Genomic DNA, 239,603 nt, shown 5'->3' on the forward strand with positions numbered 1-239,603 from the left:
CGGTTCGCGCGGCTGCTGAGGACGGGCGCAGGGGGGGTCGGCGGCGCGGGCGACGTCACCGTGGCGAGATCGGAGCTACCCACTATGTTACTTTTGTCAAAAGCAGGATTGCACACAACACTTATTACGTCACTTGTTAAGGGTGCGTTTACACTGGGGACCGACGTAGTGCCTAGAACTGTTTTCCAACTAGGTGGCACCGACCAACCGCTGTCACGATTGAAATTAGGATGACGACTAATTTCTATAGCTTCCCGTATTTTCCGCTGAACGAAGAACTTTTCTCGCGCCAGTACGGTTACCCTATCAAATCTTACATAGTGCGTCGTGTCCGAATCCAATACGTGTTCTGTCACCGCAGAGCTGTGGGTGTCCCGGCCCTTCATACTACGTATGTGTTCAGAAAGCCTTGTCGAGATGTTCCGGCCGGTCTCTCCAATGTATGACTTCCCACAGGAACACGGGATCCTGTACACCCCGGGAACATTTAAGGGCTCCTTGTCTTTTGGCGAACGCATCCATTTCCTGAGCTGCGTGTGAGGACGGAAAATCGTCTTGATGCTATATCTTCGGCGTAACAAGTGTCCGATCTTATCCGTCACTCCCTTGATGTACGGCAAGTATAAGGGCAGCCTTTCCACCGCCGGTGGTCGTGGTCGCGCGGATGCATTCGCAATTCGATTACTATGCCTCCAGTTGTAACCGTTACTTTCCAAAACACCCCTAACATGACTCAATTCCCGGTTTACGTGCTGAGGATCACACAAACTCAAGGCGCGGTTGATCAATGTTCTCGGTACAGACGACAAGTGAGACGGGTGGTGGTGTGAATCTGCCCTTAGGTATCTGTCAGTGTCAGTTGGTTTTCGATACACTGTAGTATGTAACCGTCCTCTGGGATCTCGCATGACCAATACATCCAGAAAGGGCAACTTCCCATCTAACTCCCCCTCCACCGTGAACTCGACTTTAGCGTGCAGGGTGTTGATGTATGCTGTGAACTCATGTAGGCAATCCCTTGAGACAATCGCAAACACGTCATCTACACCGTGTCCAATAAGTCCGAATACTCACATTTTACCTCAGTTCTAAAGATATAGGGATCACAGGCCATCAAATTCTTATTTAAACTAAAGAGTATATTCCTCTTAATAAAATACAAGCACAAAGTACATGAAATTTCCGAAGTGTCTAAGAAAAACAAAGAGGTAAAGTGCCAACAAAATACTTGCTCGGCACGCAGGTGACGAGTTATTTTTTATAAGGAGAATCTGTATGTGATAAAACAGACGCCACGTATCCAAAATAAACTATTATGGGTACCGAGGATAGATAACGTTCCGGGCAACTAGAAAAATGTGCCTAGGTTCCAGAGCTCACCATCGGCCCAGGTGTGGGATGCAGTATGTAAGCGAGGTAAACTACCTTCAGTACTTACAGATAAAAGCGTTAAAATCAACGTTTTTTTTCTTTAAAACCAAGGTTTTGGAAAAAAAATTCCTTAAAGATAAAAAGGATGCTTGGGAATGAGTATCATGTGTCCCAACAAGACGCACCTCCAGCACATTCGGCAAATGGTATTCTAGCGTAGTTTCAGACTAATTTGGCAGTTTTTTATCCGAAACATGAGTGGCCACCCAGGCCTCCAGGTTTAGGCGTATTAGACTATTTTGTATGGTCATACATGCTTTGAAGACTAAATTTTTATAAAATCATAAACCTAGATCATTTCAAAAAGGTTATCGAGAGTATTTGGGATGAAATGTGAAGAAAACGGTGCGTGCCGCGTGTGATCCGTTTGAGAAGCGTTTGAGGCTGGTAAACAAGTTAATGCTGGAGTTATTCCAAAACATTTGTTGTGAATGTAGTAAATAAGAGTGCCTTTCATAAAATATAATAATAATGTAGTAACTATTTGTTCATTTTGTTTTATTGGCTATTTGTGCTGTATTCAAACTTATTGGACACGGTGTACATACCGCCACCAACATTTTGGTGCTATTGGCGAGCTATTTAATAACTTTTCCTCTAGCCATTCCATAAAAATGTTGGCAGCAACGGGAGCTATCGGCGAACCCATGGCCACTCCATCAACCTGAAGATAATAGTCACCATGCCACATCAGATATCCAGATTTCAGACACAACTCAATAGCGTTCAAGTACACAGTAGGTAAATCCCCGCGCCGCCGACCCCCCCTGCGCCCGTCCTCAGCAGCCGCGCGCACCGAGCAAGCGCCCGTAGTATGCGTCGCGCTCTCGACATGTAAAGGCGGGGTGTCGCTACTCTTGAGAAAGGTTCTCGAAATTGAACCGAAACATGTCGAACGCTATATCGACTTAATACGTGAGTAACCCGCTTAAAATATTTTTAAATATCGTCAGTACCTTTAAAAAAACTTGTATCTTCGTCTGTCCATGAAAAGAAAATTATAGTAAGTATGTATGGAATGCATATAGACTTACTGCGTTTTAACTTTGAGGAGCAGCGTGAGATACGGGATTTTTTTCAAAGTAGTGACGATATGGAATATGGGTTAAATTGTAATTGTGGCATAGACTTTGGCTAGTGTAAAAGATTTTCGTTTAAGATTTGCATTGGTAACATGCCCTAGGATTTGGCGTGGCCTTTTTACTGCAGGCTATTACGCCTTGCCTTTGGATTACTTCGGTTTCCCACGATGTTACGTTCTGTGCCTCCACCGATATAAGAATACTTTTAAACGAGCAATTCTTGTATATTTATTTATTTATTTATATATATATATATATATATATACACTGACGATCTCGGAAACCGCTCTAACGATTTCGCAGAAATTTGTTATGTGGGGGTTTTTGGGGGTGAAAAGTCGGTCTAACTTATCCTTAGGTCCCGGAAAACGCGAATTTTCGAGTTTTCATGCGTTTTTCTTCGCGCGCCATCTCGTGTGCAGTAGTTGTACTGTTAAGACAGAATTCTTTCGGTCGATGTAAGTACTATTTATTGCAAACACTAGATGGCGACACAGGTCAAGGCTAAAACGAATAGAAAATACACTATTTGAGTTTTTGTGGCGAAATGCGCGCCATCTCGTGTGGAGTAGTTTATAATTGTGTCGCTTAACTTCAAACCTGGGTAAATCCATTCTGCTTTAAGGTTGAATATATAAAAAATATAATATGATCTGAAGGATAATCAACCTTATAGCAGAATGGATTTACCCAGTTTTGAAGTTAAGCGACACAATTATTGTCACAATTTTTCATACAAAATTAATATCTACTACAATATAAATTAACAATTTCAATATAAGTATGCTAAAAAATACCATGTTATAATAAAACTAACTTAAAAACTATAATAAACTAATAATAATAATAATAACTATAAGTAAAAAATAGGCTCTAAATCCGCACCTTGTGGCAAGGCGCCAAGAAGGCTGGCGGCATTGCCACGTTGGATGGCAATCCCTTGCGCTAGGTAAGTGCCGGCCTTCTTGTCTCCTGTGATCTATAATAACTACCGTTTCTAAACCTAATGTGGAAATTCGAAGCAAGTCATACGTTAGCCTTCGACATGGTCAATATGAAGTCATACATTGAATCTTATTACTCTGACATTTGCAGAATCCTATGAATTTTATATTATTCCGCACCCTTCGAAGTGTTCGGGTTATTTTCATCGTGACTTTCCTACTTGTAGTTATATTTATTTCAAAGGATAGGTTGCCATAGTTTGTGTGCTTTTGATACAAATTTTGTAAGGGTAGGGAGTGAAATACAAATCCGTCATTTAATAAAATTTAATTATATTAACTTACCTGCCAACGTGCCAACATAAACTTAATGTAGGTACCTAATGGTATATAGTTAGTGTAGTTAGTTATATGTTCCACATTTTTCAAACTGTATGACAATCAAATATCTACCTATTCATAATTTTGAGAACCTAAGTTTTTGACCAAATACAATATTTTGGTTTTGTATTTTTTTTTTCAGCCTACCCTTAACCAAATAGTCGGCTTAGTATATTTTTCTTTAACATTATAATATTTATAATATTAACTGTCATATAAAATATCCATGTTCATGTCAAGAAATGCCTATTACAATTTACGTATGGATATTTTTTATCACACCAAAACCTTCCGAAGGTACATTTAAATATTGTGGGAAACATGGCAGCAGCTTGATTAATCTTCTAGTATATCAACATCATTACTGAAATATATTCGCCTAAGCAAGGAAGAAGTGAACGAGATTGACTTTCAAATGAACCAGAAAAGCGTGATAATGAATTAAATGCAAAACAGATTTAAAACCCATTACAGACACGTGACTGAAATATATACTTGTTTAAATATTTACTCCAAGTTCAAAATTTATGATAATGACATTGTTGGCTGCATATTGGACTTAAAGCGTATTAATTATGTTATAGAAATGATGTGGGTGGCATTACGAGGAACACTAATGAGAGAGAGTCCGTCGCGCCTCCGACCTCAGTCGGGACGCCGCCGTCGGCATCGACGCATCTCCCGCTTAAGGGAACACTTTCTACGGAAAACTCGCGCACCCGCGATACTATGGGATGCAAACTCTTCAAACAATGTCAAAAGCAATAAACATAGAATTCATCATAATCCTAATTACCACACAGTGCGTCAATCTAAACACCCTTCCCGATACCAAAGAGAAAAAACTAATATGTGAACATAGTGAAAATTCGAGTGTAGTTATCGAACTCGATAACAAACAGTGCAATTATTATGGTGATTTTTTCTTATGTTCTTTAGACCATTTGAAACAGTGGAAAAAGCGTAGAAGATGGTGTTATTTGTCTAAGTTGAGTAAATATTCGTTTGTGCGGAGTAAAAGAAGTTCGGAACCTAGGAGTCCGGTCAGGCGACTGCCGGAGTCTTCGGTTAGAGATGAAATTGGTGATACCCTGATAGAGGATTTTAAAGGGCAATGGCCCGTGGAGGTGTGGAGGAACTATTTGTTCACGGATGATTACTTGCTGCTCATCAACAGCCACTGGTTGCGCTTCGCGCCGCCGGATCCATCGTCCAACTATATCCTTGGCACAATTTATATTGTCATGATGCTGGTGGGGACTACTGGGAACGCTCTAGTGCTCCTCATGTATTTCAGGTTAGTGTTATTTTTCTCTTCGTGTCGATGTTCTTTTTTTTAACCGACTTCTTTACTGGAAATAAAGAAGAAGAAGAAGGTTTTATATTCGGGTTCATTTTATGTATGTTACCTGATTACTCCTAATTATTGAAATCGAACCACGGGTCTCGTGGTCCTATTTCAATAATATTTTTTTTGTTTGAAAGGAGCTACCTCCAAGGTGGTCCCATATTAATCTGGAGCTGTTCTGATTATGGGATCCATGAAGAGTTGAGGGAACTCCTCAATTTTTAAAGGCACACGTAGGGTGATTTCGGTGTTTTCTTAAGTAACTCGAGTAGTTTCTCTCGAAAACTATATATAGCACTTTCATAAAGTTAACCTCATGATGATGATTGTTCTTTTTGAAGTCAGTTGTATTTTTTTGTAAAAAGTTTTTTTTATTCCAAGGATAACCTATCCAATAAGCCCTGGCTTCACGTTCCTCGGATCCAATATTAACACTCAATTTTGAAGTGCCTATTTATAACTGTCTGTGCTTAGTCACTGTTTTGGCAACTCTCATTAATGTGACGAGTTATTACTAATGCAACTAGTAAAACTTGTTGCAAACACTCGGCTATCATTAACCTTCCTAAATATGATTCCTGTCTATGCATTTGCCTAGATTCGCATATTAAATTGTCACCAACTATCTCGTAAAATCATGTTCCTATTAACTTTAAACCCACACATATTCGTAACTATACAAGCAGACAACTATAATCATAAAGATAGCGACATATCGAAGGTAAAATGATGTTCGCCAGCTTGTCTTGTCAATACGGGATAAACATTGAGATGACTCAGATGGCATATACCGTAGATATGTATGTATTGGGTCTCTCATCATCATCCTCCTTGCGTTATCCCGGCATTTTTTACGGCTCATGGGAGCCTGGGGTCCGCTTTGACAACTAATCCCAATATTTGGCGTAGGCACTAGTTTTACGAAAACGACTGCCCTCTGACCTTCCAACCCGAAGGGTAACTAGGCCGTATTGGTATTAGTCCGGTTTCCTCACTATGTTTTCCTTCACCGAAAAGCGACTGGCAAATATCAAATGACATTTCGCACATAAGTTCTAAAAAACTCATAGGTACGAGCCGGGGTTCGAACCCGCAAACCGAATGTGGAAAGTCGCACGCTCTTACCGCTAGATCACCCGCGCTTTTCTTGCTAGCTTGTCTTGTCAATACGGAATAAACATTGAGATGACTCAGATGGCATATACCGTAGATATCGTATGTATTGGGTCACTATTGGTTCCCATAAAGACGTAACTCATAATTCATAATGTATCGTTTATCCACATTATTGCTACTCATAATTTGATTTTTCTCAGAATAGCGTGACTTTTCAGGATTGCCATAAAACAAACCTAACCTATGTACTTAGGTATCTATAGACGATCTTAATGAAAACCTTATAACAAAAGGTTAAATGTTTCAGAATTATGACTAATTAATGAAAAACTGGAAATCATTACATTTTGACCTTCAATCATTATGTCAAACAAAGGGATGCGGTATATTTTTTTTATGGGATAGGAGGCAAACGATACCCTACTTGCGCATAGACGAGCAGACAGGTCGCCTGATGGTAAGCGATTACCGCCGCCCATGGACACCCGAAACACCAGAGGTGTTGGAGGTACGTTGCCGGCCTTTAAGATGGGTGAACGCTCTTTTCTTGAAGATTTGAAGGTCGTATCAGTCGTATTTACTACATACATTCTAACCCAGTTCCAGATGACCTAGAAAGTTCAAATTTGGCATTCAGATAGGAAATTAAGTAAAAAAAACACGGAAAAAATTAAAAAATGGTAAATTTTGAAATTTTTTTTTAGTTTGTACAACTAACTACAACTAAGAGTATAGTCGACTTTCGTATTTATTACGTTATTAACTGGGATTTAGAATTAATTATTGTTTCAATATTTAGCGCATATAATTTATCTACAAAAAGTAATGATATCCCATCAAAAACATAAATGTTAAATGAGAGACAAGTTCAATAATATAATACCTACATGCCTTGGTTGTTTACTTCAACGAAAAAAGAAGTGAAATCTAAATGGGTGCCAAGTTCAGTTGTCCGTCCTGAAATGTATTTACAACAACATAAAATATCATTTCTTCTTATTACTTAGAATAATATATTGTAGCCTGAGGTCTGACTTGCCTAGTTTTCATATACAAATTATATTATGGCTCTCGCAAGTTCTAAACTTGTTGACTTGCTGGTAGAAACTAGCCATCGAACACAATAATTCGTATATGAGAACTCGCCAAGTCAGACCTCAGGCTACAATATATTATTCTAAATAATAAGAAGAAATGATATTTTATGTTGTTGTAAATAAATTTCAGGACGGACCACTGAACTTGGCACCCATTTAGATATCACTCCTTTTTTCGTTGAAGTAAACAACCAAGGCATATATCAGATTATTGAACTTGGGTCTCATTTCACATTTATGTTTTTGATGGGTATCTTTTAACTGAGTTGTTCTTAAAGGACATTTTTTTTGATAAATCTAGTTAATAACACTAGTATATTTAACTGAAATTCCCAAATTGAAAGGGGGACTCCTTTCCATTTTAGCATTTTCGCTCCCGTAGCGTCTTAAATCATCCGTCAAAGATGTAAAGGCCTAATATTATTATTACGATATCGAGTAACGTATTCAAAAAGGCCAACTCGTGGTAGAAGTTCCGAAGTACCTGCCTGCTTTTCCTGCGAAAATACTTGAGCCAAATTGTTTGTCTGAGTGAAATCCTTTTTCCCCCGACGCAAAAACGACGGGGTATTATAAGTTTGACGTGTCTGTCAGTCTGTCCGTCTGTCTATCTGTCTGTCTGTCTGTTTGTCTGTCTGTGTGTGTGTCTGTCAGTAATCAGTAATCAGTAATCAGTATGTTTATTGCTTTCGTAGGTTATACAGGTGGTACATTATATTTGGTCTGCTACGAAACCCTGTAGGGCACTGCAATTTTAACTTATATCTAACTTATGCTATGACTTAAGATGTTAATAAATTTATATGACTATACAAGACATTCATATATATATAAAATTTTAAAACCGTAACACGTGTCTGTGGCATCGTAGCTCCCGAACAGGAAAACCGATTTATATTTAGTTTTTTTTTTGTTTGAAAGCTGAGTTAGTCGGGATAGTTCTTAGCCATGTTTCATGAAAATCGGACCACTATGTCGCGATCGGGGGTTTTTTATCGAAGAGTTTCCGGCAATGTGACACACTGCAAAACTTTCCTTTTAGAAATGGATGGTGATAAGCAATAATGTGTCAACCCACACGCCAACCATTTTGAGAAAATGGCGTCTAAAGATTTTTTCTCATTTTTTTGTGTTTCTCTTAAAAAACATTGCTTTTTATATAGATTGTTGTGTTTTTCAGCTATAATACGTTCAGTAGTAGTGATTATTGTAGCTTAATTTCAAAACAAACTTCAATTTGACGAAATAATGCCCTTTTCTTTTATTGCGAATTGTTCGACGACGTCAAACTTTTTCAAGACTGTGTTATGATACTTAACCCACTTTTGCTAATTGTTTAAAAATATCTATGAGTCTTAAATAAACATGTTAAAGCACATAAATTGTTATTGTAAAATACTCTACCTATGCATATTTTTAACTTTATAAGTGTTAAGTAACATATCAGTCATGGTCACTTATGTTATTAGGTATAAATAATAAAATAATAATAAATATTATAGGACATTCTTACACAGATTGACTGAGACCCACGGTAAGCTCAAGAAGGCTTGTGTTGTGGGTACTTAGGCAACGATATATATAATATATAAATACTTATATACATAGAAAACATCCATGACTCAGGAACAAATATCTGTGCTCATCACACAAATAAATGCCCTTACCGGGATTCGAACCCGGGACCGCGGCGTAGCAGGCAGGGTCACTACCGACTGCGCCAGACCGGTCGTCATGTAGGAATCAATACATTATTTATTAATCAAACCTTTTAATGATTTTTCTACTCCCGAACTGTTATTCGTCATTTACAGGATTGTGCGTATCGAAAAAACTGAAAACGCATTGTTTGGTTCTGTAATCATGGCAACGCATTGCATTAACGATACTGCGTGCGTGCGCGGGAAGGCTTTGGGCAGCTGAGCTGACAGTGCAAACCTTTGCAATACAGGAAACAGTGTGAATTTCGCGAGAATTATTTAAAAAAACTATTAAAAACTAAGTGCATGGTCGTTGTAAAAGTATTGTATGCAATGGTGTTTAACTGACTCCAAAATACTCGTGGAAAGTACGCCCCTCATATTTCTTGACCTCCTTTAAACGCCTGTTGAATAAAATACTATAAATTAACTATTAGAGTAATGATCATTTCTAGACACATATTTAAATTATCTGTGCTTTTTCAACAAAAAATCGTTACAAAAACCAAATAATCATCTTTAAAAAACAAACTACTTATCTAAAATATACAACAAAATATTTTTTTACGCTAAGAAATAGACTAAGTCATTTAAATTATGAATAACTCATGACTTGTACAAGAACAAAACATAAAATATCTTTAACAAAATAATAAACTACCATTCAGTAAGTATTCAAAAATCAAACAATATTTTTATGCATACATTAACACGTCTTAATGTAATTAGTAATTATAAAAAAATAGTAGCTTATATTAGATTTTTATATAAACACGTACTTGTAAAAAATGTTTGCAAATTATAATAACGAATATGTATATTCATGACTTAAAATGTTCAATTTCGTACTGAATTAACCATTCATGTGCAAAAATATACTAATGGACTAAGTCATAACTTATTTAAACATAAATTAATATGAACAGTTATATTTTACAATATAGTGTCATGGTACTTACACCAAAAACGAACAATTTATGACCCGAATATAATTTAACAATAATGACTTATGTTTTATAACACGGGTCGTAGCATAAAACAACGAATAAAATATCATTTTGCAATAATCATTCAAGTCTCATAGTGGGTAACTATGTCATTTTTTGCGTTTTGCAAGAATGAGTCAAGTGTAAAAAAATCGTTGAGTCAACCCTCATAACACATTATTGTAATTTAAATATGTCTTCTGCCAATTACTATAATAAGTTAAGGTTCTTGACATATTAATGCAAAACAGGCAACACACGATATAGGATTTGTGTTAACCTATTTTTTTACTTTTGGGATAGTAAAAATTTTCAAAATGAAAAGGTCATTTTTTCAAATAGAAGTTTAAAAATCCAGCTATAACATGGCATTAAAATCTCATTTTTTTAGTTTTTGTGGGTTGACACATTATTGCTTATCACCATCCAAATAATATAACGCTGAAGTGAACTTGGACGTGAAAATGTTGTATGTCACAAAAGTTATGTGATTGGTGTAGAAATAAAGATTAATGTGTTTTACCTTTGTAGGTGTTATTTCCAACGCTGCGCTGTGCGCTGGTAGCTTAGCGGTAAGTACGTGCGACTTTCGTTCTGGAGGTCGCGGGTTCGAAACCCCGCCTCGCACCAATGAGTTTTTCGGAATTTATGTGCGAAATGTCGTTTTATATTTGCCAGTCGCTTTTCGGTGAAGGAAAACATCGTGAGGAAACCGGACTAATTCCAATAAGGTCTAGTAAATACCCTTGGGGTTGGAAGGTCAGATGGCAGTCGCTTTCATAAAAACTAGTGCCTACGCCAAATATTGGGATTAGTTGTCAAAGCGGACCCCAGGCTCCGGGTTGGAAGGTCAGATGGCAGTCGCTTTCGAAAAACTAGTGCCTACGCCAAATATTGGGATTAGTTGTCAAAGCTGTCACTTTTAACACCTACTATGATAAATTAAAGTATGTGAAAAAAATGCATTTTATTCATTTTAGACATTATGTTTCTTAGAGATATTTACTGCTTAAGACCTACACAAACGATATCTGAATAGAAATAGTGTAAGTTTATTTTTTCAAAACAACCGGGTTCGATTCCCCAGCTGGGTACACTTTTTTTTTTAATTGTATGAATGCAGTTTTTCTTTTTATCAAAATCGGTGACATGGTTCCTAAGAACAAATCTTCGTATGTCTTACAGTTTCAGACTTTCCCATACTGACCGATTTGAATGGGCCAACCTGTATATCGCATTATACGCCGTGTTTTTATTGAATTCCGTTAACTTCGGCATATAGTTAGGCCCATTATTGGCTTCGTGCGAAGTGCATGGAGGGGGTAAGCAAAGCGATCGCAGTGCTTGCGGTGGTCAAAATCGACACTGATTGTGGTTGTCATCTATCAAAACTCATAAAATATAATACAATGTGTAATTTTAACTATAAAACTCCCGTGAGACTCATACATATTTAAAAAATATTTTAAGCGGGTTACTCACGTATTAAGTCGATATAGCGTTCGACATGTTTCGGTCCAATTTCGAGAACCTTTATCAAGAGTAGCGACCCCGCCTTTACATGTCGAGAGCGCGACGCATATAGAAATTGGACCGAAACATGTCGAACGCTATATCGACTTAATACGTGAGTAACCCGCTTAAAATTTTTTAAATATACAATGTGTAATGTTTGATATGGGGCATCAATGTTGTTTCGTTGTTAATTGTAAAAATAATGGCATAAATAGTCGTTGCACGTTCTATGCGTTTCATAGAGCACACTGGAAATTGGATCAAAGAACTAAATGGATAGCTACGGTGAAAAGAAAACGTAAGTGACATGTCAAAATAAAACATTATAATAAGTTATATTTAAGCTTTGTTTACCTAATATTGTTCAATACGGTGTTAGTATTTTTCCTACCGTAAAAGATTATGCTTAAAGATTCAGGCCTAGCCTGGGAATAGGCCCGTGTCGGATATTTCTGCGGCCGCGGACATGACTAGGTACTTACGTTTAGATTTGTTTTACAACAACATAACATACAAAAACATAAAAAGTGCCTGCGTGATATTAAATTGCAACAACACAAAAATTATGAACACTCAAGGGCAGACATATTTAAAATCACAGGCAAGTAACAACTTCAGTACAAAATCTGACACGCTCGGCCCCTATACAACAAATAAATTAACTTGTTTCTTCTATGTAAATCTAGTTCTGTGTGTTAGAGGCTCTAATAGTTATTTGTTATACAAGGGGGCAAAGTTGTATTTTAACGCCGAGTGTGGAATTGAAAAACGATCAAGTGAAAGGATTCTATAGTTGAACCACGAGCGAAGCGAGTGGTTCGAGAATAGAATCCTGAACTTGCGAGTTTTTTAACACACGAGAAGTAAAATACATTTGCACCCGAGTGTAACACAAAACTTTTCCCCTCACTATAGCGAGGAAACTAGAACGCAAAAAATGCGTTTATCACTGCTTTCAGTAGTTCCACAGGTGGGAAATCATCTTTATTACTAGATTCACCTACTTTTATCAATTTTAAAGCAGTTAATTTGACTTTATTCAAGGTCAAATTACTTTACCCACTAGTGGATAAAATGCATTTTTACCCGCTGGTATTAAAGGACAAAACACGTGTTTCCGAGCTAGTGAGGGGAAAAGCAATAAATTTAACGTCTCTGCGGAAATACCCAAAGATAAAGCGGTATCAAAGCTAATTTTCTGTTTGTATTAAATCCTGACCCGCATAAAGGGGTGCTCTTTTGTGCGTATTATCAGCGCTGATAAAATCTTTCCCCATTTAAATGAAAGTTGTTAACTTTTGTTCACAGAAAAGCTTTTGGTTAGATTTGCATATCCCTTCGTACGCCATTTAAGAGTATTCGTTTATTACAAACGGGGGTACAAGGTTTTTATTTAACTACTTGCCATATATCCATACTATATTATAAATGGGAAAGTGTGTGTCTGTTTGTTTGTCCGTCTTTCACTGCAAAGCGGAGCGACGAATGGACGTGATTTTTTAAGTGGAGGAAGACATAGGCTACTTATGAGTATGAATATATTTATGCATGTAACTATTTGTGTCTCATATCTCAAATTGCGGGTCTCATATTTTGCAACTGACATTACTATCTAGGTCATTGGCATATTATGCTTAGCGGTATCCATCTTGATGCAAGTTCAAAACTAGTATATTAGTCTATGATTCAATATTGATTGTGTAGTATTATATTCTGTGTTTCAATATTATACCAAATAGACGAATTATATTTCTAAGTTGTACACGATTTCCAGCTTAGTTCATCTCATTCGGATGTGAAAAGAAAAGCTTTCAATAAAAGTTACATTCAATTAATTGAAGTGCACTAGACAGCTTTTGTTTTAATTTCCAATAGCCATTACCTGTCAAGCCACGTCCGGCAGTAGAAAAAACCGGCCAAGAGCGTGTCGGGCCACGCTCAGTGTAGGGTTCCGTAGTTTTCCGTATTTTTCTCAAAAACTACTGAACCTATCAAGTTCAAAGCAATTTTCCTAGAAAGTCTTTATAAAGTTCTACTTTTACGATTTTTTTCATATTTTTTAAACATATGGTTCAAAAGTTAGAGGGGGGGGGACGCACTTTTTTTCCTTTAGGAACGATTATTTCCGAAAATATTAATATTATCAAAAAACGATCTTAGTAAACCCTTATTCATTTTTAAATACCTATCCAACAATATATCACACGTTGGGGTTGAAATGAAAAAAAATATCAGCCCCCACTTTACATGTAGGGGGGGTACCCTAATAAAACATCTTTTTCCATTTTTTATTTTTGCACTTTGTTGGCGTGATTGATATACATATTGGTACCAAATTTCAGCTTTCTAGTGCTTACGGTTACTGAGATTATCCGCGGACGGACGGACGGACGGACGGACAGACAGACAGACATGGCGAAACTATAAGGGTTCCTAGTTGACTACGGAACCCTAAAAAGCCGGCCAAGTGCGAGTTGTACTCGCGTTGCAAGGGTTCCGTACACCACAAGAAGGGCTTACTTACTTGGACCTCCTTCTTTACAATTTTTATATTTTGCCCGCAGCTTCGCTCGCGTTAGAAAAAGACAAAAAGTAGCCTATGTCACTCTCCATCCCTTCAACTATCTCCACCTAAAAAATCACGTCAATTCGTCGCTCCGTTTTGCCGTGAAAGACGGACAAACAAACAGACACACACACTTTCCCATTTATAATATTAGTACGGATTTTGCTCCTTCTTCTAGTAACAAAGTTGTTTGACCGGCAATAACTTTAGTGTAACGGCCGCACTTGTTTTAGTGTCCTCTTTTGTAAACGAGTCACGAAAACTTAATAAATCGTGTTAAGGGCAGCATAAGACATGGACGTACTAAGTCAAGAAGAATCTCGTAGAACTGTTCGTCTCTGCCGGCTTCGCCGAAATGACGTTCCTTGACGCTAGACGCCGATCGGAAAGCAGTCTGGTTCTGTCGCGCCACTACGGAGGAGCGTATACCTCTTATATCTGTACGATAACGATATTACCGACATTACCGTACGCGTTTTTGCATTTGGCTATGTTACGTATCCAATTTATCAATGTCTTGGATTGTATTTTTGTGTTTGCGTATAAAATAAGTGTTTCCCCTCACTAGCTCGGAAACACGTGTTTTGTCCGGTAAAAACGCATTTTATCCACTAGTGGGTAAAGCAATTTGACCTTGAATAAAGTCAAATTAACTGCTTCAAAATTGATAAAAGTAGGTTCTTCTAGTAATAAAGATGATTTACCACCTGTGGAACTACTGGAAGCAGTGATAAACGCATTTTTGCGTTGTAGTTTCCTCGCTATAGTGAGGGGAAAAGTTTTGTGTTACACTCGGGTGCAAATGTATTTTACTTCTCATGTGTTAAAAAACTCGCAAGTTCAGGATTCTATTCTCGCACCACTCGCTTCGCTCGTGGTTCAACTATAGGATCCTTTCACTTGCTCGTTTTTCAATTCCACACTCGGCGTTAAAATACTTTGCCCCCTTGTATAACAAATAACTATTAGGTATAGCTTTATTTCTAAACATCTATGGGCCAAATGTAGTTTTCAGTTGCAGTGACTACATGAGTACATGACTACATTAAAACAACGGGAAATGAAGGTTAGGTTAGGTTAAAAATATGTATGTATATTTTGAATAAAGAGATAGTTATATTATTTACACTAAATACAAAAGCGCCATGAAGATATTCCCAATTGCCTATTTGCTTGGTATTTTTATATTCATTGTATGGAACCCTTGTGGGACCCTTAAGTCCGTTTTCACATTATCCGATCCGATATCGGATGTCGGAAGGATTTCAATGGAAAAAAAATCCAAGATGGCGCCTGTAATGTATGGGATATCGGTCCGACATCCGATATCGGATCCGATATCGGATGTAGGAAGGATGTAAAATGTAAGATTTATGCGCTTCCAGGTTTTTATTTATGTATTTGATAGATCATTATCACTAAAAAACAATATAAAACGCAAAAATTGCGGATTTAATGCAGATGGCACTTTCCTACAACAGTTTTTGTCCGAGGCACCATCGAAGTGCCGATATCGGCAGGACGCTTCCGACATTTTTGGCATGCCGGACCTCCCGCCAGCTGTCGGCCGATAATATTTGTATGTGTGCGTATATAATGTAGGTATACGTTTGTAGTAGTGTGCGTGACAAAAATGGCGTCTATTAAACAGCTGTTAATGATGAATTTCTGTTGAAAAAAAAAATATTGTAATTCATCGGTCCGAATTGCGGATACTAATTTTTTCATGTTTTAGTAGATATAGTTAAATGTACAATTATTTATTTTACCTGCACACACTTGAGTATTTTTATGCTCGTTATTTTAATTTTACAATAAAATATTTGAAATATAGTTCTTATAATTATTAAATATAAAACTTTTTAAAAATATTTTTTGATACAAAATCATACTTCATTGATTTGGAACAATGCGTTTTATCGGACCGACATCCGACACTATCGGAAGCGTTTATCGGGTGTAGGATGTCGGTCCGACACCCGATATCGGATCGGATAATGTGAAAACGGCCTTATGGTGCGACTCTGTCCGTCTGTCACATTGTTAAATATCTCGAGAACTACTTATGCTATCGATATGAAATTTGGAATAGTTATAAACATTGTGAACCTCTACAAGTTGAAAGTATTTTTTTTTTTAATTAATTAATATAAATAATAGAAAATGGCCAAAATGAAAGGGGGGCAAACTGAAAATTTCAAGTAACTAGGTCAAGTGGGGTATCGTTAGAAAGAGCTCAAATTGTATATATCAAAACTATTTTTTATAATTTTTTGGTTGTAGAAAAAAAAATGTTTTTTGAAGGAAAATGTAAAAAAAAATACCGTCCCCCCCCCTTATCTCCGAAGTTTACCAACATAAATTTATGAAATTTTCACCAAACATGGCTATTATAATGAATATTAAAGGAAAAATAAAATCGTATACGTATCTTGAAAACTTTTTTTTTATTTATAAAAAACCTTTCAGATTTACATTTTCAATTTCAACACCCTTGCGGGTGTTTATTGTACCTGTATTTTTTAACAAAATAACAATGAAATTACCTGCTTTCAAATAGAGGCAAAATGGTTAAAATCGGTTCACGCAATAAACAATTATTCCATAAAAATCATCTTCCATACTAGCTCGCGTGCATTAGTTTACTCAATTTGCCGATAGATGTCGCTGTACGTTGAACGCTCATTTCCTACATCGCGTTTTTCCTGATATAATGAGGTCGGTTCAGGAGCGTCCTTGCGACATGTCGTAAGTCGTAAACTATTGAAGTCGAATAGTCTTGATTTTATTTGGACGTTGTCTAACAATAAAATTGTATATTAAAATATTACTTGTTATGTGAGAAATTGAGTCTTGAGGAATTTAGTCAAATCTGTAGAGTTCTATGAATAACATTTTGATGATTTAACTATTGAAAGTTTGTACGGAACCCTCGGTGAGCGAGTCCGACTCGCACTTGACCGGTTTTTTTAAATTATAGGTCTGCTGTTCTGTAGCAAAAATAAGACCTGGATAGGAATATAAATTAAATTAAATATCATTTATTTCAGAAATAAATTTTCATATTGTATTAGTAACTTGCTGCTATTCTTAACCTATGTTAGTGACAATTTTATATTCTATATTTTATACCGATTAACTAACTTGACACATTATTGTGAGCATGTAGGCTACTCCAGTACTGCCAGAAAGCCCCATCTACCCTGTCAGCCACCGCAGGTAGGAGACTGTAGTATAGTATGAATTTTCTGAGATGCACTTTTCGCTTTTGCCCTAATCTGTTAAACAAAGGCCTTTGTTTCTATTATTCGCTGCGGTTAGCTCCCGTTTAAACGGCACGTGCTATAGTCTCAGTGTAGTTAAAAAGCAACTATCATGATAGCAATAAGGTTCAAATCCATAAAAAGCCCTTTCGGAGATAACACGTTTTGTCACCTTCAAAAAAAGTTACCTGCACACTGCAAACTGTTTAATAAATTTGAACCTTATTGCTATCATGATAGTTGCTTTTTAACTACACTGAGACTTTAGCACGTGCTGTGGAAACGGGAGCTAACCACCGCGAATAATAGAAACAAAGGCCTTTGTTTAACAGATTAGGGCAAAACCGAAAAGTTCATCTCAGAAAATTCATACTATAAACTTGGTTCGTATTTAATATTTATCAAAGATAATGGAGTACCTATTATAAGGACTCTTTGTCAAAATTAATTTTGTATTTAATTCTGTAAGTTTTTTTCTCAGATTTTTTGTATTTTACATTGAGTTATACGTGTATAGTCTTTGATATATTGTAATGGATTGCTTTACATGAATTTTCATATAAAATTTTGTTTATATGAAAATTCATGTATTCAGGAGAAAAATAGTCATTAAGATTATTCAGAAATTCAAGTTTTGCTTTGAAATATTTATAGTTCAAACTAATTACTAACTCCACTAATCGTAGGTGACATAATCATGCGTGGAGTTGCCAAGAATATCTTTACTAATATTAATAATTAGTTTATAGCGATAGTCTTCATAATCTTTGCCAATGTAAATATTAACGCTGTCTAATTAATGAATTAAATGTAAACGCTCATATATATAAGATTTATTTATTTATTTATTTATTTACAAAACATGTTAACAGCATAACAGTCGAAACTAAATCACTGCTAACTACATAGAATAAAACATACAACACAGCAACAGTAAATAACAACAAAAGATATCTAAACACAATTTATCTTACCTACATTTTAACTGTAGTAGGCCTTGCATCAATCCTCTCACAGAACTTCAGACACTCATCACGCACAACAACCTGTCTGCTTGCAAATAAGTCGCACTGAGGGGCTGATGCGAGGAACGCATTCAGGAGGACCAAGGAACGCACCAGAGGGGAATTCCTGCGCGCTACAGTACGTGAAGCCGGGACTGCCAGTAGGCAACGGTCCCGAGGTCTGAAATCAATTCTGGTGTTTGAGGGGACGTACAGACGCACCATTTGCTCCACCAGTTCGGGGCAGTCCGACTCCCCACGCAGGACGCTACAGGCAGTAGTGAGAAGTGCATGATTACGTCTTACCTCCAGAGAGAGAAAACCCAGCACACCCAGCAAGAATTTGGTGGGATATAAAAACGGGTAGTACCCATACATTTTTTTATAAAGGGATCGTAAGAACACTTTTTGCACTCTCTCTAGAAGTCAGACGTAAGATGCTTCGTAAGGGTTCCAAACGACGAAGGCCGACTCGACTTTGCTTCTCACTAGTGAATTGTAAAGGATCTTTAATGTATCGGGGTCATTAAAATCCCTAGAATTCCTAATAATAAACCCCAACCTCTTATAACAGTCGCGCACCAATGAGGTAATGTGATCATGAAAGTTGAGGCTGGAGTCTAAGATTACGCCTAAATCTCGTATGGAATTGACACGAGTAATAGTCTCAGAATCCAGAAAATATTCACAGACAAGGGGATTACGAGCTCGGCTAAATGTAAGGACTGCACATTTTGATGAATTAAAAGTCAGCCTATTTTTTACACTCCATAAGTGAACTCGGTCTACGTCATCCTGGAGAGATAAACAGTCAGAGATGTTTTGCACGCCGTAAATAATTTTGAGGTCGTCAGCGTAAAGCAAACTTCTCGCAGGCCTAAGAACAGATGGTAAATCGTTGACCATAATTCCAAAAAGCAATGGCCCAAGAATCGATCCCTGACTGACGCCAGATAGAGTCTGATAGGTCTTTGATACAAAGCATCCATGCTGTACGTACTGTAGCCTGTCACGCAAATAGCTAGCGAAAAAGCGGAGCAGCTGGGGGGAACATCCAATTTTACACAGCTTACTCAGTAACACATCGTTATCTACTCGGTCGAAGGCTTTTTTAAAGTCAAAATACAGCACATCTACCTGTATGCCTTTATCCAAATGATCTGAGATGGTGTCAGTCAGGGTTAATAAATTCGTTTCAACCGACCGGCAAGCCCTAAAGCCGTGCTGAGAGTCACAGAGAAAAGGCTTAATTTTCGGAGCTACTAGTCTATTTATGGTAGACTCATACAGCTTTGCTATCGAAGACAGGATGGCAATAGGTCGATGGTCCTCGACACGAGTTGAATTACTCACTTTCGGAATAGGTCGCACTCTCGTAACTTTCCATTGACTTGGATACTCACCTAAAGTATAGGCTAAGTTAAATATGTGCACTAGAGGAGCAATGAGCCATTCCTTGCAACCTTTTAATATATAAGCCGGGAGGTTGTCCGGCCCCGGAGAGCTCTGAGGCTTTAAATGTTTAATTGACATTTCTATATCTAGCGGGGTAAACCGAGCAATATGGATATATTGAGAATCGTGACTGCGATCCTCATGAATAGCACTCCGATAGTCCAAACTAGGTTCATTAGGCAAGAATACAGACGAGAAAAAATCTGCAAAAGCTTGTGCCGCCTCCCTCCCCTGGTATTCCCTTCCATCATAGGTAACTTGCGCCTCAAAACCTCCTTTGGCTTTTAGACTACCGATATGTTGCCAGAAAGAGCGAGGATCTACCTTAAGTTTAGCTTGGATATTGCAAGTATATTTCTCATAGGCAACCGCGATACGTGCCTTTATGTCTGCTCTGAGCATGGAAAAAACGGAATATACGACTGTGTCACCATTACGCTTCCAGTCTCGATGCAAGTTAGTTTTCCTCTTAATGTCTCGGATAATGTCAGACGTAAACCAAATTGGGTAACGTTTGCTAGTTTTCTGCGATCTACTCTTCCTTGGTATACACTTATCGAAGACTTCATAAACTATTTCATAGAAATGTTCCACGGGAGAGTTTACATCGTGAGAGACAAGAACTTCACTCCAAGAGATCTCTGTGAACAATTGGTACAAGAGAACATAATCTCCCTTGGCAAAGTTCCAGTCACGACTAGTGTCCACGTTGCTAGGATCTACGTACCGAGGACCACGCTCACTTACATTAAGCGGGACAGAAATTTCGAGCGGAGGATGATACGCGTCTCTGCTAGGGACTAAACCTCCGTCCCCTATCTCTCCGACCTTCACTCCGACGGAATGACCTCGCACCAGCACCACGTCTAACATTCCTCCAAACGCATTTACCACATCATTCATCTCTGTCAAATTACACACTGAAACAAAGTAACAAAAATATCTTAAAACATTAACAGATGAATATTTCGGATTCAAATTTAAATCTCCTATAATTAACACTAAACCATTTAACGAGTCAATAACTGATTCCACTTTATTGAAAAAGCGCATGTAGACCTCATCAGGAGCATTGGGTGGAATGTATACGGCACACACGTGGCAACTATTTTGGTGTAGTTGAAAAGAAGCCCACAAGTCTTCGTACTCCGCTGTTTCCAGATCTCGCCTACGCCGCATAGCAACACCTGGCCGCGCCGCCAGGAGCACTCCACCTCCACGTCCTTCCGAAGCACGGTCTCGTCTGAGCACACTCCAGCCATTTCCAACCAATTCGGAGTCCTCAACAGAGTTAGATAGCCATGTTTCAGTGACTACAACAATATCGCTATCGAGCCCGAGAGTGTTGTTTCTGAAACTTTTTAGCTTGGTATTAAGTCCCCTTACATTCTGGTATACCAAGCTTAGGGATGGTTTAGTGGTGCTAACTCTCTTGTGTTTGGTGGTTTTTAGAACCTGGCCTTCGAAATAACCAGGGCTTGACTCTGGCATTCTCAGGCCAGGCATCAGCCGCAAGACATTTGTCGTAGAAGGAGGCAGGGACACTTATTTTGAAGGACTTATAGTCTCCTTTAGACTTGAGCTCTTCTACAGTACAATTTGCATTTGGGCATAAGGTCTTCAGATACTCTCTGATATCGTCTGCTCCAGACGCCATATTCCATAAATGGATTTGTCTACGATGTTCAATTGCTCTAAGGGAAGTAACATTAGGGCCTCCTATGCAACGTATGGATGTTGAACGTCTCTCCGTTCGAGTATCGTTAGTGGAGTTGTGTTCCTTAACCACTTCCGGCCCATCGCCGGTCGGATGTTCTCGGAGGACCCCTGTCTTTGTCTGCGTTTCACTTACAATGTTATGGGGGAATGTCGCTTCCCGAGGAGGATTATCAGTATTACCACTAGAACTGCTATTTCTGACACGATGGTTATGGTTCTCGTTTTCTATCCTATTACTAACCTCTTGAGCGCTTGTCTGAACCGCCGAACACGTCGTAGTACCGGACTTTAGGACAGTATTGTATAGTGCAGGCAATGGCATAGCACCCGTGCCCGCGGGCACATTTTGAGATCGGATCATTTGCTCAACCTCCTGCAACCTATCACTGACTGCCTCTACTTTATTGGTGCAAACAGTAAGCGTAGTATGATACTGGTTATCATCTTCCCTCCCCCTCGGCATGCAGTTGAAGTCATAGACTTCAAGGCGGGAGCATGTTACGAAACCGTTCAAAAATCACCCTGATTTTTGATCCTGTATTCGTTAGACTAAGTTAATTATTTTTGTAATTAAAAATCAATTTTCAATTTTATAAATTTAATAATAATAATTCATTTTAATTCTAATTCATTATCATGTAACTGTTGACATTTCAATTTGTATATTCTTTCATTAAAATATTCAATATTGTATCCAAGTTGACATTACGCATTGCAAATCATCAGTATTAATTTATTCAATTTTTATTTAATGTTCATTGATAATTTTATAATTCATTAATAATACTTGCATATTTTTTAAATAAAATATTCATTGGAATGTATAACCGAAATCACTACTTATTCACAAATGGCAATATTCAAAATTCAAATCTGACAGCTTTTTAGAGCTTTCAAAAACTTACGGTTATTCCGCCTCCAACGACATTCACTGTACCACTTTCTTTGTCTTCCACAATTCGGATTAAAACCAGCACCAAACTACAGTCCGCTTATTATTTCTACCACCACTACGAAGACCTGAGACCAGCGAAGATTTTACATTTAGACAGTGTATCAGCTAGCCGCTCCGTCAATTGGGTGATTTGCTCTCGCAGTAACTGGACTTCCAAGCCAACAGAACCGTCCTTCTCAAGAGAAACATTAACCGGCGGCGACGGCCAGGTCGGACGGCTTCTAGGAGTCAGCAAAGTCGGTACGGACTGAACAGTAGTCGGGAACGACAGGATAGGCGCAGTAGTTGTAGTCACCAGGGGCGGCACCGAAGTTGCAGTCGATAGCGTAGGCGGCAATGTGTTTGTAGACTGGAATGTCGGCGAGGCCGTCACCGTTATCAGGGCAGCGGAGGCAGTCGTTGGAGACAATAGCGTAGGTGACGGACTTCGAGCCATTGAAGATGGCTTTCGTAGCGCCACATTTTTTATGCACGCCGGGGTACCAACTGGAGTATCGCAGTTGGGCCCACACCTTTGGCCGCACAAATGCACGCAGGACAAACCCAAGTGGCCTTCTCAGCCTCAGTGAGAATTTTATTGTTACAGTAATAGTGATACACCTTGCCGCATGACGTCACCATGCACTCCAGGTACTCTTCCCCTACCAGCAGCTCCTGTTGGCAGCCGTCGCAGAGCATACTATTATTTAAAGTTGAATCCATACTTATGCAGTAACTGTGAGTAGGCAATGCAACACAACTTAGCGAGGCGTAGCAGATCCACGTAGCGACCCGGCGTAGCAGAGTGGCGTAGCCCGTAGCACTGACGTAAGGAATCGCCGTAGCAGATGCAGTGACGTCACCCGCACAAGGTCCTGTCTTATTTCGCCGCGCCGAGAACCTGCCTCCGTGGCGCAGTTATACAAACCGCGGCTGCTGTCTCGCCGACTCGGGTTCGATCCTCACGGGACGCACAAAAAGGCAGATTGGTCTCAGCTCCCACAACCGGCGAAACCAGATGAAGACAACTATCCCGCTCTAGGACAGCCCACCGGGCGGAGTCAACACATAAAAACAGTTCAAGAAGAACAAGAAAACGGAAATTTAGCTCTCAACCAATCACAATTAAGTAAACCAATAAATTGTTTAAGGAATATTCGCAAAAAAACACGACCGCTCACAGCGGATGAGCGGACGAGAATTGATAATGATACGCACTCATTTTGTTAGATAATTAAGATGTAATTAATTAAGAAGAAAATACCGTCCCTGTAATAAAAAAAACTCTTTAGATTCCCATTGTATTTTTTTTAATTCCAAATCCATCTTTACATATATCCGAGCAAGCAAAAGATTCCAATAGTGAACCGCGAACTTAGCAAGTTCGAGATGTTAAATATTGGAATCTAAGGCTTTTCGAAGATTTCAAGGCACGTTTAACAAATTTTGCCACTGAATGATTAACCACAACACACACAAACACAATATTTACCACATTACTTCAAAGAAAATAGGTACTAAATAAATTTAAAACGTGTTACGAAATGAAATTCAAAAATGTAATTACACATTTTTTTATTCACGAATCGTAATTTAAAAATTCTACCAAGAGACTTGAGATTAGGTAAAATTGTAGGTATGAATAGTCTGTACTCTTTTCTAAGAGAATGGTCGTCAAAATAAATAAATTAGAGCAAAATTTATCGGAAAAATGGACAGACCTGATTTACTTCCATCATATAATATACGATGTAGGTATTTACATACAAACCAAAGAACAAACGGGCCTCTCGCTCATTTTTGCCCAGAACATGCAAGTTGTGGAATGAGCTACCTTCTGAGGTGTTCCCCTTGCGCTATGACATGGGGTTCTTCAAGAAGCAGGTATTTAGGGTTCTTAAAGGTCGGCAACGCATAGGTGACTCCCCTGATGTTGCTTATGTCCATGGGCGGCGATGACTGCTTTCCATCAGGCGGCTCGTCTGCTCGTTTGCTGCCTATTTCATAAAAAAAAAAAAAAATACATTAATTTATGCTTGCTTCTAATGGGCTCTTTTTAATGGTAATAAAAACGGAGTCCTTTTTCGGCACATTTTTCGAATGTGCAGCATAAATTCCTCATCATATGTCAGTGTCAGACTTTTATTAACAGAATTCGCTTTTTCGTACCAATATTGGAAAATTCCAACCGAGTTGGTTGTGTAACTCTTTTACTCCGTACCTCTGAAATTGAATATCAGACTTTCATTACTTAGTGCATTCTTACTTATTAATTTATTGATTTGTAGAGCATCATGCAAAAAACATTTTCAAAGAATTTCTACCTCCGTAAAAGTTTAGTTTCTATTTTTCACCCCCGACGCAAAAACAACTGGGTGTTATAAGTTCGACGTGTCTGTCTGTCTGTTCGTCTCTTTGTTAGTCTGTCTGTTTGTCTGTCTGTCTGTCTGGCTGTGTGTGTGTGTCTGTCTGTGGCATCGTAGCTCCTGAACGGATGAACCGATTTAGATTTAGTTTTTTTTTGTTTGAAAGCTGAGTTAGTCAGAAGTGTTCTTAGCCATGTTTCATGAAAATCGGTCCACTATGTCGCGGTCGGGGGTTTTTTTTTAAATTTTAATTTTGTGGTTAGGTTATTTATTGATGATGAATTTTAAAATATGTACCATTTGTTAGAATATAATCTGCGCTCATCAGAACTTACAATATAGAATGGAAACTTCAACATAAACAATTATAAGTTGTTTAATTATAAGAAATACAACGCAAACAATTATAAGTTTAAATGCCTTTCAAAATTATTTTAATACATCCATATTATAAGTCATCCATATTATATTTCACCACCCCCTTTCTTCCCGTGGGTGTCGTAAAAGGCGACTGTGGGATATGGGTTAAAGTGTGGCGTAGGCGAGAGGCTGGCAACCTGTCACTGCAATGTCACACTTTCGTTTTCTATCGACCCCTTATTTGCCAAGAGTGGCACTGAAACTTGAGTAGTTTCATGTGCTCTGCCTACCCCTTCATGGGATACAGGCGTGATTGTATGTTGTTGTTGATGTTGTATATTATAAGTTCTCTAGGATACGCTTAGGAGCGATAAGCAAATGGCCTATTTTTTTTTTTTTATACTACGTCGGTGTCAAACAAGCATACGGTTCGCCTGATGTAAAGCGGTCACCGTAACCTATGGACGCCTGCAACTCAAACAGTGTCACAAGCGCGTTGCCACCCTATTAGAAACTTGTACACTCCCTTTTGCTGTGTTAAGTACACAGCAAAAAGGAATGTACAAGTTCTAAGGAGGGTTCGGGTTGCCGACGACTCAAAGGACAATAGACGGAACAAGTTAGTTCCGTAAGTCCTCCCGTCATCAGCACACCGCACCCTCATTGAGCTCTGGCAGCCTTACTCACCGTCAGGAACACAACACTATGAGTAGGGTCTAGTGCTATTTGGCTGCGGTCTTCTGTAAGGCGGAGGTACTACCCCAGTTGGGCTCTGCTCTAGATTCGAGCGAGATGATATCCGCTGTGCTGTGCCCTACCACACAAAGCGGAATATCATTCGCTATGCCCTACCTCCTATGTACTATATTAATTAATCTGTATCCGCTAGTGCAGGTTTCATCACGATGTTTTCCTTCATAGAAAAGCTAGTGGTACAAATTACATTTCATGCATAGTAAGTTCCGAAAAACTTATTAATACGAGGCAGGATTTGAACCCGCGACCTCCGGATGGCGTGATATCCACTCGGCTTCTACCGCCTATATATGTAGTGTTTGTTAAATATTATTTAATTTATTTACACTGTCTTTTATAAGCAAATAGGGAACTTGACTGTAGTTAAAATGAAATATTTTGTACCATGCACGGAATAAAGCATCAGATAATTATAAGAAAAAAATGGACAAAAGTTATTTTTTAATCCAATTTCTATTTAATAAGTCAGGTAGATATGTATAAAATAACTGAGCTGACCGTGACGTCACTCAATTCGATTTCATATTAAATTCCATATTAGCAAGTCGTGCAAATTCGTTTTGACTAGGAGGCAAGTAGCCTATTTACGTCCTGATTTATTCTGTATCATCGATTCATCGTCTAAAATGTAGGTTCATTTACCATCATAATTATATTAACAACGTACGAACATATTCACGTCGAACGTAAATGCAGAGCGACCCAAATAACTGGTTTGCTTTACCCGTTTCAATCACATTAACTAAAAGTCATTTTCAAATATCTACGCGAAAAAATTGGATCTTTTCAGTACGGTAAGTCCCGGCTCTGAAAATTTACGAGTACCTAGGTTACATTGATAGTTGTCTGCTGCCATAAAATTATACAAAATTAAAATAATTTTGTAGAATATGAGCCAAATTGTCAAAACTGAGGTTCAAAAGTTTTAAGTTTGTGTCGAGAGATGGCAGTCTGTGGACTGTGATACACATTTTACTTTGACAGTAACTCTCTATAATACTCGATCCTCTTTGATAATATTGACTATTGAGGTAGTTATTAGAGCGCGACTACAAAGTATGGACTAGCGCGACTCTAAGAGCGCACGTTGTGCTATAAACCGCCTGCCAGCCTGGCGGAATGACAGTCGTTGACGCCAGACGCCGATCGAAACGCTGTCTCTGTCGCTCCAATACAGACGAGCGATAGAGATAACTCGCTACGATTACGTGTCGTGAGCGTTTGTGCATTGGGCTAAGTACAGTGGAGTTCATAAATATGTGTACATTTTTTCACCTTATTTCAACGAATTAAGGTGACGAAGTGTACACATATTAATGAACTCGACTGTACCCTGATGTCTTTTGATTCTGAATGATGTCATTCAAATATCGTGTGTGTCCGTAACTGTCTCGGAGCAGACGAGACGCACGATGAACTGAATGACATCTTTCGGATATCGTTCTGATGTCGACATATATTTGTATTGGCCTGAATGCCTTTGAATAATTTGTCAGGCAGCTGACACTCGACGAAAACTTTTCATTGTTTCTCTTTACATTTGTCACTCGCTTCTAAAGTGGCAATCGTCTAAACGCTGAATGGGGCATTTGTCTTCATTTCAAATTGGAAACATCCTATTATGTTCCGAATTTGGCTGTTTGTCAAAACTCTTACTTGAAAACTTTTACAATGGAACTCTGGGTGTTTAGCCAAATTGTTTATTTATAATTTTATTACACAAAATGCTTCGTATCTCTCTATCACTCTTCTCTACCTTTTTAATGCGACACTGGCAATAGCCTCCTTCCTCCTTCACTTTATTCCACGAGGGAACAAATGTGTGCCCCGTTCCCCTGACTGACAAAAAATACTAAACTAAATCAAAACCAAAAAACTTGTTGCGCCAATTGAAAAATAATATAACTTAACCACAAAATTAAAATTTTGAAAAAACTCTTGACCGCGACGTAGTGGACTGATTTTCATGAAACATGGCTAAGAACTCTCCCGACTAACTCAGCTTTCAAACAAAAAAAAACTGAATCTAAATCGGTTCATCCGTTCGGGAGCTACGACGCCACAGACAGACACACACACAGACAGACAGACAGACAAACAGACAGACATACCGACAGACACGTCAAACTTATAACACCCCGTCGTTTTTTCGTCGGGGGTTAAAAATAACTTTTTTTCAAAGTGAAGCCACACCTCGGACACTGGCGATCAAATATATGAAAGAGGCGCGTTCCTAGCACACAGTCTAAGCTCGTGTAGGTGAACACGTACTATGCTTGTATGAGTGAAATATGACAGGACAACTGTTCGAGTTTTTGACAGACGGTAACTGTGAGGTAGCCGAGAGGGGGTTGGCGGCACTTTCAGCGGGGAGAGGGAGTGGCCATACTGTACGATAGTACTCTTTATTATAGTGTGGTGAAGCTATCTCTCTCATGTGCTGTTGATTAGGAGTATGCTCAGGGTGCGTAGCCGAATGGCACAAACGCTCACGAAACGAAACGCTAGTAGATATCTATCCCTATCGCTCTTGCGTATTGGCGCGACAGAGCTGGACTACGTTTCGTTTTCGTTTGGCGTCGGAGAAATGCCATTCGGCTACGGGGCCAGATCGGCCTCTACGTCGTCGCTCCAGCAAATACCAGGGGCGTGCAGCAGCCATATAAATGAAAACCTATCAAGTTCAAAACAATTTTCCTAGAAAGTCTTTATAAAGTTCTACTTTCGTGATTTTTTTCATATTTTTTAAACATATGGTTCAAAAGTTAGAGGGGGGGACGCACTTTTTTTTCCTTTGGGAGCGATTATTTCCGAAAATATTAATATTATCAAAAAACCATCTTAGTAAACCCTTATTCATTTTTAAATACCTATCCAACAATATATCACACGTTGGAGTTGGAATGAAAAAAAATATCAGCCCCCACTTTACATGTAGGGGGGGTACCCTAACAAAACATTTTTTTCCATTTTTTATTTTTGCACTTTGTCGGCGTGATTGATATACATATTGGTACCAAATTTCAGCTTTCTAGTGCTAACGGTTACTGAGATTATCCGCGGACGGACGGACGGACGGACAGACAGACATGGCGAAACTATAAGGGTTCCTAGTTGACTACGGAACCCTAAAAACCAATATTCAATGTTTATACATGAAGTCAAAAAAGGTCACAACGTTGAATGTGCAAAAGATTTCTTTGGCGGATTTTTTAAATTTTACTTTACAGCAACTTGTTCAGGGTCTAAGCAATATTTTTTTGTTGCCACATTTTGACGTTGATTTTTTATGTGCTTACCTTTTTTTTTAATTCCGATTTTTTGAGGGTTTCACATGGGAACGAATTGATTATTTTTGCGCTACGACTAATAGTTTTGGAGATACAGCCATTCAGAGTTTTTATTTTCAGTAGGTTTTTATTTATTCCACACCATGTTTGAGAAAAACACTATAAATACTTCGGCGGGAATTTGTCCCGGCCTCTGTGGTAATGAACTATATTTTTAACCGACTTCAAAAAAGGAGGAGGTTCTCAATTCGACTGAATGTTTTTTTTTTTTTTTTTTTTTTTTTATTTTTTTTTTGTATGTATGTTACTCGATATCTCCGAGAATCGTGGACCGATTTTCAAAATTTTTTTTTTGATCGAACCGGTATAACCCCGAGATGGTCCCATTGGCACCAAGTCAGGGTCTGATGATGGGATCCTGGAGAAATCGAGGGAACTCTTCAAATGTTATAGGCTTATGTAATGTTTTTAGTCTATTTTTCAAAGGTACACCAGTATTTACGTCTGATGGTAATAATTTTATGTGGCTGAGCTGATGATGGAAGGTCAACTCCTCAATGGTTAGGAGTTTAAGGATAATTCTTTCACTACTGTACATGTATTCGAACTGATACATATAATATCACTAGGAACCACTAGAAATCAACTGAGCTGATGATGGAAGGTCAACTCCTCAATGGTTAGGAGTTAAAGGATAATTCTTTCACTACTGTACATGTATTCGGACTGATACATATAATATCACTAGGAACCACTAAAAATCAACAAATAAATAAACTTTTTAACAAAAAATAAAACCGCCTTCAAAAATAAGCGCGTTACAAAACACGGAGAAACTAAAAAGCCAAAAATAATAAACCTTTCAATTCAGATTTCTTATCGTATTGCAATAAGCTAAACATCCAAATTATAAACAAATCAATTATTTTTGGAGTCGGTACCAGCCTGTGTATGGTTGGGTGGGGCAAACAGGCAATAGCAAGGCGACGAACAGGTCTGGTACCGACTACAAAAATAATTGTGTTAATATACTCACGTATTCTGCCTTTAACGCAGAATCTTGTTTCACGCAAAGTTTGACTTGCCCATTTTTAGACGGTACGAGAACTCGCATACGATACGAGTTTTATTACATTGCGGCATTGACGGCTGTGTTAAATTGTACGTAACTTAAACAGCCCGCAATGTAACTAAAATTGCATGCGAGTTCGCAAGCCGTCTAAATCAGGCCTTAGAACTAAATTAAGGTTGAATAATAAATGTCTAATGCAATAATGTGGTTCTTTGGTATCATCAATATTATCATTTTATGTGGTTGGCTCATTGAATTATGGGCTAAAAGCCTGAAATATATGGATATTTTATTTTATTTCTGTAATAGGTAAGTCACCTATCGACTATGGAGTATTCAAATAGCATTTCGCATGTTGAATAAAAATATTCATACGGTTTCTTCAACTGCATTCAAATTGGAAAAAAAAATAGTACAGATGGTGTTTTTTTACGCACTAGTGCAAGAAGGGCCACCTGTACTGAAAAACGTCGTACGATACACATGCGAAAAGGAAATTCGTACCTAACTCGTGTCGATATAAAACACTCCCTTCGGTCGTGTTTTAATTTATCTCAAATGAAATGTCGTATATCGAGAAAGTGGTTATCAGAAACATCTCGGCGAGCAGAACAGTCGGCGATAAAAGCTTCTGCCAAAAACAAAAGAGACACGGCGATGTTTATAACTCGCCCAGCGGTGAACTATCAATATCGCCGTGTCTCTTTTATTTGCACGGGAGTGCTTATCTTTTGTTCGTTTTTAATAGGCGATAGCTCATAGCTTACTAGCTCGCGGTGGAACCAGTGGCTAAGAGGACAAATATTAATAGGGAACTTGACTGTAGTTAAAATATAATATTTTAAACCATGCACGAAATAAAAAATTAGATAATTATAAGAAAAACATGCCGCCGCCACGCCGCCTGGGGTGCGTCTTACGTCCTTCCTATACAAAATGTACTGAGGAGACGTTTTTAGGGTTCCGTAGTCAACTAGGAACCCTTATAGTTTCGCCACGTCTGTCTGTCCGTCCGTCCGTCCGTCCGTCCGTCCGTCCGTCCGTCCGTCCGTCCGTCCGTCCGTCCGTCCGTCCGTCCGCGGATAATCTCAGTGACCGTTAGCACTAGAAAGCTGAAATTTGGCACCAATATGTATATCAATCACGCCGACAAAGTGCAAAAATAAAAAGTGGAAAAAAATGTTTTATTAGGGTACCCCCCCACGTAACGTAACCCCCTACACGTAAAGTGGGGAGTGATTTTTTTTTTAATTCCAACCCCAACGTGTGATATATTGTTGGATAGGTATTTAAATATGAATAAGGGTTTACTAAAATCGTTTTTTGATAATATTAATATTTTCGGAAATAATCGCTCCTAAAGGAAAAAAAAGTGTGTCCCCCCCCCCTCTAACTTTTGAACCATATGTTTAAAAAATATGAAAAAAATCACGAAAGTAGAACTTTATACAGACTTTCTAGGAAAATTGTTTTGAACTTGACAGGTTCAGTAGTTTTTGAGAAAAATACGGAAAACTACGGAACCCTACACTGAGCGTGGCCCGACACGCTCTTGGCCGGTTTTTTGAATTACATTCAGGCAGCGTGGCGCGGACGTCCGTTCCGCACCTCAGGACATGCGTCTCTTAAGTGTGGCCGGTCCCTTATAAGTTTGACGTGTCTGTCTGTCTACCGGTTTGTCTGTCTGTTTGTGTGTGTGTCTGTCTGTGGCATCGTAGCTCCCTAACGGATGAACCGATTTAAATTTTTTTTTTGTCTGAAAGCTGAGTTAGTCGGGAGTGTTCTTAGCCGTGTTTCATGAAAATCGGTCCACTATGTCGCGGTCGGGGGTTTTTTCAAAATTTTAATTTTGTGGTTAGATTATTCATTCTGGTGTAGCGCGAATTAGCAACAAATCATAAACGCGGGCATAGATAATACACCGGTCAAATCTTACATGAAAATCGGCTAAAAAAACAAAGTGTGATGTAAAGCTGGATTTTTGGTATGTTATTTGGAGTCCATGGGGGAATGTAAGACTATATTTTGCAAGCAAAAAAAAAGTGTGCTAACTTCGTAATTTAAAAAAAAAGTAAAAAAATCGGACTTTTTTTGGTTTTTATTTTTTTAATAAAAAAACTATGTGTTTTTGGTCAAAAGTTGCTGTGTAATGTTGAAAGCGCATTAAATTTCAAACAGTTTGACATCTTTTTTATCAATGTCCGTCAAATAGTTTTCGAGATATGAAGCGTCAAAAAAAGAGCATTTTTCCCCTTTCTATGAAAATATTCGTTTTGCTAAATATAGTCCTACATTCCCCAAGGACCCCAAATAACATACCAAAAATGCAGCTTTACATCACACTTAGTTTTTTTATTTCACTTTTTGACCAGTGTATAAATAGATAGAATACTCTTTATGCACACCTCAGCAAAATATACAGAGAAAAGATATAATGGAGACAAAACAAATGATTATTATTAGCATATGCATAATGCTGTGTTTCTGCTTAATTATTAAAACAGAGCAAATCTAGCTGCGATAGCGTAACGAGCACAGCCTTCCGCCAGCTCACGTTTGTATATAAACAGATTTATTATGTAAATATGTACTCAAAAACATTGTGTAGGTACCAAAGAGGATCGAGTATTATAGAGAGCTACTGTCAAAGTAAAATGTGTAATCACAGTGCATAGACTGCCATCTCTTGACACAGGCTTAAAACTTTTGAACCTCAGTTTTGACAATTTGGCCTATATTCTTAGCTTGATACGTGTTGAAATGTCAAATATTAATATTAGCGCCATCTAGCTGAGCGTACCTACCCTTTGGGTGTATCGCCATCTAGCCCACCGTACCTTGTTCTGTATGGTACTGAGGTACGTTTTTTTCTTAGACTTTATCTGTCTATACGGAGATATATATGTCTTTGGTAGGTACCTACATGTATTAAGCTTTCAGACGACATTTATTTATTCACTCAATTCGGACAATTTGGTATAGGTAACTTGCCTGTACAAGACAGTTAAGAATGGGCGGTAGTTATTTTTAGTCATTTTGTATTTATTAAGTCCGATAGAAAAGCAAATGAGTTGACCGTGACGTCACTCAACTCTATATGATATTAATTACATATCGTCACTACTTTTAAAAAATCTCGTATCTCACACTGCTCCTCAAAGTTAAAACGCAGTAAGTCTATATGCATTATATACATACTTATTACATTTTTCTTTTCATTGACAGAAGAAGATACAAGTTTTTTTTCAAAGTAGTGACGATATTTAGTTACACATTTAATAACACTATGTAGAGGTATAAACAGATTGTGGAAGATTCTTCTAAGAGCTCTATGTCCCTAGTGAGGGATAACAGGAACAACGGTGGCCTAGATGGCGTTACACCTTTGGGGAACGCTCGGCTAGATAGCGCTAATATTAATATTTGACATTTTAACACATATCAAGCTAAAAATATGGGCCAAATTGTCAAAACTGAGCTTCAAAAGTTTTAAACTTGGGTCGAGAGATGGCAGTCTATGCACTGTAATTACATATTTTACTTTGACAGTAACTCTCTATAATACTCGATGCTTTTTGGTATAATGAATTGGAAACGCTGTAAGCGTTCGATAATCAACAACCAGCTTTCAATCAAGTATAATATAATGCCGCTTAAAGACACATTGATAGTAAGATATTACCATTACAGATTAGTAAGCTGCCTATAATTAACATTTGTACATACTCGGCAGTTAATCAAAGTCAAACACACGCCCACCCCCCCATCTGTTACTAAATCGCATATATAAACCGCCCATCATTGGTAATTACAACCAATGATATAATATGGGTATACTAGCTTTTGCCCGCGGCTTCGCTCGAGTTAGAAAGAGACGAAAAGTAGCCTATCTCACTCTCCATCCCTTCAACTATCTCCACTTAAAAAATCACGTCAATTCGTCGCTCCGTTTTGCCGTGAAAGACGGACAAACAAACAGACACACACTTTCCCATTTATAATATCAGTACGGATATATATATTTTAAGCATTTGGTGCTCAAGGCCACTCTACTAAGTGACGCTGAAGTATAGTATGAATTTTCTGAGATGAACTTTTCGGTTTTGCCCTAATCTGTTAAACAAAGGCCTTTGTTTCTATTATTCGCCGCGGTTAGCTCCCGTTTCCACAGCACGTGCTAAAGTCTCAGTGTAGTTAAAAAGCAACTTGTGTGTAATGTTTAATAAATAAATATTTTAGAAATAAAAAATCACTCGCACCATTTACTACAATTTAAGTAAATAATTACTAAGTACTTATATTTATATGCCTTTTTCATAAGGTTGTTTCCAACATTTCAAAGTTCACTTATCACCAGTAGGCCTAGCACATGATTGTCGCCGCGAGATAGATGACACGTCTTCTTCTAACTGTATTAATGACATAAGGACGGGTAGTCTATCTCGCGGCGACATACTCTCGCGGCAATCATGTGCTAACCCTGCAGGTGAGCCTTTCGTTTGAAAAAGAATATAAAATATAGCGACGTAATAAAGCAAACACACTTTTCAAATAAGAATTCATACATAAATTTACCATATATTGCCGTCGAAAAAAGAAATGAAAGAAATACATTTCTGTAGATTGTACTCGTATCTTCTATTTATAGATATCCAGTATTCTTTTTACACGCGTACGTTATTTCTGTATTTTTCGTTTAATATAGGATTTGTGGATGTTCGGATATACAGGATCATTACGGGCCTTTGCGTCTATTGCAGACGATTTACGCATTGCTGTTTAAGGCAACGGGTTTGATGACTGTGGAGGCCGATTTGTTATACTATTTAAGAGGATACGGTAGCGAAAATGCTAAAATGGAAAGGAGCCCCCCTTTCAACTTGGGAATTTTAGTTAAATATACAAGTGTTATTAACTGGATTTATCGAAAAAAAATTGTCCATTAAGAACAACTCAGTCAAAAGATATTTCAAAATAATCTTTAAAATCGAGGTTCCGCTCTCGACTCTTTCCTCCTTCAAAACTTAATCAATCAGAACGAAATTTAAGAATCTGAATATCAATGAAATAATCTATGTCGGACCGTTTAGCTTTTTTTGTTAATGGTTACCAATCTCGAGTATCACACCTTTTTTTGCGCCACAATGAAAAAGGCCGTTTTTGGAAATTTTTGATGGGCTCTAGAGTCTTTAAAAAGCAGAATATCAAAAAAATCAAACCGGTCCGACACAGATAAAAATAATAACAATCTGTGTTGAAAAAATCATTGCTCTATCTTCAAAAACCAGGGAGGAAATAGTCGAGAGCGTTTGTATGGAGAATTGACCCCTACCGTATCGTCTTAAGATAAAATTTCCCTCGGGGTTGAGTATTCGAATTAAAACAGTAGAAATATATTCCCTTTTACAGAAATATAAATATGAATATTTATTTAGACTTTTTCATTTGTTTTGTGCATTTTAATTAAAAAAAAAATCGTAATACGCTACGAGCGTAGCCGATAACATGTAGGATAATCGCCTACGTACAGAGAACCCAGCTATCGGATCACTGCTCGGAGGAAAAATAAACTGGAGGCGCCTTCATGTTGCATTTGCTTACAAAAAAGTCTGCCGAATTTCGCGGGGGGTGAGGATAACACATGCCACAAATACGTGTCAGTACACACGCACATTTTGACAAAAAGACAACACATGCTCAATAGGATGCACTCAAACATATGGCATATCATCCTCGTCAATATTATTATAAACTCTATTATAATTACAATTAAGTTGATTCTTACATTATCTTAAAATCAAGCCTCGTAAATAAAAACTCTATCGTACGTCCCGTTAGAAAAAGTATTTATTATCTGCAAACGAGTTATAAATCGATTCTACGTGATTGGATAAATGTGTGTGGCTAATGAAATATTGCCCCAACTTTTGGCGGGAAATTCAAAAAATCTAGGGCTGGTCACACTTGGTATAGTAGGAGATATAGTTTTGATACTAGAAAATATTTTTGTTTTCTGTGCACACTTATATTGAAAATCAATAGAAATTGCTAATATATGTACAGAAATTTGACAAAATCTGTTAGCATTTGACGTATTAACCTAAAAGTTTTACGATGGTTATTAGCATTTAAATATTAATAATTAACGTGTATTACAAGTAGTAATGGGGAATGGATGAAAAAATTAAAAGTGCCTGTTCAAATCCTGGCTCGTACCAATGAGTTTTTCGGAACTTACGTACGAAATATCATTTAATATGTACCACTAGCTTTACGGTGAAGGAAAACATCGTGAGGAAACCTGCATACATCAGCGAAGAAATTCAAAGATTTATGTGAAGTCTCCAACCCGCATTGGGCTAGCGTGGAGACTATATAGCCCGAGCCCTCTCAGACATGAGAGGAGGCCTGTGCCCAGCAGTGGAAGGTATATAGGCTAAATTATATTATTTATTTTATTTTTTATATTTTTATATCAAATTACTACTGACCAGTCACTTCACTGATTTCTTCTAAATATTGGTTTTTCGTAAGTAAGTCGTTACGTTCCAATATTTTTATTTTATTAATGCTTTCCAGAGCTTCGAGTTTCTCCTTGTCTTTACACTCTTTTCCTGTTTATGAGATTTAAGTTTTATTATATTCACATACTTTTAATCAAAGTTATAGGCAAATGTTAGAACTAGTACTTAAAGTATCAAAATATTAATAGAGCACCAACCTACTATATTGTTTACGACTTGTAAACATTGCAGTTTTTCATTATATGCCGCTTCACGTCGACTTCGCTCTTGGTTGTAATTATTTATTAGCTTAAACAGCAAATTGCGGACCTCGCTTGGTATCGTCATTATTATAATATTTAAGATTTACCCTTAATAACCCGCGAACAATTTGAATAAGTGACATAAATTGACAGCAGACTTTTAGCCTTTTTTTTTAAACCATAGACAATTGGTGATACCACAAGGAAATATCTGTCAACAATATTTGGCTAGCCAGACTCTAATCTGACATAATTATGACAAAAATATTTTTATCTAAAATATATAAGAACAACAAAAAATTACTAAAATTGCGTACTTTATACTTTATTTTTATAAGCTTGAGGTGGCTGAGTGTTTATTACATGTGTTCATGGCATATTCGGGCATATTTAATTACCAGTGATCCGTGGAGAAGCGATTTTGTGAATGACCATAAATCGATTGTGAAATTGTATTTACGTGACTTTCTGAACATTTGTTCAAGTTTTTGGGCAGAGGGGTAAGTAACTGAAAGGCTACTCCAGTTCTATTTCCTCCGAGGGATCACTGGGATAACGTTACAATCCACATGAGATTGACATTCGAATTTTAAACTTTAATGTAAAACAAAAGTCGGTCATTTCATCGGCTATATCCAACTTGACTGTAGTTAAAAGAAAATATATTATACCATGCACGAAATAAAGCATCAGATAATCATAAGAAAAACATGGACAGAAGTTATTTTTTAATCCAATTTCTATTTTATAAGTCAGGTAGAAACATATAAAGTAACTGAGTTGACCGTGACGTCACTCAATTTGATTTCATATAAATTCCATATTAGCCAGTCGTTCAAATTCGTTTTGACAGTTCTTAAAAAGAAGCTGAAGCGAATCATTTACGCTTCGTATCTGATCGGTAACCCCATGCCATCGACTACGAATGCTAAAGCCTGACCAGACCCTTTAGCAGAACTTGCCTTGTCGCGCGCGAGTCCATACTTGAAGTCGCGCTTGATGTATGGACTCGCGCGCGACAAGGCAAGTTGTGCTAAATGGGCAGAAATATATACGCGCCATGTTGCGGAATTTTATTTTAAACTATTTTCTTCATACTCTACTGAACTGTCGCCGCATACACCGAGAGAAAATACAACCAGTTTTCATGTTCGTTCAACAAGTTTTTTGGTTAAAATAGCGCCTACGTGCTCTTTGGTTCAAACAACAAGCTACTTGTCATTTGAATCGGCAATATATTTGAATCAACAAGTCGATTTTATAAAAACAACCTGACACATATTGTTTTAAACATACGTTTGGCTGATTCAAATGGATAAACCGCAACAAGTCGAACTTGTTAAATTCACAATGCAAATTTCTCTCAGTGTACTTACATCAGAATAACAGTAACCTCCAAACAGTAGTCATATATTTCTGGTCAGGCTTTACGACTGTAGCTCAGCAGTGAATGTGGGTTCGAGTTTTACATCTACAAAAGTATAATAGTATTTTTATACCACTCATCTCATTAGCAACTAGAACCAAAAAAATGAGGATGATGATGATGAGTACATTATAAAGCAAATAATTAATTCCTTGTTATCACAGAGTACATCCGCTTTTTCTTCGGCTTTCCTCTCCCACTTCCTCCTTGCACATACATTCGTAATACCTTTCTTGTAACATCAATAGGTATACGATGATGTTTATAAGTACGAAAGTACTTGTATTATACTATAGTAAGAGTACTACAGTCACCGGCAAAAACATCGTACGAAAAGAAGGCAGCATAAAGATCTGACACGCTCTTACGGCTCGGCTGTACAAATAAGAATGTGTCAGATATTTTTTGCGACCTTCTTTTTGTGAGCTGTTATTGTGGGTGACTGTACCACGTCATTTCTCTTTTTGCCGTATATTGCCGTTCTGGTTATAGTGACATATAAAATCGAACAACCTTACTCAATGCACAGACACATTTGAGTAGATCACTCAAGCGCACAATTTAATAGGTACGATAACAAACATACTAAAGAGCAAACTTGGTCCCAGTATTCTGACCAATGCCGCCAGTAATTCATATTTTAATTGTAATATGCTAAATAACTTTAGCCCTTCAAGTATTAAAAAGCTAACAGTATTGTATTTGTATGTAAAAAGACTTGGTAAATTGATTGGGTCGAAAAGCATTTTCAATCTTCAACATATAATGGTCCCCATTTTAACATGTTACTACCAGTTTTCCATTGAAAACCGTCAGACATAACTCTAGTTCTTACCGACATCGTTAGAATCAATTAACTTTGCCATACTTTTATTTATAATAAATACATATCCAATTATCCATAAACATAGAAATACTGTGAAAAATACATATTTATCAACTCTGAATATAATACTGTGAATCAGTACGTGTCAAACATAGTTTTTCATAAATTGCCTATTTACAATTTACTATATTTCCTATTTACGATTTGAAAACATATTTGTAAATATGTTTTCAAGTCACGAAATCAATTCAATAATTATTATAACCAAGCTGATTTATTACAATATCAAAATAAAAGCTACATGCGCCATCTATCGTTAGCTGCACAGTATATCAGTCTGTACACCGCACAGAGCAGAGTTGGGAAACCCATTGGTCCGGAAAGGGTTTTCAACTTTTGATGGGAACGCTTGACGGTCGTGTCTAGTGGTTTCCGACTGCGAGTCAAGTCAAGGCTCTTGTTATTGTTGCCATCGTTAAAATCGAAAGTATCAAAACCAGTCATCACATGTTTTACAAATACTTAAAGCATTCTGATCAGTGATCGGAACTATGGGAGCAAAACTTTAACAAAACTTGCTAAGTGGACATTATAGAGTGCTTACAGCCCTGAAAATATTAATATTCTTGTAGCAAAGTATTGTAAATCTTGGATTCAGGTATAGAATCAAATTTAACACTGATCTGAAAATAATAATCTTGTTTTTGTTTTTTTTTTTACGTCAGCTCAGCTCTAAGGTTTTGTTAAAGTTTTGCTCGCATAGTTCCGATCACTGTTCTGATTCACATTCCTCGTCCTTGTATTATCCCGGCATTTACCACGACTCATGGGAGCCTGACGGTGTATTATGCTTCCAATTTTATCACATATCTATGTGGATAAAGTATCCGTCACGCTTTGGCAAGTATGTCAGTGTGAGAGTGACAGATGCTGTCTTATCCATGTAGATATGTGATAAAATTGCAAGATAACACGGCGCCTGGGGTCCGTTTTGACACTAGTTTTTACGAAAGTGACTGCCATTTGTCCTTCCAACCAAAAGAGGTAACTAGACCTTATTGTGAATAGTCCGGTTGTCTCACTATGTTCTCTATCATCGAAAAGCGTCTAGCAAATATCAAATGTCGCTGCAATAGCGTTCTGGCTGCTCCGATGTCGAATGCCGCCATTGCGCTATTTTGCAGCTTGTGCGTAAGGCTATTTTTAATAGAATAAGTTAATCGTAAGACAATAGAATTGTATGTCGATTTTTACGGAGCGACATGTTCACTTCGGGATTAAAAATAAATATATATCAAATGTCATTTTGTACATAAGTTTCGAAAAATTCATTGGTACGACCCGGGGTTCAAGTTCAAACCTCCTCCGGATTAAAAGTCGCACGCCACGCTAGGTTTATCTTGGGACCTTAGCGACTCAAAAGTAAAGCCTCTGGAGTGGACGTATCTTAAAATTTCCTTACGCCTTGGTAAAATACTTCAACTCAAATTATGAAGCAAATATAGGTAATTTTAACTAACTGTTGATTACATAATTATAATTTAATCTTAATTTGAGCAAGTTAAAGAGCCAAAAGTTGAATTTATTGCGTGCAGCAATTTATACGCGGAAAAAACGTTTTTTGCTAAAATTTGGTAAATTTCCTGTGGTTGTTGAGTTCAGATTTGTCCATAAAAAGTTACTAAGGTAAATCTAAATTGTATGTTATTAGATCACAATACTTAGCCCTGTTAAAGCAAGTAACAGGAAATATTATGATTTACGTTACGTTACATCACACTGAAAAAGTACTGAATTCGTGAGCGGTATTTAGGGAATAAGGTTTCTTAAACTTCCAATCACGCTGATCGATTCCATCTAAAACCGAAAAGCCTACAAATGACAGATAATAGTGAAGATACTAAAGATCACAGTAGGCCTAGCACATGATGGCCGCGGGAGTATGTCGCCGCGAGATAGACTACCCGTCCTTATGTCATTAATACAGTTAGAAGAAGACGTGTCATCTATCTCGCGGCGACATACTCCCGCGGCCATCATGTGCTAGGCCTACTGGACCAGTAATTAAACCCCGTCCTTTCTCAAAATCAACTTCCGTTTAGCAGGAATTGTTTATCAGTTGACCTCATTACTGACAATTTGACAGAAATCGATACCGAGACGATAAAGAAGAAAGGCACTGGTCACACCAAAAGCTAAGCGATGAGCTATCGGCGGTAGAAACGGACAAAAAATAGTCATTCCCGCTTTCGTGTAAATTTAACCACAATACATAATTTTAATTTTGAATAAACCCCGATTTTCATCAAACATGGCTAATTCAGCTTTCAAACAAAAAAAAAACATAAATAGTTTCATCCGTTCGAAAGTTACGAATGTTACGATGCCACAGACAGACAGACACGTCAAACTTGTCACCCATTCGTTTATTGCGTCGGGGGCTAAAAAGAGACGCGATGATGATGGCGCGAGCGAGTTAACCAGGTATAAATACAACTAGGGAACAAATCAAATTATTTTATCGAATATTTCGGGCGGGCAGATGGTCTAGTGGTAAAGACGTTAGCCGCGTAAGCTGAAGACCCGGGTTCGATTCCCGGCTCGGCCACCAGTGGGCCTTGTCGCTTTTTTATCTTTCGTGTATGATATCATACACGAAAGATATTTCAATTTATAGGTATAAATAGTTTCACGCCGAGCAATTAACTATACATCGCTCGCTCTTTATTTTATTTACACGGGAGCGACTACCTTTTGTTGGTTTTTATCGGCAAAAGCTCATCGTTTACTGCTATTGGTGTGACAAGTGTCTTATAAAGGAAATTTCTGGAGAACATTTTCAATAACGGCCGGCATAAGTTAACAATAGGTCGAGCGCCGTGATTTTCCGAGGAAATGAACTTCCACTCCTAACTCTTTTAAATGACAATATCATAATGCATTGTTATAAATTGGAATAGATACCATTTATAATAAAAAAAATGATCATTCAGTTGCGAAGCCGGGAATAGAACCCAGGTCTTACGCGGATAACGTCATTATCTCTGCACCACAACACTACTGTAATAGACCAGTAGATTTGATCGCTTTTTGTTTACAATTTATGAGGTAGTGTGACAGATGAGGTAGTGTGACAGATGAGGTATTGTGACTAGTTAAAAAAAACAAATCTAAATATTACTTCAAATAATTTGATTTGTTATCTACTTAACTGCATTCTTAGTTTTTATGCTTGCTCGACATTGGAACTCAATAATAAATGCTAAATTTATTTAATCGCATTTTGACACGCGCTGCGGTTAACAGAAATGTGATTTCAACTTCATCAAATTTGTTTTTACGTTCGTTCAATTTGGAGTAGTTTTAACTAATGCAAACTTTTCAAATCGAAAGTAATTTAAAACATTGATTTGAGTGCTATAAAATATTTATTCTTCAAAGATACCTAAGATCACGAGAAAAAATTGTTCAAGTCTCAAAGTAGAGGAAAAACAATCACATTAAACAAGAGGTGTAAAATCTTGTAAAATGCATCGCCAATAAAAGAGCCAAATGTATTAAATTATGCGTATTGAATTGAAGATTCATTCATTTCACACAAATAGTTTATTCATCAGATGTACAATTTGTATCCGGAACCATATCCTTAATAAACTCCTTAATCCACTTTTCAAGACTGCCCTGGATCTTATTCATTTTCCTTCGCTGAAAGACGCCAGGATGTATATCGGGGAACGCGACCTCACTGGGAGCGCTTCGAAAACGTTCAATCTTCGAAGTTACCACGCATTGTATGAAGTCCAAAACTCCGTTTCCGATACACTTGGTACTCTCCAACTCATCTGGTATTCCTGAAACGTTAAAGAAATGATTAAATTTAATTATAGAAATGAAATGTCGAACTGATTATGTCGGGAATTTTATAGTCGTCTGTATAACTCTTTTAGAGGCCGATGTTGATGTTGATAAAACAATTTGATAAGGTTTAAGGTGAGATCTTATTTATACGAGTATATAGTGAGCTGCGAAATCTTGCCTAGCCCTCAGACATCTCATTCGTGAGCCAGTGAGATGCTGACAAATAGTGACTTCAGAATCTCTCTTTGAGACGTTTCAATCTGAACTTACCTAGCCCTCAGGCACCTCAGTTGCGAGACAGTGAGAGATTCCGATAAGCCACTGCTTAAAATTTAGAGATTCAAGTCACTACTTGAATCTCTAAATTTTAATCTTTGAAACCCGATCAGTATAATCGACTCACGCAGATTATCAAACAGCGCCCGTTTTCTCAAGATTGTATCAATAGAAGTTCGAAATCTTCCCGATAATCCCTCTCATAGAATGAAAACAGAATCGAATCAAGCTCATGAATTTAGTCGTAAAATCGAATGTAAAATATCTGTCTCATAAATTGCCGGCCTAGCCGAAATGACAATCGTTGACGATAAACGCTGAGCGAAACGCAGTCTGGCTCTGTCGCGCCAATACGGAAAGCGATTGAGATAGATAGCTACGGAAACGATATTATAGTAAGCGTTCGTGCATTTGGCTACGTACCCTGAGATGATGTCCTAACGAGGCCCGAGGCCCGAGCCGTCCTACCTAAGTCGCTTGTTAACGGACAACTTCAACCGCAGAATTGTTACGACAACTTTGAAAGATTAATATTTAGTTGGCAAAGCGTTAAACCAATGTTTTAATGGTCTCGTTTTAAATAATTACTTTGCGTATCATTTTAATGGATTATAAACGGATTATCGTAGGTGTTATCATAGACGGTAGTCACCTTTAATAATATGTTGCACAACGAAGGCCTGCTGAAAAATTGTGCGAAGCCCGAATCGGGTGTCTATGATTTGACCTTCAAGGCTTTATACATATTTTTTACAAGCCACATGTGAAAGGCATCTGTGGCTTGTAAAAAATATGTATTTAAACAGTGACACATGTTGGCATATGTCTTATGTTGTTGTTTTTCAAAGGAATGACAGGGATACAGACATCTTTATTATTTAATTAACATTACCTATGTATATTTATATTATACAGTTTTCATCTATCAGATCAGATATTTTTTTTTATCCAATTTTCAAAAGGATAACCATTTTTAATGAACATTGTGGAACGATTTTACCAAATTATAGACAAATATCGTAAACCAGAAGTTCTCGAAAAGTTTGTACAAAAACTAAGGAAAAAGTTTAATTTGTTTTTATTATTCCTATTTTGTTATCAAGATTTGTATGATGAATTGAGATTTCAGTGAGTTTTATATCGTCATTAAGGTTCTCTAGTATCTATATTTTCTTAATTATAACAATTATCCTGTATATATCTTACGAAAGTCGACTTATATTACTAAATGTTGGTAACAAAATAGGATCAATTAAAATTTGCTGACGTGGCTATGTACAAAGTATTCGGGAACTGCTCAAACACCGTAACTTTAAGGCACCGATTTTTTCTATTAAGTATTTAATCATATTCAAAAAATCCTCCGTTCTTATCTTTGAGGACCCCGATAGAGAAAATAGTGAACTGAATGGGGCACTTTTAACTGAAATTGGGATCAATTTTGTTGAAATCGCCGTACTCTTTTGTGAAGTAGTCAAGCTTTTGTGGATAAGTACCAATTATAGGTAAACGAGTGCTGTTTGAGCAACTCCAAAAGTTAAAGAAGCTAAGTACTTGAGTGAACTGCTCATAATATTATAACGATAATTTATGAAGTATAAACAGTCTTGCTATATGAAAAATCCTCCCCTAAAACTTGTTCTTTTCATTTGTTTAATGTAAAAAATAAACTCTTTATATTTACCTATAGGGTAAACTCGCCTCATTCGGTGACACGCCTAATTCGGTGATACAAGCTTTGAAGCACTATTCCGAAAGACGATTTTTGGTTGTGTCACCGAATTAGGTGTGTCACCTAATGAGGCGAGTTTACCCTAAATAAAACTACAACCTACCTGTGTTATTTGAATCGGGCAATATAAAGTCTTCTACCCCATCTTCAGTACCATTTACAGCTGCATCAAATATTTCAGGCACAAAATCGATTCCTTTCTCATTTTCTTCGCCAATTTCTGGCTCGAGACCAGCCTCGTCGAAAATTTCAAAACTTATAGTATTCGCACATAGAAAAGTTAAAACCACGAATAAATTGTACTTCCACATCTTTAGCCTTGTCGGGTGGTAATGACAAACTAAGTATTAATGGAAGTTACTGTTATTACGCATGCAGAGACAACTGTTTAAATAAAATAACTACGCCAAAGTCGATTACCTTCGACAAACAAATATCTAATTACCATATTTGGTTGTTATTTGATAAGACATGAAATAAACTAGGTACTCAAATGATTAGGTGAATTTATGTTATAACTTATAAAGTAGCAACTAATACGTACTAGTGGTTCTGTATTTTTTCCAAGATCTAAAACGTATATAGTACAGTCAGCTGCAGAGAAAAGTAAGTAGAAAAGTACTTTTCTCTGCAGTTGACTGTACATCGGCTTTGGGGTCATGTTTTACTAGCTACAATTTAGATGAGCAGGTTTAAACTTTGTTTGAAAGAAATTAACTTGATTAGTTTTTATTCCAACAAAATTTTAGAACAATAGGAAACACATATGTAATTAGTATTAAGTTGTTGTTGTTGAATGTCCTAAGGCACCCCATAGGTGCACAGGGCCTCCACAAGATCCTTCCACGCCAGTGCCAATTTAAGCTCAAAAGTTGGCTCGGTAGCAACTTTTGAACTTAAATATGGTTTGGAAATTACGTTCTATGGGTCACGTACTTATAATAATTTAAGGCATTATACCTATAATACTTGCACCTGGAGGCGGAGCGTAGAGAACAAGCTGAGGAAGTATGAAGTAAGCTGGAACGGGGACAAGGCGGTGGCTCAAGATAAAAAGGCGTGGAAGGATCTTATGGAGGCCCTGTGCACCTATGGGGTGCCTTAGGACATTCAACAAGTTAATACTTCGTTTATATTCCTCTTACTTAATAAGTACCTATTCTGCTCAAATATACTCGTGTCAAAACGAATCACAGATAAAAACCGGGACTTAACATCGACAGTCGTTAAATCGAATATCGTCAGTGTTGTATGTCGACAGAGTAACATCCCTAGTGCGCAAACAGTTCAAGTTGATAATCAAAACCAAGTGCGGGTAGTTCGAAAAACTCGCGCGGCTGTCAGAAGGTGTTGATGTCATTTCAAGCCAGTCTTCTCCGAGACCACGGGGACAACGCCGTCCTTGAAACGTTGGAGGTCAGTTTAATATGTAGTTATACGCGATTAAGTCCCGGTTTTTAAAAATAATTATGTGTAATAATCGTGAAAGTTTAAATCAGTACTTACGTGATATTGGAAAGTAGGGAACGTTGTCGTCTCCACTGATAATATTGACTCTCGTATTTATACTGTTACTAGCTTTCTTCGAAAATTGCAGATGCTCCATTCACCCCCCCCCCCCCCCCCCCCCACACACACATTTTAGGTATGTGGGGGGTTAGAAAGAGACAAAAAGTGACCTATGTCACTTTCCATCACTCTCTTCAGCGAATTACCTATCTCCATTTAAAAATTCGTTGCTCCGTTTTGCCGTGACAGACGGACAAACAATCAGACACACACACTTTCCCGCGTTTACAATGGGTATTAGTATGAATAAGTAACCAAGATAAAAAGTTTTATTTTATTCTGCTCTATTTAGGCACTGGTCCCACCGCGAGCTAGTAAGCTATGAGCTATCGGCTATAAATACGAACATAATTTTTAAGAAAAAAAAACCGCTGATTTTGGGGTTCTGGTGAAAGGTACTTGCGAATGTTGGATTATGTAGAAATGTGTAGGTAATTTTTAAAACTGCTCTTAATACCAATCTTTGATTATTTGACGGAAACACAAATTTAATGAATATACGTATACCGGTAAGGTTTGAGGAGTTTCCTCAATTCCTCATGAATCCGATATCCGATTACATATAAGAAATCGTGCTTGACAGAATCTGACTTGAAAATTCAATATGTAAGCAAAACAAAGAGAATAAATCTTCTTACAAGTAAATGTTACTATTCTGAACTTAAACGCTGTTATTATAAAAATACGAAAGTCACTATAAGTGTTCCGTTCAGATTTAAGGAGTTCCGTTCTGATCATCATCAGAAGTTCTACTGCTCCAAATGTCACTGTTCTGAAAGTAAACGCAAGCTGTTCAAAAATACCAAAGTAATCATAAGCGTGCCGTTCAGATTTGAGGAGTTCCGTACTGACCATCATCAGCAGTTCCACTGCACCAAATGTCACTGTTCCGTACGTAAATGCATGCTGTTTTTATAAAAACATTAAAATCACCATAATATGTATGCATTTGCAAATTTGAGGAGTTCCCTCAATTTCTCCAGGATCCCATCATCAGAACTGGATTGTAACCGTTAATGTTCAAAACGTGAAAAAAGTTGATTTTTAAACAAATTTTACCTATGCTCAGTTGTCGTTAATAAACTGACAGCGAGTTAACTTTTTCTTAACAACTGACGCTAATAATCCAAGCGATAATCTACATAGATTATCGCTTGGATTATGTAATTAACACAAATCAGTAACAATATTGTTTCTTTCTCAATAAAATATAATAAAATAAATATTATAGGACATCTTTACTTACACAAATTGACTGAGCCCCACGGTAAGCTCAAGAAGGCTTGTGATGTGGGTACTCAGACAACGATATACATAATATACAAATACTAAATATATATTTAACCGCCATAATATACCTTTGTCTGTGAGTTGTCACATATCAATGTAACTCTGAAATGTTTTATCGAAGTCATAGAGGAATAAGTAATGGAAGAGTTGCAACTCCATACATCAGTGAATGCGGGTTATTTGTATAGGCATAGTTAAGTGACATCTAGCGACAATCATGCGTCAATCACGCGTCAACTAGCGTAAATTATCAGTAATACTACTTGGCAATAGATGTCGCGACCGCGACGAACGAAAAGTCTAATGCTCACCAATTTTAAGCTAATACATATTACAATAGTATTAATCAGTAATAAAATAATAAATAAATATTATAGGACATTCTTACACAGATTGACTGAGGCCCACGGTAAGCTCAAGAAGGCTTGTGTTGTGGGTACTCAGACAACGATATATATAATATATAAATACTTATATACATAGAAAACATCCATGACTCAGGAACAAATATCTGTGCTCATCAGCCAAGGATCGTTAACTGCGAGCGAAATCCATTGAAATGACGTATGACAACCAGTTAGCAACCCTAATACTTCAATGGATTTCGCTCGCAGTTAACGATCCTTGCTCATCACATAAATAAATGCCCTTACCGGGATTCGAACCCGGGACCGCGGCGCGGTCACTACCGACTGCGCCAGACCGGTCGTCAATCAGTATTCTGTTTTCAATTCCTTCTGCTTGTAATATAAGTTGTAAACTGTTCTAATATAAACATTTTGGCAGACGAGACTCAGTTGCCACCTAGTATCCAGTAGTGGTACTGATAATTCACGCTATTTGACGTATGATTGACGCGTGATTGTCGCCAAATGTCACTTACCTAACTATACAATACAAATAACCCGCATTTACTGATGTATAGAGTTACAAAGTACGGAACACCGTAACGTGGTTGTTATTTCAGTATAACAATGAATAAGGCGCTTATCGAACAATTATATTTGAGCTCAAGCTGTTCAAGCAATTTAATACCTACGGAGTACGAAACGGTTGGGGTTAAGGGGGTACTTACTGACAACCTACTGGAACAGATGTTTTTGATAATAGTTTTACGTTAAGTCATTACGATACAAGTGCGAAAAAAAGAAGTTCGAAACGAGTGGCGATAAATTAAAACACGACCGAAGGGAGTAGAAAACATAAAACAAATATCTGTGTTCATAACACAAATAAATGCCCTTACCGGGATTCGAACCCGGGACCGCGGCTTAGCAGGCAGGGTCACTACGCGCTAGGCCAGACCGGTCGTCAATTGGGGTTTATTTCACATCATATCATAGGGACTCTATTAGAACGCTACATATTACGGCCTTATATAACATAGATCACTTTCCAGATGCCGCACGCTGCGCACTCCAGGCAACATCTTGGTGGCCAACTTGGTGCTGAGTGACTTTTTCATGCTGGCCAAGACACCAGTCTTCATATTCAACTCCTTCAACCTTGGACCGGCTTTGGGGAAGACTGGTAAGATGACGAAAATCTAAAATATAAACAGTGCGTTTTCACATTATGGATCCGATATCGGATGTTAGGACCGATATCCCATACATTTAAGCCGCCATCTTTGATTTTTGCCTTTCAAATCCTTCCTTTATCCGATATCGGATCGGATAATGTGAAAACGCACTTACGTTGAACAATCGTCACGCGGAAGAAACGTATGGCTTTTGGTCACTACGTTGTAAAATTGTAATAATATCCTCTGAAACCCTCTTTCGGTAGGTTAAACCCACAGATGACATTTATACCATAGATCAAGCAAACGTATCTATGTACTAAGGACCATTTGCGCCACCCGCTTAACCCAAGGTTAGTGGGCTATCAACTGTCAAATTCCATATAAAATGGTAGGTTAACCTCGGGTTAACCCTCCATTTTCGGTGGTGCAAGTGACCCTAAGGCCCACGCACCAACCACTTAAATCAGGGTTAGTGGGCTGTCATCTGTCAAAATGGTGGGTTAACCCTCCATTTTCGTTGGTGCAAGTAGCCCATAGCGTGTCATCTGAACTCAGTAAAATCCACTGAGTTGTCCGTCTTTAATCGCAGCTTGCAGTTTTCGGACGTCAATTTTCATAAGTTGAAGTCAACAGAAACATTAAAAATTCCTCGTTACGTGATATTTAATTGCAATAACACAAAAGTTATGAACACTCAGGGGCCTGATATGAGACATATTTAAAACCACAGGTAAGTATAACTACTTCAGTACAAAATCTGACACGGTCGGCCCCTATACAAATAGATGAACTTGTTTCTTCTATCTAAATCTAATTCTGTGGTTTCTTGAAAATAAGGATATTTTTTAGATAAAACTAAGCATGGTAACGCTGCCCAACCGAGGAAAGCTACGATACGTCTTTTCGTCCAATATTCCGCAGTGTCTGAAGACGAAAGTATTTGATCAGTGTGTGACTGTGTGTTGCCAGTGATGACATACGGTACTGAAACGTGGTCGCTTACAATGGGACTCATAAGAAAGCTCAAGGTCACCCAAAGGGCAATGGAGAGGGCTATGCTAGGAGTCTCTTTGCGAGATCGTATCAGAAATGAGACCATCCGCAACACAACCAAAGTAACCGACATAGCCCTCCGAATCGCTAAACTTAAGTGGCAGTGGGCGGGGCACATTGCACGTAGAACCGATGGCCGTTAGGGCGGAAAGTCCGCGACATAGTCCTTGAACAGAAAAGTGCTACTTTGCTCCCTCCTAACAGGGAAGAAAAGTACCCTTTCCGAATGGGTGATGTTAATAATTATTTGTAGCTTGCTTAATGATTCGTCCAAAAGTTGTTTGATCAAGTGAAACATTTGACAAATGATTAGTCTGCCAAACGTTTAGATGGATTATAATATAATAATCTGCTTTTCAATAATTCTGCCAAATGAAAAGTTGCCATACAAAAAGTTGCTAAATGTTAGTTGTCAAAATGAAACTTCGGCCAAACGTTGGTTGGCAAATGAAATTCGGCTAAAAATATTTCTGCGAGAAGGCAGAACACCCTTCTCAGACGTAGGCTTTAGAACAATCTGTTCGATTTGAAACTTGTAAAGTTATTTTGTTTAGACAGTGGACGCTTATATAATTAGATGTGGTCGAATACGGTCCATAATTCGGTGGATGGCGTGAAGAGCTTGATAATGATAAGTCAGTCTTAACCCTTAATTTGGCAAAGTCCGGTGGGACGGACAGGTGATAAAAAAAATATATTTCGCTTTTTAGGTAGAATTTTATTAAATTTAACATATGGAAAGAGACTCTTTTATGATACATGCTTTGTATAAAAATACTATTTGACCACTGTCAACACTCGTTTGACAGTTACTCGTCAAGATGGCACCGCATCAGAAGTCAACTGTTTTTAGCAAAATATTTATGCGTTTTTCTTTTGGTTTTTGTAAGAACAGGGTATTTCTGTTGTATAAATAATAAAATATATTACATAATAGTTGCAAGTGGTTATGTTTTCAATTTATTTCTCAATTTCTAATACTCATAATCATCATCTAAACAAGTTGTCCGCCGCACCGGACAGTGCCAAATATATACTAAATACGATTTGTCCGCCGTGGCGGACTATGCCAATGTTGCGGTGACACGTGTTGTAACAAATTATTATATTGTTTTGTTTATTATTTTGATTTTCTTGTTTTGGTGGCCTGCTTTTATGCTTAGATTTTTTATTTAATCCAACAGCGTGTGGTGCTGGACCAAGCAGTTAAAATTTTGGCACTTTTATGTATACGTAGTGCGCGGATATTGTGAATGTTACATGTCGCGCGAGGGGCAATAAACATTAAAGAAAACCGGGTAGATCAAAATTTATAATTTCTTTGTCTGTTCGGGAACATTGATATAATTAATTTCGGGTAGTTTTGTGTTGTTTACATCTTCGACGACATTTTGCTGGGACATCACTGTCACATCAGTCTGTCGTGATCACGGCCTGTGCAACCTGGCCAAAAAGTCGGAAAAAAGTTAAAATAATGATATTTGACTATAAATATGTGTCAGTTTGATTTTCAGACAAAATTATTATATTTGTTAATTTTTAAAATAAATATATGTTAAGAAATACTTGTTTATTTTAAATGACCGTATGTTTGGCAGTGTCCGCCTCAGCGGACATATTAATTTATCCCAATATTTGGCAGAGTCCGCTGTGGCGGACATATTTTTTTTCCAAAACTAATAAATCTAGATTTTTTTAAATATTTTTCGGACGCTTTAAAAACACCTGTTATTCAATATATTAAGTAAAATCGGAAAATTTATGTCACCAGAGTCTCTGCCAAATTAAGGGTTAAGGACCGAAAAAACTGAACAATAAGATTTAATTGTAAATTCAAATTTGAGCAAAAAGATATCTCGACTTCCACCGAATTTATTGTAACGATACCGCCTTCCAATTCTTCCATGCTATAAAGACGGGTAATCAATGTCATAAAAGGTTTCTTGCCAGCTGTATCAATAATTTATTGTAAGAGAACGAGACGGTAAGAAGAACGTTTTTATCTGAAAGATCAACAGAAATTCGCGGTATTGCAGATGAAGCATATTCTTATGCCGTATAAGCCCGTATTACGTACCACAGCGAAGCGAAGTATAAAAGTTCCTATTCCATAGTCTGGTAGGTAGTAAGCTTCGGAGTATGTGTAAGTAGGTCTAGAATTCCTGTTATTAGGTCTCTAATAAATAACCAATAATTCTAAATTCAAAAGCGCTCCTGTGATTTACAGGGGTTAAAAACTGACCTAAAACATGTCGGCCATGAACAGTGTACTCTGAACTGAGTATAGTATGCATACACGGACAGACGGGGGCAATAGAGTTTGACGATAGTGCAAAGGCTAATGAAAAATTACAATTAAGCAGATATTTCTCCAAATTAAATATATATAAATAAATACAATATTGCAGGTAATATATGCTTTTCATTTGAGTTTGCACTTTTTTCAAGTTTATATTGTAGGTATATAATCTGTGGTGTAAGGTTCCCTAGTTAAACGTCATTGAACCTTAAAAAGGATGGATCTGTGAATATCCATAGACCTTTAATAAGGACAGAGCTCACACTTTTTTTGCCATACTAAATTGAACCTTATCACTGGGTCAGGGGGCCGATTCTTGAATCTCGGCCATTCGATTTCGTGAAATTCGTTCAATAATATCTCCACTACTAACAGAATCGAAAACTGGTCATTACCACTAGTTTCAAAATTACTAGCCGTCCTTTTTAAAAAATAGCATTACGTCGTTTTCCACAGACTTTCGAACGGCGAATTCGTGCGTTCGAAATTTAAAAATCGATCCCCAGAAAGGCGTTCGTGTCAGACTAGCAAAAACGTGTCCACATGAGATTGAGAGGGTCAAAGTTGGGACGTGTCCCTCTCGCACGAACTTCTTAAATTATTTTTTATTATATCCAGTCCAAGGTATTAATTCCATGTAAAGAATGGGTAAGTCATTATTCTGAAGCCATTAAACCAAAGATTTGCATAATGAAAAAAAAGCCTTCAATTGGGTATTAGTAGATTTGGTAGTAACTTTGAATATTGAATGGTATCCCCAAATTATGTCAGTGATGACGTCATTCAAATGATTTTGACAGTGGCAATAAGTGCGAGAGGGACACCAGCCCCTACTTTACCCTCTCATGTGGACATATTTTTGGCCAATCAACTCAGTCTAGGTTATCTATAAGTATGTAAATCTATGGAAAGATCTTAAATGTCAATATGTATGTAAGTACCTAATGTAAGTATATTTATGCAATTTAAGAAATGGTGAATAAAAGGAAAATGGAATAGCACACGCAAGTAAAAAGAGAATGAAAAGAATAATGATAAAAACGTGCTCGTTGACCGTAACGGTCGGTGCAGTACCAATAAAAAAAATAGAAGTCTTCCTTTTAAGAGAATTGATTTAACAATATTTTTCATTTCATATGAAATTTTATATGAGAATGAAATGTTTATAAAGTTTAATGCATTGTGTGTTTAAATTTATAGGCCCATATTAAAAATGTTCACGTTTCATGTTGACTTCGTGTAAAATATTCATGAACATGTACGGAAAGCGTTAAACAAGCTTATTTTACGTCACGCCACACACCTCGATTCAACATTTAGGTATTTATGCATAACTAGTACCTAAGTACACTTTGATAAACTTAACTACAAACTTAGTATAAACTAATGTACCTACCTATTTGGTAAGACAGTACTACAGACATCTACAAATATACAGCATGTCGGTCCATGAACAGTGTAGGGTTCCGTAGTTACTCGTTCTCTAACCTTAAAAAAACTGGCCAAGAGCGTGTCGGGCCACGCTCAGTGTAGGGTTCCGTAGTTTTCCGTATTTTTCTCAAAAACTACTGAACCTATCAAGTTCAAAACAATTTTCCTAGAAAGTATTTATAAAGTTCTACTTTTGTGATTTTTTTCATAATTTTTAAACATATGGTTCAAAAGTTAGAGGGGGGGGGACGCACTTTTTTTCCTTTGGAGCGATTATTTCCGAAAATATTAATATTATCAAAAAACAATCTTAGAAAACCCTTATTCATTTTTAAATACCTATCCAACAATATATCACACGATGGGGTGAAAAAATGGGAATGAAAAAAAATATCAGCCCCCACTTTACATGTAGGGGGGGGTACCCTAATAAAACATTTTTTTCCATTTTTTATTTTTGCACTTTGTTGGCGTGATTGATATACATATTGGTACCAAATTTCAGCTTTCTAGTGCTAACGGTTACTGAGATTATCCGCGGACGGACGGACGGACGGACGGACGGACGGACGGACAGACAGACATGGCGAAACTATAAGGGTTCCTAGTTGACTACGGAACCCTAAAAAGGATTTGTCTGTGACAGATGTTAAATGTCATTATGTATGAGGTACAGCAGGGCAAATCCCGACTGGGAGACAATAGTAACTGATCCATTATTTCCATTTCCACTATTAAGTTGAGTTCCACCATCCACATGTATGCAATATTTTTCTTTATAGTTGATTGCATGCGAAACATACAATATTAATATAAAATAAACCAATAACGTTTTCAATTAGACCAATCTGAACAGTTAATAACCGTTTGTCTGTGGTGAGACCCAACGCGGCGAACGGGCGTCTATAATTGCGCAACTCTTTACTATTTTTTAACCGCCTTCCAAATCTTAAGGGAAGGGGTTCTCAATTCGTCTGTATTTTTTTTTGTTTTGTTTTTTTTTAATGTTTGTTCCTCGATATCTCCGTCGTTACTGAACCGATTTTGAAAAATTTTTTTTTGATTGAATGTAGGTATATGCATACAGATTGGTCCCATTTTTCTCAGAACCCAGTTCTGATGATGGGATCCTAGAGAAATCGAGGGAACTCCTCAAATCTGAAAGGCATACATATGGTGATTTTTGTGTTTTTAAAGGAACAGCATGCATTTACGTACGGAACAGTAACATTTGGTGCAGTGGAACTCCTGATGATGGTCAGAATGGAACTCCTCAAATCTGAACGGCACACTTATAGTGACTTTGGTATTTTTATAAGAACAGCGTGCACTTACGTCCAGAACAGTGACATTTCGTGCAGTGGAACTGCTGATGATGGTCAGAACGGAACTCCTCAAATCTGAACGGCACACTTATAGTGACTTTGGTATTTTTATAAGAACAGCATACACTTACGTCCAGAACAGTGACATTTGATGCAGTGGATCTGCTGATGGAGAGTGAGCCGCCCCTGGTTAGAGTTCCGTTCTGATAATCATTCTCATCTGTAAGTACTTCAGAATCATCCAAAGTTCAAAATTGGTTCAGAAATGACGGAGATATCGAATAACAAACATTAAAAAATATACAGACGAATTGATAACATAATCCAACATTTGAAAGTATTTATCACCAGAAGCCCAAAGGAAGGCGGTTTTTTTTTCTTAAAAATTATTTTATTTAACTTTAAGGCCACTAGTTTAAGTACACATTTCTGACAAGTTGAAAAGACAATAGGTAGGTAGATGTAGTTCGAAAAGATTGCCTTCGTATTGTTACGGAAACGTACGAACGTGTCATGCTATTTCAGTCAGTCTCAGTACAAGATATAGGTACTGACATTAACTGAACTAGCATGACAAATACGAACGTTTCCGGAAAAATACGAAGGAAACCCTTTTCGCACTACATTTGTACCTAAACGCAGCTGTAATGAAATATTGTTTCCAGGGTGTGTGATCTACGGGTTCGTCGGCGGGCTGACGGGCACGACGTCGATCGCCACGCTGGCCGCCATCGCGCTCGACCGCTACTGGGCCGTGGTGCGCCCGCTGGAGCCGCTGCGCGCGCTCACCGCCGTGCGCGCGCGCCTGCTCGCCCTCGGCGCCTGGCTCTACGCCGCCGTCTTCGCCTCCATCCCCGCCCTAGACATAGGCTACGGCCGCTACGTCCCCGAGGGCTACCTCACCAGCTGCAGCTTCGATTACCTCACCGAGGAACTCCCTCCCCGCTACTTCATCTTCACCTTCTTCTGCGCCGCCTGGGTCGCACCCTTCTTCACCATCACTTTCTGCTACCTCAAGATACTCCGCGTCGTCATCTGCAACAGAAACGTTCAAACTAAAAACCAAGAACAACGGCTCTCCTCCCGACACGTCAAGGAACAGGTCAAACGTAAGGCCGAAATCAAACTAGCTGCTCTAGTCATAGTTGTAATTGCATTATTCTTCGTATCCTGGACTCCCTATGCGATCGTCGCGCTAATGGGCATTTTCGGTAAGAAGGATTTAATTACGCCGATAGTTTCTATGATCCCGGCATTGTTCTGCAAGACCGCCGCCTGTATAAACCCTTTCATTTACATAATCACGCACCCGAAATTCCGGAAGGAATTCAGGAAGTTGCTATTCAGAGATAAATCTAGGCGAATGAGCACGTACACTAAAACTATCGGTTATACGGAGGCTGAGACCACGAAAATGAGACGCACGAGTAAAGATTTCAGCGACACGGATGTGGAAGTGATACAGATGAAGGATATTCCATATGATACGGAGGATACTAAGCCCCCTCCCAGCACCGTGAAGACGATTTCCTCGAGGGTTTCGGAGAGGGAAGGCTCCCAAAGAAGCGCTAGCATGAAGAGTTTTGAAGACAGTGTCGTGAGCCCTCCATCTTGGTACGCTAAACCAAAGTTTGCAAAGAAGAAGAGTTTTCACCGCCGGTCATCAAGAAGTGTCGTGTCTATGAATACGGAGCCTATTGTTTTGTAACTATGCGATGTACCAAATCCTATTTGAAACTTTGTCACTCTATTTTGATGTTCAGAAATCAGTCATAATCATAATGTAGTGGGTAGACTCTGTAGTAGGAATGTCCACTTAGGTACACAACATAAGTCATGTTCAAGTTTCTAATCCCTTTGAAGATATATATTTTATAATATACTCTGGCGCAGTGAACATGTCAGTAGAAAACGGTGAACAGTCTTTGACATTTGAAAATTAGAATATTGCCTTTTTCTGCTGATAAGTTATTTGGACATTTGGATTGATGACGTATTTTTGATACGAGGTGATAAGTTGGGTGTTTTGTATATAAATATTTATCAAGATGGATAGTTTTTAGCAAAAATAGAGTCAGTGAAAATAGAGCTATATCTTAATTGTTACTTGCTTTACCTAACTGAAGCAAGTTGCTCTTAGTAAATACCAACCCACATTTTGTTCACTGTTCACAATTTTTTTTATTAATCGCTGTTTATAATGTCTGGCAGACCAGACCCTCTATCACAACTTGCCTTGTCGCGCGCGACAAGGCAAGTTGTGCTAATGGGTCTGTTATTGTCAGTAATATATAAACTGCACTATAGCACTATGCTTTAAACTGTTTTAAATTATGACGGATCATTTAATAATGTACTTTTAGAAAGTATATAGTGTTTTAAGATTGAACAATGTGATATATAATGTATGATTGTTAAGATGTTCATAGGCAGACTAACAAGAAATGCACGTTTTGACTGTAAAATAATTGATGTCGTAATAAATCATATAATATGTGTCCCTTAAAACCTTGTCTATCTCCATATTCTCCAGTCCTTTCAGAAATTCTTTAGGTAGAAAAAAGGTGCGATTGTGCCAGTAATAAAGTGACACATGTTAATATTGACAGTCTGGGTGGCTAGCCGAATGGCACAATCGCTCACGAAACGCTCACGAAACGAATGGCATTTCTCCGACGCGAAACGAAAGCGATACGCCGCTGGCTCTGTCGCGCCAATACGCAAGCGCGATAGAGATAGATATCTACTAGCGCTTCGTTTCGTGAGCATTTCGTAAGCGATTGTGCCATTCGGCTAGCCACCCTGATGTGGCTCGCATGTATTGAATAGGGTACCTTAGCCAACATCACAATTGCGCACACTTCTTAGCTAGCTCTCACTATCGCTCTGTAGTGGGAGCCAGACTGCGATCGACACTCAGCGTCAGCGATTGTCACTTTGTCTAGGGAGGCAGATTCAAAAGGGTAATACGTATTTACTGTCACTCACACTATTCAAATGTTCACATCAAAGGTGCTCCTTTCAGCAGGTAAAGAGGGCCTCAGTTCGTATTTGTTCGCACTGAACCGAATAAATCTGTAAGTATATGTAGATACTAGCTGTATTAAAATAGAAAATGCGCAAATGCTGGTTTCAACTTTCACGATTATTATTATTACACATTATGTGTAATATTTTTTTAACCACACCAACTGGTAACGTTTACTTTGCTATTCGAAGACAGATAGCAAAATTGCATTTTATCCATAAGAGTGCAAAGTAGATGTCTTAGACCGTTTTCACATTATCCGATCCGATATCGGATGTCGGAAGGATTTCAATAGAAAAAATCCAAGATGGCGCCTGTAATGTATGGGATATCGGTCCGACATATCGGATCGGATAGTGTGAAAACGCACTTAAGCTGGCTGGTAGAGTTTACCTATAAATGATGATTTTGAATCAAACATATTGAATAAATTGATGGTTTTGATTTAATTTGATGTTTTATAGTTAGTATTTTGTTCGTGTTGGTGTGGTGAAAAATTTTGTGTTTCACTCGGTGGCAAAGTTTGTTTAACCTTCGTGCCTTGAAACCCTTGCAACGCTCAAGATTCAACTTTTTGAACCACTCGCTACGCTCGCCGTTCAATATTGGAATCTTTCGCTTGCTCGGGTATCAATATTGGCTCGTGCGGTTAAACAACAACTTTGCCCCCTTGTAAAACAAATAACTATTATTAACTCATTTTTTTTTAATATTTTTTTTTTTAATTCAATAATAATTTATTCATAACCAATACAGTGTGTACAGTCGAGTTCATAAATATGTGTACATTTCTTCACCTAAAAATGTACACATATTTATGAACTCGACTGTAATACGATACGGGACTTAGTCACTAATCGGTGGACGTTCGAACTCGTTTGACTCCATTTAGAAATAGAAAAACACTCAAAGGGTAAACAGTCATACACCTAGAAAATACTAAAAAGATTATAGGTAAAATCAACGAGAAAATTGCAAAAAAATGTATCTGTAACGGTGCTCCTACACTGGTTAATAGGGACAGTGTACCAACGCCAACGCGCCATCGAGCTGCGGGCCGATTTTTGAGTCTCACGCGTTCGAATTCAGAAAATTGTCACTAAAAATAATAAGCAAGTCACCTTTTTCAACCGGTATTTTAGTGACAAAATCCCGTATGCGAGATTCAAAAATCGCCCCCCTGCTCCTGTCACACCAAATTATATAACAATATCTGGGCGACCGAGCCTCGCTCGGTTCTATTTTATTATCACGTCTTTAAATAAATAAAAAACTCTTATAAAAAAAAAAAAAAAAAAAAAAAAAAATACTGGCCGGAATTCGAAACTCTGACACCCGCGATGTGCCTGCAAACATGACGGACCTCTTACGAGTAAGCTACTCTCAGCCGATGCGCGGTCGTCGAAATTAACGACCATATATTTTGCTTTTACTAACGCGAAAGAAAAACGCATGAAAAGTCGAAAATTCGCGTTTTCCGGGATCTAAGACTAAGCTAGATCGATTATCCACCCCCGAAAATACCCAATTACCCACTTAAAAATTTCAGCGAAATCGTTACTGAGATCATCGGTAGGTACATATACACCGTGTTTCACTTAACACTAAAAACCTGAAAACAGTTTGTTCAGAATCGAGAGTAGAATCGATTGAGCTATATCTTGATGGGGGTAATATTTTTATTTAAATTTGTATTATTAGTTATTTTTTAAGTGCCTATGCTATTGTACTCGTAAGACAACATTGTGTATATCGAATTGCTAGAGGTTGTTTACCTTTTTCAGTATTTAGGGCTATTAACACTGGCTGGTTACTTGGACGATTATTTTTTCCGCTACGAGTTTGACGTTGTTTGTCAGTTTAATCTTAATGTTTATCATAAGTCATAACAAATTGAACTCGTACCTAATTACAACCTTGTCATTTTGAATATTGGGTTTAAATTTGCTTACTGCGATTACCTGTCCAATTTGAAGTTTACTGTGACAAAGCTTTAAAGTGTTTTACAATGACATCTTAGCTATCTATTAGTAAACCTTATGTCGTTGCAGTAACGTACACAAATAAATAGTTTTATGGTTTATGGTGGAAGTTAGCAATTATTTTATTGAGTGTAGAGCTAAAAGTCAAGTAGAGCTGTACAGAAAATTAAAAATTCAATTTAAAAAAAAGTAACCATCAGATTAAAAGATGAATACTCTAGATGAGTTTAAAAAAATAAAAATCAGTTGGGGTGTCTGAGATTTTGAGTGTTACCGGAAACACGGTGTATAAAAATAAATAAAAATACAAGAATAACTCGTTTAAAGGTATAAGCTTTATAACAGCCAGGAAACACCATCATACATTTTGTCAGGTGAGATGGCGAAGATTTTTAAATTTCTACGGGAAGAGCCGAGCCGAGCCGAGCCGAGCCGAGCCGAGCCGAGCCAAGCCGATCTTTAAATAGTGCCTAAATGAAATAGAAGAAATCGAAATTCAAGTCACCTTGCAAAATTTGGGTCAGGGTTAAAAAATAACCTCTAAGTAGACCACTAAACGAGCGAACGATATTAGGCACTTAAATGAACCACTTGCAACATATTCACGTTAAATTTAACAGACTCGAAAGCTTCTAACCTAACCACCGATTCGTAAGCCCCTACCAGAGTTTATAAAGTTTAGGGTTAGAACACGTTACTATTATTTCGCTTACGCTTAAAGAGAGCTGAACTTTGCGAAAGAGACGCTGTCAAGTTTATATTATGAACATCCCATGAGTGCAAAAGAGGTAAACAACAAATCAGAAGACATGGCCATGTTAAAGTTTGAGCTCGACAGATATAAATTTAAGTTTTTTTTTTCATTTCATTTTCATATCGTAAAGTATGGCCAGTTCCGCTCCCCGCTGAAGTGCCACCCACGCGCTCTTGGTTACCTCACAGTTACCGCGTGTTAAAAACGCGAACAGTCGACCTGTCATATCTCACTTATACAAGCATGGTACGCGTTCACCTACACGACCTTAGAATGTGTGCAAGGAACGCGCATCTTTTATATATTTGATCACCACCAGATACAGTGGATTATTACTTATTTGTATTTCGATTAAAAGAGCAAATTATTCACGTAAGTATATAATAAATAATCATATTTTTCTGATTTTATGTAGTACTCCCAATTACACTTGAAATTGTTTCAGTTTTCGTCGCACTTTTGATATTTGATAGTTCTTCTCTGACGTGCTACTTCTATTGTGCTAAGTACTAAAACCAAGAATTAGATAATTTTTTCCATGATTTTACGCTATAGAGGTCCACGAAAATGAGCCAATTCAACGTACGTACAATACCCACTTCGGTAGTTCTCAAATGGCATAGAAACGTAAAGTATTCCGATTTCTTGATGTGGAACAATTGGAGTACCAATTTTGTTATCGAGAACAGGGTGCGTAGCCGAATGGCACAAACGCTCACGAAACGCTCACGAAACGAAACGCTAGTAGATATCTATCTCTATCGCTCTTGCATATTGGCGCGACAGAGCCCGACAAACTGGCGCGGTGTTTCGTTTTCGTTTGGCATCAGAGAAATGCCATTCGGCTACGGGGCCTGGATAGTAACTGGATAGGTTCTATGAAATAGGTATGGGTAACGTTCTATTAACAGCGTATGTGTCCTTTAGGTACGATAATAGGAGCCAGTGGCGGGGCGTGAAAATTTTCGTAAGTAAAGCAGGAGGTGTTTTGTATACACTTCTAAAGAAACTGGACAATTTTAGGGAACCCGTGGGGAATCAAGTTGTATCGATGCTACGCCACTGATAAGAGCACAATTTAACTTTAAACAGTTGTTCTTTTCTTTATACAAGGGGGCTAGTTGTTGAGAATTCCAATATGTTTGCCTATGTTAGATTAAATGTGCAAAAAAATATGACCTACATACTACCTAACTCTCAGGAGTTTCAGGGTACGTACCCGAATGCACAAACGCTCACGAAACGAAACGGTCGTTGATATAGATCTATCTCTATCGCTCTTGCGTATTGGCGCGACAGAGCCAGACTGCATTTCTATCGGCGTTTCGTGTCGACGATTGCCATTCGGCTACGCCGGCAGGGCAGAAAAGTTATGCTACCCAGAATCCAAAACAATATTACAAAAACCCATGGAAAATAGTAATTTTGTAAACAAAAACAATTGATTCCGTAAATTCCGTTTTATCGTATTCAATAAAATATGTTAATGCAAAATTATCGCTTAATAAAAATCAATACTAGCACCCAACCTTTCTTTTTCGTCCATCTTTTAGAAGAGCGCAGTTGTAGAATATAAAAAAAAAATATCTAAATACAAATCTGAGCCGATGAAAGTTAGTGCATAAATAACATACACATCACATAATTTTTTTATTTTTCTAAGAACCTAACCTAAAAAGTGTTATTTATTTATTTACCTAATTGTGTCCGATAAGTGTATGCATAATCATTAATATTCTTTGGAGTAAATATTAATAGCTCTTTAACTAATTACTAATTTCGCTATTGAAACTTAGTAGGTAACTGACAATGACAAATACTGCTAATAAGTATTAAAACTTGGGGAAAGTTCTTGAAATTATTTCGCTAAATCCGATGAAGTTATTGACTTATTTATTACTTCGTAAGGACGTGACACACGAGAAACAAAAATGATGCCAAACCGCTTTGCATGAATGAGGCCGACTGTGCAGTCCACAGATAAAAGAAAAAAAAGAAGAGATCGAGATAAAGAGAGAAAAGGAAAGAGATCGGGCATGCCGGGCGATTTGTATTGGATACGCCTGTGGCAATTTCTTGAAACTACACACACTTGTAGATGGACGCTCCTCACGCTCCTATAAGGCTATTGCGCAATACACGTGCAAAATTTCCATACCTGTGTACATGCGAACGACTAGCGAGTTGTGTTACCCCGCACCCACACAACAATGTACGGACTTTATGTATGCTCAATGAGCTAACAACTACAACACATCCACCAGCAGCTTTTCTGCTCTCTAATGAATACTAGAGAGCGAAAAGTCGCCTAAAGTTACGTACATATAATAAAATACCTAGTTACCTATAATAAAATGTATACGCTCTGAGGTGCAGTCTTTGCGACTCGAATGGCGCTCGTGATACAAACTCATTGATCAGTCAATAGCCTTGTAGCGTTCCACAAAGGCGCATGTCGCATCGAAGGAGAATATTCACTCGAAACCATATTAATTGATTTATCCTTACGTTTGAAGTCTTCGGTATCTTGGGCGAAGTTAATTAAAGAATACTTATAGCCCACTGCCGCGTAGGAATCCTTACAAGGTTAACCAGACTTGATGGATATTTATTTAATCACCTAACGTTCCTGTTTTCGTTCTGAGTATTTTCTGCCATTTATAAAACGAACATCATCACATACAATTCACCATTCGGTTACAGAATGGTTAAGAGCTAAACAAAAATAGATGTATGACTAGAATAGAATAGAATCGTTTTATTTGTGTAAAAGAGGGTATACTGTGATGTTACAGTATATTATAACCAGCCTTAATTTACCATAATTAACCTATTTATCTTAATCCTAACATGACATTTGTATCATCAAATTTACATGAAAAGATAAACTGCTAGGTCTGCATAGCAAAACTAATTAAACTTTGACTTTCCTGACCGCGAACTCTGCTTTTGTTTTATATTTAGTCGTTTACGATGTCAGATATCTTTGTTTCATCTGCTATTGATGCCGGCTGTACTTATGCATTTAATTCAAATATTAGTCACATTTTCGATATTCAGATATTCGACTAGGTTTCGGTTAAGCCATCATTGAAAGATTCTGGTCTGGACTAACATTAGTTAGAAAGCTCTGTGGTCTTATTCAAGATAGGACACTGAAATGGCTGTTCGATTGGCCAATCTATTCTGTAGATACCCAATCATCTGCTTTTGTACAAATACTGTCGGCGAATACAGATTCGTCAGCCAAATTGAACTACTACTTTTGAATGTCGGATTTTAACTTAGTGACTTTATTGACACTAAAATAATTCAAATATTGTACCAATATTTTCAACTATATGTATATAATCAAAATTTTAACGGGACTTTAGAAGTCCTCTTAAAATTTCTTGTGTTATTTTAATAACACTTACCTATATGAAGCTGTTCTAGACTTATTTAGTGATAAGTAAAGCCATATGTAAATATCGGTCAAATGAGCTTAAAAGATTTAAACCTAAGAAATGTAACAACTAGGGAACAAATAATAGTATTTTATGCAACTGGTGGTTAAAAGAGGTCAAAAAAGGTGAGTGGCGTGGGTAACAATTTGAGGCGAAGCCGAAAATTGTTAATAAAGACGCCACGAGCATTTTTTGACTCAGTTAAACACCGTTGCATACAATACTTTTTCTACGACCAAGCACTTATTTTGAAAGAAAATTATAAATTCAACAAATACCTACTTTCAGTCATCTTAGTTATCTAGGTGGACCGCCTACCATTTTGAATATGCAGTTTGAGTGCAAACATGAAAATAAAACTGTCTATGGTATGGTTCTTTGAAGCCTGGCCACTAAGACGAATCGAGCCGAGTTGAATCGAGTTCTATACATTTGAATGCGATTCGACGCGTCGCCAATGAACGCAGCAGAAAACGAAGGAGTCTCGACTCTGCGAATTGGTTTGTTAAGTTGGTAGCAATGTATTTACTGAACTGTAAAACAGCTATATCGTGCGACTGCTACTAAATGTTTTCAGGGTATAGACTAGATAGACTTGTCCTGACATCTTTTATGTAGGGTTTTAAAGTTCTATGCACGACCTTGTAACTCACGAATAACAGTACGGGAGTAGAAAAAATTATTTTATTGAATATTTAGTGGCGGGCGTGTGGTCTAGTGGTAAAGACGTTAGCCGCGTAAGCTGAAGACCCGGGTTCGATTCCCGGCTCGGCCACTAATGGGCCTTGCCGTTTTTTCTTTCGTGTATGATATCTATTTCAATTTCTAAGAAATATTAATAACAAATAACCAAATATAACAAATACAAAAAATAGTATTTTATACAATCGTGATATAATACAAAGCTTTTCAGTCGAGTACCATGTTTAGGCCACGAAGCTTGCTGAGTGGCCTAATAGTACGGTACGAGAGTGAAAAGCTTAATTATATCACTATTGTATACAATACTTTTTCTATGAGTCATCATCTTCATCGTCAATGGACGAAAAATATCATCATTCAAGTTAAAATTAATGTTAACAGCGTCGTTCACCGTTGTATCAACATCGACTTACCTGGCAACCAATTGTTTGTAATAACCGTCTCTGATTGGTCGATAATAACGCGATAGATAAAAAAAAACCGGCCAAGAGCGTGTCGGGCCACGCTCAGTGTAGGGTTCCGTAGTTTTCCGTATTTTTCTCAAAAACTACTGAACCTATCAAGTTCAAAACAATTTTCCTAGAAAGTCTTTATAAAGTTCTACTTTTGTGATTTTTTTGATATTTTTTAAACATATGGTTCAAAAGTTAGAGGGGGGGGGACGCACTTATTTTTCCTTTAGGAGAGATTATTTCCGAAAACATTAATATTATCAAAAAACGATCTTAGTAAATCCTTATTCATTTTTAAATACCTATCCAACAATATATCACACGTTGGGGTTGGAATGAAAAAAAAAATCAGCCCCCACTTTACATGTAGGGGGGGTACCCTAATAAAACATTTTTTTCATTTTTTATTTTTGCACTTTGTTGGCGTGATTGATATACATATTGGTACCAAATTTCAGCTTTCTAGTGCTTACGGTTACTGAGATTATCCGCGGACGGACGGACGGACGGACGGACGGACGGACGGACGGACGGACGGACGGACGGACGGACGGACGGACAGACAGACATGGCGAAACTATAAGGGTTCCTAGTTGACTACGGAACCCTAAAAACGTGTTTCAGATGCAGAAAAATTTGCCAGGTATCGCAATTAGTAAAGAACTTGTATGAAGTTCTATTTTTGAAATTATTACAGTTAACTAAAAGTGAACTGTAATTCAATATTATAGTTGACTAAGTGTCAAAGACTGTCTAACACTGAAAAGTCAGCACTTATAGTTAATCTGTGGTGTCCTAATTGACAGATTAAAGTCGACGAGTAGAAAAATAGATTTAGATTTTGGGAGCATCCTACCGGCTGCGCCATGTAAAATATGTATTGAGACGGAGGAGTAAATAACACACGTAAGCTAGTTCTAAGACTGGACTTTATTTTTCTACCCACAAATATGAAAGTATTTTTATGACACACTTTATATTTGATTTATAAGTGCATAGGGACTTCTTATACATACATTTTAGAATAATACTTAGATAAATAAATAAAATAGCGCGTGGTTTTTTGTAACATTTATAATATTTTATTATTATAGTAAGTATGGATGGCAGAGTATTTAATTTTTTGCACTGGTCAATTGGTCACTTGAAAAGCATATACCTACATTAAAAAATCGGAATCGTTTTGAAAAATTACAAACACATTTTCATTTAGATTTTCAGTCGCTATTTAACAGCACCAAATTAATGGACAAGCGAAAAATTCATAATTGTCAATTAAGACGTAGGTTAGTTAAAGTGACAAGGGTAAAAATGCTCGTAATTCGTGAACTTCCTAAGGAACTCTTGTGCGAACTCCGAAATCAGCTAATATAGGTAAGCCAACTTAACCGCTTACATAGTTCGTAAAAGTGGCTCTAATACTGCGCCTGCGCCGGTCCTGACACCTGCGGCTGTGCCGGCCCTGACGCCGGCGCCTGCTGCGACCGCAAAGGCAACCACGCAAGCCAGGAAGACAGAGGACAAGCGTACGACGAGGCGTTGACACTTTCATGAGTATTACAGTGTCTTAAGATCGGCTTTCCTGTGCCTTTGTTGCGTTTCTATTGTAGGTATTTCGTAATTTGTAAGCTCAGAAATGAACAATTTCTTCCACTTTGCACGGTACCGCTTTTATTGGTATCATTGTAAAAAAACTACCGTCGTAGCATGTTCACTTAAATTGTATTTATGTAATTAGCGGTTAGCAGTGTTGTTTCGCTCGTTTTAGCAGTCATCTGTCACAAGTCACTCTGACAAATCTGATGCGTTTCGTTACTGCATTTTCCTAGTTATTTCGTGAACGCTAATTTTTATAAAATGAGTAGTTTTAAATTAGTTTTCTTTTTAAACCAAATTTTAATTAAGTAATTTTCTGTGTTCATAATATAATGACGCTCAGTTAATGTAGAACATAATATCTCTGGATAACGAATAACTTATTTAAAGTTTAAATAGTCGATTTCATCCTAAAGGTACCTTTTGTTATCATTTTGTCATGCCTCTATTCTAAATCACCTACATGTTTAGCTTATTTCGAAAGTTTCAATTTTTATTCTTTGTATAATCTACAATGTGTAACCGGTTGGCTGGTGGGTTCAGAAGAAACTGGTTGTTTAGTCCTTGTTATGTGCATTCGGGCACAAACATTTTAGTTTATAATTATATTGTATCTATATAAAATTATTTATTATTTTATATTTATGTACCTACGATTGAAATATTATGACCGATGATAATGATGATGAATCGTTCCATTCAGCTTGCGACTCGTCCGATTCTTTTCACTCACTAAATAGCACTATTTCGGAGCTTGATACGCTTGGCAACTGCATATTTAACACTTTTCAGAACTACCCCAAAAACTTCAACCTGTGTCACATTAATGCACAAAGTGTTCCTAGTCATTACAATGATCTTCTTGAGACTTTCTCCACTTGTAATGTCCACGCTATATTAGTATCTGAAACTTGGTTTAAGCCCAATCTCGCGTCTACTTCTTTCGGCCTTCCTGGTTATGTCTTGCTTCGGAACGATCGTATTGGTAGAAGAGGTGGCGGTGTTGCCATATATATCCGTAGTGAAGTGCCTTATAAAATTATTGCCACATCCTCATCTCAATCTTCCGGGGCTATAGAATTTTTGTTTGTTGAGGTCAGCATTGGTGGGACTAAGGTGGCTTTGGGAGTGGTTTATTGTCCCCCTACCATCGACTATTTTGCTGACCTTGAAACGTTACTGTCCCCTTTAAGTACTGATTACGCACATCAGTTAATCATGGGGGATTTTAATACAGACCTTCTCAAAGACAATCTTAGAGCGCGAAAATTATATGCTACTTTGGAGTCTACTGACTTAGCAGTTCTTCCTCTTAAGCCCACTCACCACAACGCAGATACGTCAGACTCCTGGTTAGACCTTGTTATTGTCTCGTCTATTGATCTTACAGATGCTGTCGGTCAGTTTCCGGCCCCAGGCTTTTCGCATCATGACCTTATTTACCTGAGTTACCGAGTCCGACCTCCCAAACCGCAACGTGTCACTGTCCAAATCCGTAGTTTCGCTAAGCTCGACATTGACACTTTAAGACGTGACGCTAACACAGAGGACTGGTCGACGATATTTTCGGCACCATCCGTTGACGAGGCTGTGAACTCATTTAATTCGACTGTGCTGAAGCTATTTAATATACATGCTCCCATACGTACAGTAAAGTTAAAGCGCCCCCTGCGCCGTGGATTAACCAGGCAGTGAGAACTGCTATGGCAAGACGCGATCGGGCATTTAGGAGGTACAAGCGAGACCGCTGCGTAGATAAATGGAACATTTTTAAAACAGCCAGGAATAAATGTAATCAGATCGTGAGGGCAGCCAAGCGGAAATATATCCACGACAATATCGCATGTTCTTCACAAGCCGAAACGTGGAAATTCTTAAAATCAATTGGCGTTGTCAAATCCACTTGTCCAACTACCTCCTCATTGCCCCTTAATGACTTAAATTGTCACTTTGCTAAAACGTTACCTTTAGATTCAACTACATTAGCCAAAAGTTTAGAGTACATTAAGACATTGCCTTATCTTTCTGATGTAACTTTTTCACTATCTCCAGCCACTGACGATGATATAGGTAAGGTAATAAAATCAGTTAAATCAAACGCAGTAGGTCATGACGATTTGAGCAGATTAATGATCGTTAGCATCTTGGATTGTGTCCTCCCTGTTATAACTCACATTGTTAACTTTTCACTCACTACCGGAGTATTTCCTTCAGCATGGCGAAAAGCCTATGTCATACCTCTTCCCAAAATTTCAAACCCCATTACTCTAAAAGATTTTCGCCCTATTTCCATTCTTCCCTTTCTTTCCAAGATAGTTGAAGCTATCGTCCATAAGCAGTTGTCGTCTCATGTTTACTCCAATCAAATTCTGTCTCCTTTTCAGTCGGGTTTTCGCCCGGGGCACAGCACTTGCACCGCTCTGCTTAAAGTAGTCGAAGATGTCAGACAAGGTATGGAGGCCTCTCAGTTAACATTGCTAGTACTTGTTGACTTCTCGAACGCGTTTAATGCGGTTAACCATGACCTTCTGCTGGCCTGCCTTAGTCACTTAAATATGTCATCGTCGGCAGTTCAGTGGTTTGCTTCGTATCTCCAGGATCGCCGACAATCTGTTCGTGCTGACCGTACCACCTCTGACTGGTGTGATCTCTCTGCTGGAGTTCCACAGGGCGGCATTCTTTCACCTCTTCTTTTTCAATTTTCATCAATATGATTACCCCTAAAATTACCTGCTCGTACCACCTTTATGCTGACGATCTACAGTTATACACACAAGCGAACGTCAAAGATGTGGATCATGCAGTCTCTATCATAAATAATAATTTAATACGTCTTTCTGCATGGTCACGTTCTTTTGGGATCGTCGTTAACCCAACTAAATGTCAAGCGATCGTAGTTGGGAGTCCACGAATGCTTGCGTTGATGGATTTAAAAAGTATCGCACCAATCATGTTTGAGGATGTCGTGATACCGCTATCATCCAAAGTAAAAAATCTTGGTCTAATTATAGACAGTGGTCTTACGTGGGAACCCCAGGTGTCTGATGTATGTCGCAGAGTGACGAACACGCTAAGATCACTTTACAGGTTCAAAAACTTCCTGCCAGTAAGCACAAAAACCCTTCTCGTTCAAGGTCTCGTACTTCCGGTAATTGATTATGCTGATGTGTGCTACTCCAACGTTGTGCAAACCACACTCAACAAACTGGACAGATTGCTTAACAATTGTATTAGGTTCATATTTGGCCTTCGGAAATACGACCACGTATCAGCTTATCGTAAGCGACTTAATTGGCTAACCATCCGAGAGCGTAGGTCATTGAGATTGTTAACTTCCCTTTACTCTGTCCTTTTTGAACCGAATACACCGGAATATCTCAAGTCCAAGTTCAAGTTTGTTTCTGCTCGCCCCGGGTGTGTTCTCCGTACCTCCCGCAGCCTCAAGCTTTTCATTCCGCCTCATCGCACCGGTTTCATGACCAACTCTTTTACAGTCCAGGCAATACGCCTGTGGAACGGCCTTCCACTAAATATTAGAAAAGCTCCAAGTAAATTTATTTTCAAACGCATGGTTCGTAAGCACTTCACTGGCTCGTGATTAACGTTTCGTTGTAGGTACATGTAGGTATTATGTATATAAGTAGCTGTTTATGTAAGTATATCTTATAGAGTATATGTGTAAGTTCATCCCCTCATTATAGTATTTAATGATAATAGTTTTAATTTGTAAATAGTAGAATAGAAAGTGATATCTGATTATTGTTTTCTGTCACGATGCCTGCACGTACCAAATGTTTCTTTTTAACCCAGTGGTTGACTGGTAGAGAATGCCTTAAGGCATTATGTCCACCATTTGTACTTATTTTTTTATGTGCAATAAAGAATAAATAAAATAAAATAAATATAAAAGTCAACATAAACATCAAGGGTATGCAATCTGTCGTCTGGGTACGTAGCCAAATGGACAAACGCTCACGATAATATCAGTTTCGTAGCTATCTATCTCTATCGTTCTTGCGTATTGACGCGACAAAGCCAGACTGCATTTCTGTCGGCGTCTGGCGTCGACGATTGCCATTCAGCTACGCCGGCTGATGTTGATAATAACAGTAATCAAAGATAAATACGAGAAGATTAATATCGGGCGGACTCTGGATTAATAGATTGAAACCCGCACGGGATTTGCTTCAATTTTCTTGATAGAAAGCCTAATACAAATATTAAAAAGTCATTTATACCTGAGTATTTCTCAAAAGCTATACAAAGCTAAAGTGGTAACTCGATTTTGTTAATAAGTCCTACGAATGGTGTATCATTTATTAATTTCATGATAAAGTAATGTACCTATCTTGGATATCTCACTTCCGGTCAAGATTTCGCGAGGGGCAACCGGCAAATTCGGATTCAGTGACCCCAAAATAGGTTGAAAAACCCGGTTGCTAAAAAGTAATATGATTTGCCAGTCGCATCAAGAAGGAGAGCGATTTTATACATTTTGGAACTAGACTACTAGCTTCCATCTGCCGGCCTTGCCAGAGCTAGTGATATATTTTTGGATTCAGTATGTGACCATATTCAGTGTGTGTCTGTGTGTAGTCTTACGAATCGTTCATCACATGAAGAAATGTTGCACAAATGTTTTTTTTTACACCACATCGGTGGCAAACAGGTATACGGCACGCCTGATGGAAAGCGGTCTCCGTAACCTATGGACGCCTGCAACTCAAGGGATGTCACATGCGCGTTGCCGACCCATTAGAAATGTGTACACTCCTCTTTTGAAGAACCCCATACTGTAGTTCATGTAGGTGAGTGTGTTTAGTAAAAAGTCCTACTTTGTCGGTTACCAATTAAGGGGATATTTACTTGTATCTTTATATGAATATACTGACAAAGCGGCTTTATAGCAATCGACAAAGTGGGACGTTTTCCCGTGCACACGCACAATTTTGAGCCAATAAGGCCATATTGTTAGAATGAAAATACCTTAGTTCATAAGATTTCACTGTAGGTATGTTGATGTAATTTATTTATTGAATTGTAAATAAAATTGCGTAGCTTACTTAAGTATCTACGTTATTTTTATATAATTAACACTATATATATATGCAATGATATATATTTTAACAAAACGAACATAAATTATGTAGATTAGTTTAGGGTAGGTGATTTAGCTCTCAAAAATTCTGTGAAAATAACATTTAGTGGAATTCTCGATGTCAAACATACATATAGTTATTACGTCTTCGGGTATAAATTCTGCCTAATATAATAAAACTGTTAGAATGTTATTTTCTTTTTCATTTACAAAACCCCGGTTTCTTTAGGTACTTACAGGAAAATTTCGACAACCATGTGGACAACTAAATAGATAACAGATTTTAGGTTTCATTCAATTCAATATCAAATATTATCCAAATAAACGGATTACCTTTTTTTGTCGATATGTAAATGAATGTTAAAAAAAAAGAAAATACCCCTTAACTTTTGGGTACGTATACGAAATAGACTTACCTATATGTATGTATATCTACGAAACACATGCATGCGCAATGGTGCAATGACACACATAGGTAATTTTGGCGTGAAAATGTAGGTACCTAACCTACCTTGATACCTATCAAGACCATTATTTAGACCGTTACATTGAAATAAATCATCAAACATTTTTTTTCCATTATAGTACCATATAATCTAACTGGGGCATGAATGCATTTTTATTGAAGGTTAGTAGAATTAAGTTTATTAAAAAAATCAAACACCTGATACATCATTACCCTGGTGCGTCCATTCGTCCTTTTTGAATAAATTACTACAAAAAAAAGTCAGGGATTGAAATCAACTAAAGTTTTAAGTTAAATCGTGACAGCATTCGTTTATGATTTCAATCAATAAATGGTGCCTGTGTTTGTCACCGTCTTCTTTTGTAGGTAGGTATTATAGAAAGAAAGGCTTTGTAGGTTTTTTCTAAGACCGCGCGATCACTTACTTACGAGTATCTCTTTATAGGGCACTGGTCTCAAAAAAGATCACCCTGTTTGACTATCTTTTTGTATTTTTTTCCTGTACAGAATTTTTAGGACTACAGGATGGCGATGAGGTTTGAACTCACGATTTTTTTGAGTCTTGCCCGTTAAGACGATACGGTAGGGGTCAATTCTCCATACAAACGCTCTCGACTATTTCCTCTCTGGTTTTTGAAGATAGAGCAATGATTTTTTCAACTCAGATTGATATTATTTTTATCCAATCAAAAATTTTAGCCAATCAAAAATTTCCATCATTGTGGCGCAAAAAAAGGTGTGTTACTCAAGATTGGTAACAATTAACCAAAAAAGCTAAACGGTCCGACATAGGTTATTTCATTGTTATTCAGATTCTCAAATTTCGTTCCGATTGATTAAGTTTTGAAGGAGGAAAGAGTCGAGAGCGGAACCTCGATTTTAAAGATTTTTTTTGAAATATCTTTTGACTGAGTTGTTCTTAATGGACAATTTTTTTTCGATAAATCTAGTTAATAACACTTGTATATTTCACTAAAATTCCCAAGTTGAAAGGGGGCTCCTTTCCATTATAGCATTTTCGCTACAGTATCCTCTTAAAGGATTATAGTAGGTAACTTAAATCCTAATAAATATCTAACCAATTATTAGGTTATTTCGAACAACATTGTAGCTACGTATTGTAAGAACTGCCAGAATAATATAATATGTATTGGACAATCAGTCTCCACAGATCAAAGTCACCGAAATCAATAACCACAAGCTGATGACGAACCACGAGACGAGACGGTCATAAAACGAGAATCCAATCAGTCGTCTCGAACAGACGTCAATGAAATCTATACTAATATTAAAAATGCGAAAATTTGTCTGTCTGTCTGTGTGTCCCACGCATAAACTGATTATTTTAACTTTGGTACAGATAAAGTTTGAGTCTCGGGGAAATATAGGTATAGGATATTATTTAACCCGGAGTCATCTCTTAAGGGTTTCAATTGTTTCAAATCTCACGCCTGAAAGTGGAGTAACTTAGCAACGCCTGTGAATTGATGCGTAGGTATGTCAGTCTTTAGCTTAAACCGCTAAATCGAACTTAGTTGAAATATAGTGAGTACAGAGAATATGTTTGCATGTTTGAGATAAAATGAAATTTGGTATTGACAAAGACATATATAACTCCGTATAGACAGATAAAGTCTAAGAAAAAAACGTACCTCAATACCATACAGAAAAAGGTACGCTGGCCTAGATGGCATTATACCTTTGGGGTACGCTCAGCTAGATGGCGCTAATATTAATATTTGACATTTTAACACATATCAAGCTAAGAATATGGGCCAAATTGTCAAAACTGAGGTTCAAAAGTTTTAGGCCTGTGTCAAGAGATGGCAGTCTATGCACTGTGATTACATATTTTACTTTGACATTAACTCTCTATAATACTTGATCCTCTTTGGTATTGACGAAGAAAAGCGGTCTATTCGATCATACTTGAATAGATAAATGATTTTTTAACTTTAATTAAGTATCTATGATATTTTTAATTTCAGAAATCAAATCTTATTTTCAATTATTTTTCAATTCCTACCCGAAAGTGAAATATTTAATTAATTCAGCGCCTAATTAATTATTGCCTTCCTTTTTCATCAGGCGCTATATAAATTGCTAATTCCACGCAGACGTAGTCACTGATAAAAGCTAGCTATGTAGCTATACAACCTTTGCGACAGATGCTGCTTCAAGAACTTGTAAAGTGGCAAAACGAACTCGACGAGACGGACTTAAAAAAGTATTCGAGTCGAGGGAGCGTGAAATCTCTCTTCTACGTATATATATACTTGTATATATATACTTGTATATATATACAGGGTGGTCTTTTTTGTACAGAATGTTTAGTATCTACAGGATGGCGATGAGGTTTGAACTCACGATTTTTTTGAGTCTTGCCCGTTAAAGGGTTAAAATAACAGTTGCACCGGTGAGGCTGTCAAAACTGTTGCAAACTTACCTTAGGTTGACTTTACATTACTCGGCGTTTCTTTTTTTGCCTTTTTTTATTGATATTTTTAGGGAATTTTAGGTCAACAGCGAGCACCTTCTATTTCAATAGGAGACAAGAATTTTCCCAGAATTTCCATACATTTTTGTTACTTTCCTCTTTTGTTACCCGTTGTATTGGTAAAAAAAATAATGTATGGGACTAATGTTTTCGAAAATGGAACACGCAACGAATTGATTTTTTTTCTTTGTTGTCTATTCGTGGTCGCTAGTTTTTTTTTTATACAGAATGGGATTTTGTTTTGCACGCTCGTAGCTCGTAGCGTATACGTAGGAGGAAATGGCACCGAATCTGTTAATAACACGATATAAAATCGATTTCGTCTATTGATGAAGCCCTTTACAAAGTAATTAAATTAAATTTAGAACACAACTTCCCTCTATGTAAATATTTAACCGCAATTATAACTAAGTACCTAAAATATTTACTAGAAGCCTAAACGCCTCTGGCAACGAAATTAATTTTTAAATACAAACAACACACTACCTAATTCAATACCAATCATTTATGGGAAATTTTGTAAGTATGTATTAAGCATTTGAAGAAGTTATAGTACAACAATTCTAGTGCGGAATTAAGTAACTCTTTTCGATTAAAAAACTCCCGTCGAGGCACCTTCCGTAGGAGGCACACTGACATTTTATCCCGCCAGGCGGCGCCTGTGCAAATGTCTAGGCATGTCACTGTCATTCATATCCCTTCAGGTGGCGAAATCCGGGAGCCGACCGCACGTAAAGTGGCAGGTAACGGAGCCGGACTTGAAATAAAAAGCTGTTGAGTGGCAAGGATACCGCTAAAATGACAGAAAAAGTTTACCCTTGAGTGGCGGGGCCCTCACGGGTGGTCATCGCGAATGTTACTTATGTTACAAAAATTATAATTATTCAAAAAATGTAGGGATGTTGTGCATAAACCATATATCACTGGATTCATTATGAAACGGCTGAAATCATTCCATAGAAAAAAAAATACATTCCATTTATGTGAATTTTGCTAGACTCGATCAAATATCAGATGGCTACATTTTCCACCTCCATTTATTAAAGTAACTTTATCTAGGCAAAAAAACAGTAAATTGGAGAAAAAAGTAATTCAGGGACTTAAATATACATTTATTTACACTTATATCTCTTTTTTAGGGTTCCGTAGTCAACTAGGAACCCTTATAGTTTCGCCATGTCTGTCTGTCCGTCCGTCCGTCCGTCCGTCCGTCCGTCCGCGGATAATCTCAGTAACCGTTAGCACTAGAAAGCTGAAATTTGGTACTAATATGTATATCAATCACGCCAACAAAGTGCAAAAATAAAAAGTGGAAAAAAATGTTTCGTTAGGGCACCCCCCCTACATGTAAAGTGGGGGCTGATATTTTTTTTCATTCCAACCCCAACGTGTGATATATCGTTGGATAGGTATTAAAAAATGAATAAGGGTTTACTAATATCGTTTTTTGATAATATTAATAGTTTCGGAAATAATCGCTCCTAAAGGAAAAAAGTGCGTCCCCCCTCTAACTTTTGAACCATATGTTTAAAAAATATGAAAAAATCACAAAAGTAGAACTTTATAAATACTTTCTAGGAAAATTGTTTTGAACTTGATAGGTTCAGTAGTTTTTGAGAAAAATACGGAAAACTACGGAACCCTACACTGAGCGTGGCCCGACACGCTCTTGGCCGGTTTTTTTTTTAATATTTTACAGTACAATTTTTGCGAAAAAGACGGTTTTTAAACACGTGACTCAAACATGGCAGGCGGATGGTCGAATCAAATTGGGTCATATTTCAAGTTGTTTTGAAGTTGAAGGTGTTTAACCTTTACTGAATGCCGTCCTTGTTTAGTGACGAATGGTTCGTGCAAGTATGAGGAAGCTAGATATAGTTTTATACGGTTTTATTTATATATTTAGGTATATCGTCGCACGGGGTCCGGGAGCCGGTCCCTGCCACTTAACAGCTTGTTTTTCCCAGAGTCCGGCTCCCGGCGCCTGCCACTTAACGGAATGTTTTATAAAATGACCGCGCCACTTCTCCCCTATGCAACTTGTAGCTCTGCCACCTGAGGGGATATGTGTGAGAGAGTAAAAACATATCATCTTCTCGCTCTCACGTATGAAATTATTTATCTTTGCAATGCAAGTGCAATGGACTAATAGGGTGGCGCCATCTGTGATAACTAGAGATGGGCCGAATATTCGGTAAATATTCGGTATTCGGCATATTCGGCAAGATTTTTAATGTTCGTATTCGGCGGAATAGTTCGGTGACATTGCCGAATATTTACCGAATAAACAAAGTAAATAAATAGCGTAAGTTGTTTCGTAATCCATCGGATAATGACATCCTATTTCAGCATTCTAAGGGACTACCAAAGGGAGTTAATGCGTTGAAATAAAAATACAATAATATTGTAAAAAAAGTAAAAATAACGTAGTTTAAGAAACAAAGTCCAAAATTTTCTTATGCACTAAATTATAGGAACATTAAGGGCTTTATTTAGTAAATTAAATGTACCCATTACCAATCATTAAAAAGTTTTTAACTCTAAGCCAGAATCTAAAATATGGCGCAACCGATATATAATAATAATAATGAATATTCGGCCGAATGTTCGGTTCGGTAACAGCTGAACCGAATGTTCGGCCGAATAATCGTATTCGGCTCATCTCTAGGATAACCTTTGAGTATGCCTCCTCATTTATCACCACTCATTCCGAACTTCCTCTTCGTAAGTACAACATTTTCCAGTATATGGATCTTTGAAGTTTCGTGCGTAGCGAGTGGCTCGAGAAGTGGAATCTTGACCGTTGCGAGGGTTTCAAGACGCGTAGGTTAAAAACCAAATGAAACACAAAATTTTTCACCACACCAACATGATGTAGTTTTTAAAGCTACATGTTCTCTGTAGCCATATAATATTTGTATGCCATGTGGCCACAGACCAACCCCTATAGACATCTATTACAAGACGACTCGCGGTGGCCAGCCTTCCTAGTATTTGCACTGATATAAGCGCGGGCGCTCGCCGTGCCCGATCAGTATCGACCAAGTAACAGACCCGAAAGCAGCGCGTGTTTTTCGCACAAAAAAATTGGAAAAGGGTATTTTGATGCCTTAAAGATGTCCACCTGTAGTGTGAAATGATGTGGAAAGGTAACAAGAAGCTCAAGTTTAAAAACAGACGGCATTACATTCCACAAATAAGTCATATTTATAATTTATTCAGAGCCGGCATAGGTCAACTTACATTGGCCACTTACGCGTCAGTAGAGGGACAGTCATACTTCTGTCCCTTTTCATCTGGCGCGACTGCCCGCCGTCCTTGAAACGGCCAATCACAGCGCGCTTAACACATTCCCCGCCCGCTCCTCGCACCCCAAACACTGGTGACTCGTATCGCGAACCAAATATACAAGACTGCCACTCTATAGGAGGTTCTCTGTGCATGTGGCGAAGCGTAATGATACTTTTCTACACATTGAAGACCTACTGATGTTGTACCTATGTTTGACAAATAAATGATTTGGAATTTGGAATTAAAATACTATTTTAATCCATCCATATATTACCTAAAAAATTAGGTATTATGTTTCAAATCATCAATAATAGGTAAAATCGTGGTAAAATCTAACATCCAGCATAAGGCAACAAGTTAAAATTTGTATGAAATCACTTCGCACTCTTGTGGATAAACTGCAATTTTGCTATCCGTTTTCGAATAATTAATTTAAGAGAGCCTTTACCAGTTGGTGTGGCGAAAAAGTCAAAATAATAATGAGAGTTACGTAGAAACTGGCGCCCTAATTTATTTCCTACAAAATCAGTCCCCTTTCGTGAAGAGGATAAAATAAGAAAAAGCTTTGGGCGATGTGGCATTTGAGTCAAATGTCACATCGCCCAAAGCTTCTTCATGTCAAATGATTTGACATCTATCGACAACTTGAAGCCGCAAAATAGATTTTCATATTATTATCAGATTTATTGACTTCGCCTTTCTTTCACGGCCCTTTTATGTAGGCTGAGAATGACAAAGGAATTTTTATTTTTACAATCAACGATAGATATTGAATTGAGCTTTTGAATTGAGAAATTTATTCTATCATTCTTCGCCCGAGCGTGATTTTATGAATAGAGTAGATACAGTCAACCAATTGGAACCCTAGGCCACTCTACAACCATGTCAAAATGACAAGCAGTAAGAGATTTCGTAATTTATAACGTCACTATAACAATTAAATAGTTCTATACCTACCACACCGCGGACACTGGTGATCAAATAGGTACAAGAAAAGAAAAGATATGAAAAGAGGCGCGTTCCTAGCACACATTCTAAGCTCGTGTAGGTGAACGCGCGCCATACTTGTAGGTATAAGTGAAATATGACAGGTCGACTGTTCGCGTTTTTGACAGGCGGTAACTGTGAGGTAACCGAGAGCGGGTGGGCGGCAGTTTCAGCGGGGAGCGGGAGTGCCCATACTGTATGATTTATTATTATTATTGGGTGTGTTGTGGGCCTTTTTGCGTCACATCGGCCAGCAGTGATCTTTTGTGACGGCCCTTTATTAAATATCCTTATTTATTCCCGTTGAGTCCAGAAAGTTCCAGATTCTTTGGGCTGTGAGATCTTGTACCTCATAGGGTTCCAGTACATGCCGCCCTAAGTAGGTACTTCTCCTTGACATTACTGTACGATAGTACTCTTTATTATACTGTGGTCCTACAGCGGCCTAGGGTTCTAATTGTTTCTGAAGCCTAGGCGACTATAGAACCCTTTCACAGTAAAAGTCTACAACAAATAAAAGTACGGTGGTTCTAGAGTGGCCTAGTATTCTAATTGGTTGACTGTACTTATAGACGCATTATAGACGGTCAACTAAATGTCGGCACTGAAAAAGGCGGCAAATTTGAAATGTAGACCTCACCGGCCAATAAGGACAAAGGTTTAATTCCCACAAAAAATTTAAATAATCCTATGCGATGCTGACGGCAAACTGTCCCAACTGGTCCTTTCTGCATATTACATATTTCCAAATTGTGTTAATAATATGGAATAATATTGGATTTCGCTACGTTCGCGTTTGCATTTTTGTTCTTTATAGCCCATTTGATTTGAACCCTCCAACCTTGGATCTTCATATCTACGTGCTTGAATGCGTGTTATGGCTAATCAATGATTCCGCCAACCTCAAGTTTTAGGAAGGCACGCGTTTTATGAAACCACTGGCCGCTGAGTCCTTTAGTTTTCAAATTTGCCGCCTTTTTCAGTTCCAAGATTTGGTTGACTGTCTATAACGTGCCAAACTATACTAAAAAAAGTCGTGTCGTGTATTCAGTTGTCTCAAACATATTTGGGGCACGTTCCTAAACATCTGGATTGTTACTACATTATTTACTATAATATAAATAATATCTGTGTATATTTTTACTTTTGAGTTTGATTTTACATTACAAAGTGAAAGATTTTTTTTTTAATTACATTGTATTATACTTATACTTTCATTTTATTTAAAACATAACAATGCATTTTATATAAGTTCACAGCATGATTTTAGAACAGTGCTACGTTCTGACGTTTCGCATGCTGTGTTCTGTCAATGTCAAACAAAATGACATTTCCGTATAGCCTTAATATTAGGTTATTTAAAAGAATATTAAATGAAAAACACTTATTTTACCACCTCTACAGCACTAACTCTCGTTATAATGTCCTGTTCTTCGGGTCGGATGGTATAGCATTAAAAAGTTTGAAGAAAATAAACGAATTCAGGTAAAAGACATGAAGCATAGTGCATGAATATTTGTTTAATTTTTTATAGAAATAAAGCGGTATTTATTGCTATTTTGGTAGTCACGAAAATATCGTTGAACACATTAGTATCCTCTGTATCTCTCTACATGGATATTGTTAAAGATTTTTAATTTTATTTATGTTTCAGAAAAGCCGCAAACTGTATCAATCGGCTGGATTTAGTTACCACTAATACGTCAAAGCACCGATCAGTCACCGAGGAGTATGCTCAAAAAGAGAATTTGACGACAATACCTTGGCCATTGCAGAATATTCAACTGGATTATGATATTGGGCTAATAGTGGCATTTGGACATCTGATACGAGATCATGTCCTAGAAAAGTTCCCATTGTAAGTAATTTTTAATATAAGAGTTTTAAATGATGCATTGAAATATTGAGACCTATAGCGGGACGATTTGGAATAACAACACTGGCACTGACGTTAGAACAAAGTTTATTTTGTTTCGATATAGTACACCACAAGGTTTGGTTACCAAACAAACGAATCCAAGCTATATTAGTTAAAACGTAACAGTTTAAACACAATTAAAGAGACAAAGGATCGTAGGGTCTGACATGCGCAAACGCGTGCATTCTCTAGTAAAGCTATCGGTCACTGTTTCTACAATGCACAGCGTTGCCAGCTGCTATGTGATTGGACAAAACAAGTTACACACGTTAGCCAGCTAAGGTTGACCCATGACTTAGTCCGTTAGGAAGCAAGCCGGGGGCTACCTCTGTTGGTCCTATTTGGCAGTCGTCTATCTCCCTCAGACTGACTCGTACCCTCTCTCTGAGACACATTAGGTGTAAAGCTAAAGCCAGTGTCACACGCTGTAGACCTCAATAAAAATCAAAGGTAATCACAGTTTATATCCCGGTCAATATGTCTTAGTTTTTAATATACCTAATAAGTTTGTAAGTTTTTGTATACTGTGATAAGTGGGCAGTAATTTTCCACAAAGGATATGTCTGATCCATCTCTGTTACCGCAACACACATACCTACCAATTTCTTTTAATATTCTCTAACCCATTACACTCAAGCCAGGTTCATATGATCAAATTGTTAGGGTTGAATACAGTTAAATATAAATTACACCATTATTTAATTCACAAAATATTTGACATTCCATTGTGTTGTGTAACAAAAGTTACATGCAAATACGGTTCGAATGCTATATCACAACACTTCAAACAAAACCAGATTTACCAACAATAATGGTGCAGACCATACAAATAATAATTCTTCAAAATTTATACAGCAGACTTATTATAACACATCTTTCTTGGCTATTTCTTCAGGAACTACAATCTCCCAAATTTTCCAATAATAATTGTGCACACCATACAAATATTGTTTTCCTTTAATTTGGAATGGGAAGGTCAATGAATGATGTACTGGCCAAGTGCCTGCAGACTTCTCGGGTCCAACTTTTCCACTCGTCTGTAATTCTCGTATGAACCAATGGTTTTTGTCATCAAGAGCATAAAAATAGATTTTGCCGCTCATACTAAATGGGAAACTGGACACATGCATATCCTTCCAATATTGTGTAATGGTCACTTCACCCAGTCTGCCATTTGGTAGAAATTCTTGAATAAAGTAGTAATTAGCATCAGAAGTGACTCCATAGATAAAATGTGAATATGCAAATCCTATGCTATAAATGCTGTTCCAAGTCCCGGAATCCGTCTTTGAACCCATTTTGCCACCGGGTTTCAATTTATGAATGGACCAATCACGATAGATTTGGTAGAAAATAAAATGTTCACCATAAATATTTAATGGGAATATCACAGAAGGTGTTGAATCCAATGAGCCAAAGTCTGTTTTCTCGCCTATTCGTCCACTGGGTAACAATTCGTGGATGACCCAAGAATTTTTATCACTGATAAGGTATAAGAAGGCTCTGCCATCATCATTATTTAGGGAGTATGAAATTCCCTTTGTATAAAAATGTTCCCACGTGCCTGTATCTCTCTCTGGGCCCATTACCCCGTCTTCTAGCAACTCTCTGATGAACCAATGTTTCCCGTAGGAGCCGTAGAAGTACTGCTTGTCTTTAATGGTGAACGGGACAGAAAGCTCGTGTTTAAGACTCCATTCTCCTTTATCGGTCACTTCGTCGATTGTAACACAATGACTAAAACAAATACTTGCAAAAATCGTGAAAATTTTTAAGTATAAGAAAGACATTTTTTAATTATATCAATAGAATAGTAAGTTCAGTGCTTGAATGCTCATGAACTGTGCTTATCTGCAAAACAGACTTTCAATATATACCCGTGTTTTCTCTCCCACTGAATGTAATGAGGTGCGTTGGGGTAAGTTGTACCATATAGGTACTTTTTCTATAAGATTCGTGGCAAACGAGCAGACAGGTCGCCTGGTGGTATATAAGCGATCACCGCCGTCCATGGACACCAAAAGGGTTGGAAATGCTTTGCCAGCCTTTAAGATGGGAGTTCGCTCTTTTCTTGAAGGTTTGAAAGGTCATATCGGTCCGGAACTGTGCCAGTTCAATCCATAGTTTAGCTTATCTAAGAATTTCGTATTAGATTAGAATATAATATTTAGGTTCTTTTGAGAGGGAAAAGGTACGAGGCAGGATATAAGAGCTGTACAGGGACCGAGATTGTGTGATTACGTGATGTTGTCTTTGAAGATGTTTTGCTAGGCATCAGAAATAACACTTACTTTTGTGGATTACTTATTTATTCACACTTACCCCAAGTACCCCAACACACCTAACAACAATCAATAAGGTTAATGGTTATTAACCATTGGTTAACCTGTTTGTACTCTCTCGGTTGATAAGAAGGCGATACAAAAATGTTAAAATCGACAATTGTAACCTGTCGAACCGTTATCACTTAAAAAAATCTAGAACGGGTCTTTACCGCGTTAACCGGGTTAACCCTTTGGTCAAAGTCTTAAGCCGGCCACACACAATCTTTAAATTCATAATCTGAAAAAAGAACGACATGTCTGTCTGTCTGTGTGGCATCGTAGCTCCCGAAAGGATGAACCGATTTCGATTTACTTTTTTTGTTTGAAAGCTGAGTTAGTCGGGAGTGTTCTTAGCCATGTTTCATGAAAATCGGTCCACTATGTCGGGGTTTTTTCAAAATTTTAATGTTCTGCTTAGGTTATATATAAGACTAGCTTTTGCCCGCGGCTTCGCTCGCGTTAGAAAGAGACAAAAAGTACCCTATGTCACTCTCCATCCCTTCAACTATATCCACTTAAAAATCACGTCAATTCGTCGCTCCGTTTTGCCGTGAAAGACGGACAAACAAACAGACACACACACTTTCCCATTTATAGCTTTTGCTCGCGGCTTCGCTCGCGTTAGAAAGAGACAAAATGTAGCCTATGTCACTCTCCATCCCTTCAACTATCTTCACCTAAAAATGCACGTCAATTCGTCGCTCCGTTTAGCAATGAAAGACGGACAAACAAACAGACACACACACTTTCCCATTTATAATATTAATATGGATTATGGATCATCATCATCATTCTCTTGCCCATATCCGTAATGAAATGTTTTTTTTTTCACTTTTTATTTTTGCACTTTGTCGGCGTGATTGACATACATATATTGGTACCAAATTTCAGCTTTGTAGTGCTAACGGTTACTAAGATTATCCGCGGACGGACGGACGGACGGACAGACAGACATGGCTAAACCATAAGGGTTCCTAGTTGACTACGGATACTTTTTAGGGTAAAAAGGTTTTAAATTTCTATGACAGATCGAACCGCCTTGCTGCACCTATATTAAACTAGCTGTTGATAAAAAAAAAACAAGACTATCTTAGGTCAACGGTTATCTACATAATTATTTACTTCAGCATTTGGTCTTACCAAAATGAAATATTTACGCCTAGTGCACTCTCCCGATATTAATAAAAACTTTTTCCTTAATTGTTAGTATATTTTAAGTAGGTATGCTTAATATTCTTTATTCTTTATTTATTTATTCCTTAAATTAATATTAACAGCCTAGCTAAACATGTCAATCGTACAGGAGGGTATAAACATGAATAATCCTGGTACACTTATATAAAATAGTGTGGCGGAACATAAAGTACATAATATAGTAGGTACTCACATGTGGATCGAACTTGGAGTAGTTATAGACTCCAAGTGACGGGCGCTGATCGCAAGGAATTGCGGCTCCGTGCTGTGAAACATATCCAGTTTGCTGTCGCTGGCCAGTATGTCATTGAGAAGGGTTAAAGCGTGGTGCAGTGGTGAGTGCGACAGAGCATGGGTGCGTGCCACCGGGATGGCGAATAGAGTCTGTCGGCGGGGACGGAGTTCTAAACCGGTGACCGGACGCACTTTGAGTGAAATGAGCGACAACAAGGAAGGGTTAGAAATTTGGCCGCGTATTAACCTAAAGAAGAATCTTACAAGGGACAAACTCCTTCTGCACTCTAGTGAAGTATAGTTTACCATTCCTAGTACATAGAGGGTGGGGTAAAGATGTGGATAATATCCATAGGTTTTAAGGAAAAGGAAGCGTACAAATGACTTTTGCACCCTCTCTAACATAAGAGTGTATTGATGCTCATGAGGGCTCCATATTGTGGCGTTACATTCAAGCCGGCTTTGAACATATGCATTGTATAATGCACAAAAGGCATTTAGGGAATCAAGAAATTTACATTGTACATACTTAGTATAAACCTAAGTAAGTATTAGTACATAGTATAAACCTAAGTAAGTATTAGTACATACTTAGTATAAACCTAAGTAGGTATCCATTTTGTGACGGTTTTGATATTCTTTTAAATACCTACAACGAAAATCCTAAAGAAACAACTTTGTATTTTGCTCTTATTGGGACGAGCTGACTGTGAGCGATCTTCGGGGTTATATCGCAAGTAAGTTGTAGGTATATCCGAAGAGTGAGAGAAATGGACTGCAACTTGTATGGGAACTGCACGCTAAAGCAACATCGCCATTTGGCCATGCCAGGATAAGCTAAGTGAATCTGCCCCCAGCGAGTTTTGGCTTGTATTTTTTTTATTGATTTGTCTTATTGTAGTATCGAGTATATGCCAAATTTCAGCTCCCAAAACTTTAGGTACAGTTTAGTAATTAAAAAAAAAACGAAATTTGATCGTTCTTCGGTATTTTTTTTTCTGGACAGCCGATTTTGACGTGCGCCACGTATATTGTGCATTTAGTAAGGACAATTATATGATATTATTTTTGTGTTATATTGCCAAACAAAAAAAGTATCATCACGCAAGCGGACACCTCCAGGTTTTCCACCAAAATTAATAGGCTACCAAATGAATATAAATACCATTTTATCTGTAGTAGAACAAGGTTTTTTTTAAATCGAATACATCACAGTGGGCGTTCGTGAACTTTGCTCAGATGCAGGACAACCCGCTAGGCGGGACGTCGCTACCCAAGATAACGATTATAGATAACTATGGGTTTCTGGAGCAGTGCGTCATCTTTTGTATGGCAGTGAATGTGTTACCCAAGTTTTACTGTTTACATATAATTTATAATCTAATCCTTATTATTTTTCTAGAGGCATGGTGAACGTGCATCCAAGCCTACTACCTCGGTGGCGCGGCGCAGCGCCCATCATACACACTTTACTACACGGAGACCAGGTCACTGGAGTCAGCCTCATGAGGATCAAACCTGACGTGTTTGATGTCGGTATGTAGATATGTATTCCTGTTTGTGTGTTAGTTGGCTTTAAGAGCCCTGGAAACAAGTGCAATTAAAGACCGTGGACCCAGCACCCATCACATACACGTACTTTACCTACTGCACGGAAATGTCAGTCTCATGAGAATCAAACCTACCCATGACTTTTAGACCCCATGAGACAAGACCAATCTAAAAGTGGCCCATTTTACACGAAGCTACAAGAAGAAGACTCTTCCTAATACGAAAGTTGTTTATATTCCAGGTGAAATCATCAGCCAGAGAACTGTACCTGTGCCCAAAGACATTTTGCTGCCGGAACTGACTGATCAGCTGTCAGACATCGGTGCTGACATGCTGGTGGAGTGTATGAGGAGCTTACCGGAGAGCTTGGCCAATGCTAGGCCGCAGAGTGAGGAAGGTGTTACTTATGGTGAGTAACATTTCTAGATTTTTCCATGGAGTAACTAACAGAACAAAATGTATACAATAGTGGAGCTACGAATTTACTGTTATATATGAAAACCTGAAACCACCTAGCAAGTTCTTGACAGTGTATATGCTATCATATCTAAAACCGAAATTAAAAAATTGTTATGATCTAGGCGGCCAATATCCACGATTTAGAATCTAATCTTGTACCCAGTTTTTATTCATACCTCTAATACAAACTGCCATCAGCTGTGGAGTAATGCAGCTAAATTTTTCGCCTACAAACTGCTATGCTTTTCGCCTACAAACTGCTAAGCAGTTTGGCGAAGATTTAAAACATGATTTGTGTAATGTGTTTTCTGTAATAAATAAAGTAAAAAAAAAACTATTAGGATGCGATAGTTAGCTGCTTTTAAAGATAGATTTTTTTTTAGTAGCCAAACCTGACGTGCTGCACAGCATGTTACGTGTCAACGAACTTTTAGTTGCTTTATTTATGAAGTGACTGATTTATTTATTTTATTCATTTCAGCTAAGAAGATCAACAAAAGCATCAGTGACGTCCGATGGTCAGACATGACTGCTACAGAAGTGTACAACTTATACCGAGCCATATATGGATTATATCCGCTCACCACAACTTTTAGAAACAAACAGCTAAAACTATTTGATGCATTCTTAGACGAAACTGTAAATAACTCTGTCACCAAACCAGTGGGTTCCGTCGAATATTGCGAAAAGAAAAATGCAATAAAAATACTCTGTAAAGATAAAACATACATATATTTTAGATCACTTAGAATAGTAGGGAAAAAAGAAATTACAGGGCTAGACTTTTATAATGGATACATTAAAAATATGCCTATAGAGAAAAGAAAATGTATGGTGGTTCAATAGAATAAATACTTGTAGAAAATATATACTGGTTTCATTTATATACAAAATTAAGGATCTAAGAGAAGTGTACACAAATTATATTACATATGTATGTAGTCGTAAATCGGCTTAAAACATATGTATTTACTAATTATCACATTGAAATACCGAAATAAACATTAAACTACACACTACAAAAACAATACTAATAAGTACCAACCATACAAGATGTCTTCATTGCAAAAAGCCCATAATAGCCTCATTTTCTACTAATGTTACTACTTTGTATTGTAACTATTAACTAAAATATGTACATTTAACTAAAATCTTTGGTCAAACTTAAATATATTGCTAAGTTCACTGCGACTTTACCCTGAAAAACAAAAATGATTACATTAATAAACATGTTAATTTAAAATAGTATTAAAAAAGAAGGAAAAAATATCTATCTATGGAAATCATAATTCAAGAAAATATAAGAAGGATGGTTTAAAGGAAACCAAATTATTGAAAAGAAATATGAGAGAGAAACAAACAAAATATAATAAAGTAATAAATAGAAGAAAGCATAGGAATACCCAGATTGAGTTAAAGCTACATTTTTAAGAAACGAACGAGTCAGGACGAACAATATGACCTTCAAAATAGGTACAGTTATAGTGCATAATGGTTTTCCATCGTATTTTGTCGGAAAGGTTCGTATTTGTCTCGCTAAGTAGCTCAGTCAACGTTAGTATTTCTTATGCTGAGCCTGACTGAAATAGCATGGCACGTTCGTGAGCTTCCGTGACAATACGAAGGAAAAACATTTCACACTACATATGTATGAAAGTATCCTGAAAGTAAATAGGTATGAAAGTATGATACTTACTGAGTGGGTTAATCACATTCTATTCTATGAAGAGGAGACGCGAATACGAAAGATGAACTGACACTTTTTAACCCTATAACAGCACTACATTTCACATTAACTCCTTTTTGACATTTTTCACATATGATAGCTACTTAAGCTATATTAAAAGAATAAACGTTTGTAGGAAATAACTTTGAATAGAAGATATTACGCAAAATTCTGCTCAGAGAGCTCCTCTATCACATTTTAACACATTCACTGCAAGACAAAAAATGGCACACTACTTACTCCACCCGCCTAGCGGGTTGTCCGGCATTTGAGCAAAGTTCACAAGCGCCCATCAGGCGGGTTCTTGGCAGTGATTGCGTTAAAGAAGGTTTACCGCAAACCATGTCCGATGTTGCTCCTTAGTCGCATTCGTTAATACGTAAGTGTTACAGGGAAGCAACACGCCAAGCGTGGTTCGTGGTAGGTCCTGTGTATATGTCGCAGTAAGATAGATAAAGCCGTTATATAGTTATAACCCTAGGTATATAATTATATGTCGTAACATAGTTAAACGAAAGCGATTTATTGCTATCTTACTAGGAATATAACTATAATACGTTACTAGTTTAGTCAAATAGTTATATGACTGGATTCAGTTTAGTGAAATGATTGTAGACAGGAGTGCGGCGGTGCGGCGGAGGTATAGTTATAACCCTAGGGATATAATTATATGCGTTAAACAAACAAACCACAGTGAAGAATTGTTTAGGGCAAGAATTCGTTAATTATTTCCAATTCAATGTACTTATTCTCTCTAAACACACAGACGGATGGACAGAGTCGCGACATAAGGGTTCCTTTTGATTTTTTTTTTGGTATAGAACTATAAAGAACCGGGACACCCGGTTCCAGTCCCACTTAGAGACGTATTATAATTATATCCCTAGACTAAGTTTAATCCAGTGATATAATTATATAACTAAACTAGTACCGTATTATAATTATATTCCTAGTAAGATGGTTATGAATCGCTTTTGTTTAGCTATGTTACGGCATATAATTATATCCCTAGGGTTATAACTATACCTCTGCCGCACCGCCACACTCCTGCCTACAATCATTTCACTAGACTGAATCCAGTCATATAACTATTTGACTAAACTAGTAACGTATTATAGTTATATTCCTAGTAAGATAGCAATTAATCGCTTTCGTTTAACTATGTTACGACGTATAATTATATTCCTAGGGTAATAACTATATAACGGTTTTATCTATCTTACTGCGACATATATAAACCGCCTTGCATTATGTCGCTGGGACTCGAAGGGTTAATGTCAAAGTAAAAACTTGAAAAAAAAACTGTTTCAAGGCATAGTAGAATTCAGTCTATGGTTTAAAGTGTGTGAAAGTGCTGCTCTCTGGCGGCAGAACATTGCCGTAATATTCACTTGTTTTGTACCTACAACGATATTCCTTGTATTAAATAATGGATATAAATAAAACAATTTGGTGAAAATATCGATAATGCAACGTGTAATAATGTAAAATATGACAATACATTTGCGTGTATAACAAAACAGGATCACGTAAAAATCTACCATTGGTAATGATGATGATTATTATTATTACATTAATAGCCTTTTTAAGGTACCAAATTAATCGATCATGAACCATGCAGGTTTATAGCGATATTTCATTTCGGGATACGGATGTGAAATACTAGCCAGTAGGTACATTATACGATATACGATACAAGAAATTGGAAATGAGTGGCGATAAATTAAAACACGACTTGAGAAAGACGTTTTCGCACGTGTATCGTACAACGTCCGGCCCCTTAAAGTTTCGTCATAGGCCCCTTAAAGTATACTAGTGCGGACGAAATAGCACCATAAGTATGTACTGTAAAAATCTTTTTGCATAAAATAGTAAGCAATATTTTCACGTGATCCTGACAAGACTAGGTACAGAAAACAGAAGCCTGCCGATACATCTTACCTTAAAATTTTGACTATTAACTTATACAGCAATGTGATTTTCTAACTATACTTAGCCTGAAAATAAACGATTTACCCCCTTATTCATAAACGTACTCTAAAGTTATCAAGCCGATAAAGTTCGTTTGTCCTTTTCTATCACACCAATACGTCGGAAAGTGACAAACGAACTTTATCGGCTCGATAACTTTAGAATACGTTTATGAATAATCGGCTTATTCTTTATCGCAGTTTTAAATTAATTCTACTTTAAGAATTATCAAGGCTTCTGTTTTTCATGATTCCAATTTTAAACGACATCACTGGTGATAATGGTTTCATACAAATTATGAAAATATGAATGGAATATAAAGCCTGTGATCACTCTTATTGACAATGAATGTTTAGAAAGTGGATCATGCATCTTAACTTACAAATTTAATATAATAGTTGCGTTACGTGGGCAATTCTTACCCTCTCATTCATAAACGTTCACTAAATCTATCAAGATAAAGTTCGTTTGTTCCTTTCTATCACACCAATACGTCAGAAAGGGACAAACGAACTTTATCGACTTGATAACTTTAGTGAACGTTTATGAATATGGGCATTTTCAAATTTAAGACCCCCCAATTAGCGTAAGTTGTTAACAAAAATTAACTCACTGTCAGTTTTGTAACGATAATTAAGAATGCGTTTTCAATGAAAATATTGTTTTTGTGTTAATTACATAAACTTTTAGCGATAATCTACATTCAGAATGTGAAAAAAGTGAATGTTTAGACAGATTTTATGCTTAAATTTCGTCACAAAACTGACAGCGAGTAAATTTTTGTTAACAACTTATGCTGATTGGGGGGACCAAAATTCTGAAAATGCCCATAAGGGTCTTAGTCTGCACAGCTCGGGTTAGAAGCATTAACACTTTCGCTACCAAGAACCCGACTGTCGGGTACACCGCTCGTAGAAGCGTAGCCGATTACATGGGTTTCCCCGTATGTAGCGAAAATTTCGTAGCGCCGCGTAGAGCCCGGTTTCGAAAGTGTTAATGTCCGCACGTGAGTTAAAACTATTCAAAGAGTCAATAGATATAACTATGACGTTGAAATATCGGGAGCTCGACAAAAATCAAAAAGGTGATCATGGTCTATATCCCGGTCAATGTAAGTCTAATGAAAGTAACCGTAAATCATTCAAAACTCTTACAGCCAATCAATATAAACACTGGGCGTCTGTATGGTCTACTTTACCCAAAATTCCATTTTCAGTTTTTTTTTCATATGTCCTAAAATTTTGGATATATAATTGCTACACCTTATCTATAGTCTACTTGTAGCGCAAGGCTAACCTTTGTTTACCTACTACTTCAGGTGCCGTAGCCGAATGGCATTTCTGCGACGCGAAACGAAAACGAAACGCCGCGAAACGTAGTCTGGCTCTGTCGCGCCAATACGCAAGAGCGATAGAGATAGATCGTTTCGTTTCGTGAGCGTTTGTGCCATTCGGCTACGTACCCAGTTTAGTTATTATGATTTGAACGTGTATCATTTTGTGGCAAAAATAGGTGACCACTAGATATTGTAGGTATACCAAAAATAAAGACATTTATATTTCTTATTTTTCATTAATCTTAAACATATGCAAAACAACTCTAAAGCGAGAGGCTTCATTTCTCGTTTCGACTAAAATATCCCTAGCCTAGACCTAAGGCCCCAATACCTACACCTATGAATGACTAAATTTATAAGGACTAGGACATGATGGCAAACATATAAATATACTAGAGACTCCCTTAGACCATTTAAAATGCAGTATTTACCCTTAATATTACACGATAATTATCCATGCAACGCTAGAGTTTAAGTATAAGTTTTACGAGTACTAACTATAGGGAAATTAAGTTTATATTTCAAAAATAACGACGACGATTTTCAATTCAAGATGACAAAGTAATTTGAGGCTACATAGGTACCATAATAATAAGTACCTAGGAAAAATCGATTGAAATTCTTCGTGAAAGTTTATATATTCATAATTATGTATACTTAGAAGTTTGAATATTAGATATAGGTATTTTTGTACCATATTAATAATAAAAGTGTCATCCGGTGTTGCCCTTGAGCCATCTTGGATGTCGCTTTTTGTGGGGGCCCATCTTGTGGGGACGAGTCACCGTCTGCCGGAAATAAAATTGGATACCGTTTTATTAGGCAGGCGTCCGGTTTTTTATCCATAGCCCAGTATTTAGTCCATCACTTTCATCAAAATAGACCAGTTCATTTTAGATTCCATTAACTCTCAAATAGTCCTTACACCCTGGCGGGTGTTGCCTCTGCGTGTGTCCCATGATACGGGCAAGGGCAACATCCGCTCGGTGTACCCCTTACATTTCATTAAAGTGTCGAAAGGGCCTCTACGCGTTGGCTTCGGCCCCGCGCACGCCTCCCAAAGGTCCGGAACACCATTGTTCCGTGATGGGAAAGACATACAGAAAAAGTGTCATTAACTTAAACCCTAACCGATTCTAACTTAGAAATTATAACTTATTTATTACACGATAAAAGTTAAAACTTTCATGGCAAATGAAATTTCAACCATTATAACGGGACCGAGCATATGAGATACGCTAATGCACAAAATATTGTTATTGATTCTTAAAACAAACGAGACAAACATAATATATACAATAGATTCAGAAAGAGAAACACATTCAAAACAGGCGTGCAGTAAATTTAACAACAGAGACAACCGATAATAAACAGCTAATTCATATACAATACAATTCAACATTTCCAGTAAGTACCAAAGTGTCTAGTTTTGTGTATTCTATCACACTTCATGTGTTATGGCACTAGACTAATTTTAAGTTGTATTTAACACATTCACTCACTACTATACAAAAAAACGGCGCCTGCTTGAATAACGAGAACCCGCGCAGCGGGTCATCCGAGCAAAGTTTACGAGTGCCTAGCCGGGTTCTTGGTGACGAACGTGTTACATAAAAAAAATTATTACTTAGTTGTCTCTGGTTAATGCGAATCGGAAGTGCTTACACGTCACAATCACGAGACTTTTGTGCATATATTGATAACTAATATGACTGAGTTTTAGGCTTTTAGAATCTACGTTTTAAGTGATAATTAGTTGTCAAAGATCAAATACGGTAAAAGGAGCAATACCTTACTATCACAACTAACAGAGCCTCCCTTACGATATCTGATCTTAATAAGACTATTTTCAAAGCGTAAGAACGATCACAAATCATTTCAGACATTACAACTTTTTAAGTGCGACCAAAACAGTAGATTACGATAGAAGTGCGTAAAAAGGAAGTTCGAATTTCCTTTTTGCACGTGTATCGTACGACGTTTTTCAGTACAGATGGCCCTCCGAAGTTTCGACCTGACATAATAATGAACCACTTCTCGCACTAGTGAGCGTAGTGCGTAAAAAGAACACCGTCTGTGCTGAAAACTAATATGATCGTTTTCAATATGCTTTGACAACAAACAAACTTTTTAGTATGTACTCTGCTCACATTGATTTGTTTGGTATACTAACTCTATTTTTATATGAAATATATTAGATTATCAATCGGGCTTGTATTTGAGTGCACTTAGTTATATTTATCTTAATGCACACAGAGTACCTACTGTATTTAGCACGTGCTCGATATACGGTTTATTTCCAGTAGTTACCTTTAGTTCTAAAAAAACATACGAAATATTGTCTACTGTTCCAGCAGTAGAATATTTATGAGCCCATAATTGTGAGTGTGCACGGGAAAACGTCCCACTTTGTTGATTGCTATAAAGCCGCTTTGTCAGTTTATTCGTATAAAGATACAAGTAATTTTCGCCTTAATGGTAACCGACAAAATAGGACGTTTTACTAAACATATAAGCATAAAAGTGTCTTTTTATGTCAACACGCGAAGAGAAATATCTCTGTTGGTATATGAATTCACACTAAAAATACGATAAAATTATAATATAATTGTGTGTGAATGTGTTTAGTAAAACGTCCCACTTTGTCGTTTACCATTAAGGCGAGATTTACTTGTGTCTTTATATTAATAAACTGACAAAGCGGCTTTATAACAATCGACAAAGTGGGACGTTTTCCAGTGCACACTCACAAATCTTTTTCAAAGTGCATATTAAAACGTTGTGAAAGTCGGTGACACAATTAAAAACTTGGTTATCGGATAAAAATTGCTATTACCAATAACTATAGGATTCTGAGCTTTGGGCTAACTACTGAAAATAATCCAATGAATAGATGATGTTTATAGATGATGGATGAATATCAGATGAATATCGGATGAATATCAGATTGGGTGCCACTTGAAGCTTCATTCAGGTCACAGAGAGCATTTGGGCGCTTGCTGTTTCCTAGAAGTTAGTAAAAACAGTGTTAAATGTCTTCTAACATGTGCCAAACATGTAAACCAATACTTTTAACTTCTCCAGGTTTTTTTATTACTTTGAATATCATCACTACTTTAAAAAAAACTTGTATCTTCGTCTGTCAATGAAAAGAAAATTGTAGTAAGTATGTATGGAATGCATATAGACTTACTGCGTTTTAACTTTGAGGAACAGCGTGAGATACGAGATTTTTTAAAAGTAGTGACGATATAGTGTTACGTATCATTCAAATCAGGTACAATGATATGCTACACGAGGAAGGCAGCAAAAATATTTGACGCAATTTAATTTATAGAGCCTAAAGAGCTTATCATATATTTTTGCGACCTTCGCAGAGTATTATTGCAGGTAACTTAACAATTAATCGAGATTATCGAGAATGATTTTTCTTAATTGTAAACCTATAAATCATGTCAATAAAAACAGTGAAACTTGTTAAGGTTTGCCTTACAAAAAATTTCATCGCTGGGAGTTAATAGTAAGAAGGTCCATTGGGGTGATTTTGTAAAACAATGTTAAAAACACATACATTTTCGCAATGCTTAAAATTTTAGACATATATGTGTTGTCATAACTCATAACATACACGTTCTTATTACATATAATATAATATTAAATATTTTCTCAGTTACCCCTATACACCTTAACTGTTTTACATCTTTGGCCACTTCTACTAAAGACTTGATACAAGTATATATAAAAAAACACACACTTCATTTCAACTTGTACCTATTACTTGTACTTATTTTAAATGCGAATAAAGAATTATGAATTATTATACCTATAGTTTTTCTTAAGCTCATCATATAAAACATGGTAGAAACTTTAAAAATACACCTGTAATAAAAAGGTGCTTTGAAAAAAAATATTAGTTAGAGAAGTATGAAAATTAATTATAACACAAAACGGAAGACGCAAAGAATAAATATTTATTAACATTTTATGTACATAAGTAACATTCTCAAAATAAAAACGTATCAAAAGTACAACATATAAAACCAATGTAAACTTCTTGATTCCACAGCGGTTAGTAAATGCTAATATTCTTAGGAGCAAATCTGCAAAATGCAAGGAAGGAGAAGGTTAGGAGGGGTTTAGTAAACTGAAAAACATTTGCCCTTTTTGTATCTGTCATATCGTAAAAAAATAGAAACAATTTATTTACGATAAAGTGAAAAAACTACACAAAGAAATGATCGACAGAAAACTATTTAAGTACACATAACTTCACAAAAGGTACTAAGTCTGACCAGAAAATTTTGGATGCACCCCATCTAGCGGAATTTCATTAGAACTATTTTCTTCATAATATACTCAACTGTCATCGCATAAATGAAAATGACAACGCCTTCTTGACAATACTCGTATTTTTATTTATTTTATATAGGTCTGGCGTTAAGAGATTGATCACTTAGTAAAGTGATCAACCTCTTTTGAAAAACGAAAACACAAAATATTAGGGCAAAAGTTTTACAGCGATAAAAAGGGATGAAAATCTGTTAATCTTAAAAATATACAGGATGGAACACATAAGGACTAAATAATGGAATAATAGGACAATGAAAAATACTTTACTCGAAAATATAATTTATTCCACGAGTCTACCATTAAGAATGGATAAAACATTTGTCTTTTATAATAAAGCAAAACGTGCATAGTATAGTTAAAGTGGGTTGTAAAGATATAATAATCGATTCTTTGTACATATAATAATATTTACTAATATTGTACTTATCGTCTACTTTCAACTCACAACATCAATAAAATGTTATCTGGACTAACAACCACTCGAACTTGTTCATTTACGTTCCGAAACTAGATAACATGTTAGCTTATTCGACAGATAATACGTCTGATTAAACTACTACACCGTGGGCAAGAATAACCGACAATATATAACCACAAAGTCATAGGCTATAGAAACGAACAAAAGGTAGTCGCTCCCATGTGAATAAAAGAGACGGAATGACAGTGAGAGTAATTTTTCCATTTTTTCCTTTAATATAAAAATGTTTAGAATCGTTAGCAGACGTTTCTGCTTAATAAAAATTAATTTAGTGAGAGTAAGTTTTAGTTCGTCGCCGAGCGATTATATTTTATTCGTTTCTATCACCAGAAGCTCATCGCTTTCTCGCTTTTGGTCGGTCTAGTGTCTTATGCATGATCGGAACACAATGTATGAACATCTCCTGTGCCGATTTTTTTTTCAAATAGCTTTCTCGTTGGATCCGCTTTCCGGAATACAAGCGCTTAAATGATACGATATGTAATTGAAATATTATTTAGAGACGCTTTGGCAACACCATGTTAACACAAGTTAAACTTGAGTAAGTGAAGCAAAGGTCATTTATATATATTTTATATAGCATACCATAAATTTTAAAAAATATAGACGATAAAAATATATTCCTAATTTGCAAAATATATAAGTATCTATAGATTGCCACACCTACTATTATGGCTACACTACAAATTGTCAGTTTTTATAACTTGACCTAAGATTTTTTTTCACAACACCTTTTTTTTTGCCGTATTATAAAGCGTGTCATAAGTCGTTATTGCTTCGCAGTGAGAGGACTAGCAATATGGCACATTTAGCCTAAGAAGTTTTAAACGCACATTCACTTATATTACCTAATTATAACTAATTTAAAAGGGCAAGATTGGCGCTGTCTATATTTAATATTATTTACTCTTTTACCAATCCAACTAATATTAGTTTAAAAGTATATATACATTAAATGGATACATGTATAGTAGTTACGTATGTATTCTGTTGCCTGTAGCATTCGTAAGGTTGTTAGAATAATAGTATTGACGCGATTCATTTAATGTAGGTATTTTAACCGTAGAGACTATACAAATGCATTTCTTATACATAACTACCTATATTATATAAGTATTCCATATATTTTATCCATGGGTTAGATTTTGTCGGTATAATATGGCCCACGGCGTATATTACCTATTCGACAGCGATCGACATATACATATATTATAAGACAACAGGTGTCAGTAACTTGTAACAATCATTAAATAATACAACATGCTTTAATTAACAACAATCAGCGAATCGTATGACTGGGGCTATGATTCACCGTTTCATACATATATGCTGAAGGTATTGCGTGAAGCGAAATTAGTAAAGGCAGACAAGAAAACGCGTGCGAATCAAACGAAAAAATATAGCGTTAAAAAAGTAGCTTTCACTCGGAATAGAGCCGAGTCTACCGCAAACTTAATTCAGAATTCTGCAAAATGCAAGGAAGTAGAAAATTGAAGTTTCTTTATCTATCATTATGCTCTTGATAAATTATTTTTAGTAATTTAAGCTGTATAAATTTCGATTTCCGATGTTCACGGTCCCTGAACGTAAGTCAGGGTTAGCACATGATTGCGGCGAGAGTATGTCGCCGCGAGATAGACTACCCGTCCTTATGTCATTAATACAGTTAGAAGAAGACGTGTCATCTATCTCGCGGCGACATACTCTCGCGGCAATCATGTGCTAGGCCTACTGGTTTTATAAAAGCAGTACGTTACAATTTTACCTTCAAAACTAGTTACACATGGCCAATGACGACATAAATATTGTTAAATTTCGGCCGATAAATTTGTAAATTTAGAAAATAGACAAGTTAAAATAAACCCTGGCTGTAGTGATTCTACGATTTTAACATGCTATGACATTTTTGTTTGACTGCACAAGTTTTTATACTAGTGTTTTTACATCACTTTCATGGGAACTTTTTTACAAATTGCAGAAGATTTAAGCAATGTTATTCCTAGAAATATCACATAATCGGATCATTTTTGCACTAAGTTTCATACTGTGTAAAAATTTATATTAAATGATCGTTATTAAATAGTTTTTGACTTATTTCATCACAAAGCTGATTTATTCATTACTGTAAACAGAAATCATGCTCAAAAAATTTCACACGCAAATATAAACGTTTCATGTAAATACGTCACAACTAGGCTTATATCCCAATTAAATAACCAAAAAACCAAAAACTTTCCATGAAAGTGATATGGAAACGCTCTAATATCCCTGGTTCCACTATCTACCACCACCGCTATCATATCAGAGGCAGCGAATCAATAACGGCACCTAGCCCAGTCATCCCGAAGTATAACCAACAAATCTAAGTACTAGCACCCTGTAAATGATACTAACGACGGGGAGTAGCGGGGAAATGGTTACTATATCCTACGGAAAGGCTTAGCACAAGATATTTCGGTCATTGAACCGCATGTGACTATCCATATCGAACGCGACTAGTTAGGTACAGCCGGCGTATCATGCTGCCAATTTTATCACTTATCCACGTGGATAAAGCATCCGTCACGCTTTAGCAAGTATGTCAGTGTGAGAGTGACGGATGTCTTATCCACGTGGATAAGTGATAAAATTGGCAGCATGATACGCCGGCTGCCGGATAAGACATAAGTCACTCTCACACTGACATACTTACTAAAGCGTGACGGATGCTTTATCCACGTGGATAAGTGATAAAATTGGCAGCATGATACGCCGGCTGGTCCCAAAAAGCGAGGAAGCGATGACATCGGTGACAGAATCGAACAAAAGATAGTCGCTCCCGTGTAAATAAAAGAGAGAGAGTGAGCGATTTATAGTTCATCGCTCGGCTCGCTCGCGCTACCATCGCGTCTCTTTTATTTACACGGGAGCGCATATCTTTTGTTTGTTTCCATCGCTTTTGGTGGGACCAGTGCCTTATATTGCTATCCCACACTGTCATTAATAGCTATCGACATTAACGAAACAATCGAAACATCGATCTAACTCGAGAAAATCGATAGTAACAAAGGGGTCAATGTACGAAATTGCTAATGCCAAGCATTTTTCCTTTAGTAAAAAAGATATAGTCTGAGAAACAAATCGTGTTTCGAATTTGACAGCTGATATTGATGCCGCTACATGACCACATATCTTACACGGTAATTTTTGGTTACCATAAGTTAATGATTCATATGTTAAGGCTTATATATTTTAGTTGCCTTCTGGGGTGTTTTTCTTAGAGTATACTGTTTCTACAAATAATAACTATCCCTCTTACTCCCCGACACCTAAATACATGTAATGTAGTGTGCATGCCGGTTAAGCTCTTCTACTGTATACTATGGCTTATGTATAATTCACACATGTATCTTACTGAAGTCAAAGGAACTTAAACCGTCTACAATCAGTTACATTCCCAACGTTATAAAAAATAACTAACCATGAATACAACTAGGGAACAAATCAAATTATATTATTGAATATTTTTGATTTATTCTTTTTTCAAGTAGTCACACTACTACCTACTTATATATATAAATTATAAAACGATCGATTCGATTCCCGGCTCGGCCACCAGTAGGCCTTGTCGTTTTTTCTTTCGTGTATATATTAAAATATATTATTATAGGACAAGGAAGTGTGCTGAGATGACGAAAGATATAGAGGAATGGAAGAGGCAGACGAGTAACGTTTTATCGACCCCACATAACGTGGGATAAGGGCAGGAAGAAGAGATTGACAATCATATTACAATCTCTTTCGCTTCTTTTGGTTTGTGGTTATTCTGTATATCTCTAGAGACGTAACTGCTGTGTATACGGGGAAAATCACTTTGACTCCAGCCGGCCTATTACGCTTCCAATTTTATCACTTATCCATGTGGATAAATTATACGTCACGCTTTGACAAGTATGTCAGATAGTGACAGATGTTTTATCCAGACCCTTTAACACAACTCGCGTTGTCGCGCGCGAGTCCATACTTGAAGTCGCGCTTGATTTATAGAGTCGCGCGCGACAAGGCAAGTTGTATGGATAAGGGGTATGGATAAGTGATAAAATTGGAAGCATAATACGCCGGGAGTAATAGTGTGATACGTGATATAAGCTCAGCTTACATGTGCTCGGGGTGGCTTTTGATGCAGTCGATGAAATCGCTCGGTTTCAGCTCGCCACGGCAAATGCGGAACACCGAGGTGAACAGGGGGAATCTGGAATACGGACATTTTTATATTACATAAAAAAAAATGAAAAATGAAAATGAAATATTTATTTTTCAAGTAGGCATATTACAATGCGCATATGAACGTCAAATAAAGCTACGCCGGCTCTAACCCTACGCCTCAGCCTCGAGAAGATTTCAGTCCCCCCTCAGTTGGGAGGGGGGTATCCACTATGGGACCGGCAAGAAACTCGGCGGGCAACTTCTTTTCAAAACATTACATCTTATAATTAACATGCATTCAATAACAAGATACAATTTAACATGCAAAAGTATTCATCAAAGAATATGAACAGACTAGGTACTCTATGGAAATTAATTTCAATAAATTATATTATTGCTTAATAATACGTCGTTCTTCTTCAGAGAAAACATATCAAATTGTCACAGAAGAAAAAGATAATATGAATATAAAAATAAAATATATATGAGTATAAAAGCTGTGAAATTCATTATTATTATCTAATCAACTTTTTCGCGCCTGTTATTGCCATGGTTAGGGTCCCCTGAGTCACGCTGGTTTTATGCAAAATAGGGAACTTGACTGTAGTTAAAATTAAATATTTTATAACGCACGAAATAAAGCATCACATAATTATAAGAAAAATATGGACAGAAGTTATTTTTAAATCCAATTTCTATTTAATAAGTCTGATAGAAATATATAAAGTAACTGAGTTGACCGTGGCGTCACTCAATTCGATTTCATATAAATTCCATATTAATAAGTCGTTCAAATTCGTTTTGACAGTTCTTAAAAAGAAGCTGTTTTGACTAGGAGGCAAGTAGCCCATTATGCTACTGAAATTATGCAAGCATGCATGTAGTCCATGTTTGTAGGTGGCAAATTAAGGAAAGGGCTTGTTAACACCAGAAAAATGCATGTTTGCATAGTTTAAGTAGCATAATTTTGCATAAAACCAGCGTGACTCAGGGGACCGTAACCATGGCAATAACAGGCAAGGGAAGGTTGATTCACCCATCTAATTATTTATTCATTATAAACAATTACACGCCAACCGGGAATAACTCGGAATTGCGAGCGGAGGCAGAAGTAGAAATGAGTAATTTACTGCACCCGAAATCCAAAGTAAGTTTTCTAGGTCAGTTTTTTAGCTTATTAATATAAGTTTGAGAAAAGCACTTTACATTCATCGACGTGAAAATGGCTTACTTCAGCCTGTAAGCCCTTCTTTCCCGACGTAAATAATGTACTAAGAAGTATTAAGTTTGCGATTCACCTGGGTGGTCTAGTGGTAAAGACGTTAGCCGCGTAAGCTGAAGACCCGGGTTCGATTCCCGGCTCGGCCACCAGTGGGCCTTGTCGTTTTTTCTTTCGTGTATGATATCTATTTCAATTCATTGTAAGTCCGATTCGGAAGTTTTCTTTCAAAAGAATCCAATATAAAACAAGCTCATTATTAGTCCGTTTTCGCATTATCCGATCCGATATCGGAAGTCGGGAGAATTTCAATAGAAAAAATCCAAGATGGCGCCTGTAATGTATGGAATATCGGTCCGACATCCGATATCGGATCGGACAATGTGAAAACGCACTTACGTGTAAAGTATATGAATAGTGCAATCAAACTAAATCTCTTGTCGTCGGATGGCCTCCACTTACATTACGTGGATACACGCCAAGATCAACTATTTCTGTACTGTGATAATTGAAGCAATGTAATACAATACATAAGTACATACAGTTTGTTGTTTTGTTTATAATATTTAGGGTTTAATAGGAAAAGCAAGCCACTACAGGGTGTGAGCGAGACACCTGTTATAGGTCTGTCCCGCCCACAACCCTGCACTTACTTGGCTTCCATATTCTTGTTGGCCAGCATATGGTTGACCTCCTCAGCGGGGATGGGGCCCTGCAGTTTCTGTCCGTTGTGCATTTCGTCTTCCGACTCCTTGTTGAAGTGAGCGAGACACCTACACACGTACATATCGCTGTCTCACTTACTTGGCTTCCATATTCTTGTTGGCCAGGATATGGTTGACCTCCTCAGCGTTGATGAGTTCCTGGTCCCTGCAGTTTCTGTCCGCTCCTACTCCTAAATCCAGGTACCAACCGCTACATGTCTGAGTGAGACATCTACACACGTATATAGCGCCGTCTCACTTACTTGGCTTCTATATTCTTGTTGGCCAGCCTATGGTTGACCTCCTCAGCGGTGATGGGTCCCTGGTCCCTGCATCTCGTCTCTCCTTGATGGAGCAAGCCACAACAGGGTGCGACCAAGATAACTATAATCTCTCCTGCTCAGAAGCCTACTTACTTGGCTTTCATATTCTTGTTGGCCAGCATATGGTTGACCTCCTCAGCGGTGATGAGTCCCTGGTCCCTGCAGTTTCTGTCCGGTCCTACTCCTAAATCAAGCTACCAACCGCGACATGTCTGAGTGAGACATCTACACACGTATATAGCGCCGTCTCACTTACTTGGCTTCCATATTCTTGTTGGCCAGCATATGGTTGACCTCCTCAGCGGTTATGGGGCCCTGCAGCTTCTGTCCGCTCCTACTCCTAAATCAAGCTACCAACCGCTACATGCCTGAGTGAGACATCTACACACGTATATAGCGCCGTCTCACTTACTTGGCTTCCATATTCTTGTTGGCCAGCCTATGGTTGACCTCCTCAGCGGTGATGGGTCCCTGGTCCCTGCATCTCGTCTCTCCTTGATGGAGCAAGCCACAACGGGGTGCGACTAAGATAACTATAACCTATCCTGCTCAGAAGCCTACACTTACTTGGCTTTCATATTCTTGTTGGCCAGGATATGGTTGACCTCCTCAGCGTTGATGAGTTCCTGGTCCCTGCAGTTTCTGTCCGCTCCTACTCCTAAATCCAGGTACCAACCGCTACATGTCTGAGTGAGACATCTACACACGTATATAGCGCCGTCTCACTTACTTGGCTTTCATATTCTTGTTGGCCAGCCTATGGTTGACCTCCTCAGCGGTGATGGGTCCCTGGTCCCTGCATCTCGTCTCTCCTTGATGGAGCAAGCCACAACAGGGTGCGACCAAGATAACTATAACCTCTCCTGCTCAGAAGCCTACACTTACTTGGTTTCCATATTCTAGATGGCCAGCCTATGGTTGACCTCCTCGGCGGTGATGAGTCCCTGGTCCCTGCAGTGTCTGTCCGCTCCTACTCTTGAATCAAGCTCCCAACCGTTACATGTCTGAGTGAGACATCTACACACGTATATAGCGCCGTGTCACTTACTTGGCTTCCATATTCTTGTTGGCCAGCCTATGGTTGACCTCCTCAGCGGTGATGGGTCCCTGGTCCCTGCATCTCGTCTCTCCTTGATGGAGCAAGCCACAACGGGGTGCGACTAAGATAACTATAACCTCTCCTGGCCCCTATTTCTCCATCTTGACAAATGTCGGCGACATATGTCGGCTGACAATCCGACACATTGTCGACGACATGTGACAATCTCATAGAAAAATTGTGACAGTTGTCCCCGACAAATGTTTCGTGAAACAGAGGTCAACTTTTCCAAGTTGACACTTTTGTCGAAATGTCGCTAATTCTTGACAGGACTTTAGAGAGCGGTCGAGAATTTCTTGACAATTGTCGAGTTTTAGGGATAGTTGCAAAATGGCGTTATATAATTATACCTAGATATTTTTCTGGCACGAACGAAGTGACACTAGTGACTTTTAGTATAAGCTTGCTTGCTTTTAGTATAAATTTGCTTCCTTCCGATATTTAGTCCATAGATAACTTACATTATAATATGTCATTAATTATTAAAATTATGTCGTTAATTATTGCCCTGACTTTTGAGTAGTTTTATGTGCTCTGCCTACCCCGTTTAGGGAATATGGACTTGAATTTATGTGTATATAACATAAAAGGTTAAAAACAAATTTCAAATGTTTGTAAATAAATTGACAATAATAATAAAAAGAACCACATTTTAATAGTTTACATAATTTCTTACATGATTATTCAAGATTTTATGTATAGATATTATCATTGGGGGTAATTAATAACCTTATGTTATGTAAGGCTATTTGTCGATAAACGGATTGTCGATGTTTTTGTTTTGTCGAATACTAACAACGACGTTCGTGCCAGAAAAATATCTAGGTATAAATATTATATACTATATATTATACTTTGTGGTTATAGTTCAAATGGATTAGGTAGTATTTTCGATAAAATATTCTAGTCAGCTTAGGTTTTTTCTTGCTTACAATATCGTTTTCAACCAATTCACACAAAAATTAACAAATTATATTAGTACCTAAACCTTCCTTATTCAAATACTTTTGTGATAGATGAAAACCATAAGAAAATGTGTTTAGTCGTTTTTGAGTTAATATCCCTAAGTTTAAAGATATATATTTTGGTGGGGTTTAAAGTATTATTTATTTTATGTTTAGCGTACTCTTTGGTTATTTGATAACATATAAAACGTCCGTGATTAAATTACCCTAATGTTATAAATTAAACACGTTCACGTTACAAAAATATGACTATTTAAAAAAGAAAAGATAGTTTATTTATAATTATACCTATAAAACATTACGCGTCTACGTTTAAGAAAGTAAAAATATTTTTTTATTAAAAGTTCCATGAGACTACCCGACGAGTACCCGTTAGCTAATAGATATTTACTATTTTGGTACTTCGGTAGCGACACATTTGCTTTTATATATGGCCGGTATGGATGATTTATTATTTTTGATGGCAAGAAAAAAAAATAGCTAAGATAACCGCTCGCCGCAGACATAACACGACGAATTTGAAATGGATTTTCATGATGCCGAATGTTACCTATAGCGAATCCATACTAATATTATAAATGGGAAAGTGTGTGTGTATGTTTGTCTGTCCGTCCTTCACAGCAAAACGGAGCGACAAATTGTCTTGATTTAAAAAAAAAAACATTTATTTCAGACTCAAGGTCCATAAACGGTTAGTAGAACATTAAAACTCTAAAGAACTAATATTAGTGTTAGTAAGACATTTCCTAATGAAGACTTAAAAAACCGGCCAAGAGCGTGTCGGGCCACGCTCAGTGTAGGGTTCCGTAGTTTTCCGTATTTTTCTCAAAAACTACTGAACCTATCAAGTTCAAAACAATTTTCCTAGAAAGTCTTTATAAAGTTCTACTTTTGTGTTTTTTCATATTTTTTTAAACAGTCATATGGTTCAAAAGTTAGAGGGCCCGGGGACACACTTTTTTTTCCTTTAGGAGCGATTATTTCCGAAAATATGAATATTATCAAAAAACGATTTTAGTAAACCTTTATTCATTTTTAAATACCTATCCAACAATATATCACACGTTAGGATTGCAATGAAAAAAAGGTACTCCCCACTTTACGTGTAGGGGGGGTACCCTAATAAAACATTTTTTTCACCTTTTATTTTTGCACTTTGTCGGCGTGATTGATATACATATTGGTACCAAATTTCAGCTTTCTAGTGCTAACGGTCACTGAGATTATCCGCGGACGGACGGACGGACGGACGGACAGGCGGACAGACAGACATGGCGAAACTATAAGGGTTCCTAGTTGACTAAGGAACCCTAAAAACTAAAACAATTCAAACTTAAAACCTACATAGCGACAGCGTGCAGCATTTGCCATCGGTTGAGCATGGGGCCATTTTCACGTGGAGATAGTTGAAGGGATGGAGAGTGACATAGGCTACTTTTGGTAAAAGCTAGTATAGGTATAAAGTACCGGGCAATGATAGTACATTAAGTATGACACAAATGTGCTAGTTTGGTCAATGTCAATACACATGAAGTGATATTGTGCGTGCAAGCGAAGCGAGTGCGCATAAGAGAGCCAATGTGTGTAATTTTTATTTATTTAAAACCTGTGTTTAAAACATAATTATGAATATGTGGTTCGTAGATCAACAAATCCTATCTAAGTAAATGACCAATGCACATGTGTTTCATACGTTTTACGAAAAAACAAACAAAATTTACATATTAATTAGATTTTATTGGCTAAAACAGTTAGTAAAAGTCCAAAATGTGACACGTTGTCCGCCCCACCCGGCGCTTGCTCCACGGATATAATGTGAGTGTGACCAATTTTAAATGGAGCCGTATCCATGTTGTTAGCGGCTAGTTTCAATATCAAGTCTATCGGGTTATCATACAATACCCGTAACACAAGTGCGGTAGTGTAATAAAAAGCCACACAGTGTAATTTCTTATGAGCCTAAAAACGGTTCAATAATATCATTGTTATGAGCAAGTGTGTTGAAATAGTACATTTCGATACAAGTGCGATTAATAAGAAATTCTAAAAACGAGTGGCGATAAAAGTGGCGTTACACGTTCATACAAAAAAATCAAAAAATGTGATAAATAACATTATATTTATTATATTATATACCTACCGGTCATAAATTTAATACAACCCGGTACTGTACACGTAACGTCAAGCGTAAAAAAAATATGGGTATACAGTCGAGTTTATAAATATGTGCACATTTTTCACCTTATTGCAACGAGTTAAGGTGAAGAAATGTACACATATTATTATTAATAAACTCGACTGTACACATCTTACCCAAAAATATGTCCCATAGCATCTCAGTCCGGTGTGATAAGAGCGTAGTATATGAGACATATTTATGAGACGATTATTTCGATACCTATTTTTGCACTTGACTGTACTATAGCAGCAAGAAGAGCGCGATTACTATATTTGTCTCGCATTAATAATTTGCGCGTATAATTAGAACGACGCGACGCAGGTACATTGCGGTCCTACTTAGTTGACCGGTTTTTTCTGTCTACGGGTTAATTTATCGTGTGACAATTGTAGATTTTGGTGAAACCAAAACAATATGTCAATGTCAATTTTTCTTGACATATGTCGGATTGTCACGATGGAGAAATAGGGGCCTGCTCAGAAGCCTACACTTACTTGGCTTTCATATTCTTGTTGGCCAGCATATGGTTGACCTCCTCGGCGGTGATGAGTCCCTGGTCCCTGCAGTTTCTGTCCGCTCCTACTCCTAAATCAAGCTACCAACCGCTACATGTCTGAGTGAGACATCTACACACGTATATAGCGCCGTCTCACTTACTTGGCTTCCATATTCTTGTTGGCCAGCATATGGTTGACCTCCTCAGCGGTGATGGGTCCCTGGTCCCTGCATCTCGTCTCTCCTTGATGGAGCAAGCCACAACAGGGTGCGACCAAGATAACTATAATCTCTCCTGCTCAGAAGCCTACTTACTTGGCTTCCATATTCTTGATGGCCAGCCTATGGTTGACCTCCTCGGCAATGAGTCCCTGGTCCCTGCAGTTTCTGTCCGCTCCTACTCCTAAATCAAGCACATGTCTGAGTGAGACATCTACACACGTATATAGCGCCGTCTCACTTACTTGGCTTCCATATTCTTGTTGGCCAGCATATGGTTGACCTCCTCAGCCGTGATGGGGCCCTGCAGCTTCTGTGGGTTGAGCATCTCATCTAACTCCTTGATGTTTGATGAATCTCCCAATCGCTACTTGTCTGAGCGAGACATCTACACACGTATATAGCGCCGTCTCACTTACTTGGCTTCCATATTCTTGTTGGCCAGCATATGGTTGACCTCCTCAGCGGTGATGGGGCCCTGCAGCTTCTGTCCGTTGAGCATTTCGTCTTCTAACTCCTTGATGGAGCGGCCTGTCTTCACGAACGCTTCTGCCACTCGCCTGTTCCTGCCACCTGTTTGGGACAAAAGAAGATGGTAAGAAATGGGTACATACTATTTATATAGGATTTACAATCTACATACTAAGAATCAATTTTTTAGCGCCACCTATAGATACTATCATAACTACACCGATGATGCCTACTAGAGATGGGCCGAATATTCGGTAAATATTCGGTATTAGGCATATTCGGCAAGTTTTTCAATGTTCGTATTCGGCCGAATAGTTCGGTTATGTTGCCGAATATTAACCGAATCAACAAAGTAAATAAAAAGCGTAAGTTGTTTCGTAATTCATCGGATAATGATATCCTATTTCAGCATTCTAAGGAACCCCCAAAGGGAGTTGTAAATGCGTTAAAATATAAGTACCTACAATAATTATATGTAAAAAAGTAAAAATAACGTAGCCGAAACAAAACCAAATTTTTCTTATGCACTATATTATAGGAACATTTAAGAGCCTTAGTACCCATTACCAATCATTGAAGTTTTTAACTCTTAAGCCAGGATTTCAAATATGGTGGAACCGAATATTCGGTTCGGTAACAACTGAACCGAATGTTCGGCCGTATATTCGTATTCGGCAAAGTCCATATTCGGCCCATCTCTAATGCGCCTACAATTTTTTTTTAAGACGATACGGTAGGGATCAATTCTCCATACAAACGCTCTCGACTATTTCCTCCCTGGTTTTTGAAGATAGAGCAATGATTTTTTCAACACAGATTGTTATTATTTTTATCTGTGTCGGACCGTTTTGATTTTTTTGATATTCTGCTTTTTAAAGATTCTAGAGCCAATCAAAAAATTCCAAAATCGGCCTTTTTCATTGTGGCGCAAAAAAAGGTGTGATACTCAAGATTGGTAACAATTAACCAAAAAAGCTAAACGGTCTGACATAGATTATTTCATTGTTATACAGATTCTCAAATTTCGTTCCGATTGATTAGGTTTTGAAGGAGGAAAAAGTCGAGAGCGGAACCTCGATTTTAAAGATTTTTTTTAAATATTTTTTGACTGAGTTGTTCTTAATGGACAATTTTTTTTCGATAAATCTAGTTAATAACACTTGTATATTCAACTAAAATTCCCAAGTTAAAAGGGGAGCTCCTTTCCATTTTAGCATTTTCGCTACAGTATCCTCTTAAATGTGTATTGGCGTGATATCAGGATGTTCAAATAAAGAAGAATGTCATTTGTTCTTATAAAAAATAAAGACACGCAAAAATATTTGGGGAAAATATGATTTTGGCCACTTCCAGCACCTCTAGCACATGATGGCCGCGGGAGTATGTCGCCGCGAGATAGATGCCACGTCTTCTTCTAACTGTATTAATGACATAAGGACGGGTAGTCTATCTCGCGGCGACATACTCCCGCGGCCATCATGTGCTAGGCCTACAGGCTGCGAAAGAGCGCCATCTAGTTTTAAGCCTAAAAGGCCCATACATTACAGGGGTACGCTTTTTTGTATGGGCTTTGTCTGTCCCTTTATCATCCTTCGTTGACACTAAGACTCTTTGCCAATAAAAAAGGGGGCAGTTTTGTGTGAAAAGTCATCTTTTACACGTTTCATTTTGCCTTTTCTACCGACGTGGATATGCCAAAGTACGTTTCTGAAAGCGACGGAACGGAAGGACGGTAGCAGTATATAAACATATGGAGATCTCACTGATTTAACGATACTTTATAATATAGGGAATTGTGCTCTATTTTTATTTACATAAATAATAAATACGAATAGGAAATTCCATTGTTCGGTCAAATAACAAAATAGATAAAGCTACAAACAGATTTATATACGGAATAAACATACAAAGCCCAAGGATTTTAGTTACGGTTCCAATATTTTCTCACACTTTTCTGTATCCTTAATTTTGAGTTTGCTGTGTATCCATACTAATATTACAAATGGGAAAGTGTGTGTGTCTGTTTGTTTGTCCGTCGTTCACGGCAAAACGGAGCGACGATTTCGACGTGATTTTTTAAGTGGAGATATTTGAAGGGGTGGAGAGTGCCATAGGCTACTTTTTGTCTTTTTCTAACGCGAGGGAAGCCGCAGGCAAAAGCTAGTGGTTACAGAAAACGTGTAATAAAAATCCAAACAAGTAATTACATACATTTACAACTGTAATAATACAAGCCTACCGAGTGGTAAACAAGAATAAAGCAATAAGGCGTGTTGACAGCCAGATTTAGATATCGTACGGCGTCGATTGATGTCTATCAATAAAGCTGTTCTTATCGCTCATCCGATGCGAGACTACAGGTGCAACCTACAGATATATTGGATATAATTATATACATACGCACTATCTATAAACTTAAAATCATCATTAACAACACCGGTCTGGCGCAGTCGGTAGTAACCCTGCCTGCTACGCCGCAGTCCTGGGTTCAAATCCCGGTAAGGGCATTTATTTGTGTGATGGGCACAGATATTTGTTCCTGAGTCATGGATGTTTGGCGTCATCCATATATTACGTCACAGTGTAAGGGGGGGGGGTCATACTAAATGTGACAAACCCTGTTAAAGGGATACAAAAAAGCGTGACATAGGGGGGAGGGGTCCAAAAACCTGAAATTTGGTGTGACGTAATATGTGGATGATCCCTTTTCTATATTTGTATATAAGTATTTATATATATTATATATATCGTTGTCTGAGTACCCACAACACAAGCCTTCTTGAGCTTACCGTGGGCCTCAGTCAATCAGTGTAAGAATGTCCTATAATATTTATAATTATAATTTAATTTAACAATACATCGCCCGCTGTTGAAGGCCTCTTAAGTAAGCGAGTGTCTCACCCTGATCTCCGAAATTTTTATGCCAGCAAAATCAAATTACCCATCCTTATGTAAAAATAAGGGATATGTCTATGGCCGCAAGTCCACTATCATATTATGTTTATCATATGCCGATATTCCTTATTCAACCGGTAAATTTTTGCAGCCTACCTACACGTAACCATCAAAGATTGCTATTGAAATGGTTCTCCCAAGTGCAATTGGAACAGTACTTATAAAGCACTTGTAATATCGGATAAGCTGCTTATAATGGATTGAGAATGTTATCGACCTTCAGAACGTTGCAGAAAACATCCTTATCTATCTTAGATAAAAGTGACAGGTGTGGGAAAGGTTTCACATTTGAGATATAAATGTCACAGCTGAAACCTTTACGCTACTTTCCAAAGTATTGTAAGCGGGATAAGTAGGGATTTATATCTTACGAAGACGTATTGCATTCCAATTAAAAAAAAATTGGTATGAAATCGAGGACATTGAAGAATTTTAAAAAATACCTTTGTATTTAGAATCTCAGGCAGGCTAAACGGCATCAAAAATGGACCTGTGATTAAAATTGAATATCTGTTGTCAATTGAAACAATATCAACAAGATATTCGTCCGGAAAAGACAAAAGCGCATCGCTTGACCTAGAATCTAGATGACTATTTTTACTTCGCCTTCGAGATACCCGCCTACTACTACTACGTAACATGTATCATGTGTTGTGTATGTATGCATGGGTGTACGATAAAGCTGAATGGAAAAAGTCGTATTGTTGAAAAAATGAAAATGAAATATTTATTTTTCAAGTAGGCATATTACAATGCGCATATGAACGTCAAATAAAGCTACGCCGGCTCTAACCCTACGCCTCAGCCTCGAGAAGATTTCAGTCTTGTCTCATTTATAGTGTGGAAGGATTCCATAAGCGACTTTTGACTTCTGACAAATTATGCTCCATTTCATTCATGGGTTGTGTGACAGCGAAGTAGGTAATATAATCAAAAATTTTATACAAAATTTTACTGTCATATTTCCGCAGGAACTTGACGATTAAGATTCATTTCACATATATGCACTCATTCTTGTAAATACTAAAATACAGAATGTCTTGATCTCTCGAGTATATTCTTATGAAATATCCGTAAGGTAACGAGATACCGCACGTTAACCTATGCTCCGCTAGTGATAACAAACTACACTCGATATCAATGAAAATGAGTCATTTATAGGGAATATTTCATACAAGGTAACCCGTTTAAATTACACGAATATGTAAAACAGATAAATGCCACTAATTACAAACTAACATGTTTTAAGTGGAACTCATGATATCATTGGTATGGTTGCCTGATGTGATGCATTTATTTATTTTTAATAACTTGGTCATTTTGTATTTGAACGTGATAATAAAAGTTCTTTGGCACCTTTTAATGATGTAGAATACAAGGTTTTCTGTTATCAAATTGCGTGATCGTGACAGGCTAGGAAAAATGCCCACCATTTAGAAAAAAATTACCCTGTTCCGTACATCATACATTCCTATTTGTCTCTGTCAAGTCAACTCTAAACTAGAGACATGAACATATCCGACGCATAAATGGGTCCTAAATTATGGTTACGATGTCAAAAAAACGGGCGTTTTTTTTCCAAGCCTTGATGATCTACTCTAGGAGGCTTACGCAAAAGCAATAAAATTATACAAAATCCCAAAACGCACGCAATCGTGCTACCTATTCCAATAGTAGTGAGCTAAAATGATTACAGGCCTTGATATCTTTGGGCCATTTCTCAAAACTGAAAGTTACAAGTTACAAGCGGAAGTCTCTTTCCAACTTGTCATATTAGAAAGTGACTACCACTTGTAAATTGTAACTTGTAGCTTCGAGAAATGGGCCCCGTCGAAGTGTGTCGGTTTTCAGTTTACGTGTTTCAATGATTGCGTTTCCAACTTTTGTGCTTCTGCGGGGGACATTTTCGCCTTTTAACTTGCCCTATCGTCACTACTTTGAAAAAATTTCGTATCTCACGCTGCTCCTCAAAGTTAAAACGCAGTAAGTCTATATGCATTCCATACATACTTACTACAATTTTCTTTTCATTGACAGACGAAGATACAAGTTTTTTAAAAAGTAGTGACGCTATGTTACTAGTAATTGGGTTAGATTTTTGAAGATAGGTCAGCTAGTCACTGAGAAAAATCTCGATTTCAGGTGTTTAATTTTGTCTTAATAACCGGTTGAACAAAAGTTCAAATATTTATAACCCTTTTCAGGCATAGTACGTTTCATCGACGACATGCGTTAACGTAGACGTGTCAACGCGATTTACACTTTAACACTTTCGCTACCAAGAACCCGACTGTCGGGCACACCGCTCGTAGAAGCGTAGCCGATTACATGGGTTTCCCCGTATGTAGCGAAAATGTCGTAGCGCCGCGTAGAGCCCGGTTTCGAAAGTGTTAAACACTGCAATTCAGGGTACAAATTAGATGGTACTTTTCCAATAACTGACTCGCCTTAAAATCTATCGCCAGAAGATCACTATTTAGGATATACGTTGATATTTGAAAAAAAAACTTCCTTAGATGGGCCTGGAAAGGGTTAATAAACTTATAGTTAAATCCCTGGTAGAATGACAAATCCTTAACATTTCATTTTTGTAAGTTTCATCTGATATCATATGTGTATGTGTGCAATAAAGATTAATCCCCTTATTCATAAACGTTCACTAAAGTTATCAAGCTGATAAAGTTCATTTGCCCCTTTCCGACGTATTGGTGTGATAGAAAGGGACAAACGAACTTTATCGGCTTGATAACTTTAGTGGACGTTTATGAATACGGCGGTAAATAAATAAATAGTTGCGCAGTGCACACGTAGGGGTCAAACAATGTTCTCTTCTTTAGAACTTGGCTTCTAGACACTGATGTTAACTCACCATAGCAAGTGGTGATGAGGTCAGGGACCCCACAGAACTCCAAAAACGTCCACGAACTTGATCATCTCCATGAGACCTAGTCGGATGACTGTGGCTTTCGTGTTGTCTCCGAAAACGAGACTTTAGAGCTTGGCTTATAGACACTGACATAGATAACTCAACTTACCATAGCAAGTGGTGATGAGGTCAGCGACCCCGCAGGACTCGAAGAACGTGCTGAGCTTGGAGCCGGGGTAGAACACGTCCACGAACTTGATCATCTCCATGAGACCCAGGCGGATGACGGCGGCTTTCGTGTTGTCTCCGAAACCGAGGCCGTCGACGAAGCCGGCGCCCACTGCGACGATGTTCTGGACAAATGAAATGTGATTTTAAAAAATATTTTTTACACGATTGTAACAGTAGGTATCCTGGCCTAGCCTACATTATCTATCTCTCCCTTAGTGATCGTATTGCTATTTTATTTTTTACTCTGTGGTTGGTATGATTGCTGTATATTTTTGGTTTGTTACTACCTATATATCTAGCTTGTTGTCTATTACTATTTAAGTATGCTTATGTAAGTCTATTTATATACTCTTATATGTATATGTTTATTTAATTTGTATGTTGAAAATTAGAATAATTATGATTTTTTTATTTCGAAGTACCGTTTTTTGATTGTTTTTTTTTTATTTCCGCTACCCAAAGGTTGTCTTGTCTGGTAGAGATCGCTCTTTAGCGATAAGACCGCCCGTTGTCTGCCTCTATTTATAATCATTATTTTGTCTCCATTGTATCTTTTTTCTGCATCTTTTGCTGAGGTGTGCCAATAAAGAGTATTCTATTTATCTATCGTGGCCTAGCCATACAATAGTATTTTTTTACACTATATGTACATATAGTCCTTTTTCCGCACTACTTCGCAAAGTAGTACATTACTTGCCATTTTGGAAGCTAGGGCTATGTACTGTCAACATCGTATTAATCGTATATCCCTTTTAAGAAGTAAATTAAAACTATCGTGAGCCATACCGGTAAAAATAGAATAGTACGTATCTCGACAGTCATAATAATTAGCGACACATTGTTTCAACTGCGCTGTCTACGTCTGGCAATCTTCTACCGATTTTTGAGTTTTAATAGACTTAGCAAATCGTCAAATGATGAGACCTGAACGATTTGGAAGTACCGATCATAATGGGCTCATAATATGTCTAGCAATTTCGAGAAATGGATAAAGCATTACGTTATGTTTTACTAACTTACTGTTTTTTTATTAACTCGCCTTGTAAAGATACGTAGGTAACTACAGGTATGTTTGTAGAGGTCAAATCTTGCAAGTTGAATTTCACTTCTACTCCGTATTCAAATGACGATGCATTTTTAAATAAGGGTAATTTTAAGTGTATACTTTATTGTGGTCACGGTGTTTACGCAATTTCATGCCTATGTCGAAACTTTAAAGGGCCATCTATGAAATGAAATAATTTATTGTCAGACGACATTTATTGTAAAACTTCGTACGTTACACATCTGAATCAATTCGAATTTCATTTTTTCCACACTTGTGTCGTATATCTTATCAAGCTGTAATCTGTAATAACAAAACAGATGACAACATGGCCACAACATTGACAGGCAGTCTCACGGGTTGTCAATAAACTAGTCGAATAGAGCTTCAAGGAATCTATCAGCCGCTTAATGATAATGATAATAATTAATAGACACCGTCGCGTTATCGACTATTGTACTTTGCATCACAAATGTTTAGACTCTGAATGATCTATTGTTTGTACAAGGAATGCTCTATTTCTGATAACTCGAGTGTCCGATCCAACGAGCAGTCAAAGGCCAAAGGAAATAAAAATGCTAAGTTTGCTAAGGTTGCGATTTATGGTAAGTTTTATGTACATTTAATGCAAATAAATACAATAACATAATTTCCGTCTGCCATATATAGCGCTGGCGGCCATTGACTGAATCACAAGGCAGTTCTAAAACTAAAAGCAGGGTGAAACACAAGTTCCTATACTTGAATCAAGAGGAGACTATTTTTAATTACATTATACTGAAGTCAAGACAGAACATACTCGTATCGCTGAAAAAGTTTTGACAATTGAAGAAAATGGCTCTGTACCAAGCTAAATGTTGCGCTCACTAAATTGTAAAACATCAACTTTTGACTACCAGAGTTACCACATACAGTACCAAGCTGAAGAACGCCATCTACTTCTGCAACAGCTGCCAAAAGATGAATTTGTCTAACAATTAATACCCTATTTGATCTTAATCACTCTTTAGTCGAATAAATTAATCTGAATCTAACAATACAGACATGTTTGCAGATTTACATACATAATAGATCTCAATCAAGAGTGAACAGGCCCCGTAGCCGAATGGCATTTCTCCGACGCCAAACGAAAGCGATACGCCGCTGGCTCTGTCGCGCCAATACGCAAGCGCGATAGAGATAGATATCTACTAGCGCTTCGTTTCGTGAGCGTTTCGTGAGCGATTGTGCCATTCGGCTAGCCACCCACGCCCCGTAGCCGAATGGCATTTCTCCGACGCCAAACGAAAGCGATACGCCGCTGGCTCTGTCGCGCCAATACGCAAGCGCGATAGAGATAGATATCTACTAGCGCTTCGTTTCGTGAGCGTTTCGTGAGCGATTGTGCCATTCGGCTAGCCACCCAGGCCCCGTAGCCGAATGGCATTTCTCCGACGCCAAACGAAAGCGATACGCCGCTGGCTCTGTCGCGCCAATACGCAAGCGCGATAGAGATAGATATCTACTAGCGCTTCGTTTCGTGAGCGTTTCGTGAGCGATTGTGCCATTCGGCTAGCCACCCAGGCATCTTCTGGGCGAGCTCACTCCATCGTAGGCCTTTGGCTAGTCTGTGGTCAAGAGTAAGCCCATTTATAATAAATAAAAAATATATATACGGCCAAGGTCATAGTACATATTGATCGCCTTAAGCTATTATCTTTTATAGAAGCTATTAAAGCGAGTTAAGCCTCTAATGATCTCTAGACTGCAGAATACTAAAGGCCGATTGTCTGAAAGGAAACGGTACATCGTGCACAATTTATGAATTGAAATAAATTGTTTCTACTAGTTACAACCGCTTTGCGCAAAATTATTTTGTATGCCAAGCGTCACCAGAGTAAAACAAATATTAAACTAGACAAATTGCTTTCATATGAAGCGTCAATGCAACCATATCAATGACTATGTGTCAGATCACATTATGACAAAAATCATAAAACGCTGTGGATGTTACAAGTGTTACAACTCTTCTCGAGTGTTCACTGCTCAGATCCCAAAAATACATAAATACCTATAATAAATAGGTACCTACGTTAAAATATTGGGGGTCAATTGTGACAAAATTCATATTCAAAAACAAGACGCAAATAAGAAAGTCGTTTCAAAATATATACATAGAAAAAAGATATCACAAAATCCATAAATTATCAATTTATTCGCTTTCAAGAACATAAACGATTTGCTTATTTAATAATAGTAAAGAACAAATTGTTTGACGTTATTTATGATATTGTAGGTGTTATATAATTTACAATGAAATGCAGCCAACTAAACAAATTGCAGTTTGACGTCATTCGGCCCTCGCCTTCAACATACTAGAAAGATTTTCAACCTAAGTGTAAGGCATGAGTGCACGCTCATATCACAGTATAATAAAGAGTACTATCGTACAGTATGGCCAGTCCCGCTCCCCGCTGAAGGTGCGGCCACCCCCTCTCGGTTACGTCACAGTTACCGCCTGTCAAAAACGCGAACAGTCGAATTTTCATATCTCACTCATACAAGCATGGTACGCGTTCACCTACACGAGCTTAGAATGTGTGCTAGGAACGCGCCTCTTTCATATATTTGATCGCCAGTGTCCGAGATGTGCTCATATTGTGCGTGCAGCGCGCGTACCAGATTTTTATAAATTTTCGGTAACAAAAAAGGAATATGTCATACAATCAACCTAGGACAGTTTGGGAAACCTAGTGGTTCTTGCTCAGCATCATGGACTCTATCAGCCTGCCAATTTTTATCCAAATCGGAAACGATCCAAATGTACAAACTTAACGGAAATTGCTCTTTTAAACAATGGAAGCTCATAAGTGTCCTGAGTCGACGCTACATAGATTATATGCTCGACGCTTCATAGATTACACTAAAAGATGACAATCAATGTCAACATATATTTTCAGCACATCTCCTTTTAGAATATATATTAAAGCGAATTATGCTATTTTAAACTGTAAAACAATGAAGAACGCTTGAGTTTACAAACTTCCCTCTCACTCGGTAACCAGCGTAAACGAAACTTCATTCCAAAGTAAACATGTGCAAAACAAATGTACTGCAAACTATGCTATTTGTTTCTTATAATATCTTCTGGCAACTAAATACCGTTGTGCACCTAACAGTACGTTATCATTATTCGGTCTGATTTACTTGTTAAATAATCCGGTGAAACGTGTGTGTGTGTAAAACAAGATAGGTAGCTACCTCTCGATATTACCAAATTAACTAGTTTGTAAAAGCGTAATGCAACTATCAAAAGATATTTTGGGCCAAATATTTTCCAAAAGAGTACCTACACGCGGTAATCCGGAAAATGACTGCCCTTTTAGAATAGAATCGAATCAGTTTTATTCGTAAACACATAGACAATAATAGTTATTTGTTATACAAGGGGGCAAAGTTGTATTTTAACGCCGAGTGTGGAATTGAAAAATGAGCAAGTGAAAGGATTCTATAGTTGAACCACGAGCGAAGCGAGTGGTTCGAGAATAGAATCCTGAACTTGCGAGTTTTTTAACACACGAGAAGTAAAATACATTTGCACCCGAGTGTAACACAAAACTTTTCCCCTCACTATAGCGAGGAAACTACAACGCAAAAAATGCGTTTATCACTGCTTCCAGTAGTTCCACAGGTGGTAAATCATCTTTATTACTAGATTCACCTACTTTTATCAATTTTAAAGCAGTTAATTTGACTTTATTCAAGGTCAAATTACTTTACCCACTAGTGGATAAAATGCGTTTTTACCCGCTGGTATTAAAGGACAAAACACGTGTTTCCGAGCTAGTGAGGGGAAAACAATATTTATGAATGACATAGAAGAATAAAGTGCCACGAAATGGCATCTTTTCTGGACGTGGATCTAAAGGTTGATATAATCTACCCTTGGTCAAAGAAAAGTGTAAACAGGGATGTGTAGAATGACAGGATGGCATGGAATTTACTAATGCCATCTTCTGGCGAGGCCCTTACCTTCAGCGCGACACAGACCTCATCAAGAGATTGTTGCATTATTGTCTCAATTGTTATCTCAAACGTCCTTAAGGGATAGTGCCCACAGGGACGTTCATATGAGTTAATATCGCCGTGTTTTTTTTTCTTTTTTTTTCTTACCTTGAGCGCGCTACTGATCTCGCCAGTCGACAGCATTTGTTCGTCGACGACCACAGCTACACGGAAGTAGTATGTCTGGATGATGTCGCGCATGGTCGGCGCATGACATCCCGACCGCCTATCTTCTCGTAGCTTACTATTGTTATCTCGATGTGCCCGTTAAGAGGGCTTTCGTGTGAAAAACATTGAAATCGCAACGGAGCGCTTGATCATACCGTGTGTGGTATCAAATTAAAGGGCTTTGCGAGTAGTTTACAAATATATATCACATTATACGACTTTTTCTACTTGGTCAAACAAAATATAAGAAAATGTCCAAAAGTGGTAATAATCGTACCGGTGAAGGCTCGTTTCAAAAAATTGCCAAAAATAAATAATAGCAATTTATAATCACTAAGGCATATCAGCAATTTAAGTAAACGTTGAAGATTCATTAAATATAAACATTATTTCGATGTGATCTAGATTTTCAAAGAAATTGTCACTTAATTTTAGGTAATTTCTGAAAAAAATTGATTTCGACTAAGCCTCGTTTACTCTTTTTTAAAACCTTATAATAAAAATGTAGTCTGAGAAGATTGTAGTACAGGGTATACGAATTATAAATTTACCAGTTTTAGTTATCAAAATTGTCCAAATTTTACAAATAAGATCGACTAATTCAGCTCTATGCGTGAATTTTTCTAAACGTGCTTTAGAGAAAAAATCATAATTAATTTAGTGACTTGGTTTTCAAAAATCCAGTCTTATAAAAATCAAGATAATAAGATGCTCTAACTGAAATTTGAATTAAATAAATCTATTGGATAACGGAAAGTGTAGTATTTCACCGACTAAAACTACCAATTTTACATTATTTTGACGTTTTTTTTGAAAGCAGCCTTAAAGAACCGTGTCCACAAGGACATAGCTATGAGTCAGGATGGCCAACTTTTTTCTTTTTTTTCTTACCTTGAGCGCGCCACAGATCTCGACAGCATCTTCGTCGTCGACCACAACTACACGGAAGTAATCTGTCTGGATGATGTCGCGCATGGTCGGAGCAAGCATCACATCTCGACAGCCTATCGTCGTCTCGCAGAATTTCTCGTCGGCTACCTGTTGGTGAACTTTTTATTAATATTCGTTCATTAAGAATTGTACCTACTGTTCATTTTCTTAGTCTAGTTTCAAATTTAGGGGTCATTTCAAAGGCGCGAACTCGCATACGATTTGAGTTATACATCAGTAACTATTAGGCTACATACAATACATCTAATGAGGAGGCACAATGACATTTTTATCCCGCCAGGCGGCGCCTGTGCAAGTGTCTAGGCATGTCATATGTGAGAGAGAGAAGAAACATATCATCTTCTCGCTCTCACGTATGAAATTCTTTACCTGTGCAGTGCAAGTGCAATGGACTAATAGGGTGACGCCATCTGTCGTAACCTTTGAGTGTGCCTCCTCATTCAGCTGACCGATTAAATATCGCAATGTAATGAATGTATCTGAGTACTTGGAATTTCTAAATGAATCCTTGGAATTCATTATCATACATTAATTAAATTATTTCTAACTCTTTCTATTCTTAAATATGTATACCTTTTTGCTGATAATAAAACGGTTATATATAGTGCTATAATTTCTTTTTACCTATATTTTAAATTACAGAAAAAACAACGTTTGAGGAAAACATGATATATCTTATAATAAATGGTATTATTTAATCGAATGAAGTCCATAAGTCCGTATGAGTCAATTATATAAAAAAATAAAACGGTTGTTATGTTATTTAATAAACTTTGTACTCAAGCCATCGGGTCCAATTCCAATGACACAAAGTGCATTGTATGATTTAATAATTACTTTAACAAACTAAAGTCAAAAATGTATTTCAGAATTTTAAAAATATTAAGTAATATTTAATTGAAAACATCAACATATGACATGTACCTTAAAATAACACTGCCAAGACAAACATAACATAACTAATGGTAAGATACAGCGGGGCAAATCTCGACTGGGGGGCCAAAGGAAACTGGTCCATTTTTTCCATGTTTTATAATGTTTGCATTCTTCAATAGAGTGTTCACCGGTTATATATGGTAGGCGTGTTCAGTGGATACATGTAGAACTCAACATCATAGTGTAATAATGGAAAAAATGGATCAGTTACAATTGACCCTCAGTCGAGATTTGCCCCGCTATACCTTACAGATGTAGTGCGAAATGTTTTTCCTTCGTATTTTCACGAAAAATTACGAACATTTCCGAGCAAAATACAATGGAAAACTATTTATTACCTATAGCCTAGCCGAAGTGACAATCGTGACGCTACGTGGCGATAGAAACGGAGCATGGTTCTGTCACACGACTACAGAAGAGAGATAGGCAGAGCTAGCCACGATACGCTTACGAAGCGTAAGCTATTGTGACGTTGGCTAACCCTGACCGGCAAGCATGGTCGCGTGATAAAGGATACCACGTTAGGCAGTCCTTTTCGCACAGATGCGATAAAGTTTACCACGCTAGTGTGCTACGCCGCTGATGTCCTTAAACTACTTACATAAACATCCTAAAATACCCGTTATAATAGTCCATTGTGTATTAAGGGCGGCAAGTGAAGGATTACGAACGAGAGGCTGTAAGAAGCTTCTCCTTTAATAACTCGAGTTTGTAATCCTTCAGCCGCCCGTGAGATACACAATGTTTTTCATCACACTCGCGAAGTAATAACCAAATTATAAACTAAATGTATTGAAGTACCTATGCTGACATTTCGAGCATTCGTTCGCCATCTTGTAATTTTTGACAGGTCGTGGAAGGCCCCACACAGGTATTCACTTTACAGCTCTAGGGCTGTAAAATAGCTCAGTACCTACGTGGGCGAATCAACTTTTTGACCGACTCAAATCTGTCCGCACATTCTTAACATAGTTGTGAAATTTCACCCTTAAATAATAAATTTTATTGGTATTTTTCACTTTACCCTGTATATTAAAACATAACCCTAACTGTTAAATCCAATAAACTGAAACTTTGTTCATTAGAAGTTCGATTTCTTGGTAACTCCAGAGACATTTTGAGTAACGCCAGAGACACCAAAAATGTCGGTCAAAAAGTTGATTCGCCCACGTATCAATATGCAGGCATGTAATAACACCGTTTACGAGCGAATGTGATGAAAATATTTTAACACGCAAAGTTCCTCCATTACATAAGTAAGTCTCACCTCGGAAGCGATATTGGCACCCATGAGCACCGCACAGGGAATCTTCAGACATCTCGTGATGATGTGCGAGATGAGGTCAATGCCACCGCCTTCCGCTATGTCGAAGCCCTGCCAAAACACATTACTTCCTAAGGTTTCTGATAGTAATTCAGTTGTAACAATGTATAGGGCAAAAAAGAATAACAAACATGTCCGTCCAGCCTCGAATTGCATCGCATAGCGAGGCGGCTAAAAATACTATTTAGTCCGGCAGCCAGATTAGGTATTGAAACATTTTGGACATATTTTTTTTCTCGTAAACGAAAAATGACAACGGTACAGTGCGTGGAAGTTTCGCGTGACGTCACGCCTAGGTACAATGTTTGCTTAAAAGTGACGTCAAAAGCCTCCACTCTGTATCTTTGTACTTTTTTACTAATTACATAAAGCGAAAAATATGTGTTCATTGCAGTATTTTTAGACGATCTAACTGATGGACTAAACAGAATGCCATTTTTTTAATGTAGTCATCATCCCTATTGCATGATGGCTAGAAGGAAATTAATAATAATTTTAACCCTTGCATACGAAGCCATTTACGACTATTAAAGTTGAAATTTCAACAAATATTCAAAGTTCATGTAGTAAAGGGTTGGTATTAGGGATGTACCGACTATTGATTTGGCCGACTAGGCCGACTACCGACTAGTCGGCGCTTGGGTGGCCGATTAGTCGGCCGACTAGTCGGCTGGTCGGCCAGAACATAATTTTCGACTAATTTATCAGAATTTTTGAATGACATAGGTCTTGTTTGCGCTTTTAAAGGTTCAAAGGTCAATAAGAATATTGATATACAATTTCCATTTTTAACAAACGGTTTGGCTTAGTGGGTAGGAATCCTGCCCATGAAACCGATAGTCCTAGGTAGGACATTTATTTCTGTAATGATCACAGTTGTTCTTTTGACTAACAAAGGCATAAGGAATAGATCGGCTAATCGGCTTTTTTTGCCGACTAATCGCCGACTACAAATGTGGCCGGATAGTCGGCTTTCCCGACTAGTCGGTACATCCCTAGTTGATATTAATGGTCCATGATACCCATGGGCATCTCAAATGATGATTTCTTTATTCCGAATACTAGAAATATTTAAAGTAAGAGTTTTTGAAAGTTGGTTTTGCTAGGGTGGAACAAATCGTCTTTACGAACTGGTGGGGCACCACGAATATTAGGATTTCCGCGTCTTTCCTACCTTACTTAACTCCTCAACTGGTAGTCCAGTGGTGGGGTACCGCAGGTAGGATGTCCTAGTCTACCCTGCCTTACCTTTATGAGAGACAGCGCTGCAGCCGTAGGCTTGATTTTGCCGAGGAGGGTGGAGCAAATCGTCCTCACGAACTGGTGAGGCACCACGAAGATTAGGATGTCCGCGTCTTTCGCCGCGTCCTCTACGCTTGGAATGGCAACCTGACAGAAAGAAGAGCATGGATAAAGAATAGTTACAATTCACTTTTTTAAATTTTAATTTTTAACCCCCGACGCAAAAACGACGGGGTGTTATAATTCTGACGTGTATGTCTGTCTGTGTGTGTGAGCCATTTTTTTTTTTTCAAAGTTATTCACCCCACTTTTTTTGGATTGTCGTCACAAAACTGACAGCGAGTTCATTTTTGTTAACAACTTACGCTAACTGGGGTGTCCTAAATTCTGAAAATGCCCATATAAGCAAGGCGGGTCTGTAGTGTATAGGTGTCTCGAGTACATATGGCAGTCGGTGTCCGAGTGTGATGGAGCACGGACGTGCGGTGTGTATTGGCGAGCCAACCCGATGTATATAGTGTAATAGCGTGACATTACAAGTGGCGACGAGGATAAAAGCAAGTACTTACCACGTGAATCTAGTATTCGGAAAAGATGGGATAGAAACATAAGTAACATAACCTATAAAATCGAGTAACGATGCGCCATGATGCACCGTTATCTTTTTGTAAACAGGTTTGGTTACCTGCCGTTTTAAATTACTGGCATTCTTAGTAGTTTCGGAACGTAATGAAGCTAAATGAAAGTGTTCATTAAATACTACAAAGCGAAATGATTATAACGGCAGTTTTTCAAGAATTAAGTCAAAACCAAATAAAAATAAATGAAATGTTATTTCTTTCAACCGTGCGAATATAAACCTTAAGCAGGTAACCGATAGATGTAATTAATAAAATGTTTGAGGCAATTGACAACATACGGCCAGCCTTCCTAGATTGTCATGCCTATACAGGTGTCGGTGTGTGGCTCCTACCTACCTAGTAAACGGTTTGGTTACCTACCTAGATTGCCAAATGTTTTTAGGTACCAAAATGTTATTTGAGTTTATGTGTAGTGGGTTTATAAAATTGATTTATTATTTACATAAATCACAGCCCGGAATCATTACAATAATTTCCGTCCAACCAAAAGAAATGATATTTATTTTTAATTAGTGAAGTTACCATCTACCTGTTGGTTGGTTTAATACACAAAATTATGTGATGTTGCTAAATTTATGAATGGTTAAGCTATTTACCTAAATAAGGCATTTACTTGAATGATAAAATGTTGTACAACCATCACACTTAAATGTCCTATGGTAGCATTAGTCGATGTTTGAGAGTAAGGTGAAAACCAAAACAAACTAGATAAATACTTACCTAAGTATACTTCCTTACAGGGGTGAATTTACGTAAAAGTAACGTAAGTCACGACTTCATTAAGTGGTTATTTGAACTACAGCTGCAAATGAAAGGATCTATGCATATGTCGGGAAAGTAACACTTATTTAGAGATAGATTATCACTTGAACGTGAATCTTTTGAATTGATTGAACATGCCATAAAATCATGACTAATACTCTTGTCGCGGATTGACTTACGTAAACATTCCTAACGCCGATTTCGAGCAGTTTTATCTGAGTATTTAATTACTTAAAAACCAGAAAACCAGATGGGTTCACATTAAGTGCTAAATATACCTAAAAGTGATATACAGGATGGTTCTTGATAATGAACCTAACGACGTGTCAAATTTAACGAAAAAAAAACACGGTATAGAAAAAAAAATACATTTTTGAAGCACTTATGATAAGCAGTTTCCATCTAAGTATTAAATTACTTTACCAGTAAAGTCGGCAGAAAAAAAGAGGCATTAAACGGATATGCAACTCTGTACATTCAATTGTATCGAACATTTAATTGGCACCTAAGTACTATGAAATTTTATGCCATTTGTGGCTGAAAATAAGGCATTAAATTGCGAATTTGGAAACAGCACATGGAGGTGCACTCTGTACATTCAATTGTATTGTTTAGTATCGACCGTTTAAATGGCATCTAAATACCATGAAATTTTATGCCATTTGTGGCTGAAAATAAGGCATTAAATTGCGAATTTGGAAACAGCAGATTACAGAATCTGGACATTTAATTGTCATGTGTGTGAATTGGATAACAGAAATTCTGGTTATTAAGCTAGTTAATACAGCAGATTACCGAATCTGGACATTAAATTGTCATGGAAAAAAAAACCTACTGGTAACAGAATAACAATGACCTGACCTGTACAGTGTGCACGGCTCATTCAAAGCAGATAAAATGTATCTGGTCATTAATTTGACATGACTTTAGCCTTACGAGGATAAATATAGATATATGTGGAACCAGCAGATTACTGAATCTGGACATTTAATTGTCATGTAAAATAAATTAAAAAAAAACATACCTTGGTTAAGGCAGATATATTTATCTGGTCATTAAATTGTTGTAAACATAGTTAAACAGCAATTAAAAAAAAAAAAAAAAACTGAACATTGAATTGTTGCAAATATGAGCTTAATGATAATAACCTAAACACGAAGTAAATTACGGTTATACTGGTTGAACGTGCGCTTAAATGACGCTTAGATCAGATGATAAATGCTATCTGAGCCTTCAATTGTCATAATAGTAGATTGACGTCGGTCAATAAATATCATTAAATTGAAACCGAAATAAATTACACATATGAAAGAAAAAATACCAAGGCATCCAGTGCCTGAGAGTCTGAGACAACTACCCCAGTAAAACACTCAAGTACAATGACTGAGTACTTTGAGATAGCATAAGTTGAAATATTTTCAATATAATATATTTTGACTTGTGTTAGTTAGAATCATTAAATTGATTGGGTACAGGTTGCCCCAAGAAAGTCCAGTATGGCTTCTTAATTGTCGTTGGAGGCATTTGACAGCGAAGGTGATCCTACATCAGTAGGAGTTCGGTAGGAGCGCTGGAAAAGAGCACTCTTTATATGCTAGATGCCGCTAACGTCAATCAGAGTGAAAAGAGTGAAAAAAAAAAATAAAGACAGTTCATTGGTTTGACATTGCATTGTATATAAAAAAAACACGTAGTGGTGCAGCTGAATTGAATAAAATTAAGCGAACGCTTGATACATTTCAACAACGCGGAAAAAAAAGAAGTTGCTAACTCTGCTTACCGTCAACAAGGCTTTGTCAGTATGGGTGACCTCAAGAGAAAGACATGCCTATTTAAGTTGATCTATGATAGATTTTCAAAGACAATCTACGTCAGTTGAAAATCATTACAAAAATATATTGGTACTGAAGGTACTCGTTATCAGTTAGGGTAATAGGTACATACTGCAGAGATTCATGTAGGTGAATCTCATACAAGTCAGGTGTCCAGTTAAAACAAATAAACTAATGGATCTGTGAGCCTCTATTGAACTAATATAGAAAAAAAAAATAAGAAATAAAAATGCTGAACTTGTTTGCGTAATTTCACGGGAGGATATTGAAATCTCACTAGTGACCTTATTTCGTCTGGTCAAGAAAATGAACAAAAGGACAACAATCAGCGGCTGAATCAGCTTTGTCTGTAGTGATTGTAAAATGTTAAATAATCACAGATTTCAATGCTTCACGTCAATTATACACGAGACACGTCATTTACATTATTTAGAAGTTAGGGAACATGATTCTATTCTATATATAAATGGATTGATAGACGGATGTGAAGTTAAGGGTACAACTGAGAGAAATTTGCCTTGTGAATCTAACAAACTCGTCTTGTTGCGTGTTTATCTGTTTGAAACAATAGTATTTTAGTAAAGGGAATAAATCACAATATTGATGATACAAGTCGAATTTGTACGAACCAAACAACAAGGTCAAACTTGTTAAAATATATTTTATTGAATCAGCCAAACATTATGTTTAAATCAATATGTGACATGTGCTTTTACAAAATCGACTTGTTGGTTTAAATAAAAGATTGGTTCAAAAAAAAAAAAAACAATAATATTTCCTCCCACGAACGCTCCGGCTGTGGAATGAGCTATGTCAAGGTATTCCCCGATGAACTACAGTATGGGGTTCTAAAAAAAAAAGGACTATACAAGTTTCTAATGGGTCGACGACGCGCATGTGACACCCCTTGAGTTGCAGGCGTCCATAGGTTACGGTGACCGCTTTCAATTAGGAGGCCCTATAACTGTTTGCCACCGACGTGGTATAAAAAAAAATGTAGAAGGAAGTGTAACTACACTTAACAACATCAAACTTGTAGTTGGAATGAAAGAACACGTAGGCGCAATTTAAAAAAAAAAAAAATAGAAATGTTGAACGAACATTAAATCTAGTTGTTTTTCTCTCCGTGTGACACATAAATAAACGCTGAGTCTGTCAAGATATAACATCTCCTGAAGGAATTTAAAGACACAGCTGCAAAAACAAATTCAAATCGTGGTACCTGGGGAGAAACACTGTGCTTACCTACTACGAGGTAGTTACCTCGTAGTTCGGTGAGCTGTATAAGTATTCTGTTACTCCTGTTACTCCGGTCAATTTCAGTATGACTTGATGCCTTGTAAATGGGCATGCTGATTTGTTCGGTTAACAGCGCAAAGAAAGTAAATGAAGGAGATAATATTTGGGTAATAATTTAGATAATATTTTATCAAAGGAATGGAATGCACTCCCACCATAGATGTTCCCAGAAAAATACGACCTCGGTCTCTTTAAGATAAAAGTGAATATGCTAAGTATTACTGAATCGGTGAGCTCCATCTTCGACTATATCTTCACCTTCCATCGGGGGTGACTATGGTCAATCGCCAATCAGCAAAAAAAAAAAAAAAAAAAAAAAAAAAAAAAGTGGTTTTGTAATTTCTTTAATAATCATATTATAAAATAGCCTAGCCTAAGAGTTAAGATCTTAAGATAGATAAAGAGATAATAATAATAAAAAAAAGATGTTGATAAAATACTTTAAAAGAAAAGTGTTATCTAAAATATATACATACTGTGTAGATATAAATCGGATGTTAGTATAATTGGGTCAATTGGGTAAGCACTTCTTAAATAGTATATGAACAGCTATCTATTTTAGAAAATTAATCGTTGATTACTTTGTGTGGTACAAAGTATCTACGAGAAAGAAAGCTGATCATGATGAAACAAAATCAATAAAACGATAAAGTGGATACGTGACCCTGAATAGGATTTTAATGCATATTCTATATAGTATCTCTATGTATTACAATGCAATGAATCACGAGCCCTTTCGATCCAGAAAAAAAAACAGTAGACAGTAAAAGTTTTAATAACTATGCACTGCAATTTATAATTAAATTTATGAGTAGATCTAACTAAACATTATAATATCCGTAAGTATTATGAATTGCATTAGATGAAATGAAAAATTAAATAAATGTTTATTCAAAAACTAAACCTACAACTAAATTTATCTTCTGCCAAACCAGAGTATGGTTTGTCGGCAGACGAGGCTCCAGATACATTAGGTTCTATAACTAAATACTTATATGTACTATTTACTAGTTACTAGCAATAATAGGTGCATATAATGAAGTATAGGGCCGATACAATCAGTTATCAATGTTATCATCAATAATTACCTAATATACATTAGACGCCTGACAAGCGACCTATTAAAAAAAAAATAATAATAATAATGTAAATCATGAAAAGGTATGAAATTAGTGAAATATTATTGTACGAGCCGTACACCTTAGATGATATGATTCTTGATGGTTGATGGTAGTCTTGATAGAAACACTGATTTTTGATACACTTATAAATTTATTGATAACCAAGGTATACTGAGTACTAGCTAGGAGCACGTATAAACATAAACTAATGCATAAATCGATGTATAGCGTAATCGCAAATACAGCGATCAATCAATCAATCAATCATTATTTATTTGCAATAAAACATAACTAAATGCATGCAAATGCAATCAAGCAATGCAAAGCAATTCTAATCAAGTCATAATTATATTAATTTTAATGCTGACGCGAGAAATGTGCGATGCTTGCATTGTACAATTATATTGTATGATTTGTATGCTATTGAAGAAAGAAAAAAAAACAATCATATATGTATATAAAAAAAATGTACTAATCTAGTTTTCAAAACAGTCTGAATTGGAAAAGGTAACAGATTTAAAGAAGAAGGAGGGAGACTGACATCTAGGAATTGTAGTTAATAAAACACACAAGTATGTTTGAGTATACACTGCAGGTGGTGGTGCAGCGTCCGCTCTGAGTCAACCCTCAGACCGGAATGTCCTAAACATATGACTAAAGATAGAAAATTAATCCCTAATTATAACTACTTCACATACAGTACTAAGTGGTAAAGACGGAGATGATCAAGTTAGGAATGACGAAAGTGGGCAGACAATTAGAAGAAACGTAGTTCATTAAAAAAAAAAAAAAAGAGATACACGGCACAGCATGGCAAGTATTTGAATTAAAACTAAATTGACCTATTATTTAAATATTTATAAAAAAAAAATTAAAACAAGAAAGGGATGTAGTGTATAGGTGTCTCGAGTACATATGGCAGTCGGTGTCCGAGTGTGATGGAGCACGGACGTGCGGTGTGTATTGGCGAGCCAACCCGATGTATATAGTGTAATAGCGTGACATTACAGGGTCCATATCCATACATAAAGCGCGACTCGAAGTTTGGATTCGCGGGAGAGAATGCCAGTTGTGCTAGACCGCCAGAGCAGCCACTTGGCATTGACAATGTGGTTTGTCTATTTAGTAGGTATACCTCTTGAAGACTTTCTCATTACCCTAAACATGTATTTGGGGTTTTTCAATCGTAGAGTTCCGCTTCATATCGACGGCGTCATCACTCATCAGATCAACTCGATATAAATATTAATTGCATTGTACTTAATCGGAATACTTACAAGTGTCGGAATACCTACACGAAAAATATATATAGAAAACAACAAAGACCTAATATTTATGCTTATCAATTCATAACAGTTGTTTGCTATCCAATATGCCTGTCAATATTACATACATGGATTATATGGATTTATAACGGACGTAGTAAAATCCGCAGATAGTTTATCTTGAGTTCAGAATACGTATAAGAGTATATTTATAACCAGGTCATGGAAAATGTATGGAGAATGTGAACAGCCACCCCAAAAGCAAATTGTTTCGGGCGAGGCGAACTTGCACTCATGAGCACGGACGTTTTGCGCGCGAGGCATTGCGGTCGGTGTAGACCCGGCTAAAATTACATTACGTAAGTTTTTCGTGTCATTCTAGTTATAGAGTAGGTAAAGTATAATGAACTCATAATACACTCAAATAGGGTCTACCCTACCTACTTCAAAAATTCGAACATAACTATAATCTATATGTATATATTATACGTACATAACTTACAATATTGCTGATGGTGATGATTTTTATAAAAACACGATTAGCGTGTTATCATAGGTAATTACTAAATCACTGCAAGGTAATCAATTTTAATTAATAATTAATTTAGTTTAACCGTCAAATGAAATGAACTTCAGACTCGCGCAAAGGGCTTTGAGGCAATACCATACTAGGTTTTTATTTTTCTTACTAAGCAATAAATTTTATTTTTGTTTCAAACATACCAAGTTTGAGATTTAATTCGTAAAAGCCTACGTTTCCAGATAATCACTTATTAGGTATGCATAATATTTGACGATCGATTTAAATAGATAAGCACATAAAAAATACAGCTAACTTCGTTATCAACATTTATAAATTCGCGTTACGTCTATAAAAGTAACGAAACATCAATTTTCTTTTTCCATAAGATTGAATTATAATCGCCATTTTAACTAACGATCTTCATATTAATCACTCTTAAGCATACAAATAGATAAGTTACGCAGCCGGTAGTTACATAACAGACATTGAGTATTGAGTGACATTGGCAGTGAACGCGTAAGGTAGTAGGCCCGAAATAGATGTCACACGCGGAACGCATGCAGTGCCAAACGTTTGAAATTAGAACGTTAACCTGGGGCAATGTGGCGTTCTTTGTCTAAGTGCGTTTTCACAGTATCCGACCCGATATCGGATGTCGGGAGGATTTCAAAGGAAAAAATCTAAGATGGCGGCGTAAATATATGGAATATCGGTCCGACATCCGATATCGGATTGGATGTGAAAACACACTTAGGGCGCGTCGCCCACGGGCGACTTCGTCGCCGCAATTTTTTTGTCTCTCACACCATCGGACTACGGGCTGGTATGAAAGTGCGCCCACGTAGCGACGCAAGTTGTCATAGAAACACGTCGAAGAGACAAAAATTTTGCGGCAACAAAGTCGGCCGTGGGCGCATAATCTAAAGGGTCTATGTTCGGTTATTGCACCCTTATTGCCAAACATATTTTTTTTTTATTTATTTATTTTAGGTAATTACAAACATAAATCTCTAATTAATTTACATAGTATCGTTAAACCAATAAGGTTTGTCTCGATACCTATTCCATTCAGCGGTAGATGTTATACAATGCAACAATCATATAATTATGTAGGTATTCTATTCATTATACATACTCGTATTATAACTAGGGATGTCACGAATGTCGCATGTGTCACATTCGCGAATGCGAATGCGAATATTCAGAATGCGAATGTGCGAATGCGAATGCGAATATCGCTGAATTTCATAAAAAACCAAAATAAAAACCAAGCAATCACCAACAACCCGCTAGGTAAAAAAATTAAAATATTCAATTAGTAAGCACTATTGGTCAAAATGCCGAGTACGAACTTCACGCCGTACGAATTTGACCTATCTGCGCATGCGCGAGTCGACAGTCGACAAGTAGCAATTGGAGCGGCCGGCGCGGGCGAGGAACAAGCTGCGACTTGCACACATTCGCATTCGCAAAACATTCGCATCGTTTGAAGCGAATGCGAATGTCAATGCAAATGTTTAAAAGAATGCGAATCATTCGCATATGCGAATGCGAATGCAAATATTCGTAACATCCCTAATTATAACCAAAACAAGAAACCGCCAACATTGCACTGAGCGCAAATAGCATTTAAGTAATAGCACATAATTATTGTCACTTATTTTCCTTGTTGTTGGCAGCCGCCCGCTTTGGCCGGACCGGTTTGCGCTCGGCCAAATACAGGATGCTCCAATTAATAGGAGTTACCACATTACCTGCCATACAAGTATGATTGAGGTTTTCATTTTAAATTCTTTATTTTAACTGAAATTTCAGGTGTGATACCGTGGAACTCTGTTAAGTGTTAGGTAGCTACTTGCTAACAAACTCAAAGGACACTGACAGAAAATAATAAATGGTCATTTTCAGAATTTGGGACCCCCCAATTAGCGTAAGTTGTTAACAAAAATTAACTCTCTGTCAGTTTTGTGACAATAATTAGGCTTGAAAGTTCAATAACAATATTTTTGTTTTAATTACTTACACTTTAAGCGATAATCTAGGTTCAGAATGTGAAAAAAGTAAATTTCTAGACAGATTTTATGCTTAATAAAATTGTCGTCACAAAACTGACAGCTAATTAGGAGGCAAATGCCCAAATACAATAATTCTAAGAGTGGTAGCTAGCTCTAGCATTGTACCACTGCTTTGAGGCTTTGAGAGACCTCAGTAAGCATTGCTTAATTAATTGCTTAATTTTTGTTAACCAATTAGTCCATGCACCTGCTCCAGCTAGCCTTAATGTAAAAAAAAAATATAAGTATCATAAGTAAATAACAAGCAATCAGGTTATCATTCTAATTAGAATCTCATTAGAAGTCAAACTTGTACTTTGCCCATTTACTTCTATGTGGAAACAGCATTATAAATATGTATTGATACTTATTATTGTTCTCAAATAAACAAAAGATCATAATAACAAAATATTATTGATTTGCAAAAATTGATATAGTCAAAATGTTAGGTAGCTAAAGTAACATGAGTCTTCAAGAAACATTTATTTGTAAAATATGCTCTTGAACCAACAACTTAGAAAAGTTATTTATTTAACCTGTAGTTAGTTGCAGGTCACGCCAAATTTGGAATATTAATTTTCTCTGGTAATTGTGATTTTGACACAAAATTCCTTTCTTATGATATAAATAAAAGTGCATTCTGTGAGTTAAATTACCAGTAATCTCTGTCAGAATCAAATGCCAGCACAAAATATTTTACCAGTAATCTTCAGCCTGAAAGGGGTGCTTTCGGCTTGGTAGACGATGGGTTAATTACTTGTCCAATAAAATAATAACATAAGTATCAACTAATATAGATGCTTAATACATAAGGAATACTTACAACATTTTCAGGTAATTTGTGTCCGGGCAAATATTTAATATTCTCATGTGTTTCATTAATGATTTCCGTTAGTTTCTTCCCTTCTATAATTTCTTCATACACCCACATTGTAACTGTGTCCTCAAAGTTAGGTAGCCGGGCCGCATTTTTGCCAACAATTTTAGCAATAGCTGATCCCCTGTTGAATAAAAAATATAATCTTACTTAGTTGGTAATAATATTTATATTGCCCTATACACAAGGTTAACCCTGCAGAAGTTATGTGAAGGTGCAAGAACGCAGAATGTTATTGAAGGTCAGAAATAAACTGCATTTCCGTATGGCAAAATAGATATAAGTACAAACGATCCTTGTTATGTCATCGCACTAAACTGTAACGTAAGGTTATAAAATCATCTTACATGGCCCATTAGTTTCACCGAAAAAACAAACAAAGATTATGAATATTATTTATCGCCGAGACATCCAACTTACCAGTTCCCTGAACCGATTATGCAAACTCTGTTTTTCAGTTGCTTCTCTGCCATTGTAAAGTTATCGCACAGAAACTTGATTTAATTTAATATAATGGTGTAAATAAAACGAAAACACTGGACGTCAACCTGCTGGTGTATAAACGTAGCAACTGATTATGCGATACTTGCGATAGCAGCGCGGCTACAGACAGCTAGCCTAGGCTATTCGCACAACACCTACGCACTCGCCTCACCAGCAATGTTATCATATCACTAGGGAGGAGGGGAAGGGTTCTTGATTTGACATTCATTCGATAATCGTTCGATATCTGTCGATAATCGTTCCGATCGTTCGACTTATGGTAAAATTTCGTTACCATTATCAAAATGAACATCGAAAATTTCTATTTTATTTATCTATCTTCGATGAAATACTTGAGGGCGATAAAGAAGACATAATCGAAGAAAGAGCTAAGTGAAAAATCATTGATAACCACTGATAACAAAGATAGATTTTTTTACGATTTCTAAACGTACTTAAACTGTCATTGTCATAATCGCTTCGTTCCTTTTCACGCAAACCTATTGTACCAAGACGTCACGAATTGTTTGTATATTGAATATTAATTAACTATTACAGGTCTAAATGACATACAAAATATCATAATAAACTAATTATACTAAAAAAAGTATTATTTAAATGAATTTGATTGATCAACGTATTTTGTGAAATAAATGAAATAATTGAAATTTTACATGACAAATGACAGATAACATCGAAAACTGGGACGCAAATCTTGATTGATTTGTTGTTTCTGTCTATTTGTGAATGAATTATGGTCTACATGGTTCAAAAATATTGCGGTTTATATGATAAAATGAGTGAAAGTATTGGACCGATTAAACTTGAGCTCAAGCTCCAGCTCCACCTTGCATTTTGCTAACAGTTTCTAGTGAAGAAAAGTGCTTTCTTTCTGGATCTACAAGGTACACGCTGGAATAAAATTCATACGTAAGTATCGACACAATAATATTATACATATTTAGGTACTATAAGGTAGAAGAGAACAGCCTGATTTTTTAAATTAATTAGTCCCTTCCTATCCTTTTTAACTAAACTGGTATTTCTTTAAGTTTTGTTGAATTTAGTTTATATTTATTTATTATCTAGTGATTTTTCGTTTTGTTTTTGTTTACAGTGATTTTTATTTGGTGACCATGGATATTACTACTTTAGAAACAATGGGGCATTTCTTTGTAAGTTTTATTTTATTTTGCTTTTATTTTCCTTTCCACACAACTGTTCATGGTAATTCAATCACAGAAGCTGCAACACAAAGTTCTGATCACAGAGAAACAAGAACAGAAATGTTCATAAGTACAAATTGAGTCCAATCAGCTATTTGATGGCCTTGTTGCTAAGCATCTTTAGGTCTTCTGGAGGTTGTGAACTAGTTGATTTCTCAAAATTTGTCATAAGTTGTGGAGTGTCTTTTCAAAAAGACTTATTTCTATAAGTCAACAAGGTTTATTTCTCTAGAAAGACATAGATAAAAATTACCTCTGTTGACTTATAGAAATAAGTCCTTTTTAAAAGACACTCCTTAGTTAATTGTTAAAGTAGGTAGTCCAAATTTGAAGGCGAGACACACTTCTCCATATAACAGGTCCCATTTTGACCTCACCTGAAGGGACATTTGGCTAACATTATGGTGTTGAGATGTAGGAGACCCTGGTAAATTTAGAGGGCCGGGCCCCTGGAATTCCAAGAGTCATGTCAAGTATCTAGAGGCCTGTAAAATAAAGTGGAGTGTAAATCATAGCCTATTGGCTGCTTTAAATTAAGAGAAAAGTTTTGCGGTTCAGGGTTTGGTCATTTCACCCTATTTAATTAGGACCAGTTACGCCAGCTACTACCGAATCTAGGAATAAATCATTTTATATGGTACAATTTTATTCAGTTTTTTATATGATCAACTCCAAGTTACTTGGTTAATGGAATGACGAAGCAACATTTACGTTCCTGACTGTTTAAGTAAGACTCTGCTGTGAAAAGCACCAACTGAATTGAAAAACTGTAAAATGTTCTCGAGGTTTAACTTTTGCTTTGAAAAAATTTAAGAATCTGTACCTAAAATCGGTGAAGGCATAGTTAGTACCAGTACCTATGACACAGACGTCAAAACAATATTTTTAATTTAATATAGGACTTCTGGTTCGAACGTCATCTTACCGGTATTGTGTCGTGAATAATTTTTCCTTCTTTTGCTCATTAATGTTGTTTAAAGTGTAATTTCGATAGCTTATTATGCAGTAAGCTAATGTTATAGTGAGAAGCTGATGAAGAATTAATCTCGAAACGCGTTTAGCCACTTTTTTGTCGTCAACGGCCGATAGTCCACGTGCTCTTGTAAAATCTAGCTATTAATTTACAAGTGCCAGCTCACCGTACACTGTCGTACTTACCGTTCGAAAATCAATAACAATTAGCTTATATCACCTTGTCCCTGGCAAAATAGTCCCACCAATGGACTGAGGCCATTTAATTTTAAAAACTTAACTTAATTTAGCTGAAAATCATCATCTTAATATAATATAATACATATGTATGAAAACACACGTTACAGATAGTGCCCCGCCCGTGTTTATTGCCCTAGGGGATGCATGGGGATTGCAATTTAGTAGGTACGAAATTACTAAGTGGGAGGAGGTGAGGGCAATTTAACGACATACTCGAACGATGCAGGGGCTAAGACTTGATTTAGACGGCGTGAAAACTCACGATTTTAGTTACATTGCGGGCTGTTGAGGTTACATATAATTTTGCACAGCCACAAATACCGCAATCACAGAGAACCTCCTATAGAGTGGCAGTCTTGTATATTTGGTTCGCGATACGAGTCACCAGTGTTTGGGGTGCGAGGAGCGGGCGGGGAATGTGTTAAGCGCGCTGTGATTGGCCGTTTCAAGGACGGCGGGCAGTCGCGCCAGATGAAAAGGGACAGAAGTATGACTGTCCCTCTACTGACGCGTAAGTGGCCAATGTAAGTTGACCTATGCCGGCTCTGAATAAATTATAAATATGACTTATTTGTGGAATGTAATGCCGTCTGTTTTTAAATTTGAGCTTCTTGTTACCTTTCCACACCATTTCACACTACAGGTGGACATCTTTAAGGCATCAAAATACCCTTTTCCAATTTTTTTGTGCGAAAAACACGCGCTGCTTTCGGGTCTGTTACTTGGTCGATACTGATCGGGCACGGCGAGCGCCCGCGCTTATATCAGTGCAAATACTAGGAAGGCTGGCCACCGCGAGTCGTCTTGTAATAGATGTCTATAGGGGTTGGTCTGTGACCGCAATGTAATAAAACTCGTATGCGAGTTCTCGTACCGTCTAAATTGGCCCTAAGGGCGGTTTCAGACTGGTGTATTTTATTTTTACGAGGGTATACGGTCGTTTCGATGTTACGAGTACGCGTTAACACTTTCAGTGCCAGCGCGTGCTACGCGCTACGACACGACCGTAGACGGTAACATGGGGAAATTCGCATGTAGCGAAGAGTGCCTACGGACAGAGTACTCTATTTCGGATGAGCGATGAGCGACACTGAATGTGTTAAATAATGGCAGCTACGCGCCCCTAAGTAAACTGGTAACAAAACAGGTATTATAATAACTTGCCCCTTTTCTGTATAACCAGTATCTCTCACCGTAAGATAGTGACCAAGTTGGTGTCGTATCATATCAGAATCCGTAGCCAAATAAACAATCATTGATGTTTCGTGACGAACGGTACTCAACTTACTCTGTCGCACCAAAGTGGAAAAGCGATAGAAAGAGAACCTATATTATTAAATTAAAACGGGACTTAATCGCGTAAAACTTACGTTTTATATTTAACCCGACGTTTCGGACATGACATTACGTCCGTGGTCACGGGTAGACTGGCTCGGAGTTGTATCAACATCTTCTAGCTGTACGAGTTTTTCGAACTACCGGCACTTGATTGTCATCAGTCACTTTTACGCTAGGGTTGCACTCTGCGCGATTAAGTCCCGTTTTAATTTAATAATATGAGTGAAGATCGTGTTAGTTTAAATCAATATAAAGAGAACCTACCAAATATTATACATACTTTTGGCTACAGGTCCAGGTTGATATCTCGTTGTACCTAATACCTACTGTAGGAAACGCCCAAAAAAAGACATGCCTCTTGTTCCGCCACCAAGAGCTCTTGATCTTAAATTTCTAACTTTACCGTCAGGTACTCACTTTTCTCAATACATACGTCTAGTAAAGGAAATTTAATGGTGATTACATCTTTCCTTTGGTAAAGTTCAGATGAACTGAATGGATTCTGCACTGAATGCGCAGAATGCGCTACATTGTGTTAAGGGTAATACTTAAGTGCATGAAGCACATGCATTTGTAAGGAGACGATTAATTAAACATCATCGTGCAGCTAGTGATTGAGCTATTGTTTCCAACTGTAGGAAAACTTGGCGAAATGTGAAATTGATATTTGTACTCGATATTGAAATTTTATCAATTATCATAATTTTGTATCATATACCTACACGGAACGGATTTAATGTTCTTTAACATTTCAACGATAAGAGACGAACTTTAAACCAGTCCCTTTAGCACAACTTGCCTTGTCGCGCGCGAGTCCATACATCAAGCGCGACTTCAAGTATGGACTCGCGCGCGACAAGGCAAGTTGTGCTAGAGGGGCAGGAACGACAGTTGAGATTTCAGATTATAGCCACCATTGGTTATAAAAAAAAATAACAAAGGAATACTCAGATTCCTAATGTGTTTGTGTGTTAATAGATCATTTCAATCGTCCCCAGGCACCAGGTTCGCAGGCCACTGGTTAAAAACCCCTGCTCTACAACATTTAGGTCAAAGCATATAGATTTTAAACATAGTCCTATCTTAGAGGCCGGCAACGCCCTTGTGTTTTGGTTGATCATGGCCACCATGTGTGTCTGTGATCCCTTCAGCGCAGTCCGTATGCATATTAACAATGTCAGTACAAAATGGGACACGCTCGACCGGCCTCTAAATATACAAATAAGTAGATTAACTTATTTCTTTTATCTAAAGTAGGACCGGCAAAAATGTATGGAGGCTGGTCCAAGAGCCAATAGCGACGTGACATATATCATTAGAAAGGTATTTCAATATACTACTATAGTTACTATGGGAGCTCATTTCAAATCACTGTGTGAAAAAAGTTACGGCGATATAAAAAACTCATTTATGTAAAAATGACATGAATTTAAGTATTGAATATTATTGTTCATCTGATTGACAATGCCGGCCAAAGAGGTAGGTACTCATTTCAAGTGGCGATATCGTTTAATAAAGAGGTTGATTAATGATAAATCCTGCACTCCGCACTCCCCAGATATTATTGCAATTGTTTATCTGGGCGACGCACAGTTGGCACTTGTGCACACATAACATCGGTAGTGTGGTATTTAGGTTTTGGCCGTCATCAGCCCTTCAGGGCACCTACAGGCAATCTGCACCCCCCAGAACTACTCATAAACATGTTTTAACTAGCACTGTAACGTCATGGAATACGAAATAATTCATTTTTATTGCTTAAAATCGTCTATGAAAATAAGTTTTTATATCGCCGTAACTTTTTTCACACAGTGATTTGAAATGAGCTCCCATAGTAAATATTGTAGTATATTGAACACTGTAACGTCATGGAATACGAAATAATTCATTTTTATTGCTTAAAATCGTCTATGAAAATAAGTTTTTTATATCGCCATAACTTTTTTCACACAGTGATTTGAAATGAGCCCCCATAGTAAATATTGTAGTATATTGAAACACCTTTCTAATGACATATGTCACGTCGCTATTGGTTCTTGGACCATTTTGTCCGGTTCTCCTTTATAGTTCTAGTTCTACGGTCTCCTCGTTCAAACAATATTATTTGGCCCTATAACCACTGAATTATTTAAAACCACATCACCAGATAGTAAATAAATCCAATACTTTTACCTGGTCGGCGGGTGTCACCATGATGGACAAAATCAAGAATGTGTAAATTCGGGGAAGTTTCAAGGTAGGGCCAATAACTGAAAAGCTGACGGAAAAACGTCTGAGGTGGTACGGCCAAGTACAGAGCCGTCCAGAAAACTACATACCGCTCGAGATTCCAACGAGGAAGCGACGACCAGGAAGACGCCCGCCCACCTGGCTGACGACGGTTCAGCGAGACCTGAAAGACCACAATATAGACGCCGATCTTGCACTCAGTCGTGCAGAATGGAAGAAAAGGACGGGGAAGGCCGATCCCAAGTATATGGGACAAAGGCCTAGCGAGATGATGATGATGAGTTGATGACACCTCGTTCAAACAATATTATTTGGCCCTATGACCACTGAATTATTTAAAACCACCACCAGATAGTAAATAGATCCAATACCTTTATGTAGCATTTGCAACCGACAACCGTCTTTTGATACATTCATTATACCGTAACATTCTGGTATAAAGCTATTGAATTTATTGCTACATCAGGAGCTTGATACAAAGGAGCACGGTCAAAGGGCTCATGCTATTGACGTTCAGACAGACACATACATACATATTACATAAGTACATAACATATTATATTAATACGTATGAATACTATCTATGTATGTATATTGTAACGTATTGTAAGTATAGTTATAGGGCGCAGTACTGCAATCATGGACTTCATAGTTCAAAATAATATACTTTTATAAGTCCTACAGGGGTCTATTTTGATGGCGGGTCAGTGAGGGCAGTTACCAGACCCGTGCTGCTACGCAATTGATTTAAAACCAATGTAGATTGGCATTTTGCAGCTTTTGCTTGGAAAAAACATACATGGTGCGAGAAAAAAGGTAATTTTTAACAAACTTTTTATGCCCATCGGTCCCATTCCTATCCAGGATCAAAAAATTGTATAGAACCAAACTATCTTACTAGAAAACCAAATCGTTTTTCCATACAGTTTGTATGACAATTTTATTAAAAGTAAATTTTTCACACGATTTTTTTATGCCAATTAATCTTCCTTATTCGGTCGTGTTTTTAATTTATTGCCACTCGTTTCGAATTTCATATTTTCCGCACGTGTATCGTAATATTCGTAAATATACTATTAATAGCTGAACAAAAGCAAGACGTTGCCGCCCGACAAACTTGCTCTAACCAATCAGCCCGCGATCTTATTGCCAAGTCCTTTGTGTCGCGCTCGCTGAATAAATGTTTTCAATTTGAATAAAACAAGCGCTAACTCCCTTAAATATTCGTATATAAATTATGAAAATATGATAATACAGATCATAGACAATGCTGTAAATGGTTTCTTTTTCGGCATTTATGTGACGGCATTTACGTCAGTTTTATGTGAGCGATTAAATCTGAAAACACACGTCTAAGAAAGTCGAAATTACGACGGCTAATTTTAGGATACGTTAGAGTCAGGCCAAGATAAGTGACGATTTTGATAGCCCCACCTTGGAAGGATTAAATAAACGTCATAATAAGGTACATAGAAGTTTACGAGTAAATTAGTAAAATAACATGTATGGGCGAGACTCAAAATATTTCTTCCTTCGCTGTTCTTTCGGTCTTGTTTTATTTTAATTTATCTCTTAAAATTTAAAACAAACAAAAAAATAAAAACATTATACATTTCTGTCCTTTAGACCACATTCTATTACTTTGGACCTAGGGTCCGATAGGTATTTGCAGCACACTACTCGTATTACCTATAAATCCTGTAATAGACATCTTGCACGGTAAGATTTTTCTTTATTCTATATTTTAGTTCATATACATACACATGTACTGAAATTAGTACAACTGCTAATGTATTCCGCTCTTGAAGGGCTAAATAAAATCTCCAATTGATCATAAGCGTGACATGCCACACTGACGATATTTTTTATTTACCGATCGTGTTATCGCTTTCGGTTCCGTTTCGGTAATACGTAGACAGGTAATGAAGTCTGTATATTTAGTATTCACGAGATCAGTAAATATTGCGACTGGCTGTTAGCGCGTTAGTCTTTGCCTCGGCCCCGAGCCGTCCGCGTCGCGTTTCGTTTCCCGCCTTTTTCGTTTTCGCGCGCTTTTGTTTGTCTGTGGTCTTTGCGGCCAGTGTGTTCTCTGTGCGCGTTTAAATTTGGAATATTGGAAGTAAGTGAAGTATTTTTAACCGCCTTCCAAATCTCAAAGGAAGGGGTTCTCAATTCGTCTGTATTTTTTATTTTTTTTTAATGTTTGTTCCTCGATATCTCCGTCGTTACTGGACCGATTTTGAAAAAAAAATTTTTTTTTAATGTATATGCACACAGATTGGTCCCATTTTTCTCAGAACCCAGTTCTGGTGGTGGGATCCTGGAGAAATCGAGGGAACTCCTCAAATCTGAAAGGCATACATATGGTGATTTGAAAGGCATACATTTGGCATGCATTTACGTACGGAACAGTGACATTTGGTGCAGTGGAACTCCTGATGATGGTCGGAATGGAACTCCTCAAATCTGAACGGCACACTTATAGTGACTTTGGTATTTTTATAAGAACAGCATGCACTTCCGTCCAGAACAGTGGCATTTGGTGCAGTGGAACTGCTAATGATGGTCAGAACGGAACTCCTCAAATCTGAACGGCACACTTATAGTGACTTTGGTATTTTTATAAGAACAGCATGCACTTACGTCCAGAACAGTGACATTTGGTGCAGTGGAACTGCTGATGAAGAGTGAGCCGCCCCGGTTAGAGTTCCGTTCTGATAATCATTCTCATCTGTAAGTACTTCAGAATTATCCAAATTTCAAAATTGGTTCAGAAATGACGGAGATATCGAATAACAAACATTAAAAAATATACAGACGAATTGATAACATAATCCAACATTTGAAAGTATTTATCACCAGAACCCCAAAGGAAGGCGGGTGTTTTTTTTTCTTAAAAATTATTTGCGTTAACTTTGTCTTTGATTGTTTTATTTGGGTACAGGTAATTAGAATTGTAATTAAGTATAGCACTTGTGTAAAAATTTAATTATTGCAGCTAATGATTGTTATTATGTTTTTAATTAAAATATCTTAGTTGACAACGTTACGAGAGAAAGGTTACCCATTGTAGTAAACAATTCTCATTATTATCAAATAAAAATAAACTATAAAACACCTTTGTTTGTGTATGTGTAATTATAATGCTTATTTCATTATTTTCACACATCATACGTCAGAAGATTTAGTACAGTCAGCATCAGAAGTGGCTTAACAGGTCAGTGTCCAAAATGCACGCGCTAAACAATCATACGTAGAACTCATGTCGGCCACCTCTCAGCTACTTTTAAATGACTAAAATGAAGAAGAAATCCAAATACCAAATGCTCAAGGACTTCTTTTGGTGCCATGTCAAGCACATTAGCTTCGGTGGTCAGCATGGATTTCAGCCTCTTTGCAAATCTCTTGACGATGGCTGCGTCTTTTGAAAGTTATCTATCCATTCAAACCTAAGTCTACCCTCCCTTTTCATCCCTCGAATTTTCCAATGCGTCTGCTCGTTTGCCTCCTATATCATAAAAAAGGAGTCAAATTTTTAACTTTTTTCAGATACAGATACAGAGCAGAGATATAAGTGCACGGTGTAACATGAGGAAACCGAAAGATTTTAAGACGATACGGTAGGGGTCAATTCTCCATACAAACGCTCTCGACTATTTCCTCCCTGGTTTTTAAAGATAGAGCAATTATTTTTTCAACACAGATTATTATTTTTATCTGTGTCGGACCGTTTTGATTTATTTGATATTCTGCTTTTTAAAGACTCTAGAGCCAAACAAAAATTTCCAAAAACGGCCTTTTTTCATTTTGGCGCAAAAAAGGTGTGATACTCAAGATTAGTAACAATTAACCAAAATAGCTATACGGTCCGACATAGATTATTTCATTGTTATTCAGATTCTCAAATTTCGTTCCGATTAATTAAGTTTTGAAGGAGGCTGTCGAGAGCGGAACCTCGATTTTAAAGATTTTTTTGAAATATCTTTTGACTGAGTTGTTCTTAATGGATAATTTTTGTTTTCGATAAATCTAGTTAATAACACTTGTATATTTAACTAAAATTCCCAAGTTGAAAGGGGGGCTCCTTTCCATTTTAGCATTTTCGCTACCGTATCCTCTTAACTACGCATTTCTGAGGACAAAATAAAGATAAAATGTTATTCAGCGTTTTCTTCTGAGAAATAATAAGTAATTGTTATTTTAATGCTTATAACTCTGAAATTAAAGTAGGCGAAATCCAGAAAAGTTAGGAATACGCTGTTAGAATTATTCGGTTTCCTCATGTTACACCATTAATTAAAGGCCTGGCGAGCCGAGGGCGAGTTAGATAAAAAAAAGTTTTCTTCATAATATTTTACTAGTGGAGGGGAGGTCTTTGTCTTCCCTTGCACTGTAGATGCAAGGATGACGACCCGTAGACCTCGATCGATCGCGTCTGCAACAAGGCCCTTCAACCTTCTGGCCATTGGCCTAGGGCAGTTATTCTTGTCCTTTCACAGAGCCATACTTATTAAACATTATGCTTTAAATGACGTCACTCTTCGTGCTTCGCGAGGCTTTCATTGCACCTACTAATTCGTACATACATATATAATCACGCCTGTATCCCATAACGGGGTAGGCAGAGCACATGAACTACTAAGTTTCAGTGCAACTATTGGCAAAAAGGGGTTGAAAGAAAACCAAATTGTGACATTGCCGTGACAGATTGCCAGCCTCTCGCCTACATCACAATTTAACCCATATTCCACAGTCGAGTCGTGGTGAAATTATTGACCCGTCACGACACGGGCAACTAGTTACATGTTTTACTTTTATCATAGATAGGTCTCAAATTCAAAAATACGCAAGATATTTCTTAAATTCGTATTAGGCTTTCAGAATCAATTCATTATTATTTTGGACCACTTGTTCTATCAACATAAACAAATTAAAAGGCCCAATTTTATTTAGCTGTCTTTTTTTGGCAGATTAGGTACGTCCCCTTGAATTCCCAAGCATTTCGATTGCACTAAGTAGGTACGGCCAGCCAAGAAAGTGGTTTACCACTTTTTTTTTATACCACGTCGGTGGCAAACAGGTATACGGTCCGCCTGATGGAAAGCGGTCATCGTAACCTATGGACGCACTTTATTTTAAGCACATAAGGTCGAAAAGTGGTAAACCACTTTTTTGGCTGACTGTACGTTACTTGAGGACTGTCTTTTGAAAAGGACTTATTTCTATAAGTCAACAAGGTTTATTTCTCTAGGAAGACATATATAAAAATAACCTCTGTTGACTTATAGAAAAAAGTCCTTTTGAAAAGACACTCCTCACTTACAATCACACAATTTCAAACCAACTTCGTATATTAAAAAAGTATTGAAACTTCCAGAGCCCTCGTAACAATCATACCACGTATCATCAATGTCATGTGTTGTGTCACAGTCTTGACATAAATGTAGTTCCGCCAATAGCCGCGACAAGACATGCGAAACGTGATGTCTCTGTTAATTATCCAAATATGAGATAAAGAAATATAAGAATACGGCCTCTCAAATATATTTTGTAAATTTTACATGTTAAATTAAATACATAATATCAAATATTATCAAAGTTTTCGATTCCGCAAGTTGACGTTGACGTAAGGGTTGGTAAAGTCGGTGTCGGTACTTAAAAGTTTCAGGTCTCAAAATAAGGCCCTTTTAATGCGAATTCTTGTAATCATTGTCTTATAAAACACATAGGCATTAGATATTAAATGGCAATCTATAAGTAGTAGCTAGGTATCACTTTGCAGAGTTCTGTACCAAAAAGGTACAAAAGGAACCGTTAAGGTTATGGCTGTCTGTCTGATGCATTACTAAGGGCCACTTACCCCACCCGCTTAACCCAAGGTTAGTGGGCTGTCAACTGTCAAATTCCATATAAAATGGTGGGTTAACCCTCCATTTTCGGTGGTGCAAGTGGCCCTAAAAATCTCGAGAACTACTTATGCTATCGATTTGAAATTTGGAATAGTTATTTTTGTTAGTTAGTATGATGTATTATCATAATTCGAATTGTTGAATCCTGCAGTCAGAATGCCTGTACATTTTATTATATCACTTGTAAAGTCATGCAGAAAAATCCGATCGTATGCAACATAGTTGAGACAGGTATTTTTCCATTAAACTCCAATGAGTATCGAACATCGCTCGATTCGCATGCTAGACTAGGCAAAGAGCTAACCCCAGAAAATTATTCACAGTGTTAAGAGTAACGAAACGAAACGTTTAGAACTGGTTAGAAGGATCATCAAAGATGCTATGATTGTGTCAATGTCCCACCTTTATAGTTGGGGGTGATGAACTTGTAAGTCAAAAAACCACATGTCCGGTGTAAAATTTGGAGCTTCTCATACAGTGAGCCTATTCTTTGTAGGTACTAGTACAACTATTATTTAGCGAAAACCTACAGAATTGTTGACATTGTCCTCAGAAGGTTCAGTGTTATAATTTAGAGCAGTGTGCGTAGCCGAATTGTACAAATGCTCACGATAATATCTTTCGTAGCTATCTACCTCTATTGCTCTTGCGTATTGGTGCGACAGAGCCAGACTACATTTTTGCGGCGTTTCGGTGGCGTTTCGCGTCGCAGAAACTGCCACTCGGCTACGGGGCCAGGGGGCCGATTTTTGAGTCTCACTGTCACTAAAATACCGGTTGAAAACGGTGACTTGCCTATTATTTTCAGTAACAATTTTCTGAATTCGAACGCGTGAGACTCAAAAACCGGCCCGCTGGACTGAACATTTCTCGTTCGCAATAACTAATAAAGGAGTTCGTCAAATGACGCGAAAGACTTAATTTTCAATCGTTGCGTTAGTATAATTTATTGTTAGTACAGCAGATAAACAATGATTTACGATGATTTGTGACAATCATTGTCACAAACCCATTTTACTCCTAAATTGGTTTTCCTGTACTTCTGTAATTTCTGTATGAGCGCTCTAGTCTGTATTGCCAACGGATAAAAGAGCTCAGATGTATCGAGTTCTGATTTTTCTATATCCGTGTATCTGTCGTATTATTCAAGATATGGAGACAGACAATCTTGCATGGAATTCTGATGTGCACAGCAAAATGCGGTTTTGCTATCCAATCACTTTTCAGGTTAGGCTAAGTTAGTATTTTCATCGAACGGTATTACTCTTATAAATACAAAAAAAAAAACTTTATTTCTGGCCGCGATTCGAAACCCTGACCTGCGATGTGCCTGCGAACATTCGACCGACCTCTTACGATTGAGCTACGCGCAGCCGATGAATTGCTACCCTGGGAGCTTAGTCAAATAAAGAATCCACCGAATTCGCTAAATTGTTAGAAAAATTGTATCAGTTAAGCTGTTACTAGGTACGAAAAGACTGGGGGCTATTTGCGTAGTTACATTAAGTTTTGAGCATTTTCTATAAAATATTATCTTCTAATTTAGTCGTCCTTTGCTCTGCAAACGATCGCAATCCTCCTCCGCGGCAAATGAGAAACAGACCGCAACAAAGAGTCGCAATTTGCTCGCCTCGGCCATATTTATACGTTGAACCTATCAAATGTACCATTGTTTTGTAAATGGAAAATATCTGTCTTTAGTTGTACCCGTCGGTTTAGATGTAGTACGGTTAGCAATATATCACTTATGTGCCTGAAAGAGCATGTCTGCAAAAATGTTTTATATCCCGATTTAAAATACATACATACAATCACGCCTCTATCCCATAAAGGGAAGTTTCCCTTAGGTAGACCTACTCAAGTCTCAGTGCCACTCATGAGTCTCAGTGTCATTCTGGAGAGTGTGCACAGGAACTGCATGACCTGGTTCCTCCTTCCCCGTTCCATCACCGGACAACCAGGCGTGGGGAGCGGTTTCACCCTTACGTTGTCGACCTGCCTTTCATTCGCACGAAGAGGTTTGCCTCTTCTTTCCTAATGCGAACTGCTAAGGAATGGAACATGCTCCCCTCATCTGTATTCCCGGGCGAATACAATCTGGGTGTATTCAAGTCAAGAGTGAATAGGCTATTACTGAACCAGTGAGCTACAACCTCGGCCTTGTCGTCACTTTCCATCAGGTGCGACTAAGGTCAATCACTGGCCAGTTTATAAAAAAAAAATGAAGCCAGGGTTAGGGTTGTAAATAGAAAAAAAACCAAATGTTTTTTTTTCAGAATTGTGAAAAAAAACATGAAAAAAAACCGAGCACCATGGTTTTTTTTTCTAAATATGGTTTTTTTTCAGATGAACAAATAATACGACAATAACGGTTTTTCGTGAGTTGTAACGTGTTTCAATAACAATAACGTACATTTTAATTCAATTAACATTCAGTATACAAACGTTTATTGGGGAATCCCCGATGCTGCGTGTAGCGTGGAGAAGCGGTGGTGTTTCCAACAGTAAATAGTGATAACTACCAACTACAGATTTCGTAAATGTTACTTTTATAAGACCAGAAATTAAAGTTATTTGATTAAATTCGTTTAATAGTTAACATTAAGTCTAAAAAACCGTATAAAAGTATTAACTACTTTGCAAATTTTGAGATTTCGTACTTTAGAAAAAAAACATACTCCAGAAAAAAAACTGTTTTTTTTCACGGTTTTTTTTCATGTTTTTTTTTCAAGCCAGAAAAAAAACCGTTTTTTTGCAACCCTAGCCAGTTTAACCCATATCCCACAGTCGACTTCTACGATCCCTACGGGTAGGGTGTGCAAACCGGTTAACCGGTTAACCGAAAAACCGGTTAACCGAGACTTTTTGGCCTCTGTTAAAAACCGGTTTTTATAGTCTCTAACCGGTTAATAACCGAAACTGTATTTATTTCTCAAAATTTGGAAAATTAGGCATTAAAAGGTTCAAAAATACATAATTATTTAATGTTTTGTAATAATAAAGATTTATTCATTACGTTTCATTGACAACGTTATTATCTATACAACTAGGGAACAAATCAAATTATTTTATTGAATATTTTTGATTTGTTGTTGTTGTTTTGGTTTTTTCTTTCGTGTATGATATCTATTTCAATTTAACATTATTATCTGTAATGATTTTATTTTAAAAATTAGTCCCGAGTCTACTCAATTATACATTTTATACAATACAGTAGAGTCCGGTTAATATATTACGACTCCGCATAGACCTAACGTCCAAAGTTCCAAACTCTTACAACGACATAAGCACAGGTATTTATTTGGTTTTCGTATGTGATAGTATGAAAGTACATCCGTTTATTACGACTCCGATTTTAAGGACCAGCCGCTTTTTACGACACATTTTACACAGAATCTGTCCATCAAGTCCGATTGCAACGACGAGCGACAACGTTTTTAGTTTTACTAGTAAATTGAGGAAACAAAGCTACTTCCACCCAAGCACGGCCCGCTGTCTTGCCTACAACAAGTAGCAAGATTACATTGTGGCCACGTAACTTTTTGGAGTATTGCTTTTAAAATTTTAACAATTTGTTCGCCTCGGGTCTAATCTTATAAGCTAAATAGAACCCAATTTGTATTTTTCGATTGCATATAAACTAGCTTTACTTGAAAATGATGAGCAAGCATGCATACTAAAAAGGACTTTTCTAACTAAACAAGTCACAATAAAATAAGGTACTTATTAATACTATGATGATAATAATAACCTGTAAATAAACCTATTGATTGAAATGTTTTAGTAATAGAGATGTAGATATTACTTTTAATTAAAAGAAATGAAATTCGTTTTGTACGACATCCGGTTAGTACGACGTAATATCAGCGGTCCCTTGAGCGTCGTTGTAACCGGAGTCTACCGTATATTTCAAACTATATTTTTTAAAAGAAAGGTAAAATGGAGATCTTGGTTTTCTTACATCAATTGCTTGTATTACTAGGGGCTCTGGGAGCTGTAGACCTTCGCGACATGCCTAGAAAACGCAACTGACGAATCACATTCAAACCACACAAGCCTTTTTTAGCAATTTCCGCATTTACCAAATTTCCAAAAACTGGATAAAAATGATCTTCATCGTGCAAGTAATACCTGCTACGATATCATCAACATCAGAATTCTTAAAGGTAATGGTAATTATTGCGTAGTACGGCCATTTACTCAAAACCGGTTAATAACCTCAAAACCGGTTAATAACCGGTTAATAACCGGTTTTAAAGGAAAAGTCTCGGTTATTAACCGGCGTTTTTTAATTGTTAACCATTAATTTTTTGCATACCCTGACACGCCTAGGTAACGATCTTACTATTGCATTTTGTATCTTCATGTGGTGAATCTGCGTTAAAGTTGACTCTATGGCTACTTTTAGGTCTTCAACGGTGTTATAGCTATTTTTGTACACTGTTGTAAAGATGAAGTGAACTTGCTGAATATTGTAACGGTGGTCACTTTGAACACCTACTATGATAAATTAAAGTATGTGAAAAAATGCATTGTATTCATTTTAGACATTATGTTTCTTAGAGATATTTACTGCTTAAGACCTACACAAACGATATCTGAATAGAAATAGTGTAAGTTTATTTTTTCAAAACAACCGGGTTCGATTCCCCAGCTGGGTACACTTTTTTTTTAATTGTATGAATGCAGTTTTTCTTTTTATCAAAATCGGTGACATGGTTCCTAAGAACAAATCTTCGTATGTCTTACAGTTTCAGACTTTCCCATACTGACCGATTTGAATGGGCCACCCTGTATATATATATGCTATACATTATCATTAGCATACATGCGTGAATGGAAGGAACAGTGCATTTTGACCAAGGTATATAAACGTCCTCAAATCCGTTCTTTAATACTTATTCTGTGGCTACGAAAAAGGTGTGTCTATACATACACAACCAGTCTATTTATTTTATACAATACTTGATGGCACCGTTTTTATCAGCCAACCCGATGTAGACACGCCATTAGTACCGATATCGGTGCTGATATATTACGGGTCATGTACATCCAGTATGTAGGGTAATACCACCATTATTGAGCGCAAGCACGCATTGGCTTTACCTTCGCTACATCTTGGGACATAAAACATACCTATCTACATGCTCTATGTAATGTAACTCATGTAGTGTTATTTTAAAGGTAAGTTTACTTACAATTCAACTCGAGCAAACAATGGCTGACAGCCTAGGGTTGCAAAAAAACGGTTTTTTTTCTGGCTTGAAAAAAAACATGAAAAAAAACCGTGAAAAAAAACAGTTTTTTTTCTGGAGTATGTTTTTTTTCTAAAGTACGAAATCTCAAAATTTGCAAAGTAGTTAATACTTTTATACGGTTTTTTAGACTTAATGTTAACTATTAAACGAATTTAATCAAATAACTTTAATTTCTGGTCTTATAAAAGTAACATTTACGAAATCTGTAGTTGGTAGTTATCACTATTTACTGTTGGAAACACCACCGCTTCTCCACGCTACACGCAGCATCGGGGATTCCCCAATAAACGTTTGTATACTGAATGTTAATTGAATTAAAATGTACGTTATTGTTATTGAAACACGTTACAACTCACGAAAAACCGTTATTGTCGTATTATTTGTTCATCTGAAAAAAAACCATATTTAGAAAAAAAACCATGGTGCTCGGTTTTTTTTCATGTTTTTTTTCACAATTCTGAAAAAAAACATTTGTTTTTTTTTCTATTTACAACCCTATGACAGCCTGTCACTGTAATGTCACAGTTTCGTTTTTTTTTTTCAACCCCTTAAAGCCACTTGCACCAACGAAAATGGAGGGTTAACCCGAGGGTTAGGGGAGGTTAATAATGTTAATATGGCCGCTTAGTGACGTCTCTCATTAGGTACTTTTTTAACCCACGACGCAAAAACGACGTGTCTGACTGTCTGTCAGCATCGTAGCTCCCGAACGGATGAACCGATTTAGATGGCGGCTTAAATATATAGGATATCGGTCCTACATCCGATATCGGATCGGATAATGTGAAAAGTATAATAGTTTTTTTTTTTTTTTTATAAGATTTTAGGTTTACACGTATAACACTTAACTATTTAATACTAGTTTTAAAAATGTGAAAAGTATTAATGGTTTCGTCATGTAAATATTTTAGTTTTTGTATTCGGTGGAATTACTATCAAGTATTCTGTGCCCCCGTTCTAGCTCAGAAAATGAACCTATTTCTAATCTCCTTAGCCACTTGACCATCTTACATCAGAACCTATGCACCTTTTGAATGATAAACTAGTAGGTAATGGACCATCCTAAAGAGCATCACAATGCAACATTAGCAAATTGGCAAATGCTCTAAGGATAACTTTCACAAGTTTATGTCGCTACATTATGTTTAATGAAAACTAAATCTTTGGGTTGTTGGAATAAAGTTAAAATTGTAAGAAAAGAATTGGATTACATAGGATTTTTTATAGTTAAGCCTTGGATTACTAAAATGGGTGATTGATCGCTATATTTGTACTATTCGGCGCAGCACATGCATTGACTGGTAATGAACGTACGGTTTTAAAATTTCTGCGTACTATTTTTTTTTAATTAGCGTACAATGTAGTACGCTTCCCGTACATATTTTCTGATTCACAAGAAAATAGAAAATTGTACTGTTACATAGTGAAATAGATCGCGCCCGCCAGAAAACATGCTTTCTAGCGGTGACATATTGATCATTGTTTTTTTGTAAATTCATCTAGTACATTTTTTAATTAGCGTACAATTTAGTACAATTCTCGTACATTTTTTTTATGTGACTTTGGATTCCGTACTATACCATGTCACCGCTAGAAAGTATGATACGAATTATCACTAACTAATAAAAGATTTTACATTATAGCTTTAGTGTAAAAATCTAAGATTGTCAGGGCTAAACGTATCCCTAAGTCAATGACATAATACTAATATCTCGTAGCTTTTCCGAGTATAAGTAAACAGAAATTACGATCGTGTCATCATAAATGTTTACTTTTCTCATTTGCGCAGTAAAGTAAGACCATTGAATTATGGATTACCAAGGTTGAAGTGCTCAATACAATCGTTCAAAGGTAGTAGATGATTCGTTCTAATGATGATGACTTAGATAACCGAGGGTTTTCACTCTAGCGGTTAAATATCTATGACGTTTAGGGCCAGTTGGCCATCCAGCCATCAACCACATTTGACGCAACAGACGACTGTGGAACTTCGCATACTACAATAAAATTTAACGAACGCTTTAACGGTGACGGACGGTTTGATGCAACCGGCCCTTAATCTACTTCTCTGGGTTTTTATGTTAGTGAAACGTAATAGTTACTCTGTCCTAATGATATTTTACCTTAATGTTTATTAAATAAAACTTTTTTTTAATGGCCTATATTGTGTCCCACTGCTGGGCCTCCCCTTCCCACCCCTATTTTCCGCAACTCGTCACGGCTTTGTGCATGCTCCCGCCAATCGCTTTTATTACAACATTTTTTTATATACCTATTTAGATTATTGCAAATACTCACTATTTCTATGCTAGGCTAGATGTTAAGTTATGTAAGAAAACCATAATATGAAAAATCAAATTGCCAATATTAATATACCTTTATACGCTAGCCCCTGAAGTCGGTGTAAAGTCAATCGAAAGATCTTTTTTTGACAGTCCGTTTTCAGCCCGCGAATTGGAAAATGTTTTGCAAACGTTCGATCAAAATCGCATTCCGCTGACAAATTAAGTTTACATACATACATACAATCACGCCTGTTTCCCACAAAGGGGTAGGCAGAGCACATGAAACCGCCAAAGTTACAGTGCCACTCTTGGCAAATAAGGGGTTGAAAGAAAACGAAACTGCGACATTGTAGTGACAGGTTGCCATCAGCCTCCCGCCTACGCCACAATTTAACCCATATCCCACAGTCGACTTCTACGACACCCACGGGATGAAAGGGGGTGGTGAAATTCTTAACCCGTCACCACACGGGCAATTAAGTTTACCAAACTTTATTTATCTATTCGGCGATAGTTCCCGTTTTGCAGTTTGCCTTTCAATCCCGCGGCACAGCCCAATTCGGTTAAGAGCAAATAATTAGTTTACCCGCCGCTCGCGACTAATGTGGTTAAATAATTCTGACATAACTATATTCTCCGGTAACTATGAGCCATATTTGGTTTGGCTCATAGTTACCGGAGCATTTCGACCATCATTTCAATTCAACATAGTAAATTTTGAGGAAACCGGACTAATTCCAATAAGGCCTAGTTAGTTATAGTTACCGTTTGGGTGCGTAAAACTAGCCTACAGCAAATCTTGGGATTAGTTGTCAATGCGGACCCCAAGCTCCCACGAGCCGTGGCAAATGCCGAGATAACGCAAGAAGGATTGTGATTACAGACATTAAAGTGTTTTTTAAAGAATTATGAATATTTTGCCTGATAACGAACCTAACGACTTGTCGAATTTAACGGAAAACAAAAAAAACACGGTGTATCGATGATATACTTACCGTCTCAGCCCGTCTCAAATGAAAATACCTCTATTTATATAGATAATTATGCAATTTTGTCACAAAGTAACTCTGTTTTTCTTCCTCGCGCGCTTTTCTTCCTCCAAAGCCTTACAAGTTGAGGTCAGAGGTCAGGGGCCCATTTCTCGAAGCTAAAAGTTACAATTTACAAGTGGTAATCAATGTCTAATATGACAAGTTGGAAAGAGACTTCCGCTTGTAACTTGTAACTTTCAGTTTTGAGAAATGGGCCCCAGGGGCCCGTTTCTCGAAAGGTACAAGCCTTGTATTACAAGTGCGCGAACTGTCAAATCGTATGGGTTGTCATGGAAACACACTTGTAATACAAGGCTTGTACCTTTCGAGAAACGGGCCCCAGGTTGGGTTCCATTCAAATTATACCTCTACATACTTATACTTCACATCACGTCAGAACAGAGTAAACCTTTATCGAAATGATTTACTCGTAACGATGTTTTCCTTTACTGTTTTGAAGGATGGATTTTTAGTACGCTAACCGCATCGCCATTAACTGAATTGAGTCTGCTACAGTAATTTGGAAACCTCTAACTCTGCATTAACATGGCGTGTGTGTACTAATTGGATTTAAATTAATTCCAAATCACTCTTGTCACGTGTTAATAAGTATTATGAATTGTATGGAGACTGTCGTGCGTTACGGTACTTTATTTAAAATGTTACATAACCTTGCCAAGTTACCAACTGAACGTCACCTTTATAAAATATTTGCAATCCCCTGGGTACTTGCCTATATGGCAAAACCGTACGTGATGCTCTCATAAAATAAACCGGCCAAGAGCGTGTCGGGCCACGCTCAGTGTAGGGTTCCGTAGTTTTCCGTATTTTTCTCAAAAACTACTGAACCTATCAAGTTCAAAACAATTTTCCTAGAAAGTTTTTATAAAGATCTACTATTGTGATTTTTTTCATATTTTTTGAACATAGGGTTCAAAAGTTAGAGGGGGGGGGACGCACTTTTTTTTCCTTTAGAATCGATTATTTCCGAAAATATTAATATTATCAAAAAACGATCTTAGTAAACCCTTCTTCATTTTTAAATACCTATCCAACAATATATCACACGTTGGGGTTGGAATGAAAAAAATATCCGCCCCCACTTTACATGTAGGGGGGGTACCCTAATAAAACATTTTTTTCAATTTTTTATTTTTGCACTTTGTTGGCGTGATTGATATACATATTGGTACCAAATTTCAGCTTTCTAGTGCTTACGGTTACTGAGATTATCCGCGGACGGACGGACGGACGGACGGACGGACGGACGGACAGACAGACATGGCGAAACTATAAGGGTTCCTAGTTGACTACGGAACCCTAAAAAAGGTTTGAGTATGGCTGTTCCAAGGGATTTGAACAGGTAGCGCTTATGCGATGCTTAGATTAAGCTTCCACTTAGTCCGTCACTGTATGTGTAATTTTTTTTTTCCACAGGATGGAAGTAGGCGTACAGATAGTAGGCGTGATCCTTCGTCTGATAAACTTCCTTCTGCAACCTCTATTCTTTCTGGCGGCCGCCCGTGGACCGAAGCTTCGGGTGCCTCCGCCAAAACCCTTGCATCTCCGAAGCGCCGCCGACCTAGCACGCGCCGTCAGAAATGGAGAGGTAACCTCCGTTCATCTCCTCTAGATAAAAGTTCCTATTGTGTCACGAGACAAGCGAGGCGTGATCTTTCGTCTGATGAACTTCCTTCAACAATCTGTGTTCTGGCTGACGGCCGCCCATGAACCTAAGCTTCGGGTGCCTCCACCAAAGCCGATTTGCCGCTGGCCTAGCATTCTTCATCACTTTCATCAGAGATTGAAAGGTAAAGTGAACAATTCTAAACTCGAAAATGTCTGCAAATAGGCCTCAAGGGTTATTTTACACTTACACACACGGACGACCTTCGCAGTGCTGAAGACGTAGGTACCTAACTTAAGGAAGTAAAAATAACACAAGTAGAGCATTAGTCTGCCGTCGTCCCATCCTGAGGCGATTTCTCTGAAGATTTGCAAGGTGACGAGTCATGTCACAATTGGTGTAAAAAATGCTCAGTAAAAGAATCTTCGAATTAAACATTGAAAAAAAAACGGTAAGTAGGTGAGGTACCTACCTAAAACTGCGCTGAGACAGCTCATGAATTGTCCCGAACCATTAATAATTCGTATTGTCTTAAGGATTTGTTTTGACAGTAGGTGTGGTTACCATTTAGCTATCTGTGACAGCTTCGCCGCCGCCTTTCTGATGGCGTATACAAATTCTTATCCGTGTCACTTTGATCCTTCTTATCAGGGAAAAAACTGCCACTTTGCTCCGTCCTAGCAAGGAAAAGGGCCTCCTCTCCGAAATGGTGATTTGAAGAAGTAACGACCAGGTTGTTTACATAACATTCTAGCACGTTCTTTCTTCTTGCATCAATAAGATATCCTGCTTGAAAGGGTACAGCGTTAAAGTTATTTGTTATACAAGGGGGCAAAGTTGTATTTTAACGCCGAGTGTGGAATTGAAAAACGAGCAAGTGAAAGGATTCTATAGTTGAACCACGAGCGAAGCGAGTGGTTCGAGAATAGAATCCTGAACTTGCGAGTTTTTTAACACACGAGAAGTAAAATACATTTGCACCCGAGTGTAACACAAAACTTTTCCCCTCATTATAGCGAGGAAACTACAACGCAAAAAATGCGTTTATCACTGCTTCCAGTAGTTCCACAGGTGGTAAATCATCTTTATTACTAGATTCACCTACTTTTATCAATTTTAAAGCAGTTAATTTGACTTTATTCAAGGTCAAATTACTTTACCCACTAGTGGATAAAATGCGTTTTTACCCGCTGGTATTGAAGGACAAAACACGTGTTTCCGAGCTAGTGAGGGGAAAATGAGCTTTACTAATCTCTTGAGGTATTTTGTCCAACTAGTGTAAGTTTGTCAAAAGCAACGTCTTTGATATGACTGTACATTTTTGCCGTCACGCCATTACCATACCAATTTAATTTTCAGATGACAAGTGAAGAACTAGTGACAGCTTTCATCGAGCGTGTCAAAGAGGTGAACCCGATCCTCAATGCCGTAGTCGGCGAGAGATATGCATCAGCTCTAGCTGAAGCAAAAGAGGTAGACCGGCAGATACAAGAGGCGACAAAAAGTGGGAAACTCAAAGAAATGTTTCAGAAGAAACCACTGCTAGGAGTTCCTTTCACGGTTAAGGAGAGCTGCTCTCTCGCTGGTAAGTTTAATTTTAAAGTGAAAATCGTTAACAATGTAATCTATGAACGATATGCATATGTGTCAGCAAAAGCAAAGGAGGCGGCTCGACTCATAGAAGAGGCGAGAAGAAGTGGGTAATTTTAATATCCTGAGAGGCTACTAATGTGTAATAATGTACTATGTGCAATTGTGCATTAGCACTCGTGGAAAAGAGGTAGACTGACAGACCCAGAGAAACGGGAATCTTGGTAAAGCTTTAAAAATTTATATATTCGACCCCTGTTTTTAAAGTTACGTAGCCCTTGTAAAACCAAAATCTATTAAATCATTATTCTTTACCAGGTATGTCAAATTCCGTCGGTTGCCTAGAAAACGCTGGCAGCCGCGCCACGACTGACGGCGCAGCAGTCAGACTAGTGAAAGAAGCTGGTGCCATACCCCTACTAGTTTCAAACACTCCAGAACTATGTCTTGGATGGGAGACGACCAACCTGCTCAACGGGACGACGAATAACCCTTACTGTGTTAGCCATACGCCGGGAGGATCTTCTGGGGGAGAGGTGAGTACATTATTTATGCAATGCATTATTTTGACATATCGAACGAATACTTAGATACATACTTTGCCGGCGCGAAGACCCAAAATGAATCTTGGCCTCGAACACAAAAGCACACCACTTTACTTGAGCGACATCACGCCATCCTTCGCTGACGCCGAGTTCACGGAGTTCCGCATCCACTCTAGCCCAACGATAATTAGAATGGGCACTCGACCAGCAGGACGGCGTCCAGTTGGACGACCCAAATAGGCCCTCTTGACTGTCCGATCCTCATTGCACAAGCACATGGGTCCATCCTTACGGGATGTCCAAGCCAGCGGACGAACGCACAGTCACAACAAACACTAAGGACTATGCCTCGAATGGGAGACGACCAATCTAGTGGTGTAGATGGATCTGCAGGGATAGCACATGATAGGCGCGAGAATATGTCGCCGCGAGATAGACTACCCGTCCTTAAGTCATGAATACAATTAGAAGAAGACGTGTGATCTATCTCACGGCGACATACCCTGGCGGCTACCGAAAGAGTTAATAAGAGAAAAATGCGGCAAAAGGAAAGTATGAACAGAAACTTGTATTAAAGTATAAAAGGATATCTTAGCCTTTTTAGCAAGGTCGAGGTCTTCTGCCCGTTGACAGCCAATTTCCATTACATAATAATAATATCATGCCATCAATGCTTGTTCGATGTTCGCACTGTTTTCCTAAACCTTATTACCTATACGTGAAGGTCCATAGACGTTCAGTAAAGTTATTGTCGGTAAAAGGAAATGTGACGTCCGCAAAGCTACTAGGCGGCGGCCTAAACGTCTGTTTGAATGCCCATTGTGAGCCCAAGTCGCTAAGTGGACTGTTTGTTCAGTTATAACTTACCTACGAAGACTACGACTGCGACCTCGTTTAGTTACATGGACAGTTGTATTTTTCTTGAAAATCTCTTTTGGCGGGTTTTTGCTGTACAGCACTACAGCAAAAACCCGCCAAAAGAGATTTTTTGGTTTTTGCTGCCTACCTAGATCTTCATTGCGCCCTAAGAGCATTCAATTACTATTTGCGTGTGCAAAAAGTCTTAATTTAGAGGAAAAAATACTGGCATTATAAAAATATCTGTACAAGATGTTGAGCGTAACAAGAAGACGCACAATAGGTCTGGCCTAGCCCTGTCTGCTACGCCATGGTCCCGGGTTCGAACCCCGGTAAGGCCATTTATTTGTGTGATGAGCACAGATAAGTTCCTGAGTCATGGATGTTTTCTATGTATATAAGTATTTGTATATTATATATATTTCTATCGTTGTCTGAGTACCTGCAACACAAGCCTTCTTGAGCTTACCGTGGGACTCAGTCAATCTGTGTATGAAGGTCCTATAATATTTATTTTTTATTATTAGTGGGACTACTTAAAAAATTCAAATGAAAATATTAAAAATGAAAATAATTTGATTTCATCTAAAAAATTTATACCTGTCTTGCACTTGTTTATCAAAAATTAAATTTTAATTGAAAGCAGTTTAAATATGTTCCTAATTCACATGTTATTATTTTCTACGTGGTACATAGTGCTAAGTACGAATTCAATGCATACTTTATATGATAAACAACTTTGTCTCACTCTGTCAAGACACGGTTAGTGCAAACACTTGGCCAAAGTAAAGGTTAAAACATGAGAGCAAACATTACCTAAGTGTAACTTGTATGTATATCTACTTAGTTAAATGTTATTTACTTATATGTTTAATATACTAGCGAAAACGCTAACGCTGGACGCATATTACCTAATGCCACTTTTGATGTTGATCAATTGATCAATGCGTTAAATTGTGGCGTAGGCGAGAGGCTGGCAACCTGTTACTGCAATGTCACAATTTGGATTTCTTTCAACCCCTTTTTGCCAAGAGTGGCACTGAAACTAAGTAGTTCATGTGCTCTGCCTACCCCTTTATGGGACACAGGCGTGATTATATGTATGATCAAAAGTTAAAATCTAAAAGTCGTAGCGTAGACATACCTATTTATGTAGAGTTGTAGACGTCAACTGTTCGACGATGACGATGGTTCAAGGGCAACACAGTTGTGAGGGCTATGGATTGAGGGCCACCACTAGACTTTCAATGAATACTTTTTTATATTTGGGTTAATTTAATTTCAGGGCGCTCTCCTGGCGTGCGGTGCTTCGGTCTTTAGTGTGGCGTCCGACATCGCTGGCTCCATTCGACTACCGGCTGCGTTCTGCGGCGTTTTTGGGCATAAACCCACACCAGGTAATGTCTTTGATTAGGATTAGATCTTTGAATGTTTTGATTTTTGCTCAGCCCTCAGATTAAACAGTTAGATAATTACACAGATTTCCAAGACATTTGGTACCATCGGCAACACTCAGCTGTACATTTGTAATCCTTATTACAACGACATAGTCTACGGTTAGTTAAGGGTGTTGCTGTTAGTACATCGTTCACAAGTTCATTACCTACACAAGTTTAGAAAGAGCGAAGAGTGTCAACACTGTACGAGACTCTCATACGGGAAATCAGGGTTAAAAAAAATGACTGTGTGAGCATCTATACACTAGTTAAAAGACAAGGGCAGTTTATTTTATGAACACTATGTGAACAAAGACATTGTTGTTGTTTTTAAACATTTTATCTTTATTGTTCATTGATCATCATTATCTGAAAATAAATAATTTCCATTCCTTTTTTCATTACAGGCATCATCCCCATAGAAGGCCACATCCCTACTCTAAACGACGAGAACTACCCAAAGTTCCTTACAGTCGGGCCCATGACCAGAAAAGCAGAGGACCTACCCCTCCTCCTTAATATAATGGCGGGAGACAACAAGCACAAATTCAGACTGGATGAGCCGGTGGATATGAACAAGCTAAAGGTATGAACTAAAGATATCAATTCAATTCAATATATTTATTTCGAATTTTAAAAATCCATCCGACGTGGAGTGGCGATTAGCGGCGCGTGCAGCCGGAACCACCGCGCAAACAAAGGCGAGTCCCAGCGCTGCGCCAGCACACTTACGGCTCAGCCACGACATTGGTCTAAGCGCGGCAGCGGTGAGCGGCAGCCATACGTGCGAATGAAAAGTCCCATCGCTGTGTCTCGCGCCAATGTATGGCCGCCGCTCACCGCTGCCGCGCTTAGACCAATGTCGTGGCTGGGCCGTTAGGATACTGTTTGGGCTGTCACGGAGACGAGAGACGACTGAGCAGTGACGCGCACCTTTTCCTAACAACAACAAGCTGCCGCTTTCAAAGAACGTAGTTTACGCCACAACTTCTTAATCTTGACCACCCACCACGGTTTTAGCCTTCTCTATTTTTAACCCCCGACGCAAAAACGACGGGGTGTTATAAGTTTGACGTGTCTGTCTCTCTGTTTGTGTGTGTCTCTGTCTGTGGTATCGTAGCTCCCGTACGGATGAACAGATTTAGATTTTTTTTTTTTTGATAGCTGAATTAGTCGGGAGTGTTCTTAGCCATGTTCCATGAAAATCGGTCCACTATGTCGCGGTGGGGGATTTTTTCAAAATTTTAATTTTGTGGTAGGTTATTTGGTATGAAGCTGTCTAATTGCTATCTTGGTATGAAGTTTTTTTTTTTTAAATCAAAATAAATATATAATTCCATGAGGCTTCTTATTTGATCAATTGATTATTAGGCTTAGGACTTTTTATGGCATACCGTGGTTCTAAAATCCGTGGAGTCGACTTATGAAAATTTTTCGAAGTCAAAGTCAAAGTCCAACAGTATGATGTCATATTAAATATAAATATTTATACATACTGTCACAACGTTACCTAGTTAATTTTAATCGAACGTAGTTAATTTTAACTAATAATGTTATTTATTAGTAAATTTTATCATAATCTTATACAGTATGTAAACTAACGAAAACCATTTACTGTAACCCGTAAATGTCCAGGTGATACTGAGAAACTTTTACTATGGGATCAACCCCGAAATCACGAAAATATCTTCTGACAGTTTCATAGGTAGTTTTATTTTAAAGTAAGTATTTCCTATGGGAGAGTAAATTTTTATTTCGCGTTTTGGGTGTTGGTCCCATAGTAAAAGTTTCTCAGTATCACCTGGACATTTACGGGTTACAGTAAATGGTTTTCGTTGCGTCGTTCCGGGCTCTATGGTATGGAGGCTCTATTAATGCAGCGGCAGCTAAGGTGGTGTGGGCATGTCCTTCGTATGGATGACCGCCGCTTGCCTAAAACTGTATTCTACTCTGAATTGGTGGACGGCAAGCGGAAGCATGGCGGTCAGCATCTGCGATATAAGGATGTGCTCAAACGGCACCTGAACGCTTGCAGCATTGACCCTGAGCGGTGGGAGGAGCTTGCTACAAATAGGTCATCTTGGCGATCAACAGTCTTTAGGAATATCAAAGTATTCGAGGAAAGACGCCTCAATACTTTAGATGCCAAACGCCAGCAACGCAAAGACAGACCGAAGCCCTCCTACGTATATACATACAATACCTCTGGCCAACTCTATTGTAGCACTTGCCAAAGAGTCTTTAAGACGAAATTCGGCCTGGCCAGCCATATTAGAGCCCATAACAAGCGTAATCCATAGTTGCTGAGGTCGCCATCGCCGAAATCGGTGAGGAGGACTATATATGTATAAATATTTATATTTAATGTTACATCATACCGTTGGACTTTGACTTTGAAAATTTTTCACATGGCGACTCCACGGATTTTAGAACCACGGTATGCCATAAAAAGTCCTAAGCCTATTGATTATACTGGTAAGGTAAGCGAACGTTCTCGAGGGAAACTTTAGGTAATTCTCAAAAACGAGAACGTTTTCACATGCAGTGCGGCACATCATTAACTGTATAGCAATATCACTTTAGTGTTAGACTTGTGAGTTTTCTATAATTGATATGTATATACCATCTCTTGATAAATTGTTTCGACAATATAACACATTACACGTGCTATTTTGTTGCAGGTTTTATACATGACAGAAGCAACAGACGCAGTACCACTAATGCCGGTGCACCCTGACATCAAACAAGCCATCCGCGCCGCCGCGAGGTATCTTAGCGAGTGTGGCGCCACCGTCAGCCAGGTGAGGAACTAGTGTAACGCTCTTACGGGAGATGTCGCTAGGGTCGGGTCGCCAGCTAACATTTTATCACACATGTTAAACAATAAGACGCCTCCGCAACTGACTCCAGCGTATATTTTTGTTGAGAAGGTTCGTTTAACAGTGCAGTTTGGTGTACACGACAGAAGAACACCCGCAACCATTAATGACGTATTGCTCTTACGGTAGATGTCGCTAGGGAGCCTACTAGAGATGGGTAGTGAGTAAATACTCAAGAGTAAATATCGAGTAAATACCTACTCAGTATTTACTCAAAATACCCGTATTTACTCGTTTTTACTCAAATTGGTGGGTATAAACTATTTAGCGTGCTGAAATGGAAATACAAATTAGAAATATTGGTGTAGTTTGTTATCGGCTACTAAGTTAAGCAATCAAATTTATATGAATTTTATTTTAAAGACGTGCTCTCCATACATGTAACTATTTTTCACAAAAATAAAATTCAGAAATTACCAGTGTATTATACATCATCTGATAGGTCTTTAAAAACTAATTGAATGTTTCTAAAAAGTTTTTTAATAATATGAACAGTTTTGGAATAAAACGATAATTAAGGCCGAAATAATGTTTATAAATACCTTTATAACTTTTGAATTCGTTGTTGGAAAAATATCCAGAAACCGTCAAATCATTGCCCATATAATACAAAACACAAAACTAGTACTTTAAACGTCATCAGCTGAGCCATTTTTGAGTTTTCTTTAGAAAACCCTTAATAAAAGGTCGTAAGTGCCACATTAACAATCACTTCCGAACGTCATGCCATTATCCAGAACATCAATTTAATTTAATTCTCATACTTTTACTGTAAATACCTGCTTTTTTAAAACAAAACTGCTAACTAAACATTATCACTATTTTTTTCTCACAATGATTACCTCTTTTTCGACAAACTAAGACTCCCATAAGCTTCTAATAATATAAATCTCATTTAAACATGTCCACACAGTTAAAATAAACACGACTAAATACTTAAATCTCATTTTTTAACTTATTTTTAGGTAACAGTTTCTACTCACCCAAATGAGTAAATACGAGTATTTACTCGGTGCTTTGAGTAAATTACGGGTAAATACTCAGTATTTACTCACCCCTACCCATCTCTAGAACCTACATAAAGACTCATATGATGGAAATACTTGCTGTCTTTGTGTTAGATCTTAGTAGCTCTGATGGCAGAGCAATCCAGTGTCGTGTGTTCAATTCTCGCCCAATACAATTATTTGTCCACTTTTAATTATGTTCCTGTACATAATTCCTATTTTTAGAACATTTAACTTGCAAATGAGAAAACTATATATTTAATATTGAATAGCTAAGCTTTTACATCAGCCACTCTCCTATCCTACCTTTCGACTGGAAACCGCAGAATGCAAGCCGTGGCCCCGGGCGCCCTGTTCACTCATGGAAGCGGTCCGTCGAAAATGAGCTACGAGCGGCTGGTCTGAGCTGGAGCGAGGCCACGAGGGTCGCTGAAGATAGAAAGGCGTGGCGCGAGCTTGTGAAGGCCCTTTGCACCTCTGGGGTGCCTTAGGACTACAACAACAACAACAACTCTCCTATTATCTTTACTAAACCAAGTGCCCTCCGTTTATATTGCTTTTAATCTTTACAGGAAAAGTTTTCAGAACTAGAAAACTCAGTGGAATTATCGATATCAGTATTCTTTTCTATGAAAGATATTCCAAACATGTTGCAAGACCCGACAAATCCTAAGGTTGGTACAATTCATATACTACACACAAATTACGTATTAAAACATCCACAGATTTAGATTTAGATAGAAGAAACTAGTTCATCTATTTGTATGGCGGCCGAGCGTGTCAGATTTTGTACTGAAGTTGTTACTTGCCTGTGATTTTAAATATGTCTCAGGACCTTGAGTGTTCATAATGTTTGTGTTGTTGCAATTAAATATCTCGTAACGAGGCATTTTTAATGTTTTTGTTGACTTCAACTTACAAAAATTGACGCCCGAAAGCTGCAAGCTTCGATCAAAGACGAACAACTCAGTGGATTTTAGTTTTACTGAGTTCATTTGACACGCTAAGTAGATACGTTTGCTTGATCTGGTGAGTTATGGAGTCTCTATTACCTGGTTTCCTCGTGACGAAGTTTTTTCTCCAAAAAGCAAAAAAATAACTGGGAAGATCTATTGGTACGAAATTCATTTAGATTTAAAAAATATATGAATTAAAACTATGTCTATCTTATTCTAATTTTATTATCATATTAAGTAGTCGTTTCAGTTCCATTTCGGAATCATACTAATGTAACTTTAAGGAGACAATATTTGTGTCGCTTAACTTCAAACCTGGGTAAATCCATTTTGCTTTAAGGTTGAAATATAATATGATCTGAAAGATAAGATATATCAACCTTATAGCAGAATCATTATACCCAGTTTTGAAGTTAAGCGACACATTTGTTAAAAATTAAAAAGATTAAGATGAATATATATAATAACCCCTGTTTTTTTTTAGATTCAACGCAACCTGTTAGTGGAACTATTAAAACATATAAACGGCGGTGCGACGCGCTCGTTACAAGCACTGGGCTTTACTCTCATAGACAAAACTAATTTATTCATACCGGAGCATAGACGGAGCCACTACTGCGAGAGAGCTGACAAGCTGAGAGAACATATGACGGTATGTCTGCCTCTTTCTAACATAGGTTTCACTCTGACAAAAATATCTATTTAAACTCATAGCATAGTAGAACTATTAAAGAACATAGTCAGTGCCAATCGGCCTTTACCCCAAAGTATAATCCCCTAAGCCGCAAAACTATGACAGTATCCAAAATAAATCTTGGCCATAAAAGTTAGGTATATTTAATTCCATAACTTTCTTTACATTTTGATCGTATTTACGAGTATATATATTTTGGCCATGAAATAATAGTACATTACTATACTAATTCCAAAAAAGAGTTTTCCAAAAAAGTTCGAAACGAGTGGTACAAAACGAGTGGCACAAACAAAACACGACAGAAGGTAGTGCTTTAAATCGACATGAGTTACGAATTTCCATTTCGCACGTGTATTGTGTGACGTTTTTCAGTACACATGGCCTTTCGAAGCATCGATATAGCCACAGAAAGTACCACTTCTCGCACTAGTGCGATAAAGTAGCACCATATGTAAAATCGCCGTCAATAGAAATTGTCAACAATGTAAAATAGTACGTTACTATACAAGTGCGTAAAAAAGGAAGTTCGATACGAATTTCCTTTTCGCACGTGTATCGTACGACGTTATTCAGTACAGATCACCCTCCGAAGTTTCGACCTTGCATATAATGAACCACTTCTCGCACTAGTGCGTAAGTATAAAAAGCACCATCTGTACCTACTGAAAAAATCATTCTATAAAATATCAATATTCTAGCACAATCTTATAATTTTAAAGGTTGAGGATCATTATGCGATATGAATTGATTAAATAACACATGGATTTAGCCAGTATCTGATGAGTTACAATGGAAATTAAAGACATTTTACATTGTTTACAAATTCTATAGACGGCGACTTTACTAAAAATTAATCTAATGATATTTCAGCGAACCTTGGGCACGAACGGAGTGTTTCTCTACCCAGTGTTCACGGGCCCCGCTCATCGGCACCACGAAGTGTTTTCTCGAGCATCAGGAGTGTTATACACCATGCTGTTTAACGTGCTAGGTCTACCCGCCACTTCTGTTCCTGTGGGGATGTGTGGAGATCTGCCAATTGCTATACAGGTACTAAACTGCATATATACATCGACCAACGACTGTGTGTTTGACAGAGAGAAATTAACATGATCAGTTTAGTCACAGAACTTAATTTAGATAGAAGAAACAAATTCATATATTTGTATAGGGGCCGAGCGTGTCAAATTTTGTACTGAAGTTGATTCTTGCCTGTAATTTTAAATATGTCTCAGGCTCTTGATTGTTCATAATTTTTGTGTTGTTGCAATTGAATATCACGTAACAAGGCATTTTTTATGTTTTGGTTGACTTCAACTTACAAAAATTGACGCCCGAAAGCTGCAAGCTGCGAGTAAAGACGGACAACTCAGTGGATTTCACTGAGTTCATTTGACACGCTAAGTAGATACGTTTGCTTGATCTATGGTATATATGACATCTGTGAGTTTAGTCATATAGCCATCCTGCCATCGTACCACCTTTCATTCTATCCAGCCATCCATCGATATATTAGATATCCCTGTGTCTTCTAAAACGTGCACTCCCTTTCTGTAACGAACTGCGACTACAGATAGCGCGGAATCTCTTTCGCTGTAAGTAGCTTTCGTCTAACTCCAATCTGGATACAATAGTATCCAGTGATTACTAGGCCTGCTCATCGGCACCACGGAGTGTTTTCTCGAGCATCAGGAGTGTTATACACCATGCTGTTTAACGTGCTAGGTCTACCCGCCGCCTCTGTTCCTGTGGGGATGTGTGGGGGCCTGCCAATTGCTATACAGATAATATACTGCCAGAAACACACAATCACACATCGACCAATGACTATCTTTGGCTGCCTTTTCCAATACAGGTTTAAAAATCAGTATCATCCATCCATTCTCTAACTAGAGAATCAGGAGTGCTGTACAACTTACTGGGTCTACCGGCCACCTCTGTGCCAGTGGGACTGTATGGGGACCTTTTTTTTTTTTTTTTTTTTTTTTTTTTTTTTTTTTTTTTTTTTTTTTTTTTTTTTTTTTTTTTTTTTTTTTTTTTTGACGGAGTGGGAATGCTGTTACGCACGATGTGTGGGACTCGCCGTTTCTTTCCCCTCCCCTGTCGAGAGGGGGGAAACTTGGCCCTACCCACTAAACCCACTCCGGCGTTCTATCCTCTTTGCCGTTCGTGAGGGCGCGCTGGGATCGATGTTGTCATCATGTCATTCACCACGGCGCCCTCCGGCATTGCCCGGCCAAGGCACCTGCATAAAGAGGGGGATCAGAGACGCTTGATCCCCCTCGCTGGCATTCAATCAGGGGGTAATACCCCTTACGGCTCGAGGCGAGCGTACGCTCTTCGCCTTCGACCCTGCCGCCTGCGTCGTAGCGGAAGAGCGTCTGCGGCTGCTTCTCGCTCCTCTCTGCTTCTTCCTTCTGCGATATGATCACTTCGCAGAAGGAAACCACCGCATTCCAGTTTTTCTCGCTACCCAGCATAGCTTCTACTACGCTGCGTAGCGAGAGGTCCGCCATCCCCGTCGCCGCCCTGAGGGTGGCTCTTTCAGCAGCCCAGCGACCGCACTCTTCCAAAGTGTGCTGGGCCGTGTCGTCCGCTGCGCCGCATTCGTGGCAGTGAGGCCCCGGCTCTCTCCGTATTCTGTGCAGGTAATGTCCGAAACAGCCGTGTCCGGACACCACCTGCGTCATCCTGTATGTTAGGGCCCCCCTCCTGCGGCTGAGCCACTCGTCCATCACTGGGAGGATAGCACCTATGGTTCGGGTTCCATAGGCGCTATTCTCCAAGGCATCCCTCCATCTTTCTTTCAGGCGCTCCGCGGCAGCCCGCTCCCTTCTCTCGGCTTCCTCAGCGTCCGGGACCTCTCCTCGCTCCCTGGCTTCCACTTTAAGAGGGCTTTCGTGTGAAAAACAGTGAAATCGCAACCGAGCGCTCGATCATACCGTGTGTGGTATCAAATTAAAGGGCTTTGCGAGTGGTTTACAAATATATATCACATTATAGGACTTTTTCTACTTGGTCTAACAAAATATGAGAAAATGTCCAAAAGTGGTAACAATTGTACCGGTGAAGGCTCGTTTTCAAAAAATTGCCAAAAATTTATAATAGCAATTTATAATTACTAAGGCATAAAAGCAATTTAAGTAAACGTTGCAGATTAATTAAGTACAAAAATTACTTCGATGTGATGTAGATTTTCAAAGAAATTGACACTTAATTTTGGGTGATTTCTGAAAAAAATTGAATTCGTCTTAGCCTCGTTTACTCTTTTTCAAAACCTTATAATAAAAATGTAGTCTGAGAAGATTGCAGTACAGGATATACTAATTATAAATTTACCTGTTTTAGTATTCAAAATTGTCCAAATTTTACAAATAAGATCGACTAATTCCGCTCTATATGTGAGTTTTTCTAAACGTGCATTAGAGAAAAATTCATAATTAATTCAGTGAGTTAGTTTTCAAAAATCCAGTCTTACAAAAATCAAGATAATAAGACGCTCTAACTGAAACTTGAAGTAAATAAATCCATTGGATAACGGAAAGTGTAGTATTTCACCGACTAAAACTATCAATTTTACATTATTTTGACGTTTTTTTTGAAAGCAGCCTTAAGCCCCCGCCAGCACCCCCGCATCCAGCTCCCAAGGTGGGGTGCCGGCAAGAAGGCATGCCGCTGCGTGAGAGGTGGTGCGGTAGGCCCTCACCATTCTTTGGGCCACTAACCTCTGTGGCCGACGGAGCAGTGCCTTTGCGCGTGTCGTCAGTCGTTCAGCCCAAATGGGCGCGCCGTAGAGCGCCATGCTCCTGACGACCCCCGCATATAGGCGCCGACATGGGGTATTCGGCCCTCCCAAATTAGGTAATAGGCGGCCCAGAGCCGAGGCCGCCCCCACGAGTCGAGGAGCCAGTTTCGCAAAGTGCTCCTCGAACGTCCACTTTCTGTCCAGGACAAGACCCAAGTACTTGATGTGGGGATTGACCTGGACAGATTCACCCCCCACCCTCACTGCAGTGCCCGAAGGTAACCGGCCCCACCCCCTATAAAACAATTTCATTTCGGATAAAAATCCATAGCTGTTAGTAACATGTACATTTAACATGACTGCATATTGACGAGACAGGGGACCAATTGTTGAATCTCGAACGCATGAATTCGCCGTTCGAAAGTTTGTGGAAAACGACGTAATGCTACGACTTTCGAACGGCGAATTCAGAATGCGTTCGATATTCAAAAATCGGTCCCCAGGTGTCACTCCTACAATCATAGTTTTGTTCATTCATTCCATTCATGCCAGCGTTCGTGAAACGATCTGAACTTCATATGCAGTAATTTTATTTATTCTCTGCTTACTGTTTAAATTCCAGGTGATCGCGGGCCCGAATCAAGACCGGCTATGCATCGCCGTCGCCAAACAACTGGAGGTCGGCTTCGGGGGATGGAGGCATCCCAAGCACTAGGTCGAAAACGGTCAAAGTGACAAAAATATGTTTAAATTACCTTAAGGTGATGGCCACACGTTAAGGTTGTGTACACATATTTCAAAGAGGCTTCCGTGCAAGTAGAATGCTAAAGGACATCTATAATGTAAGCGGAAGTGACTGTTGAAAATTATTATTTATAATATATATCGCTTGTGACCATGGGCGAAGATCACCGCTTCCAATCAGGCGGGTGTTCTGCTCTTTTACTTACTACCATCATCGTCATCATCATTAGAATAAAAAAGTTAGACTATCAGATAAAAAGCTGATGTCAATTTAATATTGTCGGATAGTTGTTAAGTTTCGGGAGCAATGAAAAACGGGGCAGTTGAAAGTTGGAAGTTGCCATACTGTCCCGTTTTTATGTTCCTGTGTGTATTCATAATTTATTATGTAATAGGTGGTTGAGAATGAGGAGGCACACTGACATTTTATCCCGCCAGGCGGCGCCTGTGCAATAGGCGAGACGACTAAAAAAACTAATCAGTCCGTCAGTTAGATTATCCAAGAATTTTAGACACGTATTTTTTCTTTTTTCTCGTAAACGAAAAATGACGATGGTACAGTGCGTAGAAGTTTCGCGTGACATCACGCCTAGGTACAATTTTTACTTAGAAGTGACGTCACAAGCCCCCACTCTGGAACTTTGATGCTCTATTGGCTACGTGCACGACAATTACGCCCACTACCATGTGAACCTGAAGTGGAAAATGTCAAAAAAGGACATGTAAACAAACATTATATTTTAACGATTTTTCGTTAATTTTAAATAAATCGAATAACAAGAGCTACTATTTCAAGTGTAATTTAGGTAGATAGATTATAAAGACATGGATATAATACCAAAAATCAGTTTCCAAAGCATTACTCACGGTCACAGAGAACCTCCTATAGAGTGGCAGTCTTGTATATTTGGTTCGCGATACGAGTCACCAGTGTTTGGGGTGCGAGGAGCGGGCGGGGAATGTGTTAAGCGCGCTGTGATTGGCCGTTTCAAGGACGGCGGGCAGTCGCGCCAGATGAAAAGGGACAGAAGTATGACTGTCCCTCTACTGACGCGTAAGTGGCCAATGTAAGTTGACCTATGCCGGCTCTGAATAAATTATAAATATGACTTATTTGTGGAATGTAATGCCGTCTGTTTTTAAATTTGAGCTTCTTGTTACCTTTCCACACCATTTCACACTACAGGTGGACATCTTTAAGGCATCAAAATACCCTTTTCCAATTTTTTTGTGCGAAAAACACGCGCTGCTTTCGGGTCTGTTACTTGGTCGATACTGATCGGGCACGGCGAGCGCCCGCGCTTATATCAGTGCAAATACTAGGAAGGCTGGCGACCGCGAGTCGTCTTGTAATAGATGTCTATAGGGGTTGGTCTGTGCTCACGGTATAAACTTCCAACCCCAGACTACAGAAAGAGTCAATAAATTGGTGCTGGCAGGGCATATAAGGAATCTTGAAGAACATAGGAGTAATGGTACAAGTTCTTCGAGCTAGTGATATGGTATTCGCTAAACCTCCGTCCCGTTAATGCCGTATAAAACAAATCTAAACGTAAGTACCTAGTCATGTCCGCGGCCACAGAAATATCCGACACGGGGCTATTCCCAGGCTAGGCCTGAATCTTTAAGCATAATCTTTTACGGTAGGACAAATACTAACAGACTATTGAACAATATTAGGTAAACAAAGCTTAAATATAATTTATTATAATGTTTTGTTTTGACATGTCACTTACGTTTTCTCTTCACCGTAGCTATCCATTTAGTTCTTTGATCCTATTTCCAGTGTGCTCTAAGAAACGCATAGAACGTGCAACGACTATTTATGCCATTATTTGTACAATTAACAACGAAACAACATTGATGCCCCATATCAAACATTACACATTGTATTATATTGTATGAGTTTTGATAGATGACAACCACAATCAGTGTCGATTTTGACCACCGCAAGCACTGCGATCGCTTTGCTTACCCCCTCCATGCACTTCGCACGAAGCCAATATCTTTGTATTTTTTCATTAATTAGAAAAAGCGAATATTTTGTGTTCAGTATTTTTGGCCGATCTAACTGACGGACTAAAAAGAATGCCATTTTTATGTAGTCGTCACCTATTGTCTAGGCATGTCACTGTCATTCATATGTGAGAGAGAGAAAAAACATGTCATCTTCGCGCTCTCACGTATCTTATACTATTAAACGAGCAATTCTTGTATATTTATTTATTTATTTATTTATTTATCTATTTATTTATTTATACCGACGATCTCGGAAACCGCTCTAACGATTTCGCTGAAATTTGTTATGTGGGGGTTTTAGTGGGTGAAAAATCGATCTAACATATCCTTAGGTCCCGGAAAACGCGAATTTTCGAGTTTTCACGCCTTTTTCTTCGCGCGCCATCTCGTGTGGAGTAGTTGTACTGTTGAGACAGAAGTCTTTCGGTCGATGTAAGTATTATTTACTTCAAAGACTAGATGGCGACACAGGTCAAGGCTAACACGAATAGAAAAATACACTGAGCTTTTGTGACGAAACGCGCGCCATCTCGTGTGGAGTAGTTGTGTTGTTAAGACTGAGAGTTCTTTCGATTGATCGATGTAGGTACTATATATTTTCGAACTAGATGGCGACACAGGTCAAGGATACGAAACAGAACCGAGCGAAGCTCGGTCGCCCAGATATTGAAATTCTATATCTGTGCAATGCAAGTGCAATGGACCCAATGGACTAATAGGGTGGCGCCATCTGTCATAGCCTTTGAGTATGCCTCCTCATTCTACATATTTTGCTTTTTGTTATTTTTTAACCGACTTCAAAAAAGGAGGAGGTTCTCAATTCGACTGAATGTTTTTTTTTTTTATTATTTTTTTGTATGTATGTTACTCGATATCTCCGAGAATCGTGGACCGATTTTCAAAATTTTTTTTTTGATCGAACCGGTATAACCCCGAGATGGTCCCATTGGCACCAAGTCAGGGTCTGATGATGGAATCCTGGAGAAATCGAGGGAACTCTTCAAATGTTATAGGCACATGTAATGTTTTTAGTCTATTTTTCAAAGGTACACCAGTATTTACGTCTGATGGTAATAATTTTATGTGGCTGAGCTGATGATGGAAGGTCAACTCCTCAATGGTTAGGAGTTTAAGGATAATTCTTTCACTACTGTATATGTATTCGGACTGATACATATAATATCACTAGGAACCACTAAAAACACGGAGAAACTAAAAAGCCAAAAATAATAAACCTTTCAATTCAGATTTCTTATCGTATTGCAATAAGCTAAACATCCAAATTATAAACAATTCAATTATTTTTGTAGTCGGTACCAGACCTGTTCGTCGCCTTGCTATTGCCTGTTTGACCCACCCAACCATACACAGGCTGGTACCGACTCCAAAAATAATTGAATTGTTTATAATTTGGATGTTTAGCTTATTGCAATACGATAAGAAATCTGAATTGAAAGGTTTATGTTTGACATTGTTATAGTCAGAGCTGACAGTAGTTGTGTTTAGAATTATAATTCGTTAAAAATTATGAATTTTAAGACGTTCATTTTAGATGTTTAGTATTTTTCTATTGGCAGTGTTTTCATTGTTTAATTATTAATAAAATTCTAGTAGGTATAGAACATGAGTAAAACAGCTACTTTTAACGCTAATTGTACAAGGATTTTTATAAAGTTTGCATTAGTATTCATCTTCTATTGCTATAATTATGTTACTTATCTAAATGAGTATTAATTATCGACATCCTTAGTGTACTCAAACAAATGCACTTTAGGTCACTAGGCCATACTTAACCCTTAAATGCATGGTATCGTGTAGGTTCCACTTACAAAATAAGAAGAATTGAAATCCACGTCAATTTTAAACTTTCACAGAGTATGACAGTCTCATATTGTCATCAATCTGATATCCAGTTGTGTCACTTTGATATCGTTTCTGATACCATATGCATCTAAGGGTTAAGTTTCATGAGAAAGTCAAGTGTCAAACTTTATAAAAATGCTTTAAAAGTTGTGCAATGAATTAGCTTATGTGAGGGCCACTGATATGGCGTGGTTTTGTAACTAACTTATTGTTGTCGGCCACAAAAGTCACTGGTAAATGATGGGTAAACAATTCCAAATAGTTACCACTCGTACCTTTAGGACGAAACCGACTTAACGGTAAAACAAATCGCCACTGAGTTGAGTCGGTTATTTTTTTATTATGAATGGGCTTACTCTTGACCACAGACTAGCCAAAGGCAAAGACGTGGCCTACGATGGAGTGAGCTCGCCCAGAAGATGCCTGTTCACCCTTGATTTGATGGTTGCCGGGTTATATGAGCTCGGAAATATAGCCGCCGGCAAGGAATTGCACTCCTTGGCAGTGCGCATAAGAAAAGAAGAAGCAAAGCGCTTCGTGCGAATTCTCGATTGCGTTCTGAAGGTGCGCCCTGATTACAACTTGACAGTAACTACCTCTACCTTATCCCTACTAGGAATAACCCAATTTGACGTTAAAATGCTTGTGCGAAGTAAGTTCAAATAAAAAAATATCAGGTAAATAACTTTTTAATAGGCGAGACGACTAAAAAACTAATTAGTCCGTTAATAAGATTATCTAAAAAATATTAGACACGTATTTTTTCTTTTTTCTCGTAAACAAAAAATGACGACGGTACAGAGCGTTGAAGTTTCGTGTGACATCACGCCTAGGAACAATTTTTACTTAGAAGTGACGTCACGTCACAAGCCCCCGGAACTTTGATGCTCTATATCTTAGTATTTTTTCATTAATTAGAAAAAGCGAAAAATATGTGTTCAGTATTTTTGGACGATCTAACTGACGGACTAAACAGTATGCCATTTTTTTGTGTAGTCGTCATCTCTATTAATATAACCATATGACAGAATGCAGTGACTTCTGAAGTTGACTCCTAGGGTAGGTTTTTTTTAATCATTTCTATTTTATGCTACGATTTATATTTGTACAGTCAGCAACAGGAGTAGCAACAAGATTGTAGCTACTTGTGTTGCTGAGCGTGCATATGGTTAATTTTGTAACATTGTTATCACCTCAAGTCACCTATTTCAGCACTAATAATATTGAATTTATTTTATGATCAAGGTGTAACACGCGCGACTACGGTAAATACCATCGTTCTTAAATCAGTGTTGCCATATGTATATTTATAGTTTATCTTGTAAATTAAAGGTTTATCAACTAAAGTCTGTCAAGCCGTTTATGTCACTAGCAGTAGCGGCTGGTCTATACAAGCCAATCCCCACCGGCTTGCCTAAAATTAATTACCTACTAGTAAAGTACCTAATGTTAAGGTAGGTTTCTTTTTGCTCAGTGTTGCCTAGCAGAAATTTTCACCAGCCGCCACTCGTCACTAGTAAAAAGCGGCAAATTTAAAAAAAAAGGGACGAATGTTAATCGTCTCTACGCTTTTTTCTAGCGACAAAATTGTTTGACCGCATATCAATATGTCCTCAATGCTACAAAGTTAACTATACCTACTATAACTCTAGCCAATCCACGTTGTTAGCAGGAAAGGGGGCAAATAAAAAAAAGTAACGCGGTAAGTTAATAAATAATATTTTTTGCCTTTTTCTACTAACAAAGCGAGTGTATCAGTGTATCTGAGTAATCTATTCAGAATAGGCGAGACGACTAAAAAAACTAATTAGTCTGTCAGTTAGATTGTCAAAGAATTTCAGACACGTATTTTTTTTTTCTCCGAAACGAAAAATGTCGACGGTACAGTGCGTTGAAGTTTCGCGTGAAGTCACGCCTAGGTACAATTTTTACTTAGAAGTGACGTCACAAGCCTCCACTACGGAACTTTGATGATCTTTGTATTTTTTCATTAATTAGAAAAAGCGAAAAATGTGTGTTCAGTATTTTTGGACGATCTAACTGACGGACTAAACAGAATGCCATTTTTTGTAAGTAGTCGTCATCCCTAATAGAAAATTGTAGATGAAAAAGATACATATAATGGTCTTTTGATTTTTATTTTCGTGGGTCTTCTCACGCGGACTTTTTTATTTATTTTTCATAATCTGTCTAATTCTGAATACCACTTGAGTTAAGCTGTTAACACATGACCGTACTGAACCAAGGTCAACCACATACTATCCTGTAAGTGGGAACGAGAAAGAGTTCTCTTTTTCTCTCTCTCACTTACGCCAAAAAAGGGTAAGCGTGCTCCACCTTAGACCTCATACCTCATCGTCACTTACCATCAGGTGTGATAGTGGTCAAACGTCTAAAATAAAATTACAAAGTCGTCGTACAGTGCGGACATGTATTAGCTACTTTGACATATTATTGTTAGTTAGACCAATAAAATTGGTGTTACGTATAGTTAAGCGTAAATTAAAATGGGGAGAATGGATCTGGTAATAAAATCTTTCATACCCAAAGAAGAATATGAAATAAGAAGTAATGCATTTCTTATTACGTTCATGCTTCTTGAAACCTGAAAATGTTATGTCAAAAGTTTCTATTTCTTTATTTTTCTCCATGGGTTTGTAAGTAGGTACCAACTTATAAGAAATATCAGTACAATTTTATGTGAATTTATCTATTATCCTCCTTATGCATAAACGTACTCTAAAGTTATCAAGCAGATAAAGTTATTTTGTCCCTTTCTATCACACCGATACGTCGGATAGAGACAAACGAACTTTGTCGGCTTGATAACTTTAGTGTACGTTTATGAATAAGGGGATGTGTATTTATTATAATACTTATCAACTGTGTTAGCGTTCAAAGTACAGCCTGGTAAAAAAGAGTAGACATTGATAACTGGCAACACCGTCGTGTCATCCCTTTCTTACACGTCGAAGTTGCCATTTTTTTTATTTCTGCCCATTTTTTCCAGGCTGTATATTCCAAAGAATTATAAAGGATGCTGCACACTGGTGGACCACGCTTTCTAAGTATTATATTTCTTTCCAGCTAACCAACCAATTTAATTGACAAATTAAATTTAGATAAATTATAAACAATGCTCAGCATAACTAATTTTTAGATAATAAGAATGTATAATCTGCCCAGCCAGCCTTTGTCAGTGGATAAAATAGGTAAGTGAGTTCAAAGAGAGAAACAAAGCTCCCGTACAAATTTTTAATTCTGAGCTGTTTTCTACCGCCAATATTGGTTTGTCAGAGTATATATTAAAAATAGATACTGTAAGGCCGGCAACAGACAATCTGAAAAAGAACATTTGTATACAATCTGTCAGATCAATCTGAAAATTCATAATAAGGGTGTGTGAGGACAGTTGCAAAATTGTATGAAACTCCGTGCATTATGATTTTTCAGATCATGAATTTTAAAGACTGTCGGCTGTAAGATGCAAGGAACTAAAATTATAACCATATCCCGCCAGTGTATCTTGTCCTTTATGTGAAATATAAAATATCAAATTCAATATAAGTAAAAGGTGTTACTAACTTAGTAAGTATACTGTAATGGTGATTTTAATTTATTGAAATCTCTCTTGTGTATATTTATTTTCTTATACTGTACGGTTTACTTTTTTGACTAAATGTGCTGTGACGAAAATATACTGAAGTGTGAAGGTTTTGGAAAATATTTCATCTACACGATGACCTTGTGTAGACCTTATTTTTTGTATACACTCTCTTTAAAATGTAATTTTGCTATACTGAATAAAGATATAATAATTTATTGTTGTTTTTATTGTGCTGTGTAAACCCATTTCTTACACATTCTTGATTGTCTTCAGACATCGGTCTTATAGTATGTTACGGCTATTATATTGTAGAGTTCAAGCGCGGATCCAGCTTCGTGCCCAGGGGGGGGTCACGTGGTAAAGGCCCAGGCCCCAGAGGGGGGGTCACGTGGTCTATTTGTATGGCCAACCTAGGCTCCAGGGGGGGGGGGGGGGTCATGACCCCCATGACCCCCCCCCTGGATCCGCGCATGGTAGAGTTGGTTCTAAACTCTTAAAGCTTGGCCATACATGCGCGTTTTGAGAGCGCAGCGTTAGCGGAGCGCAATGATCACGGTACGCCAGACGGAGCAGATTGCGAGCGTATTTGCGCCGCTGATCCGCAAATACGCTTGCATTCAGCGCTCATTCATTCCGTTCCACTAACAAAACGCCCTATGTTTGGCCGAGGGTTTAAATTCGAAGTATTGCCATTCCATTAATATAATGGACAATTTTGTACTATGCCTGCGAGTCTTGAATGTAGACATCAATGCATTTACAGTGTACCCACCCACCTACCGACGGTTGAGGTCAAGTTAATTTTAGGCCAGTATAGTTAGCAACCTAACTAAAAAAAATTGAGCTGAAAATTGTATATCATTTCCCAATCGAGATCATCATGATGATCTAGCCATTAAATGCATGGATATAAACAATAGTTCCAAACAATTTGTAATTATTTTTTTAATACCACGTCGGTGGCAAACAGGTATACGGTCCGCCTGATGGAAAGCGGTCACCGTAACCTATGGACGCCTGCAACTCAAGGGGTGTCACATGCGCGTTGCCGACCCATTAGAAACTTGTACACTCCTTTTTTGAACCCCATATTGTACTTCATCGGGAATACCTCGGCAAGGAGCTCATTCCACAGCCGGAGCGTTCGCGGGAGGAAATTCCTAATATAAAACAAATTCCATTGAATACACCTATTTAGGTACTCGGGCAGACCAGAGCGATATTGTGAGCGGATCATCGGTACAAAATTCAATTTTTCCTCTGGAAGTCAACCTTTCAAACCAGAGATAATTTTGAATCGGACGTTTTATAAAGTTGCCGCCTTTGTCTACTGACAAAGCGAATCTGCCAGACTGGTATCAACTTGACACTGCCCATCAACTTGACATCGTACAGCAATCGTACAGTAACCTTATTAAATAAAACGCTATGGGAAAACAAAGCTGCCAACATAACACTATGTTAATTTTGTGAACTCATCTGTGAACAATGAAAAGTATGTCTTATTCATTTACTCAAATAAGTCATATTTTATTAGTAATTTACCCTGTAATTGAGAATTCAATGAATATACAAAAAAACAACTTCATGATTTCTTTTATTTGTTTGATTTTATTATAGTCTGTGTCATGCCAATCAAAAACAAAAATATCTTATCAAAACTGGCAACACTGATTTTAACGACGTTCTTTCGAGTGCGTGCGACATGACGCGCCGGTGAATTTTTACATAAATTGACGTAATTTTTATTCACATATACCACAAATAAGGTGAAAAACGTTTGTTACACGATAATTACAAGTGCGTTTGTTAGTGAATGTGTACATAACCTGCATTTTACTTGCAGATTTCACAATGGCCGATCAAGTGGACTCAATGTCAGATGCAGAGCTTCGGACGAAACTCGCGGAGCATGGGTTCCCTGTTATGCCAATAACGGCGTCAACAAGGAAGTTGCTTGTCAAGAAGTTGAAACTAGTGCTCGATAATAAGTCCAAGCCTCGCGTGAGCGGTGACAACAAAGCCGAGAGCAGGCGCTCACTCGCGCGGTATTCGAGCGGAGAAGAGTCTGATTTGGATACTAATAATGCTCGCGAAAAGCGTGCCGGCCGCCGCGCTACTACCGGCGGGGCTATGCTGCCGCCTGCCAGCAGCAAGACACGGCGCGCGACGCCTAAAAGGATTCGCCGGTCAAGCAAGATTCCGACAAAGGTTCAGAATCTGATGAGGAGAAATCGCCCGTACGTACTCATGAAGAGGTGGAAACGGTGACGACGCGGCGTGTGACGCGCACGTACGCGGCCAAGGACGATGACTACGAGACCGGCTCCGACAGCGACGTGGACGCGGACCGCAAGATCGCTTCGCCCTTCCGAAGCCACTCGCGCTCTAGTGATCATATCTCTAGTACCCTCCCAACTAATGATGCCTCTACCAGCCCGCCCAAATCATCACTGTTTTCAAGGACAACTCTTCCAAGCTCAAGCTACTCATCTACACTCTCATCAGACCACTTGAATTCAATCCGGTCTCGGCTAGGTCTGACATCTACATTAGGAGACCGCCCGTCCGCAAGCAACTACACATCCAATTACACTACAAGTACTTACCAGCCCTCGACATCTACAATAGATGAGGTAGAATCTCCATATTTAAGTAATTTTACAAAACGCCTGTCTGCCTTGAAGGCGGAACCTCAGAAACCCACATATGCCGACCGAGAGATCAACAATGGCAGCAGCACACTTTTGCACCGCAGGTCCTACATATCTGGAGTGGCCAGACCTGATGTAGTAGACTACAAGTCTGCGAATGACAAAAAATTCTTAAAAAACAACCTTGTCTCCTTTGCTTTGGTGGTACTAGTGGTTGTTTTTTTTTTGCTTATTTTTCATGTATATAGTTAAGAGAAATGATATCACATCAGTGGTCGATGATCAGAGCAGTATCCTGCCCATATGTCAATTGAATATTCCAGGAAACCGGCCAGGCATAAACTGTGTACCTAGGGAACAAATCAGCTATGCTAAAGACTTGTTGAAAGTCATACATCCTGAATTAACCAAGAGAGTTGCTGATTTTCAATGTGGGAAGCCTGGTGTCCTGCCATACTTAACTGAGAGAGAAGTCCTAGATATAGCTGCGACGAGGGCTGACACCTCTGACATCAGTCAGTGCCGAATGGACCTAAATAATCTAGAGGTATTGCTTGTGAACAACCCTCGCTGGGGTCTCAGTGTAGTGCAGCTGAAGAATTTGTACTCAAAAGATGCAGAGTTCACTCCCATAACATCTGCTGATGTAGTAGTTCAACAGCGCAGCAAGGGAACTGTTGCTCTGACTATATCTGACCCATCCACACCCCTCTCTTGTCTCTTTGTCAACACCCTGTACTCCACTGGATCTTCTCTTGTAGTAATCGGACTACTTACATTACTGGCTCTGGGTGGCCAAAGGGGCTACAAATACTATGTTGCTTATCGCAAAAGGAAAAGTGATGAGGTTTACTCAATGGTTGAGCAAATCATTGATGTGATATCTCAGGAGACTGAAGACAGTGGAGAACCTTACATATCTGTGGACCATGTTAGAGATACTATCATCCCACCTCAAAATAGAGAAAAACTGGCATCAGTTTGGGATGCCGCTGTGAAATTTATTCAGAGGAATGAGAGCCGTGTACGAATGGAGGTTCAATCCGTTGATGGGGAAGATTGCAGGGTCTGGCGTTGGTGTTCCGCACACAGTAGCCCTAAACGCAGCGCAGCCTGGCAGGGTCAGGCATTCGAGACCCAGGAAGGCTCTGTTAATAACTTGACTGTATCACCTACACCTTGCCTAAAGATCCGACACATGTTTGACAAAAACGATACAAATGATAACTTAAGGTTGGTGGTGCAGGATGCGATTTTGGAGAAGTGTGGAGAGCGCTGCAATGTTTTGCATATTGATGTGGACCGGGCTTCATGCTGTGTTTACGTGAAGTGTGCGAGCACGAACGACGCAGGAGTGGTGTACCGCTCGCTGCACGGCTGGTGGTACGAGGGCCGTCTCATCACCGTCAAGTACCTTCGCCTGGAGCGTTATATGCAACGCTTCCCTAACTCTCCCTCTGTTGGGCCCTACCTGAAAATGTCCCGTGCGCGCCGCACTTGGGATGAGTAACTACAAGCCATAACTGACAATTTTACACTAACATCTGCGGCTTCCACATAGAGTACTTTAGTTGCCGCTGAGCGTATTCTCATACGGCCTGACTATTTATAACAACTTGATTTGTATCATGGCTGATTTTTCCCACTTCACCTAATCCAATATTCAATCTGAAGATGGAACAATCGGCCTCAAGCTAATCTATTAAAGTTTGTGTTAGTTGTACTCATGTTTAGTGAATGTAATCTTACAAATTGTATCCTAAGCTATTTGTTATTGCAAGGGTTGATTCTCGGATGCACTGCCTTTGTAATTTATTTGCTGATCAAGTCTAATTTTGGACGCGAGAATCGATTCTTTCTCTTTCATTTTATTTATAAGCAATTGCATAATACAATCTCTTATGTAGTTCACTGGACATTGTTATTGGTTAATTTGAATGTTAGCAAATTTTGGTTCTTTTATTGATAATAATATTATAATTTTTTACTTAACTGATATTGCATTGGAACGATAAAAGAATCAAAATATTCATTATATTGATCCTCATAATAATATATTTTAATAGAATTATCACTTTCGATTAAATTACGCGATGTCATGTATTTCGAAAGTTGTCAAGTAAAATAGATAACATATCAGTCATTTCGGGCATTTAATTTTGTCGAGCCGAGCTGGCTAAAGTCGTTTGGTCCTGATCTGAGTATGTATAGGTGCTGGTTGGAACACTATGCCTTATGTAGCTTTCCTGTCGCTTCGTTTCTTTTATATAAGTTTAGGCATTGGCGTAGTTATGTTAGGGTCTAGGTTTTTTATGTATTGAGTACAGTCTGTCCCCTTCTTATATTTTAATACTGTCGTGAAACTTCACTGAAAAATACTATAACACGTCTTGGCTCTTACCTTTCATTTACCTATCTATAGGGACAGCAACAAGATTTTATAGTGATAGTGATGTTTAAATGTATCCCTAATTAATCGACCGTGTATAAGGTACTTATTTGTTGCGACTGTCACTTGATTTTTTAATTCTGGGGCGAGATGAGTTGGAAAGATTTTCTATATAAGTACGCCAATGAGTAGGTAAGTAATATAATTATATGTCGCTCACTCTAGCTTGTCTGTAAATAAACATCACAAGTCTTTTTCGACACGTTGGGCGCAAGTCGTTGACTTGTTTTGTTACTGAATTTACTGTTTTGGAATAAAATTGTTACAAAAATAATTGTAAGTAGGATAAGTTAAGTATTCAGATTCAATTTTCATTATTTTCTGTTCGTCACTCACGGCACAACGTAATATGTGTTAATTAATAAGTTTGACATTTTTATTTGGATACTAACTGATGTTTTAATTTCTAGCGTTATTTTATGGATTGATTTTTATTTTTAATAAATAATTTAAGTATGAAGACTTGTTTTCTTCCAATACAAAATTAATAGATATTATTCATCTTCGTATATGGGATGGGATCATATTGCGGAACTTGATTGCCGGTTTTTAACCCTTAAATGCATGGTGATGGGTATATGCATCATATATTTGATGGCCTATGGCTCATATGTAGCTATCCAAAATCACATTTATAGCTTAATTATTATTCAGTATTTAATATTAATAAATAAATAATTAAATAATATTATGATTTATTATTTAAGGATAAAGATGAAATAGCGGAAAAGTGTGAAAAAACAGGATTATGGCGATTTTTAGTATGTGATTTAAGCAAATTTTTTCGGAGTTAGTAATTAGTTTATGTTTAAACATTTTATCATGGGGGATTCACAAATAGTGTACCTTTGTAATAGTAGTCAAACTTTACAAATAAAACTTACCAATAATTATATTATTATATAAATAAGTTTTGGCCTATTCAACTTCTAACACTGATTTAGTATTAAAATCGGTATTAAATATTTTTTTTACTTTTTTTCCCAGAGTCAGAAAACCATTGTCTATCACATATATTAATATCTCGTTAAAAGAAAAATTCATGCATTTAAGGGTTAAATCATTATTCGAGGCGACTCGAGCAGAATTTATTACATCAGCAATTCCCGTCAAGTTCAACTTTGTACAAAAATTAAGGGAAAAGTTAAATTTGTTTTTATTAATTCCTATTTTGTTACCAAGATTTTGTTGATGAATTGAGATTTTATTAAGTTTTATTTCGTCATTAAGGTTCTCTAGTATCTATATTTTCTTAATTATAACAATTATCCTGTATATATCTTACGAAAGTCGAATTATATTACTAAATGTTGGTAACAAAATAGGATCAATTAAAATTTGCTGACGTGGCATTGTACAAAGTTGACGGGAATTGCTGACATTACGTAGGTACAGTCAGCATCAACGATTGAAATAAATATAAGTATTTTCATTATAAGCTTGATCTAATGATAATGCTGACTGTACTGTTAACTAGAACTAAGGATGAAGGAATGATAAAAGGAGGGCTTCTAAAAACTCAACCTAAACCTTTGGACTAAATAGTGAATGTTGAAATGATTAATAAATAAGCAGTTTACAATAAACATTTCATATTATTAACGATAAAATTCACAAAAACATGAGCCTTATAAAAATAAAATTCAAATTCTTATTCAACAACCTTTCCCATGGCAAGAACACTGGAATGTAATCTGGAATTCAAACATGTACACAATAGTACAGTCACCGGCAAAAATAAGTGATGATTTTTGTACCTTGCCGCTTTTTAGTCATTTGACAACTTCGTATCACATTTCAAACAAGATGTTAATGTGACAAGGCACAGAAATCATCACTTATTTATGCCGGTGACTGTACCACTGATTTTCGAGTTTCCATGTTATTGGCTAAACCATCGATCTAAACTACCTAGATGCACCATCACGGCTTAGAATGTGTCCGCGGCAAATTGTGCTTGAAAATGTTCTAAGCACGATTGGGCGGTCAGTAGCGCTTCATCCGCCGTGTCGGCAACATGCCTAAGTGCTCCGTAAAAAAGTGCAAAAATAACACCTTATATACGTTAAAAAAGGTTGTGTGTGTGTGGATTGAGTGAGCACCTTCCGAAAATAAAAAAAAATATGCTGATCATTTAGTAAAAGTTCTAAAACAATTGTAAAACGAATCTCTGAATTTGTAAAAAGATAAATCAAAAGATACAGCCATTAACATGTGCTCACTCAGTTCTCACACACTACCAACGAAAACAGTGAATATATTCATTTAACATATAATATTTATATACTAACATTTAGTAAAAAATAGGCCAACCTACCTCTATAAATATTAGATCACCTAGTGACGTATTAAATTTTTTACAAATAGTTTCTTATGCTCACTCAATCCACACACTTTTGAAAAGCCGAATTTTGATGAAAAACATAAGATTTAGACCGCTATTATATGTGTATAGTTTAGTAAAAGTGAAATGGGAATTTGTAAAATACAAAACGAACCACTAACGTGTCAGGTTTTTTTATAATAAATTTTTGTAAGTGCTCACTCAGTCCACACGTTTTGAGAAAGTTAAAAATGTAAATATCTTACGATTTGTAGCACCTAAGACACTCGAAAGTACTTCAACATTTAGTAAAAATTTTTACTAAATATCCACCATCTAATATTTTATATTCGTTGTCTGGTTTTAAAGATATTCAGACATAACTTTTCTCATACAAATGTATCAAGTAGGGTGACCACTCTATGTCGGCTCCTGATTTTCCCCACCTTCCCATTGTCATATTGAGATTGGGGAGTTTCGTTCGTTTAATTTTGATAATATTAAACTAATACCATATTAATTATCCATCTGCAAACTGTTTTTAGGTTATGTTCTTGGCCTAGTGATGATGTGTATTGTGTAATTTTTATCGACGTCAGGATAATAACCATATCGACATGCATGCATTAAAAAGGACATGAATGATAATTGGTAAGAAACAAAGAATATAATACTTCACTAGTAAGAAACCAGAACCTGGTAATCTAATCGCGCTAACAGATGAGCGTACCGGATTTGTAAGTGGGAGCGAGAAATAGTTATTCTTTTCTCGCTCCCACTTACAAATCCGGTAAACTATTATCAAAATTGAACGAAACTCCCCAATCTCAATATGACAATGGGAAGGTGGGGAAAATCAGGAGCCGACATAGTGTGGTCACCCTGCTTGATACATTTGTATGAGAAAAGTTATGTCTGAATATCTTTAAAACCAGACAACGAATATAAAATATTAGATGGTGGATATTTAGTAAAAATTTTTACTAAATGTAGAAGTACTTTCGAGTGTCTTAGGTGCTACAAATCGTAAGATATTTACATTTTTAACTTTCTCAAAACGTGTGGACTGAGTGAGCACTTACAAAAATTTATTATAAAAAAACCTGACACGTTAGTGGTTCGTTTTGTATTTTACAAATTCCCATTTCACTTTTACTAAACTATACACATATAATAGCGGTCTAAATCTTATGTTTTTTATCAAAATTCGGCTTTTAAAAAGTGTGTGGATTGAGTGAGCATAAGAAACTATTTGTAAAAAATTTAATACGTCACTAGGTGATCTAATATTTATAGAGGTAGGTTGGCCTATTTTTTACTAAATGTTAGTATATAAATATTATATGTTAAATGAATATATTCACTGTTTTCGTTGGTAGTTTGTGAGAACTGAGTGAGCACATGTTAATGGCTGTATCTTTTGATTTATCTTTTTACAAATTCAGAGATTCGTTTTACAATTGTTTTAGAACTTTTACTAAATGATCAGCATATTTTTTTTTATTTTCGGAAGGTGCTCACTCAATCCACACACACACAAAAAGGTTGAAGTATCGTATTTCCGGTAAGTAATTGTTAATAATTTTATAATGTTATGCATTTGTGGACAAAATGGCTTCCTAACTTACTAAAAACATTTATTTTCTAGAATAATTAAAGTAAATTCCTTGATTTGGTCTTACGCAGTTTGTCTCTTTCTCTCGCGCTATACTAGTAATGAGCGGACGGCGACAAAAGATAGTTGAAGTGGAACATAGTTAAAAATGGAATGATGGAGTCGCTAATTTATATTTTTTGTAAAAGAAGCCTATTTCATATTAATAATGTATGTATTTATTTATTATTATGGACCAATAAGTCTGAAATAAATGATTTCAATTCAATAACATTAATACATATCTTATAAATTACTTTAATTATAAAAAGAAACAACCCGGGAATAGCAAATTCGTTTATAAGTAATAAAAAAGGTTTTTATTCCAAATTCCCAAAACAAGACGTTGAAAGGGAAAAATGGCGCAAGATTATAGCTGAGGAGCGGAGAGAAGATTTACCCACACAAAGATTTGAAAGAAAATACGTAGAATAATAAATTAATGTCATCATTCAATTCTTCTTTGTTTTAATAGCTACTTAATTCATATTCTCCAAGTGCTCCATCCATCACACACCACATACAATCCCTCAACTGTTTAATACCTTAAATATCGTAGATAGTATATATTGCTGAAAGAAGACTTTATTTTATTTTCAAAACTTAGAAACTTTGACGACCGGTCTGGCGCAGTCGGTAGTGACCCTGCCTGCTACACCGCGGGGTTCGAATCCCGGTAAGGGCATTTGTTTGTGTGATGAGCACAGATATTTGTTCCCGAGTCATGGATGTTTTCTATGTATATAAGTATTTATATATTATATATATCGTTGTCTGAGTACCCACAACACAAGCCTTCTTGAGCTTACCGTGGGCCTCAGTCAATCTGTGTAAGAATGTAATATAATATTTATTTATTTAGTAAATGTGCATTCAAATTTTTTTAATTTTTACTATGAGGACTTATACAGGATGTATTTTGATAGCGGGTCAGTAAGGCCGGTATGAGATCCCGTAGTCCTACATGAAAATAGTCTAAGGGGACCATCCATCAATTTCAAATTGATGAAAAATGGCATTTACAGATTTTGGAAAATTTTTCATTTCTCATAAATTTGAAATTGATGGATGGTCCCCTTAGACTATTTTCATGTAGGACTACGGGATCTCATACCGGCCTTACTGACCCGCTATCAAAATACACCCTGTATAAGTCCTCATAGTAAAAATTAAAAAAATAATAATGCACTTTTACTAAGTTTTGAAAGTAAATGAAGTCTTCTTTCAGCAAAATATGCTATCTACGATATTTAAGGTACTTTTCCTCCATGTGATATCGCCGTGGGACACCCTGTATATACCTCAGTTGACTCTATTTAATAATGCAAACATTGCAAAACGTGGAGGTATTGATCAGTTGCAATTGTCCCCCAGTCCAAATTGTCCCGCCGTACCTTATATATTTTTTTGTTTGAGATAATATCAATAAAAATATCATACAGTAAAAACTCATTTTTTTCGCTTAAAATACGCAACATCTCGAAAAATGTTATACCAAACGTTTTGTTCCTTAAGAAATTTTCTATCTAATAGGATTTTTTAAAACAGTTTTTCGCACAAATACCGCAAATTTCCTCATTCTCGCCTTTCATCTCATAGCGCGACTCCCATGATGCCTCTGTCCATCCTCGTTCCCAATGTAAAAATGGCGTTTAGATTGTTGCAGCGCGAACGAAATTAAACTTATGTTGGTTGCAATAAGACGTAGATTTGTTTAAAAATATGCACACCTGCGATCTGCGGTAATAAAATTTTATGGCTTTCGCGATGATCACATTCATTAATGTCATAACCGCCAATTGCTTGCATTTGAAATTGAACTTTAAATACTAAGAAATGCGAAGTTTTCGTTTGTCAACTAGACGCACACATTTGCAACTAAGCGATCGGACACTTTTGAGTGTCGAATTTGCAGGTGATAGTGTATCTAGGGAAGTTTAAATCGATGGGCTAAACAGTAAGCTTTACGCATTGGCAATTTTTTGGTTTATTTCCTTTGTACCACGTGACCCTTGTCATATGTATATATGACCTTCGATACAGAATATAATTATAATAACAAGTTATTAGTTTTAATATACAGAGTTGCGAACAAAGTGCCACAAATATGTGTATACAATCTTAACATATAAGCAATAAAGTTGTATATACATATTTACCTTGACTGTACAAGAGTACAGTTTCTGAGAGCGTGCGTTAACTACTGATGAATAAATAGGGTGTATCGGCAAGCCGGCACGTTACTTTTAGCTCCACAACGGAATCGTGGAGTGAGCTGCCCCCACCCTCGTCAAAAAAGAGACTGGAATGATTCATACTAATGTGTTCGACACCTGAGAACCCGCCTGCTTGGGTATCTGGGTGTGAAAGGCCACTTAAGCGTCTCCGCTGCGGTGGCTGTGTGGGGTCGCGCTCCCGTAATGGTGCGGTGAAATTCATACTATAACTATCCGCCTGGTGGACAACTTTGGTCAGATGCCGAAGAACCCGCCCCGCGGGTTCTCGCCATACAAGCGGGCGGTTATAAATTACGACCGGTTTCTGACGGAGTGCGACATTTTTTGTCTGATACTGAATGTGTTAATAGTGCAACTATCCGCCGGTAACAAAAGGGAACACACTATATTTATGTATAACAGGAATAGAGTTAGTAGTCGAGCAGCTGTGTGAGTGCGGAGTAGCAGCGCCACCTGTCGGGCAGGTACACAGGCTCGAACACGTGCGGGAACGGCGCGTCCCAGCCCGCCACGCGGGACACCGGCGCCTCTAGGTGCAGGAAGCACTCGTTCTGAAACAGAACATTTAAATTAAATTATTTTTAATATTTTTTATACAAAAACTAAGGGAAAAGTTAAATTTGTTTTTATTAATTCCTATTTTGTTACCAAGATTTTGTTGATTAATTGAGATTTTATTAAGTTTTATTTCGTCATTAAGGTTCTCTAGTATCTATATTTTCTTAATTATAACAATTATCCTGTATATATCTTACGAAAGTCGAATTATATTACTAAATGTTGGTAACGAAATAGGATCAATTAAAATTTGCTGACGTGGCATTGTACAAAGTTGACGGGAATTGCTGTAATAAGTCTTGTGTTTATTTACTTATAAGTTTTATTTTTTTAAGTGAATAATTAAAAATAAATCACCAATTTAGTCCTTCCTCTGCCTGAAACACAGGAACTATCCTAGCTCAGGCATCTGTATAAAACATCTCTTATATGTATAACAATTCTTAACCTTTAAGAACAATCACTGTACAATTATGTTTTTATTAATAAATTATTTGTTGAAATAAAACTATGGAAACGGATTAAATCGCGTATAATAAATTTAAAATACATCCCGACGTTTCGAACTCTTTAGTGTTCGTGGTCAACGGGTGACTGAGGAAAAATTACAATGTGCAAAAGCTACCCACATACAAGAAATATTAACGAACGATTTCTATGTGGGTAGCTTTTGCACATTGTAATTTTTCCTCAGTCACCCGTTGACCACGAACACTGTAAAGAGTTCGAAACGTCGGGATGTATTTAAAATTTATTATACGCGATTTTATCCGTTTCCATAGTTTTATTTCATGAGTAACTATCGCGGTAACCGAAGACAATATTAAATTATTTGTTGTTGTATTTTACTGGAAGTGGAAGTACTATCAGCTGCAAAAGTGGATGGCGAATTTATCAATGAATTCATTCATAATTTATCCATGCACTTTTGCAGCTATTTATAGTACATATGGAAATACATTACATGGAGAGAGGTCTACATTAATATATGCAACGGATAGTAATTTGGCCAGATACAGGATATTCAGCCGTTGCGTTTGCCAAATATCGGGTATCCGGCTGCTAAATTTACGATCTAAAGTTTTTTTACCTGTATAGTAGCAGCTAATTCAGCTCCAAAACCTGAAGTTAGCGGCGCCTCGTGAGATATCAAACAACGTCCGGTCTTCTTCACTGACTGCAAACAAAAACAATAATAAAATAAAATAGAAAACATTTATTTAACATCAAGCAAACAAAAAACATTAGACTCTAAAATAGGAGCCCCACTCGGTATCAAATCTGCTAGTAACCTATAGGTATTTTATAGAGTTTAAACCTGCAACACAGAAGCATACCAGCCCACAATCGTGATCCAATCAGGATATCCGTTTTTCGTTCCCATTTATTACAGAATGAAAGAAGAAAGAAAATAAATACATATACTTCTAACTTAAAGAGACGGATGTTACCACCTACCACGGTCAAGCAAGCCTTTAATCACGGCCCGATACACGTACGTTGGTTACAATGTCTATATGTAGATGTAAAGACATAGACATTACAACACTCGTGTGATGTTATCATGAAACTCTCCTTCGGCTCGTTTCATAAGCCCACACTTGTGCTGTAATGCCCTTCATTTTACACAGCCGCAAAAACTACTATAAGTAGTAGGCTGATGAAATCGCTGTATGGCAATAGCAATTCTTTGAGCAAGGAAGGATCATCATTCTATTAAATGGGGGATGTCTGAAAATTTTAAAATCGCCTGATATTTTTTCTGGTGATAGGAATAAGCATTTCTATTTACAGAAAAAAGTTACAGATTTTTTGGTAGCACCATACATTTTATAAAAATAAAAACGTGTTGCTCGACTGCGCGTACGACACACTTCGGCAGTTATGAGATTTGTCTTAGTCTTTAAAAAAATTCCATTTTGAATCTGTGCTGGCCACAGACACTGACAGTTGATTGTCAGCTTGACATTTTTCTCGGAGAATTCATAACCATATCTGGTGAACTATTTATTACTGTTTTCGACTCATTTTCTCTCCCTGGCCTCTGATTTTGTCTCCTTCTACGACTACCTTCGCTCTCGAACCCCGGACGTTGATTTTACTGGCTTAAAACGACGACCTTTGATATTAACCTCTGGACCTGATTCTGCTTGCATTAACGAAGACGTTTGCTTTTAAACACTGGACCTGATCCTGCTGAACTGTTTACGATCCGTTTTGCCTCCCTGACTTCTGATTTTGCTTGATATAAGGACGATCATCGCTTTTAAGTTCCGGACACTATTTGTTATAATGAATACAAGTACATAAACACGATATAAGGATCCCAAAACATGCTTTATACCAACTTGTTCTAAAACCAACCAGAAAAACCCAGATTTCAAATTGTTCATATTAAGAAAGGAGCTGAAGGAAAGTTGGTCTCAATAGGTTGGCAGGAACTGCCCAACCAGAGTGTGATTTTGCTGTGAAGACCACCTGAGTGTAAGATACCGTGTCTTGTTTACCAACCTTAAAATGCAGTTACACGCTGGCAATAATATCATAAAAAAGAAAGCCATAAATATCTGACACGGTGGCATTTTATAAAATGTGTATTTTGTTGGATAGACCAATAGGAAAAATATGGTAAAATACATTTTTTTTTATAATTTACAATGTCCTATAATAAAATACAATTGATTTATTTTATTGTGTTGTTTTATTTTACTTCTGAGTTGTAGGTGTGTCATGTGTGTCGAGTTACTGTCAAGTTACTATCAAATTCAGTCGGCTATGGCTTTCCATATTCTTCTATGGCCCTCCATACTGTTAAAGCATGATTAACAGCACTATAGTAGATTGTGTTACGAGGGAGCAAAATTGCATATTTATAGCGAGGATATAAATGGAATTGTGAACAAAGTGAAGTATTCTATATGTAATTGAATACTGAGTGTAGTGACTGGGATTCGAAAAGAAAGGGTTATTTTCTTCCCTGCACTGCGAGGAGGGTGCAAAGAGGCACTTTTCCTCTTTGCTATTAGGGACCAAAGTGATACTTTTCCCTTCAAGGACACATTTTTTTTACATGGTTACATAACATACCATTTTTTATGTTCATATAACATATCATTATATATAAATTTCCTAAAAGTTCATATAACATATCATTATATATAAATTTCCTAAAAGTTGATGTTAATATGTGTAGCAAATTTAATTCCACCTTGTGTCTTAACACTTGAATCCCTCACTACGCTCAGGATTAAATTTAAGAATACCTTGCTACACTCAAGATATATATCTCATTTTTCTCCCTTGTTGCACAATCTACTATTGCTACCATTTGACACTTTTTTTTTCATATCATATAAGCAAAATACTAAAATATGAATCAGGTCTGTTGTAAAAATATTATGCACTTAATCGACACAATTTTTTTATACATAATATTAAAATATGTTGCAACATAAAAATGTTCTCATAGCAATATAGGTATTAAGATTTATAAGATTATAAGTATTAAGATTTTTAGTTATTAAGAACTATATTTGCAGTGCCCTTACAGGGTTCATAGCTGTGCTATACCTACTGAAATGTAACAACTTATGTACCTATGATAGCAATAAAGAATTACTGATTACTGATTATTACTTATGTGCAAACACTTTCCGTGGCGTTAATATTTTATACAGGCCAGACAAAGTTATTGAACAGAAAAGTGTCACTTAATTCCCTCCTAACAGGGCCGAAAAGTACCCTTTCTGAATGGGTGATGTGAAAAGCAGTAGGCGTCACATCGCAAACTCATTTCCTTTTTGAGCACTAACTACTTAAAGCAGACAATAAACCAACAATCTAAAGTTATTTGTTTAGGGCACAGGTCCTTCTCTAGTTCTCATCTGTAGGCAGGTGCGCTTATGAATCACTACTAGGAGTTAGCCTGTTTTCACATTACCTGATCCAATATCGGATGTCGGAAGGATTTCAATGGAAAAAATCCAAGACAACGCCTGTAATGTATGGGATATCGGTCCAACATCCGGTATTGGATCGAATAATGTGAAAACGTACTTATGGGTGCTAAAATGAGTAATAATGTTAATATAGATCAAGACAAATTTATGTTTATTACACTCTAATAACATGTAGTTGCACTTTTCAAAATTAATGGGATACACATTCTCTGTCCAAAATATCTCTGCATCTTTCATCAATTTCTTCTTCACAGGCATTGTGTTTGTCGCTGTTCCACATTTTGGCAAATTAGATGAACTAGCTCTTACAAAATCGCTAGTACCTATCCACGTTTTCCCAACTCAATGGGCTTAAAAATTGTAATCAGGTCCGGGGTTCAACGCAAAGGCCGTCGGCAGCAAGCAGGGCAAGCACACGTCTTCGTTAATGCAAGTAGAATCAGGTCCAGGGGTTAATATCAAAGGTCGTCGTTTTAAGCCAGTAAAATCACGGTCCGGGGTTCGAGAGCGAAGGTAGTCGTAGAAGGAGGCAAAATCAGAGGCCAGGGAGAGAAAATGAGTCGAAAACAGTAATAAATAGTTCACCAGATATGGTTATGAAACTTATGAATTCTCCGAGAAAAATGTCAAGCTGACAATCAACTGTCAGTGTCAGATTCAAAATGGAATTTTTTTAAAGACTAAGGCTCCCCACAGACAGTCTTAAAAATTCATAATCTTAAAAAAAACTTGTATGCAATCTGACAGTTCAAACTGACACTGACAAGACACTGACAGATCTGAACTGTCAGATTGCATACAAGTTTTTTTTAAGATTATGAATTTTTAAGACTGTCTGTGGGGAGCCTAAGACAAATCTCATAACTGCCGAAGTGGGTCGTACGCGCAGTCGAGCAACACGTTTTTATTTTTATAAAATGTATGGTGCTACCAAAAAATCTGTAACTTTTTTCTGTAAATAGAAATGCTTATTCCTATCACCAGAAAAAATATCAGGCGATTTTAAAATTTTCAGACATCCCCCATTGTATGCTCTGGACAGAAATGTCAACGAAAGAGGAATACTACTCCATGAATTTATAGTGCTCTTTGGGTCAACACAACCAAATTACAAACGGCTCAAACATGCAACTAGAATCAACGGCTTCAGACAATTAGTTGCACTAACGTTGCACACGGTCTCCTGATCCCAGGGTAGGATGGACTGCAGGTCGATCACGTCACAGCTGACTCCGAGTTTGTCCTTAGCCAGGTCTGCCACCTCCAGCAATACGTGCAGTTGCGTGCCCCAGCCTATGAGCGTTGCTTCTGAGCCTGAAAAAAATAGTTATTTGTTATACAAGAGTGCAAAGTTGTATTTCAACACACGAGAAGTAAAATACATTTGCACTCGTGTGTAACACAAAACTTTTCCCTTCACTATAGCGAGGAAAGTACAACGCAAAATACGCGTTTATCACTGCTTCCAGTAGTTCCACAGTAGGGATGTCACGAATGTCGCATGTGTCACATTCGCGAATGCGAATGCGAATATTCAGAATGCGAATGCGAATATCGCTGAATTTCATAAAAAACCAAAATAAAAACCAAGCAATCACCAACAACCCGCTAGGTAAAAAAATTAAAATGCTTACTATTGGTCAAAATGCCGAGTACGAACTTCACGCCGTACGAATTTGACCTATCTGCGCATGCGCGAGTCGACAGTCGACAAGTAGCAATTGGAGCGGCCGGCGCGGGCGAGGAACAAGCTGCGACTTTCGCATTCGCAAAACATTCGCATCGTTTGAAGCGAATGCGAATATCAATGCAAATGTTTAAATAAAAGAATGCGAATCATTCGCATATGCGAATGCGAATGCAAATATTCGTAACATCCCTATTCCACAGGTGGTAAAACATCTTGATCACTAGATTAACCCACTTTTATAAATTTTAAAGCAGAAAATTTGCCTCTATTCAAGGTCATATTACTTTATCCACTACTTCCACTAATGGATAAAATGCGTTTTTACCCGCTGGTATTAAAGGACAAAACACGTGTTTCAAAGCTAGTGAGGGGAAAAATAAATACCATAGGACATTTTTACACAGATTTACTATTGATTAAATCCCCCGAAAAGATTCAATAAGGCTTGTGATGTTGGAACTTAAACAAAAATATATAAATACTATATATATATACCTAGAAAGTACCCAAGACTTGAATATAATAGTATAACATTTTATCTGAGTATTAATTCGTTTTAATCCATAAGCAACCCTATCGCCGGGCGCCGCGCACGTGCGGCTCGTTTCTTTGTTAGAATTTTGTAGGCATTTAAAAAGGCGGCATGTCGTGAACATCAAAGCAGTGGGCCTTCTGTACTTGTACTATTATATATTCTGTGCCGGAAGTGAGATGTTCAATATGACCCAATGAAAAGTATATCAATGTCAAGTAAAAGTACTAGGCTTACATGACTCACCAAGAGATCAAGGCGCAGGTGTGAATCTAGTTCCACATTGCACTAAGACGGCCTACCTCCTCTAAGCAGCAAAGTACATTTATGTCAAGTAAAAGTACTAGGCTTCCATGACTTACCAAGAGATCAAAGCGCATATGTGATATATTTCCAGTGGACTAAAAAGGCCTACCTTCTCTAAGCAGCTGTGCCTGTCCTAGCGGTAGCGTATAGTCCTCAACAGGTACATCTTCGGTAGCGGAGCGGTAAAGGATCTTGGGTTCCAGGAACACGCAGGGGTCCCGGGAACGCAGGCAGGAGAGAAGTAGACCTTTAGCGGCGATGGGGCCGCGGGGGACTACCACCTGGAAAAAAAAATCGTTATAAACACTTCAAACATAAAACGTCGTTATAAAGGGAAGAGGCCTTTGCCCAGCAGTTGGACACTCTAGGCTCGTATAAATAAATTATAAACAACATACATTTTAACGAAATTAAATGGTTGTTGAGCCTTTAGTTATTTAATTTTGTCTTTCTTTTTGTAGGCGATGGGCTGGCGACCTGTGCGATATAAAATTTCGTTTGAAATTTGTGTCCACACCCATTAACTATGTACTATCAGTTGTAAAAGTGCATGGCGAATTTATCAATGAATCCATAATTTTTCCATGCACTTTTGCAGCTGATAGTACCTACCTCCTTACCTTACCTTTTCATAAGACGAACATGGCATTACATTTTAGAAAAAACTTTTTGTCACTTGACTTTTGTGTCAACTGTCAGTGTCTTTGAAAAAGTGAGGTGTGTTAAAAGTGAATCTGTTATGGAGTTGAGGAATAGTATTTTATTGTGGTTTAGTGCTATGTTCGAGATTAATAGACTAAATTCGTTCTTGTCTGCACGTTTCTGGTGAGTACTCTTACTCTTAATTTTTGACCTATGATGGGGCATTCCACGAGAATGTCGCTTACGACATGCTTGTATGGCAGCTATTTCAATCAAATCCGTAAAGATCGAGAAAATACTGCCAATTTCTCAATACTCGCTTTTGGTGGGCCCAGTACATTCAAAATGCAATCAAATTATTAATTCATGACAAAAATAAGCCTCGTAGCCTTTAATTAAGTGACTTATCCTCGTTCTTTCTGGACCTCGTCAATCCATCGGTACCTGGGAATTCCGGTCGACTCCTTCTCAGTGGATCGCCACAGGTAAGCTCTTTTGGCCGCACGATCCTCTCCTATTCTCTCCACATGGCAGAGCCAGCGAAGACTAGCAGCCTTGCTCTCGGTCGCCCACTAGACTGAATGGCATCAGATCGCACAGGAAAGGAACAAATGACGAAGTCTAGTATCGGAGGCCAAGATCCACTTCTGAGCCAGCAAAGTAAGTAAGGAACTGACCCTAAGTCCGGCAGCGTGCGCGAAGAACGCCTCCGGGCTCTGCGAGTGGTACAGCCCGCCGTGCCCCACCGCCGCGCACGGCGCGCGCACCGTTAGGCCTCCGCAGTCGAACTGCCCTCCGGACCGGTACCGGTACTTCGCTGCTTCGTTTACTAGCTGTAACAGAGAAAACATATAAAATGGGTTGTGTTCTGAAGAACTGTTTGACATGATGCCAACGGCCACTTTTCAACATCGCACCGCTCGCCATCGACAGGGCGCTCATCCACACACCTTGCAACCTAAATGGTCGCGCACCGTGCGGTTTCAGAGGAATTTCCTCCCACGAACGCTCCGGCTGTGGAATGAGCTCCCTGTCGAGGTATTCCCGATGAACTACAGTATGGAGTTCTTCAAAAAAGGAGTGTACAAGTTTCTAATGGGTCAGCAACGCGCACGTGACACCCCTTGAGTTGCGGGCGTCCATAGGTTACGGTGACCGCTTTCCATCAGGCGGGCCGTATACCTGTTTTCCACCGACGTGGTATAAAAAAAATATAGCTTTATTTGACGTTCATATGCGCATTGTAATATGCCTACTTGAAAAATAAATATTTCATTTTCATTATATATATAAAAGTCAGCAATATACTAGAGGATACGACAGACCGGGTGGTGGTCTGCAATGATTAAAACATTTACCCCACATAGAACAGTTATTCTGACAACCAGGGAACCCAATCACCACTAGGGAGGCCTTTGCCAACAGGCACACTGAACTAATGATGTGCAAGTTGCGGAAATTTTCCAAAAAAAATCCTATATTCTTGAAAAATTCACGCAAATTTCACGAAAAATAAAGGGAATTAAAATTTATGACATGGAAACTTTCCATCCATACAATTGTCCATTCACGGTATGGAAAATTTCCGAAGTTTTCCTATGTGAATATTAACTTTCCGTCGGCACATCAGTACACTGAACTACGCGACTTCATCTAAACAAACAATCAAAAATATCCGACCGTGTTCAGAAGAAGAGGCTATATCAGATAAATAGATAGATACTAGAGAACGCCAGCGACGCATACTCACAGGCGACAGGTCGACGACGCTGGCCATTTAAGTTTGTTCCCATGCGCGGATCCAGGGGGCGGGTCATGGGGGTCATGACCCCCCCCTGGAGCCTAGTTTGGCCATACAAATAGACCACGCCTGGGCCTCTACCACGTGACCCCCCCCTGGGCACGAAGCTGGATCCGCGCTTGTTTGTTCCCTAGTGTATTCCTAGCTGACCTATCTCAACGAGTCTTATGGCATGAGATGCTGACTTTGTAACAGCCTATAAATAACTAGTATTTAAAGAATCCCGATTTGTAATTCATGAAATTACTAATTTCTCAAAAAAAAAGAATCCAAAAGTATAGAAATCTTGTCTCCATAGTATTGTCTCTTTAGTGACAAGACTTCTTTATGCTTCTTTACTTACATTCATGAAGTTGAAGATTTAACACATCTAAAACAAAGACTATCAGTTTAAGGAAATGTGATAGAAAAAATGCTCTAGCTAAGCCTGGAAGGGTAAAGAACATTAGGATTTTAGTTAAAAGAAATACAATTTTAAAATTCAGCTAGATGACAAGAGGAGGTTCAGTATAATAGTAGATTATTAAACTGATCAAAAGCTGGGAAGATGTAGTCAGCAATCTTTATCTCTGCTATGGCAGTGGCCCCAGCTGTTACTAACCCTATGTACCCTGCTCACACTCGTCTATACCCTGCTTACACAGTTGTGTGTACAAAACTAGTTCCTTGCCACATTTACCTGATCAAATGCAGGGAAGATGTAGTCAGCGAACTGTATCTCTGCTATGGCAGTGGCTCCAGCTGTTACTAACCCTATATACCCTGCTCACACTCGTCTATACCCTGCTCACACAGTGGTGTGTACAAAACTAGCCACATTTACCTGATCAAATGCAGGGAAGATGTAGTCAGCGAACTGTATCTCTGGTATGGCAGAGGCCCCACCTGTTACTAACCCTATATACCCTGCTCACACTCGTCTATACCCTGCTCACACAGTGGTGTGTACAAAACTAGTTCCTTGCCACATTTACCTGATCAAATGCAGGGAAGATGTAGTCAGCGAACTGTATCTCTGCTATGGCAGTGGCCCCAGCTGTTACTAACCCTATATACCCTGCTCACACAGTGGTGTGTACAAAACTAGCCACATTTACCTGATCAAATGCAGGGAAGATGTAGTCAGCGAACTGTATCTCTGCTATGGCGGTGGCCCCAGCAGTGGCTAGGCCTATGGCAAACCCTGCTATACCCTGCTCGCACAGTGGAGTGTTGAAAACCCGGTCCTTGCCATATTTCTCCTATAAAGAAAATAGCAACATTTTTTTATAATATTTTTTGTTAGAAAGGCATCCATCGGCTTCTATAAATGGAACACAAAATTTTGTTGAGGTCCAATTTAGATTTATTTATTTATTTATTGAACATAATCTAAGCTTACAATTTGAACCAATTCACTTACATATTAACAATACATGCAATATAATATGAATAAAAACATGCTTAAAACAATGTCAAAATAAATTGCCAATTGCCATCTTTATTACAGATAATTTTTCACACTGCTACAATACTACAGGAGTACTGCTGCATTTTGTTTATCAGGATTCACAAGCTACTGCCAATAGTTGCTCAGTCTCTGTCAATAACCTTGTTGAAATTGTAAAAACTTTGGTAGTCCAATTTAGAAATATCCTATATCTTAAAGGAACACTTAAGCAAAGTGTGATTTTAATGTGAAGGTCCTGCTTCTATTTAAATTACCTGTAAGCCAAGTGCACATCGGAAGACTCCACCAAAGCCCACATCTTCACCAAACAGCACGGCTGAGGAGTCCTGTTTCAAAGTGATGTCCATGGCATTGTTGATAGCTTGCATCATGTTCATTTTTGCCATCTCACCTGGAGCAAATCACATAATAATTAGAACACTATTACAGTATCACAAATTAAAAAAATCTGTGCTAAAATGTTGCCAATTTATTTCTATAAGTTTCAAAGTGAATCAAAATAATTATATAGAATCCATACTAATATTATAAATGGGAAAATGTGTGTGTCTGTATGTTTGTCTGTCTTTCACAGCAAAACAGAGCTACAAATTGACGTGATTTTATAGGTGGAGATAGTTGAAGGGATGGAGAGTGACATAGGCTACATTTTGTCTCTTTTAAATAGAGCATTCATCATTTTGTCTCTTTTCCGCGGGCAAAAGCTGGTATAAATATACCTAATAATTGATTGAGTTAATATAGGATTATGAATGATTACGTTATGACCAGTATTATTTAAAATAATAAAGTATTGATTACATTTCTTAATGCCTATCACTATAAATCTTAGTAACATATGGTATTCTTAAAATTCACAAAATAAACCTACATACACGACTTCAATTTTAAAGTAAACAAGTGAATAACCTAAAAATGTATTCTTCATTTTAACAAAGACTTACCTTCGACCGGTTTTTCATTGTCAGGATAGTAAATAAAATGTGAGGATAGCCTTTGCGATCCATTGGACACTGTTTTGGCAAATCTTGTCAGCAAACCGAAGTTTTTCGTCACTAAACTCGCCATGGCTGTAAAAAGTCGACGTCTCAGCTACGACTGACTCGGAATTATTCAAGCAACTCATCTTATCAGCAATTCTAATTAAACTTTGATTGTTAAACGCCACTGATAAACATAAAGATGTGACGAACGATATTGTTTATTTGTTCTTATCACTACGCTCCGTGGGGCATTTTTCGCCTTATCTTTCACTTGGGTTATGTAATTTATAGTATATGTTACCGTGATTTTATTGACGACGGCGAATTTCTTAAATTTCAAAGTAATTCATGAAAGAAAACTAGAGATAGTGTAGTGATATCGAAATAAACAAACATTGAGTTCATGAGTTGGCTTTGGCGTTTTTCCACTTGGTTAAATAAAATATGTCAGATGTCAGTTGTCAGTCAGTGTATTCCATTTTGACACTTGGCGTCTTCAGGGGTTCCAAAATTGTTAAAAAACCAGCCATGCACTAGTCGAATCGGCCACCGACGGTTCTGTACAAATTTTAATATTTTTGACGTGATAACGTCTAATAACTTGTTACTATAATAGATTACGTTGAGGCACTCTGTTCGGTCCTTGTTTGTTTATTTTTCTTTCTGACTCTTGGAGACCATATACATCTCCAAGGAAAAAAGTAGATTAAGTATATATATATATATTTTTTTCCTTTGCTTAAGACAACAAGAGTCTTTTACAACTCTAAAGTTATTTTAGTTATTCGTTTTTTTTCTTCATGTATAATTTTTTTAGATGTACTTTGACACTTAGAGACTCTATACATCTCTAACATCTCTTATTAATAATCATAATAGCTTTGTACTTTGTATAATTTCTTGTGTTAATATTTTTTTTTTTATGAATACTTTTGCTTATTAAATTGTATCTTTTTTTTTTTTTTTAATGCATGTTAATTATAAGATGTAATGTTTTGAAAAGAAGTGGCCCGCCGAGTTTCTTGCCGGTCCCATAGTGGATACCCTCCTCAAACTGAGGGGGGACTGAAATCTTCTCGAGGCTGAGGCGTAGGGTTAGAGCCGGCGTAGTTTTATTTGACGTTCATAAGCGCATTGTAATATGCCTACTTGGAAAATAAATATTTCATTTCATTTCATTTCACTACGGGCAGCATGCACGAAAAAGATGACGTCATTGTCCCGTTTTCCAAGAGAGCGAAAGCGCCATCTATTGGCGCGCGTAGGAACTAAGCGGCTGATCGATGCGCTCGGTATGGTTGTAGCGTGTGGCCTGAGTAAAGCACCACAGCTGCGACAGATGGCGCGCCCGTGGTCGTTCGATTCATTTATTATTTTTGAGTGTTTGTAATTTAAAAACATGAAAGATTGCATTAAAATAAGCATCTTTTATAGAATGAAGTTGTTTGAAAAACCTACTTATTTAGGAGTTAGAGCAGTACGAAGTTGCGAATTTTCCCATAGTATTTACTAAGGCGCCAGAGACTTAATAAATTTACGATTTTTTTTACCAATATAACCTATGTTAATATTGATAAATCATATAGCACACGTTTAAATAAGGATGTTTTGTTATATAAACTTTTTCTTTTCCATTAATATTTACTGAGATATTAGGGTTCTAAGATTAGTAAATGGCACTAGCACTTTAATAAAATTAACGCGTGTCTCGCAAACGGTCTAGGATACAAAATGACGACTTTTATATAGGTATAGGTTAGGTTCGTTAGGTATCTTCAAACGGCCGAAGGCTCCTATTCTGTGCAGTTTCTGTAATAAGCGGGGCTCCGTCGATATCGCTTTCTGTCTCTGGCGCCTTAGTAATGCTACGGGAAAATTTTGCAACTTTGCACCACTCTAAGGCTCCCCACAGACAGTCTTAAAAATTCATAATCTTAAAAAAAAATTGTATGCAATTGACACTGACAGATCTGTCAGTGTCTTGTCAGTGTCAGTTTGAACTGTCAGATTGCATACAAGTTTTTTTTAAGATTATGAATTTTTTTTAAGACTGTCTGTGGGGAGCCTAACTCCTAAATTAGTAGGTTTTAAAAAAAACTTTAATTTATAAAAGATGCTTATTTTAATGCATTCTTTCAAATAAGAACAAAACACTATGCTAGAAAGAGTGCAGAGGAAGTTCTGTAGGCATATTTACAAACGACTGTACGGATATTTCCCATATATGTATCCATCTCTATTCGTAACAGGAATGGTTAGTCTTCAAACTCTAGAAACCAGACGGAAACTGCTGCATATTATGCATTACCGCCAACTGTTTCACCATAGAGTAGATGACGCATCCGTGCTTGAGAGAATGGGGCTGCATGTGCCAAGAGCGAATGTGGTGGTTGGCATGCCGGGCGCGGTGCCGGCGCGGCGGCGGCGGCGCCTGTTCGCGGCGGCCGGCGCACCGCTCGAGCCCGAGCTGCTCTTAACCGCATCATGTTGGAGACAGACGATATTGACATATTTGCTGATAGTGTTGGTGTGTTTTACAGAAAACTCTTAAGGTTCATAGACTCTACACTCCTTAGGTGATTAATGTAATAACCATAGCTAGTTTAACTTTTAAGTGTGTTTGCTTTTATTTATGTCAATTTAACATGTACATAATTATATTACCACATAAGTGCTTTGGTGAAATACTGTTAACTTTTGTGTATTTTTAATAAATAAATAAATAAATAAAAAAACGTGAAAAAAGTCCCAGAATCGGGCTCCTTTTGCTATACTCTGACCGCCCCTGTCTATACTACTGTAATGTTTGACGTTATCACGTTAAACTACCGTCCGTAAACCGACTTTACAGACAACCAATTTTTTTTAATTAGCCGAAATTAAGCTAGGAACATACTACGCGGACGTCCGTCGTAAAACGACCGCGACCGCGACCTATCAGTGTGCACGGAACAAAACATCCAGAGAGCCAGATTTCGATCGGACGTCCGTGCGCTCAAGGCCACGTCCGCGTCCGTCGACCGATAGTTTGCACGGTTATGTGTATTTCCATTGTCCAGATTCCCGTCCGCGGTCGATTCACGACGGACGTCCGCGTAGTGTGTTCCTAGCTTTATTGTAAACAAAAGTGTGACCAGTGCTATAAAAAAATTGCACCATTCGAGGTATCAAAATTGCCGATATTTTACAGGTTTATTAAAAATCTTTACACATTCCATTACACAAATAATGACTCTGTTAAAACGAAAAAAAATTTCAACACTAAACGTTTTTGTATATTTATTGAAATTAAAAAGCCGTTTTCGTCGGGTAGTTTGTTTATTGCACTGGTATTACTGTGGAAATGTACCTGGGCGACCAAGTAGCGGGCCGCTAAACATTATTTTTCAGCAACTTTAGAGACTAGGTGGTAGTGAATTTTAATAGCTAATATAGACGGCCAAGCTAGTATCTTCTTAGTAGTCTGTGGGTTGAATCTGTGTCGTGTCACAAAAAAAGGTGGCAAATTCGTAAAATGTACGGGCGAAGGTATATCGTTGCATAAAAAAAAAATCGCGCCTATTTTAATGAGGTGATTTGCTGGAGCATCTTTATTTGGCCCTAACATCCACGTAACTACTACCAGTACTACCACTACTAAAGTGCAATTCTTCAACCTTATTTCTATATTAATATAACTCATTCATGACGCAGGCAAAAATTACATCTCAGTCATTATTAACATTATCGCCGTGTGCCTGCTATACGGTCACAATTCAAAAAACCATTTTATCGAGAAATCGCGTCTCAAAGTTTTGAGAGTATAGTTCAGGCTGTTAAATAGGATCTTACTTCTTGAGTTTTAGGTCTATGAATTTGAAATTTAGCTTTTTTTACTCAAAATGATATAACCCTTCATAATATCACGCCACTTTTCACTAAAATAATTTTTTTTTAAGATACAAGGCCTGAAAGACAGGTATTTAGAGTTATGGCTGTATTACTGGGGACGCTATTGCACAACACCCTGCATTTTATGATTAAGCACTGAGACTGGCACAGGTTGTTCCTTGGGTGGCCCTGAGTAGATAAAGATCGGGAGGCATTGAGAGCCCCCCTTAATTTAGGAGGGAAGAGGGGGAAGGCTGGCGCCGCCGCGCTTCCTTTGAAACCATATTTCTCTAAAACTATACAAAATAGGGCATGCGATATATCATTTTCGGATAAATGAAGGACGAGGAATTCATTTTTGGAACAAAAAAAATGTATTTTAGAACAAAAATACAAAATAAAATGGGAAAATCTGAAAACGAGATTTTTTTTTATACATATTATTGCACATTTTATGAAAACTGTAATGGTTTTTTCTAAATAAAAAATATTATTTAATAGCTACATTTATCTAGTTTTAGAAAATGTATAATTTGTTATAGAAATATATTATACGACGAGTGATAAAAAATAATTTACATCGCCCGATAGGGTGATTTGAATGCTCATTTCAATAAGTTTTGTCAATGATTTCAGGTATGATCACTATTTTTAACACAAAAAAGCCGTAATCATTGTAGTTTATGGCTATTTTAGTGATTAATGTACTTAAAATAAAAAAAAATACAAAAATTTTAAAAAATATTAAAAATGTGATATTTTTTTTTAACATTATCCTATTTTGTTCTTTCTACACAATATATATCTAAAAGCAATAAATATCAATAAAAAGCCACATTTATGCAGTTTATAAAAATATATAGTTTGTTATATAAATATATTACGAAACGCGAGATAAAAAATAATGAAAATGAAAATTTTAATGTACGGGTCAGCTTGCATTATTCGATGAGGTGAGGTAAAGGTACTACTTACCCGCTATGCAGTGGAGTTCGTCTAGTAATACAGAAATATACTTATTCTAATAACGTTTACACATGTAGGTATATCACGACCCAGTACAGAAAATTGTAAAAGTCCTATAATATAGTTTATTTTGATTGTAAAATAAAATTGCATGTGACTTATATTGCAAAAAAATGTCTTAATCACGTTTTCCTCTCCTAAAGCAGTTCTGCATGCATAGGCTTGATGATTTTTTAGTTTACTAGCAGAATTACTTTCTTTGGGCCCCCTTAAATCGGTTTTACCGGTTTTATCGTCATATTCTTCCTTTCAGTATCAATGATAGTTAGTTATTGCGCAATAGTGTCATAAAAAATAAACTAGATTCGTATTAGCATTAAACATTAATGATTTTTGAACTAAGACATTGCTTTTGTACAAAGGAGAACCTCAAAAAATGGTCAGACTAGACGAAAACATGTGTATCGGGGCTAGTACTCAAGGCTCTCAAAAAGTGTAGCTATTTTGAGTTATTCAAATAAAACAACATGAATAGTCTGAATTTAATTATGTATATATCACAACATCCACTGCATAAGCACATCAGCTCCGAACATTTAATTTAAAAAGTCTTTTTTTTACGATTACACCTTACGGGGCACTGTTTTTTACACCTGCATCCGACAATTTCGAGGCATCTTTCTGCAGCAACAGGCAACGTTGCGGGCAAGTAGGCTCCCAAATCCCAATTGTTGCAGACTTTCGTCCAGCCACAAGTAGCAAATAATGGCAAATTTTGAATTGGGTAAGGGTTCCCAAATGGTTCCAAAAATGGTGCAAGGCAGCTTTTCTCGGTGAAATGCTGTTAATTTGGCGGTCTTTTTTGGTTAATAACTATTTTCGGCACTCGTTAACCAAAGTACAGGACGCAGATCTGGAATAATAAATATGTCAAGTAAGAATTATCCATAAATTATGCAAATCATATAGATATCTACTATTTCACAAGATGTATTAGGATCAGATGTATATATCTGACCTATCATATCAATCGATCATTTCATGTAATATAAATAGTTAAATTCAGACTATATAGGAGTATGTTGTTTAATTTGAAGTACTCTAAATAACTACACTTTTTGAGAGCTTTGAGTACCTTTACCTCACCTCATCGAATCATACAAGCTGACCCGTACCGTACATCAAGATCGCCCTGCCACGTCACTTTCATTATTTTTTATCTCGCGTTTCGTAATATATTTATATAACAAACTATATATTTTTATAAACTGCATAAATGTGGCTTTTTATTGATATTTATTGCTTTTAGATATATATTGTGTAGAAAGAACAAAATAGGATAATGTTAAAAAAAAATATCACATTTTTAATATTTTTTAAAATTTTTGTATTTTTTTTTATTTTAAGTACATTAATCACTAAAATAGCCATAAACTACAATGATTACGGCTTTTTTGTGTTAAAAATAGTGATTATACCTGAAATCATTGACAAAACTTATTGAAATGAGCATTCAAATCACCCTATCGGGCGATGTAAATTATTTTTTATCACTCGTCGTATAATATATTTCTATAACAAATTATACATTTTCTAAAACTAGATAAATGTAGCTATTAAATAATATTTTTTATTTAGAAAAAACCATTACAGTTTTCATAAAATGTGCAATAATATGTATAAAAAAAAATCTCGTTTTCAGATTTTCCCATTTTATTTTGTATTTTTGTTCTAAAATACATTTTTTTTGTTCCAAAAATGAATTCCTCGTCCTTCATTTATCCGAAAATGATATATCGCATGCCCTATTTTGTATAGTTTTCGAGAAATATGGTTTCAAAGGAAGCGCGGAGGCGCCAGCCTTCCCCCCTCCTCCTTCCTAAATTAAGGGGGGCTCTCGATGCCTCCCGATCTTTATCTACTCAGGGCCACCCAATGAACAACTGTGCCAAGTCTCAGTGCTTAATCATAAAATGCAGGGTTCCCATACAAGACATAGCAATAGCGTCCCCAGTATATTGCAGAAACATTTTTTTAAGATTTTGAGATGCGTCCAAAATTAAACGAGATTATCGGATAAAGGTATCATGCAAATATATATGAAAAAACACCATATAGTTAAAATAATTTTATTAATGAACTTTGCCAGTACCGATAGCAATAATTATGTGTAACTAGCTTATATTCATCAACATTATACTTATATTACGTCTTTACCAAAAATTATTAATAATTTAAAATTGAAACAAATAAAACTTTGTAGCTTACGTATCTTGGTGTCACCCTGGATAGAAGCCTGAATTTCAAGGAACACCTGACCAGCCTATCTGCGAAGCTCAAGACCCGGAACAGCATCATTCAGAAGCTTACTGGAACTACCTGGGGTGCCAACGCAGCAACATTTCGGACAACCGCGCTATCCCTAGTCTACTCCTCTCCTCTGCCGAGTACTGCTCAGCGTGGTTAAACAGCACCCATACTGCCGCGGTAACGCCCAGCTGAACCACACTATGCGACTCATCAGCGGCTGCCTAAAACCAACTCCCACACACTGGTTGCCGGTGCTGAGTCATATTTTACCTCCAAACTTCCGCCGAGAAAATTCCCTTTTTCGTAAAATCGCCAAGATTCGGAGCAGACACAAGTTCACGTCGAGACCTCGACGCGCTAAAGTCTCTCAGACTGAAGTCTCGACTACCCCCGATATTGAATTCCACTAAAGTGGGTCACAAGTAAGCCCCTTAGAGGCATGGATAATGGACTGGGTAGCCAGAGCTCTTCCTACAGAGCTGTTAGAATTCGATACTGGGACCCGACCAGTGGGATTTAAGGAGCCTCGACAGGTTTGGTGTCGGCTGAGCCGTATCAGGACAGGCATCGGCACTGCTCAACTCTGTGGTGCAGATGGGGATGGCGCGAGTCTGCGGAGTGACAATGTGGCCACCCAGATCCGACGGTGCACCATATAGCCTTCGAGTGCCCCATAACCAAGTTTAGCGGAAAAAGGGCAGATCTTAAGACACTTTCGACAAATGCCGTTGAATATCTTAAGTCTAGTTTTTCAATAATTTAAGTAGAGAACAACGTGTAACTCGTGCAAACCATACGATAAATAAATTCAGACTGGAAAAATAATTATGATAGTAATGATGTTCCAAACTCTGGGGAATAAGTTTGGAACAAAGAGAATTAAAACATTGCCTGAATTCATCTCCAAAGGTTTATCAACTATAACTGCTATCATCATAACTCAATCTGTATAAACGTCAGTCAAGCAAAGGAATGATTCATACCTTTGGTTAGCAGTGGCTACACTGCATGTATGGAATGACTGTTAGAGCCTTTCTCTAACCGCTGTCCTCGTTGCCTCCACACTGGTCAGCATGACTGGCATCTCAAGATCTGTATTAAAAAGGGGTAACTATGACTTACAAAGTCACTAAATTATCTCTATATAATATCACACATTTAGTTCTATGCAAGTATTATTACAAGGTTAATCTCATATTATATTCTTTCCATTATAGGTTCTCAAATCTCACTGAAATCATTAATTCCAAGTTGCTTGTTAAAGTTATCACAGTTCCAACTATTTTATCATCATCATCATTATTATGACCATCATCATGTTCATTCCCTTTGAACTACATAAATGTAGCACTCAAATACATATGTAAAGTATCTCAAAGATACCTTCCAGTCACCATTATGGTGCATCAACATTCATACCAAAGTACTACACAAATAATGCAGTAAATCAGTAAACAAAGTCAATTTCTACCAACATTTGTCTTTCATTATAGTTGCTATTATCTCAACTAATGCATTGAGATATATCAATTCAATTCAGCATATTCAGGATACAAAATTCCATATGTGATAGTTAAACTCAATATGAAACCTTTGTAACCATTCTCTCACAAAGTACACTTCTCAAATATAGAGAATAAATGCAGATGGTATATCACATATACAACATCAGATCAGATCAGTATAATATCATCATAAAAACATTGCAAGTATCAACACCACTCATAAACACAACTATGGCAAGTACATTAACACCACACATAGATCAACACATTACAGATTATTAGATATATTTCATAAACAACAGAACACCTCTGTAGTACACACATTATCAAAGCCACCCTTTTGTAAATCATAGATGTTTCATAAACCACATTATCATAGCCACTTTTATCTTTCATATACCACAGAACCTCTCTGTGGTAACCACATTATCCATGCCACTTATAGATACATTACAAACTTAAGGCTATACACTTACATAGCGTCACAACGCCCCATATCAAATGGCCAGCGCTTGACAAATACTTTTATGGACCCAAACTGTGTACGAAGGTTCGTTAACCTCCCAGAAAAGCGCTAATCTTGTACACATGCCTGACTGCCCTTACAGTGTTCACCATCTTGGGGGGTCCTCCCAGAGGATGCGTGAACCCATGGCCTTCAGGCGTCAGCGGCCGGGTCTAACAAACTCATCCGGCGCTTACCAAGGCCGGGGGCGACTCCAACCCCAGCCAAACTCATAACTTTCCTCATATTAAATAGATAGCACAATTACCAAGGCTGGACCACACCCCCAGCCTCTGGTTGCGGTCGTACCAGCATCAGAGTTACCCGATGCCTGGTCCCAAACTATTTGGGGCCGCGCTGACTTTTAATAACAGCCATGATTGCCTTTTGACGCCCTCCATACGCCATTGTGTTGCAATCATGCTCTTTTCGTATTGCCGTCTCTCCAGACGCAAAATCATAATTCTTAACTTAGTCTAAACAGACATAATAGTTATATTTCATAACAATCACCATTGCATTTTATAACTCTGCCTCGGCAGACTCCATCTTATGGTGCAACAATTGTTACGTCTACAAATGTTCTTAATATGAATAAACATGGAATAAACTCCAATCCAACATATTATCAACAACAGAAACACCATCATCGTAAACTTTGTAATAATGCATAGCAATAATATTCAATCATGAAAAGTTAGTTTTAGGTTAAATGTACGAGAACGTTTTGGGAGAATAACTCCTCTTTTATCATAGAGATATAAAACACCACTTAGCTTTCCCTGATGACTCAGCCTTCGATGAGCACTGACTCGAATATTATTTACATAATTAAATTCAACACGCCATAAAGTGACAAACAGGTTTTTACCGGTTTGAATGGAGGTTGTTTCGTTCAGTTGGTAGTGTTGCCAGGTAACTCGCGAAACGTCGCGACAAATGAGCCATATTAGTCAACTCAACTTTGTTTTCTTACAAGTACAGTTGTAAAAAAACAAAGTTGAGATTTGTTTAATCATTTTGTGTAGTAGTTTTGGTGTCGGGCTGGTAATTTTGTAATAATAAGTGTGATACTGACTGCTGTGACACAATATTTAAAGGGATTTATCGCAATTATCACTCAAATTTTTAGGACGCAACTCAAAACTTACATTTAAAATGTGTGCTATACAGCCACAACTCAAAACGGCCGTCGGTTTACATGCGAACAGACTGGCAAGTGGCCGTATTGCAGGGAATCTTCTGACAATTTATGGTCAATTCCATACGGCCACTTGTGAGAAAAAGGCTTTTAAGGACCTTTTTTGTTATGGCTCTCGAAGTAAGGTCGTAAATTGAACGATTTTGAATACGAATCTGCAATAATCCAGAAAATTAAAAATTTTGAGTTGTGGCCGTATAGCAGGCACACGGCGTTATAAACTAAGATAGAAATTCAGATTGTAACCTCAGAAAGGCGTAAATAATCAATATTATTGGCGGAGTATTCGTTGCCGGGAAATGCGCGAATGCGTTGCAAAACTGGCTAAAGTACCTAGTCTGACAGGCGAATTCAGATAGGTATTTGAAAATGTATACCTACCATCAAATACTATTATTTTTTATACCTCGTGTTGATGGTAAACAAGCATACCCTATGTCCCGACTAAGACAAGCAGTCTCCGTAGACTACAAACGCGCATAAATCCATAGGTGTTACTCTTTGAGCTCTGGCAACCTTACTCACCGGCAGGAATACAACATACGAGTACCTACAACTGGAAGGTGTACGTTATTTTTTAGAATTACTGACATATAACGTACGAGCAACAATAACATAAAAAGTTGCAAATCTTAGGCGTTAGGTTAGGTATAGCAATTAGCGTACATTTTTTTTTAAATTGCGCAAGTACCTTTTGTATTTTAATCCTATATTCAAATCTGAACAAGCCTCTAATTTCCATTAATGATTTTCAGTTTCACATAAGGATTTTAGTGATAATGATATTCATTAATCCATACTAATATTATAAATGGGAAAGTGTGTGTGTCTGTTTGTTCGTCCTTCACGGCAAGACGGAGCGACGAATTGCCGTGATTTTTTTAAAGTGGAGATAGTTGAAGGGATGGAGAGTGACATAGGCTACTTTTGTCTCTTTTTAACTCGAGCAAAGCCGCGGGCAAAAGCTAGTACCTATAGTGTTATATAAGATACACGACAAGACAGTGTAATAAATAAATCTGATTCAGGTGGAGGTGAAATTGGAACCTATTTTCTCAAGCCGAAGCCGTAATTTCTTAGGTAAAATTATATTTCCTTATTGGATCGTTCAATATAAGTACCCACTGGATTTCTGGACCCGGTAATTAGAAACCAGTGTAGCTGCTACGATTTCGCAGAATACATACTTTGTTTAATAGTGATAACGAAAGGCAAATGTATAGATAGAAGAGGGAATAACGTCCTAATCGGTTACTTATTAGAACCAAATAACAATAGTATTTTATACAATCGTGATATAATACAAAGCTTTTCAGTCGAGTACCATGTTTAGGCCACGAAGCTTGCTGAGTGGCCTAATAGTACGGTACGAGAGTGAAAAGCTTAATTATATCACTATTGTATACAATACTTTTTCTATGAGTCATCATCTTCATCATCAATGGAAATATCATCGTTCATGCAAGTTAAAATTAATGTTAATAGAGTCGTTCACCGTTGTATCAACATCGAATTACCTAGCAACCAATTGTTTGTAATAACCGTCTCTGATTGGCCGATAACGCAACAGATAAAAAAAAATGTGTTTCAGATGCAGGAAAATTTGCCAGGTATCGCAAATTAGTATAGAAATTGTATGAAGTTCTATTTTTGAAATTATTACAGTTAACTAAAGTCAACTATAATGAGCTTATTATAATTGAGTCGGAACTGCCATAGAGTATCCAACACTGAAACGTTAGCACTTATAGTTTAGTCTGTGGTGTCCTAATTGACAGATTACAGTCGACAAGTAGAAAAATATATTTTCAAATAAGTTCTTGCTATGGAGTAACTTGTTCTAAAATCATGGTAGCTAAATTAAAAAAAAATCTGCTCCAAATTTCTTATGGTTTTGACATGACAACGTCTAATAACTGGTTACGGCTGCATGCACGAAAAAGTTGACGCCATTGTCCCGTTTGGCAAGCGAATTGTCCCGTTCCGTTGTCAGTGTTGTCACGTCAAGCTACCGTCCGTTAACCGACTTTACAGACAACCAATTATTTTCTAGTTTTGTTAATTAGATTAGATACTTACAACAAATCAGTTATGCCTATACGACAAGTACTTTGTCGGTATAGGCATAACTGATTTATAGACGGTCAACCACATCTTGCACTAAAAAATGGAGCGAAATTCAATTTTTCTATGCGTAGGTACGACGTATGTGTTACGTGCTCGTCGATGATTCCACCAACGTAAAGCTAGGAACATACTACGCGGACGTCCGTCGTAAATCGACCGCGACCGCGACCGATCAGTGTGCACGGAACAAAACATCCAGCGAGCCAGATTTCGATCGGACGTCCATGCGCTCAAGGCCACGTCCACGTCCGTCGACCGATAGTTTGCACGGTTAAATTTATGTTCATTGTCCAGATCCCCGTCCGCGGTCGATTTACGACGGACGTCCGCGTAGTATGTTCCTAGCTTAAAGGTTGGAGGGGACGCGTTTTATGAAGACAATTGTCCGGTGAGCCCTACATTTTTCAAATTTGCCACCTTTTTTTAGTGCCAAGATTTGGTTGTTCGTCTATATATTATAATGTTTTGTCAAACTTGGGATCAGCCAAGCACAAACTATCGACCATCTATCGATCTATTTCAGTTGACTACGGAACCCTAAAAAAGGATTCCTGGTCGCAAATACAGCAACAGTCATCATCAGAATGTCACCTTTCGCTTACGACAAAATTACCAATTTACGTTCATTGGTCGTTTCTCAGAGTTAACTCATCAATAAAGTACGTTATAGCATTTTTGCTGTGTTTATATTGCTTATTGGAGATCGTGATGGAATTTAAGACGATACGGTAGGGGTCAATTCTCCATACAAACGCTCTCGACTATTTCCTCCCTGGTTTTTGAAGATAGAGCAATGATTTTTTCAACACAGATTGTTATTATTTTTATCTGTGTCGGACCGTTTTGACTTTTTTGATATTCTGCTTTTTAAAGACTCTAGAGCCAATCAAAAATTTCCAAAAACGGCCTTTTTCATTGTGGCGCAAAAAAGGTGTGATACTCAAGATTAGTAATAATTAACCAAAAAAGCTAAACGGTCCGACATAGATTATTTCATTGTTATTCAGATTCTCAAATTTCGTTCCAATTGATTAAGTTTTGGAGGAGGAAATAGTCGAGAGCGGAACCTCGATTTTAAAGATTTTTTTGAAATATCTTTTGACTGAGTTGTTCTTAATGGACAATTTTTTTTCGATAAATTTAGTTAATGACACTTGTATATTTAACTAAAATTCCCAAGTTGAAAGGGGGGCTCCTTTCCATTTTAGCATTTTCGCTACCGTATCCTCTTAATGGGTCCCAAGGTGGTCCCAAGCATGTTCCAAGTAGTGGGACGATTCGGAAAAACTCTGATATCGGAATAGAAATAATGTCAATCTGACATCGTGCGTTTCGTTCGTACTTTTCTGTAGTGACGTGAGCGTATGCGAAAATTTGGACCATGGGCTATGTCACCACAGTGACATTGACACTTGACAATGACAATTATTACTGGCATAGAACTCCGCCCCCGTCCACAAATTCTATTCGCTATCCCGACAGCACGAACTCATGCCCTATCACACTCTCCGCTACACCATGCATTAACTCTTCTAAATGAAATACTGGCCAATGACAGCAATCTGGACATGTTTTACAGCACGGAATCGCTATTCCTTTCGATTAGTAGCCGATACCTGGCCCCGTAGCCGAATGGCATTTCTCCGACGCCAAACGAAAGCGATACGCCGCTGGCTCTGGATTACGCAAGCGCGATAGAGATAGATATCTACTAGCGCTTCGTTTCGTGAGCAATTGTGCCATTCGGCTAGCCACCCTGGAAGCTAATACGCCTCCAAGTTCCATTAGCTACTGATTATTAATCAATCATAAGACCATAAGTGTGTACCCTATTGTATGAGTCTCTAAAACTACCCTCCTATTAACATGTATAGCCTGTCTGTTAGTGTTAATTTTAAGGAATTTTTAAATGTAGAAATTCTGTGCCTATTTCTGGATAGATAAGTAGCAACTACTTAGCTCGGAAACACGTGTTTTGTCCTTTAATACCAGCGAGTAAAAACGCATTAGTGGGTAAAGTAATTTGACCTTGAATAAAGTCAAAATAACTGCTTTAAAATTGATAAAAGCAGGTGAATCTAGTAATGAAGATGATTTACCACCAACCTGTGGAACTGACCTGAAAGCAGTGATAATAGTTATTTGTTATACAAGGGGGCAAAGTTGTATTTTAACGCCGAGTGTGGAATTGAAAAACGAGCAAGTGAAAGGATTCTATAGTTGAACCACGAGCGAAGCGAGTGGTTCGAGGATAGAATCCTGAACTTGCGAGTTTTTTAACACACGAGAAGTAAAATACATTTGCACCCGTGTGTAACACAAAACTTTTCCCCTCACTATAGCGAGGAAACTACAACGCAAAAAATGCGTTTATCACTGCTTCCAGTAGTTCCACAGGTGGTAAATCATCTTTATTTCTAAATTCACCTACTTTTATCAATTTTAAAGCAGTTAATTTGACTTTATTCAAGGTCAAATTACTTTACCCACTAGTGGATAAAATGCGTTTTTACCCGCTGGTATTAAAGGACAAAACACGTGTTTCCGAGCTAGTGAGGGGAAAACGCATTTTTTGCGTTGTAGCTCACTATAGCGAGGGGAAAAGTTTTGTGTTACACACGGGTGTAAATGTATTTTACTTCTCGTGTATTGAAAAACTCGCTAAGTTCAGGATTCTATCAGAAATCAGAAATATTTATTGTTTAAACTGTGTAGGTACTCGCTTCGCTCGTGGTTCAACTATAGAATCCTTTCACTAGCTCGTTTTTCAATTCCACACGCGGCGTTAAAATACAACTTTGCTCTCTGTATAACAAATAACTATTATTTTAAGCTTCCGTGATTTTAAGTGTAGGAAACTAAGCCTATTGTCAGTTATCAAGTGTCAATGTCACTGTGGTGAAGTATCCCATAATTATAATCATTTTATTTTATTTTTTTATTTTATTTTTCATTCGGCTGTTACTGTATGTTCGAATTAACCACTTTATTGAACACAAGTTAAAGATGGCTTCTGCGATTTGCGTAACTTTCATGATTGCAAATTACGAGAAACGATAAATGATTTTACTACGGGGAAATAATTTGCAACAAAATGTAGAATGATGGTAATAAAACTTAATTTTAAACATTTTTATGGTTGAGATTGCAATAAAAAAATAATACATACAGTAGTTACATTTCAATTATTTAATTTCGAAAAATCAATAAGTAAGGTAGGTACCTGCGCCGGTATTAATAATTATATTGAAAAAGATTGGAGTAATCGCGTTATCACAATTTAGTATAAACTGCGAGTTCATGTTACTAAAATGAACCGATCTCTAGTTTCCCTACTCCCCACTAGGTGTCGCTAGTAGTTCATAGTGTAAATCTACCAACAAAAATCTAAATTTTAAAATTGACTTTAGGACCAGTAGCATCACTAATACTCGAATTAATATTGTGATTCTAAGTACACTATCTATACAGTGTACGGCAACGGCAATCCATAATAATATTATTACGGGAAAGTGTCTGTGTCTGTTTGTTTGTCCGTCTTCAACGGCAAAACGGTCTCTTTCTCACCCCCGGGGGTCAGAAAAAGGCAAAAAGTAGCCTAAATATATCACTCTCCATCCCTTCAACTATCTCCACTTGAAAAATTATGTCAATTCGTCGCTCCGTTTTGCCGTGAAAGAAGGGTCAAACAAACAGACACACCCACTTTCCCATTTATAATATTGGTATGGATTATAAATTATAAAGATCGAGTTGGTCCATAAGTTAGATAATTCAATAGCCAATGTTGTGACCCACTATAGTTAATTAAACACATTCAATCAAGTGCGTTTAGTTAAGCAACACTGCTAATGCACGAAGTGTTTAAATCAAATGAAAATGTCGTAAATGTAAATGTCTTTTTTTTAACCTGGCAACACCGCCGGGAGCAAACGTCAAATTAGCTCGACGTATTTAAAAATGTTAAATTAATTATTTTACTGTAATAATAACATAGTTTTAGTGATAATTAGAAAGTTCACGTCGTAATTAAAGTGCTCAAATGTTATTTTAACATTACGTCAAACGCAAGAAGCAAAATATCGACGACAGAGGACAAGGCAACTGTCAACGGCCTAACGTTCCAGATTTAAAATTATACTGTATTTCGCCGAAGATTTTTACAGATGAGTATTGTTTTCATTATCTATAAGCCTAGTATTTAGTTTATTAGCCCATATTGCAAAGAATTACTCATTGCCATACTTCCTTTTGTGGTTACTTTACATGTTTTAGAGGAGAAACTTGATTGAAACATAGTAGGTTTTTAACATTTGAATTACATACTAATACCATTGTGGATCACTTTAAAACAGCATAATCATACCCATTGGTAATCATTTAACTTGTAAAATAGTGAATTTTAAAGGCTATTCAATGATTTTCTTATATAGTAAATAAAACCTGCAAATACTATAGTTTATTTCTTTTTAGTCACCATATTTTGTTAGAAGCATTACATATTATTACATTTCTTTGTTCATATATCTCACATATAAATATGCTTCCAGCAACAACCACTAAAATGACAACACGCAGGGACATCCTACTAGCCAAAATGCAACAACTACAGAGAGAGCTCAAAACGGCCAATGAGTTGAACACAAAACTTCTTCAAGAACAGGAAGAATGTGAGCAGGAAATTGAGTCTGTTGTTCGAACAAATACAAGTCTCAAAGCCCAGCTTGCAACTCAAGATGTCGAATTCGAAGATATGCAGGGGCAGCGAGATGAATTACAGGCCATCGTTGACAGATTCAAGCAATGTCAGGAGATACACGAGCAGGCACTGCAACGCATCCAGGACCTGGAACAGCAGCTGGAGGAGTCAGAAGCAAAAATGACTTGCAAGTATTGCTCGGGCCAGGCCAGACCGACGGATAACAATTTAAGTATTTTTGCAGAACTTAATAGTTTTGAGTTAGATTTTGTTCATAATGAAACAGTGTGTTCCCCAATAGTAGAAAGTTTAACAAGTCCTGTAAAATGTCCCGCCAATGAGGTTAATAAAATTAGTATGAAGGGATCCAACAAAATCAAAAAATATCTAAAATTAAGTAGATTCATAAGGAAATCAAAACTTTTACTGAAACGCCATAATTTAGTATTCAAGAAATTTCACTCCAAGTTAAGTAATTTGGCCTTAAGTGATGAACTTTTAATTTGTCAGCATCAATTGGACCAGACAGTCGAAGAGTTGAATCATCGCTCTAATGAAATAAGAAAATTAGAACTAAAGTTAAAAGACCTCAATAATAAAGAGGAACTCTCAAGTAAAGCATTGCAGGAATACATAGCTTTTATGAATGATGTTCTAGTGCCGGGCAGCGGGTACCCGCTGCGCATGGAGTCACCGCGGCCTACGACGCGCCCCGTCGAGCCGGAGTCGCCCGCGCTGCGTGCCGCGTTGGCCGCGCCGGGGACACCCTCCCTGCGCGCCCTGTTCGCCAAGCGCCTCTCCCTCGCGTCCGAGCCGCGCCGCGACCGCGAGCCCGCCGTCCGCACCGCGGCCTCGCCGCCGTCACGGTCGCGCCTCGCGGAGCCGGCCGCCGCCGCCGCCGCCGCGCGCCGTCGAGTCGGCTCCCTCGCCGCCGAGCCTCGCCAAGCTGGCTCTGGCGCTGCTGACCTACGTCGAGCCCTCTCCGTCGCCGCCCGCCACTGCGCCGCCGCCGCCGCCGGGCGCCGCACCCTGCCGTGCGCCCGCCACTGCCCCGGCACCGCCGCCGCGCCCGCGCCCGCGCGCCGCCCGCACCGTGCTGTACAGTGACGAGGCGGGCGTCGGCCTGGGCGCGCTGCTGGCGGAGCGCCTCCACCACCGAGTCATCAACGACTGTCACCCGGGGGCCACCGTCGATCGACTGATCGAATGTATCTCTGCAGGCGAGTTTGACTGCGACTCCACGCTCGTAGTTTTCATAGGGAACAGTGTCGACTGTACTAAGCGAGATATTTTAAAACTATCCGCTACTCTGTCGAAGGTCGACCGAGAAGAGGTTGCGAAGATCATTATTTGTGCGCTCCCGTACAGAATGTCTAGCAAAGTCAACAAGAGGGTGTTTCACTACAACTCTTTATTATATAATTTGGCGTTGTACAGTAGTACGATTTCGTATTTTGATACGAATAAATTTATAGATGAGTTTGTTATGCCTTATAAGAAAACCTACCTACCGAGGAGATGTTTAGTAGAATGTGCTGACCTGTTAGCGTATAACATTAAAGGCCCCGACGTGGCTAGCACGGCGTTTAATAATAATATGAAACGGTTTAATTTTTCATGCCCCGGTAGCGAGGGTTTCGAGATGAAGCCGTCTGGTGATTTGAATTTAAACTAACAGCTCCGACAACGAGTGCACCAGCCGGCTCCATTTTTATTGATCACTGCGATGCTAGTATGATAGGTAAAACCAATTTATTGAACCTGGTTCACCAAAATATCCAAGGATTCACTTGTAAGGAACTTGAAATTGATTTGTATTTGCAGTCGTCGAATATTGACATACTCTGTATTACTGAGCACTGGCTTAAAGAACATGAATTTATGTTTAATTTTAAGAATCATAGTATAATTAGTTCTTTTTTTAGGAAATCTAGTAACCGTGGCGGGTCATTAATAATGGTTAAGCATAACTTAAAAAGTAAAGAGCGCAGAGACATTGTTGACATGTCTGTAGAACGCCATATTGAACTTTCTTGTGTTGAGATGGACCAATTGATCATTATATGCGTGTACAGGCCCCCTTCGGCGGACTATAATGTATTTGAATCAGTAATAGATGACGTACTTAGTAGTGTTTTTAGAACCCAAAAAAGTATAATTGTGTGTGGCGATTTTAATGTCAACATACTTGAACATTCGCCATTATGTGGAAGGTTATTAAACACCTTCAAATCCTTTAACTTGGTTAACTTATTCTGCGAACCCACTCGAATCACAGCAACCAGTGCTACATGTATAGATAACATTTTTAGTAACAAGGATGCGATTAGTAAATCTGTTATTAACAACCTAAGTTCTGATCACTGTGGTCTAAAAGCTTCTTTCAATGAGAAAACAGAAGAAATTCCGCAAGATACTTTATGTAGGCCAATCTCTCAAAGGCTCCTAGATTTATTTAATCGTAATGTTACCAAACGATTATGTTGTCTTTCATGTACGCAAGAAAACCCCAATTGTTTGAGTTCTGATTTATTTAACTGCATTAAAAATGAATTTGATGTCTGTTTCACTAAAAAGAAAGTAAAAAGCAGGACCAAGACTAAATTTAGCGACTGGGCTACGCCGGATATTCATAAGACAAGACGCCAACTCTACGACTTATACGATTTAAAAGCCACTGATAAAAGGCCGGAATTTCTGGAGCATGTTCGGAATTTTTCAAAATCTTTTAAGATGATGTGTGTCGCCGCGAAAGCTAATCACTTGTCTAAAAAGATCCTAAATTCTAGTGATAAGGTTAAAACTGCCTGGCAGGTGATCGGCAATGAAACTGGGAAACGTAAAATGAAGGATCCGCACTACAAGCTACGAATTGGTGACGCTTTAGTAAGTTCCGACCGTGAAGTGGCAGATCATTTTGAGCAGTTTTTCTCGAATATACCGGTAGAAACAACAAAGTCTCTTAATTCGTCGCCAGATGTCGCTGAAGAAATTTTGAAGAGAAATGTAGCGGAATGTACAGAATTCTTCAAATTTTCGTATATCACTCCGAACATAGTTCTTAAGACTTTTAGATCACTGAATTTAAAGAAAACTGAAGATCTATGGGGCCTGTCAGTCAAAGTTTTGCATTCCATTATTGAATCTATTGCACCATATTTAGCTGAGATTTTCAACAGATGCATTGATGTTGGCACTTTTCCAGATATTATGAAACATAGCAAAATTATCCCGTTGTTTAAATCAGGAACGAAGACAGATCCTACGAACTTTAGGCCGATTTCAATACTACCTGCATTAAGCAAAGTGTTTGAGAAACTTATTTTAAATCAACTGCTGTCGCATTTCAACAGAAATAAACTGCTTGATAGCAATCAATTTGGTTTTACCAAAGGTCGATCAACCACTGACGCTGGTGCGGTACTCCTAAAGCACATCTTTGACGCTTGGGAAAAAGCTCAAGATGCTGTTGGAATTTTCTGTGATCTGTCCAAGGCATTTGATTGCGTAGATCACGAAAATTTAAAACGAAAATTAAGCCACTACGGGATAAAAGCCGGTGCCCTCGACTTAGTCTCATCATATCTGTCGGATAGGACTCAGAGAGTAGTTATTAATGGAACTCATTCGGCGGGGTCCCCGGTAGCCCTCGGAGTGCCTCAAGGTTCAATTCTTGGTCCCTTCCTCTTTTTAGTATATATTAATGACCTACCCACTCTTGTTAAAGGCAGACATGATATAGTGTTATTTGCGGATGACACTTCTCTTATATTCAAAGTGGACAGGAAGGAAAATAGCTTCGACAGTATTAATGATGCCCTATCAACTATAGTTAACTGGTTTACGGCAAACAATCTACTTTTGAACGCCAAGAAAACCAAATGCATCAAGTTTGCGTTACCTAACGTCAAGCAGATAAATAACAGCAAAATCCAAATAAAAGGTGATACGCTGGAGTTTGAAGACCAAACTGTTTTCCTGGGAGTCACTTTAGACTCAAAACTGCAATGGCACGCACATATTGCTACTTTAGCTAACAAACTTAGTTCAGCTGCCTACGCAGTAAGGAGAATCAGACAGCTAACAAACGTAGAGACGGCCAGGCTGGTATACTTTGGTTACTTCCATAGTGTTATGTCGTATGGAATTCTGTTATGGGGTAAAGCCGCAGATATTCAGACGATATTTGTGCTGCAAAAGCGAGCTGTACGTTCCATATACGGACTGGGCGCTCGAGCTTCCCTAAGAGAGAAATTCAAAGAGGTGAACATTCTTACCGTTGCCTCTCAGTACATACTTGAGAATATTATGTATGCTAGGAAAAACATCCATGAATACAAGCTTAACAGTGATATCCATAACTATAACACTAGAAACAAACATAAACTTGCCGTGCCCTTCCACCGTCTCCGTAAGGTTAGTACGTCTTTCGTTGGGAACTGTACACGTTTTTATAACAAAATCCCCATTGATGTAGTGAACTTGCCACTCGGCAAATTTAAGTCACATGTTAAGCGCTGTTTGCTAGGTAAAGCTTACTATACGGTAAATGATTTTATAAATGATAAAAATGCCTTTAAGCCAGTAGCTTGATTATGGTAGCAGAAGTTTGTAATACAACCGTACTAGTATCCAGTAAAAATGACACAGCGTAATTTTTCTCATGTGATTGTATTGTATCATTAGTTATGTTAGTAGGACGCTTAGAGACCTTATACACCTCTAAGATTTTTGTTTTCATTATATAGCGTAGTTATATAAAATTTATTTAAAGTATGATAGTACACTGACCCTTAGAGACCTTTACATCTCTAAGTCACGTTGAGCATGTAATTAGTTATGTATAGCTATACTAGGCATTGTTGCCCTCTTTAATGTCACCTACAAGCTTAATGTCGTGTTTCACTGTGTCGATTTTTCTTTTGTCAATTTGCTGTTAGCTTGAACATGTCATGCTCGCTTAAAAGTCTTTGCTTACGGTGGCGTGTTGATCGGGTCGCCACCTTCCCGAATGGAGGTTGAGGGAGGCGATGGCTGAGATACGCGTCATACTCGTGAACGGGTGCTGTTTGTGGAGACTGGTCTGTTCAAGCTTACCTGGGCCACATGTTTTGTTAGATTATTTAACTTTTCTTTTGAGCGGATTGCGAGACACTACATTCGGTTTTTGTAAGAATTAAACTTAAGTAAGTAATGTCTTAAGGATGACACTAGAGACCATCACGTTGTCGTTTAATTTAGTTAATTTTAGCTTTTGGACACTTAGAGACTTTATACATCTCTGAGATTTTGATTATATTTTATTTTAAAATAGACTCCTTACTTTAATGACCTTGTTGTCGTTTGATTAAGTTAATGTTAGTTTTTTGGACACTTAGAGACCTTATACATCTCTGAGATTTTGATTATATTTTTAAACTTAATTTGTAACCTTGATTGGCCCTTATTTGTAAACTTGATTTGTTCTTTAATGATTGACAACTAGAGACTTGTACATCTCTTGAAATGTGTAATTTAGCTGTTCATTTTCTGTATTTTTTATTTTTTTTTGTATTATTTGACAAAGGTTTTTACTTTTAAATATTTTAATTTTATAAAATTTGACTCTTGGAGACGCTATACATCTCCATGGATTATTTGATTAAGTATAATATTTTTACTTGTAATATTCAGTCTTTTACAACTATTGAAGTATTATAGATTTCTTTTATCTTTGTATCTGTTTGCACTTTCTTTATGTATTGATTATAGTTAGTAATAATATGACATTTAGAGACTTTATACATCTCTAATTCTATATCAGTGTATAGCTACTTTGCTTATGATTAATATTTTTAGTTAATATTTCTATTAATTTCATTTGTTTAACTTTAATGAATACTCTGTAATGTTGACATGTAAAAGTGCCCCCGTGGCCTATTTGCTGAATAAATGATTTTGTATTTTGTATTTTGTATTTCGTAATGAGCCCTACATCTTTCCTTCCTCTCGGTTTCTGATCGACCGACTTTGCTTACGACGGTGGCAAACAAGCACACGGTCCGCCTGATCGAAAGCGGTCACCGTACCCTATGGACGCTTGCAACTCAAGGAGTGGTGACTGGTGACACTACGCGCATGTGAATGCGCGTTGCTAACTCACTGTACAAGTTCTAAGGAGGGTTCGGGTTGCCAACGACTCAAAGGACAATAGACGGAACAAATTATTTCCGTAGGTCCTTCCGTCACCAGCACACCGCACCCTCGTTGAGCTCTGGCATCCTTACTTACTGGCAGGAACACTACATTATGAGTATTAGGCTCTAGTGCTATTTGGCTGCGATCTTCTGTAAGGCGGAAGTACTTCCTCAGTTGGGCTCTGCTCGAGATTAGAGCGAGATGATATCCGCTGTGCTGTGCCCAAGGTACCACACAAAGCGGAATATCATTTCGCTATGCCCTACTTCCTACACATCTCGCCTGATGCTGTGACGGTAAGCACTCATCGTAGCTTATGGCGTATTTTAAATAGTACTGAATAGACGGTGAAAAGGACCGTTCAAACTTTGCGTAGTGCCTTTTCAGGTCATAATGAACAAGATTTACTATGGGACCTGTGCTGAACTGAACAAGCAAAAAAAATTTTTACTGTTTTATTATTATTACATTTCGACTGTCATAATGCCGGCCACTCATGTCTATGGAACGGAAGAGCCAAATTCGCGACTTTCGAAATTCGAATTTTTTTTCGCGATTTAGCGTCGTATTAGTACTATGCCCCTTCGAAAAACTGCGGGGCACTACTGGATCTGTTTGTTCAATTCTGACTTCACCGGTTTCAATCGTGAGGATGGCTTCAAACTATCTAATGTATGGAATCCAGTGATTTGTTTGTGTGAAAAACCGGTGAAGTCAGAATTGAACAAACGTAGTGACACTGTGAGTGTAGTGTGTTTGGACAGACCATCGAGTGTGAATACGACCAGTGGTAACGCTGAAAGTGAACGCAGCCGACGCGCGCGAAGGAGGGTAGATCGCGCGCTGTCTATGCAACTTTAACATCCACCCGCCTTCGTCAGTTTTCCGTGATCATGATGCATGCAACTGCGTCGAAATATCGGGAGCTCGACAAAAATAAAAAAGGTAATCACGGTCTATATCCCGGTCAATATAAGTCTAATGAAAATAACCGTGAATCATTCAAAACTCTTATATTACTTATTTATACGTTACTTCAAAGCGAGTCTTTGAAAGTTTCGAAGATTTAAAGGTTTACCGGCACTTAGGCATAGAGATTTCAAGTACTACGTAAGTTCTTTCAGAAAGTTACAATTAAATTTAGAGGACCTACTAATAATTATGTTAAAATATGAGGGTGCATTGGGGTAATTTCGAAAGGCGACTAATTTCGTAAGTCACATAAAAATCACCATAATTTCCATCATATCAAGATTCCCCTTTCGAAATTACCTGAGATTTATAAATTACCTGTGCTTCGAAATGACCCCAAGGCCCCAATGACCTAAGGATTATAATCCTGCCAATGTTATTATACTGTGTAAGAGCAGTTTTACAGCTCAGTACAATCCTTAATCCATGTAATGTGTTTCATTCATTACTGGCAAGGTTAACGACCCCTGAAGGTATTTCCTATATTCCACAGATAAAACAACGTATGTCGGACAAAAACGACTTAAGTGCATTGTATCTACGTTGCGGTTCAAAGTGTATTTGTAATACAATGTGACTGGCATGTTTTTAATGTTACCAGTCCTCGTGTTCAAAGTTTTGTACATATTCCAAAATTTGTCTTCTCTCTTCTCTCCTTTAACTGAGTAACAAAAGGTTCCAAATTCAAAAACAGAACAAATCATTCAGGGTCTCAGGAGCGTAAGAGAACAGGTTCTCTGAGAACCTGTAACCTGTGAAGTCCAGGGTGCGTAGTCGAATGGCACAAACGCTCACGAAACGAAACGCTCGTAGATATCTATCTCTATCACTCGTGCGCGTTGGCGCGACAGAGCCAGTCAACCTTTCGCGGCGTTTCGTTTTCGTTTCGCGTCGTAGAAATGCCATTCGGCTACGGCACCAGTTCTCTTGAAAACGGTGTTATAATCGATGGAATCAGGAGTTACTTTTGCGGAAATCCATAATAAGCAAAATCAGAAGATTATGAATTATTATACCTCTAGCGTATTTTTCTACATTAATTGCATGTAAGGTACCTTCATCATCATCATTCATTCATTCATTCCTCTTTCTCAAACATCATTCGTTCATTTCTTTTTTTTTAAATATGTACCTATCCAGTTCAGTTTTCCAGCAATATCTTTCGAAGATGAAACTTATTCCCTTTTGCAAGCGAAGCTCTTTTGGTGTGTTCAGCTAATCCGGCTCTTTTTTATGGTCGTTACTTTGAGTCGTAAGCCCTTTTGTTACAGCTGTAATTCAGGCTGTTGTGAAAGGGGAAATGGGGCGGGAACGATAAAAGGTCAAGGGCATAATGAAATGAGTGATAAGGATATAGTTTTATGCAACAGGCGTTTAAAGGAGGTCAAAAAAGACGAGTGGCGTGGGTAACAATTTGAGGCGAAGCCGAAAATTGTTATTAAGACGCCACGTGTATTTTTTGACTCAGTTAAGCACCGTTGCATACAATACTTTTTCTACGACCATGCATTTAGTTTTTAATAGTTTTTTTGAATAACTTTCGTGAAATTCGCCCTGTTTCGTGTATTTTGACGCAAAGGTTTGCACTGTCAGCTCAGCTGCCCGAAGCCTTCCCGCGCACGCGTGAAGTATCGTTATAACAATGCGTTGCCATGGTTACAGAGCCAAACAATGCTTTTTCAATTTTTTCGATACTGCGCGCATGCGCTGAAAGCCGGCGGACGCTGGCTTTGGGAATAGACTTTTATGTAGGGTTTTAAAGGTCTATGCACGACCCTGTAAATGACGAATAACAGTTCGGGAGTAGAAAAAGAATATTAAGCGTATACAAATATTACCAATGGGGTGGTTTTTCAAGGTTTGCCTGTTTGTTTTCATGGTTCTGGTTACGTCCTAATGCCCCTAATGGCTACATGATAATAAGTTATTTTCACATCACAAAGTTTTATTTATTTGCTGTTTATTTCCAACATTACATAATGGCGCCTATTAACGTGGTACTTAAGGAAGATTTCAAAAGATACCAAAAAATTAAGGGTATCAAAGCTCATTAACGACCACAAATATTTTTTTTATGGAAGAGTATTTATTGAACTATTAGTTTTGAAGAGTTTTAGGATCATTTTAGTTTATTATATGTCATAAAATGATTATTGAAGCCAACATACCTAAATTTTCTATTACCGTGGTAATGAACAGGCTGCAGTTCTATTAACGCGAATTGAGATTTCATTACCGAGGGTATGAATGACAGTGTTTTTCTGCCATCGGTAAATAGAAACCCATCTCAAAATTCGGAGCTTAATACCGACGGTTGAATATACAAATTATGACAAATACATATACCTATACTATCCTCCTTTATGAATACCCACAGAAGACTCAGTTTCACCTAAGAAATCTGTACTTACGGTACACTAAATGTCATATTTTGATACAAGACTAATATGTTGCTCGGTAATAGATACTTCTATAGGAACCCATTACCGACCCAAACAAATATTGCATGGATCGGTAATAGATTCTTATATATTCTATTACCGAGGGTTATCTGATCGTACCATCGGTAATAGGCATAAATTGGAGTATTATAAAATCTAATTCCGACCCATAAAAACAAAGTCATACAGATGTATTTTCATTACAAATCAAAATAAAATATTGCAACCTTATATTAAAACCAAGTTTACATAACTGGTAAGTAAGCATCAGACTTTATGTCAATGTTTAAAAAAATTGACAAATTAACGGTTTTCATAGAAACTACGAAATCAGTCATGAAGTTTTTGCTAAAAATTAAGGTTTTGTTGAATAATTTTCATACCGCGTAAATAGTTCTTTGATAGCGTGAATAGATCAAGATTGAAACAACTGTAAGACATTATATAACTGATCACATATACTTAAAATAAAGCAAAAAGAACTAATATCACTACTTTAACTATTACTGTGGTATACCACAGTAATAGAATCTACTCACGAAATGGCGCCTTTCACCGCTGTCTTTTAATTTCCACTTTAAACACATTTCCAGGCTAAACAATACGTAAAAAGTACTCAGAAGTCATGTAGAAAACTATAAACAATAATTTGAAATGCATAACTTTCACCTGTTTGCCATAATTATTACGTAAACTACTAAATGAGATTGGAGTTCACTTAGGTTTAGCGTCACACGTCAGTATGACTCAACCTCTTCTCGCGGCCCCGTGGCAAAAACTGTCAAATAGCGAGCGTCTACTTTCATTCACACTCTCTATCGCCTATATGTGCGTTAGTCAACTAAACAGGCTTCCTTTGTGTGAGTAACTTTTTTTAAGAAATTGGTCGGTTTGCCTATAAAATGCGTATTTGCAAATGCGGCGGTAATGGACGTCTATTTCGATACCCGCGTTGATAGCCGCCGTTACCTTAAACTCAATCTTCACTCCTATTATTAAATTAAAACGGGACTTAATCGCGTAAAACTTACGTTTTATATTTAACCCGACGTTTCGGACATGACATTACGTCCGTGGTCACGGGTAGACTGGCTGGGAGTTGTATCAACATCTTCTAGCTGTACTGTTTCAACTGAACGTCTTTACTATAGCAGGAAGGTACGTGAAGCGATTGAAATCAGGAAACATCGTAATTTCAATCAAAATGAAGGGCAAGGGATTTCATCTTCGTGGAATCCAGTGATTAGCAAGTGTAAACGTGAGAAAACTTCCCATCCCATACCATCGGATGTCGTGAGTGTTGATGTAGGCAGAGTGGCAACCCTAGCGTACGACTGATGACAATCAAGTGCGGGTAGTTAGAAAAACTCGTACAGCTAGAAGATGTTGATACAACTCCCAGCCAGTCTACCCGTGACCACGGACGTAATGTCATGTCCAAACGTCGTGTTAAGTATAAAACTTAAGTTTTACGCGATTAAGTCCCGTTTTAATTTAATAATATTACATAAACTCATACATAAATAAACTCATGGCTGTATTCCCGAAAGGGGTAGCCAGAATGAAATTGATTAAGAATCATTGCCACTCTTAGGCCCACTTGCACCAAACACTGAACTCAGGGTTAGTGGGCTCTGGGCTATCATCTGTCAAATTCCATATAAAATGGGTTAACCCTTCATTTTCGTTGGTGCAAGTGGCTGTAAGCTATATATATTGATTTAGACTAACATGATTTGCACTCATAATTATTAATGTAAGTGTTTACGCGATTAAGTCCCGTTTAGTAATAAAATGATCATTCTTATCTATTAAGGGGTAAAAAGGAAACGAAATAGTGATACTCCCATTGTAGTGATACTGACACGTTTGCCCATCGCCCACACCATAATTGAACTCTATACCCCACAGTTGCCTTCTACGACACCCACGGGAGGAAACGTGGTGGTGAATTTATTGACACATCACACACACATCGATTGAAATAGCTTGACGAGATCTCTATAGGCAAACTATATTATTTACGGAAGAATCACACGCTTATTCTAGACAAAGTTTGCAAAATAGCTATGCACGTGGAGCCTTGAAGACACATTCAGATTTGATATATTTATACTACAAGGATACGCACAGGACATGACGTATTGCGTTTATTTACCTTGCAGTATAACAGCTCAAAGTTTTTTTTAAACACGGCTCTCTATTGTATTTAAAAGGAAATGTCCACGTCCTCCGCTCCTGTGACAATTGGACACATCACACATTACTGAACTATTTAATTAAATGTCCACTTGTAACATTCTCAAGGCCCTGCGCCACCTTCATGGGCACTTTCATGAGAACAAACACCAAAAATTGTTTTTCTAAGGTAAATACATTTTATGTTTTTCCTACTCAGAATCACGAGCCCTTTCGATCCAGGGGGCCGATTTTTGACTCTCACTGTCACTAAAATACTGGTTGAAAACAGTGAATTACCTATTATTTTCAGTGACAATTTTCTGAATTCGAACGCCGTGAGGCTCAAAAATCGGCCCCCTGGACAACAAATAAGGGACAAAAAAAATGGTCCCAAAATCTTTTAGTATTTTGCATACTTTCCACTTTGTAACCGCTGTACAAAGTGTTTGAAAAATGGTACTTAACGAAGTGGAAAAATTAAAATTGGGACTTTTTTAATCCCCGACGCAAAAACGAAGGGGTGTTATAAGTTTGACGTGTCTGTCTGTGTGTATGTCTGTCTGTCTGTCTGTCTGTCTGTGTGTGTGTCTGTCTGTGGCATCGTAGCTCTCGAACGGATGAACCGATTTTGATTTAGTTTTTTTTTGTCTGAAAGCTGTGTTAGTCGGGAGTCTTCTTATGTTTCATGAAAATCGGTCCACTATGTCGCGGTCGGGGGTTTTTTCAAAATTTTAATGTTGTTACCTAGTAGGATCGAAAGGTCTCGTGATTCTGAGTAGGAAAAACATTAAACTTAAGTACCTACTTTAGAAAAAAAGTTTTTGAATCTTTTTTCGATAAAATGCCCTTAAAATATCTACGAGACCGACTGTGTTGTTTAAATTCTGTTTTGACACGACTTGATCAAAATTTAAGAGTCTGTAGTGGTACTACATTTAAATGATTTTTTAAAGTCATTTAATTTTTAAATGTTACAGTCCAATCTTTCTGCCTTTTAATGTAGAAAAGCCTTTTAAAAAAGAAATGGGCCATTTTTTTTTTCAAAGTTGTCCACCCCACTTTTTTGTAAAATAGGTTTTTTTTACGCGATTCATACTCAGAATCGCGAGGTTTTTCGATCATGATAAGAGAAAAAAACCTTTGGACACTTTTTTTCTCCTATCAGGATTGATAGACCTCGCGATTCTGAGTGGAAAGGAAACCACATAAAAAATTCCAAATCCAAAAAAAAAAACTGGGGTGGACAACTTTGAAAAAAAATGGCCCAAATGTTAAATATAGAAAACTAGTTCAAAATGTACCTTGTGTATGTAATGTGTGTGTGTATGTGTATGTATGTACAAAACGAATATAAAGGATAAATTTTCATGTGTTTCCATGTTACTTTTAGGGATGATACACGTGTCACATGTATCCTTGTGAAGAAGTTTAAAGAGTTTTTCCTTGGAAACATTTCCTGAGGGAAAGGATAATTTTTGTATAAAGATAATTTATTTATTTAACCTTTATTGCACAAAAGAAAACCTTAAAGTACCTACAAGAGCCAAACTTAATGCCATAAGGCATTCTCTACCAGTCAACCGTTAGGCAAAGCAGAAAAATATACCTACATACATACTTATAATACTATTATACCTACACATATCATACGTACATAAATATATACAAATATGAAGACGAACCATAATAGAGCTTAACATACATATTTACATTATGAATCTTTCATTCTGCCAGCGAAGAAAGCACGTAAAGATTTATTAAATCCCACCCTATCTTGGGATTATTTATTTTTATTTTAATCTTCAAAATTTTATGTTTAAATTATTAAGTTTAACGTTTGACGTGATTTTCACGGACATTACACTCCCCATCATGATTTCTTGTCTTTCTATATCTTGAATATGATAGGCTAGAGTAGAGTGAGATCATTAAATATATTTTTTGTTTTGACGATAGGCCTAGAGAGGGCGCCACCGTCAAAATCTGATTTTCTGTATCAGTTAAAGCGTATGCAAAAAGTAATAGATATGAAAATAATTAAATTACTTATCATTTTCTATAATGCGTACCTAGTTTTCAATGAATTTCAATATCATACCGCCCGATAAAAAAAAAGTCAAACATTAGCTCTGTATATCATAATATAGTATAGACCGATCCATATGAAATGAAATATTTATTTTCCAAGTAGTCATATTACAATGCACAAACATATGAACGTCAAATAAAGCTTCGCCGGCTCTAACCCTACGCCTCAGCCTCGAGAAGATTTCAGATATCCAAATATACCTATGACAAAAGTGATTTTTACGCTGACATATCCGATTCATATCGTATATTTGACTTATTTAATTTTCGAATTACGCGGTTAGTAGTAATTTGCTATCATCAACATTTTGCATCTTAGCTTATTTTAATGGAGTATTGAGCGCGTTGAAGTTTTATATACAAGAACTAATTATACTTACATAAAAGCGTTTTATGGTAAATTAATTATAACTTTTGTGAAAAACTTCTACTTAATGTAAATTAAAGTAATATCAGTAATATGGATAGGTAATGTTAATGTTTTAGTAAGCTATGAATAAGAAACTGTTACATTATAAAAGTGGGGTTATTTTGTAGGCTGAGAGGCCGATTCCTATATCTTTGGATTTTTATTAATATCACATAACACATGAATTTTATTTTTACCAAATAGGGGTATAATTCCTGATTTTTTTTTGATAGGAAAATAATCAAACTGGGTTAAGTAGGTACATCATCTTAATAAGTAGCGGACTAGCGGATCAAATAACCCTCCAGAAGTTTAGTACCTAACTACCAATCTGCAACCGCTATATACAATAAAGATTTTTTATCTACCTATATTTATAAAAGTAATTAAGGATGTTAGATACTTTTGGTGTATTGTTTCATCCACTGCTATTGATGCTAACCGTACCTACTAAAACTTTCTTCACAGAAGTACTTTCTTAGCAAAAAAGGCTTATATAAGGCTTTGGCCGGGTCAAGAGGTCACATTGAGATTGTAATCGCTATCGTAAAAACTATATATTCTTGAGATTAGTAACCTTATCACTCACTGTCATTGTCGACGTAGACATAAACGCTAACGTCTGCGTACGAGTAACATTTGAGCCCATGAGCACACCTTGAGGCTCATTTCACCAATTCTACTAGCCAGTTTAGGACTTCAAGTTTAAAATTGGTAATTTGATAGCTAGATTTTACAAGGGCACGTGGACTACCGGCCGTTGACGACAAAAAAGTGGCTAAACGCTTTTCGAGATAAATTTTTCATCAGCTTCTCACTGTAACATTAGTTTACTGTTTAATAAGCTTTCGATATACACTTATAACAACATTAATGAGTAAAAAAAAAGAAATTATTCACGACACGATACCGCGCACTAAGATGGCGCTCGAACCGGAAGTCCTGGTGAAAAGTTAGTTTCTCACAGATTAGCCAATATGTCAGTCACTGACTGACAGTGTCAAGCGCAGTAGGTACAGTCAATGAATCCTAGACCACTGTAGATCCTTTTCACAGTAAGCGTCGAAGGGATTTCTATGACTTAATACAGCACGGTGGTAATAATAAGACAGAGTTCTAGAGTGGCCTAGGATTCAAATTGGTTGCCCGTACAGCACTACGATTGCCGGCGTATTATTATTAAGACGATACAGGAGGGGTCAGTTCTCCATACAAACACTCTCGACTATTTCCTCTCTGGTTTTTAAAGATAGAGCAATGATTTTTCAACACAGATTAGTATTATTTATTTTCAGTCCTAGGTTAGGCTATTTATAATACGAATATAAAAGTAAAATACAAAACCACTTACAAGAACCACAAACACAGATTATTGTTATTTTTTTCTGTGTCGGACCGTTTAGATTTTTTTGATATTCATATTTTTTCAGTACAGATGGTATTTTTTTACGCACTTGTTAGATAAAATATCATAAACTTAATTTACTAGAATGTTGATAACCGGAAACATACTCTGTTTATTTGGATTTCGCATATGATTTTGTGACGTAATAAGTTATAAATAGTATTGAGATAAATCTAAAATGACTTTTCTGAAATTCTAACTGTAAAATAAGTAGTTTTAAGGAAATTACATGAATATTTAAAACCGGAAGTTGTAACGATCAAGTGAATATTTAAAACCGGAAGTTGTAATGATCAAGTTGGTTCGATGGAGGTGGGGAGTTTAGCATAAAAAGGGGTTGTCCACCGGTGGAGGGGACATTCTTGCTCTGACCCTAGCTGACAATACAAGTCTTAAAGGCTAAACTCCGCACCTTCGTGTCCTACTTTGGAATTTTGGTTTATGTATAAAATTAATACATTGATTTTTGGTACATTAAAATAGTGCCTAATTTACTACGTGGTATTCTGGATTTATAATCTTGGAAGTGACAAAATAAATGTAAGTAAATATGAATAAATGTTTTTATTTTCTCAATTACTTTTCTTTTTATTTCGAATCGATTACCTACCTTTCTACCTAACAGCATAAGCACTGAAATAGATTTCCCTAAATATTCTTGGAAATGTTGCAATACAATTATTAGTTTAACTACCTTCACTTTAGTTATTTTAACGTATTTAACTTTAATTTAATACTTTCATATCTTTAACATTTTTCTATCACACTAGTGCGAGAAGTGGTTCATTTTATGCCAGGTCGAAACTTCGGAGGCTCATCTGTACTGAAAAATGTCGTACAATACACGTGCGAAAAGGAAACGCTTTTTTACGCACTTGTATCGTAATGTACTATTAAATACGCTAGTGCCCATCAAAAATTTACAAAAACCGGCCAAGAGCGTGTCGGGCCACGCTCAGTGTAGGGTTCCGTAGTTTTCCGTATTTTTCTCAAAAACTACTGAACCTATCAAGTTCAAAACAGATTTTCCTAGAAAGTCTTTATAAAGTTCTACTTTTGTGATTTTTTTCATATTTTTTAAACATATGGTTCAAAAGTTAGAGGGGGGGGGAGGCGCACTTTTTTTTCCTTTAGGAGTGATTATTTCCGATAATATTAATATTATCAAAAAACAATCTTAGCAAACCCTTATTCATTTTTAAATACATATCCAACAATATATCACACGTTGGGGTTGGAATGAAAAAAATATCAGCCCCCACTTTACATGTAGGGGTGGTACCCTAATAAAACATTTTTTTCCATTTTTTAATTTTTGCACTTTGTTGGCGTGATGGATATACATATTGGTACCAAATTTCAGCTTTCTAGTGCTAACGGTTACTGAGATTATCCGCGGACGGACGGACGGACGGACGGACAGACAGACATGGCGAAACTATAAGGGTTCCTAGTTGACTACGGAACCCTAAAAACGGCCTTATTGATTATGGCGCAAAAAAGGTGTGGTATTCAAAATTGGTAACAATTAGCCAAAAATACGAAACTTCGTTACGATTGATTCAGTTTTGAAGGAGGAAACAGTCGAGATTTTAAAGATTTTTTCGCAATATCTTTTAACTATTAAGTTGTTCTGAATGAACATTTTTTTTCCATAAATCTAGTTAATAAATTCCTTAATTCCCAAATTGAAAGGGGGGCATTTTAGCATTTTCGCTCCTGTAGCGTCTTCTATAAGAACTGAGAGACCTTGTAAGTAGGTCAGGAAAATCAATTATGTTATGATTTTCCGGACGTCATGTCTTCTCTAATAATGTATTAACCTTAGTAATCGTATTACAGTCGGTTTCATTTACTTTTACCTGTTGTTTGCTTAGGGTACGAAGCCAAATACGCAAACACTCACGATAATATCGTTTTCCCCTCACTAACTCGGAAACACGTGTTTTGTCTTTTAATACCAGCGGGTAAAAACGCATTTTATCCACTAGTGGGTAAAGTAATTTGACCTTGAATAAAGTCAAATTAACTGCTTTAAAATTGATAAAAGTAGGTGAATCTAGTAATAAAGATGATTTACCACCTGTTGAACTATATAACTTGAACTATATAAGTTGAAATATAAAAAAACATATAGAACTGACCAAATCTAAAATTTCTAGCATCACTTACGCCTTATATAACCTTCGGAAGACAACTAATATACAAACTGCCCTATCCACCTATTATGCACTTGCGCACTCCCTGCTTAGTTACGGTATCATGCTTTGGGGCAACAGCACAGATGCCCATGATTTATTCATGACTCAAAAAAAGTGTGTCCGAAACATGGTCGAAATTCAATGCCCAGATAGCTGTAAACCCCATTTTAAAAAATACGGTATATTACCACTACCATGTCAGTACATTTTAACGTTAGCCCTCTATGTATATAAAAATAGACATCTATTTACAGAAATTCGTAGTGCTACGAAAAAATATCAGTTAGTAATCCCTCCTTCAAAAATGAAAATGCTATCTAACAGCCCCCAATATACAGCCATAAGAATTTATAATAAGTTACCTAATAATATTAAGTCACAGGAAACATCTCAATTATTTTATAAAAGCATCAAGTCACTTTTACAACAAAAATGCTATTATTCTGTGGATGAATTCTTTACTGACATTTTTGATTAATTAGTTTTATGTATAATGTAGTGAATAATTGACATTTTTAAGTAGCTATCTAAATTTGAAATAAGCAATTAATGTAATTCTTACTTAATAATAAGCATGTTAATGAATGAATCTAGTATGTAAGTTTTCTATGTTGCTATACCCTGACGGGTGCATGTTGTGACCTAATCTATAAAAACACCTATTGTAAACACATGTGTATGCAATAAATGATATGAATATGAATATGAACTACTGGAAGCAGTGATAAACGCATTTTTTGCGTTGTAGTTTCCTCGCTATAGTGAGGGGAAAATTTTTGTGTTACACTCGGGTGCAAATGTATTTTACTTCTCGTGTGTTAAAAAACTCACAAGTTCAGGATTCTATTCTCGAACCACTCGCTTCGCTCGTGGTTCAACTATAGACCCTTCACTTGCTTGTTTTTCAATTCCACGCTCGGCGTTAAAATACAACTTTGCCCCCTTGTATAACAAGTAACTATTTCGCAGCTAGCTGACTATCACTCTTTCGTATAGATCCAGACTGGTTTTCGATCTGCGTCTAGCGTCAGAGATTGCCGTTTCGGCTATGTCGGCTGGTTGCTCGGTTCGGGCATTGATAATCATACGATACGAGATGATTCTATTTAGAACTTTGGAGCTATCTTACTCAGATCGATCTAGCCCTAACCTGCCCCAAAGTAAGCAAAGT

At 37.5% G+C, this 239,603-nt stretch overlaps 7 protein-coding genes across 12 annotated transcripts; 4 read left to right on the top strand and 3 right to left on the bottom strand.

The window, feature by feature from the left end:
- Positions 1 to 4,549: 4,549 nt before the first annotated feature.
- LOC125224752 (opsin, ultraviolet-sensitive-like) lies at positions 4,550 to 58,160 on the top strand. The gene is made up of 3 exons (XM_048128203.1): positions 4,550 to 5,135; positions 49,528 to 49,658; positions 56,427 to 58,160. Exons 1-3 carry the CDS (start codon positions 4,573 to 4,575, stop codon positions 57,467 to 57,469), a joined length of 1,737 nt encoding a protein of 578 aa, XP_047984160.1. The 5' UTR covers positions 4,550 to 4,572; the 3' UTR covers positions 57,470 to 58,160.
- On the bottom strand, positions 42,959 to 45,595 carry LOC125224753. The gene is made up of 2 exons (XM_048128204.1): positions 45,373 to 45,595; positions 42,959 to 43,254 (listed from the first exon to the last, which is right to left on the bottom strand). The coding sequence occupies exons 1-2, from the start codon at positions 45,578 to 45,580 to the stop codon at positions 43,010 to 43,012; spliced, it is 453 nt and encodes a 150-aa protein (XP_047984161.1). The 5' UTR covers positions 45,581 to 45,595; the 3' UTR covers positions 42,959 to 43,009.
- A 23,156-nt stretch (positions 58,161 to 81,316) lies between the features above and the next one.
- LOC125224737 (methionyl-tRNA formyltransferase, mitochondrial) lies at positions 81,317 to 88,609 on the top strand. 2 transcript variants are annotated; one of them, XM_048128179.1, is made up of 5 exons: positions 81,317 to 81,545; positions 81,715 to 81,918; positions 87,133 to 87,266; positions 87,523 to 87,690; positions 88,222 to 88,609. In XM_048128179.1, the coding sequence occupies exons 1-5, from the start codon at positions 81,373 to 81,375 to the stop codon at positions 88,584 to 88,586; spliced, it is 1,044 nt and encodes a 347-aa protein (XP_047984136.1). In that variant the 5' UTR covers positions 81,317 to 81,372; the 3' UTR covers positions 88,587 to 88,609. The 2 variants fall into 2 exon arrangements, with proteins under 2 accessions (XP_047984136.1, XP_047984137.1); XM_048128180.1 differs by lacking the exons at positions 81,317 to 81,545; positions 81,715 to 81,918 and adding an exon at positions 86,579 to 87,043.
- Positions 88,610 to 88,746: 137 nt separating this feature from the next.
- Positions 88,747 to 136,259, bottom strand: LOC125224736 (glycerol-3-phosphate dehydrogenase [NAD(+)], cytoplasmic). Of its 4 annotated transcripts, none has more exons than XM_048128177.1 (9): positions 136,017 to 136,259; positions 135,543 to 135,720; positions 125,229 to 125,369; positions 123,924 to 124,031; positions 121,661 to 121,807; positions 115,451 to 115,634; positions 109,409 to 109,562; positions 101,740 to 101,832; positions 88,747 to 88,938 (listed from the first exon to the last, which is right to left on the bottom strand). In XM_048128177.1, the coding sequence occupies exons 1-9, from the start codon at positions 136,067 to 136,069 to the stop codon at positions 88,923 to 88,925; spliced, it is 1,074 nt and encodes a 357-aa protein (XP_047984134.1). In that variant the 5' UTR covers positions 136,070 to 136,259; the 3' UTR covers positions 88,747 to 88,922. The 4 variants fall into 4 exon arrangements, with proteins under 4 accessions (XP_047984134.1, XP_047984135.1, XP_047984132.1 ...); XM_048128178.1 differs by lacking the exon at positions 88,747 to 88,938 and adding an exon at positions 92,437 to 93,561; XM_048128175.1 differs by lacking the exon at positions 88,747 to 88,938 and adding an exon at positions 93,750 to 95,779.
- A 7,827-nt stretch (positions 136,260 to 144,086) lies between these two features.
- On the top strand, positions 144,087 to 173,281 carry LOC125224735 (fatty-acid amide hydrolase 2-A-like). Its single transcript, XM_048128173.1, has 11 exons — positions 144,087 to 144,203; positions 158,005 to 158,176; positions 159,554 to 159,779; positions 160,103 to 160,320; positions 162,473 to 162,584; positions 163,031 to 163,209; positions 165,305 to 165,424; positions 167,082 to 167,183; positions 167,950 to 168,117; positions 169,030 to 169,209; positions 172,527 to 173,281. Exons 2-11 carry the CDS (start codon positions 158,006 to 158,008, stop codon positions 172,617 to 172,619), a joined length of 1,569 nt encoding a protein of 522 aa, XP_047984130.1. The 5' UTR covers positions 144,087 to 144,203; position 158,005; the 3' UTR covers positions 172,620 to 173,281.
- An 8,513-nt stretch (positions 173,282 to 181,794) lies between these two features.
- On the top strand, positions 181,795 to 185,700 carry LOC125224690 (inner nuclear membrane protein Man1-like). The gene is given in 4 exon segments (XM_048128120.1): positions 181,795 to 181,906; positions 181,984 to 182,313; positions 182,316 to 183,003; positions 183,005 to 185,700. Coding segments are annotated over 3 exon segments (2,307 nt in total). The 5' UTR covers positions 181,795 to 181,906; positions 181,984 to 181,991; the 3' UTR covers positions 184,302 to 185,700.
- Positions 185,701 to 191,173: 5,473 nt separating this feature from the next.
- LOC125242676 (2-oxoisovalerate dehydrogenase subunit beta, mitochondrial) lies at positions 191,174 to 203,819 on the bottom strand. Of its 2 annotated transcripts, XM_048151530.1 has the most exons (9): positions 203,677 to 203,819; positions 203,337 to 203,462; positions 202,647 to 202,783; positions 202,040 to 202,183; positions 199,819 to 199,974; positions 198,609 to 198,780; positions 197,140 to 197,285; positions 193,103 to 193,189; positions 191,174 to 192,005 (listed from the first exon to the last, which is right to left on the bottom strand). In XM_048151530.1, exons 2-9 carry the CDS (start codon positions 203,458 to 203,460, stop codon positions 191,865 to 191,867), a joined length of 1,107 nt encoding a protein of 368 aa, XP_048007487.1. In that variant the 5' UTR covers positions 203,461 to 203,462; positions 203,677 to 203,819; the 3' UTR covers positions 191,174 to 191,864. The 2 variants fall into 2 exon arrangements, with proteins under 2 accessions (XP_048007487.1, XP_048007486.1); XM_048151529.1 differs by lacking the exon at positions 203,677 to 203,819 and having other exon boundaries at positions 203,337 to 203,584.
- Between the last annotated feature and the right edge of the window lie 35,784 nt (positions 203,820 to 239,603).

The sequence above is a fragment of the Leguminivora glycinivorella genome, chromosome 3, assembly GCF_023078275.1.
Source record: "Leguminivora glycinivorella isolate SPB_JAAS2020 chromosome 3, LegGlyc_1.1, whole genome shotgun sequence".
NCBI lineage: Eukaryota > Metazoa > Arthropoda > Insecta > Lepidoptera > Tortricidae > Leguminivora > Leguminivora glycinivorella.

Excerpts from the sequence above, each read along its gene's own strand:
- LOC125224737 (XM_048128179.1), top strand. The coding sequence starts at position 81,373 with ATGTCAAACAAAATGACATTTCCGTATAGCCTTAATATTAGGTTATTT. Across the intron at positions 81,546-81,714 it reads AAGAAAATAAACGAATTCAG|AAAAGCCGCAAACTGTATCA; the intron begins GTAAAAGACATG and ends TTTATGTTTCAG. Across the intron at positions 87,691-88,221 it reads TGAGGAAGGTGTTACTTATG|CTAAGAAGATCAACAAAAGC; the intron begins GTGAGTAACATT and ends TATTCATTTCAG.
- LOC125224752 (XM_048128203.1), top strand. The coding sequence starts at position 4,573 with ATGCAAACTCTTCAAACAATGTCAAAAGCAATAAACATAGAATTCATC. Across the intron at positions 5,136-49,527 it reads GTGCTCCTCATGTATTTCAG|ATGCCGCACGCTGCGCACTC; the intron begins GTTAGTGTTATT and ends ATCACTTTCCAG. Across the intron at positions 49,659-56,426 it reads ACCGGCTTTGGGGAAGACTG|GGTGTGTGATCTACGGGTTC; the intron begins GTAAGATGACGA and ends TATTGTTTCCAG.
- LOC125242676 (XM_048151530.1), bottom strand. The coding sequence starts at position 203,460 with ATGGCGAGTTTAGTGACGAAAAACTTCGGTTTGCTGACAAGATTTGCC. Across the intron at positions 199,975-202,039 it reads TCTTCCCTGCATTTGATCAG|CTAGTAAACGAAGCAGCGAA; the intron begins GTAAATGTGGCT and ends TCTCTGTTACAG. Across the intron at positions 193,190-197,139 it reads ATCAGGAGACCGTGTGCAAC|TCAGTGAAGAAGACCGGACG; the intron begins GTTAGTGCAACT and ends TTTTGTTTGCAG.
- LOC125224736 (XM_048128175.1), bottom strand. The coding sequence starts at position 136,069 with ATGGCAGAGAAGCAACTGAAAAACAGAGTTTGCATAATCGGTTCAGGG. Across the intron at positions 121,808-123,923 it reads GTGCCAATATCGCTTCCGAG|GTAGCCGACGAGAAATTCTG; the intron begins GTGAGACTTACT and ends GTTCACCAACAG. Across the intron at positions 109,563-115,450 it reads CCTCATCACCACTTGCTATG|GTGGCAGGAACAGGCGAGTG; the intron begins GTAAGTTGAGTT and ends TGTCCCAAACAG.
- LOC125224735 (XM_048128173.1), top strand. The coding sequence starts at position 158,006 with ATGGAAGTAGGCGTACAGATAGTAGGCGTGATCCTTCGTCTGATAAAC. Across the intron at positions 168,118-169,029 it reads AGCTGAGAGAACATATGACG|CGAACCTTGGGCACGAACGG; the intron begins GTATGTCTGCCT and ends ATGATATTTCAG. Across the intron at positions 169,210-172,526 it reads ATCTGCCAATTGCTATACAG|GTGATCGCGGGCCCGAATCA; the intron begins GTACTAAACTGC and ends TTTAAATTCCAG.
- LOC125224753 (XM_048128204.1), bottom strand. The coding sequence starts at position 45,580 with ATGTGGAAGTACAATTTATTCGTGGTTTTAACTTTTCTATGTGCGAAT. Across the intron at positions 43,255-45,372 it reads GCCCGATTCAAATAACACAG|GAATACCAGATGAGTTGGAG; the intron begins GTAGGTTGTAGT and ends TTAACGTTTCAG.